Genomic DNA, 278,722 nt, shown 5'->3' with positions numbered 1-278,722 from the left:
GACCCTGCAGCCTCTCCGCCTCCGCCCACTCCCACGCCCACCGTGCACGCCCCACCCGAGGCGGGCTCGTAGGTCCCGCCCCGCCCCGCCCCCCGCCCCGCCCCCGGAGCCTTCTCCTCCTCCCCGTCCTAGCAAACCCCGCCCCCGCCGGCGGCGGCGCACAATGAGTTTCCAGCCTCCAGAAGCTGAGGCAACGGGGACGGCGACGCCTTAGCCCCGGGGCTCCGGCTTCCTGCCCCGTCCGTCCCGCCCGCGGGCCATGGAGCTCCGAGCAACAGAGGGGGAGCAGCTGGCGCATCCCCGCCTGCCCTCCAGGTTAGCGCCCGAGCGGGGAGGGGTCGGTGGGATCTGGCAGTGGGGTGGAGAGCCCTTGTCCCGTCCAGCCCCAGGCCTCTCTGTTAGTGAGTTAGGCGTTGATGGGAGTCTAGGCTCCAGGCTCCTGCTGCTTATCTGACCCAGAATAGATGGGGTGGCCTTGAGCCCTGGGCTTCTCTTGTCTACCTCTCCTTCCCCATCTGTGCAATGGGGACTGGGTTGGCGGGAGGTTTCAGCTCCTTTAGGAAGAGATTACAGCTCCTTTAGGATGGGGACGGTGCTTGCCCCGTGTTTGGGGACTTGAGGGCGTGTGATTCCCAGAAGCCGTCTGCCCTGACCCAGGCCTGTATCCTCCCCTGCCTCAGTATCCCTGGGCAGTTTCCTCGGAGGCCTGGGACCCAGCTCTGAGTGTCTGGGTCTTGGCAGGTCCCTGGCTCCCATCCCTTCCCAGCCTGATCCCGGGAGGCAGCAGCCACTGGCTACTGAGCGGCAGTGACAGCATGAAGGCTCCGGTAAGTGGCAGAAGGAGGAAGGCTCACAGGGGAGGTGGCTTCCGGCCCAGTAGCTTCTCCCCCCCACCCCCCAACTCCCCACCCCAGGGCTGACTGTCACTTCTGATTCCACTGCTCCTGAGCTGAAGGAGACCGGCAGACCAGCCTCAAAGTCCAGCCCTGATCTGGCAGGCTATGTGGCCCCAGGCAAGTGGCATTCCCTCTCTGGTTTCAGTATTTTGCTCCTCTTCTATGTATAATGGAGATAATAGTACTGCCTCCTGTGAGCATCGAGGGGTCACCCAGGTGAGGCATCTCCCTGGGAGCAGGGTATGTTGTGAAAGTTCAGTTTAGCAGAGTCTTGAGTTTATTCAGGAGCCCCTGGCGAGAGCCTTGAATGTTGTGGGAAGTCAGCCGTGGCTGCCTGAATCAAGGTCTCTGGGTCCCTGCAGGCAGGGAACCAGGTGCCAAGCACAGCTTGAGGCCTCAGGGGCTGAACCCCCTCCTCCGCACAGCTGGTCTCACAGAGATTTATTTTTAGGAGCTGAAGTGGCTTGTGGGCAGAAAAGGGAGGGCCTCTGACAGGATATGCCCAAGGAGGGGACTGGTGGGGCCTACTTTTTCACCTCTGATTTTCAGAGAGCCCTAGCCAGCTGCCAGCTGGTTCCTGAGACCGAGGGACCTGTGTCTTAGGCAGGCTTGGAGACCGGTTAGAGCCCAGAGAGACACAGGTGGTGACCAAGGTGGCCCAGCACACAATGGCAGGCCAGGGTTGCGTCCCCCCACCAGGCAGCCCCTCCTTGAAGGCTCGGTGGAGGTATTCACTACATCCGCCAGCCGGGCAGGGGGCCAGGAGGGCTTCCTGGTTCACGTGGCCTCTGGGGACGTGGTTTCTGCAGGAGGGAGCCTCAAGCCTGCAGCTCTCAGTTCTTGAAACCGTTTGCTGAGTGACGCTTCCCTATATCCCCTTCTACTGTCTCTTTACTCACAGGGTCTGCTGACCCAGGTCATGGTCATCAGCTTGGGGAGGGGACGGCTCTGGGTGTGCGAGACAGCCTGAAGCCGGGGTCTGAAGGGAACTGGTGGCCCTTCTGCTGGGCCATGCCTGTCCTCATGTGCACAGCACTTTATGGTAGCCCTTTGGCTGCTGTCCTCAGAGTGAGTTCCCACTGTGGGTAGTATCAGTTTCATAGAGGAAGCAGGCCCAGAGACATAGACAGGTATACCCAAGGCTGCACAGGGCACCTCAGCTTTCTGGTTAAGAGGATGGTTTTTGATTTGGAGACCCCACCCTGCTGCTTTCTTACTGTGTGGCCTTGAGTTACCTACCCATTTTCATCCCAAATTGGTTTCCTTATCTAGAATATTGGGATAATAGGGCTTATCTCAGTCATGCATGGGCTCTGAACCTGACAGCCCAGAGGCAGGCCTGGCTAACAGAGACTGTGGCCTCTGCTGATGTTCTGGGAACTACTGAGCTGGGATTTGGACCCATGAGGCTGGGGATCCCAGCGGCAGCTTCTAGGAGCTCCAGCAACACCGCCCCCTGCCAACTCACACCCCGTGACCGCTGTCTCCCCCAGCGTCGGCTCCTGCTCATCGTCCTCTGCTCTGTCGGCTTCTCGGCTGTCTACATCCTGCTGTGCTACTGGGCCTGCCTGCCCTTCTGCTCAGCCTTCTGCCTGGACCCCCACCTCTCTATCAAGTCCAGGCCCACCGTGCCGGGGCCTCTGCACTTCAGTGGCTACAGTAGCGTGCCAGATGGGAAGGTGAGTTTGCTGGGCAGCGTGTCGGGGGGTGGGGGGTAGGCCCAGCCAAGGTTGCCAGGGTTCTCCCTGGCTCTCCGGGGACTGTGAGAACTGGGCTCATGTCAGGCCAGCCTGGATCCTGGACTTGGCTCCTCTGCTGAAGCTGACCAGTCCCTTTACCTCTCTGAGCTTCAAATTCTAGGAGGAAATTTTTTTTTTTCCAATTGTGGCTGCACTGCATGGCTTGCTGGATCTTAATTCCCCGATTAGGGCTTGAATCCAGGCCACAGCAGTGAAAGCGCTGAGTCCTAACTACTGGACCACCAGGGTATTCCTAAATGTCTTTTTTTTTTTTAATTCAGTGAACATTGCCTGACTGCTCTCAGCTGGGTACTGGGGATAAAAAAGATGAGTTAGGCAGGGTGGCCACCTGGAACTCCTGGTCCAGCCTGGGAACCAGACAGCATCACATCATGGTGGTACATGCAGCTTTAGAGTTATTAATAACTGTCCACGCACAACCCATCTATTTAGCAAGTGTGTATTTGGTGCCTTAGATGTGCTCTGCCTTGTGCTGATACCTGCTGGGGATACAGAGCTGTCCCTCTATAGGAGACAGGGACAGTGGAGCCCAGGGGTGACAAGCCAGCTGAGGCCCCTGCCCATGGCATGCACCTCCCCATGCTTGCTTTGCCAGGCGAGGTTCAGAACGCTTTACACCGCTCACCCTGATTTCAGCAGCCCCGGCTGGTAGGCTTCTCAAAGGCATCTCCCAACGACACCTGGTGCGGGAAGGTCCGAGCTCGGAGTCTGCCAGCTCTCCGAGTGTTGGTCAGAGGGAGGAGGGCTCAGGGACCTTGCGTTGGAGATCTATTTCAGGTCTTCATCCCTCTGAGTCGCAGTTGCCTCATCTGTAAAAGGCAATCATTGTGGTTCCTACCTCGGTAGGATTGCTCTGCAGGTCCAACTGAGTGATTCATGGACAGTGTTTCGAATGGGTGCTGTATAAATCTTTGATCAAGATGCAAAAACAGCTGAGGTGAGAGGGACAAACTCAAGTGCCACCAGGTTTGGCCAAGAGGAACAAGCGGCGAGGTGGGCTGGGTAGACGCTGTCCCAGCTTCCGTGGTCTCAGCTAGTGTTCATTTCAGATGCTCAGAGCTCATGAGGACATGGCCCCAGGATGGCCAGATCCCCTGAGTTTGTTAACAGAGCAGAAAATCTTAGAGTGTCAAAAGGGCTGATTTCTGTTAAGGATTCATTGTCGTAAAGATCCTGCAGAACAGGACAAGCAGAACACCTTCTGGGGCTGATGGTGACCTTGGATCTGAATAGACCACAGTTGTCAGCTCAGGCTCAAACTGAGGGCAGAATAAGGAAGTTTTGTTCTTTATTGCCAGGGCATGGAAAATGGGGCTACGAGTCCTTAAATCAACACTGTGTTAGATGTAAACTGTCCCTGAGTGGGCTACAACTGTGTGTCTTTTATCGACTAGATTGAATGTTCCCATATCCTTTACAGGCCTCCATAAACCCGTGTTCCCAAAGAGGGCATGGAGGTCTGGGGTAGGCAGCAAGTCTTCTCTCTGGGAGCCCTGACCTCCAGTGACAGTTTGCAGACTTGTTGGATTGGCTCCTGCCTCTTACGAGATGATGAGGTGGGGTAGTGCCCTCAGTCTGTGCTGATCACTCTCTAGGCATTTTTAATTGAATCCTTAAAACTTGATCAAGTAGATGCTATTTTCATCCCTTATTTATAGGTGAGGAAATTGAGGCTCAGAGAGACAAAGTAACTTGCGTTAAGCACACATAACTAGGATGGGGCAGAGCCCGGGTTCAGGCTCAGAACCAGAGGTTCCCAATGTTGTCATGGGCTTTTATTTATAAACTGGGACAAGGAAAATGGGACTTGGGCAGAGGAGGAAGCGACTTAAAAGTAATTCGGAAGAGCTGAGGTTCATATTTACCTAACAAACATATAACTGACTCCTAGTCTGTGCCAGGAACTGCTCTAAATGCTTAATAAATATTGACTTATATAACCCTAACAAGAAAATGCAATGTAGGGCCTCATAGGGCCTTAGCAACAGAAACCAGGGCCAAAAATGTGGCTGATGGGGCAGCAGGGTCCTTGAGCATAGAATCTCAGCTCTGCCGCTTGTCACTGATATGACCTTTAGAAAGTCATTCCAACTGCCTAGCCTCTGTTTCCTCATCTGCAAAAGGTGTTGATGAAGTCCTTGTAGCTGATACAGGTGGTCAGGGCTTTTCCTGGATGGAGAAGGCAGGGTGGAAGCTACGTGCCCAGGACTTCCTTTCTTTCTCTCTACCTCCCCCTGCAGCCTCTGGTCCGAGAGCCGTGCCGCAGCTGCGCCGTGGTGTCCAGCTCAGGCCAGATGCTGGGCTCGGGCCTGGGTGCCAAGATTGACGGCGCTGAGTGCGTACTGCGCATGAACCAGGCGCCCACCATGGGCTTTGAGGCAGACGTGGGCCAGCGGAGCACCCTGCGGGTCATCTCTCACACAAGCGTGCCTCTGCTGCTGCGAAACTACTCCCACTATTTCCAGCAGGCCCGGGACACGCTCTATGTGGTGTGGGGCCAGGGGAAGCACATGGACCGGGCGCTGGGTGGCCGCACCTACCGTGCACTGCTGCAGCTCACCAGGATGTACCCCGGCCTGCAGGTGTACACATTCACTGAGCGCATGATGGCCTACTGTGACCAGGTCTTCCAGGATGAGACTGGCAAGAACCGGTGAGCGTGAGCCAGGGGGCTGGCCTGCTGGGGATCTCCCTGGAAGCTGGGGGCCTGCCTTCTCCAGGAGCCTCTGGTCCATTGAGGGTCTGCTCTGTCTGGCACTGGGGCTCAGCTGTGATAGAGGCAGGCGTCATCCTGCCCTCTGATGGGGACAGGAATCAGAGAAACTGTCATCATTGAATGACCGTATAGATGTTCCACATGGCGGTGAAGGGCGTTCGGCCTCACCAGTATACACTGTGGCGGGGCAGGGTGGGGGTTGGTGGTGGTGTTGGGGAGCAGTGTGGGGCCATGGCAGGGAGCTCTTCTCTTTGGAGGGGATGCTCTGAGACCTGAATTGGTTTCTGATGTCCCTTCCAGAGAATGAAAGTAACAGTGCCAGTTCTAACAGCCCTTTTTGTGCACCAGATACTGAGCTAAGTACTCTTGCCTTCAAGATCTCATTTTATCCAACGCCCCAAAGAGCACTTGAACTCCTATGGCTTCCTCCTCTGCACACTGGCTATTCCTCCACCTCCCCAGCTCAGAAAATACACCCACCAGCCTCCAGTTTTTTAGTCAAACACTTGACTTTGCCCTCGACTCCCCTTGTTTCATCACCTGCCACATAGGATGGGCTCTCGAATCTCCTTCCTTGCCCACGGGTACCTCCTTGACCTAAGCCACCATCCTTCTCTGTTTTTTTTTGGTAATATTTTTATTTTTTTTATTTATTTGACTGTGCCTGGTCTTAGTTGCAGCACACGGGATCTTTGTTGTGGCATGCCAGATCTTTAGTTGTGGCATACAAACTCTTAGCTGCAGAATGTGGGATCTAGTTTCCTGACCAGGGATCGAACCCGGGCCCTCTGCACTGAGAGCACAGAGTCTTAGCCACTGGACCACAGGGAAGTCCCCACACTCCCCTGCACTTGCAGCAGCCCCTGCAGTCTGATCTCTGAGTGCCCCAGTGAGTTCATCCCACTAGTCACCTGGCCTCACCCTACAGCAGCTTCGCATCACATGGAAAATAAAGTCCAGACTCCTACCTCCTCCCCTCCCCGGGCCTTTGTGCCCTTGCATGGTCTGTCCCTGCCTGCTTCTGTGGCCTCATCGTCCGTCGCTTACCCTGCTCCAGCCGCACTGGCCGTGGACATCCACACTGCTCTCACCTGCAGGCCTTTGCACATGCCGTTCCTCCCCGCAGATCCTCCCTTGCGTTCAATATGGATGGAGTTTCTCCTTGGCCCCGTCTGAAGGAACACCTCCTACCTGACAGCCTTCATCCCATTCTTTTGTTTCCTTGTCTTCCCAGCATGTCTCTTCCAGCTGCCCCCTTCCTTGAGAATGTTAGCGCTGGGTGGGGCCGCTTCATGGCCAGCTCAGGAATTGGGAGGTGTTAGGTTTGAATGGCTGAACCACCCCGCAGCCCTTCAGTAGAGCCCGAGATGAATGGCCATCGGCTGGGAAAGTAATCAGTACTGGGGCTTTTGAGAGAGGCAAGGCCAGGTCCAGCTCCAGGTCCCATGCTCTGAGTTGGGGGTTGGGCCTTGAGGGAGGAGCTGGGCTGACAGTATTCCCTTTCCATCACCGCCTATAGTTACCCCATGTTACCCATGGGTCCCTGAGGCTCAGAGAGGTTCATAAGCAAATTGGATGCCCCGGAGCAGATTCAGGGTTCAAGTTGAAAACTGCTTGACTCTAGACAACCCTCTTTCCTGCTTTCAATGGCTGTGTTTCTGCTGCTTTCTGCTGTCTCTGCAAGCTTGGTCCCTGAGATGCGGAGAGGGTCTGACCACGGCTGATGGATCATCATTGTTGCGGGCGTGGTTTGCTCAAGTCCTGTGTGGATGGGCAGAAGATGAACAGACCTGGGTTGGCACCCACGCCTACCTCTTGCCCACTGCTGGCCTTGGGCCAGACCTTCTGGCTCCCCAGTGTCCCCCAGAGCCTCTCTGTGGGGGTCGAAGTGAGAAGCCCTTGACTGGGAGGGGAACCAGTGCTGTGTGGTGAACAAGTGCTGAAGCTGGGGCCACCTTCCTTCCAAGTTGAGGTGGGGGACATGGCCAGCTGACTGTGCGTCCCTCCCCCGGCCAGGAGGCAGTCCGGGTCCTTCCTCAGCACCGGCTGGTTCACTATGATTCTCGCCCTGGAGCTGTGTGAGGAGATCGTGGTCTACGGGATGGTCAGCGACAGCTACTGCAGGTCAGGCCAGCCAGGAGCCAGGCGGTGGTGGGGGACACCATGTTCGGGCCCTACGCTGAGGGTGTGTGGGCTTCCGCGTGAGTAGCCAAGGCACAGACAGCCCTTGGACTTGGTACGTGGTGGGAAGGAGCCCAACCTGTAAAACAGGCTGGGTCCCAACCTCCGCTCTGCCCAGGTGGCCTTGGGCCCGGCCGCCACCTGCTGGGGCAACCATTTTGTCAGGTCAAAGAGAGCAAATGACCACACTGTCCTCAGAAGCTTGTGGAAAGGTTTAGCGAGAGAATGATCTACTGAAGTCCTCACCCCAGCCTCAGGTCTGCCGTGCGTGTCCGTGATCAGCTGTTATGCCTAAGCTTTAACCTGTGATCTAGTTCAACACTGTCATAGCTCCCATCACTGAACTAAAGGGGCCCCACGTTTTTACCCTCTTGTTTTTTGGGCGAACTTCTTTGCTGAGCACGTGGGCAAGATGAAAGTAGCTGCTCTCTACCAGGATGCCTGGCTAGACTGCCTGTGGGTAGGTGGGTGTGCAGGCCTGGCAGTTACATGCTGCGGGGAACCAGGGGTCCCTCAACCATGAGCCCGGCACCAGGCACTTTGCATTTTTTGACCTGTGGTTTTAGCTTTCCTGGTGGCTCAGACTGTAAAGCATCTGCCTGCAATGTGGGCTGACCCAGGTTTGATCACTGGGTCGGGAAGATACCCTGGAGAAGGAAATGGCAACCCACTCCAGTACTCTTGCCTGGAAAATTCCATGGATGGAGGAACCTGGTAGGCTACAGTCCGTGGGGTCACGAAGAGTCAGACACGACTGAGCCACTTCACTTTCACTTTCAGCCAAGAAGGTAAATGTCACCATCCCCGTTTTACAGATGGGTTATTGAGGCTCAGGGTGTTTGTCTTGGCCTTGAGTCACCCAGCTCACTCGCAAGAGGTACAGCCAGAGCTTGAACCCTCGGCCTTTAGAATCCTCGGGGGCTGCCCTGTTCCTCCTATATCTGTCTTGGCCTCCTTTGGGACCAGGCCTGTGGGACTCTTTGGTCCGTAGGGCTGGGTGAGGGTTGATCCTGGCAGGTGGCAGGGTCTGGCGGGAGGCGGGCCAGTTGGGGTGCCTCACACCTGTCCCTCTTCCCCACCCGCAGGGAGGAGCATCACCCCTCGGTGCCTTACCACTACTTCGAGAAGGGCCGGCTGGACGAGTGTCAAATGTACCTGGCGCATGAGCGGGCACCCCGCAGCGCCCACCGCTTCATCACCGAGAAGGCCGTGTTCTCTCGCTGGGCCAAGAAGAGGCCCATCGTCTTTGCCCACCCATCCTGGAGGACGCAGTGGCCCCATCGCCACAGCGCCATCACCAGGCCTCTGTTGCAGCCACACTCCGCCAAAAACGCTTAATTTATGGATCCTGCCTTCTGCCATGTGCCGAGCGGACCTGAGTTCCCTTCCAGCCATACCCTTGGGGACACTTGGAGCCATCTCGGGCTTCTAGACTTGGGGAGAGAGGAGGAGGCCTCTGGTGACCTTTGCAGCCTCCTCCCCACGCCTGCTCCCTGAGTAATCTGAGTCTTCGTTTTCAAGGTCTTCCCACCTCTGAGTCTGTCCAGTGGCCTTTGCCCTGGGGGCTGGTGGCCCCCAGTCACCAACACTATGAATTTCAACCGAGCACCAGCCCTGGTCCTTCCTCTCTGCACTCCTTCTCCACCTGCCTTTGGTGCCACACTTCCCAGGCTGGTTGCCCTCAGCGGGGCAGCCTAGAGCTTGGGGTTCGTTGGATGACGGGTGGAGCCTTTGAACTGTGACTGCCAGGGCCACCTCTGGAGTTTACGGGTAAATGTGTTTTCTGGAAGCTTGTCCTGGCTATTGTCATGTGTCTGAGGGTGGGAACTGGAGCTTCTCTGCTCACCACAATCCCATAACCTATTGCCTTGAGGGGAGACCTCCAGCCAGCTGGCCTTCTGGCCGTCTAATCGGCCTGCCTGTTTCTTCCTCGAGAGCCTATCTGCTTCCCCACCAGCTCAGAGTGTGTGGCCCCATGGCAGCACATAGCCCAGGAAATGCCCCAGATCAGAGGCTTCCATGGGATTCCCACCCTTCACTGGGAGAGGAGTCAGGGTGGGAGGAAATTCCCCCACATCACGTTCCCTTCCTGGTTCAGGGTCAGATTCCAAGGGCCTGGCCAGTTCAATTCCCAGTTAACTCTGGAGTTCGTTACACTGCCAGAAAGGGAAGTGGGGGGCAGGCCAGGGGCTTTGCTTCTCTGCGCGGTAAAGTGGAAAAGCAGACCCACCATGGAACAGGGGATGGACGGTGTGCAGCCACCCTGGGGTGGGGTTAGAGTTAACCCAGTGCACAGATGACACGAAGCCACCAGGTTGAGCCAGGATGCAATCCCAGGTCTGAGAGCTGCAGCTGAGTGTCTGGGCCCCCTGCACCCGGTGGTTGGAAAAAGGGCTTCACTCCCCCTCCCTTCTTCCTAACTTCCTCCCTTTTCCCCATTTCTGGAGACCAGGAGACTAATGGTGGGCCAGGACCCCAAGGTCTCAGCTGGGATCGAGCCCTTGGGTGCTAGCTTGCAGCTCCAGGGCTCAGCCAGTTGATTGACGGGCGACCTGTGCAGTTACCTCGGGCACCAGGCTTAGCTTAATGTTCTGCAGTTTCCACTTGACACTCTTTTTTTTTTTTTTTTTTTAAATTAACAAGGGGCTACACCTTTTCATTTGGCACTGGACCTACTGATCACGTGTAGCTGGAATGTTCCCCTCCCATACCCATCCTTGTCAGGAGAGTCTGGAGACCTGGCATTTGGCCCACAGCCCTCTTGTGCCCTGCCTCCCCTTACCCAGTTTCCGGCGGCCCCAGAAGTCTCTGCAGGCGTGGGAGGAGAGCCCTGAGATGGGGAGGCAGGGAGCCACGCTGTGGGAGGCAGCAGGCTGGCGGCCAAGCCACAACTGCTGGCCTGGCAGTGGCGAGTGTTTCTAAGCTGGTGTTGGGCAGAGGTAAGGGGCAATGTGACCTCGCAGCTGGTGGCAGGGCTGGGGGGAGGTTGGTGGGGGAACTTACAGGCTCAGAGAGAGGACTCGAGTCAGACTTGGCTTCATTCTGGCTCTACTTCCTGCTGCAGGACCCTGATAAGTTAGTGCCTCCCTCCTGGCCTCAGTTTCCTCACTTGTAAAAGGCACAGGGGTAGGCGCAGGGAGTAGTCATACAACTCCACAGGAGAGAGATGGCACCCATGAAGTGGGGTGCCATCACTTTCAGTGGGGTCTCTGTTCACCCAGCCCTGCCTGCCCTGGTGGTAAGGGATGGGCAGGAAGACCTCCCACCGCCATCAGCTGTGTCTGCTCATAACATCACCCTCGGTCTCCCAGGCCCAGGGTCTGCTGGGTTTGATTGGATTACAACTCCAGCCCATCCCAGGAGGTTGCCTCCCCATCCTGTTCCATTACTTGGGAAAGGCAGGCCCAACCCTTGGTGTCCAGTGTACAGAGGCACCTCTGTCTTGGCCCTGCCCTTGGGTGGGTTGGAGGTTTATTGCTTTGTTAACCCAGATGTCTTTCTGGAGTGGTAACCTGGCAGCCACGATCCACCAGCCACTTCCTCCAGGCACACGAAGATGACTGGAGGTTGGATCGGGGCCTGCTGACGTTCTCTGGACCCCCTTCTCTGCCACTGCAGTTCCTGCAGCTTCCCGGAGGTGAGTCGGGGGGAGTGGGAGCCTGGGGGATGTGGTGGGGTCACCTTGGTGGGCAGCCACTCTGGGCCCCTGTTTTTACGTCACACCCAGGCTCTTTGGTCTCCTCTGTGGGCCTGTTGGGGACCCACTGCTTCCTCCTAGAAACCAAGGGAAGCTGGGTGAGTCTCGTAGCCTGGAGGTATCTCATGTAGCCTCTTCTCAGGAGGAACTTGGGGCCAGGCAGAAACGCACACGCACACATTTAGCCCAGGTGAGGAAAGGAGCCTGGGTTCTTCTAGGTGCTGGTGGGCACCCGGGTCCAGTGTCACCTGGGCCAGTCTGATGGCTCCAGCCTCTGTCTGCAAATGACCAGGGACTTCTTAGTTCCAGACCCACTGCCCAGAGGCCTGTGAAGGCTTTTTCCAGTATCCCATGGTGGGGGAAAAAATCCTAACAGTGCAAAGATTGCTAAGGGGTGAGAAGGGCCTGACGGTGACGTGCAATCAGGACCCCCACCCTGGGGCAGGAAGGGCTGAAGCAGAGGCTACTGCCATCAGACTGTGGTAGGGGCGGGGGGACGATTCCAGAGGGCATGGGCTGCCCAGCTGTGGGCAGGGTCAGGGAGTAGCACCAGGACTGGCCACAGCTTCTCAGACATGAAGATCCTGGCACGTGTGTGGAGCAGGCTTGGGGCTTTGGCGGCAGAAATGCTCTGTCAGTCATGTTCAACTCTTTGCAACCCATGGACTGCAGCCCACCAGTCTCCTCTGTCCATGGGATTTCCCAGGCAAGAATACTGCAGTGGGTTGCTATTTCCTTCTCCAAGGGATCTTCCTGACCCAGGGATCAAACCTGCATCTCCTGCGTTGCCAGCAAATTCTTTATAGCTGAGCCACTGGGGAAACCCTTGTGGGCGGAAAGGCCTGTGACCATGTAGCATCCAGGCCTGGGGCAATCCCAGCTGGAACACCTGTGTACTCTCGGAGCCTCACTTTCTCACTTTGGGAAGCGGGAGTAACAGCAGTGTCCACCTTATAGATTGTGCTAAGGATTCAGCGAGGTATGTTCTCATAGTCCTTGTTATTAATAGCACAGGAGAAACCTCTGACCCACAGGGAACTGTGTAGGCTTCCGTGTCCTTCTTGTTATTATTGAAGTGGTTGTTACTCTTGGGGGCTCTGGAAAGGGAAGCTAGCCCTAGAGCAGAGCCTCTTGGAGTAAGCCTGGCCCCAGGGACACAGCAGGCCTGACGGGGGAGCTCCAGCCCCGGATTTGGTCCTGGAGCTGGGCTGCAGCACCCTTTTATTTCCAGAGTCCGGGTCATTGGCCAGGGCTGGGAGAAGGGCTGGGGACCGGACGTCTCCACCCCGGCCTCTAACCTGCCCGTGACCTCAAGCAAGAGATTCCCTTCTGTGAGCTCCCAGCAGTCCTGGTCATCAGGCGCCCTGCCCCCTGCTCCGTGGTTTTCTGGCCAGCAGGGCAGGTCAGGTGCCCGAGGAGGGCTGGGGTGAGGGTGGGGCCGAGGCTCGGGAAGCGGATGGAGCAGGACACGAGAGGGGCAGGAAGCCTTGCCTGTGCCCACAGCCATTTGTACTGCCCCCAGTGCCTGGAGGGCAGTGTCTCTACAACCTGGAGGCTGGACCTTGGGGCCCCACTAACTTGTTTTAATTAAAAACAAGTTAAAAGTGGTATTAATGTCCTAAATTAGTCCAGTGCATACCACTTGGAAGTTTATAAAGCAAAAGATGAAAATAGCACCCAGTCCACTCTCCCCACATCCACTCTCCCCACATGCACTCTCCAGGGGAAACTACTGCCTGTAGTCCCTTCATGGATTGTCCTGAAGCAGTCTATGTGCGCTTACAAACCCACGTGCATAGACAGTTGATAAAAAAAGGATTATACTATATATGCAGTTCATTTTTTATATTAAAAATAAAATTAAAAAAAACACCATGTGACCGTTATCTGAAAAAAATTTTGAAAATACAGCGAAGCCAAAAGAAGACAGCAGCCCATAATCTTATCATTCCAGAAATAACCACTACTGACCCTTCAATCACTGTGATAGACAAAAACATTTCTTTATTTTCATTTATATTCTTTTTTTTCACCTTTTAAAATACACCTGAATGACGGCATGAGTTATACTTGTGAATAATAAAACAATATAATGAACTTCTTGAATTCATATCCCACTTAAAGACCAGACCTTTGATACTATAACTTGCACACCCCTGCCTTTTTTCCCTTCTCCCACACCCATCTCCCAACACACAAGACTGCTGTGTTCTTGATTTTTGCTTTTAAAACTTTAATCACTCTGATAGGCAAAGCTATTGCCTGTCCTATGAGAGGCGGCCTACTGCCTGCTGTGTGCTTAAACAGTATATCGTGCAGTTCCATTTGTCTTCCAGAGCTTGGCTTTTTCACTCCTCCTGTCTGTAAGATCCATCCATGTCATTTCCTCCTGCTATACAGTATTTCACCATGTGAATGTATCATAATGTAAAAAGATTCCATTCTCCTTGATAGCTATATGAATTATTTCCAGTTTGGTTTCAAGCATTGCTGCTGTGAACTTCATTACCTGCATTTGCAAGACTTTCTCCAGGATATATATCTAGGTGGTGGTGGTTTAGTCGCTCAGTCATGTCCAACTCTTGCGACCCCATGGACTGTAGCCCGTCAGGTTCCTCTGCCCATGGGATTCTCCAGGCAAGAAGACTAGAGTGGGTTGCCATTTCCTTCTCCAATATATCTAGGAGCAGGATGCAAAATTTTCCAACTTCGTTTTCCAAAGTAATATAGAGATGCATTTTTAACACTTGCTTTCTTCACTTATGACATATTCCCGTGAACATCCTGGACATCTCTTCCTGTTGGTGTATATTGATCTGAGTCATTCATTTAGCAGGGCTGTGCCTTTGTTCAGTTAACCAGGTGTCCAGCCTTCTTATTTTTCACTATCACAGAAAATGATGTAATGAATACCATGATAATTATAAGAAGTAATGTAACGTTTTTTAATCCTTACAACACCGCCGGAGGTTGTTCGCCCCATTTTTCGAAAGCAGGGGAAGCGGCAAGTCGAGTGCCAAGGCCACACAGCTAGCAGCTGGCAGAGCTGAACTTGCACAGTGGACCCCTGCGTTCACCCAGGGTGGTTACTGGGTGCAGGGCTCTGGAGGCCCGAGGTAGGGACGCCCAGGGAGAAACTCAATTGATTCCAAGGGCAGGGTGGTCTGTGACTCAGTTGCCCCATCCCGGCCGTGGGGACAGTAAAGTGAAGTGGGTGTGGGTCTGACCCACAGAAGAGGTTCTTCTGAAGGCTGTTACTGTCCTTGTCACTACAGGCTGCCTAGAGGCGTGAGCAAGGCGCCTGGGTGCCCTGTGCGGGGGTCGCCTGCCCCTCACCCATCCCCATCTGCACCGCCCCGGGGCGGAGCCACCCGCGGCCCCTCGAGGCTCCGCCCGCCTTCCCAGGCCTGGGCCGGAGTTCGGGGAGCGGCGGCGCTAGGACCCGGCGGGCCGGGGCTGCGGCGGGGCCTGGGCGGCCAGAGCATCGCGGACCCCGGCTCTCGGCTCCCGGCGCCATGTGAGGGGGCTCGGGGGCCGCGGGGAGCCAGCGCTCCCCGGGGGAGGTGAGCAGGCCCCGCGCGGGGGCGGGCTGCGGGAGGGGGCGCCGCCTGCACCCCTGGTGGGGGTGGGGGTGGGGTTGGGAGCCGCTGGTGATGGAGATTGATGCGGGGGCCACCCGGGGCTCCCCTAGACCCACTCTCTCTTGGCAATCGCGCCTGAAGATCCCGGTCCTCGCGCCCCAAGGGCTGTCGCAGGGTTCGCGGGGCCTCCCGCCGCTGACACCCCATTCGAGCTCGGGGACCCTGCCGCCGTCCTACCTGCCTCCCTTCTTCCCAGCTGAGGCTAGAGCTCCTTACCCGCCGGAGTGCTGGAGTTCGTGGGGTGGGGGGATCAGCGCAAGCGGGATGCAGAGAACTCGTCGCCCCCTACCAGATGCACCCACCGTTTCCGAGTCCCCTATTTGGAATTAGGAGCCCCCTCCGCCTTCTCCCCGGAGCTCTCCTCCCACGCGACTCGTGGGGGCGTCCCGACCGTGTAGGAGGAATCCTCGAGCTGGGCAAGGCGAAACCCCCAAACAGAGGGCAGGGTGTGGCCCCCAGCCTTAGCCCACGGTTTCCGCCTTCTGACCGGGCCTCCTCAGGGCTGAGTCCACGCTCCTGGCTTAGGGCTGTGGACAGCCACCTCCCTGGCTGAGGAAGTGGCTCCCCAGCAGGCCTGCTATCCCTGCTGAATCAGGTGCTGGGAATGCGCCGGTGGCCTCTGGTCAGTACCAGCCCTGGGGGATCCTTGAGAGAGATTCCGTCAGGCTCAGCCCCAGGTTGCTGCCTGGAAACAAGCCTGGAAATAAGACTTCCCAGCAAATTCTGAACAGCTCTGCAAGGCACTTTGCCTCTGTGAACCTCAGTCTCCTCATCTGTGAAATGGGGATGAGAGCCCCTACTGTGTACAATTGCCAGGAAGATTCAGTGAGTGGGTGGTGCTTAGCAAGGACTCAGCATTTATTGATATTAGAGGGAAGTTGCTGGGCCAGGCGTCAGAGGAGGCCTGGGGGAGAATTGTTTGGCAAGCTCCTGCAGAGGCAGGCCTTGAACAATGAATAACCACAAAACTAACAGCTGCTGGCCCCGACCAAGCACTTTCAAATCCCTGTGCTTCCCTTGCCACATCTGCTTGAATCCTTCTAACAATCTTGTGAGTTACCTACTCTTATCATTCCATTTCACAGATGAGGAAACTGAGGCTCAGAGAGGTCACATGGCTTGCCCGAGGCCACTCAGCCAGTAAGTGGAGGAACCTGGATTTGCAGTTGAACCTGAGATGCTGTACTGACCATGGCCTTCTCAGAGCAGGACTGTGACGGGGGCTGACCAAGGGGACAGTGGTCCTGGCTGAGGGCACTGCTCAGGCAAAGGTGGGAAAGTCGGGGGGCGGGTCTGGGAACAGGAGTGTTCTAGGGTGTCTGGAGATTGGGGCATCCGAAGGAAAGTGTAGTGAGAGGGGAGGCTCAGCTCAGAGAAGCAGCTGGAATGCTAGAGGCCTCCTGGATAACTTTTGCATTAGTGGGCTGCGAGTCTAACAACAAGCCGCTCTTCCCTTCCGTTGAACCTCAGTCTCCTGATCTGTGCATCCGGCGGGACTGGACCCGGTGAGAGTCCCCATGAGAGTCCTAACTGGTGGCTTTGAAGGCCGGCTGCGGTGAAACCTGAAACAAGGCTTGGGAGGAGGGGGCGCCTGCAGAGAGAAGGCGGGGTTGGGTGGTGGGCGGAGTTAGGACCCAACCAGTCAAGAGCTGAGTGGGGACACCTCCTTTGGCCTGGCTATGCCTGGTGGTGGTGTAGGAGTAAACAGCTGCTAGGTCAGGGGGCGGAGATAGTGGCGGGAGCCCGGAGGCCCCTGGAGGGAAGCTTCGACCGAGCTGGGGAGCCCCTGGGCCCCAGTGTCTTTCTTTGCGCGCTCACTTTCCGTGTCTTCTGGCCTAATCTGCTGGAGGTGGCTGGACACAAGTACTGACTCTCTTTTGAAAGGTGGGGAAATTGAAAACTGCAGAGAAGCTGCGTCCTGCGAAGACGCGGGCGGGGTGGGGGGCGTCTGTTGGAGAGTGAGGAGCAGAGTGTGTACGGTTCCCTGAGGCCCTCTCCCCCTCACCAGCGTGGAGCTGTGATTAGGGCCATTGGATAGATGAGTCTGAACCCTTAACCCCCAAGATCTTATGTAATAATGAACAAAGTCAAACCCAAGGGAAAACAAGTTAAGAATGGAATCACCTAGTGGACCTCCTGCACATCTCCAGGGCCCTGGAGGCACAGCCGAGAATGCGAGTGAGGCCCCGGGCCAGCTGTGCCATCAGAGCTCTCAGCTGGAAGGTGGCCTGCAGGGGGACATTCCTGGCCCACCCCAGGTGGGAGGATGAGTGGGCATGAACAGGATTGTGCAGAGTGTTCCAGTTGGAGGCGCCAGTTAATGCAAGACCTGGAAGGGTGTGAGTGTTGAGGAGTTTGGGGACCTACGAGGAATGTTGCTTTATTCCCAGCTTCGGGACCATAAGGCAAGGTTTAGAGTAGAGGTATGAATGGGCTCCTGCTAGGTGAGGAGCAGCACCCCCCCACCCCAGCAGGGAAGCCAGCCTTTGACCTGCAAGCTGCCTTTGGCCCAGAGTGGGAGAGAGAACGGCAGGGAGACAGGCAGGGCTCTGCCACCACCTGGCTGTATGACTTCTGACCAGTTCCTGCCCTTTCTCGGCCTCGGTGTCTCCATCTGGAAAATGGGTACAGCCCTGAGCCTTGGCGTCATGGGTGGATAGGAGAGTTGGTGGGAGTGGGGAGAGTGTCGTTTAGGACCAGCTGGACCATAATCCTTTCTGTGGCTTGCAGGTGTGACCACACACCCCTACCTGGGCCACCTGCAGAACACTGGCCCCTGCCCCTCAGCAGACGCCGGAGAGAGATGAAGAGCAACAAAGTAAGTTACCTTTTGTTACTTATCCCCATCTCTTTATTTCTTGTCCCCAACTCAGCTTCTAATTTCCCTTCGTGAAATGGTCGCCTTCGGACCTGCCTCATACCCAGTCTCTCTTCCCTGCTGAAAAGCTCCTGATGCGTGGGAGACCCTGGTGCAAGCCTTGCTGTAGCCACTGACCTGTGTGGGCTGGGCAAGTTCCTGCCTCTCTCTGGGCCCAGGTCCACTTTTGTCCTCCTAGGCCTGACTGGTCCATCTGTGGTCAAGGATTAGCTGAGAAGGTGACTGGAGTTCTGTGTAGGGGGTAGGGGTGGGGAGAGAAGGTGAATGGGAGTCTGGGAGAAGGGACAGTGGTCAGAGTCAAAAATGACATAATGTTGTGAGTATCACTCCAAGGGTGCCAGGGTTCCCCATCATCCATTCATTTATGGTTTCCTGAGTGCCTATTGTGTGCCTGGCCCTGTACACCCCTTTCCTAGGATCCACTGAGCTGCAGCTTTAGCAGAGCCTGGGGGTTGGGATTGGGGTGATGTGGGTGTGTCTGGGTCCAATCTGGAAAGAAAAACCACACTGATTTGAACAGAGCAAATTTAATGTAAAGAATTGTTAACTATAATTGGGCATTGGAGTAACAAAGGATTCAAACTCTACAAAATACAAGAATAGCAGGTGTAAGGAGCAGTCACCGGGAATTTTCTAATGGTCCAGTAGTTAGGAATTGGTACTTTTACTGTTGGGGACAGGGTTTGATCCCTGATCAGGGAACTAAGAGCTTGCAAGCCTTGTGATGTGGCCAAAGAAAAAAAAAAAGGGAGCTGCCCCCACAGTCAGAGCTGAGACTCAGGCCTTACTGACCTGGAGACGGCAAGAGCTATGGCCCAGCAGATGGCAGAGAGCTCACGGTGACGCTGTGCCATGGAAGTTGTCATAAATCCACCTGCTAGGCTACAGAGAAGGCTGGTCACAGGAGGTAACTCCCAAGAGGCACTTCAAGCATCAGGCAGAGCTGTTCCAGGAAGGAGAAGCTTCATTTTTGTGGGTGTTGCCAGTGGTTGAGTGTGCCACATGAGCTCAGCTCCAGAGAAGCTGTGGTCACAGTAGGAGTCAGGGGCACGCTGCTCCAAAACTGCCAGAGGGTGGATGCTGGAGGAAGCTGCTGACCCCTGGGAGAAGCCATGTGCCCTGGAGGAGCAAGTGCCCAGAACCAGGCTTAAAGCCCCCAGAGCCTGGCAGCAAACTTCCTTCCTCCTGAAATCTATCTCTAGCACCCTCTACTAACAAAGTTTGCTAGCAAGGAAAAGCTTGTAAGGGGCCCAGATCCATTTTCACAGAGCAGGCAAAAAAGAGTAAAACCTGGTACTGAGAAGCGATACTTCAATAACTGCCTAGGGGGCTTAGCACAAAGAGTCAGGACTCCGGGGCCTCACCTAGCCTTGCAGACCCTGGGCCAATAAGTCCCAGTGGATGCTTCAGAGATCACTTTCCTGCCTTCTGCCACAAGTTGGTGTACTGACTACCCACGCATCCTGATTCCTGACCACAACCTTTCCCTTCAGGTTTAAATGAGTGATGAACATTTATGGAGACTGTTTGGGGACAACCTGGACCCTCTCATTTGAAAGTCCCACCTGTCTCCAAGCATCCTTCCCGCTGCAGCTGGAGGAATCCTTGCAACTCCCATATCCAATCTGATCCAGCCACTCTTCTGTGCTCTGGCCTCCACCCTGGGAACTGAGATATGGTGGGGATCAAGGCTGACTCAGTCCCAGCCTTCAGAACTTACGGTTTCATCGAGGGGGATCTGAATGCAGTGGGATTGGTCCTGTGATAGCCGGTGCTCAGGGAGCTGGAGGAGGCCTTCCTGGCGGAGGTGGCACCTGAACTGGTGGAATAAAGAACAGGAATTAGCAGGCGTGGTAGGTGGTGAGGACTGTGCCGGACGGCTGGGCCCTCACTGGCCTCTCCCCTCTCCAGGAGCAGCGGTCGGCAGTGTTCGTGATCCTCTTTGCCCTCATCACCATCCTCATCCTCTACAGCTCCAACAGTGCCAATGAGGTCTTTCATTATGGCTCCCTGCGGGGCCGGACACGCCGGCCTGTCAACCTCAGGAAGTGGAGCATCACTGACGGATACATCCCCATTCTTGGCAACAAGGTAGGGCAGCCGCTCTGGGGAACTCCCTGGGAGCTGCCTGGAGACTGCCCTTCCCCATTGCCCACCATCACTGCTCCTACCTCCTCCTCCTCCTCCTCCTCCTCTTCTCTCTACTTCCTCCATCCCTCCTAAAGAAAAGTCTGGACCCCAGGAGTCCAGTGCCTTCAGCCCCTTGTTTGTGATGTGACCTCTGACAAGCAGCCTGTCCTCTGGACCTCAGTTTTCTCCAAGGTTCCACCCTCAGTGCTAATAGCCTATAATCTCCTGAATCAGAATCCCTTTGGAAAGGTCTATCTGGTTTTCAGATCTCGGTCTCTGCAGGGGAGTCTACATAGGATTTGGGAGTAGGACTCTAGGGTACTTGACAACACAAAAGCAATAGTAAGAATGGCTGCCAGTGGTCAGTTGCCCGCTGCATGCTGGGCACTGTGATCAGCAGTAATCCTCATACCAGCGCTGTGAGTTTAGCATTATCTCCCTTGATGAGATGGGAAAATTGAGGCTCAGAGAGACAAAGCTACTTGCCCAAGGCAACACAGCAAGGGAGAGGAGGAGCCCAGGTATTGCCCCAACATCTGATGAGATACAGCTGTGTGGAGAGGCCCAGAGTCTTTCCTGGGGCTTCCGTTTGTCTTGGATAGCCATGAAACTCAGGTTGTATTTCCAGAGCTCACCTTGTAGTCCTCTGAGCCCCAGTATTTTCTTTGGGGTCAGGGAGAAAATTATTGGCCTCCAGCATGGATGCCACCTTCCAGAAGGAGGTCCCCCAGCCCCTGCCTACCTCTCTCTCTTCCCTCACTAACCCTCCTAAATCTCTAGAGGTCTTTGCATATAGAGCCTGGGACCATGAGCTCATCCTCACTGGAAAAAGGCCCATTAGCATGTGTTTAGAGATAGAGGCTTCCCTGGTAGCTCAGCTGAGAAGAATCCACCTGCAATGCAGGAGACCCCAGTTCCATTCTTGGATCAGGAAGATCCCCTGGAGAAGGGATAGGTTACCCACTCTAGTATTCTTGGGCTTCCCTGGTAGCTCAGACAGTAAAGAATCTGCCTGCAATGTAGGAGGCCTGGGTTCGATGCCTGGGTTGGGAAGATTCCCTGGAGGAGGGTGTGGCAACTCACGCCAGTTTTCTTGCCTGGAGAATCCCATGGACAGAGGAGCCTGGTGGGCTACAGTTCATGGGGTTGAAAAGAGTCAGACATGACTGAGTGACTAAACACAAGAGACAAATTAAGGGCTTCCCCAATTGCTCAGTGGTAAAAAAAATCTGCAATGCAGGAGACGTGAGTTCAATCCTTGGGTTGGGAAGATTCCCCTGGGGGAGGGCATGGCAACCTGCTCTAGTATTCTTGCCTGGAGAATTCTGTGAACAGAGGAGCCTAGCGGGCTGCAGTCCACAGGGTAGCAAAGAGTTAGACACAGCTGAGCTACTGAGCATGCACACACAACACAAGAGACAGATGAACACCTAACTGAGACTTTCTCTGCCCTAAGGATCCTTGAAAGAGAAACTAAAATGGTAGAATCCCTGGAGAACATGGACCTGCTTGAGGGTGGGTGATGTGGAAGAGAATGAGACAGAGCTTGGCCAGCAGCTGTTTCCAGCCTGATAGGGGAGGCGAGGATGGTAGAGCTCAGGAAAGCTGGCAAAGCCATCAGTTGAGGTATTAAACATGAGACATGTTGCTGGATCTTGGAGTAAGGCCTCAAGGAAGGCTACCTGGAGGAGGTGACACCTGAACTTAGCCTTGAAGGGTGCACAGGAAATCCATGGGCAGAAAATAGGCTTCAGATAGCTTGTGGTTCCAATCTGTTTATTTCACCAATGGGAAAACAGAGGCTCAAAGCAGCTTCCACACCATTTCCTACTGACAAGTTGATGGCCAGTTTATGGGTGATGTGGAAATGTCATGGATACACTGGGGAGGATGTCTTCTTTGAAGAGCTGGCCTGAGGGTGAAGCTGGGGCTCTGTGGCCATGTAGACCTAGGTTCGGATCCTGGCCCTGCACGCCTCTGCTCTGTGCCCTTGGGAACATCCCAGCATGGCTGTCCTGCATGGTTTCTTTTCATCCTTCAGGTGTTAGCTGAGAGAGGCCCCCTCAGATGACTTTTCAGGCATAGCCCTCACTCCTGCCAGTCTTGATCCTCTGCCCCTATTTTATTTCCTTCCCAGCATGTATACCTTACCACCTGGCATTATTTTATCATTTACTTGTTCACCATCTGTCTCCCCAACTGTGAATTTCTTAAAGGCAGGAGTGGGGTCTCTTGTTTATTGCTCTGTCTCTTGCACTTGGCCATTAGCAAGCTTGCTGTAAATATCTGTTGAATGTTGAATGAATACAGCTCAATTTCCCTGTCTTTAAAATGGGCATCATAATTCCTGCCTCCTGGAGGCCTGGGTGTATGGAGCACAGCATCTGGCACCGAGTGGTCATAACAGTGTTGGCTTTCCTTAACCCTCCAGACGCTGCCCTCCAGGTGCGGCCAGTGTGTGATTGTCACCAGCTCCAGCCACCTGCTGGGCACCAAGCTGGGTCCTGAGATCGAGCGGGCCGAGTGCACAATCCGCATGAACGACGCACCCACTACAGGCTACTCGGCCGATGTGGGCAACAAGACCACCTTCCGCGTGGTGGCCCATTCCAGTGTATTCCATGTGCTGCGGAGGCCTCAGGAGTTTGTCAACCGGACCCCTGAAACTGTGTTCATCTTCTGGGGCCCCCCAAACAAGATGCAGAAGCCGCAGGGCAGCCTGGTGCGCGTCATCCAGCGGGCAGGCCTGGTCTTCCCCAACATGGAGGCCTATGCCATCTCCCTCAGCCGCATGCGCCAGTTTGACGACCTCTTCCGGAGTGAGACAGGCAAGGACAGGTACCAACCTCCTGCCCGCTCCCTCTGGCCAGCCCTGTGCTCCCTCTCAGCGTGCTCCACCTGGAGGGCCTGTTGCTGCCAGCATGCACTGCTCTGAGGGTGTGGTCACTTCCTGCCACCTTTTCTTGGTCAGGTTTCCTAGGGGAGTTCACTTCATGTCCAGCTCTTAGCTTGTGTCATTTCCAACATGCTCTGCCTGGCCTCGTCTCCCTGGGAGGGCTTGCCGTGCTCCCAGAGGACAAGGGCTCCCAGCATGCTCTGCTGTAAGGCAGTGTCGTCACTCCTAGCATCTTTCTAGGACAGCCCTCCCGTAGCATGCCTCATGGAGCGTGTTGACCATTCCTAGCATGTCTCTTCTGAGGATACATCACCCTCGGTATGTGCTGCTCTGACTGATCTCTCTAGAAAAGCTAGGCCAGTGCCGTCCAATAAAAATATCATGCGAGCCACATAGGTCATTTAAAATGTTAGAGTAGCCACGTTTAAAAAGTAAAAAGAAACGGGCGAAATTAAATTCACTTTTATTCAACTTGATATGTCCAACATATAGGTCCTATACATATCTTGTTTGATTTATACCTAAATATTAAAAATTTTTAGAACTATTGTACATAGTATTGGAATTTTGATGGGTTTCCCATTATTCATTGCTAGCTTATAGAAATATGATTGATTTTTGTGTGTTGACCTTATATCCAGTAATCTTCCTAAACTTACTTATTGGTTCAAGGAGACTTTTGTAGACTCTTGAGGTTTTCTGTGCAAATGATCATGATAACAACATGCATATAAGGACAGTTTTGTTTTTTGTTTCCAATCTGTGTGCCTCTTATTTCTTTTTTGTGCATTACTGCACTGCCTAGTGCTTTCAATATAACACTGAGTTGTGTTAGGAGTGGTGAGAGTGGACGTCCTTGCCTTGGTCTCAGTCTTAGGGGAAAACTGCTCAGCCTTTCATCATTGAATATGGTGTTGGTTGTAGGTTTTTGAAGCTATGGGTTGAAGAAGTTAACAGGTTGAGGAAGTTTGCTTCTCTTACTGGTTTGCTGAGACATTTTTGTTTGTTTTGGTTCTTGGTGATTTTTTTTTTAAGCCATGCTATGCTCATTGGAAAAGACTCTGATGCTGGGAGGGATTGTGCGCAGGAGGAGAAGGGGACGACAGAGGATGAGATGGGTGGATGGCATCACTGACTAGATGGATCGTGAGTTTGAGTGAACTCCAGGAGTTGGTGATGGACAGGGAGGCTGGCGTGCTGCGATTCATGGGATCGCAAAGAATCGGACATGACTGAGCGACTGAACTGAATTGAACTGATGCGGCATGCGAGATCTTAGTTCCCCAACAAGGGATGAAATCTGTGCCCCCTGTTTTGGGAGAATGGAGTCTTAACAACTAGACCGCCAGGGAAGTCCTGCTAAAAGCATTTTTTTTTAGTCACTACTGGGTATTGGATTTATCAAATGTTTTTATGCATCAATTGATATCACATGGTTTTTCTTAAGACTATTAATATGATGGATTATATTGATTAATTTTTATATATTGAATCGGTCTTGCATTTCTGGCATAAACTCTGCTTGGTTGTGGATGTCATTCTTTTTATATATTGCTGGATATGATTTGTAATATTTTGTTGAGATTTTTGTATCTGTGTTCATGAGAGATATTGGTCTGTAGTTTATTTTGTACTGTCTTTGCCTCATTTTGGTATCAGAGCAATGCTGGTCTCAGAAAGTGAATTGGGAAACATTTTCCTTCTATTTTCTGGAAGAGATTATATAGAATTGGTTTTATTTCTTCTTTAAATGTTTGGTAGAATTAGCCAATGTTTGGTAGAAACTATTGGCCTGGAGTGTTCTTTTTCAGAAGATTTTTAATTTCTTTAAGAGTTATAGGATACTTGAGTTTTGGCAGTTTGTGGTTTTAAGGCATTGGCCCATTTCATCTAAATTATCAAATTCATGTACATTGCTTTTTACAGTTTTCATATTATTCTTTTAATGTCTACAAGGCCTATGATGAATCCTCCTTTTTTATTCTTGATATTGTGTCTTTTCTCTCTGTCAATCTTGTAGAAGTTTATTTTTTCTTCAACTTTTCAAAGAAACCCCCCAATCAAATATACCCTAAATATTTTCAGTTCAACAAGTAAACAGTGTCAGAAATTATCAGTGACATATTCTACACTCTTTTTTTCATGCTAAGGAATAAAGTGTGTATTTTACACCGACAGCACATCTTGACCACATGTCAAGTGCTCACATGTGCGTGCGTGTGGCTGGTGGCTGTTCTGGTGGGCAGCACAGCCTGAGGTTCTTGGTTGCTCGCCCCATGCCTTGCTCTGAACTTGTCGCTTGTCACTCCTGGCAGGACCTCCGCTGATTAGTCTCCCCTTTGGAGTTTGCTCTGAGCGTGTGTGCAACTGCTTCCGCCTACCATGCTTTGTGGTCAGGGTCACTCCCAGCCTGCCCGAAGGTGACCAGGCTCCCCAGGAGTTAATTCCCAGCATGTCGTGTTCCTGTTCTTCCCCTCAAAGGAGCCCTCCCTCCACCCCTCATCTCCGTTCAGACTTGTCCGCGCTCCCGCAGCAGGGCTGGACAGGGGGTGACTGACACGGAAGGAGAGCCCCAGGAGGGGGCAGAGTGGGAGGAGTTCTGGGAAACTCCGGGTGGGTGGACCCTTCCTCCCTGCCTGCCCCACCCCCACCTGCACGCCCCCCTCATCATGACACCTCTCTGCCCCCAGGGAAAAGTCCCACTCGTGGTTGAGCACAGGCTGGTTCACCATGGTGATTGCGGTGGAGTTGTGTGACCACGTGCACGTCTACGGCATGGTGCCCCCTGACTACTGCAGGTGAGCACTCCCAGGGCGATGTCCAGCTGTTAGCCTCAGGCTGGAGCGGTGGTCCTGGAGACCTTGGCTGGGGTGCCTTTGAGGGTCTCGATTTTGCAGTATTCAAATTGCTCTGCAGAGATCTAGGCTCTTCAGAGCTACCTCAGGGGCTTCCATCCCAGGCTCAGCCGGAGTCCAGAGTTTATATATTAATAACTATTTTTATTATTACTATATGAAAAGCCCGGTAGGTGACAGCTGTTTTTTTTACTAAGTGCTGACCATGTACCAAACATGGCTTTTTATTATCTCATTTACTCCTTATAGTGACTGTAAGGGATAAGAGGAGGATGTTTTGTGAACGGCCTCAGTTTCCAGGAACAGTAAAGGGTGGGGGCCAGACTTCAGAGCCCATGGTCCTTACCACTATCCCACATTGCCACCCTCTGGGGAAAAGGAAAAGTTTCCACTGCATTAAAAAAAAATAAAAATTTGAGGACTTCCCTGGTGGCTCAGTGGTAAAGAATCAGCCTTGCAATGCAAGGCACATGGGGTTCACTCTCTGGTCCGGGAAGAGTCCACATAAGCTCTTTTGCCACAGTAAGACCTGATGCGGCCAAATAGATTAAAAAAAAAAAAGTTTGAGAGTCACACGCCTAGTCTCTACTGTACCCATTTCACAGATGGGAAACTGAGGCCCAGGGAGGGGGCGGGGATTCTCGGTCAGAGGCTGGGAAGGGCAGGCTCTCACCAGTGCCCACCTTGCCCTTACGGCCCCCTCTGTTCTGCTGCAGCCTGCGGCCCCACCTGCAGCGTATGCCCTACCACTACTATGAGCCCAAGGGGCCAGACGAGTGTGTCACCTACATCCAGAACGAGAACAGCCACAAGGGCAACCACCACCGCTTCATCACGGAGAAGAGGGTCTTCTCGTCCTGGGCCCAGCTGTACGGAATCACCTTCTCCCACCCCTCCTGGACCTAGGCCACCGCGCCTGTGGGGCTCTCACGAGGGACACAGGAGAAGTGGCTCTCCACCCAGCTGCTCGACCCGGGGCCGTCCCTGGCCAATCAAGGCTGGTCAGGGTGTCTTCTGGCTGGTCAGGCCTTGAAGCGGGCGCAGCCTCCAGCCATCCAGGGCCTGGAGGAATCTCTTGGCCAATCAAGGATTTGGGCTTCTATGTGGTTAATCAGGTGTTGAGGGTATTTTTTGTCCAGTCAGGGTCTGAGCATAGTCAATCAGGGTATTTCTGAGTAATCTGAGGCTAAGGTCATGTCCTTTCCCGTGAGGCCTTGGTTCAGAACCCCAGGGTGGACCACAAATCACTTCCTATTGATGGGGATGGTGGGGTCCTGTCCCAGGAAGCCACCTCCTCCCTTTCCAGAGCTAGAGAGAGGTTGAGTGGGGGTAGGGGGCCAGGCTGGGGCTAATTGTAGAGTCTGAGAACCCTCCCACCTCCCCCCACCGACCACCTTGAGTCTGTCCTCCGTTAAGACTGGGCATCTCCAGCCACCGCCCCTTGCTGGGGGGCTCAGCTTCCTGAGGGTCTGGGGTTCTCTTCCTCACCTCCTCCTGGAAACTTGAGGGTATTTTTGTGCAACTTCCTCAGGCGTTAGGGAACTCTGAAAAGAATGGACAAACCTTCAGCTGTTTTCTTAGCCCCTCTGCCCAGCTGCCATTAGCCTGGCTCTTAAAGAGCCAGGCCCCTGTTTCTGCCATCCAGCCATGAGGTTTTCCACCTGTTGGAGGAGCCTTTGGGGCTGAGAGGAGGGGGGATCCCAGCCCACCTGAGGTTTCCCGAAGCCCCTTCGTTGGCAGCTGCTGGAGTAGTCCAAGGGCCTTCCCCCACCTGGGCCTGGGAAGGCTCTAGAGGCCTGGGAGCCGTTGCCTAAGTTCTGTCATCTCCCTCTACGTCAGGCACTTTATTGCTGGGCCTTGGTGGGCTGGATTTACCCCCCAGCTCTTCTGGAGTCTTGAAGGGAAGAGACTGGAGGCCTTCCTGGAGGAGGCTGTGGATTGAGCAGGGTCAGGTGGGGAAGGAGGCCAGCAATGAGTCATTGCACTTTGGGGCAAGGGGTGGGGGCCGGTGACTACCCTAGACTTGATTTTGTAATGATTTGTACAGAAATAAACACACCTAAGCTCCAGCCCCGTTTCCCGTGTCTGAGTTCTAGCTCTCCCTCTGGCCCAGTACTTGGGGCCCTCACCTCCCAGGCTGGGAGCCCACACTCCAGCAGAATGGCCAGCTTCTTTGTGAGTCATGCATTTTACAGCCTGGGTGGAGACCTGGCGGCCCTGGGGGCTGGGGGTACATGGCTCCAGAGCCAAGCTCAGCTGGCTCTTCCAGTCTGACCTCCCCTGCCTGTGTGACAGAGCAAGTCACTCCCCCTCTCAGAACCCCAGCGCCCTCTGGGCTGAAACCAGACACCTCTCTCAAGGAGGTCCGGATCAAGGGAGGCGAGGGGGCCGTGGCAGGTTCAGGGCAGTCAGAGGCCCGCAGTAGGTTCAGGGCAGTGAGGGCTGCACGGCGCTGCAGCTGTGGAGGTGACGCTCTTCCTGAGGATGGTTCCTGCAGAGGTTTGGAGGGGAAGAGCGTCCCACAGGAAGAGAAGGGGGTGGGAGAGGATGACATTTCTGTCCCAGAAGCAGGGGGGATGGGATGGAGGAGGTTGAAGGGGAGAGGCAGGCAGTGGGGTCAGAGGTTGGCTGTAAGCAGGGTGGGGAGGCTGTGGGGGGGTGCCCAGGGTAGGGAGCAGGAATATCCTGTGAGCCTGAACAGGAGGGAGTCAGGCAGGGCTGTAGCCCTGGCCAGGTGTGTGAGCTGTGGATCCCTCCAACCTCAGCAAAAGGGCTTGTTTACTCCAGGTTGGCAGGAGGTAGGGGGTCTGTGACTCTGGGAGATTACAACCTGTTTAGTCAGATAAGATGCCCTTGGGAGCGGAGGCCTAACAAAGGGTGACTGTGAGACAAGGGCAGGCGGCCTGCCGGGGGTGGAAGAGAGAGTTCTCCTGGGCACCACGCCAGCGGAATGGAGACCACAGAGCTGGCGGGCGGTGAGAATGGCCCCCGCCTCTGGCTCGGTTCACATATATATTCACTGTCGGTAGCCACGGGCCATGTGCTATGTCAGGTGTAATTGATGAGGGAGGGGGTGTCAGGAGGGAAGAAGGGCCCAAATAGAAGCCTAGCAGGGGAACCCACAGCCCGGCTCGGTAGGCAGTGAGGTGGCCAAAGAAGGGAGCAGTGGAAGATGAGACCACTAGGGACGGTGGCAGAAGGCCGAGTGCCAATCCGATGGGCAAAGCCTCCATCCTTCCTGCTTGGAGAGGCTGTCCTTGCTTAGACAGCAGCAGGATGAGGAGGCGGCTGGGAGGCCTGGAGTCCGGGCCCGGGGTGACCAGACAGTAATGATGGTGGTGGCGGGTATATCCGAGGGACGGGACTCCCGGCAAAGTCATTACATGGGGGGAGCCTAGGGATCTGCCTGGGAAGGGGGTATGGGGACGTGACACGCTTCCAGCCCCACGTAAAGGCTGCTGGGAATCAGGGTCCAGGCAGAGGTTTTGGGGGGTGCTGGGGACGGGACTTCTTCCAGAATGCTGTGGGTCTCCTGTCTCCCTACCAGTGGCACAAAGGGGATGCCAGCAGGAGGGAGTCAAGAGGGGTTGGTTGCTAGGCGGGGACCCTGGGATAGCCCAGTTCAGAATCAGCAAGTAGGACTTTGATGGAAGACATTGAGAGCAAGAGGCCTGGGGTCTAGTCCTCAACCGCCCAGTGCTCTTACCTCCTCAGAACAGACCCAACCGAGACAGGGCCACTCTTGGCCAAACTTAGCTTCCTGCCTGAAGCCACCTCATTATGGCCGGCTTTGCTCTGAAACCTTCACTGGCTTCCCGCCGTGGTCAGGACCAAGTCCACCCCCAAGTTGGGGATTCAGGGCCCTCCTGTGAACCCTTCTACCCAGGTACCCCTGTGAGGTGCCCATACCCCTCACCCCTCCTTGGGGGAGGGGGCATCTCCCACCCGCTGCCAACCTCACATGCGCTGCTTGAAGCAGCCACTCCAGCTGTTTCCTGCGGATGCTCTGCTGTCTGGCCAGGCCTGCTCGGGGCAGCTCCACACCCCAGCCCCATGTGCTGGATGTGTGGATCCAGCTGTGCCCCTCAAAGACTGGCCGCCTCAGATGTGTCCCCTGATGCTGGCTCATTGGAATTCTTTTTTAGCTAGAGTATTTTCAAATGTGTGTGTGTGTTTTTTTTAAATTGGTTTCATTCTGTATGGTTATATTTTAGGTATTTTTTTTTTAATGTTTTAAAATAACTTGAATTATACAAACATGATGAGCTTCCCTGTGTCTCAGATGGTAAAGAATCTGCCTGCAATGAGGGAGACCTGGGTTCGATCCCTGGGTCAGGAAGATCCCCTGGAGAAGGGAATGGCAACCCACTTCAATATTGTTGCCTGGAGAAACCCACAGACACAGGAGCCTGGCAGACTATGGTCCATGACGTTGCAGAGTTGGACACAACTGAGCGACTAACTTAACATACAGACACTTTCAGATAGAAAGCAAGGGGGTCACCCAGTTCTACTCCCTGGTGACAGTTTAATCTTCCAGATTTTTCTTCCATGTGCCTTTCTCATCTCCCTCCCTCCCTCCCTTCCTTTTTCTCCTTCCCTACTTCCCTCCTGCTTCCCTCCCTTCCTCCTGTCTTCTCTCTCTCTCTTTTTTTTTCTTTCTTTAGATTGTAGCTGGGAAAAAAAAAATCCTGAAACTTTAATATCTCAGCACTGGTGGAAAACCCGTAGATCATATGCAAAGGAAATAATGAAAACAGGTGCCTACTATATTTTTTGTTCAGTCTGTAAGATTTCAAAACTTTTTTTATTGTGGTAAAAAACAAAACAAAACACATAAGATTTACCACTTACCCTTTTTTAAGTGTACTGTTTAGTAGTATTAAGTATATTTACATTGCTTTTTTTTTTCCATTGTGAAACAGACCCCAAAACTTTTTCATCTTGCATATCTGAAACTCTAAACCTATTAAACAACTGCTCTGAATTTCCCCTTCCCCTCCCTAGTAACCATCACTCTTACTTTCTGTTTCTACAAATTTGACTGCTTGAGATCCTTTGTATAAATAGAATCATACAATATTTGTCTTTTTGTGACTGGCTTATTTCACTTAGCCTAATGTCCTCAAGGTACATCTATAGATACTTGTTGTATTTAAGAAACGGGTTTCGAAGCCTTTAAGGCAGAAGTGAGAGTCCTGCCTTGACTCAGAGGATCCTGTGCCCACGCTTGCTCTCTTTGTTTTGCTTTAGTTCATCAACTTTAAGATACCATTGATTTGATTATAAGACAGAGCTATTTCAGGGACTTCCCTGGTGGTTATGTGTCTGAGACTGCGCTCCCAATGCAGAGGGCCCAGGTTCAATTCCTGGTTGGGGAACTAGATCCCACCTGTTGCAACTAAGAGTTTGCATACCACAGCTAAAGAGCAAAGATCCCATGGGCTGAAAATAAGACCCAGAAAAGCCAAATAAATAAAGAAAAAAGTTGAAAAAACAGATACCATTGGTTCAATTATAAGACAAAACTATTTCAAAGACTTCCCTGGTGGCCCAGTAGCTAAGACTCCACACTTCCAGTGCAGGGCATCCAGGGTCGATCCCTGGTCAGGGAACTAGATCTCTCCTGCCACAATTCAGAGTTCACACGCAGCAGCTAAAGACCCTGTGTGCAGCAGCAAAGATCGAAGACCTCAGGTGCCACAACTAAGACCCGGCACAGCCTAATAAATAAATATTAAACAAGCAAAACCTGTTTCAGAGATGTTAAAATGGAGAAAAAAATTATAGGGCTAGATTTTACGCCACACACACACATTTAGAATTATTTTCACTCAGGTGGGATAAGATCAATGCAGTTGGGCCCTTAGCCTCTTCCTCTTGCCCACTAGCTACATAGACCTCCAGCTTCCCTTCTTTCGCTGACTCTAGGGCGGTTGCCAGCTACCCACCCTGACTGTCTGTACCACTGCCCCTCCTATCAGTCGGTCTGCACTAGTACATGTTCTGTGCCCACTTGCGGGATTCCCAAGAGCAGAGACTCACACGGATGGTTGACATCATCAATTTGCTTTCCCCAAAGGTTGCGCCCATGCACACAACCACCTACAGCTTTCGAGAGGGCCTTTCAAACAATTTCTAGGGTAGATTGTCTGACCCATGACACCCCTCCCACAGATGGGGAAACTAAAATCCCAACGAGTAAGAGCCTTGTCTGATGTCACAGGTGGCAGTGTTGGGATTAGATCCAAGCCTCCTGGTATCCAGGCTGCTGCTGTTGCTAAAAAGAAGCCACCATCTAAGGTGACCTCACTCTCCTGAGAGTCTTACCCTCTCGCTTAAACACCTTCCATGGCTCCCTAGTGCCTGCAAGACAAGTTCCACATTCAACCCACTCTACCATCTGGGGCTGCAGCCTTCAAGGTCGTGATATGGTCTAGCAGTCAAGTGCATGAGTTTTGCAGCTACGTGGTCCTAGGCTCTCTGCTCTGCTACTTCATTGAGCAACCATTGCTGTGTCCCTGTCTCGTGAGGAATGCTGGGTAAATACTTTGCTCTCTACCTGGGAACCCCAGGCAAGCTCTTTTACAGCTGTGACCCTCATTTTCCTCCTTTGTGTTTAAGGATTGCAGATGTGGTCTGAGTCCAGTGCTCTGCCCAGCACCTGGTGCCCAGTGAGCCTCATTAATGGGAGCTGTTCTTTGCATCAGGACTATCAGTCCCCATTTGTGCCCACAGCATTCTTAATGTCCCACATCCTCAAGCTGGCCTCACTGGGAACTGCCTGGCAGCTGCATGGGGGCAGGGCTGTTTTTGTGTTTTAAATAATCTCTACACTACCACTGGCTCAGATGGTAAAGAATCTGCCTGCCAAGCAGGAGACGCAGGTTCGATCCCTGGGTCAGGAAGATCCCCTGGAAAGGGGAATGGCAGCCCACTCCAGTGTTCTTACCTGGAAAATCCCATGGACAGAGGAGGCTGGTGGGCTACAGTCCCTGGGGTTAGAAAGAGTTGGACACGATTGAGCATGCACACATGCACACAACCACTGGCTGGGAGATGGATATGTGGGTGATCTTTGAAGTTCTGGGGAGTTACAGTCCCAGAGAAGCTCTTGAGGCCCCTTCCAACAGAGGAGGAGGAATTCTTGGTGGCTGTTGGCCCAGAGACTTAGGGGCAGGATCTGAGGAGAGGCTGGGGGCTTGTCTGGACAGCAAAGCCCCCAGAACACATGCCTTGGTCCCCTCCACCCGGTTCTGGCCTCTCTCTCTGCCATCGATTTGCTGTGGGATTTTATGCAAAGAGCCTCTCCTCTCTGGGCATCAGCTTCCCCAGCGGTCATAGAAGAAGCCCGGTCCGGTCCCCATGGAGTGATGCAAGTACAGTGGAAGTAACAGAGGAATGAAAAACCCTCGGGAAGCTGTACAGTGCAGTAAGCGTGTGCAGGCACGGCCACCTAGGGGTGCATGGCCTGGCTTCCCATCAGGACTCCGCTCCAGTCCAGTGCCCCCTCCCTTCCCGGTCCGCTCTCCCTCCTTGCCTCCCTCCCTCCCTCCCTCCCTGCCATCACGGAGTGCTGGGCTCCCGGCATGCCGCGCGCTGCTGACAGCCTTATAAATAGTCGTCTTTGCGGGCAGGCGGCTGGCGAGGACAGGCAGGGCACGCACTGGCCCCTGTGCCCACACTCACCCTTCCCCCAGGTCAGTGTGTGCCCGTGTGTGTGCTTGTGCACGTGTGTTGGTGGGGGGGGGGCGCCCCTGCCGGGAGTGGGGAAGCTTCACCTGGGGGGATTGTGTGTGTGTGCGCATGTCGGGGGCTTCTCAGGCTTCGTGTGGCTGTGTTCGTAAGTGTGGCTTGTGATCTGTAAGTATCTGCCTGGCGGTATTCCCCAGGCTCTGCACTAGGTGTCTGTGCCACACTGTGTGTGTCCTGTGGATGGGTGTGTGTGTGTGTTGCTATCCCTCCTGGCCTCCGTGACAGTCACCCCTTTGTCCCGCTGGCAGTCCTGGGGCTCCAGGTCCCTGCCCTTGGCCCATCTCAGCTGGGGACCTGGGAGGAGAGCTGTGGCTGGGCTCCCTGCCCCAGGACCTGGGAAGGGTCAGCCTAGGTGTTGGGAGGAGCTATCCTGGCATGTCATTTTGAGTGCTGGGGGGATGGGAAGCCCCCTGGATGTTTGGCCCCCTGCCCCAGCCTCCTGAAAGGGCAGGGGCTCAGAGGGAGCCCTGAGCCAGCCCGTGGGGCCTTTCCTGAGTGCCATTCCGCTACCTACCTGGGACCCTCCAGCAGCTGGACTGGGCTTGGGAGCTCGTGCCCAGAGAGGGCACCCCAGCTGCCCAAGGTCACACAGCTGAGTGATAAGAGTTGGGACTTGAACCTTAACCAGTTGCCAACCACTGAGAAGGCTGCTTCAGGTCAGGAGCTGGGAGGCCTGGCTCTTGCCCTGGCCTTGCCTTGTGATTGAGGTGAAGTCGCGGTCCCTTTGGGCCTCGGCCTTCCGGGCCCCTCAGCAGGCCACCCAGTCATGTGAGGAGGTGCCGTGGTCCTGACCTGGGGGCCTTATAAGGCCTGGGTGCTGAGGCCGTAACCCAACTCTGCCCTGGACCCTTGGCCTCTGTGAGGACTCCTCACAACACAAGTTATTTTGGACCAAGAAGCGGCAGGTGCCAGCAGGGCAGAGGGGCTTAGGTTACCAGGAGGGGGCGGGGCGGGGTGGGGTCGGGGTCCAGGCCACTCCTCAGGGCGTCACTGCAGGCTGTCCCTGTCCAGGGGGACCCTCTCCCTCCCCCACCAGCAGCGGAGGGCCACTGGCAGCTCTTAGCGTTCCTTCAGCACACTCAGCAGGAAAGAGGCTATAGCTTACACTCCACAGGAGGCAGGATGGTCAGCAAGCTGCTGAAGGACCTAGCAGATGCCAGGCCCAGGGCAGCAGCGAACACCGCCCCCAGTGTGACCTCAGCCAGGCCGTGGAGCAAGTCTCTCCTCCTCCCCAAGCCTCACTCCCCTCCCAAGACGGCTGTGAGGATGGAGTGAGGCCCCAGCCCCATGCTCAGCCAGGGCCAGGCCCGGAGGGGTGGGACACAGGCCTGCAGTACAGCAGAGAGGCTCAGTACAGTGTGGTGTGTGCGATGCTGGAGGCCGGTCACCTGCCAGCGTGGGAGTGGAGGGCAGAGTCCAGGAAGGCTTCTTGAAGGAGGTGGGACCTGAACTGAGTGCTCAACAATAGCTCCTTGGGGAAGGGCATTCAGGTGTTGGGTGCGACATTAGCTGGGACCTGCAGGTGGGACACGATTGTGGTGAGTGAGGGAGCTTCAGGCAGTTCAAGCAGCGGCCCCCAGGGGAGGGTTCCCAAGGGGCCAGATTGCTGGGCTCGGTCAGCTACATTATGGTTTATTTGGGGGACGGAGGGGGCCTCAGGTGGAAGTGTTTCAAGCAGGCAAGGATGTGGTTTGATGCTTGTCAGAGAAAATCCTGCAGGTTGCCTGGTGGGGTGTGGAGGTGGGGAGGCCCATGGGAGGCCAGTAAGTGGCCAGTTTCCCTGCTTGGAACAAGGAAGTGGCGGTGAGGATACAGACCGGAGGGAAGTTCTGGAGCGAGAGGGCTGGGACGTGCTTGTGTGGGGTGGAGGTGGGTGGGGAGAAGGGCGTTCATGCTGACCGGCGCCTCTGGCTGGGCGATAGAGCACGTGGCTTCGGATGATGTAAGGGCTGTTTAGAGGCTGGGCTCTCTGGGGTCTTTGGGCCTGTCCAGGGGCTGTGTTTGCGGGAGGCTGGGGAGAGAGGCCTGCGCTGGCTGGGCAGAGATGAGGGTCCAGGGCACCTGAGGCCAGCAGTGAGAGGGCAGAGTAGGGGCACTGGGCAGGGGTCCCAGCCAGAAGGAATGCTGGCCCAGGCTTTGGGGTCAAAGGTTAAGGCAAAAAGGTCTGTGGTGGTTGCTGGGAGCCTTGGGGAGGGCTGGGGGTGAGGAGTGAAGTGGGAGCCAAAGATGTGTCATGGCAACTCCAGAGAGACTGATGGGAAGGGGAGAGGGAGGGAGACCTCTGAGCTGTGGATGCAGAGGGGTGGGGTCCCAAGAGGCACTGGGCTTGATTGACAAGCTGAGGGGAAAGTGGGGTGCAAGGTCCTCAGGCAGGGAGGGAGCAGGGGCCATGTCGGGGTGGAAGTTGGGCCTTCCACCCAACTCTGCTGCAGTACAGCAGAGAGACCCAGTACAGCGTGGTGTGTGCGATGCTGGAGGCCGGTCACCTGCCAGTGTGGGAGTGGAGGGCAGAGTCCAGGAAGGCTTCCTGAAGGAGGTGGGACCTGAACTGAGTGCTCAACAATAGCTCCTTGGGGAAGGGCATTCAGGTGTTGGGTGCAACGTTACAGGGGTGGGAGCCGGGGGACCCACTCAGTTGAGAACCGTGCAGGCTGTGGACCAAGTACAGACTCACAGCTCTCTCCCCTTGGGCCTCTGTGTCCCTTTGAGCATCCTGGTCCAAACCACTCCTAGATGAGGACACCTTCCTGCCTCCCGGGCTTTCCTCCTGCTCTGGGGAGCGTTGTCAAGGTGTCGGGCAGACGCAAGACCCAGGGCCTGTTTTCCGGGACTTGGGAGGGAAAGAGTTCAGCACTTGCAGGAACCGCTGTTTATGCCTCTGGCTGTCGCCCTCGCTGTTGGGTGGGCGGGAGGGGCTGCTGCCTGCCCTGCGTGAGACAGGTGAGGCAGTGGAGGCACCCCAACGAAGGGTGACTTCGCTAAGATCTCCCAGCCTCCTGGGCCTCCCTTGCCCTCAGCGGCCCCTCCATCCTCAGAAGACCAGGCCAGGGCCTGACCCTCACCTTGGGGGGCTGGCTGGGGTCAGAGGCTGGATGTCCGAGAAATCCCCCTCACTTGTCTGCCTGTGCCCTTGTCTTACAGAGCGCTGACTCGGCTGCCCAGATCACGGCAGGATGGAAGGTATGGAAACGCCTCTCCTTGCCTGCTCATAGCCTGGGCCTCAGTGTGCCCATCTGTTAAAGGGCTGTGCTTTTGGGAGACATGCGGGGATGGTTTGGAGGTAGCTCTGGAGCTGCCAGAAGGACCTGTCTGGGGGCCTCCGGCATCTTTCTCGGGCCTCTCGGGCCTCTCGCATGATGTACGAGCTCCAAGATTAATTTTAGAAGGAATGAGGCTTCCTTGAGGCTTCTCAGGGCCCCATAGCTCACCTCCTACACTAGTATTTATAGAGCTGAATCTCTGGCTCTTTCTGGAGGGGAGCGCAGCGCTGGTAAGGGAAGGCCTGCCCTGCGGAGAGGCCCCAGGCCTGCAAATGCCAAGGCAAACAAGGACACGCTCCTGCCCCTCTCCCGGAGCAGTGGGGTTGAGTCTTTAGGGTGTCTTGGGCCCTCCTGGCTCCTGCGGGCTGGGTCCTGCAGGGAGACGTGGGCAGAGCGCCCGGCTGGCCCGCCTCCTGGCGACACCACCCATCCCATCCCTGGCGCTGGGTCCAGGCCCAGGCGGCTCTTAAAGGAGCCCAGTGGGCCTGGCTGCTGCTGCCACCTGAGGCTAATAGTCATCCTTCCACCCCCGGGTCTCTGAACATAGGTGTTCCTGGGCTGTGTGGGCACCCCCACCCCACTCCCAGGCTTGTACCCTTTCACATGGCCACAGACGATGGAAGCCCACGGAAGTCATTCTAGCAGCTCCTCAAGACCCCCGGGAGCTTGCCAAGCTCACCTCCCCATTGGCACACAGCGAGCTCCTACTTCCCTGAGAGGCGGGGAAGCCCGGGCAGCTTGGAAAGAGGCCCCCGCCCCAGTCCCAGCAGGCGCCTGCCTCCAGGCCTCAGTCCCTTCTGTATGGTGGGGCTGCGGTCCGGCAGAGTTCTGAGGTGGAGGTTGAAATGCAAGCTCCCTCCCGCCCTCTCTAAGCAAGGGTTCCATGTGCCCACCACAGTCCTCTTCCCCAGCAACTGTCTCCAGGGCAACGCGTGTTGTGGTTGCCAACTCCACACTGGTACCGCCTAGGGGAGGCAGGCGATGGGCAGGCCCAGGGCCTGAGGGGGGAAGGCTGGGGGACACAGCAGACCAGGACCATGGGGGCCTGCTGCTCGGTGACAGACCCCCGCATCATGGAAGACTCTAGAGCCAGAGGTGACCTAGCGCCTTGGTCCAGCCGCCACAGGGAGGGGCCGTGAGGGTGGGCGTCCGAGGCCCTGAGCGTCACCCTAATGGCCTGTGCGGAGCCTGTGACTTCCAGGCCTTGGTCCCTGCGGGTCTTTCCGCCTGGATCAGCCTCACCGCCCCGGCCTGTCCCAGTCTCTGCGTTTCCCTCGGCCCGTGTCCCTTGCTCCGGGCTGACTCATTTGCCTCTCTGACGCGAACACGAGCGGTGTCCGTCCCTCTGCCTGGGACTCAGCACAGGCCTGGGACCTCAGAGGTGCCTCTGACTCCTTGTCCAGTGACTCACCGAGCTCCGCTTCCCTCTTCTCTCCCACAGAGAAGCTGAAGAAAACCAAGATCATCTTTGTGGTGGGTGAGTCCAAGGCAGGCGGGTGAGGCAGTGAGAAGGGCACGGCTTCAAAGGCCTCCCGGTGGGAGCCTGGGCCTGGGGGGCACCCTGGGCTCTGCCCCTCTCCTCGCTGGGTGGCCCGGGCAGACACCCCCGTCCCTGCAGGGGTCCTGTTTCTCAGGGCTTCTGAATGGGTGGGCGCTTGCAGGCGGGCCCGGCTCTGGGAAGGGCACCCAGTGTGAGAAGATTGTGCAGAAGTACGGCTACACCCACCTCTCCACCGGAGACCTCCTGCGGGCCGAGGTCAGCTCGGGCTCGGCTAGGGGCAAGATGCTGTCAGAAATCATGGAGAAGGGGCAGCTGGTGCCACTGGTGAGTGGGCCCCAGCAGGGTGAGGGTTGGGGGGCGGTGGTGGCCCTGCGTGGACGCCAGCCAGCAAAGCCCATGGCACACCAGCAGGGACGGCCATGACCTTCCCTGGCTCTGAACCCCCCTGAGAGTCCTCATTGCTGTTGGCAGAAAATTCCTTCCAGAAGCTCCCAAGAGCCTCCAGGACCTGCCTGCCGACCCTCTCAGCGCCCCTCCCTACACCCCCGCGTCTTCACCCCCGGCGCCAACTCTCCACCCTCCCTGCACCCTGGCCTTTCTATCCCCTCACATTCATCACACTCCTTCCTGCCTGGAATGTTCCTTCTTCCTCAGCTTTCAGACCTTGCTGACTCCCTCAGATTTGGGCCAAGACCCGCCCCCCACTTTAGACTCCAGTCGCCCCTGCTGCTCTGCCAGTATATAGCCCATGTCATTCTTGGAAACTATAAATGAACTGTGTGATGGTCTGTCCCCTCAGCAGACTGTGAGTGTGCTGAGGACAGGGAAGGTCTGCTTTGTTCAGACCTGTGTCCTCAGGGCTCAGACAAGGAGGCTGGAAGGAGGGGCCCAGTCATATTATTGAGTGAATGAAGAAATGAATGGATGAATGAATGAATGGCCCGATCAATCAGTTAAGTCTTCGCAATTCAGAGGCTTCCTGGAGAGGGCGGCTTGTTTGGGGAATCTGTGTTAGGGCAGAGAGCGTTTCTGACTGTGGGGCATCCTGTGCAGAGGCTCGAGCAGGGCCTGGAGAAGAGGGGCTCATGACCCTCCCCTTCTTTTGCTGCACCCCCAGGAGACAGTGCTGGACATGCTCCGAGACGCCATGGTAGCCAAGGTAGATACTTCCAAAGGCTTCCTGATCGACGGCTACCCCCGGGAGGTGCAGCAGGGGGAGGAGTTTGAGCGGAGGGTAAGTGCAACCTGGGGGAGCTGTGACGCCAAGCGGACAGGCAGGAGCTGCCGTGATGGGCAGTTCTGAGACGACAGAGAGAGAGACTGACCGTCGGACGGTGGCAGGGTGGGCAAGGAGGAAGCCCAGGCTTACTCTCTGGAGGCCTTTCTGAAGTCTAGAGGAAATGAGTAGAAGAAGAGGAGGCAGCAGGCTGAGGAGTTCACAAACCTGGCCACGGGTTCCCGTTCAGCTGTTTGAGGCCTTGGGCCAATCATTCTGCCTCTCTGAACCTCTGTGTCTCCGACTGCAAAATGGGGACAGACGTTATCCTTGAAAGGTAGCATGGGGGTTAGAGAGAATGCACCCTTCGAAAGTGGGGCTTGGCACCCTGTGAACACACAGTCAGAAGGTCAGGAAGCAGTGTGGAAGGTCAGGGGATGTGGGGAGAACAGAATCTGTGGGGCAGGGCAACTCGGAGTACCGTGGGGAGGGAGGTTCAGGCCTGGCTGAGGTCTTGAATGCCATGGCGGGACTCTAGTCCCCTTCCAGGCACCACAGGAAGTCTGGCTGGACAGAGACAGCCTTGAGGAGGAGGGCTCTGGGCTGCCTGGCACGAGTGCCCTCCAGGAGGATCTTCTCCAGGGTGGGAACACCTCATGCAAACACGCACATGTACAGGCAGGTGACCACAGTTATAGACAAGCACAGGTACATGCACACACACGTACCAGCAGACACACGTGCACAAGGCTAGAGGCATATGTACACACGTACACATGCACAGAGATGTACTCAGGTATATACAGAGATTGTACACATGTACACACACATACAGATGTACACACACACACAAGTGTGCACACATAAACACACCTCTGATATATGCCAGTATCTCTGATGTCACAGGCCATATGGGGAAACAGAGGAAACTGCGAGTTCCTAGGAAGAGGGAGAGGTCAGCAAGGATGGATGGGGATTCAGGGGCAATTCTCAGCAGCAGGGCCATATATGGGGAGGACCTGACATCTTAGGGGGCTGGGGTAGGACAGACTTCCATCTCCACTGCCTGTTTTTGTGAGACTGGGCCATCTTTGGGCTTCCACAGCTTTGAGCCTCACTCAGTAGGAATATACCATATTTCTTTAAAAAATTTTTTTGGCTGCTCTAGGTCTTAGTTGGAGAAGGCAGTGGCACCCCACTCCAGTACTCTTGCCTGGAAAATCCCATGGACAGAGGAGCCTGGTAGGCTGCAGTCCATGGGGTCGCGAAGAGTCGGACACGACTGAGAGACTTCACTTTGACTTTTCACTTTCATGCATTGGAGAAGGAAATGGCAACCCACTCCAGTATTCTTGCCTAGAGAATCCCAGGGATGGGGGAGCCTGGTGGGCTGCTGTCTATGGGGTCGCACAGAATTGGACACGACTGAAGCGACTTAGCAGCAGCAGGTCTTAGTTGCAACACACAGGATCTTTCAGTTCAGTTCAGTCACTCAGTCATGTCCGACTCTTTGCGACCCCATGAATCACAGAACGCCAGGCCTCCCTGTCCATCACCAACTCCCGGAGTTCACTCAGACTCACGTCCATCGAGTCCGTGATGCCATCCAGCCATCTCATCCTCTGTTGTCCCCTTCTCCTCCTGCCCCCAATCCCTCCCAGCATCAGAGTCTTTTCCAATGAGTCAACTCTTCGCATGAGGTGGCCAAAGTACTGGAGCTTCAGCTTTAGCATCATTCCTTCCAAAGAAATCCCAGGGCTGATCTCCTTCAGAATGGATTGGTTGGATCTCCTTGCAGTCCAAGGGACTCTCAAGAGTCTTCTCCAACACCACACTTCAAAAGCATCAATTCTTCGGCGCTCAGCCTTCTTCACAGTCCAACTCTCACATCCATACATGACCACAGGAAAAACCATAGCCTTGACTAGACAGACCTTAGTCGGCAAAGTAATGTCTCTGCTTTTGAATATGCTATCTAGGTTGGTCATAACTTTTCTTCCAAGGAGTAAGCGTCTTTTAATTTCATGGCTGCAATCACCATCTGCAGTGATTTTGGAGCCCCAAAAAATAAAGTGTGACACTGTTTCCACTGTTTCCCCATCTATTTCCCATGAAGTGATGGGACCGGATGCCATGATCTTAGTTTTCTGAATGTTGAGCTTGAAGCCAACTTTTTCACTCTCCGCTTTCACTTTCATCAGGAGGCTTTTTCGTTCCTCTTCACTTTCTGCCATAAGGGTGGTGTCATCTGCATATCTGAGGTTACTGATATTTCTCCTGGCAATCTTGATTCCAGTTTATGCTTCCTCCAGCCCAGCGTTTCTCATGATGTACTCTGCATAGAAGTTAAATAAGCAAGGTACAGCCTTGACGTACTCCTTTTCCTATTTGAAACCAGTCTGTTGTTCCATGTCCAGTTCTAACTGTTGCTTCCTGACCTGTATACAAATTTCTCAAAAGGCAGGTCAGGTGGTCTGGTATTCCCATCTCTTGAAGAATTTCCACAGTTTATTGTGATCCATACAGTCAAAGGCTTTGGCATAGTCTATAAAGCAGAAGTAGATGTTTTTCTGGAACTCTCTTGTTTTTTCCATGATCCAGCAGATGTTGGCAATTTGATCTCTTGTTCCTCTGCCTTTTCTAAATCCAGCTTGAACATCAGGAAGTTCATGGTTCACATATTGCTGAAGCCTGGCTTGGAGAATTTTGAGCATTACTTTACTAGCATGTGAGATGAGTGCAATTGTGTGGTAATTTGAGCATTCTTTGGCATTGCCTTTCTTTGGGATTGGAATGAAAACTGACCTTTTCCAGTCCTGTGGCCACTGCTGAGTTTTCCAAATTTGCTGGCATATTGAGTGCAGCACTTTCACAGCATCATCTTTCAGGATTTGAAATAGCTCAACTGGAATTCCATTACCTCCACTAGCTTTGTTAGTAGTGATGCTTTCCAAGGCCCACTTGACTTCACATTCCAGGATGTCTGGCTCTAGATGAGTGATCACACCATCGTGATTATCCGGGTCGTGAAGATCTTTTTTGTACAGTTCTTCTGTGTATTCTTGCCACCTCTTCTTAATATCTTCTGCTTCTGTTAGGTCCATACCATTTCTGTCCTTTATCGAGCCCATCTTTGCATGAAATATTCCCTTGGTATCTCTAATTTTCTTGAAGAGATCTCTAGTCTTTCCCATTCCGTTGTTTTCCTCTATTTCTTTGCATTGATCGCTGAAGAAGGCTTTCTTATCTCTTCTTGCTATTCTTTGGAACTCTGCATTCAGATGCTTATATCTTTCCTTTTCTCCTTTGCTTTTCTCTTTTCTTCTTTTCACAGCTATTTGTAAGGCCTCCCCAGACAGCCATTTTGCTTTTTTGCATTTCTTTTCCATGGGGATGGTCTTGATCCCTGTCTCCTGTACAATGTCACGAACCTCATTCCATAGTTCATCAGGCACTCTATCAATCAGATCTAGGCCCTTAAATCTATTTCTCACTTCCACTGTATAATCACAAGGGATTTGATTTAGGTCATACCTGAATGGTCTAGTGGTTTTCCCTACTTTCTTCAATTTCAGTCTGAATTTGGTAATAAGGAGTTCATGATCTGAGCCACAGTCAGCTCCTGGTCTTGTTTTTGTTGACTCTATAGAGCTTCTCCATCTTTGGCTGCAAAGAATATAATCAATCTGATTTCGGTATTGACCATCTGCTGATGTCCATGTGTAGAGTCTTCTCTTGTGTTGTTGGAAGAGGGTGTTTGCTATGACCAATGCATTTTCTTGGCAAAACTCTATTAGTCTTTGCCCTGCTTCATTCCACATTCCAAGGCCAAATTTGCCTGTTACTCCAGGTGTTTCTTGACTTCCTACTTTTGCATTCCAGTCCCCTATAATGAAAAGGACATCTATTTTGGGTGTTAGTTCTAAAAGATCTTGCAGGTCTTCATAGAACCTTTCAACTTCAGCTTCTTCAGCATTACTGGTTGGGGCATAGACTTGGATAACTGTGATATTGAATGGTTTGCCTTGGAAACAAACAGAGATCATTCTGCCGTTTTTGAGATTGCATCCAAGTACTGCATTTCGGACTCTCTGTTGACCATGATGGCTACTCCATTTCTTCTGAGGGATTCCTGCCTGCAGTAGTAGATATAATGGTCATCTGAGTTAAATTCACCCATTCTAGTCCATTTTAGTTCGCTGATTCCTAGAATGTCGACGTTCACTTAGGTCTTAGTTGCAACACACAGGATCTTTAATTGCAGCATTTGGGCTTTTACTTGAAGCTTATGGATTCTAGTTCCCTGATCAGGGATCAAACCTGAGCCCCCTTCATCAGGAGTAAGGAGTCTTAGCCATTGGACCACCAGGAGAGTCCCAACACTGTATTTCTCGACCTCTAAGAGGCTGCAGGACCTCAAGAAAGTGTCTATCCTGGCCTGGGACTCAGTTTCCCTATCTGTGAGATGGAGATTGGCTGGGCTTCCTTCGAGCTAGGAGGCCATGTGTCCTGAAGTCCGATGCCAGGCAGCCCTAAGCATGTCCCGACGTACCAGCTTTGTGACATCACTTCAGGCCATGACAATCATGTCTAGAAAATGTGGTCAATGAAAGACCCCATCCTTCCTGGGGCTGTTGTGGGTGATGTTGTGGGTGCTGGACTTGGCACAGGGCCCGGCTCCACTGTGTCGGCCAGCCTCTGGACACCTGGTCTGCTTGGCTCTGGTCACCAGGGGGCGCCTGGGCTTCACTGAAGGAGGACCGGTCGACCTGGTCCTTCCAAACCTCTGCAGATGAAATGTTTGTTCCAAAGACAGTGACATTGTTGAAAACCCCCAGAGCTCAGCAGCCCCTCGCCCCTTCACTCAGCCCTTGTTCCTTTGTCAGGTTCCCATCAGCCCTGCAGGTATAAGATGCATCTACCGGCCCTCAGGGGCTCCAGGCCTGCCTGGGAGAGGGATGTTAAGTAAATAACCAGAGGCCCTCTTGAGGCAAGGCTTCCCAGGTGGCTCCATGGCTCTGCCTTCCAATGTAGGAGCTGCAAGAGAGAGGGTTCAATCCCTGGGTTGGGACGATCCCTTGAAGGAGGCAATGGCAACCCAACCCACTCCAGTATTCTTGCTGGGATTATCCCATGGACAGAGGAGCCTGGTAGGCTACAGTCCATGTGGTTGCACAGTCTGAAGCAACTGAGCACACACACACACACTCCTGAGACAAGCTCAAGGCAGAAGTAACGGGGACTGATTGCAAGAAAGTGAAAGAGCGTGTTAGTCACTCAGTCTTGTTTGACTCTTTGGGACCCCATGGACTATATAGCTCGCCAAGCTCCTCTGTCCATGGGATTCTCCAGGCAAGAATACTGGAGTGGGTTGCCATTTCCTTCTCCAGGGGATCTTCCCTACCCAGGGATCGAACCCAAGTCTCCTGCATTGCAGGCAGATTCTTTACTGTCTGAGCCACCAGGGAGAGGATCCCAGAGAGCTAGGGCTGTGGTTGGGGCAGGGGAGGGGGCATCTGAGAAGACTGCCCTAGAAGAATGAGATTTTAGCTCAAATCAGAAGGCAAGCCCTTGGTGTTGAGGGAAAGGGTTTCTGACTGAGGTTCCCAGAATGAGCAGAGGCCTGGCGAGGAGGGGATGAGAGCCCGACCACAGCCAGTCATGTGGCCGAAGCCAGGAGAGCAAAGTCATGAGGAGCATGAGATGAGGAGGGCAGGTCAGGTGAGGAGTTAGGCCTTTCTCCCGAGGGCACTGGGGAGCCGTGGAAGAGGCGTGAGCAGGGGAGGGGCAGGGCAGATCGGTTTGGGCAAGCTTCCTCAGGCTGCCTTGGGGAAGGGCTGGAAGGTATGGGTGGGTTTCAGGTAGGCCTGAGAAGTGGAAAGTGGAGGAGAAGGTGGCCCCAGGGGGCAGGAATGGACCCTCTGTAAACAGCACCCTGCCCGCAGATCGGACAGCCCACGCTACTGCTGTATGTGGACGCCGGCCCTGAGACCATGACCAAGCGGCTCCTGAAGCGCGGAGAGACCAGCGGACGGGTGGACGACAACGAAGAGACCATCAGGAAGCGTCTGGATACCTACTACAAGGCCACAGAGCCCGTCATCGCCTTCTACGAGAAACGCGGCATTGTTCGCAAGGTGCGGGCCTGAGAGAAAACCTGAGTCTTCGCCTGGGATGGCCTCCAATTGCTGTCACCTTGGGGCAGCCCTCCTGATTGGGCCTTGGTTTCCCTCACTGGTTGGACAAGAGGCTGCTGCCCACTGTGGCTGAGCTTGGGGAGCCTGGCTTGGCCTCTGGGGGGGGGGTTGTCAGCTCCCTGCCTTGGTGGGGTCCACCCAACCCCCTCACCAAGCCCCGTAGTCACCTTGCCCTCACGGCCCGTCTCCCTGCAGGTCAACGCCGAAGGCTCTGTGGACAATGTCTTCTCCCAGGTCTGCACCCACCTGGATGCCCTCAAGTAGCCAAGCTGGAGCCCCCTCCCCGGCGAGAGCCCCGCCCCACCCTCGTCCTGACTCGAGGCCTTCCTGGCCTGAGCTCAGTGCCTCCACCCTGCCCGGCTGAGCACAGGCAGAGGAAGCCACTTTATCCTGTTTTCATGGACAGCCGAGCACTAAAGGAGTTTCCAAGGACATTCAGTTTTATTCCTTTTTCTTTGCTTCCATCAGGGTTGATTCACAGGGCGTGGACGCCCCAGCCTTGAGCCCCCAGCCCCGCCCACTCTGGTTCCTCGTCAGGGGCCCCTCTAAACCCACTTCAGCTGGCGCCCCTCTCCTTGTTCCAGTGGAAAATCCCCCTCACACAGGGGTGTGCTGGGCCCCCTCACACAGGGGTGTGCTGTGCTAGGCCAGGGGACGCTGGGTGATGGAGGTGGTGTCCTGGTTCTCAGGGGCTCATGGTCAGGCAGAGCTGGGCCCTGGCCTGGCTTCCCCTCTATCCTTGCTGTGTGACCTTGGCCCTGAGCCCCTTAGCTCTCTGAGCATGTTTTCTGTCCCAAACCGTCGCTGGGGACAGGGCTGGAGCAGGCAGCATGGTCATGGGCTGGGGGTGGGGGTAGGGGCTCCCCGGGCAGGGAGGACAGCATACATCAGCTGGCTGGGTAGGCAGTGAACTGGCCTCCTTGGTGCAAGATGCTCTGAGGGTCTGGACAGGGCACTGGGAATGGAGGGGGGTCATGGTCAAGGGTGCCTCCCTGGAGGTGAGACCTGCAGGATGTCCCATCATGCAGCCCTGGCCAGGTCACAACCTGCCCTCCCCGAGCCCATTTCCAAATCTGAATTAGGCTCAGTGCTCCTCCACCAAGGTTAGGATGAGAACACACTGAGCCAGGGGTGTGAGTGGTCAGTACCAGGGCCTGTGGAACCACAGACCAGAGCAGCCTTGGCAGGATGCGTTGGGAATGCCTCGGAATACCCCAGAGTCCCCCGGGAGAACTATCTTCCCTCTTCTGTTCTCTTTCATGCCTTGATCTCATCACGGAGAGCATCTCCCTTGGTGCTCACATGCCCCTAACACCTGTCCCAAGCCCAGCTGGCTCCCTTTAAAGCCAAGAGAGCCTCCGGCAGGGCACCCTCAGCTGGGATGGAATCCTGGGTGGGGTGAGGGCGACCCGTGTGTGTGTCACCTTCTATTTATGGCACATGAGGCTGGTTTTCCGTTTACAGTCATTATTTAAACTTTCCTTTAAAATAAACATATTTAAGTTATAAAAAGTGAGTCTATTGAAAGAAGAACATGAAATCAGTAGATAATAGTATAGGGGAGATAGGCTCTAGAAGGCCCACACCATGAGGCTCTGGGTGGGGTACAGATTGGTCTTCTGCGGCTGGTTAGTCTGTGAGCCACACCAAGCCGGGCACGCAAGGGAGTCGCTACTCGTTCTGTGACCTCTCACCTCGGGGTCTCCTTGTTGCATCTGTCAAAAGGAAAGTGAAAGTGTAGTCATTCAGTCAGGTCCGACTCTCTGAGACACCATGGACTGTAGCCTGCCAGACTTCTCTGTCCATGGAATTCTCCAGGCAAGAATACTGGAGTGGGTTGCCATTCCCTTCTCCAGGGGATCTTCCTGACCCAGGGATCGAACCCAGGTCTCCCTCATTGCAGGCAGATTCTTTACTGTCTGAGCATCTATCAAACTGGGCTAAAACACACACAGGTGTGCGTGCACCTCCTCTGTCGAGGTTGTTAGGATCAGTGTGAGGGTAAGTGGAAAAACACGCCCCAAATGATACAAAGCTAAGAGAAATCTACCTGACAAAATCATCTTCATTACCTTTATTTTTCAAGTACAGCTTCATTAATTCAAGTATGTCTTTAGTTTATGAAAACCTAAGCTGACCCCAACTATTCACCATGGAATCACTTTATTAATTAAAAAAACAAAACAAAACAAAAAACCCTTGAGAATTTGAAATAAAAAAACAAACTTTTTAACAGCTCCACCCCATCCTTGCCACCACAAACCTCCCTGTGAGGGTTTCCTTCGTTCACGTCTGTTCATTCTACTTTCCAGAGCAACTGCTATGCTCGCAAGACGAGGTCACAAACCACCTGGTCCATGTGCAGTGGCTCTCGGAACAAGGGCGGCCATATTCACAAAATTTCACCCGAGCTACTCCACCCAGACCAGCTCTGAATACAGAACTCAGAGGGGGCCTGGGTGGTGGGAGTTTCCTTGAGCTGGAACTCTGAAGTGGGGCCTTGAAGGAAACTAGGAGTATGTTTGATTAGGAATGAGAAGGCCTGGAAGGGCAGAGGGGACAGCTCTGCAGAGCCTCAGAGGTGGAGACAACCCACTGAGTGTGGGGAAGGCTGAAGCCTTAGAGGGACAGAAGTAGATAATTTGATTCATATATATTCTACTTAATTAATATATTTTAATATTTATGTATTTGCTGCATTGGGTCTTAGATGTGGCATGCAGGATCTCCATTGCAGCATACGGAACCTTAGTTCTCTGACCAGGGATTGAACTTGGGTCCCCTGCATTACAAGGCAGCTTCTTAACCACTGGACCACCAGGGAAGTCCCAGAGCTTTATTTTTCAATGAACATTTTCAAGCAAACTGAAAACTGAAGGAAATAATATAATGAACCTCCGTACACCAATCACCAACATTTAGTTGGCACTATTTTTCCATACCTCATTGTTTTACTTTTGCCAAACCACTTCTAAGTAAATTACAGATATGAAAATATTTCACCCATAAAGTCTGACTTCAGTCTGACTTTACAATAAGTAAGGACCCTTTCCTATGTAACCACAACTCAGAGGTCCAAGAACACTAGGTTAATAGTAGCATTGTGATGCAATTTTCCCCAGTGGCCCCCAAAATACGTCTGTGTCAAACCAGAATGCAACCCAGGACCACACACTGCATTTGGTTATGATTCCATGAAACCTCTTTTAACCTCGAAGGCGATGCTGACTGTGAAGGGACCAGTTGTCCTACAGAAAATTCCTTTTTCCAGATTCTTCTGTTACTTCCTCATGGTGGCGTTTAACCAGTACCCCACCCCTTGAATTTCTTGTAAACTGGAAGTTAGCTATAGAGGCCTCATAGATTCAAGAGAAGTCTTTGGGGGCAGAAATACCTAATAGACTAAGCTCACGAAGGTTTGTTTGTTTTTTGGCCACACTGTGAAGCATGTGGGATGTTAGTTCCTCAACCAGGAATTGAACCCGTGCCCCCTGCTTTGAGAGCATGGAGTCTTAACCACTGGTTCGCTGGGGGAAGTCCCAGGAAGAGTTTTTAAACCAGGCAGGACAGTGAGGCCTGCAGCGCTTCCAGCTGTAACCTGCACACACATCTCCCTGGGGTCTTAGAAAAGCTGACCCTGATTCAGCAGGTCTGCTTTGGGCAGGAGGCCCCAGCTGCGGGTCCACAGCCCCCTACTTTGGGGAGCTCAGAGAGGAGCTGCCCTGTGGAGGCGGGAGCCCAGGGAAGGCGTGGGAGGAGGGGGCATCTCTAGGGTCCGTGTGTGCTCGGCGCCTAGTGGCGGGCTGAGACGGCAGAGTGATGGCCAATCCGAGACTGTAGAAATGGGCACTCTTCAGGTCTCTGGGGACCCTCCCAAGATGCAGGAACATTTTAACCATCTGGAGAACGAATGCAGCCCCTCTGTAACCTCAGGGTCTCAGAGAGGAGGTGCTCTCAGGTAGGGAGGTATCCTCAGATGCCCCCGCCCCCGTGGATTGCACCCCTAAGTCTTGGCCTCGGGGGCCCTGAGGCCTGGCCGGAGGCACTGAAGTGGGAGAGGAAGGAAGCGGGGAGTGGAGGAGGCCAAGGCTGTCGCCTCCCAGCCGCGAGAGGGGCCTCAAGTAAACAGGAAGGCCTGGCGGCTCCACGGTGGGGGGGCTTCGGAGGAGGGGTGCAGAGACCCACTGGACATGCGCAGCTGGCCAATACAGGGCTTCCTCTTTGGCAAGCCGACCCAGAGAGGTTGTGTGACTTGCCCCAGATCACACAGCAAGGCAGGGGCACCCTCACCTGCCTCTCCAGCTTCTGCCCCTTCTGGGGGTTGTGGTACAGGGTCTCCCGCCTCTGTTGCCCACTGTGGTTCATGGGGTGTTGGAGAGTCTCATCTCTTCTTGGACCTCAGTTTCCCTTTCTATGAACTCGGAGTCCCTACAACACAGAGGTGCTAGAATGCCAGCCCAGCAGAATCCTTCTGCCTCTTAGATGGTCGTCACGGGCGTGGTCACCTAGACCTTGGGCATGGTCAGGTTTTATCATGAAGGTCAGCATCACCCAGGAGGCAGCATGTACCAGGACCATTTCCCGGGGAAAGAGAGGGAAATAGCGATCCCACTCTTCTAGAATAGAGTCCGGCACGACCTCCGAACCTGGTCACCTCCCTCTACCCTTGGGAGTCATTTGCCCTCTTCAGAGATTCCCCCATCCCTGGGTTCAGAATGCCCCCAACACACACACCCTGGAAACCCAGAATGACAGCCCACGAGACCCCAAGTTGTGTAGCCCAGGGCTTAAGTTCGTCCATTTATTACACGAACACTTAATGAACACCTGTCATGGGCCAGGCGCTATTCTAAGCGATGGGGATTCAGCAGCAAAGCTTAGGCCCTTACGCTTATGAAACTCTTGTTCTAAAGAGGGAAACAGGCCAAATAAACAGTATATGATATGTCAGAGGGTTTCCCAGGTGGCAGTAGTGGTAAAGAACCCGCCGGCCAATGCGGGAGACATAAGAGATGTGGGTTTGATCCCTTGGAGGAGGGCATGGAAACCCACTCCAGCATTCTTGTCTGGAGAATCCTATGGACAGAGGAGCCTGTCAGGCTACAGTCCATAGGGCTGCAAAGAGTCGGACACGACTGAAGCAACTTAGCACACACACAATATTGTCAGAGATTGCTATGTGCCCAGGGGGCCAATTGCTGGTGTGGAGAGAGAGAGGGCTGCTTAAAATGTAATGGGACAAGCCCTAGAGCCCATGTTCCACAATAAGAGAAACCACTGCAATGAGAAGCCTGCACACCACAACTACAGTGTAGCCCTCTCTCTCCGCAGCTAGATGCAGCAACAAAGACCCAGCACAACCAAAAACAAACAAATAAATAAAACGATTTTTAAAAATGCGATGGAAAGTCTTGATTGACCATGTGACATTTGATCAGCAACTTAAAGCGCAAGGAGCAAGCCCAGTGGTTATCTCGGGGGACAGAGTTTCAGGGAGAGAGTGCGGCAGGTCCAAAGGCCCTGAGGTGGGCACGCGCTTGGTGCATTCCAGGAACAGCAAGGAGGCCAGCTGGGGTGGACTGAGTGAGTGGCGGAAGAGCGGAGGCCAGAGAGGGGACAGGGGAGCCTCAGGGGCCATTTGAGGGGCACTGCCTTTCACACTGAGTGAGATGGTTATCTGCAGAGGGCGCTGAGCAGAGGAGGGCTGGAACCTGACTTGGTTTTAACAGATTCTCTTTATAGTGCGCAGAGTGGGCTGGGAGCAAGGGTGGGAGTAAGGAGGGCCAGTGACTGTTATATTCCATGAGGTGCTTGTGGTGGCCAGGGCGGTAGCTGTGGGGTGGTGGGAGCCCCACACACAATGGGAATTTGTCTGGGGAGGAGGAGCCGAAGGATGTGTTTATAGATTGGATGAATGATATAGCAGAGTCAAGGTCATCCTTAAGTCTTGAGCAACGAGAGGAGGGAGCTGTCATGGTCTGAGACGGGGAGACGAAGGCAGGAACAGTTGGCAGAGGATGAATAGAGCCCAGTTTTGGACTCGTGAAGTCTGAGGTGCTTATCAGGGGCCTGGAGCCTGAGGGAAGAGTTCTGGCTGGAGACACAAAGCTGGGAGCTGCCAATGTATGAATGGTCTTTAAAGCTATCTGGATGAGGGCACCCAGAACAGTCCTTCCCAAACTGTAATGTACACGTGAATGTCCTGAGGATATTGATTAAACGCAGCTTCTGATTCAGCAGGTCTGGGGTAGGGCCTGAGAGAAGCTCCCAGGAGACGCTAAGACGACACTTTGAGTAGCGAGCATCTAGGGCATTATATTCTATGCCCCAGACCCACAGTGGGCAATGAAATCAATAGGGTGTCTAGTGATCAGTATTTGAAAGAAAATGGAACAGGATGAATGCCCATCCTAAGGGTATATATATATATAGGTTCACAAAATGTTTGTTTTAATTATTGGAGTCTGAGTCCCTCGGTTTGTGCTGGGACATGACATCATGGTCGCAAAGATTTGAGAAAATCGGACTTGAGAGTGAGAATAAACAGAGCAGGGAAGAAGGGTCCAAGTAAGGAAGGATGGGGAGGTACCAGAGAAGAGGCAGATAAGGCAACCAGGGAGGTGGGAGGAAAACCAGGATGGAATGTTCTGGAAGTCAAAGGAGGAAGGACAGGCCCAGATTAGAATTAGCCTCTGCCCCTCCTCCTCAGCCCTGTTGTCCTGTGCACTTGAGCCTCAGTTTCCTCCACTGTAAAATGGGGGTGCGACTGTCTCAGCCCGTTAGAGTGGCCAGGAGGTGGCACTTGGCACAGGGCAAGCGTGTGAATGGTGGTGGGGTGATTCCGATTGTTCTCCTGGGCTTTAGGTTCCTCCTGGCCAGCAGACTGCCCTCCCACTGCACAGAGGTAAAAACTGAGACACAGAACATTTTTAAAAATTAATTCTCATTGGAGAACAGTCGCTTTACAGTGTTGTGTTAGTTTCCACCGTACAGCAGAGTGAATCAGCTATGCACCTACATATAGCCCCTCTTTTCTGAATTTCCTCCCCATTTAGGTCAACAGGAGCACCAAGCAGAGTCCCCCTAGTTATACGTAGATTCTCCTCAGTTATCACAAGACGTGGAGGTCTTGCCTGAAGCCTGGACACCCTGACTCCCAGGCCAGAGCTGTCTTTCCCCGCACCCACACTCTCCCTTGCCTGTGTGGGTCTGGCCTTACTGTTTTCAACAGTTCCTGGCTCCAGGCCGGTGCTGGAGACAGCCCGCCGCCTGGTGGGGGAGTCCCTGGGGGCCGCCTGAAATTCCTCTGGTGGCCTGCGGCCAGGGTAGACGTGCTCCATCCGCTCCTGCAGCCCCGGTCTTCCCGGCCAGCGGGGGAGAGGAAGGGGCACCTGCCCGCGGCGGGGGCCTGGCCCAGACGCCTGGCCATTGGCCGCCTGTCTCTTTGGCGTGTGGCTAGGCGGCACCTGAAAACGTCTGTATCAGTCGGGGCCCCAGCAGGAAGCAGACGGCACGCTCCAGTGGGACAATTGGAGGAGAGTGGAGCGAAGGGTCTGTTGACACAGGTGTGGGCAGGGTGTAGGAGAGTCACGAGGGACAGTGCCGAAGCCTGGGGCTGGCAGTAGCCATGACCTGACTACCCACAGCCTGAAGGGCTGGGTGGAGAGGGCCAGGTCAGGGCTGTGGCCTCCGGAGCAGACAGGCCACCAATCTGCAGTGACCCTGCAGGTTCTGGCTCCTTCCTCTCTGAGCTGTGCAGGGCTGGCTTGGGGCTGGCGGCGGGGCTGGAGGAGGTACATGTGTCCCCTGGAATGGGGCGTGCATCTGGAGGGCAAACAGGAGACCACTAACCCAAGGCTGCTCCCCACCTGCAGGACGGTGTCACAGTGACTGTGAGACTCCTTGGGGACAGGCAGCCCGGCCCGGGGACTGGCCTCTGCCCCTGGGGACAGGAGCAAAGGCCTAACTCTCTGTGTCTCAGTTGCCCTATGCGTCCCCGGCTCCACTCCTGCCTTACCTTCTGCAGAACTTCATGCTTTTAATCAGTGAGTCTTAAGCACCAGAAGGTCCTCCTGGGCTCTGTGCTGGGGAAGCAGTGGAGCAGAGACATCTAAGTCCCTGCCCTTGAGGGGCTGCTAGTCGAGCGGACTCACACAGCATGAGGCTGGCTGAGGGGTGGGGGCGTCAGGGTGCCATGGGAGCTTTGGGGTGAGTCCCTTCTCCAGCCCTGGGTGCCCCATCTTCCTCCCTCCACCGGGCCCCTGGGCTCAGGACTCTAGGCCCTCCTTAGGTTTTTCTCTCCCTGGAAGTCACAAACAAGCATGGCCTGGGTCCATCTAGGCCTCTCCCACTTTCTAGAGAAACCCAGTGGGTCTTGCTTACCGTGTGAGAGGGGATGGATTAGCAGCACGAGGGTGGGTGGGAGGGCAGTGTTTTCTATTTTTATTATTTTTTTTAATATTTATTTATTTCACGGCATGGGGTCTTAGTTGCAGCACGTAGGATCCTGACCATGGATAGAACCCAGGCCCTCTGCATCGGGAACTTGGAGTCTTAGCCGCTGGGCCACCAGGAGAGTTCCCGGGAGGGAGGTTTGAGAGGAGCCTCCCGTGGGGTCCCCGTTATGGCCTCAGATGCCCCAACACCCATTCTGGATAACAATCCCCCTCACCTAGGGCCATCTGTCCTCTCCAAGTTCAGATGGGAGCAGATGGGAAGGAGCAGAGCTTGGAGCCAGGCAGCCCCGGGGTCTCCAGCTGGGGTCACTCAAACCTCAGGGAGCCTCAGGTTCCTCCTGTGTCTCTGGAGTGACTGAGGGGATCCAGAGCTGACAGAGGAAGGCCTAGGGTGGGGCCTGAGAGAGGGAGAGTTCAGCTCCGGGGGGACTGGAGTAACTAACTGTCCCTGGAGCATGGACTCTGGTTGGGAGGGTGCCTGGGGAACTTCACAGGCACCCAACCTTCCCCCACTGGAGCCACCCTGTGCCTGGTGATGCCCACCTCCCCATCCCCGAGGCTGCAGGAAAAGGCCGAGGAACAGTCACTCTTGGGGGTCTCCCTCCGCTCTGTCACAGCCTTCCTGGCCTTGCTGGACTGGGATGGGTCTCCAGTGACCCAAGACCCGAGCCTGGCCGGGCATGGAACGCGCAGCCACAGGGCTGGGCGAGCAAACCTTCCCCCACCTCCACCCAAGGAGCCACACCCACCCTTCCTGCCCCGGGGGTCAGCTCCTACAGACGCAAACACGCTCCACTCGGCCCCCGGTTTATCCGGAGGCAGCCAGGGCTCCCACCTTCTCCTTCTTCCCTGGGCCTCGGTTTCTCCATCTGTGACCAGGACAAGTGTAAAGGGGGAAGCCCCTGGCTCTGTCCCCACTGTGGGATGGAAATTCGTCCTCTCCAAGCCCACTCTGCCAGCACCCCCTCTGCAGAACCCTCTGTGACTCCCGAGGCCTTCAGGATACAGTCCTGAAGGCCCCCCACTCCCTGGGACTTCCCTAGTGGTCCAGTGGTTAAGACTGTGCTCTCGATGCAGGAGTCCCGGGTTCGATCCCCGGCCAGAGAACTAGATTCCCACATGCTGCAACTAAGAGTCTCTCAAGCTGTAACTTGAAGATCCTTGCTGTAACAAAGACTGGAGTTTGGCACACTGCAGCTGAGAGCCGGTGGAGCTCAATTAAAGCAAAAACTGCCCCCTCTCCCAGAGCAAGGCCAGAGTCCGCCTCTCTAGGTTTCTTGTCCCCGCCACACCCCTGCCTGACCTGCGGCTGTCAGGCCACTTCTTGCCTCTGCGTCTTTGCTCAGGCTGGTGCCCAGCCTGACTCGCCCTCCTCACCCCTTTTTCCACCCCCTCACTGCAGCTAGCCCAGACTCCACAGGCCAGACCTAAATGCTCCCTCCTCCAGGCAGCGGCTTCCTCCTCTGAGCCTCCTGGGGCTGATCCTAAAGTGCTACCCGTGACTAGCACCAAGGCGGACATGTAGTTGGTGCTAACTGTTTGCAAATGAGCAAGGGACAGTTCTGGGACTGTCTCCCAGGCTCAGGGAGCGTGATGGGCAAGCCCTTTCTGAGTGCTGGGCCCAGAGCTCTGTGCTATGGCACCTGGACCTACGGAAATCTCGCAACCGCCTGGCGAGGAAGGCATTGTTGTACCTGCTTTATTTCCAGGGCGCTGTGTGGCAGTGGGCTTGTCCTCTGTGCTCTCTGGGCCCTGAGATCTCAGCCCCAGCTGCCGCGCTGTGCCAATTTTTGAGCATTGCTCCCCTATCCTGGGCCTCAGGCTCCCTGCTTACAAAACAAGGGAACGCCAGCCCAGTGTCACACTTAGGGAAACCAGTGTTGGTGCCCGAGGAGACCTGTTCAAACTCCAGCTCCACCATCTTCTTGGGTCAGTGATCGCACCTCATCAAGCCTCTGTCCCCTCATCTACAAAACGGGGACAGCGAGTTCACAGAGCTGAATTCCCCATGAAGTTCCAGGCCTTGGCCAGGCCTGGCCCCTGATGGTGCCCCTTGGTGGGCTGTTAGGATGGTTCTTTTCATCTGCCCCCCTGGGGCTGCCAGATGCATCCCACCAGCCAGCCGTTGGAGAGGGTGGGATGGGAGGGTGGGGTATGTGGGGAGACGAACCTGGAGCCTGGGTCCTCCCACCCCACTGCCTCCCCACCAACAAACACCCCCGCCCCAGGGCCCCCCACCCAGCGACAAAGCCTGTGGCACTTCCTCTCCCTGCCTGGCAGGCCGCCTGGCCCGGCCCCTTCTCTAAGGAAGCGCATTTCCTGCCTCCCCGGGCCAGGCTGGATGAGCCGGAGCTCCCCATAGCTGACGGTCAGACCCCAGCCTCCATCTGTATCCACAGGCCGGGACCGCTGCCGCCGCCACCACCATCCACAAAAGCCCTGCAGCCTCTCCCCGCTTAAGGCTGGGCCAGCAACCCCCCAGCCTGGCCCCACGCTCCTGTGCCCGCTTCTCCTGACCCCTCAGCCGCCACCTCAGAAGGCTGGAGCAGGGACGCCGTCGCTCCAGCTGCCTGCTGCCCTTGGGTCCCCGCGAGAGCCCACGCCGGCCCCCGCACCCGTCCGCAGCCCTGCCCCTGGACACCGGATAAGGCCCCGCACGCAGACCCCCGGAAGGACAGCATGGACCGCGGCGCGCTCTGCCAGGCCGTTGCCCTGCTGCTGGTCGTGTGCAGCCTCGGCCCCACAAGTAGGTGTCCAGGGACCCGGGTAGGGGGTGACTGGGCCCCCAGGGCACAAACCAGGCCCCGAGTGTTCCCGGCCTCCTTCCTCTGTCCCGACTCCTGCCCAGTGGAGCTGTCCTGGGGTCGGGGGCGGGTGGGGTTCTGGACCGCCCGAGACAGATGTCACAGGGTGACCAAACATCCCGGTTTGGCAGGATGAACTTTCCATCCTAAACGACTCGGGCAAACAGGGATGAGTTATTTACCTTAACTGGCCTCCAGCTACGTCCAGTTCCTCCCCAGGAAGCCCAGGTCCTAGAGTGCTGTTCAGTCCTTGGCGAGTCCCCTGACCTCTCTGGGCCTTAAGTTCCTCATCTGAGGCATGGGTGGGACGGGAGGGTGCGCGGTCTCAGAGTCAGAACCTGGGCTCTGGGTTCAGATCTCACGTTGTGTTTCCTCGTGGTGTGATCTTGGGGGACTGCCTTCGGGCCGCTGAGCCGAGCAGAGGATGATAAGAGAAGCCCCCTCGGGGAAAGTCAGTGGCAAGCTGGTTTCTGTTTGTTGTGGTTTTATGATTACATTCCTCCTCCTTCACCTTCCCCGGGGCCTGTGAGCGGCTCCCGGAACCCTTCCGACTGGGTGCTCCCTCCGCTTACACCCAAGAAGTGTGCGGAATGGGGGCACAGCCCAGACTAGGGGTTCAGGCTGGGGGCTTCTCCAGGTAGTCATGGCCTCTGCGACCTTCTGAAATGACTATATGAGAGTTAGCGAGGAGTCGGGGACCCTGGCCCCTCATGCCACTCTCCTTGGGCCTCTCTGTGCCCTGCCCCTCATTTATTTGAAGCCCCCAGATAGCCCTGTGGACATCCCCTCACCTCGGGCACATCCAGGACCTCCTTAAGGGATCTGGGTGGGGCGGTGAGAATGGGAACAGAAGCAATGATGATCACCCCCTCCCTACCCTACCCTGTCATTATTGTTATTTAGTCGCTCAGTTGTATCCGACTCTTTGCGACCGCAAGGACTATAGCCCGCTAGGCTCCTCTGTCCATGGGATTTCTCCAGGCAAGAGTACTGAAGTGGATTGCCATTTCCTTCTCCAGGGGATCTTCCCCAGTCAGGGATCGAACCTGAGTCTCTTTCTGTCTCTTGCTTTGCAGGCAGGTTCTTTATCACTGAGCCATCAGGGAAGCCCCTAACTCCAGCCAAGGCATGTTAAGGTCCCTAGTCCTGGGTCTCTAAGCTCTTCCCACTGCCTCACTGACAATACAGGAAACCGAGTCTCAGACATTAAGTGAACCAGCAGGGTCTCACCCCAGGCCTGTGGCTCCTTTGAGCACTTGCTCCTGATCAGGCAGTGATATGGCAGCCACTCTCCATAAGCTCCCAGTTATCTTCCAAGATGGCTGCCTCTATCACCCCATTTTATAGGAGGGGAAGTGGAGGCTCTGACCTGCTGAGTTCCACACAGTTCTGACAGAAGCTGTACCTGAACTCCACAATAGGCCCCCAGCCATCTTGCCTTTCTCCAGCCTCCCCCACTTTCTAGTTTGATAACACTCTCTTCCTCTAGGTTATCAGAGAAAGACCCTCGCAGCTCTTTAGGGTCGGCTTTTATAGGATGGAAGGCAGTGGTGTGCTGGCAAATAGTCAAAAGTGGTTTGGGAGAGGTGGGTGGGGGCGGCGGGGGTTAATGTTTGTTAATATCCATGGTGTCAGTGTTCCCACCCAGCTGATTTCAAGCTATCAACTCAGCAGACTTGGAGTTGGGGCGGCTGCGCCATAAGAAAGCTTTATCTACTATTTCCACCACCCAGATATGACAGACGTAGATAACCTTAAGAACACAGATAATATAAGGGGAATAAAATAATTAGGGGTTTATGACTTTCGATACAACAGTATACATTTAATATATATTACACATAAAATATGTGATTTATTTAATGATAAGCTTATAAAATTTAATTTTTAATTATGGCTGTGTTTAAGAGCCAGTTGGAAAAACTCCTGATAACATATTAATCTGCTCCTGCTGGCAGGTGCTGGCACCCCAGAGGTCAAAATAGGACCAAAACAGGTCCCCGGATGAATCCAGCCTTCTGGGAACACAACCTGGCAGAATCTTTCAAAACCCGAACTTGTGTAACATCCTTGCCTTCAGAAGTCAGCCCCAAGGGCTTACTTGCCCGACTCAGTAAGGATGTATGGTCCATAGGTACCTGTAACAAAAGCCAGGCAGTGTCCACCAGCCTGGACTCCATGACATGGCTGACTACGCACTGGAATCTCACATAGCAGTTACCAAGAAAAAGCTATTCCCAGATCTACACTGTTGTGGACATCCGTCTGGGACACACTGTCAGATGCTCCTACAGTACTGACTCCAGTTCTATAAAATAGCAGTAACACATACTGTGAGCTTCCCATGTGGCTCAGCCAGTAAAAAAAACTGCCTGCCAATGCAGGAGACACAGGAGACTCGGGTTTGGTTCCTGGGTCGGAAGATCCCCTGGAGAAGGAAATGGCAACCCACTCCAGTATTCTTGCCTGGGAAATCCCAAGGACAGAGGAGCCTGGCAGGCTGCAGTCTGTGGGGTCCCAGAGTCAGACGTGACCAAGCGCATATGTGACGTACCGTATGCACGAAGAAAACCCCAACGTCACTGCTCTTTAGCACCAGGTTCTTCTAGACGATCTTCACTTTCTAAAACATACTTTCCTGTCATGTTGGAATTTCTTTTAAGAGCAAATATGTATAGATTTTTTAAAAGCAATTTAACCATATATTCACTCGAGTCCGCTCCTCAAAGAAAATAGATAAGAGTGGGGGAAATGACCTCCCAGCTCCTTCTATTAATTTGGGCCTTGTTAGCATGCTGGTGTCTTTCTTACTGGCTATTGTCTAGCTTTTTAAGGTAATTTCAATGCAAGTGGATCAAATCTGGAAATCTTATGTACCCTTTTTATGTCCCAGAAGTTTTCTATGTTGTCACGTGGACTCCATGATCATTCCACTGTGGTTCTAGAATATTCTCTCCCTTAAACGTGCCATCTCATCATTTCCCTAATGAATCCTTTGTTGTTGAATACTTAGGTGGTTTCCCCTTGGGGACCAGTTATAAATACCACTTCCAAGCACGTTTTTGGTACATGCATCTTTTCCTGTATTTTGGAGTATTTCACTTGGATAGAGTCCCAGAAGTGGAGGTGCTGGGGTTCGTGGCCCGTGCTGGGTGGCTGGAATCAAAGAGTGTTTCCTAAGTGTGGGTAAGTGCTTACTGAAAGACAGGGTAGAGGTGTGACTTGGAGTCCCCTGTGCTGCTGGCCACCTGTGTGAGAGTCTCCCCAGCCCTGACCCCTGAGAAGGGGCTAGGGATGCAGGACACAGCCTACAGATATCCATCCCTAGAGTGCATTCGGGGCAGCCTCTCGTTTGCCGGGAGGAAAGGTAGGTTGGAGCAAGAGCTGTGTGAACCAGGAGACAGGGGTTCCCTGAGACAGTGAGGGCAGGACCATTAATTGAGGTTCTCACTTCAGCCAGATAGTTGGTAACACTAAGCCCCAGAGGGAGAGAAAGAATCGATCTCAATTTCTCATGGACACCACTAGGTCAGTGCTGGGCCCTTGGAGGACAGCCTGGTCTATTTATTTGCTCAAGGGCCTAGTGAGGAATCAGGATGAGCAGGAGGGACCACCTCTTCTGCGTCTCCAGTGCGTCAGGCTGCCCTTTGTCTCTATACCCAGATTACGGATGAGGAAATCGAGGCTCAGGACTAGTGACAGATCCAAGCTGTCTACTGAACTCAGCTTCTTTTCCTTGTACCATGGGTGGCCTGGGTGGCTGTGGGAGGCTTGGAACACTGATCGCCCTGGTTCTGGAGCCCCTTCTTCTAGCTCCAGCCCCAGCTTTGGGGCATCAGCTCTGGAGGCTAACGAGGACTCTCATCCAGGGCTAAACTGACTTTAATACCTGTGACAAGGGTGGAAATGAAGGCCAGACCACTGTTCTAGGCCTGTTATGTGTACTATCAGACTTAACCTGCACAAAAGCCCTATGAAGCAGGCTCTCCTATTAGCCCCATTTCACAGCTGAGAAGACTGGGGCGCTGGCAGGTGAAGGAATTTGCCTGAGTAACATAGCTCAGAAATGAGTAACAGGGGCTCGAGCCCGGGACCTAACCATACACCATAGTGCCTTGGGGAAGACAGTGAGGCTCTCTCTGTTGCCAAATCGTCTTACCCCACACATTAGGTTTCTTTCCTGCACCTATAATGGGTCTCCTACCTACAGCACAACTGGATGGGTTCTGATGAGATTTTCCCAACAGGGTTTTGAAGGATGAATAGGAGTTGAAAAGAAGTGTTCAGGGAGAGGGCACAGAAAGGGCAAGGAATAAGGTATGTTTGATGGAAACGTTCACATCTCCCCCCAATGGACATAAATAACTGACAGCGGTTTCTAGTTCCTGGGCAGGAATCCTGTTTAGCACCATGCTTGTGTCAATTTACCAATGTTTCCACCAACTCACCAAGGAAGGTATTTTAACTATGACCACTCCATTTTACAAATAATAGCACTGAGGCATGGAAAGGAAGCTGTAAAGGAGCAGAATCAGGATCTGAAACTTCAACATCTCTCAATCCCTACACTTTATGTTTTAATTTTTTTTTAGTTGCAACATGTGGGATCTTTAATTGTGGCATGGGAACTCTTAATTGCGGCAGGTGAGAGCTAGTTCCCTGACCAGGGATCAAACCTGGGCCCCCTGCACTGGGGTTTCAGAGTCTTAGCCTCTGGACCACCAGGGAAGTCCTGGATCCTGGCACTTTTTAACTCCACTCCAGGTTGTGGAGGGTGGCCTTAACCCAGAGACATCAGCAGCCCAGGACAGATTGGGGAAAGGAGTGCTGAGGTCTTGCTGGTGGCCAGGCCCAGGGAGCAGTGGTTGGGCTGGACGCAGGGAAATCTTTGAGGCCATGGTTGGATCCTGAAAGGAGCAAAGGTTGACTGGGTGACTGAAGAAGAGAAAAAGCAGAAAAGACCTCTGTCAAAGAGGACCTGCCCTGATTTCATAGAATGACCACGGCCTCTGTGTCCAGAATACTTACTGCATACCAGGATCTGCACGCGGGTTACCTCATGCAGCTAACACAGCCTGTGCAGCGGGTGCTGGGTGCTACAGCTGGATGGTCTGGGCTCCAGTATGAACCCTGCCACTTAACAGCTGGGTGCCCTCAGGCAAATTCTTGCTGTGGTGGTTCAGCTGCTCAGTCATGTCCAACTCTTTGCAACCCCAAGGACTGCAGCACGCCAGGCTTCCCTGTCCTTCACTGTCTCCTGGAGTTTGCTCAAATTCATGTTCATTGAGTTGGTGATGCCATCCAACCATCTCGTCCTCTGTCACCCTCTTCTGTTTGCCCTCAATCTTTCCAGCATCAGGATCTTTTCCAAATTCTTGACTCTCCCTAATCTTTGGTCTCCCCATGTGTCAAATGGTCATAATAACAGTCCCCGTCTTGTAGGACTGCTGCACGCATCAAATGAATGAACTCAAGCAAAGCCTCTAAATAGTCCCTGATGCCCAGGAAACATGATGGCGGCTGTCTTGCAAAGGGGGAAGCTGAGGCTCAGAGAAGTTAGGCTGTTGTTCACGGTGACCAGCTGTCCAAGAGGCAGAGCTGGGATTTTGCTCATACCCTCTGGCTCCAAGGCAGGTTTTGCTTGACTGTTATCCTCTCGGCCTCCCTAGGTGCTGGGGGTGGCCATTTGGAAAGCCCCCGAGGTGGCTCTGCGCTTGTGGGTGGGGCAGGAGAGGGAGCAGACAGGGCTGGAGAGGTGGCTCCCCAGTGCTGGGTCTCTCACTCACCCGGTCACCCAGGCCCCCAGCGGCGCCTCCTCCAACCCAGGTCCCAGGAGTTTCCCTTGGTGCCAGGGGATTGTTTTCAGCTTTGTCTGGGCCCGCCTCCGGCTCCGGGAGACAGGCCCCGGGCGTCACACTCCCTCCTGTCTCCCCATTCTCGTCTGCAGGGTGGGGGCGGCCAGGACTCGAAAAGGCCCCAAAATAAATGGGCCTCTTATCTGATCTCCCAGCCTGGCCCGTTATCTGATCATTACATAATGGCCAGGCCTGTGGCCTCTCCCGCTGACGGCACGGAGGAGGTGGCCCCAGGCGGCCCCAGCGATCCGGGAGGAACTGGGGTTCCTGGAAGTCTGGGGAGGGGGCAGGGAAAGTCTGAAGGAAGGAGGAAGGCGCTGGGCTAATCTGCAGACCGGACCCCAGACTGCGAGCGGAGAGGTAGGTCCGAGCCTGGCCCGGTCAGCTGTGTGTGCTGTGTGACTCTGGACATGCTGCGTCTCTGGACTGTAGTCTCCCATCTGCACAGGAGGAAAAGCAACAGCCAGGAAGCCTGTGCTCACTGACAGGGTCAGGGGGAAGGTGGGGAGCACCGAGGGGCTCGGTGGGTCCCCAAGTAGGGGGGACAGCAGCAAAAGGTACCAGCCCTTGAGTCTAGTTGAGCCTGAAACACCAGTGACCTCCCTCTCTGAAGCCCCACGCCTGCAAGCTGTCCTGTCCCACCACTTCACCACCCACCTGGGACCAACTGTTCTTCAATGGCCAAAGTCAATCAAACAATTAAAATCAAAAGAACGACCTCTGCGGTCCAGCGGTTAAGACTCTGTGCTTCCACCGTAGGGAGTGCAGGTTCGATCCCTGGCTGGGGAGCTAAGATCCTACAGGCTGTGCAGTGGGGCCAAAAAGTAAAAACAGCAACAAACAGCCATACGCCTTGTCTCACGGAGTCCTCTCAGTCACCTCTATGGTTTTGTGGATTCTATTCTTGCGTCCTTTTACCAATGAGGACACCGAAGCCCAAAGTGAAGTAGTTCACCAAAGACACATAGGCTAGTAAGTGTTGGGCCTCCTCAGACACAAACCCAGGTCAGCCTGGTTCCAGGGACCTTGGCTTTCAAATGCCCTATTCCACAGGCACTCTGGGGTCCCTGGCACACAGGACAGGGCCAGGGAGAGGACTTCTAAGCCAAATGTTCTTGTCCTGAACTTATCCTTCCCAAGTGGTTGCTGGCGGGTGGTGTGTTGGGGGGCGGCCATCTTATGTCCTTCTCTGACCTCTGGGGGTCCTGAGCCAACCAGTGGAAAGTTGGGCAAGGAGACTGGGTTAAGCCAAAGCCAGACCAATAGCCTGGGATTCGGAAGAAGCCTCCCTCCCCCGATCCTCTGGGCTGGCGTCGGCTGGACGTGCGGCCAGGCCCTCCGCGCCCATCTTTGATCTCCAAGAAAACAGGAAGTCAGCGCGACAAGATGGAGACACAAACTTCCAAACAGTCTCCCCTTCTCTGTCCTCCTTCCCTCCTCCGGAGCGCCCCCCCTTCCCCGGCACATTCCTTCGGACGAGGTGTAGGGGCCTCATTTCCTCTTCCTCCTCTGCTGGGTCGGGGTGAAATTCCATTCCCTTCCCTCAGGACCTGCGTTTCCGGGCAGCAGGCTCTGCGGCCTACTCCGGCCCTGCCCTCTGAACCTGGGCTCGCTCTCTCCGCTGAGGCCAAGAGACTCTCAAGCCTCCTTGAGGCTCATGAGGGGAAGTTTTGCCTCCTGATCCTTTGGAGCGAACCAGCCCAGAGGCTTGGGTGCGTGTACATGTGGGCCCTGCCTCACATCTTAGCGTTGCTACATGTACCAAATAAAAATATAGGAGCCCAGTGAAATTTTAATTCCAGATAAACACTGAAACTTTTTAGTCTAAGTAAATCCCGTGCAATGTTTGGGATATGCTTATACTTTAAATATGTATTTATTTATTCAAATTTGGACGTCCTGCATTTTATCTGTTGACCCTATACCTACTAGCACTGTGACCTCAGGTAAGAGATTTTTCATTTCTGAGGCTCAGTTTCTTCATCTGTGGAATGAATATTATGATATCTACCTTGCATTGGGAAAATCCCCTGGCGGATGAAATGACACCCCTCTCCAGTATTCTTGCCCGGAAAATACCATGGGCAGAGGAGCCTGGCGGGCTACATGGGGTCGCAATGAGTCAGACACGACGGAGTGACCAAGCACGCACACACACACACACACACACACACACACACACACACCCCTTGTAAAGTAGCTGTGAGGATGTAATGAAGACCTTAAACAGGGCCAAGCATCCAGTAGGCATTCAGAAAGTGGGAGCAGCTGTCACCACCTTGTTCTTAACTGGTTCTTAACTTGTCCCTCTCTCGCCCTGTGATTTCCCACAGGTCTTGCAGAAACAGTCTACTGTGACCTACAGCCTGTGGACTCCAAGGTGACATACGTAATGAGCCAGGTTTCTGAGGGCTGTGTGGCTCAGATCCCCGATGCCACCCTAGAAGTCCACGTGCTCTTCTTGACATTCCTAGGGGTGAGTGCCCAATGGCAGGGTCGGGTGGGGACCCAGAGGATGGTCCAGGGTCAATGAGATGAGGACTCAGTCCCTGGGGTAGTGGGCTGAGTCCTCACCAGGCCTTCTGCCAGGATAGTGACATGGGCATCTCACAGGGCCTGTCAGCAGAGCCATTTCTGGGGGTAATCTTCTTGTGGCCTCTGAAACCGTTAGGTCGCCCTGCACTTGTGCAGTGATAAGACGGTGCCCAGACCACCAATATCGGGGGGGAGTGGCCTGCTCCCCACCACGCTGCCTGCCACAAGGACTGTGGGCCTTGATAACCCCCAAACTGCACAAGACCCAGGTGGGAAGGGCTGGGTTTGGCCAGCAGAGGAGTGGAAAAAAGCCAGGCGAGCGGTTGTTCGTGCACCGCTGGTGATGGGGAGCTCACTTCTTCTTAACGGATACGGCTTTGCTCCAGGCAGCCTTGACCTTGAAAAAGTGCTTCCCTCCCTGGAATGTCGTTCATCAAACCCCTGTGACCGGGTCAGGGTCTGGAAACCGATGACGTCACCTCCAAGACTCTCCTCCCCTTACCAAGAAGACCCGCCATGAGTTTGTCTAGGTCCCTCCTGATACTAATAACACATTTATTGAGCACTTACTGTGTGCTAGGTACTGTGCTAGGCCTACTAAGTGCCGGGAACAGAATTAAGCTCCTTACATATATTAAGCCTCTTGGGGGCATGTCTGTCAGGGCTCTGTCTCCCCATTTTTCAGAGGAGGGACCTGTGGCAGGCCGAGAAAGGTGAAGCAATATGTCTGAGGTCAGAGTTCACTAGATCCCCGGAGACTCCAAACCAGGCTGTTCCCTGGATTCCTCAGTGGATCTCAGTGTCAGGGGGCACCTGGCCCTCCTGGGCTGGTATCCACACCTGGCCCATGCAGCCTCAGGTTTTGATAGCGATTTAGTGGTATCAGCTCGGGGTGAACTTGTGGTCCCTGAAACTGTTAGGCTACCCTGCATTTGTGCAGTGATAAGATGGTGCCCAGACCACCAATATCGGGGGGCCCTGCTCCCCACCACCCTGCTTGCCATGAGGACTGTGGGCCTTGATAATACCCAAGCTCCAGATAGAGCCAAACACATGTTATGTGGTTTCGATAGCCATTGTAATTTTTTTTTTCAAATTTGGTAATGATAGGGAAAATGAGATTGCTCTCTGCGAGTTCATTTTGTTTGTTTGGATGTTCAGGTCTTGGTGCCTCACCTGGGTGGCTGGGACGCCCCCAGCCCCAATCACTCAGCAGCGGGCCAGAGTCAGAGAAGGCTCCTAGCCAAGCACCCAGGCCCATGGGAGACATGTGCAGACAGACAGCCAGGACCCAGATGACTGGAGCTTTCTCAGGGAGCACAGGGCTGCTATGGGGTTAGGCAGGGCTTCCTGGAGATTGCAAGAACGCTAAGGGTGGCCAGAGCTCACAGAGTGAAGGAGGCCATGGGGCTGAACAGAGGACACAGTGAGTGCGCAGAGTGAATGCACAGGCAGGGAGGCGGGCCTCGTTTGGGGTCAGCATCACATGGCTTGCTGTAGCGTGAGCATGCATTTCTCCTCGGGGCACAGCTGGGGAGGTTGACAAGGCCCCATTGCCACAGCAAGCGGCCTGGTCTTTATCCTGTGAACAGTGACAGTTGTTGGAGGATTTTTAGGTGCATGACAAGATGCTGCTGTAACCTGTCACCCTAAACTCATGACGACACAATCTCCTTGTCACCTTCTGCCTCTACCAGAGAACTCAGTCCATGGAATGTCCAGCTTTTAATTCAAGGAGCCAGGCTGTAGGCTCCAGGACTGCTGAGCCTGTTTGTTTGAGGGGGTGATGGAAAGAGCTGGGGTTTGGGAGATGGGGGCCCCAGTTCTGCATCCATCACTGGCCAGCATCTCATATCGCACTGGGCAGGCAGGGGGCTCCTTCTCTCCAGGCTCCGATAGACACACATTTCTTGGGCTCAGGGACTCACCAAAGAATCACGGAGTAGTTGAATCTGGCCCAGGGCCTGATGTGCACCAGTGACTGTGTATACAAATGAATGAATGAATGAATGTATTGCTATGTGACCTGGAAGGTCAAGAACATGGGCTCTGAAGCAAGACTGTCTTTGCACTGAACCTCATCCCTTATAGGGGCATGACCTTGGGCCACGTCTCCAAGCCTTGGTTTTCCATGGGAAATATGGGGCTGATGACCATAACTACCTCACAAAGAGGCTGTGAGAATCCAGGGGGGCAATGCAGGCATCATATTGAGCATGGTTCTGCCCAAAGCCGCTACTTAACTTACAGTAGCTGTGCCTGCCATTATAGCATCTCCTCTGCGGGGCCTACGTCTCTCATGTCAATACTCTCATTTGGCCTGACATGCTACAATGTACCGAGCATCTTCACATCACTCAACTAATTGGATCCGCACAGGCAACTGCTACCAGGTGGCTGAAGCAGGGACTATGAACGCACTTGCAGAGGGGCAGCTGAGGTCTAGCCTCCTGGAACTGGATACTCGTGGCTCTCTTGCCCCAAGAGAGCCCACAGTCCCATCGGACCTACTGCAGTAACACGGAAAGAACTGTGGTTTCCCTGGGGGGCACCTTCCTCGCCAGGCAGGCGCCAAGAAGGGGATCTCCAGTCCAACAGTTTCCCACAACCAGTCCTCACCAGGTGCCTGCTCTGTGTCCAGCCTGTGTTGGGCATTGATGGTGCAGAGGCAACGCAGCTCTGGCCACGGCCCTGGAGGCGCTCGCAGGAGAGGCAGAGGTGGGCCTCGGCAAGCCCTGGTGCTGAGTCATGGACTTGGCAGTGGAGGGAAGGGGGTGCCAGGGGCTGTGGGCCCCAGGAGGATGATCACTGAATATGGAAGGAAGGGGCAGTAGGGAAATGACTCCCAGCGTCGAGCCAGACAGAGGGGCGTCAAGGGCATTCCAGGCAAAGGGCATTGCCTGAGCAAAGGCCTAGAAGCAAGAAACACGAGCTGGCAGCGGTGGCGTGGGTGGCGGCTGTCTCAGCAACCAGCCCAATCCCTCCCGACCTATGGCTGCCTTCTGCAAACCCTGGCACAGAGAAACAGTTTCCTGTCCATCCCCGCGTGGCCTCTGAATCCTCAGATTTCCTGTGGGTGGGCGGCACATGAGCTGTGGCGGCCAAGAGCCTCGGGAAAGAGAGATTCAGGGTGTGTGTGTATGGTGCGTGTGTGTGTGTGTGTGTGTTTGGGACATTTGCAGACAGATGAGGGGGCCGCTGGGCAGGGGCTCTGTCTCGCTGGGTCCCCAAAGGGCAGGCCGGAGCCTGGATTCCGGGAGGGGGCCCGGGGTCACATCCTGACCCGTGGAGACAGGAAACCGGCCTGGTGTCTCAGCGGTTCCCGTCAGGCCGACTGCACTGATCTGCTATCCTCCTAACAAACCTCAGGCAGCCAGGGCACAGCCAAGACAGCTGCTGATTCACCCCACTTCTGGGCAAACTCAGAGAGCTGACACCGCCTCACCACCACCAAGCAGGCGGAACTCACAGGGCTCTGGTGCTGATTGCGTCCTGCCAGAGGGGCAGACGAGGTTGCTCAGGCAGAGGGAGGGCAGGGGGCCCTGGGTTCCTCTAGGCCACCCTGTGAAGGGCTGTGGAAAGCAGTGCAGCCCTCAGACTTAGGCAAGGGGGCCCCTGCCTGGGACCTACAATGTGTAGCCCCTCTCTGGCCCTTTTCCAGTTGCACCCCTCTGCCATCCCTCCCCAGCCCCTGCCCTGTGTACCCAGGACTCCAGAACTCCCTGCCCAAATGCACTGAGCCTCCTCCCAGGGTTGGATGGGGCTCCTTCTTGTCCTTCCCTCTAGAGGGGACACTGTATGGCTGAGGTTAGCTCCCCCAGATCTGAGGGCTGCATGCGGTTACTAGAGTGGCATCTATGGTGCAGACAGCAAGCAGACCTGGCCTTTGCTGGAGCCACTCCTGGAGGAGGCAGAGTGGGTGTCAGCAGTCCTGGCACTGAGTGATGCACTCAGCAATGGCAGGGACGTTATTGGGGGCTGCGGGGTGAGCATGGCAGAGCTTGACCATCCAGGATGGTTGTCCACATGTGTCCATGTGAAGAGAAGAGGGGTGGGTTGGGGCCAGGGGCTGTCACATGTGTTCTTGTCCCAGGCCTTGCAGATATTAGGGACAGGCTTGGTGGGAAGGGCATGGACTCGGGGCCAGACAGACTGGGCAGGGACTGCATCTGCATCTCAGTGCTATATCCCCAGTGTTCAACTCAGGGGCAGTCCCCGAATTGGAAGGATGAGTAAATAGATGGACAGATGGATGGATGGCTGGATGGGTGGATGGGTGGGTGGATGGGTGGATGGATGGTTGGATGGGTGGATGGATGGATGGATCGGTGGTTGGGTGGGTGGATGGATCGGTGGTTGGGTGGGTGGATGGATGGATGGATGGATGGATGGTTGGATCGGTGGATGGATGGATGGATCGATGGTTGGGTGGGTGGATGGATCGGTGGTTGGGTGGGTGGATGGATGGATGGATGGATGGTTGGATGGGTGGATGGATGGTTGGATCAGTGGATGGATGGATGGATCGGTGGTTGGGTGGGTGGATGGATGGGTGGATGGATGGCTGGATGGGTGGATGGATGGTTGGATGGGTGGATGGATGGATGGATCGGTGGTTGGGTGGGTGGATGGATGGGTGGATGGATGGGTGGATGGATAGATGGATGGATGGATGGATGGTTGGATTGGTGGATGTAGTGGATGGTTGGATTGGTGGGTCAATATTGGAAGGAAGGGGAAATGTAACTGTGTATAAGCATTTGCTGATTGGCCACCTCCGTGAGGTTAGCAGTGTTACTGGTTGTTTGGGGGTGTAAGTCTTGTTCTCCGCCAAGCTCCTGGAGGACAGAGTTGTGCCTTCTTTCCTGTCTCCCATTAAGAGCATAGCAGCCCCGGGCCAGGCCCAGTGCTACTCTCCCCGACAGACAAAGAAACTGGGGAAGTAGAAATGACATGGGCTGATCAGGAACCCTCAGCTGGGGAGAGTGGCATGCCTCTCGTGGGGGTTCTGGAAGCCCACTCTGTAGCCACCTGGCTGGAGACTGACTCCCAGATGCCAAACACTGGGAGCCCCAAGGAGGCAGACGGAATCAAAGAGCCATATAATACTGAGCCTAAACAGATGCGGAGACTGAGGCCCAGAGAGGGGCTGTTGCAGGGAGGTCTGACTGGTCCCAATTCAGCCAACAGCTGCCCAGCCCACATGCCCACCTCCTCAGCCCCTAAACTGTGGCCCTCCTCTGGATGAGTGAGCAGGGAGGGAATGGCAGGTCGAGAAAGCCAATCACTGCCATGTGTTTGGCTGGATGTTGGACCACCCGCTTTGCAGGCAGAATGTCACTGAATCCTCACAAATCTATGAAGTAGGCATATCATTCAGTCCATTTTCCAGATCAGGAAGCTGAGGCCCAGAGACAGGAAGTAACTGCCCAGGGTCACAGGCTAATGACTGAGCCCATGTTTGACTTCAGGTCCGTCTGGCTTTGACGCCCTTCGCCTGCTACGCTGCCTGTAAGTCTGACTCCACTGGGGTGAGCAAAGGGACGCCGGCTCCAATCTGGCCGGCTCCAGTCTGGCCCTAGGAGGGTGGGGGCTGCAGGCAGGCCCGAGGCTCCACTCCTAGAAGAATTGCTGGAAGCGACTTTCTATAAGTGGCTACTAGCGCTCAGGGCCTCCCCACTGAAATCCCCCTTCCCGCCACTGACTGCTGGGCCGACAATGGCAACTGTGGGCCAGAGGCACAAAAATAGAAACGTGGTCTCCCGCCCACTGGCTCAGGGAAGGGGCCGGGCAGGCCCCGGCCAGCCCAGGTTGCAGAGCTGGGGGCAAGGGCGTGACTGGCCTGCCCACCTCAGCTGGGCTCCCAGAATTCCCAGGATGCCATGGGGAAGGCTGGGAGCTTGGGATAGGGGACAAGGCAGGCCCCTTTCTTTACCTTTGGCCTCGGGGCTGGGAGGAAAGAGGGAAGTCTGCGTGTGAGTGACTGGGTTGATGAGTCAGGGCCACGGGATGGAAGTGTTTGCTATGGAAACCCTGGCTGGGTTTTTCTGGTAACCAGCTGGCCTTTGAGCTCGAGCCGGGAGCTCCGAGACCCCTGGAAGCCCAGCTCTCCAGCCTCCCTGACTTTCGACAGGGCTCATTTGCTGTGTGGCCCTGGCCCCTGCCTGCCTCTCTTTGGGCCTCAGCCCACACTCCTCCTCCCTCCCCACCCCTAACTCTACAGGGAGGAACTTGGTGACAAGGGAGTGGAGGGATTGGTATGTGAGCCCTGGGAGCAGAGCTGAGTGTCATGACAGATGTCACGAAGTTCCAGTCTCCTAACCCCCTCACCCTCAGCATGACCCGACGCTGACCTCTACTTCTCTTCTTTAACTTCCTTTATCCAGAGCCTCACTTGGTTTCGGTTTCCACTCTGTCCTATCCCTGTTTCGCAGATGGAGAAACTAAGGCACAATCAGGGACAGTTACTGTGGGGTGGCAACAGGCATGGATGGTCACAGGGCTCTTTCCTCCCACCTCGGGGGCTGTGCTCTCAGCCTGTGGGCGTCCACCGAAGGGCAGAGGTGGGATTATTCTCCTTGTCCGCAGCAGCCGTGGCACCTCATAACCGTAGGACCCATCTATTCGCCATGCATGGGCCGTGAGGTTCACTCCTCTGGGGGAGGACAGACAGGTGGGGCTGGACAGGGATGAACTGTGGGGCAGTCTAGGGAGTGGCAGGGTTGAGAAGGAGGACACAGTCCAGGCGAGCTGCCCAGGGGTCCAGGCACCCACTCTGGCACCATGCTGACAGGTACTGGGTGTCTGACTTCACCACTCACTTTGGCAGGGGCCCTCCCTGTGCCCAGCTGCTACATCTGTGGAATGGGAGAATACCTGACCCTGCTTCGATAAAACCATGTGCAACACACACACAGCATAGGGCTGGGCATGCGTTAGACTGAACCCTGTGAAAGTACTGATATTTTGTTGTCGTATTTTAATAACTTTATTGTGAAAACATCTGCCCACTTAAAGTGTACGGTTGAGGTGTTTTGATCATATACACAGAGCTGTGAAATCATATTTGATGGTTCAAGCTAATAATACATAGGCAATTAGGTAATGAAGCTGGCGTGGGTCCATTCTTGAAGATTCAGACAAGGCAGCAATGCCTGGACCTTTCCTGACAACACCAAGGTGGGTCTCCCTTCACTTCAGTTAATTTCAAGAACTGATCACAATCCTGGAACAAAATGTCAGCTCTGACATTTGGAGTGGTGTTTCTTATTTTGCCAAAATATGATATTAAATCCAATATTTAATCCACAAAGTGTCTAGAATGTACACTAGTTTTAAAAATTGATGACACAAGGTATTTCAAAACCCCAAAATTATAAACCCATTGGAAAACAGAAATTAATAAAAAATGTGAACTTACACAAACATAAATTCAAGATACATCACTCTACTATAAACTAGCGTAAAAGTGATCATTCAAAAATAAGCAACCTAATAGCTCACTAAAATGAAAAAAAATTTATGAAACATTGAAAATGAAATATTATTTGTTTTTATTTTGTTTCAAAGAGCAAACTTACAGAGCATGATCACGGTGTCATTATTAGGTAGTGGAAATATTTCTGTGCAGATTTTTCCAGCTGAAACACTCTGGCTGTCTGACATTAGTTGGGGAAATGGCCAGGAGATAATTAGAAGTTAAATCTAAAAACTTTCCACTGATGGCTTCATCTTGAAATATCCGTCTCCTTTTTGTTAAGTTTAAGGAGATATGGCGGGGTGGGGGTGGGGGTGTTCAGCTTTTTGTCTCTTTGGAGAGAGGTTGCCAGCTTTTGTGAACAGCTGGAGTTTGTGTGTCAGTCAAATGTTTCCATCTGTCTTTGTCCTTATAAGTCCAAGGCAGGGCTTCTGACACTTGCGCCTGTCTCAGTTTCAGGAGTCATCTATTCATGCTCCATTGGTTCAGAAAGTCTTTGAGCACAGCGGGGGTTCTTCTTTCTTTCTTTCTGGCTGTGCTGGGTCTTCACTGTGGCATGCAGGCTTCTTGTTGCGGTACGTGGACTTGTCTAGTTGTGGCTAGTGGGCTTAGTTGCCCCAAAGCATGTAGGATCTTAGTTTCTCCAACAAGAGATCGAACCCATGTCCTCTGCATTGGAAGGTGGATTCTTAACCACTGGACCACCAGGGAAGGCCCAAAGAAGTCTATTCTTGCAATAGAAACTTTGCCTTGTGGATTGCTGTGTTCTTTTTCTTTCTGGGAATAAAGAGGTATAGAAAAACATGATGGGGCAGGATAGTAGTTGAGAGTAGAGGCCTGCCTAGGTCTAGATCTTAGTTCCATACTTACATGCTGTGTGTGGTCATGGACAAATGGCTTCACCTCTCTGTGCCCTGTTTCTTCATCTGTAAGGGAGAATAACAATGGTACCTTCCTCTTAGGGTTGTCGTGAGATTAAATGAGTCAATGTGTAAAGCACTTAGAACAGTCCAAGCACTTAGGAAGCACTGTATAAATGTTAGGTATTAGTTGTTATTATTGTTGTTATGAAAGCATTCTAAATACATACACCATGATCAATTAAATTTTTTAATGCAGTCAGTATCTCTTGAGACAGAAATGATTTCAACTTCACTCAAAATAATGATATTACTCGACAAAACATGAGTATTTAGTACTTTAAAATAGTAGGGCAAATAGGAATACTGCAATTGGGGAGCAGAGTTTGATGCCTCAACACTGCTGCACTGGAACAGAGAAAGGGCACACGGTGCGCTCTAAAGTCACACAGGCTGGTTGACAGCAGGTGTTTAATGGAAATAATAAACATCAACTGACTACCAAATAAAGTTCAGGCTCATTGCATTTATTTATTTTAAAATATTTATTTATTTGGCTGCCCCAGGTCTTAGCTGTATCATGTGAACTCTTAGTTTCAGCATGTGGAATATAGTGCCCTGACCAGGGATTGAACCCAGGCTTCCTGCATTGGAGGCATGGAGTCTTAGCCACTGGACCACTAGGGAAGTCCCAGGCCCTTTATTTTAAATATAGCAGTGTGTACATGTCAATTTCAAACTCCCAATCTATCCCTTCCTCTGATCATTAAAAAAAAAAGTCTCCTTGGATTTGCTGAGACTCATCTTTCATTTGTTTAGCAAATATTTTCTGGGTACTTGCCTGAGGACCAGGCACTGTGCCGGGCTCTGGAAGACAGGAGTGGACAAGCTGCGCAGGGAGAATGAGATGGAAGCTGACAGTAAATGAGTCAACTCTGCTGACCTGAGTGGCACACAGCCTTTGCAGCCTGACTGATCTGTGTATGTGTCTCTCCCCTTGCCCCCATCCCAGGACATGTCAATGCTGGAGCTGACTCTCCAGACATCCAAGCAAGGTGGCATCCGGCCCCGAGAGGTGCTGCTGATTCTCAGTGTGAACAAATCCGTCTTCCTGAAATTGCAGGCACCAGGAATCCCACTCCAGCTGGCCTACGTGAGTGTGTTACCTCTAACCGCAGCCTCAGGCACGGGCTTTGGGAGGCCCCTGCTGTCCACCTCTGTGGGCCAGGGTCCCCTGCTTCTCTTTTTCATTATGACATTACTCATCAGGGCCCTTCCTGGTGAACCCTATGGGGCCCTGCCAGAGAGAACACAAAGGGCAACAGAACCTGGGGAAAAGAACACAAACCCGGAGGTGGGAATCAAACGCAGGAGGTGATATATGTGTGTGCGTACATGCTCAGTCGTAGCCATGTCCAACTCTTTGTGACCCCATGAACTATAGCCAGCCAGGCTCCTTTGTCCATGGAATTTTCCAGGCAAAAATGCTGTAGTGGGTTGCTATTTCCTCCTCCAGGGGACCCTCCTGACTCAGGGATCAAACCTGCGTCTCCTGCACTGGCAGGCAGATTCCTTACCACTGAGCCACCTGGGAAGCGCTCAGGTTGATGCACAAATTGGCCTAGTCCAACCGTCTCTCATAGCCTCAGTTTTCCCATCTGTCCAGTGAGAGAACTGGACTCACTGATATTACTCCATAAAATAACCTTGTCACTGTCTTTGAAAAAGTTTACAAGATGTAAATGTAAAAATATTCAAGCACAGACAAAAAAAGGCCAGAAAGAAACCTAACAATGTGTTAACAGTAGTTCTGGCTGGGGAGAGGGATGAGGAACAGAGATCTGCTTTGTTCTTTCCACTGTATTGAATTTGCAAGATTTGCTATAATTTACATGGCCTAAATTGGAGAAAAATTATTTTTTAAAAAATTCAAATTTTAAATGTCAGACACATCCACCAGGGAGAGAGAAGGTCCACTGGCTGGGACTACAGCCAGGGGGCCTCAGGGCTGGAGGAGGTCGGGTGGGCCGGGTGCACGGCCTCGGTCACGTTTAAGGCCCTGGGAGGTGGGACCCCCAGATGCAGCAGCTGTTGTTTACAGCCAGAAAAAGCAGAGGGGAGGCAGCCGGAGCTCGGGGGAGAGCCACGAAAACAAGTGGGAGCGAGACACAGAAAGAAATATGGAAACGGAAAGAGGGCCGGCCTGTTGTGGGAGCAACGGCTCTGAGAGACTAAGAGTTCGAGGAGGGGCAGAGGAGGAGGGGACCTGAAGGCAGGCCCCGGTCCCGGGCTGCCTGGGACGCGGGCCTAGACAGCGAGAGACGCTGAGGGGGCGCGCGACTGGCGGCAGGAAGGCCGAGTCAGGCGGAGCGGGCCGGCATGGAAGCCCCCCACCCCACGGGAGGGCAGGCCGAACGCAGCCAACCGGGAGGGCGGAGCGGGACCCACCCCGCGGCTCCCAGAGCGGGCAACGTTTATCCCCCTCCCCATTCCCGGGCCCTCTGGCGGCCCAGCCCCGGACTCGAGGCCCGGCGGGGCTCTGGCTGACGCAGGGCACAAGAAAAGCGCCCGCCCGCCGAGCCGGAAGGTCGCGGCGGCCGCCGGCTCCGGCCTCGGCCACGCCTTCATCCCCGGGGCTAAGAATACCCGGGCCCGGGAGAGGGGGCGGATGGACCGCCCGAGCCGCGCGCGACCTCGGCCCGCAGCTTCCGGAGCCGGCCCCGAAGAGCCGGAGCCTGGACGCCTCTGGAGAGGCCGAGAGTCTCACCGGGGGAGGGCGCAGAACTGTATCAGACCCGGCGCCAAGAGCTTGACAAATGCCCTTTAATCCCTATTACATTCCCATTTTACAGAGCTGACCCTGAGGGTCAGATGGTAAAAGTCCTCCCCCTCACCACCCAACCCAACTCTCTAGCTCCAAACGACTCCCCCAGCCCTTCCATGGGGTGGGGGTGGGCACTGGGCTCCTCATCCAGGTCCTCATCACTTTGCCCCCTTGTTAAAGTCCTGCTCCATTGCAAGTGGGCCTTTCTATGATGTCTTGCCTGTTTCCACTGTCAGGCAGTCCCCCCTTAGTATCTAGCCTGAAGCTCTCATGCTTCTGCTGCTTCAGCGTAATGCCCCTGCCTTTGGAGATGGGTGGAAGAGGAACTCTGAGTCCATGGCCCCAGCAGCTTCGTATGAATCCTTTGACTTCTACCCCAGGAAGTCTTTCCTATTTCCTTCTCTAGCCCACTAGAAATGGGCAGTGGAGGCAGTGAGGTGCTGGAGCCACCCAGATTCTCATCTCTGTTCATTCAAGGGACCTGTCTTGCTCCTTTTGTTTCTTATAGAATAATATCCTGTCTTCTGTTGTTTCAAATAACTTGAGGCATGACTGGTTTCTGGATAGTAAGATCTCCCAGAGCAGGGACCAGTTGTGTGTCTTTCATTCACTCATTTATTCATCATGTCTTCTATCTTCCCTTCTCCATTTCCATGTGCGGGGAGCACCTGCCGTGTGCCAGGTATCAGGATGAAGCTGCCATGTCAGGATCTTCATTGCTGGTCTCAAGACCCAGCACACAGTCAGACCAATATTTCTTAGTGACTACTGTGTGTCAAGCCCCATGCAGGGGTGGCCAGGCCAGCCACTGTCCCTCACAAGAGTGGGGGAAACCGACATGAGCCTCACGATAAGTGCAGACTGAATGAGGATGCTTATGGAGGGGTGGGAGGGTGATGGATGAACATGGATGTGTGTCCACCCAGCCCCCGAGGTATGGAAGAAAGATGGGGCAGATCTGGCTCTGAGGGGCCCTAGTTAGGGGCCTGTGGGCTGGCTTCGGCTCCGCCAGCCTCAGCCTCCTCAGCCCTGGCCTTCTCTGCTCAGCCAACTAGCTGCCTCCCCAAGTTATCTCCTGACCTCTGACGTGGAACAGAAGGCATTCAGGCCCAGGGACAGCGTCCTGAGCTGCCACATGTCTCCCCAGGACTCCAAACTGGTCTTTCACGAGGTCCTAGATGCCAACACCACACAGCTGCCATCCTTCACCACCAAGGACCAGCTCCTCAACTGGGCGAATACAAAGGGTCCAATCGCCTCTGTTGCTGAGCTGAACAACCCGCAAAGCATCCTGCTTCGTCTGGACCAAGGTCTGCCTCCCCAGTAGCCTCTCTGGGTTCAGGACTCTGCTCTTGAGGAATCTGAATTTCTCTGTCTCATTCCTCGGATGTGGACACTAAGGCACCAAGACAGGATGTGATTTGCCCCAGGTCACTTAGGACAGTGGTTACCCTTTCATCAAATGTTAGATTGAACCCTGTGAAACCGCTGCCGTTTGTCAGTCTCTTGACCTACAAAAACAGCACTTTCATATTATTTATTGTGTCCCTAGTATGTGCCAAGCTCTATGCCAGGCATCTGGGGACCCTGAGGGGACAAACCCAGATCCTGCCCTCCTGGAGCTGGCACTGTGGTAGGAAGATGATAAAAGACAGGTATACAAATTCTGTAATTTCAGGTCATGGTAAATACTCTAAGAAGGATAAAAGGGGGATGATGTACAGGCAGTTGCTGGGTTGCATCCCTAACGTATGCCATGGTTTTATACCTTAAATAAAATGTGTGTTGACAGATGAGGAAACAGAGGCCAGGGATTTGCCCTGGGCCATTCTGCTGTAAGTGGATTTGAACCCGGGTCCTCCCAAGCCCCCACTCTGCTGCTCCATCCTGCCTGCGTGCGCGCTAAGTCGCTTCTGTTGTGTCTCTTTGTGACCCCATGGACTGTACCCCACCAGGCTCCTCTGTCCATGGGGTTCTTCAGGCAAGAATACTGGAGTGGATTGCCATTTCCTTCTCCAGGGGGATCTTCCTGACCCAGGGATTGAACCTCTGTCTCTTAGGTCTCCTGCATTGGCTGGAGAGTTCTTTCTTTTAAACCCTAGCGCCACCAGGAAGCCATCCTGCCTGCCCCATCATTACTGTGGGAGAGGGTGGGCCTGTGTACTAGATGCTAGGCTGCTCCAAGAGGAGACAGAGGTGCGCTTATCTCCGCAGCCTCGAGCTCACCGTTCTCCTGCAATCTGGAACCCCAGAAGGACATGGGCCGCACGCTCGAATGGAGCCCGAAAGCCTCGATCCGGGGCTGCCGCTTGGAAGGTGTGGCTGGCCACAAGGAGGCGCACATCCTGAGGATCCTACCGGGCCCAGAGACCGGGTAAGGGTACCAGCCCCGCCAGCCCCGCCAAACCCACCCTCTATAAACCCTCGCTTCTGTCCAAGCCTTAGCTCCGCCCCGGCCTGGTTAGAGAACTGTCACCCCCGCCTATATCTGGGCCCTGCCCATTTCCACGCTCACCCGACAGACCCAGGACCAACCAGGTTAGGAGTGCAGCTGCTGCTCAACCGACCCCAGGTCTTGCTCTGGCCCGGCAATTCCTGGTCAAGCTCCCCAACACTGCCCCACACCCCGCACTACTGCCCTCGCTGATGCGGGGGGGTCCATCTCCCCCCACATCCAGGCCCCGGACAGTGACCGTGAAGTTGGAGCTGACCTGTGCTTGGAGAGATACTGACGCCGCCGTGCTCATCCTTCAGGGTCCACCCTACGTGTCCTGGTTAATCGACGCCAACCACAACATGCAGATCTGGGTGAGTCGCTTTGAGACCCACACAGCCCTGTTCAGATCTTCCCGAGGCTCCTCAAAGAAAAAAAACAAACTTCCTGCACCATCACCCCAGCCCTGGGCCTTTATATACGATGATCCTTCTGCCCTCTGTGCTCTACCTATTCTTCCTTCAGACCTTCACCTAGATGGCACCTCCTCCAGGAAGCCTTCCATGATCCCTTAGAGAGGCCCCCTAACCCAGCCCACCACATCAGGGAAGTTTCCTGGAGAGGTGAACTCCAAGCTGAGTTGAAAGACAGACAGGAACCAGTAGATGAGGGGAGGTGGTCCAGGCAGGGGAAACAGCAGGAGCAAAAGAGAGCCTGACTGAGGCCTGGCAGACCCTGGCCAGCCTGCAGGCACACCTTGCCAGGCTGTGTGGCCCCTGACTGTGTCCATAGCTGCCTGCTCTGCCTCTCTCCCTGTCATTAGGCCACTGGTGAATACTCCTTGAAGATCTTTCCAGACAGGATCAACCCTGGCTTCCAACTCCCAAACACAACCCAAGGCCTGCTGGGAGAGGCCCGGAGGCTCAACGCCAGTGTAGTAGCATCCTTCGTGGAGCTCCCTCTGGCCAGTGATGTCTCTCTGCAGACCCACAGCTGTGGTGAGCACCTGGCTCCCTTCCCTTGCCCACCGCCCTCCTCCCCGCCCCCCCCGCCCCCGCCAACCTCCCTTTCCTGGCCCTCTCCTGGGATCTATTGCTACGTCCAGATGCTGTGTGAACTGGGAAAGTTGCAGCAGCTAGTGGGAGCCCCATGTTCCTCATGTGCATCTCAGGAATGCTGAGAGTACCTAGCTAGAGAGGCTTAGCACCTCAGAGCACAGTGAGCCCCACAGTGACTGTCTGCGGGGGCCCCCTCTGCTACCCCGCAGGCAGTGGGCTGCAGCCCTCACCCACACCAGTGGAGATCACCACTCCCAATAAGGGCTGCAACCAGGAGCTACTTCTGACCCTGATCCAGCCGAAGTGCTCCAGCGATGGCATGACTCTGGTACTCAAGAAAGATCTCATCTCGGTAAGGGAGCTCCTGGCCTCCAGTCCAGCTGACACGGGTAACTGGTCCTTCTTCCGTCCTAATCCAGGAAGGAGGACCAATCACATTCCTCTACAAGCCTTAGTTTTTCCACCTGTAGAACGGGCTTGATAATGGTCCCTACCAGGTGGTGAGGATTACAGCAGGTCTCATGATCTCACCTGGCGTGGAGCAATGTGTTAGGTGCTCAGTCGTGTTTGACTCTTTGTGATCCCATAGACTGTTACCCGCCAGGCTCCTCTGTCCATGGAATTCTGCAGGCAAGAATACTGGAGTGGGTAGCCATTCCCTTCTCCAGGAGATCTGCCTGACCCAGAGACTGAGCCCACATCTCCCATGTCTCCTACATTGCAGGCGGATTCTTTACTGCTGAACCGCTGGGGAAGCCTTATGTACTTAATACTGAAAGTGACAGTGTTAGTTGCTCAGTCGTGTCCGACTCTTTACGACCCCATGGACTGTAGCCCTCCAGGCTCCTGTGTCCCTGAAATTCTCCAGGCAAGAATGCTGTTGTGGGTAGCGATTCCATTCTCTAGGGGATCTTCCTGACCTAGGGACTCCTGCATTGCAAGCATATTCTTCACCCTCTGAGCCACTAGGAAAGCCCAAGTTCATATGTACTTAATCATATCACTTTAAAAACACATTCACTCCCATCATATTGAGATGCCATAATTAGCTCCTCCTCCCTCATTAGACATTTGGGTGTTTTCAATTCTGTAGTATTATAAATATGCAGGAAGTGTCATTGTGCATGAAATTCTTCTATAAGTAGAATTGTTTTCTTAAGATAGGTTTCCACATCAGTGAGATTGCTGGGTCAAAAATGAGGGAACATTCTGGAAATTTTGAAACTTGTTGCCAACTCGCTTTCCAAAAGTTGATTCCAATTTTCACTGCTGATTAATAAGAACACTTTGACTCTATCTCCAAATTATTGTTTTTTTGTCTAAAAAACTTTGCTGATGTGGGAGGTAGAACTTGTCTTCCATTCTTGTTTGAGTTTCTACTTTGATTAGTAAGTGTGGACTTGATACCGTGTGACTGAATAATAATCAAAGTCTCTGTAACTTTGTGGCTTGGTATTTTTCTTAAAAAAAAATTTTTTTTCAATTGGAGGATAATTGCTTTACAGCCTTGTGTTGATTTCTGCCGTACAACAACATGAATCAACCATAAGTATACATATGTTCCCTCCCTCTTGAGCCTCCCTCCTTTGGTATTTTTCTTATTTCTTTTTTTCCCCTTGATTATTTCTATAAGCTTTTTACATGAAGAAAGACATTTGTGGCCCTTTGTCTATCATTCTTATTGAACTAATCTCTCCTGGCTTGTTATCATTCTTTAAATTTTCGCCAGAGTGTTTCTTAATTTTGGGGATGTTTGAAAACATTGGGCCATCCTAGCTGGCCATCTTCTCCTTTGTGATTTTTTTTCTAGTCTTTCTGAGGCAGGAAATCTCTCTGCCAGAGTCTTGATGAGTCATGCATGTTCTCAGGGATTTTTAGAATGACATTTAACTCTATGTCCATGTGGAAGTGTTTTGGGGTGTGTAATATCAGGGCCAAGGTGAAGCTCCGTCTGTCTGCAGCCCGTCTCCCCCTTCTTATCTGCCTCTACCTGGCCCAGCAGATGTCTGGGAGGTGGCAGAGATGGTGCAGGGATCAGCAATGGCTGGCATTACCGCCATGCAGTCCCAAGGGGCCTGGATGCCATATACTGTGATCCACTGATCTTTGGAACATTACACTCAAGTTAAAAAGAATATTCTAGGTCTATAAATATATGCACAGATAGATGTCTGTGATTTATTATTCAGTGAGAAAACTAAGCTAAAGCCTGAAAGACAGTATGATGCCATTTGTTTAAAATGAGGGGGAAAAAACCAAACCCACACAATTTCTCTGAATGTATATGTCTAGAACACACTCATGATGTCACAGATATTATTGCTAGATACAGAAGTGTGTCAAGTTCAGGAAAAGTAGTAACTCTTAAACGCTGTAGGATGATAAGACCTAATAAAAATGGGGATGGGAGCAGAGGCATGGCTGTGATTCGAGACCCCTGGGGTGTGGTCAGTCCTTGGTGCTGGGGTGAGATGGACAGGCCCTGGGGAGCCCTGTGCCTCCTGACGGTGCCTCCCCCACACCCCCCACAACCCTGGCCCAGACTCTGCTCTGCACCATCATAAGCCTGACCTTCTGGGACTCCAGCTGCCAAGCTGAGGAAACAGAAGATGAGTTTGTCTTGAGCAGTGGCTACTCCAGCTGTGGCATGGAAGTGATGGAAAATGTGGTCAGTAACGAGGTAAGACCTGGGGTGGGAAAAAGGGATGGTGCCCCCTCCAGGTGCCTCCTGGATCTTCCAGGCAGAGAGGCTTTGGGGAAAGCGGGTGTGGTGCTCAGTAGGAAGACAAGACAAGCTTCGCCATTGGTTGACTCAGTTTCCCCATCCAAAAAAATGGGTGCGTTGGGTGGGATACCCTCTGGCCTCCTCTTAGGTTCTGACCAGCTCCTTGGCTGTCTTCCTGCAGGTGGTAATCAGACTCCTGTCAAGCTCATCACCGCAGCGGGTGAGATGGACGGTCAACGTGCTAACCCATGTGGTCTGGGGGGAGCAGGCCTCAGGAGACTCAGGCCCTGATCCTGGCAAGCCAACGTGTCTCCAGTGTGCCCCCATCTCCCCTTCTGTGCAATGGGGGCAGTACTGTTCAGAGTCATGTTCTCAGTCTCTCAAGTCAGAGGGTTCAAGCATGAATTGGCTGCATGGCCTTGGGCAAATCACATAAGCTTTCAGGGCCCAAAGGTCCTGTTAATAGGAGGATAAGAAAGGAGCCCCCTATGGGATGAGCTGTCACCAACAGGAGACATGGAAAGCACACAGGTCTTGTGAGGAGCAAGTTCTTTTTCTGGCTGTGTGGCTTGTGGGATCTTAGTCCACCAACCAGGGACTCAGATCAGACACCAGGCCTTCAATAGCAAAAGCACAGAATCCTAACTGCTGGACTGCCAGGGAATTCCTGAGGGCAAGTTCTTGATAAATATCAGTTGTGGTGGGGAAGGGGGAGGTTTAAGGTGAGGAGGAGCATCACGCAACAACTCTGGACCATGACTCCTGCTCCCACCCCTTAGCTTTCTCACTGGGTGCGTCCCAGACCCACCAAGCCTCCCTCCCATCCCCACAGAGAAAGGTGCAGTGCATCAACATGGACAGCCTCTCCCTCCAGCTGGGCCTCTACCTCAGCCCGCACTTCCTTCAAGCCTCCAACACCATTGAGCTGGGCCAGCAGGGCTTTGTGCAGGTACTGGACTTGGACTTGACCGCTCAGGCCTGCTGCCCCCTGGGATTTCTCAGAGCCTTTCTTTCTCCCCAGTGGAACTTGACTTCCTAGGGGGAGGAGGGGGCCAGCCTGATGCAGGTTTGTAGGGGTGGGGAGAGCTGAGGCGGGGCTCAGACACTGGTTGGAATGTCACTTCTTTCTCCTCCTTTCCTCCAGGCAGGCCAGTAACTGTCCTTCCACCATCAAAGTTCCCGAGCAGGAACTCTAGAACTCTAGCTTATTTCGCGAGAACAGGTAAGGTGGAGAGCTACGAGTTACTGACCGGGCCTCGGTCCCCTTACCTACCCATGCAGGTGAGCGTGTCCCCATCCATCCCTGAGCTCATGATCCAGCTGGAGAGCTGCCAACTGAACCTGGGGCCCGACATGGAAATCGTGGAACTCATCCAGGGCCAGGAAGCCAAGAGCAGCTGCGTGAGCCTGCTGTCCCCGAGCCCTAGTGGTGACATACGCTTCAGCTTCCTCCTCCGTGGCTACATGGTGCCCATGCCCACGACCGGCATCCTCAGCTGCTCTGTGACCATGCATCCCACGATTCGGTCCCTGGTGAGTGGGGGCCAGGCCCAGCCCAGCTTCAAGGGTGGCTTCTGGGTCTGGAGTTTCCAGGAGGGGATGTGATAGACCAGGAGGATGTGGAACCAGTGGGCAGAAGACAGCCACAGGCAGACACGTGGCCTCTGGGTACCAAGGGGACTCTTTCTGCCACCTGACAGCCTTTGGATGGCTGTGCTATGTCTTGGGACATTGGTCGGATATGCAGCTGCAACCACTATCCATCTGTCCATCCATCTATCCATCTATTATTTCACCCATCTATCTGTCTTCCCACCATCCCATTCAGTCATCATTTATTAGTTGATGCTTCTCACCATCCCACCCAGTCATTCATCCAGAGTCTGTCCATCAGCTCAGTCATCCATCTATCCTTCTACAGTCACATCCAGTCATCATCCATCAATCCATCCACCCAGGAATCCATCCACCCAGCCATCTTATCCATATAGTACGATCACCATGGTAATCTCAACAAACAAGAGACATCAGGGAAGAGGGTTAGTACAAAAGACACAAAATTCTGATTTTCTGCAGTTACTGGTCACAACACTTCACCATCCAGTATATACCAGTTCTTAAACACTGGGCCCTGGACACACACACATACACACATACACACACATACAGTCATCCCCAAGCCCTTGCACGCAAAAGTGTCTTCAGGATAAGAAGCTTCTGTGGTTGTATGAAGCTGGAGAAGCCTCAGGGACCACTGAGTGGGCTCTCCCTAGGCCACAGTGAGCCTGGGCTTCTGGGCATTCACAAGGATAATGGATGGAGTGCCCCCATAATCCTCATGGGAGTCGGGAGCCTTTCAGGAACTCACAGGAAACACACCAGGAGCACCTCAGAATTGTCTGGCTGCCACCCTTCCACAGCACAGATCTGCCAGCATTTGCCCAGAGGCCCCCAGCCAGAAGGTGGTGCAGATGGGGCTCAGAGTCAAGGCCCCAGGGTGGGCTGTGGCAGGCCAGGGTCACAGAGACAGGGAGGAAGCCTGGAGCTGCCTCTCAAAGACTGTGCCATACCCCAGGCTCTCTTCCTCCTCCAGGAAGTCCACAAGACTGTCTCCACACGCCTGAACATCATCAGCACCGGCCTGCATGGTGAGTTCTAAGTCTCCCCGGGGTTCCAGGGGCTGAGGTCAGAGTCGGGTGTGATGGACGCTCAGAGGACCCCAGAGAGCAGGGTCCACAGCTACATCTTCCGCATGGACAGCATTTGCTTGTGACCACCCCACGGGACCATATGCCAGGCCTTTGGCTCTTCTTGATCCCCAGGGTGGCTGGCTGACCTTGCTGGGGGATGGAGCCTTCTGGAATCGGGACTGGAAAGGACTTGGGGGCAGTGCTGGCCTCTCTTTCCCTAAGACCCCTAGTGTGGAGGATGCCCCTATAGCCCAGCTCCCCCAGCCTGTCTTAGTTCCCCCTGGGCCCAGGTGCCCCCTGGGCAGAAGAGTCCCTGACACTGAATGCAGGTGAGAGAAGCATCAGCCCCTAGGCCATCCCACCTGGGCCCGGATGGAGCCCCTATGCCCAGCCTACAATCAAGAAGGCAGGCTAATGACCCCACTGAGGGGATGGGAACTCAGAGGCCTACAGGCAGGCTGCCTGGCCCATAGTCAGACAGACATCAGGAGTGCAGAAAGAGTGAAGCTTGGGAAAACCCAAGAGAGCTGAAGGGCCTTCAGGGGCGCTCTGGCTTCTACTTTGGCAGTGGGCTCAGAGAGGAATAGGGACTGACCTAAGGTCACACAGTGGGACTCTGGACTCTCAGGCCCCACTCACACTTTGCTCAGATTATACCATCCAGCCTCCCTAAAAATGTATCTCTACCAGCCTCGGGAGTCAGAGGCATGGCCCCAAAGGCCTGGCTGGGCCCTTTTAGGGGGATGCTCATAGCAACACAACTTCATGCCACGTGTGGGTGTGATGATCCCATTGACTAGATGAGGAAATGGGTTCAGAGAAGTCGGTCAGTGGCTGAGCTGAGACTGGCACCAAAACCTGCACTCCTGGCTGGCACAACAGGGCAGGGAGTGGGGGTGGAGGCTGCAGGGAGGAGACGGCGGTGCTGACCGCAGCCATCCTGTCCTTGGTGGTGCAGACAAAGGCCTCGTCCTGCCTGCTGTGCTGGGCATCACCTTTGGCGCCTTCCTCATCGGGGCCCTGCTCACCGCCGCGCTCTGGTATATCTACTCGCACACGCGTGAGTATCCCAGGCCCCCACAGTGAGTGCTCAGGTCCCCTCCATCACCACCTGGGGGAGCCCAGCGCAGTCTCTGGGGCAGTGGGGACCCCTGGCCGGGGCCCTGACCTCCACCCCTGCCCCCAGGTCACCCCGGCAAGCGGGAGCCCGTGGTGGCGGTGGCTGCCCCGGCCTCCTCGGAGAGCAGTAGCACCAACCACAGCATCGGGAGCACCCAGAGCACCCCCTGCTCCACCAGCAGCATGGCGTAGCGCCCAGCCAGCCCTCGCCCAGCGGGAGAGACTGAGCAGCCACCAGCTGGGAACCACTGGCCGTGGACTTAGCCCGGGACCCCAGCCCCTCCACTTGACCAAGGATGAACCCTGCCCTCTGCACCCGCCCCTGCTGCCTCCCTCCCAGAGGCCTGCCGCCAGTGGGAGCACCAGCTCGGAACGCCTTGGGGTCCCCCCACCCCACCCCAATGAACCTTCAAACCCAGAGGGCCTGGGGTGCAGCTGCCCGGGACTGCAGAGTGAGAGTCCACTGCCCTGTACGTCCACATTGCTGTAAACACCCAAGAAAGTCCCTGTCATTGTAACCTGGATCCAGCACTCGATGACCCGGGCCGGGCAGGAGTTGAGAACTCCAGGACTCAGTCCAGCCCACCCAGGCTGATGGCGCCTCCTCTGTGGAAACCAAGCCAGCACAGAGCCACCTGCACCTGCTTCCAGCAGTCTCCGCATCAGAACTGGCACGACTCTGGCAGAAACAGAAGCCTAGGGGCACCCAGCCTGGGAGTAGAGTGGGGGAGCCTAGCTCCTCCCTGCAACTGTCACACAGAGACACTCCCCCCATGTCCCCCCCACCCCCCAGGCACTCTGTCCTGGGTCCTCCACTATATACTCACCACCAATAAATCAGACCATGAAACCAGAGCTGGGCTGGGCTGGAAAGAGGGAGGCACCTATGCCAGGGAGAGGGGTGACTGTTCTGGGTTCAAATTCTGGGTTCAAATCCCACTTCTGGGCTGTGTGACTGTGGACAGGTCCCATGGCTTCTTTCAGCCAGCCACCACCATTCTCTTATCTGTGAAACGGGTGTGGGAATTTGTGATCACAAGGTCCCTGTGTTTACCATATGGTCAAGGGACACCAATCCATCCTTTTCATTTCACAGACAGGCCGCCTGAGGCTCAGAGGGAAGGACTTGTCCAGGCCACACAACCTGGGCTCCTATGCAGGCCAGCTCTTGGACCAGCCATAGTCCTCATCCCCCTATTATCTGCTGAGGGAGCTAGAGGTCAAGAGTCAGTCAGATGTTTGTGTGTTAGTTGCTTGGCTGTGTCTGACTCCAAGCAACCCCATGGACTGTAGTCTACCATGCTCCTCTGTCCATGGGATTCTCCAGGCAAGAATACTGGAGTGGGTAACCATTCCTTTCTCCAGGGGATCTTCCCAACCTAGGGATTGAACCCAGGTCTCCTGCATTACTGGCAAATTCTTTACCATCTGAGCCACCTGGGAAGCCCATCAAATGTTTAGCCAGTGCTTTAAAAAATTTTTTTTGGCCGCATCATGCAGCATGTGGGATCTTAGTTAGCCAGGGATCGAACCCACGTCCTCTACATTGGAAGTGCAGAGTCTTAAAACCACTGGACTATCATGGAAGTCCCAGACAATAACAAAAAGTTCAAAGCTTTAAATCATTTCAGCCACCCTCTGCACCCTGGGGGGCCCAGGCAGGGACCCTCTCCTTTCCCAGAAGGTCACTGGGAGGAGGAAATCAATCAACCAGCAGCCAACAGCTGGCAGGGCCCCAGGCGGGCCCGAGACAGGAAGCAGGCAGGGTAGGAGTAGAGACGGGTTGGACGGTCAGGGGTGCTCCAACAGCTGGAGAACCAGGAAGAAGAGGCTAGGGGCATCCGGGGCTCAGAGACAGAGCTCAGCATCCTGCCTCCAGCTCTCTATTTCACTGCCTAGAGCCCAAGACCCTGGGTCAGTCTAGACAGAATCAGGAAGGCACAGAAGTCAAACAGTTTAGGAGTTCATGGGAGATGCAGGGCAAACGCCCATCCCCTCCACCCCACTGCCTGGGCTACTGGGACAGGGAGGGCTCCAGCAGCTTCAGGACACCGCCCACCAGGTGCAGGCTGCCTGTGACCAGCACGTGGACGGCGGCAGCCTCTTGGAGTACCATGGCCCCACTGTATGCCACAGGGTGGGCGAGGAGGCCCCGTGGGGGACTGGGCAGCTGAAAGACAGGGTCCCGGCCTTGGGTGATCCACTGCAAGGCGTGGGAGATGCAGCTGAAGACGAGGGAGCTGGCACCGTGGGTGTGGGATGGGTGAGGCGCCAGCAGCAGAGATGCGGGCCCACCCTGCTCCCGGCCGGGCGTGCTCCAAGGGTCCGGGCTGGCCCGCTCCTCATGCAGGCAACTCCAGTGCTGTTGGTGGGCGAGGCAGCGGAGCAGCACCTGGTCCAGTGTCACTGTGAAGTTCTGTTGGTCTGCGGGGCACAGCGACAGACACATCAGTGAGGCAGCCCGGGGTGGGGGAGGGGAAGCATGCCGTGAGCCCCTGCTCAATGCCAGGCTCTATACAAGCACCGTCCGTCCTTAGCGCTGAGGAAACGGAGGCTGGGAAAGTTCGGTGACTGCCCTTTGTCACAGAGCTGGTGAGAAAAGGCCCAGGCAGTTTAGCTTCAATGCCAGGGCTTCTGCCCACGGAGCACCTCTTTCTGCCCTAACTCACTGCCTTCCCAGACTATCCCCCATGCCATCTGATGTGGGGCCTGGAGATCTGTATTTTTTAGATTATTAAAAAAAAACTTTTTACATAACCCACAGTAAAAAAGAATACATTTTATAATAGTAACCCAGGACTCACATGTACACGTATACGTCTGGAAGAGAATGTCATCAGACAGTACCTACCCTTAATTTTGTGCAAGACACACTGACACTCTCTGTTCTATTTAAAAGGCTGGTTGAGACCCACTAAGCTGAGTTCAAGAACCATCACTGGGCTGTAACCTGCATTTTGAAAACTAGTTTCCCCAATAATTCCTTTTCAGTATTGTAGTCACATGCAACATTCAAAATGTACCAAAGGGTACTGATTTATACGATAAAAGGTCTTCCTACCCAAGACCTCCAGTTTAAAAGCCCCCACTGTCACCAACACAGCAATCCACCTCAGGGCCCTCTGCCGCCTGCCCACCCCAGGGACCATGCCTGTCAACTCACCTGCATTGTCTGTTGATGCCATCTCTACCAGGTTAGGGCAGAAAATGGCATAGTCAAACTGGCAGGGCTAGAAGGCCAAAGGGAGAAGCTCAGTGTCAGGGCCTGAGAGGAGGCCCCCTACCTTGACTTCCACACAGCACCCCCAGAGTCCACATCCATGTCCCCATCTCTAGAGATGCCCCCCCTCCACGCCCAGCTGAACTGGAACACTGCATAAACCCACCCACAGCACTTCCATGACCCTTGCCTCCCCGTCTGCCTCAGTGTACCCCATATGGCCTGTGGCCTGGGCAGCACGGCCCAACACAGACAGGGAGACAGACTGGAGGGGGCGTGCACATTGGCTTAAGGTGACCCATCTACTGAGCACAAAGGAGTGAGGTTGTGGATATGAAGGAGAGATTTAGCATCCAGGTCTATGAAATGGGAAACGATCCCTAGGAACCCTTTCAGCCTTGACAGCCAGGGCAGACTCAGTTTCCCTGGGCACAGTGGGGCCCCTCCCTCTATGCTTAATAGTCCAGTGACCACTTAAACCAAACTTTATTATTTTTTTAATCTTTTCAAGTTAGTGCTTTTATTATCTTGGGATAAATCCCCAGAAGTGGAATTGCCAGATCATATAACATACCAGTTTTTAACTTTTTTGAGAAACTTTTCTATTATTATCCTATTATTATCCATAGCTGCTGTGAAATGATATCCCACTAACAGTTCATAGGTGTTCCCTTTTGTCTCCATCCTCTCCAATGCTTACTTTCTCTTGTCTTTTTGATGACTGCCATTCTAACAGGTGTGAGATAATAATATCTCCTTGTGGTTTTGATTTGCATTGTACTGATGATCTGGCATGTTGAGTACACTTTCATATACTTATGGGCCATCTATGCTCTATGTGTCTTCTTGGATAAACCAAAGTTTAGAAGCAGGTATCATAGTAACATCTCTGTTTTATGGCGAGGCAAACTGAGGCTCAGAGAAATGCCATCTCTTATCCAGGGTCACATGCCAGTGGCTGAAGGGAACCTGACAAGTGAATCCAGAGCCTGCACCTCACACCACTTACCTGGTCCTGCCTATAATCCTGGTCTTGAGTGTGACCACGGAGGAGAATGCGGGCAGTGACCTCTGACTTGACTTCCCTGTGCCCAGTGCTTTTATAACACAGTTCAGGAGGGGAATGAGCAATCAGTGCCATTCTCCAGCTGAGGAAACAGGCTCAGGGATGAAGGCACGGCTGCTGGCGGTCAAAGCCAGCACCCGAGCTGGCCTCCCTGCTGCCCATACCCCAGCCAGTTCCTCACCTGCAGCACTTTCAGCAGGGCCGCGGAATCCCGGTCCCCAGTGGAGTTGAAGAGCAAGACGCGCACCTCGGACCCACTGGGAGAGGGAAGGGTTAGAGGCGGGGGAGGGGAGGCCAGAGCGGTGACACCTCCCACCACTTCTCCGCGGGCCCCGCCCCATCCTTCCTCCAGAAACTGCCTCTCCTCCCCTACTGTCCCGGTCCGACCCCGTCCCCTCGTCCCGCCCCCGTCCCCTCGTCCCGCCCCATTCGTCCCCAAGGTCCCTCCCCTCCCCACTGACCCAGCCTCGGCCCTGCCCATGCTCCACCCCTCCTCAAGGTCCCGCCCCTCTCCACAGACCAAGCCCCGCCCCATCCCTCCCGAGGTCCCGCCCCCTCCCCCGGACCCCGTGTCCCAGCACTGCCTCTGCCCGCAGCTCGCCTGTCCGGCCGCTCGCAGCGGTGTAGCGCCTGGCGGAACCAGCGCACACAGGCCTGCATGCTGCTGGTGGTGTGCGCGCCGTCCAGGTACCAGGTAAGAGGCCCGCGCCGCAGCAACTGCGTCCGACCTGGCCACTCCGTGTGCCGAAGCCCTGGGGTTGGGGAGCAAGGCAGCCCTCCAGGAGCAGCCCCGAGGCAGCCCTCCCGTATTCTCCCACTCCGGTCCTCAACTAACTGCTTGCCCGCACGCAGAACCCTCATTACTCGCCACTCGGATCGGCCCAGAAGCCTCTGGTTGGGCCCAAGTCGCTGGGATTAACTGTTTGGCTGCCTTATCGGGTAGAATCTTCCAGGAGGCCCTGAGAGGGGGGCTGCTGTCATATATTAGTCCCAAAATGCAGGCAGAGAACCCTGACTCAGAGAGATTAGGTCACAGAGAGAGTGAGTCCTGGGCTTGTGTGCTCAGCTGCTTCAGTTGCATCGGATGCTTTGCGACCGCCTGGACTTGTAGCCTGCCAGGCTCCTCTGTCCATGGGATTTCCCAGGCAAGAGTACTGGAGTGGGTTGCCGTTTCCTTCTCCAAGGGGAGCTTCCCGACCCCGGGATTAAACCTGTGTTTGGCACGTCTCCTGCATTGCAGGCATATTCAGCACCGTTGAGCCCCCAGGGAAGCCCCAAGTCCTCGGGCTGGGATGTAACCCCCTGGCTCCAGGACTGTCTCACGGCCCTGACACAGGGCCTGGCACACAGTGGTCTCCCTGGTACCATCTGCTGAAGGGCTTTAACAGCCACGAGGCCCTACTACGTGCTGAAAGCTTTGAGGGGAAGCAAGAAACCTGAAGAGTATCGTCCTCAAGACCTTCATGGTCTCCTGATGATGACAAGCATAATAGTTCTGGCAGCTACCACGGGCCAGCCAGGCACTTTATCCCATATCCGCCAGGCTCTGGACTCAGTCCTTTAGTGACAGCACCTCTCAGTGGATCCTATCATGGTCTCACTTGGCAGATGGGCAAATGGGTTCAGAGAGACTTCACCGACTCAAAGTGCGGAAAGCTTGCTGCCTTCAGCAGAGTCCTTTCTCTTAAGGCACATTGGCCCCACCTCTCTAATAGGAGACCAAAAGAAAACACCTGAAGGGGGCCCAGCTGGGCAGGAAGGTCCAACTCACCCTGCTGCATGTGGGGCGTGGGCTGGAACACAGGTGCTGGGGGCAGCTGCCCCGGGAGGCTGGGCCTGGATGCCTTCAGCTCCCCAGCATCTGGCAGGGAAGGGAAGGGAGAGGGAGGGCTTCAGTGGGCTCGGTCCTCACCTCTAAGGGCCCTCAGAGGCAGGTCCACCTGTCCCCTGCCCATCCACTGACCTGCCCACTTACCCTGGTAACCTTTCTGCTGCAGCCAGCAGCGGGCCAGCTGCAAGGCCAGGGCAGCATTGGACCGCTGGTGCTCTCCCTCCAGGCCCAGGGTCAGCGGTGGCCCCCCTTCCTCCAGGGCTTGTAGTGGTGGGCACAGGTAGAGGGGACACTGCAGGGGAGGTGGGCAGCAGCTGCTCAGGGGATGGCCCTCCCTGATGCCATCAGCCCTTCCAACTACCAGAACCCACTGACCAGAACCCACCAAACCCTGTTCCTAGAATCGAGATGCACCCTAGCTGGATGAACACAGATAAGCAAACCGAGGGCCCAGAGGATAAAGTGCCTCCCCAGTCAGTCCTCCTCCGCCCCCCGGCAGTTCCATCAGACTCACTGAGATCTGCTGAGCCCTGTCCCTTAGCACTGCCAGCGGCTCGTCAGGCTGGAGCACGGTGAAGGCAGGGACGCCACTCTGTGCAGGACACGAAGAGTGAGCCAGGGGCTGCCCAGGGTGCTCCACCGCCCATCTCTGGCCCCCACATCCCTGGTTCTGGGCAGCCCATTTAGCCTTCCCCCAGTGGACCTTTGGGAACCCCTCGATGGGGAGACTGAGGCCAGAGATGGGGCTCAACTTGTTCCAGTCCCACACAGAGCTCCCATGAGAATCCAGACCCCACTGATTCCAGAACCTAATTCTGAGTCAAGACACAAATGAGCACCCCTCCTCTTCCCTGAATCTTGAGGGCCAGGGTCAGGCCATCCATTTACCTCCCCTCCCCAGGTCACCTTAAAAATGCCCCCTTTCTGCCATGCGATCTTCTCCATTGTGTCCCCCAAAAGGCCAGTGTGGTCAATGCCAAGAGAGGTGATCCCACACACCACAGGCTTCCTGCAGGAAACGAAAGGGCCAGGATGCCCCTGGGCTTCTGGCCACCATCCCTCTCCCCAAGCCATCGGCCTCACCTGATGATGTTGGTGCAGTCGTAAGCCCCACCGATGCCTACTTCCACCACTGCCAGGTCCACCTACAGAGGATCAGAAGGCATGGCAGGGGGCACAGGGACTCCTGGATGCCTCATGGGAGCCCTTAGCCTGCTGAGATTCCCCTTCCCAAGGTCTGGAACACAGGGTTTTGGGGAGGGGGCCACACACACCTTCTCTTGGAGGAAGACGTGGAAGGCCATGAGCGTGAGGAAGCGGAAGTAGCCAGGCATGGAGACACAGCTACTGTCGTCCTGTGGACAGGATCACATCAGAGCTCGGAGCAACTGCAGCCTCTGTGCTGGGGGAGATGGTGTCCTGGGATGCGCAGCGCCCTCTGGGTCTACCCACCCACTTGAGGTCCCCTACCCTGGCCATCCACCAGCCCTCTGGCACAGGCACCTTGGTCTCCTCCAGCCGGTGGTAGAGGCGCCAAAAGTGCTTGGTGAAGAGCTCGGAGCTTATGGGCTGCCCATTGATGCGGATCCGCTCACGCACCTGCACCAGGTGGGGAGAGCTGTCGAAAGACCCAGGGTCATCAGGTAACTCCCTTCCCAAGACCCCCAGGCTGCCCCCAACCCCCGCCCCATAGTCAGACCTGTCTTTTGGAAAAACAAATCAGGCTATGTCACTGTCCTGGTGAAAACCCTTCTCGCTCCTCATCTCGGCCTTCTAGGCCCCAGTGGGGCTGGTTCCACTGGCCTCCGTGCCTCACCTCTCCTGCATCCCTTGGAAGGTCCTTGTGCCCAGCCCCTCTGGACTATTTTTTAGCTCCTCCAGCCCTGCTTCCTCCCACCCCTGCCCACATACTTTCTATCTCCAGGCCTACCTGTGGGCCTGCCCACTACACAGATCTCAAGTAAGACCACTCCTCCAGCAGACAGAAAGGATCCTCCCCACCAGGCTGGTCAGGAATGCTCTCTGGGCTCCTACAGCACCGCCCCCAGCAGCCCACACCCATCAGCTACTCTGCCAACATCTGTCCCCATAATGTCTGTCTGTCTTCCTGCCCTTGAGGACAAGGCCTCATCAGCTGTGTTCAAGTTGCAGCCCCAGACTGGCCCATGAGGCCACATGGGCCCAAGTTGAAGGCTGGGTTTTTAACCCCTCAAATTATTTTAGATGAGCAATTTGGGGCTTCTATTTGAATCCTCAAAGACCCTCTCATATTATGAATCCTCTCCATTTCTCTATTTTGAACAAAGAACTGTGGAGGGAAAACACACTGATCTGAAAGGATCTCAGTCAGCTGGTTTCAGTTGTTTACAGAGGTCACTTGATAGAACTGGTAAAATAAAAGGAGGCATGCATCTTGAATGCCCCAAGCCGAGGGAGTGAAACCTGAGCGATTCACTGGCATGTTAATTCCACTGCTTTGCCAGCGATGGGTTTAAGAAAGGCACATATAGCTTCAGGAAGAGGGACCCCATCTATCCCCACCAGCTCACTCCAATCCTCTGGTGTGATTTTAGATGCTTGAATGTGGCCAAGACAGGGTGCTGCCCAGCGGGCAAAGCAGCGGCTGAGGCTGGCACAGCGATAGGGTTCCCTTCTGCTGCCCACTAGGGAGACCTCGACAGGGGCATCATACCCTATGCTTACTGTCTAAGCCCTTACTAGCCAGGCTTTTTGCTCCTTATGGCAAAGATACCCTAACTGATAAATATTTCTGTGTGATTTAAAAACTGTGTAAGGAATTTAAGTTAACAAAAAGATATCTGAGGGGGCTTTCCTGATGGTCCAGAGGTTAAGAATCTGCCTTGCAATGCATGGGACACTGGTTCGATCGCTGGTCTGGGAAGATCCCACATGCTGCAGAACAACCAAGCCCATGCACCAACTATTGAGCCTGAGCGCGGCCACTGCTGAAGCCCGCATGCCCTAAAGCCAGTGTTCCACAAGAGAAGCAACTGCAATGAGAAGCCCCCACACCACAACGAAGCGTAGCCCCTGCTTGCCACAACTAGAGCAAGCCCGCACAGCAGTGATGAAGACCCACCACAGCCAATAAATAATAAATAAATCTTAAAATATATATATAATAATCCCTTAGAAGAAATGGAGTAGCCATCAGTTCACAAAAGAGTCCCAAATGCAGCACTTGGATGCAGTCTCAAAAATGACAGAGTGATCTCTGTTCGTTTCCAAGGCAAACTCTTCAGTATCACAGTAATCCAAGTCTATGTCCCGACCAGGAATGCCGAAGAAGCTGAACGGTTCTATGAAGACCTACAAGACCTTTTAGAACTAACACCCCAAAAAGATGTCCTTTTCATTATAGGGGACTGGAATGCAAAAGTAGGAAGTCAAGAAACACCTGGAGTAACAGGCAAATTCGGCCTTGAAGTACAGAATGAAGCAGGGCAAAGGCTAATAGAGTTTTGCCAAGAGAACACACTGGTCATAGAAAACACCCTCTTTCAACAACACAAGAGAAGACTCTACACATGGACATCACCAGATGGCCAACACCGAAATCAGATTGATTATATTCTTTGCATCCAAAGATGGAAAATCTCTATACAGTCAGCAAAAACAAGACCGGAAGTGGACCATGGCTCAGATCATGAACTCCTTATTGCCAAATTCAGACTGAAATTGAAGAAAGTGGGGAAAACCACTAGACCATTCAGGTATGACCTAAATCAAATCCCTTATGATTATACAGTGGAATTGAGAAATAGATTTAAGGGACTATATCTGATAGACAGTGCCTGATGAAATATGGAGAGAGGTTCGTGACATTGTACAGGAGACAGGGATCAAGACCAACCCCATGGAAAAGAAATGCAAAAAAGCAAAATGGCTGTCTGAGGAGGCCTTACAAATAGCTGTGAAAAGAAGAGAAGCAAAAAGCAAAGGAGAAAAGGAAAGATATACACACTGGAATGCAGAGTTCCAAAGAATAGCAAGGAGAGCTAAGAAAGCTTTCCTCAGTGATCAGTGCAAAGAAATAGAGGAACACAATAGAATGGGAAAAACTAGAGATCTCTTCAAGAAAATTAGAGTATCAAGGGAACATCTCATGCAAAGATGGGCTCGATAAAGGACAGAAATGGTATGGACCTAACAGAAGCAGAAGATATTAAGAAGAGGTGGCAAGAATACACAGAAGAACTGTACAAAAAAGATCTTCACGACCCAGATAATCACGATGGTGTGATCACTCACCTAGAGCCAGACATCCTGGAATGTGAAGTCAAGTGGGCTTTAGGAAGTATCACTACTAACAAAGCTAGTGGAGGTGATGGTATTCCAATTGAGCTATTTCAAATCCTAAAAGATGATGCTGTGAAAGTGCTGCACTCAATATGCCAGCACATTTGGAAGACTCAGCAGTGGCCACAGGACTGGAAAAGGTCAGTTTTCATTCCTATCCCAAAGAAAGGCAATGCCAAAGAATGCTCAAACTACCGCACAATTGCACTCATCTCACACGCTAGTAAAGTAATGCTCAAAATTCTCCAAGCCAGGCTTCAGCAATATGTGAACCATGAACTTCCAGATGTTCAAGTTGGTTTTAGAAAAGGAAGGGGAACCAGAGATCAACTGGATCCAACATCTGCTGGATCATGGAAAAAGCAAGAAAGTTCCAGAAAAACAGCTATTTCTGCTTTATTGACTATGCCAAAGCCTTTGACTGTGTGGATCACAATAAACTGTGGAAAATTCTGAAAGAGATGGGAATACGAGACCATCTGACCTGCCTTTTGAGAAACCTGTATACAGGTCAGGAAGCAACAGTTAGAACTGGACATGGAACAAGAGACTGGTTCCAAATAGGAAAAGGAGTACGTCAAGCTGTATATTATCACCCTGCTTATTTAACTTCTATGCAGAGTACATCATGAGAAATGCTGGGCTGGAGGAAGCATAAACTGGAATCCAGATTGCTGGGAGAAATATCAATAACCTCAGATATGGAGATGACACCACCCTTATGGCAGAAAGTGAAGAGGAACTCAAAAGCCTCTTGATGAAAGTGAAAGAGGAGAGTGAAAAAGTTGGCTTAAAGCTCAACATTCAGAAAACGAAGATCATGGTATCTGGTCCCATCACTTCATGGCAAATAGATGGGGAAACAGTGTCAGACTTTATTTTTTTGGGCTCCAAAATCACTGCAGATGGTGATTGCAGGCATGAAATTAAAAGACGCTTACTCCTTGGAAGGAAAGTTATGACAACCTAGACAGCATATTAAAAAGCAGAGACATTACTTTGCCAACAAAGGTCCATCTAGTCAAGGCTATGGTCTTTCCAGTGGTCATGTATGGATGTAAGAGTTGAGCTATAAAGAAAGCTGAGCACCGAAGAATTGATGCTTTTGAACTGTGGTGTTGGAGAAAGACTCTTGAGAGTTCCTTGGACTGCAAGGAGATCCAATCAGTCCATCCTAAAGGAGATTATTCCTGAATATATATTGGAAGGACTGATGCTGAAGTTGAAACTCCAATACTTTGGCCACCTGATGCAAAAAGCTGACTTGTTTGAAAAGACCCTGATGCTGGGAAAGATTGAGGGCAGGAGGAGAAGGGGATGACAGATGGTTGGATGGCATCACCGACTCAATGGATATGAGTTTGGGTAGGCTCCGGGAGTTGGTGATGGACAGGGAGGCCTGACTTGCTGCAGTTCATGGGGTCACAAAGAGTGGGACACAACTGAGCGACTGAACTGAACTGAACTGAAAAAAAGACATCTGAGGGACTTCCCTGGCAGTCCAGTGGTTAAGTCTTTGCGCATCCACTGCAGGGGGCATGGGTTTGATCCCTGGTTAGGGAACTAAGATTCCCTCATACCGCATGATGTGGCCAAAAAAGAAATAAAAAGATATCTGACTTTTCCAGCTGTGTATTTCATTATCCATTCAAGTTGCTGCCCCCTCCCCAAGTTCTTTGCATTATGAAAATTAGAGATTGCCATAAACTTGGGCTAATACACTAAATGCTAACTGAATGTATGTTGAATGAATAAACACTGGGCAGAAAGACATATAGCTGAGTTCCTGTGGGTGACCCTGGCCCTGAGGTGCAGGTTGGATCCAGAGCCCCCCAGACAGCTAGGAGACACCACATCCCTCTGTACCTCAGTACCTAAAGAACCCCGTCTTCAGGCCATAGCTTCGGAGGATACGTTCAGTGAAGGCACACGTGGAGCCCTGTAAAGAAAAGGTCTTGTCTGGGCAGGTCCCAACCCCCGACCCCAGCCCGCGGACGCCCTACCCCTGGGTCCTGTGACTCACCTTCCCCTTGGTCCCAGTGATGTGGATAATGTTCAGTTGGTCCAAGTCCTCCACCTAAGACAGACAGACAAAGTCCCTGCCTCAGGCACAGGACGCACAGAAGTGGGGAGTGGAGGTGGTTACAGGCCCTTCCCACCTTACCTGCAGCCCACTCCGTGCCAAGTACAGCTTCATGGCTTCCAGCTGTGTCTGGGGGTCACCCCGCTCACGCTTCACCATCTCCAAGTAGTTAGCATTGGTCTGCAGGGTGTTGAGTGTGCGCACGGCATCCTGGCGGTGAACCCCAGGTAGCAAGTTAAGGCGCATTAGGGGCCCATAGGGACAGAGGCACACAGCATGCCAGTGGCTAGGCCAGGGTACCAGGACTGCCATGCCAGCCCTGGTGCCCCAGCCCAGAGGTTAGGCACCACTGAAAAAGAAGTGGCATCTTTCAAGCTCTGGCAGAAATGGGAGCCTGGGGCAGTTCAGCTTCACCTAGGGAGTGCCAGGCAAAAACAGGTAAAATGACTAGCAGGACTAGGCTTCACTCTCAGGCCTTTGCCCTAATTCCCTCCGTGCATGCATGCGTGTGTGCGTGTGTGCATGCTCAGTCATGCCCAGCTGTTTGCAACCCCATGGACTGTAGCCCACCAGGTTCCTCTGTCCATGGGATTTCCCAGGCAAGAAGACTGGAGTGGGTTGCCATTTCCTTCTCCAGGGGATCTTCCTGAGCCATGGATTGAACCCACGTCCCCTGCATCTCCTGCACTGGCAGGTAGATCCTTTACTACTGAGCCACTGGGGAAGCCCAATTCCCTCCATAGTTCACCACTGTATCAGGCTCCTCCTAAAGTAGGGCCAGAACCACAGAAGGCTAGGATCTCAGAACTGAAGGAATCAGAACTAGGAATTCCTGGAGGCTTCCATGCCTAACCCTGAGGATTGGGATCCCACATTCTGACCCAGAGAAGAGTTGCCTGAAGCAACCAGTTGGTAAAGAGGAGTCTCAGAGGGAGGAAAGGTGTGCCAGGGTTGCCCAGACAAGAAGGCAGGTAGGTATAGCCTCAGGACAGTTCACACTGGGTGGTGGAAGTGGGAGTGATATTTCTAATCCTTCAGGGCCTCAATGGCTGGTTGCAGGCCCTACTCGTCAAACTGGTGCCACCTACCTGGCCAGCATCCTGTGCTGGTCTCTGGCAACTGGCCTTTGGCACAGAACCAGGAGGAAGCTTTTTGTTTCCCGTGTTCTTTCACCACCACCTCTGCTCCTGAGTTCTGCCTTCCCCCCAGTTCTAAGCACTTGGATCTCCTTCTTCCTGAATCCTGGAGACTCCAACCCACATCTAGACTCCTGGATCTCCCAAGTCTGAACTCCCGAATCCCTCTACTCTCCCCCACCCGCAACTGCTGCTTCGGAGTCCGGAGACACTGTAATAACTCCAGCATCTCAGCTGAGCCGCTAGTCCTACCACCAGGCGTCCCTTTCCTCTCTTCCAACCGCGGTTCACTTCAGCCTCAGAATTTCCAAATCCGGTAGAGCCGGGCCCAACTTCCTGGTGCCTGTCCCCACCTCCAGACTCCAGAAGGTCCCCACCCGATCCGCCCCTCGACCCCTGCGAGTCTCTCGGTCCCAGGCTCCTGGCCACCCTCTCAGCTTGGCGCAGACCAGATGCTAAGTGACCTCAGGCTGGCTCACGAGTCATTGCGTGACCTCCCATCGGCGGGCAAAGATACCTGATACGCCATGTCTGGCTCCTGCAGCACAGGCCACGCGCTCAACCCTCGCCGCGCTGCGACCCTGGTTGTTGCACCACGCGGAGAAACTGCTGCCAGGAAGAGAGCGTGGCAGCGTGCCCGAGACATAGTAGAGGGGCAGGCAGCTGCACGCTAGGCCCGGACTGAAAAAAATTAAGCTCCTGCGCCCGCCCCCGACACTCCTCCTCTCGTCGCCAATCAGCGCTGCCCATTGAGCCCACTGAGACCAATAAGAATCTGTGGGACGCCATCTTTGTGAGGGGCAGGACCCAGCGCGAGCCGGGGAGTTCGTTCATGTTTATGAGGGGTAAGGTCCCGCGGGAGTCCTCTGCCTTAGAAAACTACACACTGTTTTCGTCGTCCTCTCCAGGATCTGGCCGCACTCCCCCTACCCCCACCCCCCCAAATAGCCAGTGCCAGTCAGCAGCCCTGCTCCAGGCCAGAACCAGCTGCGAGCCGGCACCGGTTCAGTTCAGTTCAGTCGCTCAGTCGTGTCCGACTCTTTGCGACCCCATGGACTGCAGCATGCCAGGCCCCCCTGGTCCATCACCAGCTCCCGGAGTTTACTCAAACTCATGTCCATTGAGTCAGTGATGCCATCCAACCATCTCATCCTCTGTCATCCCCTTATCCTGCTGCCTTCAATCTTTCCTAGCATCAGGGTCTTTTCCAATGAGTCAGTTCTTCACATCAGGTGACCAAAGTATTGGAGTTTCAGCTTCAGCATCAGTCCTTCCAATATATATTCAGGACTGATCTCCTTTAGGATGGACTGGTTGGATCTCCTTGCATTCCAAGGAACTCTTAAGAGTCTTCTCCAACACCACAGTTCAAAAGCATCAATTCTTTGGCGCTCAGCTTTCTTTATAGTCCAACTCTCACATCCATACATGACCACTGGAAAGACCATAGCCTTGACTAGATGGACCTTTGTTGGCAAAGTAATGTCTCTGCTTTTCAATATGCTGTCTAGGTTGGTCATAACTTTCCTTCCAAGGAGTAAGCGTCTTTTAGTTTCATGGCTGCAGTCACCATCTGCAGTGATTTTGGAGCCCCCCAAAATAAAGTCAGCCACACTTTCCACTGTTTCCCATCTATTTGCAATGAAGTGATGGAACTGGATGCCATGATCTTCGTTTTCTGAATGTTGAGCTTTAAGCCAACTTTTTCACTCTCCTCTTTCACTTTCATCAAGAGGCTCTTTAGTTCTTCTTCACTTTCTGCCATAAGGGTGGTGTCATCTGCATATCTGAGGTTATTGAGATTTCTCCCGGCAATCTTGATTCCAGCTTATGCTTCCTCCAGCCCAGCATTTCTCATGATGTAGTCTGCATATAAGTTAAATAAGCAGGGTGACAATATATGGCCTTGACCTACTCCTTTTCCTATTTGGAACCAGTCTATTGTTCCATGTCCAGTTCTGTTGCTTGGAATGTTAGGTCCATGAATCAAGGCAAATTGGAAGTGGTCAAAGAGGAGATGGCAAGAGTGAACATTGACATTTTAGGACTCAATGAGCCAGGATGCAATGACAGAACTTGTGGACCCCTCAGGGAGGTCACTGAATCACAGCTCCCAAAACATCCTGACCCAACACAGAGACAACAAACTGCGGGGATGAGGCCTCTGCCCTCACGAATCTGACAGCTCGACTGCGGGATAACAGACCAAAAACCAGGCACCTACAGCTACTGGGTCCCCTAACTATTCCTGGGCAGCCTGGGAAGGCTTCCTGGAAGAGGTGACATCCTGACCTCATGAGCTGTGGAGACTGAGCACAGTTAGTGAGCCCCAGGGTGACAGGATGCCAGATCCAGCAGGATCTTGTGGCCTTATAAGAAATTGAGTTGCATTTAAATTTGGATTACAATAAAATGGTTCTAAGAAAGGGTAACAAGATCAGATTTGCACCTTTGAAGATGTGCTGTTTAGAGAGAGCTGCCCTCAGAGAGGGCAGTAATCTGTCCTACCTGTGGGTGGAGGATCCAGGTTTGTCCTGGAGTTTTCAGAACTTTTTTTGTCTATGACTTAATTTTTTTAATTAATACTTTGGCTCTTTATTTAAAAATATTTTGTTTTACTTTTCTTAATCTTTTTTACTTTATTTTTTGGCCCCTCCATTAGATCCCTGACCAAGGGTTGAACCTGGGCCCTCTGCATTTGTAATGCAGAGTTTTAACCACAGACCACCAGGGAAGTCCCTGTATATGACCTTCTTGGTCCCAACTGCTAGCATGGGAAAAAAGTAGAATGGAGATTCCCTTTCCACAGTTGAGACCTGGAAAGGTGTGTGTGTTTGGGTGGGGGTGGGGAGTTGCTGCAAGAAGCTTCTAGAGAAGTTTGCTCAGATAAAAGGCAGTCCCTTAACAACTGATGGTAGTAGTCTCTTCCTCTTTCCTGCAGACACTGGGTCTAAATATTTACCAGAGACTGTTTTATTTTGAAATAAACGCATGTGTTAGAAGATTCTGTCACTGGCTAGACTTCTGCTCTTCATATCACTGCTGGGTGCCCCCACCCCTGCCGCATGGGAGATGGACAGGTCATTGTCTCGCTTAGTTTTCTTCTTTTTAAAAAATCATTGAAACTTTCTTTATACATTATAACTTAATAACTGCATAAAATTTATCATAAAATGGCATTAAATGTTTTTTTTTTCTTTTGCTTAACTCTCTGTCTCCCCCCACCTTTGGTAATTCTTATTGACAGCCAAGGAGATCAAACCAGGAAATCCTAAAATAAATCAATCCTGAATATCCATGGGAAGGACTGATGCTGAACCTAAAGCTCCAACACTTTGGCCATTTAATATGAAGAGCTGACTCCCTGGAAAAACTTGATGCTGGGAAAGACGGAAGGCAAAAGGAGGAGGGGGCGGCAGACAGCATCACTACTCAGTGGACGTGAATTTGAACAAACTCTGGGAGACAGTGGAGGACAAAGGTGCCTGGTATGCTACTGTCCATGGAGTCGCAAAGAGCTGGACGCGACTTAGCGACTGAACATCAAGAACACTGACGACCAAGTGTGTGTCCCACAGTGCGTGTCTGCTCATGAAGTCACAGACTCAACTAGGGCCTTGCGCTTTTTTATTTCTGGTTTTTCTGGGCCATGCAGCCCAGCTTGCGGGATCTCAATCCCCCATCAGGTATTGAACCCAGGCCACAGTGAAAGCCCCGAATCCTAACCACTAGACTACCACAGAACTCCCTATAGAACCTTGCTGATGCAAATTAAAAGATAGTGGTGAAAAGAAGAGAAGCAAAAAGCAAAGGAGAAAAGGAAAGATATAAGCATCTGAATGCAGAGATCCAAAGAATAGCAAGAAGAGATAAGAAAGCCTTCCACAGCAATCAATGCAAAGAAATAGAGGAAAACAACAGAATGGGAAAGGCTAGAGATCTCTTTAAGAAAATTAGAGATACCAAGGGAACATTTCATGCAAAGATGGGCTGGATAAAGGACAAAAATGGTATGGACCTAACAGAAGCAGAAGATATTAAGAAGAGGTGGCAAGAATACACAGAAGAACTGTACAAAAAAGATCTTCACGACCCAGATAATCACGATGATGTGATCACTCACCTAGAGCCAGACATCCTGGAATGTGAAGTCAAGTGGGCCTTGGAAAGCATCACTACAAACAAAGCTAGCAGAGGTGATGGAATTCCAGTTGAGCTATTTCAAATCCTAAAAGATGATGCTGTGAAAGTGCTGCACTCAATATGCCAGCACATTTGGAAGACTCAGCAGTGGCCACAGGACTGGAAAAGGTCAGTTTTCATTCCTATCCCAAACAAAGGCAATGCCAAAGAATGCTCAGACTACCGCACAATTGCACTCATCTCACACGCTAGTAAAGTAATGCTCAAAATTCTCCGAGCCAGGCTTCAGCAATACATGAACCGTGAACTTCCAGATGTTCAAGTTGGTTTTAGAAAAGGAAGGGGAACCAGAGATCAACTGGATCCAACATCCGCTGGATCATGGAAAAAGCAAGAGAGTTCCAGAAAAACAGCTATTTCTGCTTTATTGACTATGCCAAAGCCTTTGACTGTGTGGATCACAATAAACTGGAAAATTCTGAAAGAGACCACCTGACCTGCCTCTTGACCTGCCTCTTGAGAAATTTGTATACAGGTCAGGAAGCAATAGTTAGAACTGGACATGGAACAACAGACTGGTTCCAAATAGGAAAAGGAGTGCGTCAAGGCCATATATTGTCACCCTGCTTATTTGACTTATATGCAGAGTACATCATGAGAAACGCTGGGCTGGAAGAAGCACAAGCTGGAATCAAGATTGCCTGGAGAAATATCAATAACCTCAGATATGCAGATGACACCACTCTTATGGCAGAAAGTGAAGAGGAACTAAAAAGCCTCTTGATGAAAGTGAAAGTGGAGAGTGAAAAAGTTGGCTTAAAGCTCACATTCAGAAAACTAAGATCATGGCATCTGGTCCCATCATTTCATGGCAAATAGATGGGGAAACAGTGGAAACAGTGTCAGACTTTATTTTGGGGGGCTCCAAAATCACTGCAGATGGTGGCTGCAGCCATGAAATTAAAAGACGCTTACTCCTTGGAAGAAAAGTTATGACCAACCTGGATAGCATATTGAAAAGCAGAGACATTACTTTGCCAACAAAGGTCCGTCTAGTCAAGGCTATGGTTTTTCCTGCGGTCATGTATGGATGTGAGAGTTGGACTGTGAAGAAAGCTGAGCGCCAAAGAATTGATGTGTTTGAACTGTGGTGTTGGAGAAGACTCTTGAGGGTCCCTTGGACTGCAAGGAGATCCAACCAGTCCATTCTGAAGGAGATCAACCCTGGGATTTCTTCGGAAGAACTGATGCTAAAGCTGAAGCTCCAGTACTTTGGCCACCTCATGTGAAGAGTTGACTCATTGGAAAAGACTCTGATGCTGGGAGGGATTGGGGACAGGAGGAGAAGGGGAGGACAGAGGATGAGATGGCTGGATGGCATCACCGACTCGATGGACGTGAGTCTCAGTGAACTCTGGGAGTTGGTGATGGACAGGGAGGTCTGGCATGCTGCGATTCATGGGGTCGCAGAGTCGGACACGACTGAGCGACTGAAATGAAGTGAACTGAACTGATGCAAATGACAATACTTTCTGTATCTTAACATTCATACTCAACAATAAGCCCATAGGGATTCTATAGACTTCCCTGGTGGTCTAGTGGTTAAGACTCCGTGCTTTCATTGCAGGGGGCATGGATTCAATCCCTGGTCAGGGAACTAAGCTCCTGCATGCTCCAGGGTCAAATAATAAAATAAAACCAACCCCCTCAAAAAAAACCTAAAAAATAAGGAGGGATCCCTTTAAGACCATTACTTAGCAAACAGTTAAGTAGATCCTTTCTGGGCCAGGTACTGTTTTAAATCCATTCTACATAGTTACTCATTTAATCATCAAAACCCTGTGAAATAGGTACCAGTATTATGCCCTGTTTCACAAGTGAGGAAACTGAGGCCCAGAGAAATAAAGGCACATGCCCAAGTCACAACGTCAACATTTGAGCTCTACCCCAGAGTGCTTATTCCCAGCCTCTATACCTTCCTCCTGCCCCACCCCCACTGGAGGTGGGGGCACTGCTAGCTCAGAAGCAGTGGCTATACCATGATGCATTCCCTACTTGCCTGCAGTGCTCTGCTGCAATGGATAGCATCTACACCAGAGGCTGAAATTTCTGAGGGTGAGATTGCATGCGATGAGGAACAGTTGGGTCCAAGGGTATTTGCATTCCTTCCCCCCAACATGGGAAACGTTGCAGCCCGTCAGTTGTTTGTGCAGAGACAGCACCCCTATTCCAGAATGTCCCCCAGATGGCTGGGTGTAGAGTACCCTGTCATGCTTACTATGTATTTCCCTGGCTGCAGTGAAACTGAGCTTCTTTCCAGGCTTCTATTTCAGTAAACTGCTAAAAATTCAGCACTTTTGTCACTTTCCGAAGAGTTGACTCGCTGGAAAAGATCTTGCTTTTGGGAAAGATTGAGGGCAGGAGGCGATGGGGACGGCAGAGGATAAGATGATGAGAGAGCATCACCGACTCAATGGACCTGAATTTGAGCAAACTCCGGGAGATAATGGAGGACAGAGGAGCCTGGCACGCTGCAGTCCATGGGATCACAAGGAGTCGGACGTGACCTAGCGGCTGAACAACAAAAACAAGAAGCCTTGGCAAAGTCACCCAGTGGCCTTTCCTCCATAGTCTCTAAGGACCACTTCTTTTTTTGGCTGATCCCGTGACTGCTGCGGGATCCCAGCTATCAAAGCACCATATCCTAACCACTGGACCATCAGGGAATTCCCTCCAAGGACAATTTTTATACCCAATGACACCTGGAAATTTAAGAGGGGAAAGAATACAATAGATTTATCTTCTTTGTCGTATTCAAACTGTTTCTTACTTTTTATTTTGTTTTTAAATTCTCACTTTTTTTTTTTGGATGGATAATACATCATATCATTTAAATAGTGAGAGGTATGAAAAGGTACACTGGGAAAAGCTTCCCTCCCATCCCAGGTCCTAGCAACCTAACTCCTCCACCCAAAAGCAAAGTTATGCTTCTTGTGATTTTTCTAGAGACATTTTATGCAATTACAAGGAAATACGAATATATGTTGATTTCTTGTTTATACTCAAGTATTCTTGCCTGGAGAATTCCATGGACAGAGAAGCCTAGTGGGCTACAGTCCATGGGGTCACCAAGAATCGGACATGACTGAGCGACTAACACACACACTTCTTTATACTCAAAGATAGCAGCAGACTATATACATGAAGACTCATTGAGCTTTTTCCATATAACTTTATATCCTAGACCTTATTCTGGACTGTGTTGCCACATAAGAGAGGCTGTATTGGCAAATTTGCTTTTTTTAGGCTACACAGTACTCCTTGGTGTGGAAGTACTGTGATGTATTTGGCCAGTCTCTTACTGATGGATGTTTAGGTTTTCAATATTTGGCCATCACAAGCAATGCTACGGTGGGTAACATTATTCCTTCCATGTGTGAGCACATCTGATGGATAAATCCCAGGAAGTGCAATGGCTGGATCAAAGGTGATGTGCATTTGACACTTTCATACAGATTGCCACGTTGTCCTCCATAGGGACAAGGCCAGTTTCCACCCCCATGGCCCTGAGGGGCATGAGCCAGCTATTTCCTCACCAGCACCCACCGTTAGCCAACTCTGATCTTGCCAATCTCATAGGGGGAAACATGTATTCTCAGGGTAGCTATCTTTTGCATTTATTTATGATGAAGGAGGGTGAGCATTTTTTATCTTTAAAAGTCAGGGGCTTCCCTAGTGGCTCAGTGGTAAAGAATCCGCCTGCCGATGCAGGAGACATGGGTTCGATCCCTGGTCCAGGAAGATCTCACATGCTGCAGAGCAACTAAGCCCGTGGACCACAACTATTGAGCCTGTGCTCAGCAACAAAATAAGCCACCGCAATGAGAAGCATGTGCCCTGCAACTAGAGGGCAGGCCCTGCTCTGCACAACTAGAGAAAAGCCTGCTTAGCAACAAAGACCCAGCATAGCCAAAATAAAAAGAATTAATTTTTAAAAAAGGTCATTTGTATTTCTTTAGCATTCCCCTCATCTCCTTTGCATTATGGCTTAAAAAAATTTTTTTTATTTGACTACACTAGGTCTTAGGCGAAGCTGCACCAGGTCGTAGCTGAAGCTTCAATATTTTGGCCATCTGATGCGAAGAGCTGTCTCATTGGAAAAGACCCGAATGCTGGGAAAGATTGAGGGCAGAAGGAGAAGGGCATGAGAGAGGATGAGATGGTTGGCTGGCATCACCGACTCAATGGACACGAATCTGAGCAAACTCCGGGAGACAGTGAAGGACAGGGAGGCCTGGCATGCTGCAGTCCATGGGGCCACAAAGAGTCTGACGCAACTGAGTGACTGAAAACCAACAAGGTCTTAGTTGTGGCATGCGGGATCTAGTTCCCTGACCAGGGATCAAACCAGGGCCCCCTGCACTGGGAGCCTGGAGTCTTAACTGCTGGACCACCAGGGAAGTCTCATCATTGCTTTTTATTTGAAAAGCCACAGATATTTGTGCAAGAAAGTAGCGAAAATATAAAGGAGAAAATCAAAAGCACTTTCATAGTGTGCCCGAAGAACCACTCTTGGCCTTTTGGCCATACTGTGAAGGGGTTCTCATTCTCCATAAAGAACAATAGAAACGAATCCATTGTGTGGAGAGCAGAGAAAACAAGGACTCAGGGAAACTGGCAAGCAGGCCAGTGTCCACCCATGGGAGGCAGGTCTGCAGGCATGCACGGAGGGTAATGAGGGGCCAGGGGGTCCTGCTTCAACTCCCCACCCTCCCAAAGAGAATAGGTGTGATCCATCCATCCATCCATGCATTCATTTGGTGAGAAATTGTCTCTCCCAGACCTGGGCTCGGCACTGGAGACATTGGCTTGTGGGGACAGATGACAAGGCTCTGTTCTTGGAGCACCCTGCCCAGGGAGCAAGAGAAGAGTGAAGAATGAAACTTGCAAAGAACAAAGATTTGCGATCTCTGTTTAAAGCCTGTAGGGACAGGAGGCTGGGGACCAGAGAGGGAGAGAGACAGCTTGGGGCCACACAGCAGGTCAGCAAAGGCATCATGCTGGGCTATCTAGACTCAGATCTGCCTGAGTTGCTGCTCTCTCTCCTGCCTCATCGCGACAGCTGGCAAAGACTTCAGGACCTGGTCTTGGCCAAGCTCATGCTCACAACTTTTACCTCTGCCTGAAACACCTTTCCCCTAAACTTTTCCTCTTTGGTCTTTTGGGTGGGTTCCTTTAGCATTTATCCCTGGGCCTTGCATTGCAATCTCTTTTTAATCCTCCCAAGAATTATAGGAATGAAAGATTATCTCCATTTGACAGGTGGCAAAATGGAGGCTCACAGAGGGTAAGCAACTCATTCAGAGTGAGCTAGTGTGTGGCAGAGCTAAGACACGAAGCCAGATTTGCTGGCTTTAAAACCTGCCCCAACTCGCCACCACTAGTCTGGTGGTTAATCTCGGCTGTCGATGCGCTGTGTGACCTTTGGCAATTTGCTTCCTATTTCTGATTTTGTCTTGACTTGCAGTCTTCTTAATAGGACAAGGCTGAAATGAGTTCTGTCCCATCTCATAATTTCTAGGGGAGGGTGGGTCTTAATGATGCCAAGAGTCTCCAAAGGCACTCCAGAGAACCAGGACTAGAGGGGTTCCGCTGCCCATTCCCCACCCCCACCCAGGGTTCTGTGAAGACCAGAGGAGGTTCAAGCTCTTTGGCAGGTTTACATAGAAGACTAGCATTCAGAAGGGAGGGTACATTTTCAGTGGCCACATCCAGATTCAGACCCTCTGATACATGAGGACTCCGCTCACCTCTGAATGTCAGCTTATATCCAGGGACCTACATGGAAATTCTTTTCTGTCTCTGGGTGAGAAGAAACTTGCCTTAAACAGAATTCCATATCCTCAGTGGGACAGCCTCTCCTTATCCTCACCCTGACTCTGGCTCCAGACGTGTGAATGGATTTAGTGTATTAGGAGGGCAGCGGACCTTTAAAATGGGCCTCCCTCTGACCCTGCAGTTCTACTGCTTCTAATGTTGGCCCCGAGGAAACAAACAACTGGAACTGTGCTCCGGGCCCCACGTGCTGTTTATCACCCTCCATCTCGGGCGGCAGGTGACACGGTTGATGACCTGATGACGCCCTTCTTCCTGAAACCCTTTGTTCTCAGCTTCCTGGACACCTCCCCTCCTGGTCCTCCTCCTTCCTGGCTGGGTGAGCCCTGCTGGCTCTGCGTTCTCCCCTCCAACCTCCTCCCATTGGCGGCCAGGGACTCACGCCCCTCTCCCTGAGGTGGTCCCTGCTGTCCCTGGTCACATGTCAAACATGTGACCATGTGTGACTTTCAAATGTCCCTCTTCTCTGGCTCCCGACATGAGCGCCTGGTGACCTCTCAGCGTCTGCAGGCATCTCAGCTGCTCCCCAGGGCTTTTCAGTTTGGAGAACAGCTCCACCCAGGGGGCTCAAGTCTAAAGCTAGGCCTCGGGCCTCCCTGGTGACTCAGGGGTAAAGAATCCACCTGCCAATGCTAGAGACACAGCTTGATCCCTAACCCAGGAAGATCCCACATGCCGTGGAGCAACTACTGAACCCGTGCCCTAGAGCCTGGGAGCCACAGCTACTGAGCCCACGCGTCACAGCTACTGAAGCCCCCATGCCCTAGAGCCCATGCTCTGCAACAAGAGCGTCTGCCGCAATGAGAAGCCCACGCACCGCAGCTAGTGAGTAGCCTCTGCTTTCACCGCAACTGGAGAAAAGCAGCAAAGACCCAGCACAACCATAAATAAATATGATTATAAAAGTAAATAAACAAACAAAGCTAGGCCTCACTGCCATCCCTCCAGGCCCAGGCCATCACTGCTGGTCTAACCTATTGCCTCCTTGCTGTTGTCCCTCTTGACCCCTACAACCGCAATTGTTTCCCCCCTTTTTTAAATTTTTTGTCTTTTTTTGGCCATGCCACATGACATGGAGGATCTTAGTTCCACAACAAAGGATCAAACCCACACCCCCTGCATTGCAAGTGTGGAATCTTAACCACTGGACCACCAAGGAAATCCCTGTTTAAATCATTTGAAAAAAAAAAAAACAGATCTCTTTCCTGCTTCAAATCTCCCCATGGAGTCTCACTGCACTTAGGATGAAGTCCAAACTTTTGATCTTACCATTGCCCCCAGCCCTGCTGGTCTCCTCTGATTCTCAAACATACCAAGCTCATGCCCACCTTTGTGAAAGTCCACACCTACTGAGCACTTAGCATGAAAGGTATTCATTTAATCCTCACAGCAGCTTGAGGAGTACTGTGATTATCCTCCTTACGAAGATGGGAAATTGAGGCAGAGGGGTTGCTCAGCCAGCCCGAGGTCATACAGAGTGAGCACGACAGAGCCTCAGGGCCTTTGCACTGGGATTCCCTCCGTCCGGAATGATCTTCCCCCTAAAGTTCACGTGACTAACTCATGATCATTTCGGATCTCTGATCAAATGTCCCCTTGCCACATTCTTGCCATCTACCCTTTTGTACCTTTTAGATTTTAAACCATGTGACTGTATCAGCATTTCAAAATAAATGTTTTCTAACAGAGCATTGTAAATTTTGATATAAGAAGCTTGTTAAGGGAACAAACCTTTTGATGACTCAGTATGGACACTGGGATCCCATTTTTGTTCAAATAATTACAATTTAGAAACTAGCCTGGGCATTTTTCTCCTAAAAGGTAACTATGATTAGCTCTGAGAGGTAAGGCTAGAAGTGACCTTTTTATAAGTATATATATATATTTTTTTTTCCTCTTAAAATTTTTTTATTTAGAGGTGACTGTTACCTTCCTTTTGCTTGTATGTATTTTATAATTTTTCCCCGGTAACATGCCTAAGTGGGAAAAAGAATGAATGATTCCTTCCATGTTAGGTGACTGGCACTTTAGAGCTCTACTGTTTTTTTGTTTTTAAGATTTTTTGATGTGGCCATTTTTAAAGTCTTTATTGAATTTGTTACAATATTGCTTCTGTTTTATATTTTGGGTTTGGTTTTTTTTTGCCGAGGGGCATGTGGGATCTTAGTTCCCTACCAGGGATCGAACCCTCACCCCTGCATTGGAAGGCGAAGTCTTAACCACTGGACTGCCAAGGAAATCCCTCAGAGCTCTTCTTGATCAACATTCCTGGTCAGCAGCTGGGGACGCTGAGGCCCAGCAAGGGGCCAGAACTGACCTGGAAGCAGGTGTGGCTCCCAGATGCTCCTGGGAAGTTTCTGGGGTCCCCACTCATAGCCAAGAAGGCCTTTCAAAGGGCACCTGGTGTGTGGCGTGGAGCCTTGAGGTGGGACATGCCACTGAAAGGCTGGCTTCAGTTCCGCCACCTCCCGAAGGGCCTGAGTGGTCTCTGAGCTGGCCAATCCTTTCTTTGCTCAAACCTGAGAGCAGATTGCCAATTTTCATAGGGAAAAAAAAAGTGTGGAACATGTTTTCTCAGTTTATGACACTCTGCAACCATGATTGTCCTTGGCACCTTCTCCCTGGAGATAAGATTTACAGAGCCTCCTCCTTGCCTGGTGCTGTACTGAGCCCATTTTACAGGTGAGGAAACAGAGGACAGGAGGCAAGGAATCACCTGGGAAGGTCACCAACTAGCAAGTTGGTTCAAGGATTCAGCTCAGTTCCAGCTCTTTTTGATTCCAAATTTAGCCCCTCTGATCAAGCTAGGGAAACCCTGGCTAGTGTTTGTTTTTTTGGTAACATGGGTTTTCTTAAATAACAATACAAGTTCTTCCCAGATACCAGCACTGTTCAAGGACTTTTACACACCCTGTGAGGGAAGGTGTGTTCTGGGACCCATTTCTCAGGGAAGACAACAAAGGCCTAACAGGGGAAGTGGTGTAGTCATTCACAGGGGTCTGTGATACCAGGCCTCCCAATGGACATGAGTTTGCGCAAACTCTGGGAGATAGTGAAGGACAGGGAAACCTGGCGTTCTGTGGTTCGTGGGGGTGACAAAAAGTTGGGCACAACTTAGTTCCTGAACAGCAACCATCGTGCACCCCAGGCATCCCTGGACCCTGCCCACAGCTGCCCTGTGCCCTTGGGGTGCCTGGTCGTCTGGCCAACTAACTGGGCTCTGGCCTTGAGCTGGCTCTCAGTTCAGAGGGAGATGAGAAGCTCTGCGAAATGCCAATACTCCCCAGCTCAGGAGGCTGCCCCTGGTGAGGGGACCACCCTGTGTGTCAGGTCACCTCCCCTCTCTAGGGTCCTGGCCTCAAGAGCCAGGGGGCCTGGCTGACCTTGAAGAAGCCATAACCCCCACCCCCTGGCTTCTGGGGCTGCTCCTCTGTTGCTGGGCGGAAGGTCCTCTCTGTCAGGGGTCGGGGGGAAGCGGCCAGCCTGGTGTGCAGCCCCAGTGGCTGAGCTGGCTGAGCCACAACAGCCGTGTGATCCTCACAGGGCCTCGCACAGCCATCCTGAGAGGGAGGGAGGCAATCTTGTGGTGCCCATTCTACAGAGGAGGAAACTGAGGCTCAAAGAAGCTAAGCAACTTGTCTAGCGTCTATAGAATCACATAGTACAGCCTGGTGTTCCCACCCCTAGCTCTAGCTGGTCCCCTCCAAGGATGATTCTGCCGCTTCTGAGCTGGCGGTCTCCTTGCCCCCTGAAGCCCTCCTCATCTGTAAAGTGGGGGTCACAGTCCTGCTGGCCTCAGAGGTCTGGAGGTGAGTAGGAAGGGGGGTGCTGGGCCCAGAGCATAGAGCAAGGGCTCCACACATGGATGAGGTTAGCACACGACTGGGCAACTTCACTTTCACTTTTCACTTTCATGCATTGGAGAAGGCAGTGGCAACCCACTCCAGTGTTCTTGCCTGGAGAATCCCAGGGATGGGGGAGCCTGGTGGGCTGCAGTCTATGGGGTCGCACAGAGTTGGACACAACTGAAGTGACTTAGCAGCAGCAGCAGAAACCTTCAACAGGCCGAGTCCTTACAAGCTCCTACCCGCACCTTCCAGATCTTTAAAATGAAGACAATAATGGTCTCAGATCATCAAACACAGACAACAGTGGGCATAGGGCCCAGCAGGTAGAAAGCACTTTGATCAATAGTGCCACTGTTATTATCATTATTAAAATAGAGCTGACTGCTCTTTCTCATAGATCAGTCCAGAGAGTTAAGTCAGACGAAACCCGGTCTGTAAATGGGGCCTGGCTCACAGGAGGACCCTGAAGGCCGCCTCGGCCGCCTCCCACGCCTGCTGCCCAGTCCTCCTTCAGAGCTTCCCATCCCCACACTGGGTGGGGGGTTCTGTGGAGCCTCCCGTTGGTGAAAAGGGAGCTGTGAGGCCCATGGGGTTGGGGGCCCTGGACCACCCCAGGCCTTCAGAACAAGGTGTAGGATGACAAGGCTTTTTCCTTGGGTCTCCGCAAAGTATGAGGTTATGATCATTAGGGAAGAAGGCTGCCTGTCCAAGGTCACTGTGTTCTCCTACCTGGAAGGAGGCAGTTTTAGCCGAGAGAGGACACCCGGATAGGCCTGGCTCCTCCATGGCTGCTTCCCACCAGAGCTTCTCAGCCACTGGCCAGCAAGTAGCCAGAGGCCTGGCACCTCTCATCCCTGGGCTTCCCACTCCCCCACCGGATGGGGCACGGAGTGACCCACGGGTGTGGGTATCTCTGCCAAGCCTGCTCTGGGCTGGGCCACAGAGGGGCAGGGGAGCTGGAGGGATTCCCAAGACCTGGCCTTCTCCCAAGCTGGCCTTGAGGGAGCATGCCTGGGTGGGTGGGCAGGGGAGGCTGGGAGAACTCACCTGATAGGCCTCTGCTTTCATCCTGGGATCAGCCCAGGGATCTCTCAGCCTCCCTGCCGGATTTCTGATCGCAGGATTAAGTCAGAATCTTCCTGTGAGTTAAATAACAACCCGGTGAAGGTTAAAGGTGAGCAGGCAGAAGGGAGTACTAGGGAGGGGGCATTTGGAGACTTCCGGGCCTTGAGGCTGGGCTTCGTGCCCAGTGGGGCTGGTTTTATCTGCCTTCTCTTATCGCAGCCTACCTCCCCTTACCGTTAAGGCTGTTTGCCCTGGCCCTGCCCAGCTGGGATCCCTGGGAAGGATGGAGAGGCCCCAGCGCTGCCCTTGACCTAAGGCGTCCAGGCCTGCTGGGGGGAGGGCTGAGTCTCCAAATCATTTGATCAGAAAGACGCCAGGACACAGACCCAGTTCTAGGCCTATGGGGTGACATCGAGGGCCCAGCCAAATGAGCTGGTGCAGGCCGTTCCCATTTCCCTGGCCTCTTCAGTCATCCGCCAGACCACTGGCTGACTTGCTCTAGTGTTTAGGAGACTCCCAGGTGCCAGGCTGCCTCAAGTGATGCCCCCATGAGGCCCTGCCCTCTGAGAGCATTTATTCCTGGCTACACACCTCCCTTCACAGGTGGGGATGACACTTACATCACCCCAGGGTTCAAGGATACAGGGGATTAGACTCACACCAGCCGACTTCATCTCAGCCTCCTTTCTGGGGTGTTCTATGGGGAGATGAAGGGTGGGGAGAGACAGGAGCCAGAAGCTCCAGGGTTTAGAACCTGTTTTGGTTGTTTTTGGTTGTTTAGAATCCACCCGCAATGCGGGAGACCTGGGTTTGATCCCTAGGTTAGGAAGATTCCCTGGAGAAGGGAAAGGCTACCCACTCCAGTATTCTGGCCTGGAGAATGCCATGGACTGTATAGTCCATGAGGTCACAAAGAGTCGGACACGACTGAGTGACTTTCACTTGGTTGTTTTTATTTCAAGTTTAGATTTTTTTTTTTTTTTTTAGCTGTGGTGGGTCTTCATTGTTGCACTCTGGTTGTGGCAAGTGGGGGCTACTCTTCATTGCAGTATGCGGGCTTCTCATCATGCTGGCTCCTCTTGTTGAGAGCAGCCTGGGCTCTAGGCGCGTGCAGGCTCAGTGGCTATGGTGCTTGGGCTTGGTTGCTCCAAGGCATGTGGAATCTTCCTGGACCAGGGATGGAACCTGTGTCCCTTGCATTGCAAGCCTGATTCTTAACCGCTGGACCACAGGGAAGCCCTGGTTGTTTTTAAAATATGGTTTAATTGTATGAGTAAAAATATTATTTCAGGAAATATGAAAAAACACAGAAAAGCATAAAGGACAGTGCTGGGAGCTCAGTCCCTCAGTCGTGTCTGACTCTTGGCGACCCCATGGACTGTAGCCTGCCAGGCTCCTCTGTCCGTGGGATTCTCCAGGCAATAATATTGAAGTGGGTTGCCATGCCCTCCCAGGAGATCTTCCCGACCCGGGGATTGAACCTGCATCTCTTACGTCTCCTGCATTGGCAGGCTGGTTCTTTACCATTAGCGCCACCTAAAGGCCAGAATCACGATGGTGTGATCACTCACTTAGAGCCAGACATCCTGGAATGTGAAGTCAAGTGGGCCTTGGAAAGCATCACTACGAACAAAGCTAGTGGAGGTGGTGGAAATCCAGTTGAGCTATTTCAAACCTGAAAGATGATGCTTTGAAAGTGCTGCACTCATTATGCCAGCAAATTTGGAAAACTCAGCAGTGGCCACAGGACTGGAAAAGGTCAGTTTTCATTCCAATTCCGAAGAAAGGCAATGCCAAAGAATGCTCAAACTACCGCACAATTGCACTCATCTCACATGCTAGTAAAGTAATGCTCAAAATTCTCTAAGCCAGGCTTCAGCAATATGTGAACCGTGAACTTCCAGATGTTCAAGATAGTTTTAGAAAAGGCAGAGGAACCAGAGATCGAATTGCCAACATCCGCTGGATCATGGAAAAGCAAGAGAGTTCCAGAAAAACAGCTATTTCTGCTTTATTGACTATGTCAAAGCCTTTGACTGTGTGGATCACAATAAGTTGTGGAAAATTCTGAAAGAGATGGGAATACCAGACCACCTGACCTGCCTCTTGAGAAATCTATATGCAGGTCAGGAAGCAATAGTTAGAACTGGATATGGAACAACAGACTGGCTCCAAATAGGGAAAGGAGTACATCAAGGCTGTATATTGTCACCCTGCTTATTTAGCTTATATGCAGAGTACATCATGAGAAACACTGGGCTGGAAGAATCACAAGCTGGAATCAAGATTGCCGGGAGAAATATCAATGACCTCACATACGTGGATGACACCACCCTTATAGCAGAAAGTGAAGCCTCTTGATGAAAGTGAAAGAGGAGAGTAAAAAAGTTGGCTTAAAGCTCAACATTCAGAAAACTAAGATCATGATATCTGGTCCCATCACTTCATGGCAAATAGATGGGGAAACAATGGAAACAGTGTCAGACTTTATTTTGGGGGGCTCCAAAATCACTGCAGATGGTGATTGCAGCCATGAAATTAAAGGATGCTTACTCCTTGGAAGGAAACTTATGACCAACCTAGACAGAATATTGAAAAGCAGAGACATTACTTTGCCAACAAAGGTCCGTCTAGTCAAGGCTATTATTTTTCCAGTAGTCATGTATGGATGTGAGAGTTGGACTGTGAAGCAACTGAGCGCCGAAGAATTGATGCTTTTAAAGTGTGGTGTTGGAGAAGACTCTTGAGAGTCCCTTGGACTGCAAGGAGATCCAACCAGTCCATTTTAAAGATCAGTCCTGGGTGTTCTTTGGAAGGAATGATGCTAAAGCTGAAACTCCAGTACTTTGGCCACCTCATGGGAAGAGTTGACTCATTGGAAAAGACTCTGATGCTGGGAGGGATTGAGGGCAGGAGGAGAAGGGGAGGACAGAGGATGAGATGGCTGGATGGCATCACCAACTCAATGGACGTGAGTCGGAGTGAACTCTGGGAGTTGGTGATGGACAGGGAGGCCTGGCGTCCTGCGATTCATGGGGTCGCAAAGAGTCGGACACGACTGAGCAACTGAACTGAACTGAACTGAAAGGACAGAAACACCTCGAATAACCATAATAATGTTTTAGTGTGATTGCTTCCATTTTTCTTACAAAAGAGCGGAAGCAGGAGATATTGGGTTGGCCAGGAAGTTCATTTGAGTTTTTCCATACGGTCTCATGGTAAAACCTGAACGAACCTTCTGGCCAACCCAGTATTTTGTAACCTGCTCTTTCTACCTGTTGTCTTTGAAATGTCTTCCTGTCACAGCGCATATACTTCTCGTCCTTTTGCATGGCCGCCCAGCATCCTGTCACAGGGCCCTGCTCTATCTGTGCCGCCCAGATCCTGGGCAACAGCATAGCATTGGCCATCAGCTTGTTAGAGGTGCCCCACACAGACCTGTGAGTCAGGGATTGGCTATGTGCTGACCTTGCAGGAGTGCTGCTCTAACTTACTGAAGCTGATGGGGGCTCATGCTTTTCCACAAGCAAAGTTGCCCTGAACCTCATGGACGAATCGGGCAGAGGTGGCATAGAAGAGGGTGGGGCACGATCTTTGAGGTTACAGCCCTGGTGTGGCCACAGTGCCCTGGGCCACGTGGCTCTTCTGTGTTCAGGACAAGAATTAACAGGCATCCTCTCCTGCTGGGCATTCTATGATGCGCTGGCTCCCATCTTAGAATATGCAAGACCAGCTCCTTTCCTGACCCTCCTACAGTAGATTGTTCTACTTCTTGTCTTTGGTTCCTCTCCTCCTGTTCTCCAGGGATCCTACTGCTCCCAGAGGGGTTTCATCTGAAACAATCCACCCAGCGGCTCTTGCCAAGGTCACCACTGAGGTCAGCATGGCTAAACCTGATGGTCAGTCCTCACCCTCATTTCCTGGGCCTATCAGCAGCACTTGTCCAAGTGATCGATCCTATGTCTCAAAAACACCCTCTATCTCTTTAGCTCCTGGATCCCACTCTTCTTACAGGCTCCCTCTCTCTCTTTTTTTGGCCTTGCTGCCTGGTTTGCAGGATCTTAGTTCTCCAAACAGGGATCGAACCCTCGGCCTGGCAGTGAAAGCGCCAAGTCCTAACCACTGGACTACCGTGGAATTCCCTCTATGATCTCTTCTTCTTTTTTAAAGAGTATGACTTTTTTTTTAAGTCTTTATTGAATTTATAACAGTATTGCTTCTTTTTTTTTTTGGTTGCACTGGTCCTTCATTGCTTTGTCTGGGCTTTTTCTAGTTGCAGCAAGTGGGGCTCCTCTTCACTGTGGCGTACGGGCTTCTCATTGCAAAGTCTTCTCTTGTTGACAAGCACAGGCTCTAGGTGCTCAGGCTTGGGTAGTGGCAGCACGTAGGCTCAGTGATTGCGGCACTGGCTCAGTAGCTGTGGCACACGGGCTTCGTTGCTGTGCTCCATGCAGAATCTTCGAGAACCAGGGGTCAAACCCTTGTCCCCTCCATTGGCAGGTGGATTCTTATCCACTGTACCACCAAGGAAGTCCTGCTCCTGTCTTTTGTTTGTCTTTATGTTTTGGGGTTTTTTTTGGCCACAAGGCATGTGGGATCTTAGATCCCCAACCTGCATCCTCTGCATTGGAAAGTGGTCTCAGTCACTTGACTGTCAGGCAAGTCCCCTATGGTCTCTGATTTTTTTTAAAAAGTAACTCTTTTATACAGTTATTTATTTTTGGCTGTACTGGGTCTTCCTTGCTGGGTGGGCTTCCCTCTAGTTGCAGTGATCAGGAGCTACTTTCTAGCTGCAGTGCTAGGGAGTCTTATTGAGGGGTGACTTCTCTTGTTGGGGAAGACTGGCTGTAGGGTGTGAGGACTTCACTAGTCACAGCACGTGGGTTCAGTACTTGCGGCCCTCGGGCTCTAGAGCACAGGTTAACAGTTGTGTCACGCAGGCTAAGTTGCTCCAAGGCATGTGGGATCTTCCTGGATCAGGGATTGCGCCAGTGTCTCCTGCAGGTGGGTTCTTTACTGTTGAGCCATCAGGGAAGCCCTCTCTGGTCTCTTATTTCATCTGTGGTTGTCCTCAACTCCCTGATAACACTGAACCTTGGAGTGTCTCAGTGGGCCTCGTCTCTTCTCCCCTCTTCCTGTGATGGGAGTTTAAAAGTCAACTGCGAGTTCTGACAACTCCCAAATTTTGTGTGTGTCTAGACTTTGGGGGTCCCTGAACTAGACACCAGATGTATACCTGCCATCTCAGCCTGGATGCTGCAGCCCTCTCCGTCTTGGGAGTGGCAGAAAGTTTATAGGTCCGGTTCTGTACTAACTCTTGAGAGGTTTCATTCAGGCTTGTCTGTTCGTGGGATTCTCCAGGCAAGAATACTAGAATGGGCTGCCAAGCCCTCCTCCAGGGGATCTTCCTGACCCACGGATTTAACCCAAGTCTCTTACGTCCTGATCCAGGGATTGAATCCGAGTCTCCTGCATTGGCAGGCTGGTTTTTTACCACTAGTGCCACCTGGGAAACCCATAGTTAAGTTACAGTGTTGTATTAATTACTGCTATACAGGAAAGTGACTCAGTTATACATGTATATACATTCTTTTTCATATTCTTTTCTGTTATGGTTTATCGGAGGAAATTGAAGATAGTTCCCTGTGCTATACAGTAGGCTCTTTTTGTTTATCCATTCCTCATATACTAGTTTGCATCTGTTAATCCCAAACTCCCAATCCAACACTCTCCAACCACTCTCTGTCTTGGCAACCACTAGTCAATTCTCTACGGCCCAGATTCCATTTCTATTCCATAGGTGAGTTCATTAGCGTCATCTTTTAGGTTCCACATGTAAGTGGTATCATCTGGTATTTGTCCGACTTTTCTTAGTATGATATTCTCTAGTTGCATCCCTGTTGCAGCAACTGGCATTATTTTCTGCTTTATCCGTTCAGTTGCTCAGTTGTAGCTCTTTGCGACCCCACGGACTGTAGCACGCCCGGCTTCCCTATCACCAACTCCCAGAGCTTGCTCAAACTCATGTCCATCGAGTTGGTGATGCCATCCAACCATCTCATCCTCTGCTGTCCCCTTCTCTTTCTGCCTTCAATCTTCCCCAGCATCAGGGTCTTTTCCAATGAGTCAGTTCTTAACATCAGGTGGCCAAAGCACTGGAGCTTCAGCTTCAGTCCTTCCAGTGAATATTCAGGACTGATTCCCTTTAGGATGGCCTGGCTGGGTCTCCTTATGGCTGACCAGTTTCACTGTGCATGTGCACCACATCTTTTTTATTCATCATCTGTTGATGGACATTAGGTTGTTCCATGTCCTAGCTATTGAACATAGGAGTGTATGTCTTTTTGAATTATAATTTCATCTGGATATATGCCCAGGAATGATTGCTGGTTCATACGGTCTTTCTATTTTCAGCTTTCTGAGGAAACTCCCTACTGTTGGTTTTTTTTTAAATAATTTTATTTTTGGCTGTGCTGGGTCTCTGTCGCTACTGGGCTTTTCTCCACTTGTGCTGAGTGGGGCTCCTCTCTAGCTGCACCGTAACTTCTAGCTGCAGAGCAAGGGCTCCTCACTGCAATGGCTTCTCTTGTTGCGGAGCGCAGGCTCTAGGGCACATGGGCTTAGCGGCCGTGTCTCCCGCGCTCGAGCACAGGCACCATAGTTGTGGCGCAGAGGCTGAGTTGCTCCGCGGCATGTGGCATCTTCCCGGATCAGGGATTGAACCTGTCTCCTGCACTGGCAGGCAGATTCATTACCATTGAGCCACCAGGGAAGCCCCATAATGTTTTCCACTGTTTTCTTTTTAAATCAGATTGTGGGAATTCCCTGGTGGTCCAGTGGTTAAGGCTCTGTGTTCCCACTGCAGTGGGGCATGAGTTCTATCCCTGGTCAGGGACCTAAGATCCTGACTACCATGCGGTGCCATCAAAAAGTAAAAAAAAACTTGGATATTTTTTAAAATCACGATTGTGTTTCTCTCTGTACAGCGCTCTCTGAAGGCTTCCTAGGCTTGGGGCTAGAATAGATTCTCCCTAAGCCTCCGGAAAGAACCAACCTTGCCGATGACAACTCCAGATTTCAGACTTCTCTCCTCAGAAGAGAGAGAGTAAGTTGGTTATTCTAAGTTGCTGTGTTTGGCAGCCCCAAGAATCAAATAGGCTAGTCATGATTTTTTTCTTCCTTTCACTTGCCTTTTGTGAAGCTGTGACCCAGGTTAATACCTACTAGGAAAGGACAGTTCAGGTAAAAGGTTTTGCCAAGCTTTTTTTCCCAGGTCCCCTTTAAGAGGCCTCCACTGGACAGAATGTAGAAAGTGCTTCACATGTGCCCATCTCAGATTTCAGACTCACAGGAGATGTATTCCCCCAAATGTGCTGTTCCTGAGTGTCTCAGCTCAGAGCCCACATGGTCCAAGCTTTCTGCTAACTGTTCCCTGTCCTTCTGCCCGCCTGCCACCCTAACTCAAACTACCGCCACCTCTACAAGGCCCTGGAGATGCTTTAGCTCGCCTGCTCATTTCCCCTTGCCACTCTCTGGCCAGCAGCCTGAGGACTCCTGCAGGTTACAGACCTGTTGTCATTCCACTGGCTAGAAGCCTCTCCAGCCTCCTGTGGTTGGAAGTCAAGTCTGAACACATCTGTCAGCCAAGGCAGACTCTGCCTCACTGGGTCACTGCTGCAGGTGCGGCTCACAGAAGGTTCCCCCCAGTTTCCTCCTCAGCAGACTGAGTCCCGTTTCTCATCTGTCTCCCTGCTTTCTCTGACACTGAGTGGAGAGGAGAATAAGGGAGCATCATGGTACCTGCCGCTTGGGTACTCAAGAGAAATAAACAAGAGGGACAGAAGTCCCCTGAAGGTATGTCAGGGGACATGAACTGGGACAAAGGGAAGTACCATGTCCTGACAAATCACGTCTCAGTGGTCAGCTACAGGGTTAAGAGCTGGCGGTCTGAACACAGAACAAAGCACACAGCTGTTTACTGAAAAAGAGTTAACTTTAATTGTAACTGACCAGCCTGTACCCAGGAATGTCTCTGAACAATCAAACAAAATCAACACGATAAAACTGTCCTATCGAAGAAACCAATAGCTTCCGTCAGCCCCAGAGATTCTGAGGGCTAGGCTGAGAGCAGCCTGTTCCCATTCCTGAGGCTGGTTCTGTGCCCCACAGAAGTTTCTCATCCCACAGGGAGGGCCGGGGTGGGTGAGGGACCAGTGCCCTCCTCCCAGCATGCTGGGGTCTCTCAGAGTCACCGGGGGGGCATGCCTCTCCCCCCACCCCAGTCCTGCCCTAAGGTAAAGGGAGGCCCTCTGGGCATCACCGCCAAAGCCAGGGAACAAGGTGGGCAGCTCAGGGGCCTTCCTGGACTCTCCGCCAAAGTTTTACTCCAGTCTGCTCGGTTGGTGCCCGACGCCCCGGGTGCGGATTAAATAAGATACGCGCTAGAGGAAAAACTCACATGCCCCATAATCTCCACGCTGCAAGTCACAGAGCAGAAGAAAAAAAACCAAAACCACGGCCCTAACGAGAAGCAATAGCAGCCAGCCCTCAGAAGACGCGCTCAAACTCCGTCTGGTTGGTGGTGGCAGGATTCCGGCTCTGGTTGGTTGACTGCTGGGTGATCTGGCTGCCCTTCCGGCGTGGAGGTGCCAGGTACTCGAACATGGATGTCAGGTGGGTGGACAGCATGCCCTTGAGGTCCGAGGGCATGGGGTCGGACCAGAAGAAGTCGTGGTTGAGGGCGTCGTCACTGTCGATGCGCTGGGCGGGGTCCAGCACCAGCAGCTTGTCGATGAGGTCCAGCGCGTAGGGGTCTCGCACGTAGGCCTTCAGCCTGTCCTTCACCTTCCGCTTCTGGCCCTTGACCAGCTCCACTTTCTCAAACAGCTCGTACTTGTCCACATTTGGCCACACCTGGGGCAGGGGGGAGGCATGGAAAGAGGGGAAGACTAGTTCAGCAGGGTATGTGACTGATCCACTGGTCAAGTACACAGTGACTGGATACGTCTCTGTTCAGGACTTCCCTGGTGATCCGATGGTTAAGAACTGCCTACCAATGCAGGGGACACGGGTTCGATCCTTGGTCTGGCAAGATTCCACATGCCATGAAGCAACTAAGCCCGTGTGCCACAACGACTGAAGCCCGGGTCTAACGCCAGTGCTCTGGAGCAAGGTAAGCCCCCCGCACTGCAACTAGGGAAAGCCCAGGTGCAGCAGAGAAGATCCAGAGCAGCCAAAAATAACTAAGTCAATACGTACAACTTGCTCAGATGCTTCCAGACCACCCCAGAGCCCTCTGCGGCCAAAGCAGCAGTAACCACAGATGGGACACAGGCACGGAATACCAGACCCTTCGGCGTGAATCGCCTGGGAGATGTGTGCCAAGTGTGACAGAACCACAGATGTCTCACGCCAGAGATCAGCTCTGAAGCGAGGTGCTCAAGACACCTTGCCGGAAAACCCCAGGAACCAGGGACACAGCCCAGACCTGACGTCGCCATGGCTAACAGCAGACTGTAACCCTCCACCAGCCGCCTGTCCAGGTCAGGGTTTTGCCTCTGTTCCGTGCGCCCCTCCTCCCCTGGAGCCAGGGAGCCTCCCCCACCCCTCTCGAAGGTGTGTGGCCTTGGGGCGGCCCCCAGGAGGCAGGCTGCGACGCACCTCGGGGGTGATGGAGCCGCAGAGCTGGCTGATGAGGGCGAGCTGGTGCTGCTCCGTGTTGCCCTGCATGATGGGGCTGCGGGTCCACATCTCTGCCATGATGCACCCAGCACCCCACAGATCAATGGGGGGGCCGTAGTCCCGCTCCCCTGGGAACAAGAGCACACCAGGGAGGGCCCCCTGAGCCCCACGGCCTCCTGAGAGGCCATGCCCCTGGGGCCGATGGCTCAAGAAGCCCTGGCAGTTGGGGTGCTGAGACTGAGCTGAGTGCCCAGCCCCTGCTCCCCTCTGCCAGCTCGGGAGAGTCCTCACCGAGCAACAGCTCTGGGGGCCGGTACCAGAGGGTCACCACACGGTTGGTGTAGCGGTTGGGCTGGCTGTTCTTGGCCAGGCTGAAGGCCCGGGCCAACCCAAAGTCCGCCAGCTTCAGAACCCCATCGCGGGTGATGAGCACGTTAGCCGCCTTCATGTCCCGGTGCAGGATCTGCAGGAAGCACAAGGCGGAGGGTTCCCAGGGATCCCTTAGCCATGCCCACCCCGCTGTGAGCGCAAAGGCCAGCCCAAGCCCTGCTCGCTCCTCCCCAACTAGGGCCCCCACCTTGTTCCTGTGGATGTAGTAGAGGCCGTTAAGCAACATCTGCATGACCCTCTTGATCTCAGACAGTGTGAACTTGACTAGGACGTTGCTCAGCAGCCCAGCAAGATCATGCTCGCAGAAGTCAAACACCAGGTATATACTGCCTTTGCAGCGGTTATAGGGGGAAGCTGAGGCAGGAAGAATGAGGAGGAGAGAGGGGGAGGCAAGAAAAAAAAATCAGAAACCTTACATGTAACTCATTTCCTTCAAACTAGCTCCCAACCCCTCCAACCCATGGCCACCCCGAATATCCGGGTACAAATTCCTTCGCAGGTAAAACATTTTCTGAGTGCCTTCTCTGGGCTGGGTGCTGTGGCAGGCGCTGGGGAAGCACCTGCTCCGATGAAAAGACCAGAGAAAGCAGTCACAGTTGGAATGTCTGGGTTAAGAAGAGGCAGTGTAAATGTGTCCAGTGTCAACTCCGCAAACAAAGCCTCAGTTTTTCCATCTGAAAATGGGGACATGATCCAAACAACTTACCTTTGGTTCGACAGATCTCAATCAAGTTGACCACATTCTCGTGTTTTAGAAGCTGGAGGATCTTGATCTCCCGCAATGCTGTAATGGGGAACTGGGTGGGAGAAAAGACAGGAGGAAGTCAAAAGTGGGTGAGCACACTACAGACCCAGGAGCTGACCATGGGGTCCACGCGAAGGGTCATAGGTTGGGAGACAGTAAATGCACAGGCTCTGGAATTAGCTGTCTCAGATGTCACATATGTAAAACGGGAGTAACTATGTACGCCTCATAAAGAACTGAATGAATGAATCAAAATAATTCAATGAATGATCCGAAACAGTGACACTTCACACAAAGGTTCTGTTACCAGTCATCAGACGCTCTGCAGTTTCTTCACCCTTATAAATTTTAGCCCTATGCCTGCATTTAACCTGCTTGGCAGTTAACAAATATATAATTAAAGAAGCTGGTCTCTGGAAAGCTGAACCAGAACTAACACACATGTGTGGCAGGAGAGACTGTTGCTTTTCAGCTGAATACCAATCACCTTTTCAAAGCCATTGCATGTAATTATCATTATCATATATATATATATATGTTTTTTGCGTTCAACAAAATTAAACCCTAAAGAAAAAGTCTTTAAGACTTCCTAACTTCAAAACCCCAGGGGCACTGGGTACAAGCATGGGCTCCCCCTCCTGGCACCAACCATATTCACCCAAGAATGAAGTATCAAAAGCTCTAAGACATCTGAATTCAAAGACTGAACTGGGAAGTCAAACTTCCTGGAATATGGAAATTTCCAAACACCTAATCTGAATCTATTACGTTGAAGAGTCCCCAAACCAGAAAGGTGGAAACGCAACCTCACGCCCAAAGGAGCTGGGAGACCTGCCCACCCCACCCCATACTCACCCCCTCTTTCTCGTTCTCCATCAGTACCTTCTTCAGGGCCACCTTTTGGCCGGTCTTGCGGTGCTTTGCCTTAAACACCTCCCTGCAGGCGGAGAGGGGAGACCCAAGAGGGCTCTTAGAGGACGTTTCCGCAGAGCCCGCCCCTCCCCCACCAGAGGAGGCCCGGAAAGGGAATCCCGGGCGGGGCTGGGCCGGGTCCCTCACGGCACTCGGCTACCCCACCACGCGGTGACTCTGGTCCCTTCTCGAGTCTCAGCCTTCTTCCCTCTGCTCCTTGCGCCTCACTCGGGCGTCTCGCGGAGAGATCCCGCACCACTCACAGGCTCCTCTCTGCAACCCCTCCCTGCCCCCCCATTAAGGGCCTCAGGCTCCTCCCAGCCGGCCGACTCCTTCAGGCCCCGGCGGGGTTGCGGTGCGGCCTAGCGGGACCAGGGGATAAGTTTGCGTCTAAGTGGCTTCCCGACCAACCGGGCCCGGGTCTGGGCGTCCCGACGTCGGCCCGGAGGGGTGCAGGTTCAGGAGGCTCCCGGTCCCTGGGGGTTGAGGGGGGGCCCAGCCTTACCCGAAGGTGCCTTGGCCGATTTTAGCGAGCTTCTCATATTTGGTCACCTCATCACAAAAAGGGCACTCCACCGAGTCGTACTGCTTTGCCATGGCTGACTCCAGTGCGCCGCCGCCGCCGCCTCCAGCCACCACCGCCGCCGCCGCTGCTGCCGCCGCCGCTCCCGCTCCGGGTCCCGCCGCCGTGCTCCAGGCCCCTCCGCGGCCGCGCCACTTCCGCCTCCACGGCCACTTCCGGCCTCGAGGCGCCGACCCCGCCTCTTCCGCCCGCCGCCCGCCGCCAGGCCCCCTGGGACTTGTAGTTCCCGGGAGGCCAGGAGGAGCCGAAGCTGCAGAGGCGCCTCCGCCACCGCCGCTGCCCCCGCCTCCGCCGCCGCCGGCGCCGGCGGTGGCCCCGATCGGGGGCGCGGGGAGCCGGGGCGCCGGGGCTGGGGCTCGAGGTGGTGCGTCCCGCTGCATCGGCTCGGGCCGCCGCCGCCGCCGCTGCCGAAGCCGCTGCCGCTCTGGCGCCCGATCCGGGGCCAGCCGCAGTGCCCTGCTCCTCCTCCTCCTCCGACGGCGCCGCCTCCGCCGGGCTGCGCTGGGCGCCGGGCGCAGGGGGGGTGGGGGGGCGGCCCCCCGAGCCGCGGCCTGGGGGCTCCCTGGCCGGGCCCGGGCCCGGGGCGGCCGGGCGAGGGGGCCAGACGGAAACAGCCGATGAGGAGGCGGCCCGAGAGCCCGGGAGGGGGCGCGTTATAAAGGGGGAGGTGCCCAGGCCTCGCCCTCCCCTCCCCCTCCGCCCGCCCCCTCCCTCCTCCCTTCCACCCTCAGCGGCCGCACCTGCCGCCGCCGCCGCCTGCCTCCCGCCCGCCCGCCGCCCGCGGCGCGTCACCGCCCGCGGCCCCTCCTCCGCCTTCGGAGGTAGGGCCCCGCGCTCAACACCTGGCTTCGGGGCGCGACTTACCGCGTGCCTCAGTTTACCCGTACATGCTAGCCGCAGCGGGGAGTCCCCTCCTCCCCGGCTCGGGATTTCCCCACCCGCCCTCACACCCCACTCTACGCAGGCGAAGACTAGAGGTGCCGAGAGAGCGGCCTCGGGTCCGGGGAGGGGAGAACGGGCCCCGACCGCCGCCTCCCCGGGCCCCCGCCGACCCACCGTTGATATGGCAACCGACAGCCGCCAGGGGGCGCGGCGACATTGAAGGTGGTGAGCCAGCAACGCCTGGGCCTTCCACTCCTGCATCCCCACCCAGTTCTTTGGGAGACAAGAGATGAGACCCACGGGACTTTGGTTCCTGCCGAGCTGCTCCCTAACTGGTCGCGCCCCGGGTTAGTAGTCACAAAGGTAGCCGGCATTTCGTCGGCCCCTCTTGTGTGCTCAGGAAGTGCTGGGCATTCCTACTGAATCCTGAATCCACCGCCCCATAGTCAGGATCACTAACCAATTTTACAGAAGAGCACATTGAGGCTCGGAGAGGTGAGGTCATTTGCTCAAGGTCTCACAGTAATAAAGCTGGGACTTGAACCTTGTCTGTCTGAATCCGAAGAGGATTCTCTTGACTCAGGCTATTTACAGTCTGTCCAGCAGTATAGCAAGTGGTGCTGTTTGAGGCCTGCTGTCCTTATGCCAGGGTACCAAGCCCACCACCGTCCACCATCTCCTTTGATCCTATGCCTGCTTCTCCTACCCTGGCCCTTCTTCCCCAGCAGCTTTCTGATACATTCTGGCTCTAGGAGCCTCCTGTATCTCCTTCCAGCCTTTAACACCCAGCCCCCAACAAGGCTGCCTTCAGACCTCCTCTCCACCCCTCTTCAATCTGCACCCCCCACCCCAGTCCTCCACCAGTGGATCTTAAGACCTGTCCTCCCCAGTCTGTCCCCTCCATCTGTCCCCCTGCCAGCACCCATCAGATCATTCTGAAGTGATGTCTGTATGTCTTTCTCTCCACTGTCATCAGGAAAAACCAAACTGTGACATTTGAGGCTCGAAGATCAGCCCTGGGATTTCTTTGGAAGGAATGATGCTAAAGCTGAAACTCCAGTACTTTGGCCACCTCATGGGAAGAGTTGACTCATTGGAAAAGACTGATGCTGGGAGGGATTGGGGGCAGGAGGAGAAGGGGACAACAGAGGATGAGATGGCTGGATGGCATCACCGACTCGATGGACGTGAGTCTGAGTGAACTCTGGGAGATGGTGATGGACAGGGAGGCCTGGCGTGCTGCGATTCATGGGGTCGCAGAGTCAGACACGACTGACGACTGAGCTGAACTGAACTGAACTGAACCTAGGCTGTGGCCACACTGCTTCCTACACACCAGGGCCCCTTGCCTTCAGGGCTATGCTCTCTGGTTGCACCACTACCTTCTCTTCTGCCAGGAAGGTTCCTGGGTTGCTCTCCAGCTCTTAGCTCGCATGGCTTGGCCTTGATGCTTCTCTGTAGGAGGAGTCAGGAATGGGTCTGGTAGTCCTGGTGCCCCAAGAGACCCTGTTCTGCTGGGAAGCAGGGGGACTGCCAGGGGAGGTCTTCAGGATCAGGTGAGGAGCAGAGAGCCCTCTCCTGAAGGCAGTGTGGGCCAGCGAGGGCTTGGGGCAGGTCAGGGAGTGATCTGGGGCCAGTTTCTTGGGTACAGTATTAGAAGCAGGGTGACCATGGGCTAAATTGGGGGTGGGGAGAGCAGAGAGTGAGAAAATGATAATAACTGTAGTAATTATAGTTTATGGAGGGAAAATAAATGGTCCAAGCTGTACACTTAGCACTTTATGGGAATTATCTCAATTCTCACTCAGCAATATTATACTATTATTACCGCTGTTGTACTTAGAAGAACAGTGGAACTCAGGGGTGACGTCACTTATTATTGTTGTTCAGTTGCTAAGTCGTGTCTGACTCTTTGCGACCCCATGGACTGAAGCCCACCAGGCTCCTCTGTCCTCCAGTATCTCCTGGAGTTTGCTCAAATTCATGTCCACTGAGTCCGTGATACTATCTAACCAGCTTATCTCCTGGAGAAGGAAACGGCAAACCCAGTATTCTCCAGTATTCTTGCCTGGAGAACCCCATGGACGGTGACATCATTGGCCAGGGTCAAACACCTGGCCAGTTGCCACACTGATATGTAAAGCCAACAGCAGCCAAAGTCTGGTGCCAACCCCAAGCAGTTACCCATGTCAGGACTCCGCCCACCTGGGCTGAGGGTGGAGCAAGGGCACAGTCATGGCACAGCATCGCCAGCTAGGTGGCGGATGCCAGTGGGAGGTGTGGGAGGAGATAATCGCATTGGGTGGGAGGGGGGAGGTCTGCGTGGGTTTGGGTGGCTTCCACCATCAGATTCTCAGGCTGGGGCCCCTGCTTGTTTCTCACAAGCCCTCCCTAAGTTACATCCTGTGGGCAGAGGCCTCAGCAGAAGTTCCGGTGGTGTCATCACCTCCACCCTCCCCGATCCCTGGCCTGAACCCTGACATTGCCAGTCACTTCCCCTCAGGGCCTCGGGCCCTCAGCCCTCCCTGCGGGATGATGGCAGGCAGGAACAGTCAGAGCCCTTCAGAAGGCTGCCCAGTGAAAGTGAGAAGAAATTAGATCCTAGCCAGAAACAACTTCTCACCGACTCTGACTTCTTCACTGGCTGGAGGGAAATGTTTCCTGTTTCCATGGATCGGTTAGGCTGGCAAGACCAGGCCTGTGGCCAGCACTCCAGAAATGTTTGCTGACTGACTGACCAGGCTCTGAGAGAGCCTCTGGTCCTGCTGCCATTTAGCAGTTAGGGAAACTGAGGCACAGAGTAGGAAAGGGAGCCCCTGGCCAGCTGTTTGACCTGGACCTTTGTTCTCTTCCCCTGACCAGGAGCAGGGTGCAGGGCATTTGGAGGGAAGAAGAAGGGCTCCCGAGGGGGTGCGCTCTTGTTGCTGATCTACCTGGGGAGACAAGGGGTCACCGGATAGGGGGACATAGAATAGAGAATGGCTGGGTGATGTCCGCAGCAATTCCATGGACCTTCTGCCCACACCAGCTAGGTACTGACTGCATGCCTGGCCCCATGATGTATGTCAGACCTCTGGAACTTTACAGCACCCGTCTTAGAAAGCTGCTGTTAGGGGACTCAAGTTACAGAAGAGGAAACAGTTTCAGAGTGGTAAAAGTGGCCTGCCCAAGGCCACGCAGCCAGGAGCTATGGAGCTGGGATTCAAAGCCAGGTCTCTTTGGCCCCCGCCATAGAAGACAACTGAGGCAAGCCGTGAAAAGATAGCTACTGAGTCCTACAGTTGGAGCAGGCCTGCGGCCAGTGTGGAAGCTTGAGGCCAGTGCCTCTGACGATGCATGAGGTCTGTTCAGAACATGCATATAAAGACACAAGTGAGGGACTTCCCTGGTGGTCCAGTGGCTAAGACGCAGCTCCTAATGCAGGGGGCCTGGGTTCGATCCCTGATCAGGGAACTAGATCCCATATGCCAAACTAAGAGTTTGTATGCCTCAACTAGAAGATTCTGAATGCCACAACTTAAAAGATTCCTTCTACAGGAACTAAAGATCCCATGTGCTGCAACCAAGACCCAGGGTAGCCAAGTAAATAAAAATATTTTTAAAAATGATGACACAAGTGAATGTAATACAGATAGTATTCTCAGTGTAGACGTCTGTTTTCATGGCCACAGGATAGTGTGAGAGATGTTGAGTTTGTCCCATTTGATTGATGGGAACAATGAAGCTCAGAGAGGTGACATGACTTGCTTAAGTTCAGGCAGGTGGCCATCTGGACTCAGGTGTGCCTCGGTACAGTGATTGTGACGTTGAAAGGCTCCAGGCTCTAATCGTCCTTGGCCAGATTGCTGACACCTCTGTCATAGATTGGGGAGGGGAGGATGGAGGGGCTAGAAATCAGAGCAGGGTTCCTGGGGCACTGTGGCCCAGTCTAGATCACAGGGACTCAGTGGAGAGAAAGACGAGCTGGTGGAGGGGTGCATGCGTTCCGAGTGTGGGTCTAGCCCAAGCAAAGGCCTGAGGCTGGAAAGCGCTCGTGTGTTCAGGGCTGCGGAGTGGGGTTGGGCTGGCCTCCAGCACCGGCTGAGGAGGGCCCGGGGACAGCCACCGGCCAGCAGGTCCCCAGCCGCACTCCCAACGGCCACTCGAGGCGGCACAAAGAGGGCTCTGAGCTCAGTGGAGCCGCCACACTGAGCAGTCACACTGAGCCCCATTCATTCTCCCAGGGATGCGGCAACTACCCTGGCGCCTGGGCCAACGGCAGGGCTAGCCTGGCGCAGGCAAGGCCGCTCCACCACAGCAGCACAGCCTCGCCCTGGCCGTGGCTGGGACTCCTGAGTTTCACCCAGTGTGCGTGCCCCAGGGTTTTCCTGACCTGAGCCAGTCTGCCCCTGGCCTGAACCACCTCCATCCTTCAGCAAGAAGTGCCAGGGTGTACTGGCCCAGGCCATCATTTGCTCTTTTTGTCTTCCCAACAACTCCAGGAAGAGGGCGAGAAGGGGGATTACTGTGACCCCATTTCACAGATGAGGAAACTGAGACTCAGAGAGGTAACGTCTCTCATGGAGGGTCACACAGCAAGTTGGGAGTGGGCCTGGCCAGGAAGCCAGTACTGGCTGATGCCACCACTTCAGCAGTGAGCCCAAATCCCTCCAACTGCCTCCTGAGAGAGAAGCTGGGGGATCCACCCTCCAGCTCTCGCCAGGAAGACCCCTCTAGCTACCACCAGGCCACCTGCCCCTCTCCTTCTTCCGACAACAACCAGAGATGGGAAGGAGTTAAAACACCTGGGTATCTGTCCAGCCTCTGCTCCTCCTTAGCCTCAGTTCCCTCATCTGTGAAATGGGACGGTGCCAGGATCACCTCACAGATCTGTGATGATCTGGGGGGGCTTCCAGATCCATGCCTGGATCATGGTCGACACTCCAGAGAGGGAGCTGGAGTCGTAACCCCTTTTCCTCCCAAGTCCATGGTCCAGAAGCCCCATCCTTTCATTTGAACTTTGTCCCATCCAGGCCTGTTTGCTGCCTCCATCTCATGGGCTGTGTCTCTTTCCCTTCCAGGGCCTCAGGTTCCCCCCTGTTCCATCAAGAAAGTTTGGCAGGCCTTTCTCCCACCAAGGTCTATCATCCAGCTGCCAGAAGGTGGCAGGCGCTCTGAGTGTGCATGCTAGGACCTCAGACTCCATGGCTGGACAGGCAGGTCCCAATTCCAGGTCACTTGATTTCGGGGCAGGGCCTCAGTTTCCACACCTGTAGAATGAGGACAAGAAAAACAGTATTTTCCTCCTTAGGGCAGAAGAACTGAGCCCTTTGGCTGGCCCGTACTAGGTGATCAGAAAACGTTAGCCATTAGTAGTCATTATTTTTATGGAGGATGTACAAGGGGCCCCACCTGACCTTGAACTTCCCCTTTCACACCCCAGTGGGCCAGCCCTGGGGCCAGGATGATAACGTCCAATCATGAGAGAGCCCCCGTGGGTTGACTGTGTACCTTACGCTCGTGCCTATTCTAGAAATTAGGTGCCCGAGTCTTCAAAGGCAGAAGTAACTCCGCACTCAGAGCCAGGATCTGAAGCCCCGGTCTTTCAGGTGCCCCCCAGCAGTTGCTGGAATCTTCTGCAGGTGTCAGGGACAACCTGTGTAGGGGAGGTTTCATTTCCTCATCTCTTTCCTGTCCACACACACACACACACACACACACACACACACACACACACACACGGGGATGCAGGGTATCTTCCGCAGGTGTCAGGGACAACCTGTGTAGGGGAGGTTTCATTTCCTCATCTCTGTCCTGTCCACATACACACACACACACACACACACACACACACACACACACACACACGGGGATGCAGGGTAGAAAAACACCAGGCTGAGGGTTAGGGGCCTGAAAGGGCAGGTTGTTGCTCAGTCTGTGCTATCGACTTGCTGTGTGACCTGGGGGCCTTCTGCCTGCCTGTGTCTCGGTTTTCCTATCCTGTCCTTGTACAGCGGGGTGGTGGACTAAATTATCGCCATGTCCCTGCCAGCTTGAAAAGGAGTGACCGTGCCTTGAGGGCACTGATTCTGTGCCAGGCTTTGCACCAAGCGCTGGACCCTGTGAGGCGGGCATTGCAAATACCGCTCGCTCACAGAGACAAAACTAAGGCTCAGGGAGGGACTTGTCCAGGATCACACGGTGACAGAAGGGGGCAGCTAAGACTTGAATTTGGGTGGCCTCAGGGCTCGAGGGCCAAACCATGGCACTCCCCTCGTCACCACCGCCAGTACACCCTGCAGCACTGAGGCTTAGAATAAACCCCTCTGCCCGCAGGCCTGACTCCCTGCACCCTCCCAGCCCGCTGGCCAGACCCCCCGACAGCGGTTGTCAGGTCCCTGGAGGCCCCCAGCCCAGTAGGCTGTCCCCAGAGCCTGCGGTTTCTTTCCCAGACCTTCTAGATCTCACGCGCTGGTAGTCTGCCCCCTGCCTCCCCCCGCTGCGAGGCCAAGGAGGAGGCCCACAGGGGCTGGGACTTGAGGGGGGGCGCCCTGCCTCCGCCCCCTGTGGAGAGGATGGGGAGGGTGGGGCTGTGAGAGTTTCACTGGTTTAAAAATACACAGAGGAAGCTAGTGAGAGGGCGCGAGAAAGGGGAAGGGGAGGTGAGAGAGGCATCCCGGCATTGATGTCCAGAGCTTCAAGTGGCCACCTGCCTTTCGGCCAGGGGCTCTGCACGACTTGCCAAGATGACGGAGGGGACCAAGAAGCCCAGCAAGAAGTTCAGTGAGTGTGGGGTGCCGTTTGTCCGTCTCAGCCTCTCTGCATCCGCTTCTTCCCATTCTATCTCGTTTCTGTTTCTCTTTCTGTCCATCTCTGGGTCTCTCTGGAGGACTCTGATTCTGAGTTTCCATGGTGCTGTCTCTCCATCCCTCTGGCCTAATCTCTCTCTCCAGCTGATTTGGCTCTCCATCTCTGTTTCTCTCTGTCTGTCTCTGTCTGTCGCTATTCCTCCGTCTCTCCCCACCCAACTGTCAGTCTCTCCATTCGTCTGTGTGTCCTCTGGCTCCCTTTGACCTCCAGGCTGGGCCAGGGAAGACCTCCACGCATTCCATTGCCTGCCTCTGTGCTGGTTCACATGGGGGTCTCAGGTTGGGAGTTGCTGGGGCTGGGGCGGGGGGAGGGGTGTGTGCCATGGGTAATGCCGCATGACCCCACCAGCAGTGATGCTGGGACCCAGAGCAACTAAATGAGGGGCCACACTCACCCTGCACTTTCTTCCCCAGGTTGCTGATTCCTTCCTGGTCCCAGCAAACTTTGGCGCCCTCTGATTCTTTTTTTTTTTTAAGATTTAGATATGGATTTAGCTGTGTTGGGTCTTAATTATGGCACTCGGGATCTTCAATCTCCATTGTGGCATGCAAGATCTTTTTAGTTACAGAATGTGGGATTTAGTTCGTTGACCAGGGATCGAATCTCAGGCCCCCTGTATTGAGAGCACAGAGTCTTAGCCACCGGACCACAGGGAGGGCCCCCTATGATGCTTTGGATCTGACAGCACATGAGGGGAGTGTACAGGGCAAAGATTATGACTGTATTCCACAGACGAAAGACCCAGAGACTTGCCTGAAGTCATATAGGGCTACAGAGCAGGGCTCAGTCTCACGTCCCTGGACCCTGGACTTCAGTTTTCCTCCCTGCCCACTACTGCTTCCTCCAGACCCCGTGCCCAGGAGACAAAACAAGTGGTCTGGAGAAAGGAGGCGATTTGCTCGTTGGCATAGCTTTCTAAGAGCAGAGCCTCACCATCTGCTGACAGCGCTTGTCAGGAGGCAGAGGCTATAACTGAGGGTGGGGTGGGGGGTGGGCAGGCCCGGGAGCAAAGCCCCAGAGCACTGACCCCAGCACTCCAGAGCCCCGGGCCCTCGGCCAGGCTCTGCTTGGCTTTCTGACCCTGGGCAAATTCCTTCCCCTCTCTGGGCCTCAGTTTCCTCTCCGTCAAATGGGGCCATCCCACCTATGTTCCACCATGGTCGTGAGGATCTGACGAGGTGGAGGATGCCAAGGAAGTGGGAAATGCCAGGGTGTTTTCGTTTTTGCTTGTGGAGGGGCCGTGGTGAAGTCCGGCAGACGGTGGTGGCTAGGAGGACGGGCAGTCCCACAGCTGTGAGCAGGCAGGAGGGCGGGCGCTCAGGCGCACCCCTGCGGAAACGCGGAGATGGTATCACCCGAGCACTGCCGCCTGAGTCCCCACTAGGGCTCAGCTGACAGGAAGGAGAGAACCGCAGGGAGTGGGACCCTCAGGGACCCGACAGCCCCCTTTTCATTTCATCCGCACCTCAGGGGCACCTCAGAGCCTCGTTCAAACACCCACTCCACACACCACCCCCCCGACCCTGACACGCACATCACACACACACACACACACACACACACATGTGCTCTCATGTCACCGATCTGAACCTCAGTTTCTTCATCTGGAAAATGGGGGATTAAACTTGTGCCATGGAGTTGTGCTGAGAATTCAGGGAAGTAATTAATGAAGGTGGCATGTTTGACAAATGCAAAGGCCTTTATGTGATCGTCATCACCATCTTTCTTCATTACTTCTGATGGCTATGAAGCATGTTATTTACATGCTGAGTTCATGCCTTTCTTCAGTTCTTCCACTGCCAGAGGACAGTGGTCCCCAACCTTTGTGGCACCAGGGACCAATTTCGTGGAAGACAGTGTTTCCACCGTCTGGGGATGGTGAGGGGGATGGTTTGGGGATGATTCAGGTGCTTTAGACTTAATTGTGCACTTTATTTCTAGTCTAATGCGTTGCTGATCTGCCAGGACGTACTGGTCCACAGCCCAGAGGTTGCCCCTGCCCCTGCCATGGGGGATGAATACTATAATCTCTATCTTACTGATGTGGATGAATGGGACTCAGAGAGGTCAAGTGACTTGTCTAAGGTCACAAAGCTAGGATGTGGAATTCAAAGGCTATGGGATCCCAGTGGTGCCATATTATACCGTAACTCCTAGAGGGGGTGTCAGTGAAGCTCCCAACCCTCCTTGAACCCTCAGTAAGTGGAACTGCACAAATGTTTCATTGTTTTTATTATTACTGCTGGCAATGTCATTAACTCCTTTCCCTCCCCTCCCCTCTTCTAGAGTTCTTCAAGTTCAAGGGGTTTGGGAGTCTCTCCAACCTTCCTCGGTCCTTTACTCTGAGACGATCTTTGGCCCCCAACAGTATCCGGCCCCAGGTGGAGGCTGACACCTTTGATGCCACACAGGATGACATGGTGACAGTCCCCAAGAGCCCCCCAGCCTATGCCCGCTCCAGCGACATGTACAGCCACATGGGCACCATGCCTCGCCCCAGCATCAAGAAGGCTCAGGGCAAACGGGCCACCCAGAAGGCCCAGGAAGTTGGCCCTGAGCCCCAAGTGGTACCCCGAAGCCTGCCTGACCCTCCAGGCTTGGAGGCAGCTGAGAAGGTGGTGCTAGAAACCATTGCCTCCAGGGAGGACACCCCAACAGTGGGACCCAGCCCTTCAGCAGTGGAAGTGGACCCCACGAGAAAACCTGAGGATGCCAGGCCAGATGCAGAAGAGGAGCGAGACCCCAAGAATGTGCCCTCAGAAAGGTAGGTGCCCATCAGGGGAGGGTGAGGGCAGAACCTGCGGGGATGGCATCTCCAGCCTCCTGCCAACAGAGCCTGGAGAGGACCGCCCAACACACACATCTGTAGAAAGAAAACAAAACACACATGCACGCACGCGCACACACACACCTACACATTAACTAAGTGCTTACTATAAACCAGGCTTCCCTAGTGGCTCAGATGGTAAAGAATCTGCCTGCAATGCAGGAGACTCAGGTTCGATCTCTGGGTCTGGAAGATCCTCTGGAGAAGGGAATGGCAACCCACTCCAGTATTCTTGACTGGAGAATCTCATGGACAGAGGAGCCTGGTGGGCTATAGTCCATGGAGTCACAAAGAGTCAGACACAACTCGCAACTAACACTTTCACTTCACTTTTCACTACTATAGACCAGGCACTGTACTTAGCCCTTCACGTGTAATTAATTCTCAGAAAAAAAAAAAAATCCAGGGAGAGGATACTGTTATTTCCATACCACAGATGAGGAAACAGACTCAGAGAAGAAATGCCATCTGCCCCAGTCAGATTACACATTAGCAAGTGACGAAGTTAGGACTTGACCTAAGACCCACCTGACTCCAACGCCCGAGGCAGCCTTCAGCATGAGCCCTCAGCACTGGGCCCAGCCCAACCACTGGATCCCTGCCCTGGGCCCCCACCTCTGAATCTCTGCCTTTAATTCTGCTGGACAACATTGCTCCCCTTGGTCTGGTAAAGCATTTGTTACCTAACTTGGGTCCAGGGTGAGCTGAATTGATGCAAAAATACAAATAGTGATATATGACCGTAGCTCTCAATTAGTAAGTACCTGTTTTACTAGGTGTCAAAACAAATGTTACTCACTGAAAATTCTGTAAAAGATTATATCAGTACTGTAACCTGCCCCCCCCATCTTACAGCTGGGGAAACTGAGACTCAGCCAAGGTTGCAGGGGTGGGATTTGAGCAGGAATCTGCCTGTCTCCAATGGCTGCACACTCATCCATCACATGGTACCCACCATGTTCTAAGCCCTACAGCCCTTGGGAGACCCCTCAGCCCCAACCAAAGCCTTTTCAACTCTCAGAGAGTTTGTCTAAACCACACTGGTTATAATAGATATACTTACTGAAATAAAGAGGGAAAAAGAAAATCTGAGCAAAAGTAAACTCTAGGGTTTGTTTTGGAACCTCTCTTGAGTGATTTTGCCCTGAGACACCAAGCATAGGTTCTGTGTGCTGGGATCATTGGTCCTTCGGTGGGGAGGAGGAGGACCTTGTGGAGCTGCAGAGCGAATCCAGACCAGACTGCCTCTTACTGGCCTTGGACAAGTCTGTTCCCTTCTCGGAGCCTCGCTTTTCTCATCTGACAAATGGGCACAACGATACCACCTACCTTGTAGGGCTGTGGTGAGAATTCAAGAATAAAGTACTTGTAAAAATCTTAGCACAGTGCCTGGCACACAACAAACAATGCAATAAATGGGAAGTGCCTACATTTATGATTTAAAGAACGAATGCTTTCCACCATCTTTACCTATTCCAGGCTGCCTTCTCTTGCCATCCTCTTAAATTCGGCCTCATTCGGGCGTGCAACAAGGATTGTATGTAGGGGTCTGGCGAGGGTTGGGGAGCGTTGTGGAGTAACCCAAAGCCTGAGATGTTTGCGGAAGCGGGGCGGGCGGGGCGAAGGGGCGTGTCTGGGAGGCGTGGCCTTTCCGTGCTGCTTGCAGACTGTTGGGGAAGCTGGCGTAGGAGAGGGGTGGGGCGAGGCGGAGGCGTGTGCCGGGGGCGTGGCCTTCCTACCCTCCCCGACCCTGACGGACGTGGAGGGGGCGGAGCAAGACAGGAGGCGAAGGGCGTGTCCGGGGCGGGGCACGTCCTTCCCAGAGGGCGGAGTAGACGGTGGAGAACGCCCAGAGGGTGGAGGGGCGTGTCCGAGGCGTGGCCTACAGGCCAGGCTCCGCCCCTGGAGTCCTGCTGTGAGCTCCCCAGCTCCGTAGCCTGAGAAAGGCGGGAGCCTTGGAAACAGGAGGTCCCCGGGTTGCAGGCGGCGACGGCAGGGAACCATGACTGCAGTGGGCCGGAGGTGCCCCGCACTGGGATCCAGAGGGTAAGTGACCGAGCTGGGACCAAGGAGGGCCGCTGCCGGGGACCGGGAGTTGTCTGGGGGGGAAATCTGTGCCCTTGGGACAGCTGACAAACCTGGGTGCGAGTTTAGCATCTGGCACTTTTAAACTTTCTTTTGGTGCAACTCCGACCCCGCTTCAGGCTGAGCATCTGCTGGTCACAACAGTCCCAGGAGAGAAACACTATCACTATCTCTAGTTTACAGATAAGGAAAGAGGTTTACTTGCCCAGTTTGACACAGCTAGTGAAAGTCAGAACTAGGGTTTAACTCCACCTTCCTGGATCAGACCCCTCAGCAGGTCTTGAGACACCTTTAGAATGCCAGGTCTAGGAGCCAGCCATCCTCCGCTGTGGGCAGAGATAGTCCTGGCAGTGCCTTGGGGTATCAGGCCTGGCTTAGGGCTGACAGAGGAAATAGGTAGACTCTCCCTTCCTGCACCTGATCACCTGGGATGTCCCGGGGTCCTGAGGAGGGTGGATTAGCAGATCGGATTGAGCCCCTTCCTGGTGCCCTGGGACCCAGTGTCCCACCTGCCTTAGGCCAAGTAGAAGGTGAGGAATTGTTGAACATTTCTTCTAAGAGCCTGTGAAGCTCAGCTCTATGCCAGAGACAGGAGAGCTGCTTTGCAGGTGTGATCTCAGGCTTGTCCTGCCCTGCTCTGGGCGTCCATCTCTCCAGCAGCCAAGATGGGTCTGGGATGGTCTCTGAGGATCCGTCCAGCTTGGGGACGAGGGCGTTTGAGAACTGCCACTGAGTAAGACCAGGGGCCTCGTTCCTGAGTGTCCCAACGGGGTCATCCCAGTGGCTGTTCAGCCTAAGCTTGGGGAGACGTGTCCCTCCCCTACCCCCTAGGAAGCAGGGTGCACCTGGAGCGGAAGGAAGGAAGGAAGGGGAAGAGGTGAGGCTGCAGGAGTTTCCTGGTGCCCTGTACTCTGCTGACATCATGAGGGATGAGAGGAAGGAGGGAGGAGGGGCCGACGACACAGGCAATGAAGGGCCTTTAGCTCCCAAAAAGGAGAGCGCCGCCCAGCCTCCCCCCAGCCCCCAGCCCCTCAGCTGCCTGCAGGGAAACAGTGGCTCTAGAGAGTCCTGACACTCAACCCTTCAGTTCATGCTGTAGAGGAGGAAGCGCCTGCTTAAAGAGGGAAGGGAGGTCCCCCAAAGCCCCATACCATAGCCACACCCACACACAGTAATGGTCAGGCCAGGGTCCCACCAGAGGACAACTGGCCGGCCCTGCCTGGAATACTCAGTCCCCTTACCACATGGGCCCTGTGAGGTGGGAGCCTCTATTTGCGGCATTCTACCAGTGAGGAGACTGAGATTCAGAGAGAAAATGGGACTTTCCTGGGGTCACAGAGAGATTAATTGTCAGAACCAAGGTTTAATTCCGACCTGACCAGCTCCCAAGCCCACACTCTTAAAGGCCATGTATCACCTGCTGTAAATAAAAATCTCAGAGCTGTCTCTCTCATGACTTCAAATGGCTTCCCATAACCCTGTAAAGGCAGTAACAGGAGCCCATTTTACAGATGAAGACATCAAGGTTTTGTGAGGCTAAGAACTTGCTTGAGACGAGACAGTGGAGCTGGAACTTCATTCATTTTAATAGTTACCGGGATGCAGCTATGCCCTAGACACCCCTCTAGATTCTGGGGAGAGAGCAGTGAGCATAGCAGACAAAACCCTACCCTCATGGAGCCATTCCAGTGTAGGGGAGACAGACGAGAAACCAGATGAATTACCTGGTCAGCTAGAAGAGAAAAGCACTAGAGAGAAAGATTTAAATCAAGTAGGGGAACTGGTCTTGGGGTAGTGGCTGAAAGTTATCCAGGGAAAAATTCTCAGTGAGAAACCGATATTTGAGCAAAGGAGATGAGGGAACAGATCCCCCTCCCCCCCCCCCCCACTTTTTTTTACTTGAAATATAGTCGATGTACAATATTATGTTAGTCTCAGGCATCCTGGGAACAGACCCTCTTGATGGCTGGGGAAGGGTATACTAGGTCAAAGGAACAGTAACTACAAAGGCCCTGAGGTAGAAGCATACTTGGCGTGTTGGCGGAGCAGCCAGAAAGCAAGATGGGGGCTGGGGAGAGGAGGGGTGGAAATAGGGCCAGAGAGGAAATGGGTTCAGATAAGCAGGGCCTGGAAGGCCCGGCAAGGACCTGGCTTTGACTGTGAACGAGATGGCAGCCGTCGCTGGCCTTGAGCAGAGGACGGCCCCGCTCTGACTTATGTTTGACAAGCACCTCTCCTTTGAGGAAGATTCCCGAGTCTTACTCTTTTCTGAGGTGTCTCACCAGAGCATCCTTCCCTTCCTCCCAGAGATCCGGGCCCCTCCGCTCTCACTCAGGGCCGTTCAGCAGGAAACTTGAGACTTGGAGAAGGTAGCGCCCCATAGGAGAGCCGGGGCACCCTGAGCTGCCTGCTCCCAGCCCTGGTGCCGGGCACTGAGGATAGGCCAAGACGCCCCCCCCCCCACCCCCATTTCCTTTTGGAATGTTGATTCTGGTCCAAGAATTCCCAACACTCCCCCGAGTCCCACGACCCTCTCGGCCCTGCAAAGTGATGTCAGTTGCTGGGCATCTGGTAGTGATTACCCACCAGGGGAGGGGGCTGTGGTGGGCCCAGCCTGTTCCGTCTCCTCAGGCTCTGGGCGGCTGGTCCTTGTCTTCCAAAGGGGCCCAGCTGCTCCTGGCTCTCATTTCCTGTGGAGACTTTCTCACAGCCCTCGAGACCCCCAGACGCCTCAGGCTGTGGGAATTGCGCTGCTCGGGATAGAAGACGGTTCCCCCATCCCCAGCTGGAGCTACATCCCCTCAAACCCTCAGGGGACCCTGTTTACAGAATGCTGGACGCTCAGGGCGTGAGAGCTGGGGATGACGGGGAGCGGTGTGGGGGTGGGATACACCAGCTGCTCAGAGGCCTGCTGACTGTCTTTATAACGTTGAGAGACCCCCTCCCCTCTCTGACCCTCAGTTTCCCCATCTGCTTCTCCAAAAACAGCACCTGTTTCACAGGGTCATTGTGAAGAGTAGACAGAATAGAGCATTTTTCCTAGACATGCCCGAGAAGTGCCAGCACACAGGATGCACGGGCTCGCAGCACAGCCGTGTAGAGGAGAGGAGTCTGGGGCCCAGCGAGGGCGACTCACCCAGCGCCACGCAGCCTCTTCCACCCCAGCTCGGTGCCCTCTCCACGGCCCCCCGTGTCCTCTTTCTGTTCATGCCCACTCCATGTCCTCTTCCTGATGTCAATTCGGGGCTCCTGGTCTGGTTGAAATATTGGTTTTCGTCGCTTTCCCCTCCCTAGTGTCTCCCTGTCTCTATCCGGGGGCATCCCCATCTCTGGGAGAGCCTGCCTAGCGCAAGGAGAAAAGCAGGATCAACGTGAGTCTCCTCTGAGTAGCCGCGTGCCCTGTTGTGAAGCGGGGCTTCCACACAGGCCCTCAGTCAGTGCTCAGCACTTGCTTTCCCCCTTTGCCCTTGGCCAGCAGCTATGGAGTCTCAGCAACTCCCGGGACCCAGACCCCTCAGCTCTGCCCTGGGAAGAGTGGCCGCTGCTCTGGCCTCTCCCCACAGATCTGGCGCCCTCCCTGAGCTCTGCTGGGGAGCTCACCCCTGTCCAGAAGACAGAGGGCATAGTATGGGGGAGGGGGGCAAGGCTGTCTCCAGGACAGTGGTGGCTCCTGGTTCGGGAGAGGGGGTGGGGCAGGGGCTAACATCAAGGGCCTTCCTGGCAGGGAATCCCAAAGGCCCACGGGCTGGGTGTCCCCACAGAGATAGGGCTTACCACCCCCGGCTCTGTCTGCTCAGAGCCTTGAAGGACTAAGGAGCACAGAGCAGGGCTGTTGCTCTGCTCGGGTGAGTGAAGAAGGGAGAGAATCTCTCTAGCCCCGAGGAAGGGCAGGATGGGAGCTCTCTGGGGTCAGTGTGGGGTGGCAGAGGGAGGAACCCCAGGGGTTAAGGAACCTTGTACCTTTTCTTCTCATAGTATCCTTGCAGCCCCTCTATGAAGACAGTTAAAATATCCCCATTTCACAGATGGGGAAGTTGAAGCTCACAGAGGGAAGGGCGGGGGCAAGTTGAGAAGCAGGAGGTAGAGGCTGGGAAGTGTCCACCTTAAGGCCATATGACCACACCTCAGGAGCAGACTGGGGGACAGATAGAGGGCAGGAAGACCCCACAGCTCTGCAGGGCAAGGCTGCCCGTGGCGAGGAAGGGCCAAAGTGGAAGAGGACAGCAGCCTCTTCTCCAGGGTCCCTGCGGGAGCCTCACCCTTTCTCTCAGGCCAGGATGGAGACCCTGAAGGTAAAGCTCGGACTGAAACCTGCATTGAGGAAATAAAGGGTAATGGACTGTAATCGCTGGTCATTAATTCAATTAATTAAGCTAATGTATGCAATAAGTGGTATCAGTTATTAGAACAAATCAGCTAATACAGGCAATTAAAGAGGTTGGTTATTTAAATAATTGATGCAGCTGATTAATGGAACTGATTTAGCTCAATTGTCACTATTATTTATTAATTGATTTTACCACTAATATCAGAGGGGAAATGCCTTTGAAATCCATAAAATAAGGACTTAATAAATGAATTAATTAACAGAACTGACTTTTTAAACATGGAAGCTTTGATTCCTGGATTTAGTCATTACAAAAGGAGGGAGAAAATTCTAGAAATCTCCAAGCAAACTGAGATCTGCAGGCTGAGTAGAAATTCCTCTGACCCTAAGGGAGAGAATTCCTCTGGGCAGAAAGTGTATCATGTGCAAAGGTCCTGAGGCTGGAGGCAGTAGTGCTCTTTGGAGGAAGGCTGAGGCCGGAGTGCCGGGAGGACCCTGAGGAAGAGTGGAGGGGTGGCTGACAGGGGCCTGGTCGCAGAGGGCCCACCAACCAGAACTAGAGCTTGTCCTCAGGATTGCAGGGACTGCTATGACATTCGTTCGTTAAAAAACATCTTCATGGGGTGCCTGGCACCATTCCAGGCAGAACCCAACCCCTACCCTGTGGAGCTGATGTTCTGATGAGAGGAGACAGCACAGGGCAAGTCATATGAAGCCCTACAGAGAACAATGAAGCAGGGCGGGGAGGTGGGGAGCCTTGAGTGGGCTCCCTTCACTTCCAGGTGGGCGGCCAGGGAAGTCCTCACTGAGAAGGGGACGCTTTAGTAAAGACCTGAAGGAGGGAAGGGCAGGAGCTCAGTGGATATCTGGAGGGAAAGTATTCTAGCAGAGGGAACAGGAAGTGCAAAGGCCCTGAGGTCTGGACCAAAGGCAGTGAGAAGCTCAGCTTGGCTGGGGTAGCATGAATGAGGGGAGTGTTGTTGGAGAGTGGCGGGAGAGGTGGTGAGGAGCCAGTGTGCAGAGGCTATTATGAGGACTTCAGCTCTTACTCTGAGTGAAACTAGGGGCCACTCCAGTGGGTTGGAGCCGAGGAAAGGTGTGATCTGATTCATTTTAACAGGGCCACTCTGGCTGCTGGGGTGAGAACAAGTCACAGGGGCACAGATGCAGGCAAGGAGGCAGTGGCGAGGTGGTGGCTGTAGTCTGGGCAGGTGATGGCCACAGTGGTAAGCAGACATGGCCACCTTAGGTCTTAGAAATCCTGGAGTGTTGCAGAGGGGCAGGAAGGCGCCATGGTGAGTTCCTGGGCCTGGGCCTCAACCCGAGCACCCCAACGGTTCTGGCCACCTGATATCCCTGGAGCGGGCACCCCCTCCCCAGACTCTCCTCCTGCCCAGCGCCTGAGGGGAAGTGGACAGGAAGCAGGAAGAAATGCTGGGGCAATCCCAGTGTCCTGGCCAGTCTGTTCCCAACAGTGGGAGGATTTCCGGGCCTGAATGGCCGGAAATGCTTGGACAGGACACCTCACCCAGGAAGAGCAGGGAGGTGAGCAAGGGGAGGGGTCCCTACTTTACCCCACCCCACCTTGGCTGGACAGAGAGAACTCACTTGGCTTTCGGAGCCTGCAGGGGCCGGGTTGCAGTTTGAGGGATGATGGTTAGAGATCAAGAAGGACTTTGCAGGAGGGAGGAACAGCCCCAGGGACTCCAGAATGTCAAAACAGTGGGGACGGTTAGCCAGCATCCCAAAGAGGAGCCCCTGGCCTCAGGAGCTAGGGGGACCCCTACGTGAAATCGCACCCTGGAAACACACCTCACCCACAGTTTTTATTTTGTCTCGTTTGTAGCTCAGCTTTTTTGGTTTGCAACTTATTTTGTTAGATTTATCACATTTCAGTTTAAATTTGGGGCTTCTCTATTTGGGGAAGTTTGACCTCCCTCCCTAGTTTGCAGATGGGAATACTGAGGCTTGTGTCAGCCAGAGAACCAGGGTCCAGCCTGACAGAATTAATATTAATAATAGTGATGAATACTGGTTGAGGGTACACTCTTCATACATTTCTTAGGCAATAAATGTGAGCTTCTCCGATGGCTCAGCAGTAAAGAATCTGGCTGCAATGCAAGAGACACAGGAGATACAGGTTCAGTTCCAGGGTTGGGAAGATCCTCTGGAGGAGGGCATGGCAACACACTGCAGTATTCTTGTTTGGAAAATCCCATGGGCAGAAGGAGCCTAGTGGGCTATAGTTCATGGGGTCACGACTGAAGCGACTGAGCGCACGTGCACACATAGTTGCTTTACACTGTTTTTGTATTAGTTTCTGCTGTGATGAAGTCAATCAGCTATGTGTGTATATATATCCCCTCCCTCCCACCCCCACCCTCACCCTCACCTCCATCCCCCTCCTCATCCCATCTAGATCATCACAGAGCACTGAGCTGAGCTCCCGGTGCTGTGCAGCAGGTCCTCACTAGTGCATGCGAGCTCAGTCGTATGCGACTCTTTGCCGCCATATGGACTGTAACCCACCAGGCTCTTCTGTCCTTGGGATTCTTGAAGCAAGAATACTGGCGTGGGTTGCTGCACCCTCCTTCAGGAGATCTTCCCGACCCAGGAATTGAACCCAGGTCTTCTGCATTGTAGGCAGATTTTTTACCCACTGAGCCACTGTGGGCCCTCATTAGCAGCAGTAAACAGCTCTCAAGCTCCTGCTGTGTGCTGGCGGCTCAGCAGTGAATGAGACAAAGTCAGTGCCCTGGTGGAGATGGCAGGTACCTGGACTCAACAAATAAATGGAAAGTGATTGTTTCAGGCAGAGACTGAGGAAAATAAAACGGGGTTGAGGACAGAGAGCGAAGGACAAGGGACAGTTCTAGGCACTGTGGTCAGGGAAGGCTTGGGGACATTAAGCAAAGCCCTAAATAAAGTAGGGGGAGGAGCAAGATCATGTGATAATCTGGAAGAAGAGCTTTCCAGGCAAAAAAACAGCAAGTGCAAAGGCCCAGTGGCCTGGAGCAGAATGAGGGAAGCAGGCATATTTTGGGGGTGGGAATTCATGAGGTGGGCAGTTGGGTCACCATGGGGCCTTGTAGGCTGGGGCAAATATAAGCCTGTTTATGCTTTTTTTTCTGGCATAAAAATGGCTCCTCTTTACTCTCACAAGGGAAGTCTTGGTTTAGATGATAAATTACGTGGCTGGCTGTTTGCAAGCCATGGAGTAGGGTTTAGATTTTGTTCTTGAGAGATGGAAGGGTTGGGGGGTTGTTTTTGTTTTGCTTCATTTTAAATTAGATGAGATTGGATTAAAAAAATAAATTTACGCTTATTTAATTGGCTGTACCAGGTCTCAGTTGCTGGTTGCAGCACCATCTTGGTAGGTCTCTTTTCATTGCAGCATGCAGGATCATGTGGGATCTTTAGTTATGGCACGTGAGATCTAGTTCCCTGGCCAGGAATCGAATGGAGTCCGGAGTCTTACCCACTGGATCATGAGGGAAGTCCCAGGGTGGGAGGTGTTTGTGCACAGTGGCCTGCCTAGCTTTTTACATGAGCACCACCAGGGCAGCGGAGGGGAGGCTGACCGAGGGCTGTGAGGGCAGACACGACGGGTGGCACGAAGTCTGCTATGTGCTTCAGGAGGATAGAGAAGGTGCCCCAGATGGGGCAGGTTGACACACAGAAGTGGTCAGGACCTATTTTGGAAAGAGACCCACAGGATTTCCTGATGGATTGGGCGTGGACTATGAGTGAGAGAGGAAGTACAGAGGACCACAGGGTTTTTGGCCAAACAAAGCAACACGAAGGATGAAGCTGACATCTCCTGAGATGGGAAGCGGATGTGGAGAGCAAGGGCATGGGGGATTGGGGGGGGGGGGGGGGTGGGAGATCTGTAGTCCTGCTTTGGATGCAAACGTCAAGTTCAGACATCTGAGAAGAGATGCTAGGAGGCAGTTGGGTTTCTGAGTCTCGTTTTGAAGGGGAAGTCCAGGCTGCATCAGAGAAGGGAGGGCATTTAAGGCTGAGGATTGGGGATGTGGCTCATGGAGGTCCTCACCAGGAAGGATGATATTTATTTGGGAGGAACAAATAAATATGTGTTTATTTGGGAACAACAGCCACCCCTGGCCTCTGACCTCTCCAGGCTCCATCCAGGCCAGCCTTGAGGGGAGGGGAATCACGTTCATAGCCAGTTGTCACCAGCAATGACGTGGTGATGTGCCGCTGGGTGGGTCCCTCTGATGAGGTAATGAGGGTAGTAGAGCTGGAGGGGAGGAGGTTGAGGCTCAGCCTGGGGCCACCAATGCGCGGAGTCAGGGAAGAGGTGGAGAGTGAACACTGGGAGACCACAGTGTCCTAAAGGTGAGTCAAGACAGCAAGCAGGCGCTATGTTAAGCATGTGACATTCATCAGCTCCCAGAGGCCCCGAGACAACCCAATGAAACACAGGCTCAGAGAGGCGAAGGGACCTGCCCAGGGTCACACAGCTGGAGAGTGGAGAAGTACCCAGCCTGCCAATTCCAGCAAGTCCTGTCACCCGCAGTGCTGTCTTGCAGGTGCTCAGTGCTGGCACCAGGCAGGTGGGCAGAGGCTGGCGGCTGAGGAGCCAGCAGGGCTGGGAACCACTCACCTCTCTCTCTCCTTCCAGGGCCACTGCAGAGCCAGAGGCTGGCGGGGACTATGTGAAGGTAAGAGGGGCTGGGCAGGGGACACTGAGGGGGCCCAGAGCCAGTTCCAGGAAGGGCAGAGTCCTTTTCTGGCCTCGTTAGAAGTCAGACCTCACCCAGTGTTCTCAGAAGGAGAAGGTTAGGGGTCAGGGCAGCCTAAGGGGTCTGCTTTCACTCCAAGCATCTTCTTCCCAGGACTGCCATCATTCTTTCCTGGCCCCAACCTCAGGACTTCCCAGTGTTTTTTCCCACCAGACTCCATCCAGCTGCCAGCTGGACAGGACCCCAGGGGTGCCCCCAGGGGAAGACGGGCTCTAATCCCGCTTGGTCTCTGAGCTGGAACTGGGAAGTGGGAGCAGGAAAGGATGACTCAGTTCTTCATCACAGATAACACAGTCGCCTTGATCAGAAACTTGTCCTGAGCACAAGAAATGTTGAAAATGCAGTTTTGAAATAATAATGATAACCACCACAATACGACGGAACATTCTGAGTGCCTACTGTGTGCAGAGTCCTGTGCTGGCTGTTGGCCCTGGAAGGGACTCAGTTCTGAGCTATTTATACGAATGAGGTCTTTGATTTCTCCCCTCATCATTGGGCCTTCTTGTGCACATGTATGGATGGGAAACTTGAGGCCCAGAGAAGTGCAGTGACTTGCCCACAGCTGCACAGCTACTGCAGGGCTGAACTGGGATTGCTGTTGAAGTTTATTTGCTGCCAAGACCATGGACAGAGCTCTTGGCCTTCCTCATCCGGGAGCACCACCCCGAGCCAGGCCCTCTCTCTGAGTATGGAGCACGGGGCAAGGAGCACCAGACCCTGTGTTTCAAGGGCACCTGGCCCATGTGGGATCAAAGAACCGCTCAATGGTTTGGGCTTGTGTTTTGTCATCCAGCGGACCCAAATTTTAGAGTCAGACCTGCTACTTCTTTGCCACATGACTTTAGGTGTGTGTGTCACCTCTCTGAGCCTCGGTGTTCACCTATGTGAAATGGGATAACAGTGGTACCTCCAACCCAGGGTTGCTATGGGCTCAATGAATCCATGCCCATTCAGGGGGGCATCTTGTCTGGTTCCTGACCCCAGGGACTTTCCATCACCCACAATACTGCCTGGAAAGCCCTGTGTAAGTGATCAGTAATAAGCACTGTGGGAAGTGCTCAGATTGCTGCCCCTTACCATCAGCAGAAGTTTTGATAAGAAGCCATTGGGGCTGTGGAGGTAGGAGATGACTTTCAGCTCAGGAGCTGGGAATGAGGAGATCAAGGAAGGCTTTCTGGAGGAGGAGGCATTGAAGCCAAGCCATTGCAATTGACCAGGAATATGCACCAACAGCCTCTCTCCAAACAGAAAGCTGGGAAGGAGATAAAGATAAGCAGAGATGGGTGGTGGGATGATCCAGGCAGAGGTAAGAGTGTGGGTGAGGTCAGAAAGTGAGCTGAGTGAGCCCAGGAAATGCATCCCAGGGCTGTAGCAAGTTGAGCTGGAGCTGCTGCCAGGATTTGGGCCCTGGCTTCTCATCCAGAGCTCTGGCTCACAGTGGGACAGAGGCCTCAGGGAGAACCAGCCCCAAAGCCAGTGGTAGACCACAGAGGCATGTATTTCAGCACTTCACAAATCCCAGTGGCAAGGTAATGAGATCCCCATCACTGATGGTAGTGAGATCCCTGTGAGGATTATTAGCTTTGTATTTTTCCTTTAGTTTATGGGGCTGAAAAATGTAATTAAAAATGCTATTACAGAAAGAATACCCACACACCAGAACTGATTGAACAGTCCCCTAAAGGATGAACTTAAAGGAATGTTAGTTTTAGCTTTAAGCCTCAGAAGAGAATGGAATCAATAGTCAGTTACCCAAAGTCCATTCATCATCTTACATGCTCAGCTGCCAGAACTCCAGGGTTCTCAGACCATGATCCAAGTACTTTGATTCTAAGGCAGGGATTCTGAAGTTCCAAGACCATAAAATTTCATGTCCATGCTCAGAGCTTCAGATGTATTTACAGAAAATAATCAAACATCTGAGAGGTGAACAGAGAGGTGAACTCATCTACCTAAGGTCACACAGCCTGCCACAAGATTTGAACTCCAGGCCTGACTGATGCAGTCAGCAATGACTCTTTGCACTGAAGAGCCTACGGCCAAAGGTCCGGATTCTAAGACACTAAGCTTGAAAACAATAGCAGGCATTTCTTGAGTACTTGCTTAATGTCTGGCAGCTTATATGCATCAGCTCAGCCAGTGCTTACCAGAGTTCTGTGAGATCGGCACAGGTATGTTTTCCAGATGAGCAAGTCTGGGCTGCAAGAGAAGGGACTGGTTGGGTGGAGGTGGGGCACCGCTAGTTGAAGCCAGGCTGATTCCCAAACCCCAGAGCCTTACTGAGTTTTCTTCCCCACCCCCAGTCTGTCAATGACATCCCGCATTTCCCAGAAGAGTGTCTGATTCCAAGTCAGAGATGAGAAATCCTGGACTCTGGGAGATTTCCTTAGGCCACAAAGGATTTGGTCAAATGTCTACAGGGATTTTTCCAGCTTTAGACATGGTTTAATTCAAAATCCCTGCCCTCTCCGGGTCACTAAGGGGAGAGGTGAGTGGGGGAGGCAGGACCCCCCCCCCGCCCCCCGCCTTTTGCCGGCCCACCCCATCCTTCTGCCGTCTTGACGTCCCCCTTGGTAGGTCCTCAGCTCCGCATCCCCGGACTCCGGGCTGCCGGGGCGAGAGGGGCTGGAGGGCGGGGGACTGGGGGGCGAGGGGGCGGGGAGTCGGGGGCGGGAGGAGGGAGGAACAATGGCCCCCTCCCCTCCCGGGGCTGGCTGGAGGGTGGGGTCTCCCCGCCCCGCCTCCCTGCTCCTCCCCCGACAAGGCGATGAGGTAATCGCGCCGCCGAGAGGCACGCGCAGCCGGTGCCCAGCCCGGTCGGTCCCGCGCCCCTGCCCCGCCGGCCGCCACCCCCTGCACCGTCCCGGCACCGGTCGCCCGGCCCCACCATGACCGAGCGGTGCAGCCTGTGGAGCGCCCTGTCGGCCGCCGCCTGCTGCTTCTACCGCGGCTCCTTCGTGCAGGTGCAGGTGAGGGGGCGGCTCGGCCCCCGCCAGGCGCTCCGAGCTGGGACCCCGGGCGCTCGCCGGGGCAGCCGGGGGAACCTCAGCCTACGGCGCCACGCAGGGTCCGGCGGGGCAGGGGCTGCGGGCAGCGGGCTGCGGGAGGGGGCGGGGTCGCCCCAGCCTCACCTCTGGGAGCCCAGACGCTCCGCAGGGTGAAGGTCCAGCCGCCCCTCCCGAGACTCGGGGCTGCGGAGGCTGCCGTTCCGGTCGTTTCTGCCTCCTCCGCAGGGAGGAGCTGAGCTGGGGCACTGGGTACCAGGAGATGGGGTCTCCGGCGTTCTGCCGGTTCTCCCGCGAGCACTCCGGCCCCTGCATCTGACCCGGGCAGACTGACTCCCGCATTGTACCGGGGGTCGCTGGGCCGGGGTCCAAAGGCTGAGAGAGGGGCGGGAAGCTGAGGGGATGCTGCCGCGGCTGCGGCCGGAGCGCCCGCGACTCTCCTGCCCTCTAGGTGGGCTCGGGCATGTTTGGGGCGCGGGGCTCCTAGCCCAGCTGGCCGGGCAGTGCGGGACGGCGCCGTGGCGGTGAAAGGGTTAAACGGAAGGGGGTGGAGGGGAGGACTCGGACCCCGCCTCTCTGCGGAGCATCATCTGGGTATGGCTTTGCTTAGGGTTGCCAGACTGAAGGGAGCTAGAGGGGTCTGGCTGGTGCGAAGGGGTTAAGACCTTGACCCGGGGTCTCCGGGCTTTCGCCTCCCAAGCCTCCTGGGGGACGCTGGGTGCATCACTTCTGCGCTCCCCCAGGCTCACACACACACACACACACACACACACACACACACACACACACACGCACACACACACACACACGCACACACACACACACACGCACACACACACACACACGCACACTTCGAGCCCGCCTGAATGACTGCCCTGCCGGCGGCTGAGCGCAGCATCCCTGCACCCGCCAATCAGGCGCTCGCGGGCAGGGAGGCGGTGAGATCATCTCTGGCCAATAGCAATGCTCCCGGGCGCGGGGATGCTGCATTCGCGCCCCAGCACCCACTCCTCTTGGGAGCTAGGGACCCCCGGGTTGAAGGTGAGGAAGAGGGCACAGGGACCCTAGGGTTCTCTAACTTCAGGTGTGTGGGACGACCCAGTTCTTCGGCCAGATTCTCCCTAACGGTTGACTATGGTTGGAAAAGCGGAGCCCAGTCTCCCACCCCCTATTTATGGCCCAGAGAGGGAAACTGACTGGCTCAAGGCCACAGTGTCAGGCAGAGTCTTGGGACCCGTTTCTCTCCCACGCAGCCCCCTCCCCTTCTTTGCCCGCCCGCCCCCCCCCCCCCCCCCCCCCCCCCCCCCCCCCCGTCCCTCTTGCTGCAGCTGTGGTACTGGGGCAACTTCTCAACTGCATGCTCTTTGTCAAGGAGGAATCTCCCCCATGACTTGCACTTTTCCCTCCCCAGGGTGTGGTGTGGTTTAGGAGAGGGGCCAGGACCCTGAAGACTAGGGAACGCCATGGAGAAGTGTAGGAACCTGAGAAGGCCCAAATGTCAGCTCACTCTGGAACTCCCTGCCTTTCTGGGGATCAATTTCTACCCTGGGCAGGGGATGTTCAGAATCCCCATCTCCAGGCCCTGCCTTTCCCTGAGCACTCATCTATGTCACCCACTCCCACCATCTGTCCCCAGAGCCTTACAGGCTCCTCAAAGCTCAGAATTTTATGAGCCCATGGCCAAGCTGCTCCTGCCACCAATCTTGCCCACCTTGGAGAGTGTTTCTTTGTCTTCCCAAGCTATCTGCCTGGAATCCTCTCTGACCCCCTCCACCCTCTTCCCTGCACCCCATCAATGGTTGTCTAAACACTCTTCCCCCAGTCCCCACCCCAACACCCCACCCTGCCCTGCCGTTGCCTGGGACACACTCCAGGCCCTTTCCACACAGCTGATCGAACCTACCCCAATGCTTTCAAAACCCTTTGCAGCTCTGCTGTGGCCTCTGGGTTAATCTCAGCTTTCCAAGACAGATTCACAGCCCTGCCACGCCTGCCCCTGACACCCCCCAGCCCTTTTGAAGCTTCTTCCTCCACCCCCAGGGCCTTAGCTCTTTCTACAGGGCCCCGACTTCGCCACTCTCTCCCCAGAGCTCTTTCTTGCCCACCTGGTTGCCTGTCTGTCCCCACTGTGATCCTCTTGCTTGGCTCATTCAGGCCTCGGTGGAGACATCACCTCTTCAGGGACTCCCTGACCAGATGAGAAGGGACATGCTCATCTCCTCCTGGAGCTCCCTGTGTGTCCCTGAGCATCCAGAAACCCTAGGATTGCTTGGCAGTATCTGCATAGCTCCCCCAGGGCTGAGGCTGCCTCTACTGATGACCTTGGATTCAGCTCCTGGCATAAGACCTGTCCTAGAGTTGGGGTTCCACCAGTGTGGAAATAATGGAGTCAGAAATTCTAGATCTCTCTGAAGCTGGGAAATGGGGTGTCTTGGCAGCAGTGTAGATAAAGGTAAACTGAGGCAGTAGAAGCAGAGGGGTAACAAATGAAGTGGCAGGGTTAGGCTCTGAGAACTGTGAAAGGTCAGAGGAGGCAGGGAGTGGACTGGAGGCTGCTGGACCCTGGTGAGGAGTGGCTCCTGGGGAGAGATTGCCCTTTGGTGACCCCCTTCATCTGTCTTGCTGCCTGGTCAGTTCTGGGCCAGATCTATCCATCCTGGACCAGCCATCTTTGGGGCCTGGAGTTGGAGAAAGGGAGCAATGTTACATGTTTTCACAGTGACAAGCACGTCTATGGGCTGGTTGCAGTGCTTTGGAGTATTGTATTGTCTCCTTTCATCCTTGCAACCTGGTGAGGCAGGTTCTGCAATTGTACCCCTTTTATAGAGGAAGAAACTGAGGCCCCAGGAATTCACACAACATAGCGAGAATTGGGCTGGGCTCTGTGGTGGGAATATACTTGGCAGCAGGGACTCCCATCTCCCTGTTCTTAGTCGTCCAACCCCAGGCCACAGCAACCAGGAAACCAGGAATCTCCCTCTTGGGCAGGTGGAAAGGGGGATCCTGGGCATTATCCCCAATGAGTGACCTCGGGCTTCCCTGCTGGGCTGGTTGCCCCATCTAGCAGGGATTGGTTGGGATAGCAAGGAAGAAAGGGCTTTGTGAACGGTAAAGGACATCATCACAGATGCCTTTGGCATGGGCCTCTGCATCCCTCTTTGTAGCTGCCTCCTCCACCCCTGTATAATTCACTGTCCCAGAATGTATCCTCATCCACACAGCCCTGTTTTTGTCCACGATTTTACCTGAGTACTTGCTGTCTTATCCACTTGTAGAAATCCTCCCTCCCCCTACTTCCAGATCAGTTTGGTGTCCTTGGTACAAAATGAATTTCGTGAGTGCCATCTCCTCCAAGAAGCCTTCCTAGACCACTCTACCTGGCCTAGACTGCATCTCCCTTTTGAAAGCTACCCAGCTGTTTGCCGCTGTCCAGTACTGTGGTGCTGACTGCAGTCTGCTGTAATACTTGTGTTGCTTTTGCCTCCTGTCTTAGACAAGGAGCTTCTTTGAGGACAGGCTTGTTTATTTCCCTGTCTACGCTGGCAATAATGCAGTGCCCAGCACACAGTAGGCACTTTTTGGCGGATTTAATTGAGATTCCTCTACACCTACTGGGATAGGGACTCATGGGTGAGAACCTTTCTGGCATCTGTGCCTAAGTGTTCTCAGGGTCCCTGGATGGAGTGAGTTCACCTGGAGTGGGGGAGGTTGGGAAGGAAGGAGGAAGGGGCTTCAGACTGGATGCCAACTTTTGCTGTCTCCCGCCTAGTTCTCCAAGGAGAAGTACATCTTGGACTCATCGCCTGAGAAACTTCACAAGGAGTTGGAGGAAGAACTCAAACTCAGCAGCACAGATCTCCGCAGCCATGCCTGGTATCACGGCCGCATCCCACGTGAGGTGAGTGGGCCCTGAGCTGGGACCCCGGCCCTAGACCCTTCCCCCCACTGCCTTGGCCAATCCCAGACCAGAAAAGCTCTGACTATTGTTCGATGGGTTCAATCAGAGTAGACTGGGATGAGGTCTAGCTCTGCCATTTAACTGACTGTGTGACCTTGAACAAGTCACTTCACCTCTCTGAGCCCCAGTTTCCTCACCTATAACATGGAGGATATGGGGCTTCCCTGGTGATCCAGTGGTTTAGACTCTGTGTTTCCACTGCAGGGGCCACAGGTTTGATCCTTGGTGCTGCAAGGTGAGGCTAAATAAATTAATTAATTAAATGGAGGCTAATAATAGTACCTACTGTAAAGGTTGGTTGTGAGGATTCCCAGGTGGCTCTGTTGGTAAAGAACTCTCCTGCCAGTGCAGGAGGCATAAGAGATGCAGGTCTAATTCCCAAGTCAGGAAGATCCCCTGGAGGAGGGCATGGTAACCCACTCTAGTTTTCTTGCCTGGAGAATCGCAAACACAGAGGAGCCTAGTGGGCTATGGTCCATAGGGTCACAAAGAGTCAGATACAACTAAAGTAACTTAGCACGTGAGAATTAAATGAGTTAATTCATGTGAGGTGCTTAACATGATGTCTGGTATGCAGTGAGCTCAGTGAACATTGTCCTTTATGGTGGTGGTGGTTGTTATTATTATTAACACTATTATTTTTAGTTACTGTTATAGGTCTATACATCAGCCTCTTATTTGTTTGGTTAGTGAATATCAGCACTTCAATGATTCAGTTTTGATAAGGTCGACTTTCTGGGCTAAGGCATAGGCTTGGGCTAACAGTCACCTGTTCTTCCATTTTTCATGCTTGCTATAAATCTTTGTCAAGTAAAAGCTCTGCCAGCTCCTGTGCTGGGCACCAAGGATGCAGAGATAAAATAGGTGGTGACTTCCCTCCACAGCTGGTAGTCCAGGGTGGGGGTCGACAGGCAGGCAGTCAGAACCCAGTGGGAGAAGCTCAAGAATGGATTGCCTGGCAGGGGGTGTGGGCTGCCCCAACGAAGGAGTGCTGAGGAGACAGGCCGTTGTGGAATGGATAGGAGTTCACCAGGTGAGCAGGAATGGGAGGATATTCAGCCCAGAGACATGCCAGAGCCCTGGCTGTTTGGAGGAAGAAGGATGGGGAATTCACTCTGCCCAGTGAGATCCCTGAGAAGGAGTAGGTCTGAGACCTGAGTTTCAGATCTTGGGGACTCCCTTTCCCGAGTGCTATGTCCCTCCATGTCTGAGCCTCTGTGCCCAGACCCATGGCTTCTGGCTGAGATGCACCCTCTGGATCTGAGTCGTTGGGTCCCCCTCCAAAGCTTCAGCTGTCTCTGTTGACTGTGTGCCCCAGACCCCAGGTCTGGCCCTCTTCTACCCTGCTCCAGCCTGACCCTTGCCTCTTGCAGGTCTCGGAGACCCTGGTGCAGCGCAACGGTGACTTTCTCATCCGGGACTCACTCACCAGCCTGGGTGACTATGTGCTCACGTGCCGCTGGCGCAACCAGGCCTTGCACTTCAAGATCAACAAGGTGGTGGTGAAGGCGGGTGAGAGCTACACCCACATCCAGTACCTGTTCGAGCAGGAGAGCTTCGACCATGTGCCGGCCCTGGTGCGGTACCACGTGGGCAGCCGCAAGGCTGTGTCGGAGCAGAGCGGTGCCATCATCTACTGCCCGGTCAACCGCACCTTCCCGCTGCGCTACCTGGAGGCCTGCTATGGCCTGGGCCAGGGCGGGGGCAAGGCCGCCAGCCCTGCCAGCCCCTCAGGCCCCAAGGGCAGCCACATGAAGCGGCGCAGCGTCACTATGACCGATGGGCTCACTGCCGACAAGGTCACCCGCAGCGATGGCTGCCCCACCAGGTGAGTGAGAACCCACATTCAGCCTCAGTCTTCCCATCTGTCAAGTGGGGGTGTCAGTAATGTGAGTGCTGGTGGGAAAAGGAGAGGCCCAGTCACACTGGTCTGGGGTAAAATGACTGCCCTGGAGCCTCAGTGTGTGCAGAACAAGAAGAGGAAGCTCCTGCCGTGCTGAGTGGGGTGTGGAGCCCAGTTGCTGTCTCAGCTCTGCTACAACTAGCTGTGCGCCCTTGGCCCTGACCTTCCTCCTCTCTTGCCTCCACGTGCTGACCTATAAAGAGCCCTAACTCAGAAAGCTCCCTCGGGTCTGAAGGAGCCCTGGGTGCTGTCCTGTCCCAGGCAAGGGCCTGATCCCTATTGCTAATGCTACGCCACCTCACCTCGCCTAACTTGGCCCAGGTGGGCATCAGAACAGAGCACTTTGCAAACCACCGCACAGGAAGTGGAATGTTTTCAGCGACATTTTTGATGACACCCAGATGTCTGGGGCTTGGTGACACTGGGCCCTGATCCGAGGACAAGCCACAGCTGCAAATCATTCCTGAAGCCCTACTGTGTACCCGGCCCTCTCCTGATGCTGTTCTCATCCTGATTCCCACGTCCCCCTGGGAGGTGGCTCCTGTGCGCTTTGTAGATGAGAACTAGGCTTGAAGAGGGGTAACTGCTTGCTAGAGAGTCATAGGACCAAGATTCAGACCCAGGTCCACAACTCTAAAGTCTGTGCCCCTAGTTTCTATGGCTTCCCTTGCTGTTTGCAGCAAGACATTCCATCTTTTGGGGCTTCCCAGGTGGTGCTAGTGGTAAAGAACCTGCCTGCCAATGCAGGCAGACATAAGAGATGCAGGTTCGATCCCTGGGTCAGGAAGATCCCCTGGAGTGGGAAATGGCAACCCACTCCAGTATTCTTGCCTGGAGAATCCCATGGACAGAGAAACCTGGCGGGCTACATTCCATAGAATCACAAAGAGTCAGTTACGAATGAAGCGACTTAGCACTCACGTGCTTGCTTCAGCACTTCGATAGGTCCCATTTCCCTGGGCCTGGACTGCGTGCTGTCAGCCAAGGAACTGCTGGTTGGATACCCTGTGGGGAGTAACCACTTGGCCTGTGGTTTGGAACCAGTGATAAAACAGTGCCAGGATCTATAAGCCATGTGTACCCAAGGCATCCTGAGTAATAGTGTGGGATCAGTGAGGAGAGACCAGGATGGTGGGTTTGGCTCCCTTGGCCTGGCCATCTTTCTTGCTAACCTCTCTCCCCAGACCATTCTCCAAGTTGGGGGCAAGGTTCCCAGGGAAGAGAACAGTTGTACAGGTTGTAGACTGAACAAGTCCTTCCTCCTCTGGGCTTCAGTTTTTGTACCTGCCAGGTGGGAGGTTGGATGTGATCATTTCTAAGCCTTTTCTGCCTCTGAAGTTCAGCAGATCTAGGATGGAGGCAGAGGTGGGGGTCCTAATGCTAGCTGAGGACCCTGACCTCTGGGCTCCTTGCTCATGAAGGTGTCTGCTCCACAGCACATCACTACCCCACCCTCGGGAATCCATCCGCAACTGTGCACTCAGCATGGACCAGATCCAAGACCTGCACTCGCCCATGTCCCCTATCTCCGAGAGCCCCAGCTCCCCTGCCTATAGTACCGGTATGGCCAGTGGAGGGGGGCACATGGGGGGTCTGGTGGGAGTGGCCTCGTGTGCCCACATGTGCACTGTCTGACGATTTCCATTACAGTGTTTGATCCTGTGTGCTTCTTCCTCTTATCTGAGAGACATGCCCTGCAACAGTGGATACTAAAACGATCCATGTTGACATGCAAAACATAGCCATGGCTGGTTCATTCTGCAACAATTCATTGAGTCCCTGTTGGATACCAGGCACTGTGGATGTGGTTTCCATGCATTCTCTTGAATGTTACTGAGTCTGGTAACAAGTGAGGAGCCGCTTGACCAGGCCCTGTATTGCCTGGGATTTAATGTATCCCTGATTCCAAATGGTGGGATTCAACTGGACTGGTCAAGCTTGCTTTATTTATTTATTTTTTCTTTTAAATAGATCTTTTCAGAGAAGTTCTACATTCACAGCAAAATTGAGCAGAAAGCAGAGAGCACTGTACACTGTTTTTTAAATACAAAGATTATTTCTACTGTAGAAACATGCCACTACTGAATGAAACATGTTCATTTCTGGAAGAAAAAAAAATAATGTTTTCAACAGGCCATACCACATATTGTCCACATGGCAGGCAAAGCGTGCAGAGGGGCAGCCCAGGGGAACCTTTGCTGGGAAATGCCCTGTTGCCATGTAGCTGTCCATGTGGGTTGTCACAAATTCTTCTCTAACCATGGGCCCGCCAGCTTGTCGTAACTGCCAACTTGCCTTCCAAACAACACCCCTGAGTGTAAATGTTAAGATGCTGTGCCACAAATTATTTATTGGACAACTTCTAAGCAATGTGGCACAGGGAAGTACCCAGGAGTGAGGATTCGACGCCTGGTTTTGAATCCCAGTTCTACCCTTTGCCGGTTGGGTGACCTTAGGCAGGTCAGCTGGCTTCTCTGAGTCTCACTTTTCTCATCTGTAGAATGAGGATCATAAAAGTACTCATGCACAGGATGTTGAGAGGGTTAAACAGATTAAGGGGCGGAGAAGGATCTCGCAGGCAGTTAGAACTCAATAAACATCACCTCTAATTTTGGATGATGGTTTTACTGTTTTGACTGGTGTAGCTCCAGCATGTCACCAGCTCCCAGAACACATGTCCTCAATAAATCCTTATTATTAATTCATTGAGAAATGATTCCACACAGTGAACTCCAGCAAGTGCTTAGCTTCTCTGAATCACAGAAAGCTCCTTCAAGTAGCTCAGTGGTTCCCCAAGGCTGCAGCAGCCTTAGGGTAAGAAAGTCTGACCCCCCGGGGTCCAGGGAATTTGAGAATATCACTGAGGGCTGGTCAATGTGCCAGCGTCAGCTGGGCCTGGCCTGGGTGCAGGGAGGTGGGATATCAGCCCTGTAGGGTGGGTGGAGCTTGTCCTCTGGGAAAGCAGTGGGGGAACCACACTGGCTAGGGAGTCATGGTAACTAGTTGTCTGTCTTTATTTCCCTGCAGTGACCCGTGTCCACGCCGCCCCTGCCGCCCCCTCTGCCACAGCGCTGCCCGCCTCCCCTGTCACGCGCCGCTCCAGCGAACCCCAGCTGTGTCCCGGAAGTGCCCCAAAGCCCCACGGGGAGTTGGACAAGGGCCCTTACTCCAGCCCCTCCCACACCCTCTGCAAGGCCTCCCCATCACCGTCGCTCAGCAGCTACAGTGACCCGGACTCTGGCCATTACTGCCAGCTCCAGCCTCCTGTCCGTAGCAGCCGAGAGTGGGCAGCAGCTGAAGCCTCCGGCCACCAGGCCAGAAGCTATGGGGAAAAGCTTAAGGAACTGTCAGAAAATGGGGCCCCCGAAGGGGACTGGGGCAGAACCTTCACAGTCCCTGTTGTGGAAGCCACCTCTTCCTTTAACCCGGCTACCTTCCAGTCGCTGTTGATCCCCAAGGATAACCGGCCACTGGAGGTGGGCCTCCTGCATAAGGTCAAGGAGCTGCTGGCAGAGGTCGATGCCCGGACACTGGCCCGGCACGTCACCAAGGTTGACTGCCTGGTAGGTGCTGGGTGCGCACTGGGGCAGGGATATACCTCTGTCCTTTGGCTTTGGGACAGGGGTCAGGGTGGTGAGGAGCTGGCCCCCACATCCCCAAGTAGAGCGACTGGTCCTGGATCCTGACTTCACGGCTGCCCTTTACTTGCTGTGTGCCTCTGACTAATCACTTTACCTCTCTGGGCTCCCATTTTCCCCTTGAAAAAAAAAAAAAGCAAAAGTGGAGATATTCTTGCTTCCTCCAGATGTCAGTTTGGCACTGGAACTGAGGAGTCCTGAAAACTAGTGGTGTCTGGCTCCCAAGGACACTTTCTGAGCTCGGTGAGAGTTGGTCTGGCCGGTCCAGGGACTATAAGAGGCCGGACTCCCCACCCCCACCCACCTAGTGGACAAAACTCATTGTCTAGGTCCATAAATTGTTAATGCCTGGGCCTTTGCTTTGAATGAATCCTGCCCATCTAAGGACCCTAACTTGATCTACGCCTCAGTTTCTCCCTCTGAAGTTTGGTGTGTGTGTGTGTGTGTGTTAGGGAGGGGAACACTGATTATTTGGTCACACTTGTCTCTGAGCTCAAGAAGAAAGAAAAGAAACAGTGCTGAGATGCGGCGCTGTGAAGAGTGCTAGGCATGAAGGAAGAAGCCCTGGGTTCTAGGTCCAGTATGTGACCTAGGACAAGCCCTTTCCCTCCCTGGACCTTATTTCTTCTGGAATAAGAGTGTCCTGGGCACCTCTGGCACATGTCAGACCCCATTGGGCATTTTCCCATTTATCCTGCGTTTCATAGATGGGGAGAGTGAAACTCATTTGCTCCATGTCAGAGGGTTAGTCATAAACCTGGAATTCAGAGCCGGCTTCCCAGCCAGGCTGCCCTGCTAGATAAAGCTCTCTGACTCCCAGATGTCTTGGGCCAGCCCTGACAGGAAATTAATCAGCCCTCTGGGCGTCCTTGTAGGTTGCTAGGATACTGGGCGTTACCAAGGAGATGCAGACCCTAATGGGAGTCCGCTGGGGCATGGAGCTGCTCACTCTCCCCCATGGCCGGCAGCTACGACTAGACCTGCTGGAAAGGTAAGCGCGTGCACACGGGACTCACCGGGAACCAACCCCCTGGACTACCTCGCTGCTCTTTACTGTGGCCGGTTGGCCAATCACAGTCTCTCACCCCAGATCATAGCCACGCCCCCTATCCCAGTGACCAATTGTTCCTGATATCCAGTTCATTCAGTCAGTTCAGTCGTTCAGTCGTATCCGACGCTTTGCAACCCCCCGTGGACTGTAGCACGCCAGGCCTCCCTGTCCATCACCAACTCCTGGAGTGTACTCAAACTCATACCCATTGAGTCGGTGATGCCATCCAACCATCTCATCCTCTGTCGTCCCCCTCTCCTCCCGCCTTCAGTCTTTCCCAGCATCAGGGTCTTTTCAAATGAGTCAGTTCTTCGCATCAGGTGGCCAAAGTATTGGAGTTTCAGCTTCAGCGTCAGTTCTTCCAATGAAAATTCAGGACTGATCTCCTTGAGGATGGACTGGTTGGATCTCCTTGTAGTCCAAGGGACTCTCAAGAGTCTTCTCCAACACCACAGTTCAAAAGCATCAATTCTTGAGTGCTCAGCTTTCTTTATCCAGTTCCAAGTAATCCTGGTTTCCCAAAGACTGAGTCCTTTATCTCTGAATTCACTTTCTGTAGCCTCTTGACCGACCACAGTCTGTGAGCCTTGGCCCACTCATCAGCTCCGGCTTCTCTTCTTTCTTTTCTTAGAACAGCTCTGTCGGGTGATTTCCGATGATTTCTGCTGATCGGTCACACGGTCCTCAGCCTGGCGCTCAAGGGTCTCTGTCCCCGCCCCTGACTTATACTGACCAATCAGAACCCCTTAACTTTGCTTTATCCCCGCCCACACTCTGGCCGCGCCCCCTAATCTCATTGACTGGTTACAACCTCTCACTTTTGGCTCTATCCTCCGCCCCTCGGTGCCCAACCACAGGGACCCCAACCCTAGATCCCTGGCCCCGCCCCTCTGACCCGGCCGCTCCAACAGGTTCCACACCATGTCCATCATGCTGGCCGTGGACATCCTGGGCTGCACAGGCTCTGCTGAGGAGCGGGCAGCGCTCCTGCACAAGACCATCCAGCTGGCAGCCGAGCTTCGAGGGACCATGGGCAACATGTTCAGCTTTGCTGCGGTCATGGGTGCCCTGGATATGGCCCAGGTACTGAGGGGCCCACGTAGCACTGGACATAAGCTAGTCTCTGTTGCGAGGAGCCCTGATATTTGTCCCTTTGGGACGGCTGTCTATTGAATCAGGAAGAACTTGAGGACCTTCTAGGCAGCATTGGTGACAGAGTAACTGGGAGAACTGAGTCCTTTAGGTGCTGACCTGCTTCTAAATAAAGTCTTTCCCTTTCCCTGCTCTCCGTTTCTCCACCTGTGAAATGATTGAGGAACATTATATGAGTTGAAAGAATAAAGTGGCTAGCGTTTAGCAAGCACTGACTATGCACAAAGTACATTGAGTACTTAGAAACACTGATTCCTTAAAGCAACCTCATGAGGGGAGTGCCTTTATTGTCCTCTCTGAGCCTTAGTTCCCTCATATGTAAAATGGGTTGTTGCAAGGACTTCATGGGAGACCTGTGAAAAGCCATCAGCCCTGTCCCTGAGACCTGAATGGTGATTATACTAATAATTATTATCCCACATCTGGGTGTCGGCTCAGCATACTGGCCTGTGGCCGCAGCAGGCCCCTTCCCTGGCTATTCGCTCATAGTCTGATCTCCCTAGATTGCCCGGCTGGAACAGACATGGGTGACCCTGCGGCAGCGACACACAGAGGGTGCCATCCTCTATGAGAAGACGCTCAAGCCATTCCTCAAGAGCCTCAATGAGGGCAAAGGTACCTCCCCCATCTTGCTGTGTGACCTCGGACGGGTTCCAGCCCTCTCTGGGCTGCCCAGACTCTCCCAGTAGGGAGGATGTTGAGGGCTTGACTGAGCTCTGTGCAGGCCATTCTTACGCTCACTTTCTGCACCTGGCAAATGTGTGTGCTATGTCCAGGTCCAGCCTCAGCCTCGGGGCTGGGCCAAGATGCAGTGGGTTCAGCTGGAGGAATCCAAAGGGGGGCGTTTGTCTCATGAGTCAGAATCCTGGGGGCTCTCTCTGGGACCTCAGGCAGGGCCCTTCCCCTAACACATCCTTGGTTTCTGGACCTTGGTGGACGGTGGGTTCCTCTGAGAACTCTAAACGCCATGCCTCCCTCCCTGCAGAAGGCCCCCCGCTGAGCAACACCACGTTTCCTCACATCCTGCCGCTCATCACTCTGCTGGAATGTGACACGGCCCCCGCCGAGGGCCCTGAGCCCTGGGGCAGCACAGAGCATGGCGTGGAGGTGGTGCTGGCCCACCTGGAGGCCGCCCGCATGGTGGCACACCATGGCGGCCTGTATCACACCAATGCCGAAGTCAAGCTGCAGGGTGAGTCACTGGTTGCATCTAAGGGGCAAGCCACTGCTGATCATGCAGCCTGGGCCTCCCTCTGCATAACTGGCTCTCCCTTCTCCTCCAAACATCCCTTCAGATTTGCCCATCCCTCTTTGCTGCCCCGTCTCCTTGACTTCTTCTTTTTTTAATTTGTAGGATAATTGCTTTACAGTGTTGTATTGGTTTCTGCCTTACAACAACATGAATCAGCCATAAGTATACATAGGTCCCCTGCCTCTTGAACCTCCCTCCCCATCCCATCCCGCCTCTCCAGGTTGTCGCGGAGCACTGGTTGAGCTCCCTGCGCTATACAACTTCCCACTAGCTCTCTATTTCACATATGATCATGTACATGTGTCAGTTACTTTCTCAATTCATCCCACCCCTCCCTGACTTCTTTTTCTCACCCCTTTTCTTCACTCATTCAGCAGTTTGACAAGTAATTGTTAGTGGCAGGCACCAGGTCAGCTTGGGGGACACAGAGATGATTCAAAGAGCACAGTAGCTGTGTATCTTTGCTTCTCTGAGCCTCAGCTTTCTCATCTGTGAAGTGGGCATCCTGACAAGCCCACTTTACAAGGTTGTTTACAAAGCACTTGGCCTGGGACCCTGGGTCTGAGGCAGACTCACCCTGTCTTCAAGGAGCTCTCAGTTTAATCAGAAAACAAAATGCCTTCTCATGGAAGAAACAGAGATAATGGCTTCAGACAAGCTACCTTTTACTTCTTTAGGCAATATTTAAGTCACAAAAGTTCACTGTAGACAAACTGGAAATAACAGCTGAACAAAACCCAGATAAAACAAATCCCCAACAATTAGCTGATGATTGGTAAATGTCGTTTTGGTATACGTCTTTCCTGTCTTTCTTCAGAAAGAACAAAACAAAACAAAAATTTGTTTACATTTACTTACAGAATGTGTATATATTTCTTATGACAAATTTTGGAGCTTACAGAAAAATACAGAAAAGAAAAGAATCACCCAGTATCTTACCCCAAGTTAGCAGTGATATTTTATCTTCTGGTTATTTTATTGTTTTTTAATATTTATTTATATATATTTATTTATTTGGCCACACCAGGTCTTAGTCAAGGCACACAGGATCTTCCATCTGCACTGTAGGTTGTGGCATGTTTAGTCGCAGCATTTGGAATCTTCTAGTTGTGCCATGTGGGATCTAGTTCCCTGACCAAGGATTGAACCCAGGCCCCCTGCATCAGGAGTGTGGAGTCTTAGCCACTGGATCACCAGGGAAGTCCCTCTAATCATTAAAAATTTTATATTGCAGGGACTTCCCTGGTGGTCCAATGGTTAATAATCCGCCTTCCAATGCGGGGGATGCGGGTTCAATCCCTGGTCGGGGAACTAAGATCCCACATCCCTCAGGGCAACTAAACCCGCGAACCACAACTACTGAGCCCGTGTGATGCAGGGAAAGAACCCACTTGCCGCAATTAAGAAATATATTTTTTTAAATTATTGAAAGTGGAAAGTGAAAGTCGCTCAGTTGTGTCCGACTCTTTGCGACCTCATGGACTATATAGTCCATGGAATTCTCTAGGCCAGAATACTGGAATAGGTAGCCTATCCCTTCTCCAGCGGATCTTCCCAACTCAGGGATCAAACCCAGGTCTCCTGCATTGTAGGTGGATTCTTTACCAACTGAACTATCAAGGAACAGTAGGACAAAGACCAGGTGTTAAACTGCTTAGTTGTGTTCATCCACAAACCTTGTGGGATCCCTGGCAGAGGTCAGGGGAGGTCCCTTGGAATGGGGCCCTGAGGGATGTGGTGGCTCCGAGTAGGAGCCCCAGCTTCCCTAGCTGGATGGTGGTCACCTGACCCCGTGCCTCTCCCTACAGGTTTCCAGGCCCGGCCAGAGCTCCTCGAGGTATTCAGCACCGAGTTCCAGATGCGCCTCCTATGGGGCAGCCAGGGCGCCAGCAGCAGCCAGGCCCGACGCTATGAGAAGTTCGACAAGGTCCTCACCGCCCTCTCCCACAAACTGGAGCCTGCCATCCGCTCCAGCGAGCTGTGACCCCCACGGACCCTTCCCCTCTGCAGCTACGGGCAGCAATGGGAACAGAAGGGCACACACCTTGCCCCAGAGCACCCCAGGGACACTGTGACCAGCCTGAGAATATTCCTGGTTCAACTCCAGGATCTCCTGTGCACCTCCAGGGTCTACACAGACTCTGGGCTCCGTCCTACCTGCTCCACACTCACCAGGCTTCCCTTCAGGAAGAACTGGAACCCTTGTTTCTCCCTCCAGTTTCTGCTTCTCCCCTTCCTGCTGAGGGTGCCCTGTGCTTGAGCCACAGGAGGCTTCTTATACCTCCTCACTCTTCTCTGGGCATCTGTTCCCCCCACCTCCCCGCCCACAATCCAAGCCTGACACCAAGGCCTCCCTCTGGCTGTAAATACATCTGTCTGTTCTGTAAATATATGTATAGAAACCATGTTCTTTCTTTCATATAATAAACTTTTATGACTCTTTTTTTTTTCTGTCTCTCAGGGGGCTTTGGGGTAGAAGTGTCTTTTCTCAGGTGAAAGGTGGAAACAATTCATTCAACAAATACTCATTTTGCACTTGACACGTTTCTAGATTGTACCAGGAGCCAGAGTTACAGCCAATACCAAAATCCAGTCCCTGTCCTAGAGTCTTAACCACTTGGACCACCAGGGAAGTTCCATAATGGGTTTTCAGTGATCATTTATCAATTACTTTGTGAGCCGAAACACTCCATGTGCCTGTACGTCACCGCAGTATCACCATTCCTCACAGGCCAGAAGGGGGATAAATAGCTAATTCCCACCCGTAGGAGAACTGCTGACCTGCACCCATTCCTTCCCCATTCCCTGCCTCCAGAACCCGAATGTACAGTCCAGCATCCCAGATGTTTGGGGGTGGAAGGGCTTTATGAAATCTAAGATCCCAGCTTCCTTCAGGAAAACAGAACTGGAGGGAGAAGGGACTTTCCCTGAGTCGTGGCAGCAGAATGAGGAAGGCTGGAATGGGGGCATCCTGACTGGGAGTTCTTGCTTTTTCTCAACAGTGGGAACTACTCACTTCAAGTTTTGGAATATGGCCCCTAAAGTGTGTGTGTGTGTGTGTGTGTGTGTGTGTGTGTGTGTGTGTGTGTGTGTCTATGTGAGGTGGGTGGGGCAGGAATCTTTGAGGAGGGCCTAGAAGGCAGTTGTCTTGATTCCATGGGCAGAGGAGGAGGGCAGTGTGCATCACCACCCCACAGTAGGTTGGAGGCCTGGGGAGCCTGGTCACTGAATTTGAAATGTCTGGGGCCCTTTGCTTCATGAAACTTTGACCAAGTTCAGTTCAGTTCAGTCACTCAGTCATGTCCGACTCTTTGCGATGCCATGAACCGCAGCACGCCAGGCCTCCCCATCCATCACTAACTCCCGGAGTCTACCCAAACCCATGTCCATTGTGTTGGTGATGCCATCCAACCGTCTCATCCTCTGTCGTCCCCTTCTCCTCCTGCCCTCAATCTTTCCCAGCATTAAGGTCTTCTCAAATGAGTCAGCTCTTCGCATCAGGTGGCCAAAGAATTGGAGTTTCAGCTTCAGCATCAGTCCTTCCAATGAACACCCAGGACTGATCTCCTTTAGGATGGACTGATTGGATCTCCTTGCAGTCCATGGGACTCTCAAGAGTCTTCTCCAACACCACAGTTCAAAAGCATCAATTCTTCGGCACTCAGCTTTCTTCACAGTCCAACTCTCACATCCATACATGACCACTGGAAAAACCATAGCCTTGACTAGATGGACCTTAGTCGGCAAAGTAATGTCTCTGCTTTTGAATATGCTGTCTAGGTTGGTCACAAGTTTCCTTCCAAGGAGTAAGTGTCTTTTAATTTCATGGCTGCATTCACCATAGGCAATGATTTTGGAGTCTAGAAAAATAAAGTCAGCTACTGTTTCCCCATGTATTTGCCATGAAATGATGGGACCAGATGCCATGATCTTCGTTTTCTGAATGTTGAGCTTTAAGCCAACTTTTTCACTCTCCTCTTTCACTTTCATCAAGAGGCTTTTTAGTTCCTCTTCACTTTCTGCTATAAGGGTCTTGTCATCTGCATATCTGAGGTTATTGATATTTCTCCCAGCAATCTTGATTCCAGCTTGTGCTTCTTCCAGCCCAGCGTTTCTCATGATATACTCTGCATATAAGTTAAATAACCAGGGTGACAATATACAACCTTGACATACTCCTTTTCCTATTTAGAACCAGTGTGTTGTTCCATGTCCAGTTCTAACTATTGCTTCCTAACCTGCATACAGGTGTCTCAAAAGGCAGGTCAGGTGGTCTGGTATTCCCATCTCTTTCAGAATTTTCCACAGTTTATTGTGATCCACACAGTCAAAGGCTTTGGCATAGTCAAGAAAGCAGAAATAGCTGTTTTTCTGGAACTTTCTTGCTCTTTTGATGATCCAGTGGGTGTTGGCAATTGATCTCTGGTTCCTCTGCCTTTTCTAAAACCAGCTTGAACATCTGGAAGTTCACGGTTCACGTATTGCTGAAGCCTGGCTTGGAGAATTTTGAGCATTACTTTACTAGTGTGTGAGATGAGTGCAATTGTGCAGTAGTTTGAGCATTCTTTGGCATTGCCTTTCTCTGGGAGTGGAATGAAACCAAGAGAGGCTGGATAACATACTGCATTAGAACTTATGCAGCAGCCAGACTTGGGTTCAGTTCACTAGTTGACTGGCCTTGAATAAGGGGCTTAACCTCCTGGGCCCAGATTTCCTCTTCAGTAAAATTGGGTCAATAACAGAACTGATCCCTTTGGGCTATTGTTAAAGCACTTAGCGCATAGTAGCTGCTAGGTAAGGGGCCGCCATGTTTCATATGTAATGGATAAATATATATATTTTTGGCCGTGCCCGAGGGTTATGTGAGATCCTATTTCCCCTACTAGGGATCAAAACTGTGCCCCGTGCAGTGGAAGCACGGAGTCTTAACCACTGGACTATCAGGGAAGTTTCATAATGGATTTTCAATAATCATTTATTGATTATTCTGTGAGCCAAAACACTTCACGTGCCTGTACTTCATGCAAGTATCACCATCCGTCTGATGAGAGGTACTGTTATCATAAGATATACAAGGGGCATGCATTTGTGCTAAGTCTCTCAGTCGTGTCCAACTCTTTGCGACACCATGGACTGTAGCCCACCAGGCACCTCCTTCTATGGGATTCTCCAGGCAAGAATACTGGAGTGGGTTGCCATGCCCTCCTCCAGGGGATCTTCCCGACCCAGAGATCGAACTCGCTTTTCTTACCTCTCCTGCATTGGCAGGCGGATTCTTTACCACTGGCCCCACCTGGGAAGCCCAAGATATACAAGGCACCGTATGTTAAAGGCACATAATAGGTACTCACCAAAAGCTATTAGCGCTCTTTTCTCATATAAAAAGGCGGGGGGTGGGGAGAGCACAGAAAAGGCGCTTTACAAGGTACTGCACAAGTTTTTGCTACAGTTGTTACGTCACCCTCGGTGGTCATAATCCGACATTTATTATTCTTTCGGGGCTGTGATGGTCCCTCAGTAACCGTGGCCATGGAAACGCAGTGCACAGTCCCGGATTGGACGGTTCGCGGGCTCCCCCTGGAGGCCGCCTTGCAAAGCCTACCGGGGGGACCACGGGGAGGGCTTTGGAGACGGGAGCGAGGGGAGCTGGGAGTTGTAGGCCGCAGGAGGTGGCCGCCGCGGAACGATGCACGTCGGGAGTCGTAGTTCTCGGCAGAAGCGGTTGGCGGCTCCAGACCCCGCTTCGGCCTCACCCGGATGGCGGCTGCGACGCGCAGCTGCCGGCCCTGGGGCTCGCTCCTCGGGCTGATCTGGCTAGTCTCGGCCGCGTTCGCCTCCTGGGATCTGACTTCGCTGCGCTGCAACTTCGGCTCATTCTGCGAATGTGACTTCCGGCCCGACTTGCAGGGTAAGGAGCCTAGACCGGAGAGCCGGGCGGACTAGGGGAGACCTTAGATCCCGGGGTTGTGCCGGGGCCAGACGTGGAGAGTAGACCCAAGGGCAGACCCCACGAGACTTCCAGACGGCCCGGGCTGGAAGTGGGCCCGGCGTTGAGGGACCCTGAGAGCCTGGGGCACAGGACTTGGGGCGAGGGTTTAGGGATGCCTGTTTGGAAGTCAGGATGGAGAGATGCCTTTGACAGCAGAACCCTGGGTGGTGGTCGAGGGTGGGTAGTTTAGACCTCCGCACTGGACTGGCCCATCAGGGGAGAAGCCTGCCTTGAAGGTGGGCAGGAGTCTGGGGCCGACCCTCTTGACAGCTGGCAACCATTTAGGGCTGAGCTGCGATCCAGAGGGCCACCTGGTGGGGGGGCTGCAGAGCTGAGTCAGCCTGAGGCAGAGGACACCCGCCACCCCCTCTCCCCACCCCTACCCCCGCCCCGCCAAGGGCCTCACTCCCTTGGTCCCAGAACCCAGATTCCCAGACATGACTTTTCTCCTGAAACTGTTCCGCTGCGGACGTGTGTCCTCATCTCCGACACTGTTATTCTTGTGGCCCTAGGTCTGGAGTGTGACCTGGCCCAGCACCTGGCGGGCCAGCACTTGGCCAGGTCGCTGGTGGTGAAGGCACTGAAGGCTTTCCTGCAGGATCCAGCCCCCACCAAGCCGCTGGTCCTCTCTCTGCATGGCTGGACCGGCACTGGCAAGTCCTATGTCAGCTCCCTGCTGGCACACTACCTCTTCCGGGATGGCCTCCGTAGCCCCCATGTGCACCACTTTTCCCCAGTCATCCACTTCCCCCACCCCAGCCACATGGAGCGCTACAAGGTAGGCGGGTGGTGTCCTGGCCCACCCTCTGCCGGCACTGTAGGGTGACTCCACTAGGGTGGGAGTGAGTCCTGAGCCCAGAGAGGGGAATCCCTTGGCTCCAGGCAACACAGCCAGTTAACAGCCTCAGCCTTCAGGACCCATCCTAAACAAAGCTGAGGGTGCTATCACCTGGCAGGGAGTTCTTGATTTAATACCTGGGGGCCAATAAAGTACCTTCGTGCCAGGGTTGTTGTGAGGGACGTGGGATTATAGAATCGCAGGTGTTGTTTATCGAGCACTTACCTTTGCCAGACAACCTGCATTGTCTCCTCTCTGTAAAGCCCTTAGAGTAGGGGCTTTTGAGGCTGAGTAAGCACTCAGGAAATATTAGCTCTTTCGACTATTGTTGTTGATTGCAAGGCACATTCCAGGATGATCTGTCTCAGCTGTCACACTCTGTTTTGAAGGTCAGGGAGCAGGAAGGTGCCTTCCCCTTTTCTAGAAAGCAAGAGGTGTCAGGGAAGGAGCCCCCTGACAAGGCAGGTGTGAGGCCTGGGTCTGTGTCCCTGTTCTCTTGTTGACTTGCTGTGTGAGCTTGGATTTACTCTCTGCCCCTCTCTGGGTCACAGTTTCACCATCAGCCTCATGAAGGGATCGGTGCTCTTTGGGAGACCATATCTTCCCGAAAAGATGAATGCTTTTTAATATTTATTTTTAGTTATTTGGCTGCATCTGTCTTAGCTGCAGCATGCATGAGCTTTGATCTTTGTTGCAGCACATGAGATCTTTAGTTGTGGAATGTGGGATCTAGTTCCTTGACCAGGGATCGAACCTGGCCCCCTGCATTGGGAACACTGAGTCTTAAGCCACTGGACCACCAGGGAAGCCCCGTTAATTCTTGTTTTGGGAAGGAATCTGGGGTTGGGGAAGCAGCTCCAGGCCCCCTCATACTCTCGCCTCTCTCCCACAGAAGGATCTTAAGAGCTGGGTGCAGGGGAACCTCACTGTCTGCAGCCGCTCCCTCTTTCTCTTCGATGAGATGGACAAGCTGGCCCCAGGCCTGATAGAAGTCCTGCGACCTTTCCTGGGCTCCTCCTGGGTTGTCTATGGGACCAACTATCGCAAAGCCATCTTCATCTTCATCAGGTGGGGCCAACTTTGCAGTGGGCATTGGTGCAGGAACACTTGTCAGAGGTCTCAGCTATCCAGTCTGATCCCATGGTCCCATAGCAGAATACTGTTCCCCCCCCAGGGCCCATTTGGGTTCCCCCCCAAAGTCCCCCGTACCCTCACTGGTGACACCATCATTCAAGGTGTTTAACTCCCCTTTGACATTCTTAAAGCCTGGGTTCAGTCTCTTAATCCTAATTTTTTTTGTGGCACTCCTGCTGGGTTGAGTTTTCCCTCTTTTGTGGCCAAGAGGACACAGGCCTGGGAAAAACAGGACTAGAAACCAGTCCCATCTCTGAGAGTCCTAGCTGTGTTTCTTCAGGCAAATCACTTCACTTCTCTGAGTTCCCATCTCCTTTTCTGAACAGCAGGGCCAATCTTAATGCCCTACTGTCCTCCTCGAGGCTGAGTGAGGGAAAGTAGGTAAGGGACTTAAAAGTGTCCTGTTAATAGAAACTGTAAAGTGCATGGCACAGATAGGCAAAATTCCGGGGTCGTGGTTATGGATGAGCTCAGGAGAGGGAAAGCAGGTCCTGGGGCGTTTTGAGTGAGTTTGGCTCCTGCTGACACTGAGCTGGGCCCCTGGTTCATGTCCCCTTAGGAGGCATGTGGGAAGCCAGAGCTACATCCTGCCCTCACTGTCTGCGTCCCCCATGGTTTTAGTAACACCGGTGGCGAGCAGATCAACCAGGTGGTGCTGGAGGCATGGCGCAGCCGCCGGGAACGTGAAGAGATCGGCCTGCAGGAGCTGGGGCCGGTCATCTCCCAGGCTGTGCTGGACAACCCACACCGTGAGTTCAGCTGAGGGCCCCACGCCAGAGGGGCTTCCAGACTGGGGTCTCACTCCCAGATCACACCCAGGGCTGGGCTGGACTCCCTGGGGGTGGGCCAGGCTCTCCCAGGTCGGATGCTCAACCCACCGACCCAGTATTTTCCAGCCCAGGCTTTGGTGCTTGGGGCTGAGGGACAGCCTCCCCCGAGCCCAGCACCCAAGCAGGGCTGGGAGGATTCAGGTCAGCAGCCTTCCTGCATTTCCTTCCCTTGAGGGGTGGGCGGGGGCCTGGCTGACCCCTGTGAAGCACAGCCTCTTCCCATGGCTCCGCCCTGCAGATGGCTTCTGGCACTCGGGCATCATGGAAGAGCATCTCCTGGACGTCCTGGTGCCCTTCCTGCCACTCCAGCGGCACCATGTGCGGCACTGTGTGCTCAACGAGCTGGCCCAGCTGGGCCTGGAGCCCAGGGATGAGGTGGTCCAGGCCGTGCTGGACAGCACCACCTTCTTCCCTGAGGACGAGCAGCTCTTTTCCTCCAATGGCTGCAAGACGGTGGCTTCCCGAATTGCCTTCTTCCTCTGACTCTCCCAGGGGGCATCCCTGTCCTCCTCTACCTGGCCAGGCCGTGAAGGAAAGCCCTGGACCCTCTGCCGGAGGGTCTCTAGTCCTGCAGAGTGGGACCCAGAGCATACTGTGAAGATGAGGAGGGCTGTTGGCTGGGCCATGAGACAGAAGGCCGGGGCAGGCCCTGGCTCTTCACTGGTCTGAGGGCAACTTGGCCTTTGCCTCCTTCCTCAGGGAAATCACCGGTCACCCCAGAATTTCAAGGAGCCTTGACTGCAGCCTGAGCCTTCTTAAAGTGTGAATTGTAACTCAGGGACAGTGGCTCGTGGCTGCTCCCTCCTTTCTCGCTCTGTTCCTCTGGCCCTTGCCCCAGTACCATAACCCCACGCCCCACACTGCCCCCCCAACCCCTCCGTGTCCCCATATGGTAAAACCAGGCTGAGACTTCTGTCTCCGTGAACAGAGGGACTCAAGTTCACACTGGAGCTGAGCTTTTCAAGTTTTAAATTTTGTACATGAAGAGAACAAATACAATAAATTTGGTCACGGGACCAGAGGATGTTGACCCAGGTTTGATTGCTTCTGAGGGAGGCTGCAGCGTGGAGCAGAGTGGGGAGAATTGCCCTGCACTGCAGCAAGAAATGAAGGGCTGAGCATCCCTTTCAGAGAGCAGCCTCACTGCCGGGGCTGGGCTTCCGTCTTGGGCCCTGGGCGGTCTGCATGTTGCTGAGACTCGGGTTCAGTCCCCAGGGGACCTCGGTCTTGCTGGAACCTGGGCTTGTGCTCTGGCTCTGGGCTGCCTTGGACTGGTTGGGCCTCTGACTCTGAGCCTGGCCCTTGGTGGCCTCAGTGTTGGAGGGGCTCCAACTTGAGTCATAGGAGGTGTTGATCTTGCTGGGGCTTTGGATCATTCTCCAGCTTTGGTCCTGGGTGGCAGCTGCCTTTCTGAGTCTCCAGCTCTGACCATCGGCACCCTTGGACTTTCTGAGCCTCCGCCTTGAGCCCTGGGTGGCCTGGGTCTTGTTGAGCTTTTGCCTTGGGCTCCAGGCAGCCTCTGTCCTGCTGGGCCTCTGGTTTTGAATCTGGACGGCCTCCGTCTTGCTGGGCCTCTTGCTGTGGATGAAGGTGGCCTCTGTCTTGCTGGGCCTCTGGTTTTGAATCTGGGTGGTGTCCGTCTTGCTAGGCCTCTGGCTGTGGATGAGGGCAGCCTCCATCTTCCTGGGCTTCTGGCTTTGAATCTGGGTGGCGTCCGTCTTGCTAGGCCTCTGGCTGTGGATGAGGGCAGCCTCTGTCCTGCTGGGCCTCTGGCTGTGGATGAGGGCAGCCTCCATCTTGCTGGGCCTCTGGCTTTGAATCTGGGTGGCGTCCGTCTTGCTGGGCCTCTGGCTTTGAATCTGGGTGGCGTCCGTCTTGCTGGGCCTCTGGCTTTGAATCTGGGTGGCGTCTGTCTTGCTGGGCCTCTGGCTTTGAATCTGGGTGGCGTCCGTCTTGCTGGGCCTCTGGCTTTGGATGAGGATGGCCTCCATCTTGCTGGACCTCCAGCTTTGAATCTCAGCGGCGTCCGTCTTGCTGGGCCTCTGGCTTTGGATGAGGGCGACCTCCGTCTTGCTGGGCCTCTGGTGGTAGCCTGGGGTGGACTTGGTTTCTCTGGGGCTGTGGTTCAGGCTTAGGTCTTTCCTGCTGTCCCCCGAGTCTGAGGACTGTGTCCTTAGCAGTGAGGAGTCAGAGACTGTCACAACAGTGGTGGAAGTGCTCCTGTATTCCTGACCCATACTGGACGTCTCCGTCTCCGAGGTGGACCTGGTTCTGACTGGGAAGGATGTGTCCAGAGAAGCTGTCAGGCCGCCTTCCCCAGACAGTCCCAGGAAAGGGAGGCTTCTAGGCCTCACATTTGCCTATGACCCAAAGGCCTCATATGGCCAAGAGGGAAGGCCTCCCAAATCTCTCCAAGCCCAGCCCTCCTGGCAACCTGAGGCCTACAGGGGAGTCATGGCCAGAAGATAAAGGGCAGAGATGGAGGTCCCCACTGTCCAGCGCTGGCCTCCACTCTGCCGGCCGCCTCTCGCCCTCTGTGTCCAGCCACCACCAGCACCTGCAGGGGCCTGGCCCTCTGCCTGCAGCAATTCTCTGTGCTCTACTCCACCCACACTTCCCCTGGGTCCTAAAAACCCTTCCTGACTCCACTCCAAGGGGGGCTAAATGCACCCCCAGTTCTCAGGACTCCCCTCCACGGTATGGCTCCACTGTCCTAGTTCTCTGTGTCCCTGTGACCCTTCTTCCCTTCAGGACCAAGCGCTCCCTGGGGCAAGGACTGTGCCATTCATGCCTGCACTGGTGCCCTGAACAGGCTCAGCCCTGGGCACTCAACACATTTGCTGAATGGCAGGAAGGGGACTAGACGCCCCTACGTCCATCCCTCCCAGACCGCCCACAGCTGCTCCCGGGACTCAGAGCCGCATTCCCGGGTTTTTCATTTTGTCCCTTCCATGCTGGCACCTGGCGGAACTGAGGATAGAAGCCCCCTAGACATGCATAGGCTCTGTGGGGTAGTTTCAGGGAGAGGCCAAGGGGGCAGAGAGGAGAGGGACAGGGTTGAGCAGGGAATGAAGGTGGAGCAGGCAGCAACGATGAAGTGCCTCGAGTGAGAGCTGGCTGCCCAGGCTGTGTGCTGGGCATCCCCGAGGGTTCCCTCGCTCCCCCTCCCTGCACCCGCCACCCCAGACCCGCACCCCCAGCAAAGCTGGGATGAGCCCTCCCGCTCCATATATATACAGGAGTAAGCAGCAGAGGCCAGATTCACATCCAGGCCTGGGAGCCTCTGACCCCTGACCTTTGCCCTCCCTGCTGCATTGGCCCACGCAGGGGGACTTACAGCCCAAGGTGGAGCCTAAAGAGGTCTGGCTGATGTAGCTGACGGTCAAGGATGACTCCTTGCTGGGAGCTGGCTTCAGCTTCTCCTAGGGTCAGAGACAGGCTGGGCAGTTGGCAGGCCGTGGGAGGCCACCGCTCTAGAAGGCCAGCCACTTAGAGCTCCTCGGGGGCTGCAGTTTAGGGCTGGAAGGGGACCTGGAGCAGTCGACTGGACAGGAGTGAGGGTGGGCAGGTCAGACAGGTGTGGCGACGTGAGAAAAGCAGTGTCAAGAGGCTGCTTGGTCCTCATCTCTTTCTCTGCAAAATGCAAATTCCAGTGTGGGAAAGGCTTCTGTACGCTGTGAAGTGCTGCGCCCTGCCAAATGGCTAGAGAGGGGCCGAGGAGTTTCTCCACACCTTCCCTGCCTCATCCCACTTCATCTGCCGGCACGTCTGGGAGGGAATGCCCATTGTTATAATTGCCTGGACCAGGAAACGCCTAAGCAGCCCGGCACTCGGCTAAGAGGCACACAAGCAGAGCTGGAATCCAGGTTGGGGAGGGCAGGAGGACAGTCCATGGCCAGGCCCTTGGCAGCTGGTCACAGCTGCAGGCTACGGCAGGTAACATGTGGTAGTGAGATGGAATGGGCAGGGCTCTGGAGCACTAAGCAGGGAGCCCACGATAACTTCAGGGCATACACAGACCCAAGGTCTGTAGCTCTGTCTCCTAACATGAGCTGGAAAAATGTAGAGCTCGCCTTTTCCATGTCTGACAAGGGATGCTGGCACTCCGAGGACTTCAATGGTTAAAGTCTCCCTTGGACATAATTTACTTGCTGTCCATGAGCAGTGGATCAATAAAATGGTAGGATAGCCACAGGATGGAACTGTCCACAGGAATGAGAAGGACCAATCAACTTGGATGCCTCTTACCAACTTGGAAGCTTAATGAACAGAGCCAGAGGCAAACAGGCAGGTACCATCCTCCGTTGAGAAGGACCAGTGCACTTGTCAGCAGTTTAGGAATCAGAACAGCCCTGACGGAGGAGGGGCCCAGAGCCAGGTGAGAGGGGCTTCTGGAAAACTGGGAATGTGTTCTTTCTTGAGCTGGAGAATGGAGTCATGGCGGGTATTCAGTTTGTGAAAATTCATCAGTTAGCTGAGGATTCATGTACTTTATGTTCCACTCAATGAAAAGTTTTTAGAAATGAATCCAAGTGTTAAAACTCTGGGGGCTTCCCTGGTGGTCCAGTGGTTAGGAATCCCCCTGCTCATGCAGGGGACACAGGTTCAATCCCTGGCCCGGGGAAGGCCCACATGCCACAGGGCAACTAAGCCGCGGTGCACCACAACCCCTGAGCGTGAGCTCTAGAGCCATGACCTGCAACTACTGAGCCCGTGGGCCTCGAGCCCATGCCCTGGGACAAGGGAAGCCCCTGCAACGAGAAGCCTGCATACCGCAGCAAAGAGGAGCCCCCCTCACTGCAACTAGAGGTGAAAGAAAGGGAAGTTGCTCAGTTGTGTCCGACTCTTTGCGACCCCACGGACTGTAGGCTCCTCCATCCATGGAATTTTCTAGGCAAGAGTACTGGAGTGGGTTGCCATTCCCTTCTCCAGGGGATCTTCCTGACCCAAAGATCAAACCCAGATCTCCCGCACTGTGGGCAGATCTTTACAGTCTGAGCCACCAGGGAAGGTGAGTGTGGACAAAGTGTAGGAAGCCTCCCTCTGTGAGGGGCCCCCATTCTCACCTGCACTCCTTCAGGTGTACCCCTTTACTGGTACATTCTCCACCTCACAGCAACATGTCCCCAGCCCAAGTCACATAGCTGAGTGGTGGCAGAGCCAGCCTCTAGCCAGCCTGCAGCCCTCAGCCCTGGCTTGGGGTACAGTCCTCCCTGCACCTCCAGGAAACCCGGCCCTGGCGTGGGGTGCACGTACCTTCTTCCCAGGAACCTGCACCTCTTCCTCTGGGCCTTCTGGCTTTGCCTGCGGGAACTGGAGAGGGGCCTCCAGCTCCTTGGGGGTCTCCAGTAAAGGTGGCTCCTGCTTCCAAGAGAGGATCAGGGCCCGGGCCCTCTGTTCCCGATCCTTGAGCCGCCTGCCAAAGCGAGTTGTCAGAGCGCTGGGTAAGCCTCTCTGACTCACCCCCCCCTTCCTAGGACTGGATGGTGGCCTGAAAAGGCAAGGAGGTGCCTTGAGCCCCAGCTGTCCCCCAACTCTGGGCCTGGGGGCCCTCCTGTAGAAACTCACCCCAGGATGTCCTGAGGGGTGCTGGTGTACACCGCGTGCTCCACCATTCGCTCCAGCTGCAACCTAGCCAGGTTCGCCACCTGGCTGCTTAGCACCTCTTCCACTGACATGCCGGGGAAAAGGTTGGTCATCAGAGGAAGTAGCTGCCAGGAAGGAAGGTGACCAGAGTCGGGTGTGGGCCAGGACAGGGGGAGATGGTGTGGCACTGCCCTGACTGGCAGAATCCCTTCTCAGGGCCGAAGAAGAGAAGAGTTTACAAATTCAGCATCAGTCACTCAGTCGTGTCCGACTCTTTGTGACCCCATGAACTGCAGCAATCTGCCAGGCTCCTCCATCCATGGGATTTTTCCAGGTAAGAATACAGGAGTGGGCTGTCATTTCCTTCTCCATGGGATCTTCCCAACCCAGGGATCGAACCTGGGTCTCCTGCATTGCAGGCAGACTCTACCATCTGAGCCATCAGGGAAGCCCTTTTATAAACTGTTGTTTCTAAAGGGCCAGACCCTTTGGGCCCGAACTATTGGGAGATCTTGAGAAAGGAACTATTACGTGAGGGAGTTCTGAGTCTGATCATGGGTTCTAGAGTCAGCCAGAGGAGGGTGTGACCTCCAAGCTCTATGACCTGGGGCAAGGGAACTGACTTCTCTGAGCCCTACCCTCTTCCCTCTGTAGATTATGGGGTGATGATAATGTTACCTGTCTCGTAGGTGTTAAAGAGGGTTAAACGGGGGGATATAAGCTGAAATGGTTAGAACAGTGCCTGGCTCTGGGTTACCTGCTCAGTCGTGTCCAACTCTTTGTGACCCCATGGACTGTAGCCTTCCAGGCTCCTCTATCCATGGAACTCTCCAGGCAAGAATACTGGCGTGGGTTGCCATTTCCTTCTCCAAGAACAGTGCCTGGCACATAGTAAATGCTCTGGCATCATTATTGTCTTAGCCACTCAGTCGTGCCTGACTCTTGCGACCCCATGTACTGTAGCCCATCAGGCTCCTCTGTCCATGGGATTTCCCAGGCAGGAATACTGGAGTGGGTTGCCATTGCCTTCTCCAGGGGATCTTCTGAACGCAGCAATTGAACTTGTGTCTCCTGCAGTGGCAGGCAGATTCTTTACCGCTGAACCACCAGAGAAGGTACATATACTATGTATGCTCTGGCATTAGCAGTGCTTATCACTGCTAAGAATCCAGGTTTCTTTTAGGGACAGGGTGTATCTTTAGGTGGTCAGAGGTATTGACTCTGGAGCCTACCCTCCTGGCCCAGCAAGAACACACCTTGGGTTGCTTGGGGTCAAGGAGCAGAACAGTGGCAACATCCTGGCGGGCTCCAAAAATGTTCTGCAGGAGCTGCCGGCTCCTGGCGCGGTACAGGTAGTACTGGGGCTTCTGGGGATTGTGCTGGATGGCCATTGAGAAGTGGTTCTCTGCCTTCTGGAACTGCCTGCAGGACACAGTGGGCCACAGGGTGCTCTGAGCTGGGCCACCTGGGAGGAATAGGGGCTCCTCCCTGGGGAGTCTTGGGGAAAACCAGGCTAATTTCTGCTCCCTGCCACCAACACCCCTCTTGATGGACCCAACACTTAAATGCTAGTGTAAAGTCCCAAAATAAGTGAACATTTTTATGATCTTGGAATAGGAAGGACTTTCTGAATGTCATAAACCCAGCAGCTAAATATGAAAAAAAAAAAAACTAATTTGACCACAATTAAATCCCATTATTTAGTAGCAAAAGCACCACAAAAGAAAGCAGCAAATAGGGAAGAATATTTTGCCACATAAGGCAGATAATAAGCAAACTTTCTAGCCTACAAAGAACTCTTATAACCAAGAAAGTTTTTATTGGGCAATTGAAAACCAAATGGGAGAACAATTTAGGCAGACCATAATGGCCAATAAACACATGAAAAAATGCTGTCCTGTACCCACAACTTAAATATGCAAAGTCAATCCAATGCAAGAGAACCATTTTTTTTTTTTTTTGCCTACAGATTACCAAAGTTAAAAAATAGTGTTAATACTCTGTGCTAGGGAGGTTTGGGGAAATGAAGACTTTCTTTTACTGGGGGAAGTTTATATTGGTTCGTTGTTTTTTTTTTTGAGAACAATTGGGTATCATCTTTAAAATGTTAAAATTTCACACTCAACAATTTAACTTCCAGCAATCTAACTACAGAATTACTAGTATGAACGGATGGAAACATATGTCTTGGGTCTCATTACTGCATTATTTATAATTAAAAGAAAAGGAAAACAGCCCACATTCATCAGCAGACTATTGTCTAGAGAAGTTAATTGTGGTACTTCCGCTGAATGGAATACTTTGCAAACAATAAAAGAGAACGAAGTCATCCTATATGTAACAGCCATAGGAAGTAAAAAAGCCTATCAAATATTAGCTTAGCACGATCTCACTTTTGTAAAATGATAGCAATTGTTAATATATGCGTAGAAATCAATCTTGAGGACTCTTTACCAAACTCACCCAGATAGGGGAGGCGTTGGGAGACAGGTATTAGAAGGAACTGCCATTTTCTGAGTCTTATGCTACTGAATACTTACTTTAAAAAATAATAATAATAAAAGCCCAATTACCATAACAATATTCAGAGAAAAGTGAAGGATTTTTAGCGAAAACTTGGAAAATAAAATTGATATTTAGGAGACTTAACTGGGAGAGCAGAGTCGTTTTGAGCCAGGGAGCCCAAGCAGGCGGCTTCATCCCAGACTTCCCCGGCCCCGCCCATAGCCCAGTATGCCCCGCCCACGGGGCCGCCCCACCCACCATCGGCTCACACCTGCTCTGGTGCTCGCAGAAGCCCAACTTCTCCTGCAACAGGCCCATGCGCAGGTGGGCGCCCTCGTCTCTCGGACTCAGTGCCAGCGCCTGCTGGTAGTCCGCCTCAGCAAAGGTCAGGTTGCCCAGCTGGAAGAAGCAATCTGGAGCGCGGGGACTGAATGGGGATCGCAAAAACCCAGGGCGCAGGAGCAGCGGCCCAGTTGGCTCCACCCCCTGGGAGGCGGGGCCTGCAACTGATAATACCCGTGGGCGGTCGCCAGCACCCGCAGCGGCTTTTCGGCGCAGCTGGGTACCTCTTTCTAGACACCTGATCTGAGCATTTTGAAGGACTATGTAGCGAGATGGTCTCTGAGACGTTTCCCCGCCCCCCCCAACCCCGTAGTGTGTCCGTGGGACACTGAGAATCCTCTTCCGCCCCTTCTCCCTCCCTCCTTCGCTCGGGGCCCTCGAGCGCCCAGTCCAGGCCTTAGAGAGGCAAGGGGCTCACGCAGGGCTCCCCGGGACCCCACTCACCGCCGCGGTTGATGTAGAGTCCTTTCTCCTGCTGCTCGTCCTTGAGCGCCTTGTTGAGCAGCAGCACGCTCTCCTGGTAGGCGCCCTGCATGTAGCAGTGCACCGCGAAGTCGTTGTAGGCCAGCAGCAGTTGGCGCTGGGCCTGCTGAACCAGCTCCTCTTGGTGCTCGTTCATCATGTCCAGCGCCTTCAGGAAGTCCTCCACTGCCAAGTCAAAATCCTGGAGCCGTCGGTACATGGTGCCCCTGCGGGAGAGGCATATGAGAGCCAGAGCACCCCCACCGGCTTGAGGTGTCCCAGAGAGTGGATGCAGCTCTGGGTCCTCTGACCTCTGGAGGTGGCAGGGCGGCCTCCCTGCTCATGCATTAGATTTGGCCTGTGCAGCTCCCCGATTGCTACTGAGCTAGCTTGGTGATTCTACTTTCCTTTACAAATAACTTCTCTCTTTCTTTTTGGGAGCAACGTGCCTGCCAGCCTCTCTGCTAAGGCTTTTTGTACACAGGATGAATGTTTTACCTCCACTGTTTGTTTATTGAGAAAACCCAGGGTCAGGGAAGTTAAATGGCCCAGAATGAGGTGTTGAGCCCTTGCTGGGGAGGTATGGGGTGAAAATTCAAACCTAAGCCTCCTCTCCTGGGCTGAGTTGGGCTGAGCCTCCCAGTATAAACTGCTCAGCAGGCTTGGGGGTCCAGGATTCCCAGGTTAACAGGCTGCTGCCTGGCCCTTCTCCAAAAGCAGTAACAGAAACCACCTCCCAAGATCCCTCAGTTCTGATGGCGAGCAGGGAAAGACCCTTAGAGACTAGACGGGGAGACTGAGACCTGGGGAGTGTCATGGGCTCTCCTGAGATCACACAGCACATCTGAGGCAAGGCAGGGCCTGGGACCCAAGACAGCATTTCCCCACCCAATACCGGAAGAGGAAGAAGCTGGGGTCCAGAGGGTTGTTCTCAATGGCACAGTTGATGCACTGCAGCGCATGTTGCAACTTGCCCTGCACGGCCAGGACCCCGGCATCTTGGCGTGCCTGCTCGGCCTGGCCCACCATCACCTGGAGCAGCACCTTGGCCTGTGGGTGCTTGGGATCCAATAGCAAGGCACTGTGTAGGTCTCGATAGCAGAGGTTGGGCTGTGGGGGTGCAAGGCAGGGATGGCGTCAGGGCTGCACCCAAGCTGAACTCTCCCCTGTTCACTGTGGGGAGGCAGACCTCTGGGCAGGCCAGCATCATGCCACCCATCTTCAGTGCCCCGCCCCACCCCTCCGTTGCTGTTTTGCCTTTTCTGTCTCTTGAAGGAGGAAGGGAGCATTGTGGGAAAATCCTATCCAAGGGCCCATCCCTACTGGCCCCTTTCCAGATGTGACCTCAGGTGAGCCAGGTCTGCCTCAGTGGTTTTTGCTGTAAAATGGGGCTACAGATGCCTCCTCCTTGCAGGACTTCTGCGAGGCTCACTTGAGGTAGGGGGAGGCCATGGTCTCCAGACCATGACTGTCATGTCCTCCCTGTCCTCCCCAGTACACCCTCCCCAACACCTCTGACCTTTAAGCCCAAGACAACTCTAACCAAGAACAGATTCAGGCCTGGGCATGAGCAGAAAACATCCCTAGGCCAACACCTTCCACTGGGTGAGCAGGTCAGTTAGTCAGTCAACAGTTTTAGCAAGCACCCCATGTCCTGTGGGGTAATAGGCTGAGGGCAAGAGAGGCAGTGTAGACACTGGGTGGGAGGTGAAAGATGGCAGAAGTTGAGACAGGGCTTTGGAATAGGTGGACTTGGGCTCAAGGGGAGCAAGTTAGCCAGACCATCTGAACCTGCTTCCTCATCTGTGAGAAGAGGACAGTGGGTTGTATCTAACCTCAGAGGGTTACTGTCAGCCTTAGAGACAAATGTGAGTAAAGTGCTTAGAATGTGTCTATGCATTGTAGGGAGCAGCTGCAATCCCAACACGCAACAATAATTGTCAATAATTACTAGTCTACTACCTTTGAAGGAGACTCTCCCATTGAGTCACCTGTGGGACACAAGAGCCCAGCCCCCAGCAGAGGGAGGCTCTTGGTTCCAGCACCCTGAGGACACCCTGCTCACTTTAGCCCATCATGTTCCTCCGCTTCCCGAGTCTCCCTCCCCCGCCCCCCAAGCACCCTGGCCAAACTGGAACAACAGGCCTTGTTCTGGATGCCTCTGTTTTCCACACTCTCACCTCTCCAGCCCCCTAGTCAGTCTCCAGTCCTGCTTCCAAAGGTCTGAAGAACTTGCCCCCCTCCTTGTCACCATCCTGCCCATCCTCCGTAAGCCCCACTCCTATCCAGATGGATGGTACCCAGGCTTCCAGTCTCCGGATTTGCCCCTCTGCGACCACCTCCCCCCCCAGCCTACATGCCCCCTGGCAGCCAAAAGGACTTTTCTAAGGCCCACTGCCCCAGGGAGCACCCTTCTGAGGTTCCTCCTGCTCCCCAGGAAGAAGTCAGGGTGCCCTGGGGTTCACGAGATCCTGCCCATCACTCACTCATCCCTGAAGCCCCTCCTTCCTTGTGACCCCAAGTCTCACATCTAAAGGATGCCTGGTGGCCTCTGATGGTGCTTCACATAATTAGGAAGTCAGTCCTTGTGTAATTATTTGCTGGGGGCCATTTCCCCTGGCCTGTGAGTTCCGTGAGGGCAGAGCAGGCTGAGGCTTCTCACCTTGTGGTCTTCAGGGATTGGCGCAGGCCTGGCAGAGAGCCAGGGCTGAATGATGCTGGAACAACTACCTGACTGGGCAGGAGTGGTCAGCGCTGGTCAGGGTTCAGGAAGGACAGGGCTCCCACCACACTGGGGGCTGTGGCCTCTGGGCTGGTGGATAGCCTAGCCTCCTCCTGTAATCTCAGCACCCAAACAGGGAGGAAGTCCACCCATCGGCCCTGCCCGCCCTGCTCTACCTTCTGGAAGAAGTTGTAGAGCCTGGCCCGGAGTATGTAGACATCCGCATTGGTGGTGCCTTGCTTCACCTCCTTTGTGACGAATGAGAGGCATTCACGATGCTTTTTGAGGGCCAGGAGACAGGCCATGCTGTGGGTGGAGGACAAAGGTGCTTGGTCTGCCCAGTGAGAGGAGCAGGAAGGGGATGCTGAGGGGAACAAAGGCTAGCAAGCTCTTGATCAGGGTGCTCACCATCGATATCGGAAGCAGAATTTCTCAGGCTGGAGCTCAGAGGCTTGGGAGAAGACGGTCAAGGCATCCAGAAAGGCACATTGCTCAAAAAGGCACTGGCCCTGGTGACACAGGGGACTGTCAATCCTGCTTGTGACCCCAGCCCAGCAGCCTCCATGAATTGAGGGATGGCCATCACTGGGGTGGAATGACAAGGGATGAGGACAGTCCTTCAGATCAGAGAGAGATTTTAAGAGAGAGAGATACAGACACAGAGAGATACAGAGCTGGGTAGACAGCAAGACACAGAAATATACAGTTAGTGACAGAGAGATAGCAATACAGACGTAGGAACAGGGAGAAAAGAGAAAACCCGAGAGGTGGATCAAAACAGCAGGTCTAACGGTAACAGGCTCCTTCCTGGACCAGGGCTCCAGATGCCAAGCCCTGTATTAAGAATACAGGGAATTTCTGTATTCTTAGGGGTACATATAACTTAGGGAGTTCCCTGGCTGTCCAGTAGGTAGGACTCAGTGCTTTGACTGCAAGGATGTGTGTTGGGGAACTAAGATCCTGCAAGCTGCCCAGGTGCAGCAAAAAAACAAAAAACCCTAAATTTATCTCATTGGGACTAGGTAACATTCCCCTTTTAGATGAAGGAACTGAGGCTCAGAGAAGCGGAGTGACCTTTCCAAGGGCACACAGAAAGAACGAGATCGGCCTCAGGACCCCCACAGACAGTTTAAGCATGTGGTCTGGTTTTAAGAATGTTTCTTTTTCAGAGTTGAATAATAATAATTATTATTCCTATTATTTTGGCTGCACAGCATGGCAGTGGGATCTTAGTTCCTGACTAGGGATCTAATCCAGGCCCCACCCCACCCTGCAGTGGAAATGCAGTATCCTAACCACTGGACTACCAGGGAATTTCCAGAATTGAATTATTGACATTAAAAACCAAGACATCAAAGTTGTGAACATGGGGGAAAAATCAGGACTTTTTTGGGATTTTATGGCTTAATATCATCTTTATTATGCATTACAAATGGGGGATACTCTTGTCTTTTTAGTGCTGGGAGCCCGTGGACTCTAGGGCTGTGCTGTCCAGTACAATAGCCATAGCCATACAAATTCAAATTGATTCAAACTAAATATCAGTACAATTCAAAAATTAGTTCCTCAGTCACACTCTTGTCTTTTTAGTGCTGGGAGCCTGTGGGCTCCAGGCCTGTGCTGTCCAGTACAATAGCCACCTGCTGCCCACGGCCATACAAATTCAAATCGATTCTAATTAAATATCAGTACAATTAAAAAATGAGTTCCTCAGTCACACTCGCCACATTTCAAGGGCTCAACAGTTCCACGTGGCTGGTGGCCATCGGAATGGACAGTAATCATCGTGCTAAGTGATCATTGTCAGTACTGCAGAGAGTTCTATTGAATGTACCCAGCCCTGGTGGTGGATGAACCTGGAAGGTAGGAGAGGTCATGAGAAGGAGTGGCAGAAGGGGACACAGACGCAGGGACAAGAAGGTCACCAGGAAGTCAGGGCTGGCTCCGGGAGCAAGGAAAACCCCCAGAGTTGGAGGGAGAACCAGCAAGCTGGGGTGGGAGGTGGGTGCCTTGTATGGGCCTAGGGCAGCGCCGGGCACCTTCAGGTAAAGCACCAGGGCGAGCCGCTCCAGGTAGCTGTTGTTCTCTGGCTGGGAGTGGTAGGCCTTTCGAAGGTTCTGGGCGGCCGAGGAGAAGTCGCAGAGCTGGATATAAGCCTCGGCTCTTAAGGCATAGAATTCTACCTGAGGGAGAGGGGACCCAGACTGCTGTTCCCCTCCCCACGATCCGCCCTGAGGTTTGCCACTCGGCTACCACAGGGACTCTGTGGCCCTGAGAGGTGAGAGTGTAAGCGTGGGACAGCAACTGCCCGTGCCCACCCAAACCCTCCCTCTCACCAGCTGGGGGTCCAGGTGGAGGGCGCGGGAGAAGAAGAGCACGGCCATCTCCCAGTCCTCTTGCTCCAAGCACTGATGAGCTCGATGGTAGCTGTGGGGGGCAGGGGGCCACAGGCAGTGGGGTGGCTGGCCCTGACTTGGGACCAGCCCAAGACATAGAGCTGGGGCTTTGCAAATGGGTTGCAAGGATGGGGGACTTGGGTAGGAAGACAATAGGGGTAGACAGAGACCCAGGGAGAGGAGGATGGCCATTCTTGGAGTTCATCCAGCCTTTTTTTTTGCTGCTGAGGTGGAAGAGCCCTATTATACAGTTGAGCTCACTGAAGCTCAGAGAGGGAGAGTAACTGGCCCAAGGCTGGACAGCATGTCAGTCGCTCTGCAGGGAAGGAACCTGGGACCCCTGGGCAAGGGAGTCACTCACTATTCCCTGACTTTGAGGGGCACGGTTAACCCTGTAGCCTTTGGTTTTATATCATCAAAGTTCTGGAAGATTTGGCTGGTCCCAAAGATGCGCTGGAGGGTCCCCTTTGGCACAGGAATCACCCATGGCTTTGGGATGTGTTGTGAGGGAGCTTTGTCATGCTCCAGACCATCCTGGAACCAAGGAACAGCAAGCTGGAGCAAGCCTCAAAGACAATCCCCACTCCACTGACACACTCTCCTCGGGTGTTTTACAGGATGGGGGAGGGGGTGGAAAGGCGGCCAGGGGGGAGATACAGTCCGGGGTCTGGTGGCTCTCCCAGCCCCATTCCCCTTAACTTCTCTCCGGTCCTGCCTCTCTCTCCTGTTGTCAAGATCTCACGCTCACACTGCTCTCTGCTCTCCTCCTGGTTCCCCTCAGCTTCTACCAGCTACCGACACCCAAAACTCTTGTCTGCAGCTCAGGCCCTGCCCCAAGCCAAAGGCCCTGGGGGTCCAGCAACCTCTTGTGAGAAGATCTGTATTCCATTAGGCCTTAAGTCCTGTCTATCCCACTTCGTACAGATCTCTCAGACACCTCCTCTTCTCTCGTCTGAGTCACTGCCATCTCTGTGTCTATGCCAGCTCCGGCCACCCCTCCGACTTCCCTTCCAGCCGCAGGTCCTAAGACCTCTGTTCTCTGCACAGCAGCTAGGGACTTGACAGAATCGCACAACTGATCTGGCCTCTCCAGAACGAAAACCTTCCCTGCGAACGCATACGTGGTCACTTCTCCCGCACCCTTTGCCTTTGCCTTAGTCTTCTCCCGCACCTCTCCGGAGTCTGTCATGAGGCCCCTTCGGGGAGGACCCCTGGGCCTGGACCAGCTTACTCGCGATCTTCACTTTCCTCTTGGCCCCCTCCTCCCGACGTTGCTAGGCATCATCTCCAGGACGCCCACAGGCTCCGCCCCTCTTAGCCACGCCCCCAGAATCCCGAGGAGTCCAATCCCTGAAATCCAGTTTCAAACCGAGACGGAAAGAGGCTGCGCGCTTAGTTGCTCAGTGGTGTCCGACTCTTTGCGACCCCATGGACTGTAGCCCGTCAGGCTCCTCTGTCCATGGGATTCTCCAGGCAAGAATACTGGAGTGGGTTGCCATGTCCTCCTCGCGGAGATCTTCCCGACCCAGGGATGGAATCCAGGTCTCCCACACTGCAGGCGAATTCCTTACCGTCTGAGCCACCAGAGAAGCCCAAGAATACTGGAGTGAGTAGCCTATCTCTTCTCCAGCGGATCTTCCCGACCCACAACGCTCTAAGAGTTGACACCTTGCAATGGCTTTAGCAAGTTTTTATTAGCTGGGGAAGGCAAGGAAAAGGCTTGCCGGCTTTCCGCAGCGAGGCAGGGTCCCAGGGGTGGGTCAAAACAAGGCACATTGCTTCCCAATCCAGTGGTCAAACAAGGGCTCCGCGAGCCCCACGACAAACCCCGCAGGAGACAGTGACGCGGCGCAGCGGAACGCGCGGGGATGCCGGGACTAGGCCACCGCCCCGCCACTTCCGCCCCTCAGAAGGGTGGCGGCCACGTGGCCCGCCCCGGATTGGGCGTTAGCGGCTAGGGGCTGGCTGACGTCAGGGGGCGGGGTCCGCGTCCTGAAAGGGGGCAGCATGGGGCTGCCTGGCCTCTCGCACGCCCGGCTGTGGCTGAGTCGAGCCATGAGCCGCTGCGTTTTGGAACCCCGGCCGGCGGGGAAGCGATGGCTGGTGAGTGGAGTGGGGGAAAGCCCCATAGGGACTCCCGGGCCTTAGCTCCAGTTCTGCCACAGTCTCCTGGGCAAAGTTCTCCCCCTTCCTTGTCTTGAGTTTTCTTATCTAAAAATGGGTCAGATGCTCCGATGGGCTCCAGACTTCCAGGAACTCCGCTCCTGCACTGGGGGGCCCTGCCCACCCACACCGGGGGGCGCTTCCACTTGGCCTTCTGGAGTCTTGGAGTTTCTTGGACTCCTCCTCGTGGCCCTAACCCACTCCGGCCGTTTTCCATTTACCTTCCTCTGCTTTGGGGCCCCTGGCGGGGGCGCTCTGTGAGATAGATTATGGGGAGAGTTGTCGGGCCTCAGTTTCCCTGATGTCCCCCGCAGGTGGCAGGCCTGGGAAACCCTGGACTGCCTGGCACGCGGCACAGCGTGGGCATGGCAGTGCTGGGGCAGCTGGCGCGGCGGCTGGGGGTGGCGGAGAGCTGGGCACGCGACCGGCGCTGTGCCGCGGACCTCGCCCTGGCCTCACTCGGAGATGCCCAGCTGGTCCTGCTCCAGCCACGGAGGCTCATGAACCTCAACGGGCACAGTGTGGCCCGGGCGGGTAAGTTGAGGGCCCCCCGTGTGTGCCGCCCAGGAGGGCGCAGGGGCCCGGAGGGGGCATTTCTGGACTGCAGCAAATAGGTTCACCTAGAGCTCCAGGTACCTGGTGAGCTCCAATTGCTGCCTGGCCTTGGGTGACTGAGAAATTGAGAACCTCAGTTTCTTTATATGTAGTGGTGGTTTAGTCGCTTGGTCATATCCATCTCTGCCACCCTATGGACTGTAGCCCCCCAGGCTCCTCTGTCCATGGGATTCTCCAGGCAGGAATACTGGAGTGGGTTGCCATGCCCTTCTCCAGGGCATTTTTCCCAACCCAGGGACTGAACCCGCGTCTCATGTTTCCTGCATTGGCAGGCGGGTTCTTTACCACCAAGTGGGGTTAATTGTGGCCCCTCCTCATGGGAGCCCAGAGTCAGGACAGCCTTCCTGGGCGGATCAGTAGTAACCGGGGCCACTGTTTCCCTGGGCCAAGCGGAGCTGTTTGGACTGACTGCTGAGGAAGTTTACCTGGTACACGATGAGCTGGACAAGCCGCTGGGGAAAGTGGCTCTGAAGTTGGGAGGAAGCGCCAGGTGAGGCCCTGAGCTGGTCAGGGTGGGATATGGAAGCTGACCTCCAAGTTGGGGTAGAGGTGCCGACCCCAGGCTCGGCAGTGGATGGGGTGAAGGGTGCTGACCCAAGGAAGCACTAACTGCCCCCCCATCCCTTGAAGGGGCCACAATGGAGTCCGTTCCTGTATGAGCTGCCTCAACTCCAGTGTGAGTCTGCCCCTCCATCCTGCACTGAGTTGGGTGGGCTGGCACAGGGCCCCCCCCACTCCTTCTTACCAGAGCTCCCTGGGCCCCTCTGGCTCCCCCACAGGCAATGCCACGACTGCGGGTGGGCATCGGGAGGCCGACCCACCGGGACGCAGTGCAGGCCTACGTGCTGGGCCGCTTCTCCCCTGCTGAGCAGGAGCTGCTGCCTCCAGTGCTGGAGCGTGCTGTGGACCTGCTCCTGGACCACATCCGCCAGCGGAGCCAGGGGTCTTCGTCGGGCCCCTGAGGCCATGGACTTGGCTGTTTGCTCAACTGTCATGCCTGCACCCATCCACCCATCCACAGAGGTGCCACGCCGGCCTGTGGAGTCTTTTATTATTTTTTTTAATATCACTCTTCTCTGGGCTGCCCCAGGCTGCCTGTGGACTAACGCGGGGACTGTGACCAGAACAGTCCTTCTCTAGGATAGGAGGTTGATCTTCTTTCCGTCTCCTACTTCGAAAGTAGGGAAACTTCAGGAAGACTAAGCTTTTTGAACCTTTTCTGAGGAGCAGAGGTGTGGATCTGTAAGAATAAAGGTGCCAGCTTAGAAGCTGAAGCCTCCGTGGGGGTGTTCCCACCCCTCCCCTGCCTGTGGAGGAGGGGCCCACAGGGTCCAGCAGGCTCCCCTCCCAGGGGATGTGTGGGTGCGTCTGGGTCCACTGAGGCCTTGACACACCTTTTCAGCCCATTTTACAGATGGGGAAGTGGAGGCTTTAGAGAGGTCCAGCCACATCCACAGAGCCACACAGCTGTGGTATGGAAGAGCTGTGATATGCACCCAAGCGTGGCCCTCATTCGGCTGTCCCTGGGGCCCCCTGGCACCCTCACCTCAGGGCTGCTGTATGCCTGTAAGTTGCCCATACGGGTGGTATGAGAGAGCAGCCTGAGGTCCTCAGGGTTGGGTGGGATGTGGATCCGTCGAGGTACCAGACCCAGGTCCCCAGGCCGGTAGGGTACGATGCCGGACAGCTGCTGCAGCAGAGACCCTGTCCTGAGTAGCTGGGTGCTGCTGCCCTGGCTGTGGGGAGGGGACTGGTGTCACCCCCTCCAAGTCTTAGACGAGGAAGCTGAGATTCAGAGCAGCTCCGGGGAGCCAGGCTTCTGGCCCCGGCTCAGCCGAGGACAGCCCTTGGACGAGTCCCGTAGCTGCTTCCTCTGGGGTCACGCGGGGTCATGCACTCACCCCTCCCTGGGCAGGCCACAGGGCTGGCTCTCCCGATGCAGGGCCTCGGCCATCTGGGGGCTCGAGACCACGGCTGAGCCGAGCATAAGCAGCAACTGCTGCAGCATCTCCTTGCGCTGCAGCTGGAACACGCCGTCGAAGTCTCTGTCCTCCTTGTTAGGCTGCATCTGCTGAGAAGGGGATGGGTGGGCCTACCAGGTCAGGCCCTTTGTGGCCCCAGCATCCATCACTGGGAAACTCCAACCCCAGTGCCTGTTAATCTCAGTATTCCCTGGCTGTGGTGGAATACCCATTCTCCAGATGGGAAGACTGATGACTTCCAGGGCCTCAGAGGCCTTTGTCCAGCTCTTTTGAGACCTCAAATGGCTCTTCAGCGTGGAGAATCAGAAAAAGACAGATCTTCCAGGAAACTCTCAGGGGAGAGAGGGGCCCTGGGCCTGGCTTGGCCATCTCTGGTAGTCTGCTTATCTCTCTAGTCCTTGATTCGCCCCCCCCCGCCCCCCATCACCACCACTTTCACCCACTTCCAGTTCACCTGCACGATGTCCTGTAGGAAGGAGGTGGCCTGGGCCAGGGCCGTCTCCAGGCTTGCCCGGACCTTCTGCTCTTTGTTCAGTTGCTGCTGGAGCCGCTGCCCCTCGGCCTGCTGCCGCTCCAGCTGCAGGTTCAGCTGGTCTCTTTCGTTCCTGTGCCCAGGGCAGGACAGGTCAGCCTCCTCCCTGTCCTAGGACAAGGGGCCCTGCCTTTTCTCTCCAGCCAGCCCCGGGCCTCAGCTTGTGTGACAGACAAAGCCTCCAGGCCCCTGTACAAAGAGGGAGTCGCTGGCCCATGACCACTGAGGGGAGGTTCCCGTGGCTCTGCACCTCAGTGCCTGATTGTCCTGCTGCTGCTTCAGGAGGTCCTGCTCCAGCTGGCCCAGCAGGACGCGCAGCCTCTCGGCCTCGGCCTTGCCCTGCTGCAGCTCGTGGCACTTCTCCGTCAGCATGAGGATGACCTGCAGTGTGGGCATGTGGCCATGCTCTGGGCCTCACCGGAGGCCCTCAGCCAGCCCTGCATCCCCCAGAGAGGCCAGCTGGGGCCCTGGGAGCCCGGCACCCGCTGGACTCACCTCAGGGCTGCTGCGCACCTGTTAAGTCACCCATGTGGGTGGGGGCCCCGGGGATGGGTTCCCTTTCAACCAGTGATGGGGGCTCCAAGTCAAATACAAACCAGCGATGGGGGCCAGAGCCCTCCCAAGGAGGGCCCCATCGCCTCACAGCTGCCTCCCCCATGCCCTGACCCCAGGTCCACCCTTGCAGGGGCCGTATTTGCCCCGAGTACAGGGCCCTAGGTTTCCTTCCTGCTCTCCGTGCCAAACCTCCTGGGGTGAGGGCCGGGAGTGCACACCTTCTGGTGTCCCCGGTTTTTCCTGGCCATGAGCTTCTGGGAGTTCTCCAGCAGCTCCAGCTGTTTGCACAGGTTGTCCTGGTGGCCCCGGAGCTGCTCGTTCTCCGCCAGCAGCTGCGTGCCCTGTCGTGTAGTCTTGGCCAGCTGCAGGGTCACTGCGTTGTTCTCTGTGATGGCCCTCTTGGTTGTGTCCCACATCTGGCTCGTGGCCACCTTGCGGAACTCCGTGGCCACCATGTTCACACGCTGGATGATCTCCTTTCTCAGTCTAGGCAGGATGGGTGGGGGTGAGGCGGGGTTTGGGCAGAAGGGGGGTCCCCAGAGCACCTAGACCTCTCTGCCCTGTCCCCCACAGGAGGGGCCAGGGCCACCAGCAGGAGCTCTTTATTATAGACTCTTTGTACTATTTTGAACCGTGTCCATGTGTAATGAACCATTAAATATAATTTAAGTCACAAAAAGTGGCACAAGGAAGTCCAGGGATTCTCCAATGCCTGTGTGAGAACTGGGAACCTATTTCTTTTCTCTCCACAAATCAGCCACAGTTTTGAGGAACAGCAAGCCAGGGCATCAGGGAGCTAGCATGGTTACCCCCTGCCCAGATAGAAGGCAAAGCTGTCGGAGGCCTGAAGACCTGGCTGTACTTGGCCTCAGTGAGAGGGTCCCGTGCCCGGCAGCAGCCGGCCCACCTGTCCTTGTCCAGCACCGACTTCTTCTCCAGGTTGTGCACGTAGTCCTTGTGTTCGTTCTCCTGCTTCCGCAGCTGCTCCTCCAGCGACATGAACTTTTGGGTGAGCTCCTCTTTCTGCAGCCGGAACTCCTCCAGGGCTGCCAGCTTTCCCCCTGCCCCGCCACAGGGCACGGGCCTGGTGACGGGCCGCCTTGGGAGGGCAGGGTCCCGGGGGTGGGGGCAGCAGGGCTTTGTGTGATGAGGCCCCCCACCCTTCCCCATCCACTAGGGCCAGTCCCCCGTCCCCACACATAATCCTGCCCGCCTTTATGGTTCAGTCTGGAATGCCCTTCCTCTCCTCCCCAAGTCTTACTAAGCCTGGTTCAGGCTCCACCTCCTCCAGGAAGTTGTCCTTGACACTCTCTACTCTCATGAAGGTGACAGTGACGACAGCCTCTGACTCCAGACACCTTCTCTGGATCAGGTACTCCTGCTGTCAACTGAAAGGCACAGCCCCCCTTGCCAGCTGCGTGACCTTGGGCAAGACACTCCACCTTCTTCAAGTGCTTCCTCACCTCCCCAGTGGCAGGTGGTGATGGTGTTTCCTGCCTCAGGATTGCTGGGACCGTTACCATGGAAGATAGTGTGGGAAGCTGCATGTAGCTGTTGTTGCTCAAGGAATATGTATCATCCCCATTTCCCGGGTGGGAAAACAGGGTCAGAGAGAACGGCTGGCCCAAGGTCACAAAGACAGTGGGAGAGCCCAGAGAGACAGAGCCTTGGGTTCCCCACCCGCTGTGGTGTGTGCCCGTAGGCTCACCGGCCAGTGCCCCTCACCAAGAATGATGTTCTCGGTGGTGAGCTGGTCCTTGGTCTCCTGGAATTCGTGGCGCACCTGGGCTAGCTGTGCCTCAAAGGCATCCTTCTCTATCTCCTTGGCCAGCTGCAGGCTCTGGAGCTGCTCATTGAGGTCGGTGATCTCATCTACCCGCTGGTTGAGCGTGCGCTTGAGGAAGGCCACGATCTCCTTCTTGTTGTTGGCCAGCTGCTCAAACTCCTGGCGAAACAGCTTCTCCTGCATAGCCAACTCATCCCACTTCCGCTGGTACCTGAGGTAAATGTGGGGCAGAGGTCCAGGGGACCTCCAGGCAGTCAGGCTGCTCCCGGGACCTTCCCATAGTGGGGCATTGGAGGTTCCAGCCTCATCTCCCCTGGTCAGTGCTTGTGACCGCAGCTGTTGCCTGTGCTCAGCGCCTTACTTGCATAACATCACTAGGGTGTAAGCTCTGTGAGGGTGGAGCCTTTGTTAATGTTCACAGTTGTGTCCCCAACACCTAGCGCCTGCTATGTAGTAGGTACTCAGTGTGTTTGTTGAATCCACAACAACCAAGGAAGTAGGGACTATGATGATTATACCCATTTTACAGGTGAAGAAACTGAGGCGCAGAGGGATGAAGCATCTCTGAGTTAGTAAATGGCAAAACCAGAACTTGAACCCAAGTCCGTCTGATACCCTAAAGTTAAGGGTCTTAAGCATAATGCTTGCTGCCAGCTCTGTGCCCTGCTCAATACTTTCACACTTCATAACCCCAAACTTCTGCACCTGTGATCTTCCCTTCACTGAGTGAACCCCTGTGTTGCCACCTCTGTGGAGCCTTCCTGGCCCTGAGGCAGCATTTGTGGTCCTCTCTTTGGGGCCCTCCTGTAGACTGACCCTTGTCCCACTGGGAAGTCAAGACCTAACTCCTCGCATCTCTGTATTTTGAGGGGCCTGGCAGAGGAAGTTGGCAAATAATAAGTGCCCAGTAACCATCTCTCGAATGCATTTTTCCCAAATACATTCCATCTGGTGTTTCCAGCTTGAGGGAAGCATGTGAATTTTTAAGAGTTGTTGTGTAAGCAATTTTCTAGTTTCCAATGGAATAATGGGTAGAAGCTATTTGGAAAGATGTTTAACTTCACGACTAACTCAACCAACATCTTCTGAATGGAAGCACGGTGCAGGGTGCAAAGCTGGATGACCCGATCTGTGGAGCAAGGAGGCGGACTGGCTTAGGGAAGTCAGGGCCTAGGGCTGGCCCAGAGCCTCTTCCTTGGGGTGCCTTCCTCTCTCCCTGAGCCTCAGTCTCTCCACCACTTGTTGTGGGGATGATTGGAGGGCCTCTCTCGTGGGACCGCTTTAGGGGCACAATGAGCACCAGTCCAGGAAGGTCTCAACATCAGCTGTGAGTATTTGTAGCAACATGTGAGGAGACTTGTCTGATAGTGTTAGTTGCTCATTCGTGCCTGACTCTTTGCAACCCCATGGACTATAGCCTGCCAGGCTTCTCTGTCTATGGGATTCTCCAGGCAAGAATACTGGAGTGGGTTTCCATTCCCTTCTCCAGGGGATCTTCCTGACCCAAGGATCGAACCTGGGTCTCCTCCTGCACTGCAGGCGGATTCTTTACCATCTGAGCCACCACCAAAGGGGTGTGTCTTTTGAGGGTCACCCTGAGACTGGGCTAGTGCATCATAACTGAGAGGAAACTAGTGCAAGAATAAGAAAAGTGGGCAAGTGCATGTCTCAGGAGAGTTAGAGAACCCCCCCCCTCCACACACCACCACCCACCTCGCACAGCTCTCCTCGTTTACATTTGGGAAAACAGCGCTGGCGTGGACAAGTGGGCTTGGCAACTAGAAGAGCCAGTGGGGCCCATAGCTCAGGTGATCACGGCACAGGCATTGTGGGGGTAGTGGGGGGCAGGTGGGAGGAGGGGCATGTGGTCACCCGCCTGCCAGGGGACTGCCATCTCCAATTCGTCCCTCCAATTGAACTCTGCCCTCTTAAGTAAAACGCCTGGTTCCAGGGGTCAACTGTGAGGCAGGAGGGACGTAGTCCTTCCCTGGGGAGGGATTAGGCTCTTAACTAGGCACTGGGCCCCTGGAAACTCTGGGAGCTAAGATGGGGCCAAGAAATCCATTTTTCTTCAAAATCATGAAGCCTCCCAATGTTATCTTTGAGGAAACTGAGGCAGGGATGGGGGGGTGGGTCTGAACATCCCCTGGGAGGCCAGAACACAGGGGTCCCCACCGACTGAACCTGCACAGTGGCCAGCTGTGAGTCACTCCCTGACCTGGCAGGACCACCCTCCCCGCCCACCCACCTGGCCAGCCTGTCCTCCAGGTTGCGGATCTGGGCATGGTAGAACTCTCGGATCTCCTCGCTTATAGGCATTTCCATGGGCTTGTTGGCCAGGTTGGGATCCTTCTTGCTACCTTTCTTCTTCTTGAGCTCGGGCTCTTTGGCCCCCTTCTTTTTAGGAGCCATGGCTGGCGGCAACCACTACTCCAGGGCCTCTTTAAGAGGCCAGGTGGTTGCTAAGGAAGTTCCTCACATACATAGCAACAAGCTTAAGCTGTGAAGCCAGGCTTAAAGGGACCTTCCCTCTTCCTGGCGAGGATGGGCTTCAGGGACCAGCCTCCTGCTCCAAGGCCAACAGCGCCACAGAGGCCATAGGCCTGGGTGTCTTAGACCATGGCGTCTCAGAGACCAGGACGCCAGGCTCACTGGGCACTCTTTCGGGCTCTGAGAGACCCTTCCTTCCCTCAAGAGGAAATTGGTGACATGGGAATATTACAGTGGGTCAGAGCCCTAGAGGGGCTTCCCTTGTGGCTCAGATGGTAAAGAATCCGCCTGCAATGCAGGAGACCTGGGTTCAACCCCTGGGCTGGGAAGATCCCCTGGAGAAGGAAACGGCAACCCACTCCAGTATTCTTGCCTGAGAATTCCATGGACAGAGAAGCCTGGAGGGCTACAGTCCGTGGGGTTGCCAAGAGTCAGACACGACTTAGCGAGTGAACCAGACCACAAAGTCCAGCAGCCCCTCTGGCAGCCCTCCGGAGGGGAGTGGGTGCAGTACATACAGCCTAGCAGACTGCAGTGTTAGCCCAGGTCAGTGGCCTGTGGACTCACAGCACTGCCATCTCTAGGAGGCTCTGGAGGGAGGAAGCCCAGCCCCAAGGGAGACAAGGAAGCCAGCTTTCTTTATAGTCCAACTCTCACATCCATACACGACTACTGAAAAAAGCATAGCCTGGACTATGGTTTCTGTTTCATAAATAAGTTAATTTGTACCTCCAGACACTTTAAATGATTGTTTCTTTCTTAAGAAAACATCTTTACCAATTGTTGTTTTGCCGGAGGGAGGTTCCATTGTGTTCCTTTCCTGTGCCATTCCAGACTCCCACCCAGGCTATCTTATTCAGCTAATAGATATTTACTGAGCACCTACTAAAGAGATCAAACCAGTCCATCCTAAAGGAAATCAGTCCTGAATATTCATTGGAAGGACTGATGCTGAAGCTGAAGCTTCAGCACTTTGGCCACCTGATGCGAAGAACTAACTCACTAGAAAAGACCCTGATGCTGGGAAAGATTGAAGGCGGGAGGAGAAGGGGACGATAGAGGATGAGATGGTTGGATGGCATCACCGACTAGATGGACATGAGTTTGAGTAAACTCCGGGAGTTGCTGATGGACAGGGAAGCCTGGCAGGCTGCAGTCCATGGGGTCGCAAAGAGTTGGACATGACTGAGCGACTGAACTGAACCGAAGTTCACTGAAGAAAAACTAAACTGAACTGAACTGAACAAAACAGAAATAGAGTCACAGATGTAGGCGAAGGGCAGGGGGATGAATTCCCTGGGATGCATTCGGAGATTGGGATTAATATACACTCACTCTCCAGGCAAGAATACTGGAGTGGGTTGCCACGCCCTCCTCCAACCCAGAGATCTTTCCAACCCAGGGATCGAACTCACATCTCTTATGCCTCCTGCATTGGCAGGCATGTTCTTTACAACTATCGCCACTTGGGAAGCCCCATATATGATAGATAACTAACAAGGACCTACTGCATGGCACAAGGAACTCTACTCAATACTCTGAAATAATTTATATTAGAAAAGAATCTAAAAAAGAATGACAGAAGTGTATGCAAAACTGATTCCCTCTGCTGTACACTTCAAACTGCTAACAGCAACACTAAATCAACTATACTCCACTAAAAATAATAAAGTAGAAATTGTTCTAAGGCATGCAGTAAATGCAGAAACATTTAAGAAAAATCTATAGACTCTCTGCAAGTATGAGTCTAGTATTTGAGCAACGATGCATTTCCTTCTCAGCTGTGATATATATCATTACATATTATATGTATACACATACACACACACATGCATATTTGCATTTTGCCTGAGGCCAAGGTGCAAACACAGACGCCACAAGATGACGCCGTGTTTGACATCATCACAGAGGAGGGGTTGTGCCAGAGACAGGAGTCCGGCTCCTCCTTGCCTGAAGCACTTACTGAGACTGATTCTCTTGACCCAAATGTGGCTGAACAGTGAGTAGACATCACCTCCATTTCCTGAGTTATCATTAAGTGCCTGGTATTGCACCTTCTTTCTTTAAAAAAAAAAAAAACTTACTTATTTGGGTTCATGGGGTCTTTGTTGCAGCACACAGATCTTTTCACTGTGGCATGTGAACTCTTAGTTGCGTGTGAAATCTAGTTCCCTGACCAGGGATTGAAGCCAGGCCCCCTGTATGGGAGCTTGAGTCTTAGCCACTGGACCACCAGGGAAGCCCCTGGCCTTGTGCTTTCTCATCAAAGGATTAGGAAAGCTTGGAAGCAGGATCGAAGCCTGTCTTTGATTAAGGGAAGGTGCCTGAGAACAGTGCTCAGGGCAGGCAGTTCTTGAATGACACCAAGTGCTCGGGGAGTGGTCAGTGTTGAGCCTTGTCAAGTTTCTGGGCGTATCTGTCAGCAGTCCTCCTGATTTCAGCAACTCTATGAAGCTTTCCTTGCCTTGGGCAACTATATTAACCCACTTAGGCTGCCATAACAGAATGCCATACACCAGATGACTTCAACAACAGAAATCTAATTTGTCAAGTTCTGTCTGGAAGTCGAAGGCCAAGGTGTCGGCAGGCTTAGTTTTCTGAGGCCGCCCCTTGGCTTGCAGACAGCTGCTCTCTTCCTGTCTCTGCATGTGGTTGGCCGACCTTGGGCATGCGCACCCTTGTCTCTCTGTGTCCTAATCTTCTTCTCTTATAAGGGTACCAGTCAGGTTGGATTATGGCCCACCTTATTGGCCTCATTTTAACTAACTTGTTTAATGGTTTTGGGCTTCTCTGGTGGCTCAGATGGTGAAGAATCCGCCTGCAGTGTGGGAGACCTGGGTTCTACCCCTGGGTTGGGAAGATCCCTTGGAGGAGGAAATGGCAACCCACTCCAGTATTCTTGCCTGGAGGAGCCCATGGGGTCACAGAGAGTCAGACACGACTGAGCAACTTTTCACTTTCACTTCACTGGATTTCTGGCACAGGTCTCCTAAAACCCTTGGAATTTCCTGAGAGGCATATCTTCTGCTCTTCATAACAAGCCCCTTCCCACATACCCGAGTTTTTGCTGCAGAGGTTAAGAGGGGAGGGGCAAGAGCTTCAGGGTGAGGGCTGCTCATCAGAAACACCGAGTAGAGGATTAGAAGGTTAGAACTTCCTGCACCTCCCACCCCCAACCCTTAACCTGTGGAGAGGGCAGAGGGGCTGCAGACTAAGTTTCAGTTACTAGAGGCCGATGATTTAATCAACTCTATGTAACGACACCTGCATAAAACCTTCTAAATAACAGAGTTTGGGGGGAACTTCTGGGTTAGTGGGCAAAGGGAAGTGCTGGGAGGGTGGTGTGCCTGGAAAGGGCATGGAAGTTCTGGGCTAACCACCCCACCCCACCCCCGCCAAGTCCATACCTTGCCCTGTACGTCCCTTCCATTTGGCTGTTCTCTGGGGGTATCCTTTGTAATAAACCAGTCACAGCCAAGAAAGAGCTTTCCTTCATTCTGTAAGTTGTTCTAATGAACTACTGAACCCAAGGAGGAGGTTGTGAGACCCCTCGAATTGTAATCAGCTGGGCAGGGTAGCGTGGGCACCCCTTTGATGTCTGAAGTGGGGGCAGTTCTGCGGGACTGAGCCCCTGATCCGTGGGACCTGCACTCCCTGAATAATTAGTGTCAGAACTGACGAAACTGTCAGACACCTAGTTGGAGCCAGAGACTTGGAGAAATGGTGTGAAAAGTGATACGTATTTGTAGATACGTCTGTCTACAATGTGGGAGACCTGGGAGACCAGGAAAAAAAAAAGCTCACTCCCCTCACCAGTTCTGTGTAATGCAAGTACCTGCGTGTGCTCCTCTGGGCAGGCATGGCCAGGAAGATGGGGGCTCCCTCTTCTCTCAGCTCCTAGTCTGGGGCTCATTTCTCCCTGGAAGGGGCAGACAGCCAACCTATCTCACCTTCCCCCTCCCCCATGTTGCAGGATGTCTGTTGCCTATAGGTAGGGCAGAGGGCATCCCCATACCAGCCCAGAGGGTAGAAGTCCCACTCCAGGTGTGGCAGGTTAGGAATACCTGTACCCTGATGGCTCTCACCTCAGCCAGCTCCTAGGATGGAGGTGCCACACCGGGAGGGGCAAGCTGAGAAGAGCAGGGACTGCTACGCCGGAGCCCACTTGTACAGGTGTCACTCCAGGAAAAGTAGGTCTGTCCCTAGTCTGGGTGCAGTAGCACATGGCTTCTGCTCTGGGGAAAGGCAGTCTGTAAGGACAGGGTGCTCCAAAGCTCTGCCCGAGGGAGCTGATTTTATTTGGATCAGAGCTTTGAAAACTCCTTGTCTAAAGGCGTTATCAAAACCAACGGAGATCTTGGTGGAGAGGGGTTAAGAGAAGGCTGGTAGCCCTGTGATGCAGTCTGGTTTGCTTTTAAAAAAATGTTTATTTATCTGGCCATGGGAGGTCCTAGTGCAGCACACAGGATCCTTGGTCTTAATTTCAGGATGTGAGTTCTTCAGTTGCGGCATGCGAACTCTTTAGATGGGGCATGTGGGGTCTAGTTCCGTGACCAAAGATTGACCCTCGGGCCCCTGCATTGGGAGCTTCGAGTTTTAGCCACTGGACCACCAGGGAAGTCCCCAGCACCTGGTTTTTACAGGGTTCTGGTGGCTCAGACAGTGAAGCGTCTGTCTACAATGTGGGAGACCTGGGTTCAATCCCTGGGTGAGGAAGATCCCCTGGAGAAGGAAATGGCAATCCACTCCAGTACTATTGCCTGGAAAATCCCATGGACAGAGGAGCCTGGTAGGCTACAGTCCATGGGGTCGCAGAGTTGGACACAACTGAACGACTTCACTTTCCTTTCCTTTCACTTTAGCAGCATTATCTTTGGTGCCACTTTTTCCTCCAAGGAGTGTAATTCTGCTGTCTGTTGTTTGGGTTTCTCCGCCACCTTTAGGGATGGACTTAATTGGTTTAATTCTAAAATGTATTCTTTTGTGATTGGTATTGGGGGAATTCGCTTGGCTTATGGATGAGGTCACCATGCTTCATTTGAAATTGAAATATTTCCAGTGTCACCATGAGCCTAACGTAAGGGTCCCCCTCTTCACGCTGGGCCAAACTCATCACAGTCTCCCCAAGTCACCAACAGGCTTCATGCCTTCCAGATCTGAAAGTTCACTGGAAGGCTTGGTGGTGTGGCAGCAGGAAGAGGAGAACGCTAAGACTGATACAGTGACCTCATCACATGCCCTGAACGCACCGGCACCACAGGCTCACGGAGGGCGCCACCTGCCAAGACGCAGCCTGCCGTCTCTGAGGCTGAGAGACAACTTACATACAGAGACCCAGGACGAGGGAAGAACTGCCCGCTCTCAGGCAGTGTGGTGCACACTCCGTGGATTGTCTGCAGACTCCAGACGGCTCTAGATCCTAGTGTAAGTCGCAGTGACCTGGATCCAGAAGGCTCCAAGCCACGTCAGGGGGCAGCTGGGCTCCTCCCCACTGGACCATCGATGAAGCCTTTCTCCTCCTGCTCCCCAGAGAGAAACCGGGCGGCAAGTCACCCTGGACACCATGAATGGGCGCTGATTTATTTCTTTATTCGACTTGAGTGCTTTAGTACAGAACGGTACAGAGATGATACACGTTTGTGCTTCAATACTTTCAAACACTGAGATTCTGATAATTTCAAGGTAAACAAGTTTCAAGACAGACTAGCTTTTTTTTAAAATATCCTTTTGATAAATTATTTTTTATATAAATAACAGAGAAAGGAAAACCAACGTGTTGAACAAACAAGGTCCTGAAGCATGAGCGTCGTTTGGTCAAGGGCAGGGGACAAAACAAGCAGTTTTAACAGGAAGAAACCAAGGCAGGTCCTTACAGTCTGTCCTAAGGAAATAAGATCTCGTAAGGAAGGGGGGGCAGGGAGACAGACCTGAAAACTAATCTGAGTGCAAAGGGGGAAGATCTCAAAGCCTTGAGAAGAGAACGCCACGATGCATCTAACGGGGCGGGCGGAGGATATATTCTGAAAGGGAAGAGGGGGTGGCGGAGGACGAGCACACACACGTTTGCAACGACGATGCCGCAAGACAGTAATATACACACACGGGCTGGGGCGGTTCAAGGGCGTGGGGGTGGGTGCGGGACATTTTTTGTGACTTCCACTGTCGTTATAGTTCACAGCAGCAGCAGAACAGAGTGCGCTCCCTTCCGGAGAACGAGCCGCTGAGTCCTGAGGATGAGGAGACATCCTTCCTGCGTTGGCCTCTTTGATTTCTGCATCAACAGCTAAGTTTTATACAGCTACGTCTTTATACAGAGAGTAAAATGACTGTTTTCTTCTTACAAGCATGACGACATGTGACCCCACACTACACAAAATAAAGTATTAGGGAGTATCTTAAACAGAGGATGATTTGGGGTGGGACTGGGGTCTGTGTAAACCCAGCAGGCTACTCTTCGTGTAGTTTGAAGCCTCAGGGGCGCGGACAGGAAAGGGACCTCTGAACCAGGAGCCTGCGGGACCCTCCCAGTCCTAGTCCGTTGCTGAGCCATAAGCTCTATCCAGGCTGACCTCACTGAGAAAGAGGAGCTCTGGTGGTGTTGGCGGGTGGTGCCTGGGGGAAGATGGGGTCTGAAGGACCAGGTCTAACTGGAGACCCAGGTCCCCAGTGGAAGCCTGCTCCTCTCTCATGCAGGCATGGTGATAGACTGCAGACAGGACCACAGCGCTGTGGCCGTGGCCAGGGAGGGCGCTGACAGGGCACCCAGCCCGACTTCCCGTGGCCCAACCCCCAGCCCCTACCCTCAACACCGGGGGATGGGGGGAGCGAGCCCCTTGGGGAGAGAGAGCAGAGGTCGGCACCAGGGCAATCCTCTCGAGATGTCACCTGAGCTTCACTTCCAAGCTCATGTGAATGAGAGCCGGCACCAAGGGGGAGGAACTGGAGTGAAGGGAAGAGACACCCTCAGTTTGACATACTCCAAGAATGGAAAGCTCAGTGATTCCCAACACGAATAGGAGCGACCCCAAACGGGGTCTTAAAAACACCCAAACGTCTACCTTTCCATACGCAAGCAAATGTGCACACGTCACGCTGGGCTATGTACAAGGTCTTAAATCATGACTAATGGGGAGGAAGTGTCCATTCACCCTAAACGGTTCCAGGAACCCGGTGGCAGCATGGCCCACACCCCAAACGTCTCCTCCAGGATACACATAGAAGGGACTCTTTAAAAAAAATAAAATAAAAAAACAATGCATTCTTTTGTTTCAGACAAGAAGAGGGCATCACCAAACACGAGAACGCAGTGGCGACAGTGCCGGCCGGGCGTGCAGAGCTGGGGGAGGCGATGGAGGGAGGAGGGGGTCAGCGAAGGGACCGAGGCGGTCGGGGCTGCGAGCACTTCGGGGAAAGGGTTCGTTTTTGTTTGGAGGGGCGGCTTATTTTTTAACTGCTTATTTCTTCATCTGTTTTATTCAGTTTCTTCAGCGTGTCCAGCAGTTTCTGTGGGGTGAGAATGTGCGTGGATCCTGGGGAGGCAGAAAAGACCTGTGAGCTTGCCGCCTCTGGTTTCAAACACTTTTCCCCTCCCCTGCCCTCGTCCATTCCCACAGCGGCAGCCGCCCCTTCCCCTCCCCTGGCCTTGGTCGAGTGGACAGAGAGGGGGGTGGGGGCTGGGGTTTGGGGCCATGTCACAACTGGCCCAGGAGACATTTGGGGGCCATGGGTGAACAAAACACCTCTTCTGGCTCGGGCAGGGTCCCCCGGGCTGTACAGATGAAGGCGCTGTCTCTCCATCCGGGCTCAGTGCTGTCTGCCAGGGGACAGGGCAGCCATCCTTCTAATTCTCTCCTGAACAAGGTGAAGCCAGGGAGAGAAGTGCCGAACCACATGGTGGGGGAGAGGAGGCTGAATGGGGCAGGGGTTCGCAGGGGGGCTGTGTGTGGAAAGAGAGGTCCAGGTCGGGAGGAAGGGGGTGGACAGAGCACCCAGGGGAAACCACTGCGCTCTGGGAGCCAGCTGGCTGGGGCTTCGCGGTGGGAGGGACCTCAGGTGTGAAAGGGGGAGGGCCGGGGAACCTGAGGCCTTACCTTGCAGAGACCCGCACATTGTAAGAGGTTAGAAATGCTTGCAAAAACTTAAGCTAATGGAATTAGATATAATTCTACTGCAAAAATAAAAATAAAAATAAATGAAGTCCTTTTTCGTACAGAGAGAGATCTAATAAGTGCAGTAAAAAAAGATGCATGGATCGTGTGGTTTGGACATGGACTTACTCAAAAAAGCAACAGAAGTGACTGGTGTGTGAGCATGAGGCCTGCACGCATGCAGCAGAAGGCTTCAAAGAAAGAGATCCTGGTGGGAGAGAACTGAACAAAAGAGACCCATCCTTGAAAATGTGCCTCCCTGGAGACGCGGGCAAGGGCGCAGGCCTTCCTGGGAAGAGGGGCCCAGAAACCACAAGAGGCCAGATTTCCACCCTGAGGGTGGGCAGAAAAAGGCTTGGGCAGGCTCCTTGGGAGTGATTCCAAATAGCAAGGTCCGTACACCTTTGACCGCTACTTGCGCAGCTGACCCCTGATGGCTGGCACTGCAGACCAGGAGAACACTGGAGAAGCCATCTCTGGTGTGAGAGGCTTCTCTGCAGCTCAAGCCCCAGCCACTGCTCTGAGTGAGGAACCAGTCCCTCCCTGGCTGCTTCCCCGAGGGGCCAAGCGTGATGTCCCGAGAGAGTGTGCAGCCTGTGCCAGCCCTGTGCCCAAAGCTGACTCTTTCTGCAGACTCAAGGCTCCTTTGGCAGAGGCGACACCAGTTTCAGCAGGGTATCCCCGTCTCCCTCAAAGACACTCATTTTTGTGACCTTATGAATCTTCCTGCTAGTCCTAAAGGTCAAAGGCTGCTCCCCCAATGAGGAAACAGGAATAAATGTTACTAAATTCTGACCAGGTCCACTGGCAGAATGAAAGTGTCCAAGTCTCAGCTCGATGCAGTGTAGGTGTCTACAGCTGAGAGATGGCTGCTGGGAACTCTGGGCTGGGATTACCTTGGGGGCTTCCTAGGCTATGCACATGCCAGAAAAACCATCCTTAATGTCCTCCCCCACAGCCATCTGCTGGATTCCAGGAAACAAGAGGAAAGACTTGATTTCGAGGGGAATCAAAAGGCCTCTGATCAGATGTCTAGACCATTTTGCTTCCTAACCTTGCTTCTGTGCAGATTCAGGGCTGGGGGGAGGCCAAAAAGAGGTGAAGGAATTCATTCTTTAGAACTGGATATTATCTGATCGTCTGGTGCTCCCAATCTTTCATTGAAAGCAGAAAACATCCAGGACCAAGCGAAAGTGTCAGTCGTTCTGTCATGTCCTACTCTCTGCAACCCCATGGACTGCAGCCCTCCAGGCTCCTCTGTCCACGGGATTCTCCAGGCAAGAAGGGGCTGCCATTCCTGTCTCCAAGGCGATTTTCTTGACCCAGGGATCAAACCTGGGTCTCCTGCATTAGCAGGCAGATTCTTAACCATCTGAGCCAGGACCAAGAGTATCAGGTAACCAGTGAGGCCTCTAGGGCTCCTCACACAGGCATGCTCCTGGTCCCTGTAAGGTCCCTAACTACCTGGTCCCTTTAAAGGATGCAGACCAGCTGGTGTTCATCTGAAATCACCTGAGACCCAATTCCTGCCACGCAATCAGCGATATCGCTTTAATACCCTGGTCAAACTTCTCAGCACCACAAACACTGCAAATGTTCTCACTTGAACCCAAAGGTGGCCGACCATGCAGGCTCTCTAGAACCACTCTGAGGGTCCCCCTTATTCTACATAACTGCAAATCTGAAATGTGAATGGTGATCTTCAAAACAAAGTCATCCAAAGACTGCCAAAGCTTGCGGCCAGACACAGTGAGCTCTGCCAGGACAATATCCTTCCTCCTCACTAACAGCATCTGAAAACCAGAAGAATTCTGACAGATCAGCTGATCCAGCTGGTTCTGGAATTGCCCGAATCAATCCTGCAGACTCAGACTATCGAGGGCGGTGTCAGGGAATAGTAGGTTTAAACTGCACATTTAAGAGCAACCCAGGTGAGTGAGATGATCCGCCAGGTGTGGGAAGACACTGGCCTTGCCCACCGGCATCCTACAGATGGGAAAAAGATGCTCCCGGCAGTGGGGCATGTTGGTGGCACAGCCAGGCCTAGAAGCCATGCCTCTGCTTTCGATTCTGGGGGCCCTGTGGCCTCCTGCCCCGGGGAGGGGATGTGGAAGGGAATGCTGAAACAGCAGCTGGGCACTGGGTCAGCTCTGAATTCAGATTCAAATCTGAGTCCCACTGAAAAAATGGAACTTATCTGACCCTGATCTAAAATAAAGCAAGGTATTCAACATAAAAGCAAAACAAAAACACTTCTTCCCCCTGTAAGTGCTGTGTAATAGGTCTAAGTAGGCCTTGCAGCCCCTTTCATTAGCTTCTGACCATCTTCTGGACATTCACTAATAGTCAATCCTTTTAACATAAACCATCCACAGCACCAAGGTGCAGAGCTGATCAAAATATTTCATTTCTTAGTTGGGAGGAATGATGGATTGATTAGTGGGGACTGAGCTGAGACTTGGTGGCATATGTACGCTTAGTTATCCACGCCTGCCCCCTTCGGCCAGGGCCAGGGGGAGCAGGCCTCAGCTGCAAGGATAGAAAGGGATCAGGAGGAGAGGGAGGGGCCAGGAGGAGGAGGGTCCAGGAGGAGATGCAAGGGCCAGAAGGAGAAGGGGCCAGGAGAAGAGGGCGGGGCCAGAAGGAGAGGGAGGAGCCAGGAGGAGGAGGGGCCAGAAGTAGAGGGAAGGGTCAGGAGGAGGAGGGGCCAGGAGGAGAGGGAGGAGCCAGGAGGGTGGAGTACAACACGCATCCACACACAGTGCCCATGAGAACACTCGTGGGCCCACGTTCACTGCCGAGCAGAGAAAACCCATCTCTAAAAGCTAAGTTTCTGCTCACACGGATGTGTGGGACACCACCCTGCCTCACCAACACCAACACCCTGTACTGCTCTAGGCTTTAGTCACCTGGGCAATCACAACAGAAGCGGGCATGCTGGGCATTCATCTGCTTTTTCACTTCGCTGGGATGAGGACTCCGTGCCTCGCTTTTTCTTAACTGAGCTCAAAAATACAACGCTGCCCAGCAAAGCATCTCAGAAGCCAAGAACACACAGTCTGGAGTGCTCTCTCTGCTCTAATGGCAGCCAAGACACTCTCTGCTGATTGAATGTAAAACAGAAAGCAAAGGAGAGGTGTCTCCGATTGCAAGGAATCCCAGGATGAATCCGAGCAGGAGCCCTTGGGGTCTGGGTTTGTGATTCTTTCTGACTCTGCAAGGGGTCTGCCAGGGCTGCGGCCATGTCCTTTGCTGCTGCTGCTGCTAAGTCACTTCAGTCGTGTCCGACTCTGTGCGACCCCATAGACGGAAGCCCACCAGGCTCTCCTATCCCTGGTATTCTCCAGGTAAGAACACTGGAGTGGGTTGCCATTTCCTTCTCCAGTGCATGAAAATGAAAAGTGAAAGTGAAGTTACTCAGTCGTGTCTGACTCTTAGTGACCCCATGGATGGCAGGCTACCAGGCTCCTCCATCAATGGGATTTTCCAGGCAAGAGTACTGGAGTGGGGTGCCATTGCCTTCTCCGCATGTCCTTTGAGAAGTCTCGAAATACAGCAAATGGTGTCCACCTACCTGCCATCTGCATGAGAACCAGATCTCTCTGATTACCATCCTATCAAGGTGCTTCTTAAGGATGACTTTTTTTTAACACTTGCTTTTATTCATCACCCACTGGTCTCATTTTCTAGGCAAAGGCAGCCTGGGCAGGATGGCAGATAGCCCAGCACCACGGCCAGCTTCACTGTCCTGGCTCACAGGCCCTTGCTGCTCCTCACCTCCGTACTGCCCCGGGGCAGCTATCTCTCGACCAAGGGAAAGAAAGAGGAGATGAACAATCCCGCCTCGAGGGCCAACCTTTAGAGCAGGTCCTTCATAGATGGAGCTCATTCTTTTTAAAATAAACAAGCACACTTCTGACATTACCCAGCCAGGGTTCTGATGTCCACTCCCCACAGAATGGAGGGAGGGCTTGCCAGAGAGTGGGGCAGGGCTGCCTGGTTTGAGTCTCCAACTGAATGACCGCATCACAGATGGTCAGCGTCCGAGGGGCTCCGCGATCGAGCCTCCCTGCGTTCTGCAGCCCAGTGGGCATCACCTCCCCCACTCACACAGGTGCTTGTGGGCCAAGCTGGGGCTAGTCCTGGTCTGTCTGCTATTCACTCACAGGTGGCTCACAGGGCCACGTCTCAGCCTGGGGGTGGGATTGGGGGAGGGGACATTTCCAGGGTCCATGGTCAATGGAGTAGAAAAGGGCATGCACACAAGATGTGGCCTCATCACAGAGTGTGTACTGAAGCTGAGAAACGACTCATGCTGCAGTGAGGTCTTTGGGGCTAGTCTGCTGTCTGAAGAGGTCAGGGAGGTTGCCAGCATGATGGAAGAGTGGAAAAGAGACAGCAAGGAACGCTTACTCTCTCAAGGGCAAAAATAAAACCTTGATAACCTACCAAACTCACAACAGGTTCCCAGGTAACTGAGATAAAGGCATGAGCTTGTGGGAGAGGAGACTCTCTTCAAAACAGCACATAGTGTTGAGAACAGATTTCTACCCAAAGGCTCTCAATCTGACTAGGAGACTCCAACTGGAGAGAGGGTAATGCTTCTCAACTCTTGGAAGGATCCACAGGAGAATTAAAAGCAATTACTGAAAGAGCAAATGACTAGTAAGTACCGCTTTCCCTAGACGAACAGGAGACACCAGCTCTTTCCACTGGTGGCTGGAATTCACCATGAACCAGGTGGCTTACGACCCCATCACCCCTTTAGAAATTGTTCCTTGGGATAAGTGCCTGTCCTGAGCAAAATGTATTGACACATTTAGCTACCACAGACTGGGGGTCTCTTCTGGCGCCCTGTGCCAAGCCTTCCTCATCATCAGGAATTCACCCCACGGCCAGCAGGCTTAGATGCCGTGCCTGCAGCATCCCTCCAAGTCCAGCCCCCTCCGGAGGGCTGTGCATAGCGGTTGTGATCATTTAAAGCTCAGGGGGCTGCAGCTGTCTGAGCAGCAGGTGACCTGTGGCATGAGCGAGCTGGCAAGCCAGAGCCCAGCGGCGCTCGGGCAGGGTTGGTGACGGGCAGCGTCAGGACACATTTTCAATTGGTGTGAAGAACTGCAAGCATTTTCTCGTTAAAAGAAAATCAAATAATAAACTGAAAAGGGGAAAAAAAAAATAAAAGAAAAGAAAAAGAGTGACGGAATAAATCAAAGAAAACCCTTCAGAGTGGAAGAGTTTCTTTTCTGTAATAAGCTGCTTTTACTTTGTTTCTTTGGCTCTCACTCCATTGTTGGAGCCTGATCCTCAAAAGATACCCTAGAGGACTCCCGGAAGTCGGGGTGTCTCAGGTCCATGAGAAATTTGGTGGGAGTGAGAATATGAGTAGAACCTGCGGGAGAACAGAGGCCAGCTGACTGCTTGAACACAGGTACGTTACAGGAGCATGCCAACTTAGGCCTACGTTTATACAGCCAATGAGGTGCGAGAGAGCGAGCCGCATGCGCACACGCGAGGTGCACACGCGGCGCACGCGCACACGGGCCGCGAGTACGGCGGGCGGGCATGCATGCACATAGCGGGCGGGGCCGCATAGCGGGCGTCAGCGGTCTGCACCAGGCCTCTCCACCCATCTGCACCGGCGACCGTGTCTCCCTGGGTCTCCACCTCCCGACAGGGACCCTCAGGTCAGGCCAGCGTGGAAAAGGGGGTTACAACGAAGCCTGGCTGGGACGCGTCGGCCCAGGAGAGCTGTTTGAGCAGAGATAATTAGCCAACACATTCATGCAACACGTATGCAAGCCAAGAACACAGAGAGCTCCGCCACGGGGGGCCTATGTAACCAAAAAAGGAGAGAACCCAGCGAGAAATGGTGGCCAGAGAGGCTTCTGGGAGTAGGGAGGGGCAGGGGTGGGGCGGGGATGTGCGATCTGCCCCCTGAATGGTGGGATCTGGAAGCTGAGAGTTGGGAAGACAGTGCCAGGTCCATCTTGATACACACAGGAAGCGCCACGTGGACTGGTTCCCCCCAAAGTGAAGGTATAAAAGTGACACCTCTTACTGAGCTAAGGGGCAAGGACAGGGCCCAGCCAGGAGAGGAGGTGTGGGTCATCTCTGGTCAGTCAATGTCAAGAAGCACCCTGGGCAGAGGCAACTGCAGTTTGTTAAGGGCACAACAAAGAAGAAGGCATCTGGAAAAAGCAAAGATTTTTCTCAACGTTTCCTCTTCTGAGTGGAGAAACTGGGGAGGCTCCTGTAGACATGAAAAAGGGGAAAATCTTCTCCTGCTGCCTTAAGTCAGCTGTTAGGATCTGCCGCTTCTGGAAAACCAGCAGGGATATGATAGACCCTGAAGCGGTAGGAACTGGCTGGGGCAGCCCTCAGCAGAGCCTGGAAGCCAGGCGGATACGTTTTGAGCAGTATCTGCTTGCATGCCTGGTCTGTGTATCTCTAACTGACAGGTACATGGGCCAGTGCTCATTGACCTGTTCACCGAGCATCTTCTAGACGTGAGGCTCAAGGCCAGGAAACTGATGTGCCCTTCCACCCCAGGGTATAAGTGGGTGCCCTTAACCCAATTTTGGTGGGTGAGGAGTTCACAGCATGGAGAGGGCGGCACTTTTGAGGGGACCCGAGTGGCAGTGGCAGAGCAGGAACATTGAGTCTGTCGGGGCCTGGGACCAGACACTTCCCACCACGTGGGGCTGCCGCTCGTCAGGAAGCAGAGCAGACCTGAGGAAGGGCCCCTTCACCCCTCCGTGGCTGCCGTCCACAGACGTGTCTAGAGGCAGTGTTGCGGGGGCAGCGGAGAACTAGAGATAAGATGAAACACCAAAGCGTGGAATGGAGTCACAGTGCAGTGAAGCAGCCCTTCCCTCTAGAAAACATGCCCCACTCACCTATGAGCACTTCCCACTTGCCGTTGGCTTGGGTCACCTCGTAAGCACAGCGCATCTCGTTCAGGCTCACGCCCCCCAGAATGAAGATAATAAGGCGTGGACCACTGCGGTACTCCCCGGGGGCCTTGTTCTTATGCCAGTGCCCATAGCGGGCGCTGGAGAGGGAGGGAGGGGAAGGGAGAGAGAAGGATGTTAATCGTGTATCTGCATATACAGCATTTATACTTCATTATTCCATGACATAATTTCCCTGGTGGCTTAAATTCCAGTAAAGAATCGGCCTGCAATGCAGGAGACCTGGGTTTGATCCCTGGGTCGGGAAGATCCTCTGGAGAAGGGCATGGCAACCCATTCCAGCATTCTTGCCTGGAGAATTCCACAGACAGAGGAGCCTGGCAGGCTACAGTCCCACGGGGTCGCAAAGAGTTGGACACGACTGAGCCACTAACGCTTTCATTCCATGACGTAGGACTCATTCTATACACCAGTGACTAAAACAGAGCAGATGCTTAGCAGTGCTGTCTGAACTGGACTGCAGTGCAAAATTATCAAGCGCTTTGGCTGCTGGGAGAAGAATCCTCAAGAGCGCCCGTGCTGTGACCCTGTCATTCTCTTAGGAACACGCAGGCAACAGACAGGTTCAGGTCGGCTTTAAAGCCAGGCTCAGCGGCTCCACCCACTGGATGATGGTCCTGGCGTCTCTCCCAAGTTGTAGAGTTCTGGGACACTCTGCTGGAAGGAGCAGCGACCGTAGAGTCCCAGGCCTGTCTGCAGCTGGCACATTGATTCACCAGGCAGATATACACCGCAGGCCTCACAGGGCCACCCCAGCGCCGAGGAGCTAACCCGAGTGAGATCCCAAGAGCTCGTGGCTTAACTGAAGTGGTGGGTCGAGGACAGTGCAGGGAGGAGGAGGGTCTGCCTCGAACTACATGGAGAGCAACTCAGTGCCGTGGGGACAGGCACAGGGAAGGGCCTTCTAGCACCACCCGGGTGTCACCGGGGAAGGCTTCCTGGAGGAGGTGGTGCCGAGCTGCCTCCCGAAAGACCAGCATCTCAGTGGCCAGACAGTTCCCCAGTGCCTCCTCCTCTGCCCTGGCTTTCAATGGGCCTTCACCTTGTCCTCGGAAACAGTGAGAAATGGGCTGCTTCCAGGTTAAGAAAAATGAGGAAAACAAAAAATACAACGAGGAGAGCAAGGCTCCTCTGGACAGTGGAACCTTCACCTTTCTTCCTGACTTACAACAGCACTGAAGTTACTTCCCAAATCTTAAAGGCCCTGGGAGCCCATCTGGACCAGCCCCGAGGGTCACGGTCATTTATTTTTGCCTGTGAGATCATTTGTCTGCCTTAGTCGACAGTCTGGCTGTGACACCACGTGGGATTTTGTATTCTACTCCAGTGTTGGCAATAAACATTTGGCCTCCACTGGCATCGGGGTGGGGGAATGTGCCATGCAGGCCTAAGAGTCCCGACGGAAGAGGGGTGAAGAGAGAAGACAGGCAGGGAAAGTATGCGTAGAGGGATGGAGATGCATGTTCTAGAAAGTCTGACCTGGGAACCTGGGCCACACAGAAGAGGGCAACAGAGAGTCAAGGGGACCTGTGTTCATAGTGTGAGAGTCCCAGGGACTGGCCGTGGACACATGGCCCACAGAGCACAGCAGGAAAGACTTCTGGATGAAGACAGCAAGGTGGTGAATGAGAGGAGGAGCTTTCAAAAACACACACGAGGCATCCTGGGCAGCCAAGGAAACACAGAGGGCTGGAGGACTGGGAGATGGAAGCGTGGGCTGCTTTCTGCTCACATCTGCAACCTGAGACATGTCTGAGCATCAGCAGGTACACGGACAGGAAGGGGCAGGGGCTGTGATTTTCCATTATTTTCTGTAACACCTTTATGGACAGGTAATTCATGTATCATACAATTCGCTTGTTTAAGTTGTAGAATTCTCTGGTGTTCAGTATAGTCACAGAATTGTGAGCCATCACCACAATCAATTTTAGACCATTTTTAGACCATTTCATCACTCTCCCCCCACAAGAAACCCTGTACCTAGCAGCAGTAACCCCTATCTCCCAACCCTCAGCCCTGTTCCCAGCAACCACTTATCTACTTCTCTCTTCAGACTTGCCCATTCTAGACATCTCATATAAACAGAATGATGGAACAAGTGGGCTTTAGTGACTGGCTTCTTTCACTTAGTATTTTCAAGGTTCATCCATGTTGTAGCGTGGATCAGTATTTCATTCCTATCTTTGGCTGAATGATACCCCATTGTATGAATGTACCACATGGTGTTTATCCATTCATCAGCTGATGGACAGCAGGGTCATTCCCACTTTTGAGCTATTATGAATAATACTGCTTGGAAGGTCGGTGTACTGTCATTTTGAATGGGGTGGTTAGGGAAGATGGGAGAAAGTAATAACTGATTAAGGACCTGGAGGAGATAGCAGCCATGTGGAAGTATCTGGGGACAGATCATTTCAGGCAGCGGGGGAAAGCAAATGCAGAGGCTCCTGAGGCAGAATTGAGCCTGGCATGTTCCGGGGAGGGCAAGGAGGCTGATGTGGCTGAAGTGGAGGAGGAATGAGAGAGGAGTAAGGAGTGAGTCGAGATGGAACAGGAAGCCACAAGGCGGAGGGCCTCCCGGGCCACTGCAAGGACGTGGCCTACACCCTAGCTGTGACGAGAAGCTGTGGGAGGGTTCTTGCAGGTCACACGGGATCACGGCAGGATTGCCGTGTAGCGGCCATCCAGCCAGACACGGTCCTGCTCGGCCCTCTGCCCTTACTCAGATCCTCACTCACCTCACGGCGGTGGTGCTGAAGGAGGCAGAGGAGCGGGTGGAGATGTACGGGTAGTGCTTGGTGTCAAGTTTGTCTTCAATAGTGTCCTGGAAAGAAGAGACGGCTTTGAAAAGAGCTGATGGAACCAAGGTAAGACGATTCCAAGGACCAGTCACTTAGCCAAAATCATGCCCAGCTTCGCAGGAACCGGAGCTCCTCTGCCTGCTGGGGGGTGACTCCTGCCCTGCTGGGTGTGGAGCAGATGCCCTGGGATCAGCAGATACAAGGAGATGAGTTTATAGGTCTGCTTTTGAGAAGTTATTTTTTTAAAACCCTGACTTAATTTTTCTTGCTTCTATTTCAGTTTATTCTTTTTTCCCCCTTTTATATTCCATGTGAGGTTATAAATGTCCCATTCCTCCAGTAGGCTCCTGACCCTGGCATCCATCTAGTAGCCAGTACACACAGGTTTCCAAGGGCCTATTATCTGGTGGGTGGATTCGGCTCCCCACCCTCTGCTGCCGAGAAGTCTCCACTCCCGACAGCTACCGTGTGGCGCCCACACACCCCTCTCTGGAGGACTGGGCGGGGAGAGGAAGGAGCAGAGAGCAAAGGAGGGAATGAGACAGGGGGTTGGCCTACTCTGCCAGGCAAAAAGATGTCACTGGTTTCTAGATGTCTCATGTTCACCCATCCTTTCCGTTTGTGGGATTTAAAAATAGGAAGCTGACGCACTCTATGTATTTAAAATATAGCTATTTTCGCATACAATTCAGTGGGAACACCTGGACTGCTATGAATTCACAAAGGGATCCTGGGCAAATCTCTTCATTTTCGGGACCTCAGTCCTGTCCAAGGGCAGCAGCTGGACAGACCATCCCCAGGCCCCACTCCAGAGCTCCCGTGGGGCAGGGTTCCACAGAGTTTTCTTGACCTTGAACTACAAGGGGGGGGGGAGGGGAGGAAGGGACACCTGGGCTACCTTCCCTTCACAGACACAAAACACCTGCTATGCACAAGGCACGGTGCCAGAGGACACAGCAGGAGAGGACGCAGGGCCAAGGTCTAAAACGAGGACCCAACCCAGCGAGCGGCACGCCAACACGCACAGAGTAGCTCTGACACCCGCTGCAGGAGGCCAGGGAGGCCTCTGGTGCTGGGCACTCAGCTACATGGCGTTCAGTGTGCAGGGACAGTGAGACCGGATGGGGACTTCGCAAAAAGGCAGGATTCAGGAGGCGCAGAGCGAGAACGTGCAGGCAGGGGGTGAGTCTGAACAGAAAGGTGCTTGCCAGGGTCTCTGGCTGACGTGACAGGAGCAGGGGGGGGCCTGGGGTCACTTTCTGAATGCCCTCCCTGCTGCTGTGCCCTCGGCGTGGAGCTCGCTACTCATATGACCTTCAGGCACTGCGATACCATTGAGGGGGCCCTACTCTGGGGCTGAATCACACGGATCTGGGGAATCCGCATCTGGCTGACTGTCTCCTGGGGCCGCTCTGCACAAACCCTCCGAGGCCCAGACGCAAAGTCCCGGGTGTCACTGCCACCTGAGGGCAGGGGAGGCTGAAGCCCCCGGGCTCTGCGGGCCTCGCATGCTCGTCCCAGCCTGTGCTGACCTCCATGATGTCTTTGATGATTGGGGTCCATCGTGAGAGCTGGTAGGTCTGCTCACTGATACGCTCCTTCCGCTCCGGCTTGCTCCTGCGACGCAGGGTGGACTGAAGGCAAACACATGAGAGGCGGCTCTGAGTCAGCACCTGGGCCCACATGGCCCCGCTGGTCACAGGGCTCCCTGTGGGGAATCAGCCCTGGAAAAAGGCTAACACGTGGAGAGGTTTTCCTGGAAAAGCCCAGACTACGCCCATGGGCTGCAGCCCAAGAATCTGCAGCAAACTTGGTTCTTTAAAGCCTTAAAAAATAGCCAATGTGGGTCAAACATATAAGAACCGTTTTTTACAAAGGCAAGAAGTTAAAAAAAATAGTTTGTTGTCAATTGCTGGCGAAGACTCTTTCTTGAGAGTCCCTTGGACAGCAAGGAGATCAAATCAGTCAATCTTAAAGAAAATCAACCCTGAATACTCATTGGAAAGACTGATGCTAAAGCTGGCACTCTAATACTTCAGCCATCTGATATGAAGAGCTGACTCACTGGAAAAGACCCTGCTGCTGGGACAGACTGAAGGCAGGAGGAAAAGGGGGCAACAGAGGATGAGATGGTTGGATTGCATCACTGACTCAATGGACTCAATGGACAGAGAGACCTGGTGCGCTGCAGTCCATGGGGTCGCAAAGAGTCAGACATGACTTGGCCACTGAACAGCAGCAGAAGAGAATCCTGCTCTGGTAAGACCTGTCCTTTGATTTTGCTTCAGCAGCACAGGGTGCACTGAATCACCTCCATTCTCGTTTGGCCCCTTTGTGAACAAGGGTCTGAAAATACCAAATGACTGCCAGTCACAGGTCTCTGGTCTGGTGGCTCCGGAACAAAGCTTCTGACTCTAATAAGATTCCAGAAGGAGCCAGCCTACAGCCTGGTTTTATCAGCACTGACTCCCTGCAGGAAGCAGGGTTCCTACAAGCGAGGTTCCTGGTGGGGGGGGCCCTCCCACCTCAGCCTCTTCTAGAGCTCACTGCCTGGGCCCCTAAAACCTGTCCCAACTGGGTCCCGAGTCATTGCCAGAGTAGCAGACTCAAAGGTCTCAAGACGGCCTGACAGCAACCTCATAGAAGATGCCGAGTCTAAATGTCCCAACAGCTGAGCCAGGCTGACTCAAGACATGTGGGATGGAGCTAGTATGTCTTGGGCTGGTTCACGGGCACAGCTCAGCTTCGAGACCATGCGGTGCCTCTTTGATGTGCCCGCCTGGCTTCCTGGCACTACACCTTGATTCTGTTTATACCTCTACACCTGCCTTCCTCTGATTTTATGTTTTCTCTTTCTCAGTGTTGAGTGTGTGTATCATACGCTGCGTTAAGGAAGTTAGGGGAGAAGAGATGAGAGCCGCTGCCTCCCCCGGGCTTCCCCCACAACACGAGGCTGGCGCTCACGTCTGTGACGATGGGCACCCCGAGGTGTGCCATGTTCGTGATGATCTCGCTGTCCTCCGGCGGGATCTGAGCGTGCTGGATCAGTTTGTTCAGGTTTTCCTCGGTGATGCCTGTGAGAACAAAACCCTGATCACCATACCAGCCACTGTGCATCGCACACTCAAAAGCAGAGCCAAGTGCCTGGGGTGGGGGATGGCGCCCCCTCTCCTCCTTGGCATCAATGGGAACTAATCCGCTCACTGTATCTACTTTACTGTAAGACAAGGCAGGGCCAGGACTCCTGTTCAACTCTAGCCACTCTGTCCTGGGCTATTACCACCAGCAACTGCCCCTCCTCATCTGTCTTTCTATCCGTCTCCTGCTTCTCAGCCGTCCCCACCATCCTGGGCCCACGTCACAGTCAGCTTGGACAAGAGAGTATCCGTGTCCATCTTTTTGCATAGTGGACACTTAGGGGCAACTATATGTGGGTAAAGATCACTTATTTATGGGCACAGATTGGGGGCTTCCCTGGTGGTCCAGTGGTGAAGACTCCAGGCTCCCAGTGCAGTGGGCCTGGGTTTGATCCCTGGTTGGTGAACTAAAAATCCCGCATCCCACAGCAAGACGTGGTGCAGCCAAATAAAAAAAAATAAAGGCACAGATTACAAATGTGGGGTAAGTTAAAAGTCTCTGGCGGAAATGCTCCAATAAAGTGGCTACACAGCTGATAGACTCTCCCTGCTGTCCTCACCCAGCCCTCTTCTCATTATCCGGTCCCTCTGACTAACTCTAGAATCACTGGGGGATACACAGCCTCTAGCTGCAGCTGATCTGCCTACATTTCTCCAGCTGTAAAGAGCCCCTTGGACCTTCCTATTAGACACCCTTTTCCTTGTCTTTTAAGCTGTTTTTCACTTTGTTCTTTGCCTCCCAGCTGCCTCATTTCCCCCAAAAAAGGGCCTGTCTCCTCTGTCATATCCCACCGTTCCTACCATTCTTCAAAAAGATGTAGAGAAGGATGATGCGGATTTTGTCGTAAGTGCTGACATTCGCGTCCAGCAGAATGGGGACGATGGCTCTCATGGGGTCCTTGATCTTCTCCCCTTCAGCATCTGTGCCCATGGCCAGGTCCTGCAGAAAACACACCATGTTGACCCCATGGCAGTAGTCTGGATAGATGGTAATTATTAGAAAACGGGCTGTCCGTGAATGTCTGGGATGTGTGGCTTGGTTGGGGAAGGTCAGCGACAGGTGCTTGAGCTCCCCCACATGCTGCAGTTAATCAGCACGGGTCTCCACGGCATCGGTAAGAGCTGAGGAAAGCCCAAGGTTTCACCTTCCAAAACCAGAGACCACACAGATTTGCCATGTTGTTGAAAGGCAGGCTCTTCCCTCCAGGTGAGTGACAGTGAGCCTGAGCTGATTCCTCAGGGAAAGCTTCAATCCCGGTAGGTCTCCAGGAGGGACATAGCCCTGCAGAGGCCTCGGGGCTTCAGGGGATGAAAAGCATCAGTATTGTGAGGTGCCTCTGCCTGGCTAGACTCCTCCTGCTCTGCTTCCCCTGGCACAGAAGGGGGAGCTTTTTTAAAAATTATTCTGGGTTTTTTAAAAACTCTGTTTTTAATCTTCCAACACTTTTAGGGGGAGGAGAAAAAACATGGGCTCCCAAACCTGCACATCTCACTGAGGGAGATGAAGGAAGGGGGAGCTGACAACAGATGAAGATAAAGAGTGGAGCAAGCACAGTCTCTGCCACCCCCCCATCGCCCATGACTCAGGCAAGAGGCAGATCTGTTCTCAACAGGCCTGAGAAAGCAGCACACAGGTCTCGGCACATCAACAGCCATCTGGTCTTGTTCTGCAGCTTTCTCTGTAGCTCTTACAGAAGTTGCCGGAAGGTTGCCTTTTTTCTCTCAAAATCCCAGGAGTCCACAACAAGTATGATCTCGAGTTGGGGGATCTCTGCCCAGTCTGGATCAGAGGAAGGTGGGGTCCCCCCCTCTCTGAGGCCCCTTCAGCCCTCAGTGAAGCCTCAACAGACATCTGCTCAGCACGACTGACCCTAATACTCCCTCAAAGTCAAATTGAATGCGACTAGTTCAACAAATACCTCTGGGCACTTCTGAAAAAATGTAGACTTCCCAGGGTGAATCTCAACTGCATTTGTACTGGTCTAGGGATAACCTGTCTTCTGGAGAGTCATGTTCTGATGGTGAGGACGCCTTGTGTTTGCAGAGATCCCTGTGAAACTAATGGATTTCAGCAGGACTACTGAGAGAGTCCATGAATCACGGCTCATCTCAGAAACCTAAGCCCAGCCTGTCACATCAAACCAGGGGACTTAGATCTTAGCCTCACACTGAGAACATGAGTTGTTTTTTCTGTGAAAAGAGACCCTTTGGCTGAGCTTTCACATCATGGGATTCCCCCCTTCCCTTGGACGCAGACCCTGGATAAGAATTATCACACACGAGGAATGCAGTGCCAGGATTAGCGATTCCACACGACACTCCTGGAAAATGTGGCAGTTTTGTTATATCCTTTCACAGAGGAAAAGAAAAACAAGCACATCAAATGAATCAGTGACAGGGACAGAACTCTGATCGTAACTGTGATCAGGGAGGCCGTGGGCGGATTTCTGTCCTTCGGCTGCACTGCCCCCTTTCGGCCTCTAGGTCTCCAAGCTGGTGCGGCCACAGCAGGAGGAAAGGACACTCAAGAGTTAACATCCAGCCAGCTCTGTCAGTGCAGGAGTCTCTTCTGCTATTCCAGGGAGCATCTGGAAAGTCAGACATGCAAACCCCAAACGGCACGGCATTCCGGACCACTCTAGTCCCTACCATTGAGAGGAACTGCACTGGCTCCAGAGAGCTGAGACAACAGGATCTAGCAGGCTTTCCCATTTCTGATTCCTATGATTCTGCGGGATGTTCAAGGTAGGACGTTAACATTCAGCTGGACAAGTAAACCAGCCTGGCAGAAGGAGAAGGAAAGGGCCCTACCTGTTCCACACGGCAGAGTTTATCCACAGTGCCTTGGTAATGCTTCATGCAGTCCTCGGCGAGGTGCAGGTGGGTCGAATACTAGGACAAAATAGAGAGTGTGTGGTCAGGGACTCTCTCGCTGACTCATGCAGCATTTGCTGAGTAGCTGCTGAGTATGAACACGGTGCTAGGTGCCTAGGAGTCCCCAGCCTCATAAAGGAGATGAAACATGCATTCAAGTAGAGAACTGTGTGTCGGGCAGAGGGACAGAAACACCTTCGACAAGAGTCAAGAGGAAGAAGTCCTTTAAGGGGGCAGGGTGGTGTGACAGTTTCACATGTATCCACAAATCCTTTGATACTCCTCCCTCCAGCAGGTGGCGCTCAATACCCCTCTCCTTAGGGCTGGATTTAGTGACCACTCAGGCAGTGAATGACTAACACAAAGGCAGAAGAGCACTGCGAGATTCCCAGATCACGATGACCTCCTCTGAGCTCAATCTTGCAGGCCCATGGGGTAAGGAATTGGAAGGATACAGAGAGAAAAAGATGAGGAGAAAGTCTTAGGAAATAAACTCTCTATCCCCAACTTTCTTTTTTTTTTTTCTAATAAAATTGAAGATAGGGGCTTCCCTAGGGGCTCAGTGGTCAAGAATCCACCTGCCAATGTAGGAGACTCAGGTTCACTCCGTGGTCCGGGAAGATTCCACATGCCGGGGAGCAACTAAGCCTGTGAGTCACAACTACCGAGCCTGCATGCGGCAACTACTGAAGCCCACACACTCTGGAGCCCGTCCTCTGCAACAAGAGAAGCCACCACAACAAGAAGTCGACACACCGCAACTAGAGAGTCGCTCCCGCTCGCTGCAACTAGAGAATAGCCCGCACAGCAACAAAGACCCAGCACAGCCAAAAATGAGTGAGTGAAGTCACTCAGTCATGTCCGACTCTTTGCGACCCCATAGACTGTAGCCTACCAGGCTCCTCCATCCATGGGATTTTCCAGGCAAGAGTACTGGAGTGGGTTGCCATTTCCTTCTCCAGAGGATCTTCCCGACCCAGGGATCGAACCCGGGTCTCCCGCACTGTAGGCAGATGCTTTACCAACTGAGCCACAAGGGAAGCCCAAAATAAGTCAAAAATAAGTCAATTAAATTTAAAAGATTGCAGATGACTAAAAACTTGTGGATTTCCATCAATCCATGAGTGTCATGGGGCTTCGAGGAGTCTTGGCAGCTGTTTATATTCATAATCGAATGGACCATTTTGGATCATCACACCTTGCTCTCTGGCCACAAAGAGTCTGGCGCGACTGAGCGACTGAACAGCAGTAACGACATACCTTGCTGAGCTCCTTCTGGTACTGGGGCATCTTCTTCAGCATCTGGGACAGGTCCCGCATGGTGGTCTGTGGGGAGAGGGAAGCACGTGGTCTCACTCCGATGGGACTGAGCTAAGAGGGTGGGCGGGGGGTGGGCCCAGGACAGGACAGCAGCAGCACCGACTCCTGAGCACATGTTCTGTAACCGCCCCCCCATGCATCTGTTAAACACAAGATCATGTGTGTTTAGATTTCCATGTCTCTGGCTCAAAAAATTACTGATCCAAATACTGTGACTGTCTTATGGGTGGGGAACTGACCTCCAAGTCTAGCAATTATGTTTTATCTATTGGACCATAAGGTAACTAAGCTTCAGAGTAACAGTTCTTGCCAGGAGAGAGCAATTTTTCATCTCTACACTGCTTTTCTGCATACTCGGCTCAAGCAGTCATGGCATCAATTCACATTTCATCTCTGTAGAAAGGCCGGAGTTGTGCAGACAGGTAGGAAGCAGTGAGGTGAGAGAAGGCTGGAATCTCACCCTGGCAGGTGGAAGGGGTCTGCTGACTTTCTAACTGGGTGACTGACCTAATCCCATTCATGTACTCAGTAAAAAATCATTGAATGACTGCTACAGACCAGGCACTTTTAGGTCCTGGAGATACAAGGACAAAAACAAACAGAAAAGAATTTTTGCTTTCATGGAGCTAACGCATAGCAGAGGAGTCATTCTAACTGAGTGGATTAGCACTTTGGAGGGACTCACAAGTGTGGGTGCACAGAGCAGGGGCGCCTCCCATTGTCAGAGAAGACAACGCCTGAGCCAAAGCAGGGACCGCATAAGGCGAGGCTGGGGAAGGAGCTCAGGCATGGCTTCAGCCGCGGTGGGTGGCAAGGAGGAGGGCGGCAGAGAAGAGAGTCCATGGGGCCTGATGACCTGGGTGCTGTTCAGGCGTGTCCACGGTGGGGCTTGATTCTACTGGGATCGGGAAATCACTAAGTGATCCCAGGCCATGGAGCAGCACAACCAGAGTGGCGTTTCTAAGCGGAATAAACACCTCTGATAACCAGCTGGGAGGAGAGGCCCAGGTGAACTGGGATATGAACTCTGTTGCTACCACAAGCTAAAAAAGGTTTTAGCGAGTTCTTCTGGCAATGTGTATTGTGATCCAGAGCAGTAACTGTTAATCCTCAGGGTAACAAAAAGAAGCTCTTTATAAATATTAAAAGATGCGGGTTCCAGGTCTCAATCTTGAATACAAAAATAAGACAAAATGGTAAGAGATGAAGAAAGGACCAGGAACCCCTCCGAGCCCCCAACTCACCAGTCCTATACTGAGGTGTCCTCCTTGCCCCTAGAGAGAAATCAGGGATGAACCCAAAGGGCACTGGAGTATGGATATGGGTTTACCTTCTCACCAGTATTCATTCTCTTGCTGGAAGAAAAATCCTTCAGAGAACGGGTGACTTCCCTGGAAGAGAGAGGGAGGCAGCTAAGCTTCAATGCGGCACCAAGTGCCTCTATGTCGGGGTCCCCAACCTCCGGGATCTAATGCCTGATGATCTGAGCAGGAGCTGAGGTAGTAATAATAGAAATAAAGTGCACAGTAAATGTAAGGCACTTGAATCATCCCAAAACCATCTCCTGACCCTGCAGTCCGTGGAAAAACTGTTTTCCACAAAACTGGTTTCTGATGCCAAAACGGTCACGCAACATCCTTCCTTTAGGAGTATGTGGTGACTTTTCCTACCCTAAGGTATAGATTTAAAGTGATTTTCTAAGAGGAGAGAGAGAGATGCCATTTTCCTAATACTCTAAACCAGGGGTCTCCAGAGTTGGGTGTACAAGACAATTTGTGAGCAGAAAAGAAAATGTTAGGACATCTACATATATAATTTTACTTCATCCTTTTCAAATTTATGTTTTTGTATATGCTATCAAATATACACATTAGTATGATAAAGCATATATTGAATGCATAAAAAAGATAACTGGAAATGTGAAGTAACATTTTTCTAAAGTTGAATGATCCCCCAAGGTTTGGAGAATACTTTTCTAAACAACTATCCCAGGCTATAGTATTTTCTCACTGTTCCTTGTGAATTTCCTGTGGATATTATCAACTCAATGTAGCAGAATGTGTCCTTCTGCAAAAGCAAACTTGTTATCTACAGTTTAACAGCTTATTAAAAACTTTCCAGAGTTAGAAACATTTTGAAACATTTTCAGAGCAAGGTTCTCCCTCCAGTATAGAGATCAGTATATGCATTGACTCTTGCTGAGAAAAGTTTAGTTATGACAACAGGGAGGAAGGGGACATACCAGCTATACATTTAAAAACAAAAACCCTGAACTGCATGTAGTAGATCTTTCAATGGAACAAACTGGCTTCAAGTGTTGTGTTTATAAAGCATCTTGAAATGAGAAAAGCTACAAACGCTTTCTAAAAACCCTAAAAGTAACCTTAACACAGAAACGGTTTTCTAACTTCATGAGATCGGTATAGCCTGAGCTCACATATCAGAAGGGATTCATCATCACTGGTTAGAAGGTAGGTGACTTAGCAGAAGCAAGGGACTCCTGCCTGCACTGGTGAGCTCTGCCCAAGGTGCCCAGAGAGCGCACACTGGCACCCAGCACCCGCGATCCCCCGTGTCGGGGGGGAGCCCTGGGGCCCGGGACAGGCGCAGGGCAGGCTCTTACTGGGACACCTCCGCGATGTGCTTGTGGCGCAGTGCTATCCAGAGGTCGTCGTCCTCGTCCAGGAGCACCTCCTTCACCCGCGCCTCCCCGATGCCACTCGTCTCGTACCTGGAAGGAGACGTCCCACACAGTTCACCCAGTGCCCTGGTCTGTAACGAATGACTGAACAGCAAGCACTCCAATCATCTGAGGCGTCACTGTCTGCTGCATCTAATGAAGCTAATGGTTTCCTGTCTTTTTTTTTTTTGGCCACACCACACATCTTGTGGGATCTTAGTTCCCTGACCAGGGTTGAACCTAGGCCCTCATCAGTGAGAGGCATTAAGTCCTAACCACTGGACCACCAGGGAATTCCCAAGGTTACCAATTTCTAGGGCAGGAAGAGACCTAAAGGTCTGATCAGAGTAAACTGACTTGAAGTTCTGTTTTAAAACCCTCGGGGTCAGTTGATATGTGCTCCACTGGAGCCACCTGGCTCAGGTGTGAAGTCAGGTTATAGGTGGTTTTGGAGGTACCTGTAAAGGAAAGGTGAGGATCACACTTGTTCCTCCCTGGGAAAGGCCTGGGACACCATCCTTAATGTGTGGGATTGATATAGCCTTTGGCAGCTGCCTGCAACAGGCCCTCAGCAAACTGTCACAAGGATAACCGTGAACATATAAGGGAAATAGAGAATTATAGATACCAAAGGGGGAAAGCTGAGATTCAGTCATATTTTTAGAATCTTCATTTTGAAACCACTATCTTTATGGCTGAGGTTATAAAATCAATGACACGAGAACAATATAGTCTGTTCCCATAAAAAGAAAAATATGTTTTTAGAGACTGAGTTTCTGATGATTGCTACCAAGAAAACTGTTTACAATGAAGTAAAGTACAAATAAAACTCAGTAATACGGGACTTCCCTGGCAGTCCAATGGTTAAGATGCTGTGCTTCTGATGCCAGGGATATGGGTTCAATTCCTGGTTGGGGAACTAAGATCCCACATGCCGTATGGTATGGCCAAAAATAAATTAATAAATTAATTTTAAAAAATTTGGTAAGTAACTCCTACTGGTATATTTTATCATCATATTTCATGGTCTGCAGTTAAGAAGTTTTAACTCTGAGTAAGATACAGTCTTACACAAGTCAACATATTAACACATCCAAACCGGGTGTGGTGGCTTCCCTGGTGGCTCAGATGGCAAAGCGTCTGTCTACAATGTGGGAGACCTGGGTTTGAGCCCTGGGTTGGGAAGATCCCCTGGAGAAGGAAATGGCAATCCACTCCAGTACTGCTGCCTAGAAAATCCCATGGACAGAGGAGCCTGGTACGCTACAGTCTATGGGGTCGTAAAGAGTTGGACACGACTGAGCGAATTCACTTTAAACCGGCTGTGAACTGAAGTGACATTAGCTGTGAACTGAACATCTCAAGTTCTTGTTCCCCCCAAACAGGCAGAAGTTTCTAGCTGATGGTGCAGTTGCACTTCGGGAACTTACAGAAAAGCATGCAGGCTTATTAGTGAGACTGTATGGGGACGTCCCTGGTGGTCTAGTGGTTAAGGGTCTGCCTTCCAGCGCAGGAGATGTGGGTTAGATCCCTGGTCAGGGTACTAACATTTCACATGCCCCAAGGCAACTAGGCCTGAAAGCCCATTCGCCACAACTCGGAAAGCCTGCCAGCCACAACTAAGACCCAATGCAGCCAAAATCAAGTTAAAAAAAAAAAAAAACGGCTGTATGAATGTGCCTGCTTTTCCTAGGATTAACGACATCTGTTTCCTTAAGTTAGAGGTGTGTCTGGTTCATTTGCAAAGCTGCAGTCACGTGTACTTACTTGTATACATCATTTTCAATAGGCAGCAAGTCGTAACTCATAGCCTGAAAAGTCAGCTCATGCAGGACAGGGGAGCTGGGGTCAAAACCACGGTCCAGGATCAGAAGCTGGGAGCGTGCCTTGTCTGGGCCCTGGAAGGAAGGACAGCCGGGTGGGTTTCATGAGCCGCCCCATACAACTCCCACTTCTCTGACTAGCCCTCCCGTGAAACGTGGCAGCAGGATGTGAACTCTGACCCAGATAGCACTCAGTCCACTTACTGCTGGACAAGGAGGCCAGCACATACCATGTGAGAATCCAGTGTCTGTTTCCCAGGAATAGGGTCCTCTGACGCAGATCCAAAATGCAGGGTGCAAAGTGAGTTTACGAAGGAGAGCACCGACCGGGTTCGGCTATCAGAAGGGGGACCCATCACCCAACCCAGCCAGCCTGGGACAGAGTGGGTTCCCAGAACCTGGGGCTATCAGTGTGTAAGTCACGATAGTGATGGGCTAGTTCTGTGATGCATGTGATAAAATTTCACAGAACTGCACACACACACACACACAAGCACACGTAAAAACTAGTGAAATCTGAGTAAGGTCCAGAGATGTAGCAACATCATTTTTCTGGTTTCAACTCCATTCCACTGAGGGGATTCCCACGACACAGGGCTTTCAGTGCTAACACCGGAGCTCGGCTCCACTGAATAGAACCTGTACCACCTGCCCAAGGGCTTGGGCATTTGCTTCACTGGAGCTCAGAATGCACAAACAGGGGCACTCATGCACACCCAGTGAGCAAAGGAAGCCAGCTGTGCCCAGGCTGCCCCACAGACACTGTGGTCCCTCGGCAAGAGAACCACGCGGGCCAGGTCAGACTTACCTCCCCCATAGTCGGGTCATCAGCTTTGTAGGCGTCGAGCTTGTCCTGGATTAGCTGAGCCAGCAAAGCATTGTCCTTGTATTCCCTGACAAGGGAGGAGGGACGGAGGGTGAGCCACCCTGTCCCAACGGATGGCACTGTCTGCCCTCAGGGAGGAAGGCAGGACAGTACGGGAGGGTCAAGGGAGAGATGAGCTTCATCAGTATTATTCTTTTACGTGAGAATATAACTCAGATTACATGTACGGTTAAAAAGGAAAAAACAAAATACTTAGCTCAGTGCCTGGAATGTAAATGATTTTCTAGTTTCTTTAAAAAAAAAAAAAACAACAAAAAAAAAACACATCCAAGTGGAAACAGAGGGGGTCTTTCCAAGCAGCTCCAGATAAAACAGCCACACTTCAGCAGAGGGTCCTAACCATGTATCCTTTCCCCACCATCAGGCTATCTCAGTCTGACCTACTTGATCTTCACTTCCCTCAGTGACCCTGGACCCTTGGACCCTGTTTTGTTTTGTTGGAAGTGACATTTCCGCTGGCAGAGCTAGAAAGACACAAGTTGAGAACCTCTGGACCCTCCCTCTTGGCTGAGCCTCCAGCGCCTCCTAAGTTCCTCTGGGTGGCATTTATCATGTAGCTGCTGCCCACCACCTGGCCACCCTCAGTGCAGAAGCAGCTCCTCCCCAGTCCCATCCTCTCAACAAGTGAGCTCCCAGCCCTCATTTCTTAACTTCTGCCGGGTGTCTGTCAGTGAGGACCCTGGTGGGAGGAGGGCTGTCCTACGGGTGCCCATCCCCAGGGACAAAGAGGTGATGAGGCACCTTGGCACTTCCCGATCAGGCCCTCCGCTCCTCTGGCAGTGCCCCCCCTTCTGGTCGCTTCTCCTTGCTTGACTGTGACCCCTGCACTCCAACACCACTGTGTTCGCTCCCTCATAGGCTGCCCAGTGATAACCACTGAAGGGCATGACCCCAAACATGGCACCCAAGGCCTCCAGAAATGGTTTCACCTTGCCCCGCTGCTTGCACTTATGCAGGGTGAGACTACCAGCCCTTCTCAAACTTCCCCTTTATTTTCCAGGGTCATGCTTCCGCTCATCCCAACCGTCCAAACAAAATGCCCCCAGCTCCTCATCGGTCTACTGAAATCCCGACCTGTCCTTGGCTCAGATGCCGCCTCTGCTCCGAAGCTGGGCTTGCTCCTGTCTGGATGTCCAGGCCCGTGGCCTGCACTGCCCCAAGGCACTGGTCCCGCAGGCCTATGTTGCAGGTGTGTACAGCTCGGCTGTACATTATGCCAGTACACATCTTACCTGCCCGCCTGGGTCAGGGGCTTCTAAGGGCAGAGGCTGTGTCTTCAGGTTAAGCCCCTCAACCTAGCAGGTAAATGATGAGTGAATGACTCGATCAAATCTGAGGACTGTGTCCTTTGGAGAATTATTCTCCTTGTATTTTATCTTACCCTGAAATGTTTTTTTCAAAGAGTGTATTTGTTTTCAGACAGATTCTTTACCATCTGAGCCACCAGGGAAGCCCCTTTTTAAGGTTAGAAAGAGATAAAAAACTGAAAGAAATCTGGGTTACAGTTACGTGGGGGGTTGTGCTTGGTTATATGATATAACTGAATATATGTATTCCATGCCCTTTTCTGCATGTATTAGTATAGTTCACATTAAAAATTTAGAAAATAACAAAAACATTGGAAAATAATCATCAATGTGAGATGCTCAGATCTTGACCCTCTGGAGACAACTGCCAGAAAATGGGAAGGCCAGAGGAAGTTCCTCGCTTGGGGACAAGTTCCTTGCTTGGGGGGGTGGGGTCACCGAAGGCAGCCTGGGGTGCAGCCTTACCCCCGGTACCGCACAGCTGGGTACTCCTTCAGGGTGGCACACAGAGTTGCGATCTGCTCTGCCAGGCGCTCCAGGATCGGATTCTTCATCTGAGCCTTGTGGGGACTGTAGAAGCTTTGGAAAGAGTCAGCAGAGTCCAAGGAATACACCTGAGAAAAGGGAAATATATATATGTATATACACGACAGAGGAGCCTGGCGTGCTGCAGTCCATGGGGTCGCAGAGTTGGATATGACGCAGCGACTGACCAACAACAATAACAAATATATATATATATTTCCAGAATGGTGTTCCCGCCAAGCCTCGTAGTGAGGCTACAGAACAAGTTTTCATTTATTCTACAAATACAGCTGGGCATCTGCTGGGTGCCAGGCCTTGTGCACTGGGAACTGCCAGTGGCCAAACCATTACTGTCCTCCAGGAGCATGCAGTCTTGCAGGAAAAAGCGGATGAATAAACAATGAAAAAAATGAAAAGTAAATTTTATGGTATGTGGGAAATGGGTAAGTGTATGAGAATAGCAGAAGCAGAGAAAGAATGCCCGAGGGCTGGACAGGGAGGACAGGAGGCCTCCTTGAGGAGGGGACATTTGAGTGAGGGCTTGAAGGAGGTGCAGTTTCTTCCCAGGGGGCTCCCTGAGGAGGGGCTGGTCAAGCCAAGGCCCTGAGGCAGGCATGCCTGTGTCTGATGACTGATGAGGAGCCCCAGAGAGAGCAGGGGAGGGGTCTTGTCAGACCACACAGGCCATTCATTTAAGTTTAAATAAAAGAGGGACAAGCTAGAAATTGTGCTGTGACTGTGGCAAACAAAGGAGCTTTGTATGGATTTAATAATTTCCTATCCTCAAAGTATGTTCTTAGTATTTTTCTCTTTTATCCTTTTTGGAAGGTTTTGGAGGTTTAAAATTTCCTCTTAAACCAGCAGGCTACCAGCCATCAGTATTCTCTCAGAAGAATCTCTTGATGTGAACTACCCTCATCTTGAAAACCTGAGGTTTAAAAAAAAAAATTTATCACTTTTCAAAAACATATGGTGGAGAAGGGTATGGCTACCCACTCCAGTATTTTTGTCTGGGAAATTCCATGGACAGAGGAGCCTGGTGGGCTACAGTCCACGGGGTCATTAAGAGTAGGGCACAACTTAGCAAGTAAACAAAAAAATACATGCACATGTGACATACAATAAACCAAACATAAAAAAACAAAAATAGATGAAATACAATATGGTTGAATATGCTCAAGTTGGATTTTGTTCAATCCAGGTGGTGACAGGGCTCACGGAGAGGAAAAAATAATTCCTGCCCTTGGCTGAGAACAGGCTTCAGGCCAAGTGAGAAGGGAAAGAGGCTGTCTTTTGAAAACATTCACACTCTATTTTTTCCATGTCTTCTTACCTAAGAATTCGTCACTCTCTGGCATCTATTATTAGAAGCTGATCCATAAAGCCCGGATATGCCACAACCATCTCTTACCTCCACAAAATGCACAGAAGTTGTGCTATCTTTTTGCTTCTTGACGAGGAGGAGGCATTTTAACAAATCTTGAAATACTATGGCATAAATTTTGTACATTCTCTCACAATCAGCTTCACTTTTACTGGTTTAACGACTTTTTTTTTTCCCCCAAGGGGAGCAGTTTCGGCACGTGAAGCGTTAATGGCTCATGACGAAGGCTACCATCTGTTCCTCGACACGTGACAACTGAGGTTATCTCTACATAAAAACAGCCTCCTTTGCAGCAGATGGGTGTTGTCTGATCCGTTCCCCTCCTCTCCTCCCAGCTCTTTCTGGATTGGCTACTTTTTACTTATTCAAAGAGTCAGCCAATAGGCGTGAACACTGAGCGAGGATGAAATGAACACCAAGAAGGACATGATGGCTGCAAAAAGTCAGAAATAACTGGAGAGTAAGAGTGAGGCACTTTGGGCAGACCCTCTAAGGACGACTGTTTCCATTACATAAACATCCACTCACAAGACATCATTGAGTAATTCCTTCCCCCACTCTCTTTACTGCACCCCTGCCCCACCCTCTCCGACCTGGCTGGAGTTCCTGAGAGAATAACCAGGACGCAGGCTTTCTCTGCCCGCCTCCGCGCAGGCTCACCTGGGATTCATATGGGAGAAACGCAATGTTGATTTCCGTCAGAGTCTTGATGACTTTGGCTGCTCGAGATTTTACCAGCTCGTTAAACAGGGCATCTGGACAAGCTGCCAGGATGACAAAGACGGTAGGGTTTCCTGTCCACTTGCTGGTTCATTTCAACGTTTGCTCACGTCTGGTGAACTCTTTATTATTAGGATTTTTAAAAGGCAAATAGGAAGTTCATCCCATCCTACAACCTACTGCCTCTAGGGTATAAAAGGAATGCAAAACCACCTAGGAGGCCCTCCACGTAGAACAAAGAAACAATTGGCAATAAAGGCTGAGATATTGAGAGCTGATTTAAAAAACCACTTTCTGATATTAAGGAGAGGAGAAAATGAACCAGGAGAGGTCAAGAAGGGATCAGGAAAAGGTCTGTAACATAAACGAACACCCCACACCTGAGATATTTATGAAAAATAAAACAAGAAAAATAAAATCATGGGGCAATGTGATGCAGACACTTCCGCAGGCCTTCTAAGGAACTCAGCTGCACAGGAGACCCATTTGGTGGGGGAACCACAATTTCTCATGACCCTCCCGGGCCAAACAAACAGCTTCAGGTCCCTAGAAATGTGTTACTGTTTTATTATTACTAATGCCATCTACCTGCCTCCTTTGCCACCCATCTTCAGAACATATAAAACTGTTCTTTGCCAAGACCCTTTTCCCATTTTCTCAATGGTGAGTTTTGTGGGGTTTTCACCAGAGAACATGGGGTGAACTGTTATTTTCACACACTCAAGCTATCCAGCCCTATTCATCTCTCTTTGCCGTTAACAAAGACTCACCAAGATGCTCCTGCGCTAGGTTCCATGCACAAAACCTTCAAAAAGCAAGAAAATGGATCCTAGGACAATGATAAATTCTAATACAACACCACCAGGTCAGACTGTCTTTGTTTCAACAGTTGAAAAGTAGGTGGAAATGCAGCGCAGTTTATAGTGATGTCTGGAAGGCTATCCTGGGAGCACCAAGGCTGGCACTGGGAAATTCTCCTTGGCGTTAAACACGCTAGCCATTACAAGAGGGGCTTTTTTTTTTTTAATCAGGAAGGACTGCATGACCTAGGTTTTGTATTTGTAGGCGTTCGTTTTTCTCTCTTACACAATTTATCTTTTGAAGAGAAAATGAAAGATCAGGACAAATGTGGGAACAATTCATTTCTTCACTATTGGCCTGACTTGGTTTGGGGTCAGTCTGGCTGTGCAGGAATGCTAGCCGAAAAAGCCGGGGCGGCAGGTGACAGCCATACTCACAGTCAGTGAAGAAGACGTGTGCAGCCCGGTACTTGGCAGTCGGCGGGTCCTTAAAGTCACTGATGAGAGAGTGGACGGACTGTGAAGAGGGAAAAAAGGGAACTGAATCCGATTCTAGGAGCAAATGGGACCCACATCTGAACAGGGCAAATCCACGCTGGTTTTGAGCTACATGCATAAGACAGCAAGAAATTTCTGATTATAATTCTAACTAATATTAGGCCATAACTGAGTTCTGAGGACGTGAGGATTATTTCAGAGTGTGCACTAACAAAAGCCTCTCTAGTTCATTCCAGAATGACAGCAGCCGTTCTCTGCAGCCACCATAACTTGGGTTTCTAAGAACTGACCCACAAAAGAGCAAAGTGCTCAGAAATCTGCTAGGAGACTCATTGTGATGGAGTCCTGGCAATTTAGTTGCATCTCCAGAAACTCACACATAAGGCAGTTTTTTTTTTTTTTAATGAAATGAAAACTGTGGGGAATTTACATAGATCAAGACACCTAAGACAGCTAGCAATCAAGAGCAAGGAGGTGGGCATTGTTTAGATGCTGATTTGAACCAACCACCCAAAATGGTAAGACAAGTAAATCTAAACTCTACTGGATATTGATCAAATAAATCTGGGAACTTCCTGGCAGTCCAGTGGTTAGGACTCAGTGCTTCAACCACAGGGGGCCCAGATTAGAGAACTAAAATCCTGCAAGCCGTGAGGGTGCAGCCCCACAAAAAAAAGAAAGAAAGAAAGGAGAAAAGAAATCTGACAGTGTGAAATACCCAAGTTCTGGAGGTGGATCACTAGATAACGTGATCTCCTACCTAGAAAGGAGTAAATGACATTGGCCTGGCCTGGCTTTCTGCAGCAAGCCTAATGCACTCTTCATTATTCACCAGCCCCCTCCTTCCCTGCTTGTGGATTGCACGCTTAAACAGAGCAATGTGTTAAATGCCTGCTTAACCCAGAAATGTCAGATACGGTGCCACACAGACACCAAGCCAGCACGTGTTTGACCTCAGCTCTTCCAGGAGGGTTTACCTTCTCAGAGGGAGTGATGAGATACACAGCCTCCAGGCTGGGGAGCGGCTCTCTGCGCTTGTTGATGTCTTCCACAACTAGACAACAAAACAGCAGCCCACGGTGAATAAGAGAACAGAACTGGTGATCATGAAACTAGAAGCCATAGAGAGGCCACCTTCCGGCTGGCGCAACAAAAATTGGCAGAGTGAGGAGGAGACTCGACGCCCCTTCCCCAGTGACCACATTTCTGTGTCTCGCCATGCTCAAGGTGGTAGAAAACCCAAAACCTCATCACATGAAATCCCGCCCACTTCCCATTTCAGTTCAAGGAATTCCCCGATCTGCTCTGATTGAAAACGGAAACTGCTATCTCATTCTGTCAAGAACAGACTTTTGCCTCTTCCTTCAGGTTTCTTTCTTTTTTCCTCATCTGTCCTAGATAATCCAAGTTCCTTTAGAATTTCCATATTGGGTTTGTTTTTCAACAATTGGATCATTTTATCATTTTCCTCTGTCTATCAGATGAAGACATTCCAAACATACTCTCTGGATTAAGACGGTTCCTCTCAATAGTTCAAAAACTAAACAGCAAATTCTGCTTGAAGCAAACCATGGGTGTCTGATTTGCTGGTTTCTTTTACAGAATGCCAGTGAGGGGAAAGACAACCTTCTGGGAAAGGCATCATCTCACTAGTCACCTGATAAAGCCTAGGACGCATCCTCTATGCTACACTGTCCTCTGGTACAGAGCCAGCAGGAAATCTAATGGTGCTCTTCTTCCTATGAAGGTGATGTCAGCAAATAAAAGCATCCCTTTAGAAGCATCCCTGTAACACTTGCAAAGACTTTTTACCCTGAATAATATTCAAATTAAATACCAAAATTTCTCAACCATCTGTGTTATCAGGGGTTATAGATTTAAAAAAAAATTTTTAATTGGAAGAAAATTACTTTAAAATGTGTTTGTTTCTGCTGTACAACAAGGCTCATAGATTTTTGAATTTCATATGCCAGTAATACCTCCCCCCAAATATTTTAGGGGGGTGGTCAACAGCAAAATTTAAAATTTTGCCAAGTAAGGACATTTAAAAAAAAACAAAACTTCTGTGATAGGGAAGAGTCTGTGTGTAGGAGGGGAGAGGTGAACCCTCATCTACCATAGGATAATGTCTAGCATGATGAATCCAGAGATGATCGTATAAGCATTTATTTAGAAACATCAAAAAGATAACTGGAAGAAAGAGCAGAGGGGCTGCCTCTGGGGTGATGCACCCTGGGGGATAGTGGAGGAGGAGGGAGGGCAGGGCGGTGCTTTCTTCCTTGCTAGAAGCTCATAAGCTACATTTGGCTTTTTTCCTATATTTGCATTTTTTCCTTTGATAAAGAAAAAAAAAAGTTTTAGAAGTTCAATGAAGAAAATAACTTTGCAAGCTCAAAACAGGGGCAAGCCAGGTCTTGGATCACTGAATGACAAAAGTCACACCAAAAATTCCATACTCCCATTTATAGGACTATGGCTTTTGGTGACAGATAAACTAGATTTGGAAATGTGTGTTTATTTTTTTGTTTTCTTTTTTTTTTGGTAGAAATGTGTTTTTAAAAATAAAGGAGTCACATCCCAAATGTGGTTTGTAGCTCACATATTGTTTTATATATATCGATGGGAGCTGCATTGTAACAGATATGTTTCACTCAACGTTTTTTAGGAGTAAAACAAAAAAGGTTAACTTCCTGGTTTGAAATAATACCTCAAAATAGATTGCTTTTCTATCAGTGCTGTTTCACAGATTAAAATACATGATCTCTCCTGAAAGGAGCCCCCAGGTAAGACTTGAGCTGTTCACAAATGTGAAAAAGAGCTTGGGACAGAAGCCAGGAGGGCTGTGTCCTAGTCTCAGGTATGGTGCTGCCCCGGGACCTTGAGCAGGGGATTTATCTTATTTCAAAAACCTATTATTGTGAAATTCTAACACACACTCCAAAGAGTGAATTAAACATAAATATACACTTAATTGCACAAGCACCACCCCATCAGGAAGCAGAACACATCAGCACTGCAGAAGTGCCCCCCCTTCCCCCTTCCCTCATCATCCACACCTCCCCTTTCCCTAAAAATAGAACCACCACGGCGACACGAATGGTGAGCACTTCCCTTATGGTTGTTTGACTCACTTATCCCTATATTTCAAAGCAGTATGGCTTAGCTCTGCCTGTTTTAGGATATTATGTAAATTAAAGCACATTGTTAAGGACTCTTTCGTATCTTGTTTCTTTTGCTCAACATTGTTTATCAGATTTATTCACATTTTGGAATGAGCAAGTAGTTAATATTCATTCCTTTTCTTCGCTATGTAATATTCTGTTGTGTGACTGTCCCACAATTTATTGTACCATTCTACTCCTGATGGACCTTTTGGTTGTTCCCACTGTGGGGCTACTATGAGCAATAATCTGTGAGCCTCCTGGGCACACATGCCTGAGTTGTCTAGAACACACATCTAACCGCAGACATGCTGGCTTACAGGGCCTGCATGCCTGAACTCTCCTAGACACCTCCAAGGTTTCTGAAAGTAGCTGTACCAACTCATCATATCAGAGTTCCCTTTCTCCTATATCCTATCACTTGGCATTCTCGTAGTGTAAATGCTCCAATCTGAGCACAGAGCAGTATCCCACTCTGGTTTTAATTGCATTCCCCTGACCACTAATGAGGGTGAGCAAGTTTTCATGTATTTACTGGCCAGTTGGATTTCTTCCTTTGTTAGGTGTCACTTTTTTCCCATTGGCTGGCCTGCCTTTTTTCTTAACTGAGCCTTCCTTTCGGTATCCTTTCACAGATACCTAACGGGCACCTAACATTGGATTGGAACCTAGGGATTTGGTGATGAACAAGAAAGCCTGGGGTCTAAAGTCAAGCAAGACAATAACGAACAGGGAGGAGAAAGAACACCCCACCACACTCACTTGTTATCCCCTCGGTCATGATGTCCGTCATCTTACAGCAGGAGGAGAGCATCCTCATGCTCAGCTGGTCTACCACCAGCACCTGGAAGCAAAGGAACAGTTCACAACCTGGGGGGCACCTGCTGTGACGCTCGCCTCTGCTGACCATGTCAGACTTCAGGAAGAGCCCAGAAACACAGAATTCTGAGTAATCGAGGTTTCCTAGGGGCCAGAAGTTTGCCAAGATACATGCTAGCCTTTATTTCCCTACCAAACCTAGGCTTCTAGGAGAGTCTGCTCTCACTAACATGACTTGATTTTTTAAACTTAAAAAAAATTGAAGTTTTTTTGATGACAAAGAAAATAATTACTCATAAAAACGCAAAAGAAAAAGAAATTTCATACACAGCACCCACACTCAGGGCAATCCATATTTTTTCAGTGCATAAACTTTCTCTTTAAGGGAGAATGAACCCTAGTGCCACACTGACGGGATGGAAGGCGAGGACTTTGTTGCAGACATCATCAGGATGAACCAGCACACGTGTTGCCCAGGAGTAAACTCTACCTCAATCTAGAAGAGAAGGACAAGAACATGCCATCCTGGTTGAAAAGCATCATACCTGCAGTTCTTCAGCAAACCTTTCCCATCTCCATCGGACCCACAGTGGGGAGAGGAAGCTAAAATAAGGTTATTTTTCTTCTCCTTCTTCAAAGATATAAACCCAGGCAACAGGAGCTAGAAAAATGTGGGCCTCAAAGCATTTTGCTGTAGCACAAGGACCAATCAGGTTTCATTTCATGAGGCAGCTTCCCCAGGCTAGTTTAAAACTCTCATGTCCACAAGTCCATTACTGACGGGAAGGGTGAGAGAGAAAGGCAGGCAGAAAGAGCTCCCACCTGCTGGCCTCCCACCCTGGGTGTGAAGATGGATGCTCTAGTTAAAATGTGATCTCAGGTTTATGAGGTAAGGGTGAGACTTTAAAAGCTTCCTGGTGCCAAGCTGTTCCAAGGCCCAATGAACTTGAAGCTCCAGACTGCAGAAAAACTTGGGGCCAAGAATAGTTAGCAGAAGCCCTTCGACAACACACGCAGAAGTTCGAGTGTGCCCTCCTGGTCACTCCAATGCCTAGTCCCAGACGATCAGAGGGTCCTTCATACTCTGACTTCCTGATGGACGACAGCATGATTCTGACTTGTATCATCCACTTCCAGGACTGAGGCCATAATCAGTTAGACTGACTTAAATATTTGTTTCAGGTACACAACAGTTTCCAGCATTGCTCTCAATGTTAAATGAACAAACAAGCTGACTTGGTTTGTCTTGTGTAGCTACAGACTGACAGGAAGGCTTTTGAGGGCTTTTCAGACTATTGCATGGGCTCCATGAGAGGTTTTAGGACTACTGGAGGGGCAAGAAGGGTCCCCTCTTGTCTCCCATAGCAAGCAGAATAATTCCACCTTCTGCTTTAATCAATGGGTTCCAGGTAAGATCATGTTTGAATTAAAGGGTTCCACTGCTAGAATGCCCCACCAGGTGATCCTAAAGATAAGCTTCCTGACCCAGAGATTTCCTAACCAGGATCATATACATGGGAGGCACAGCAGATTACCTTTCGCCAGTTCAGAAGCTTTTTGTATTCTCTGGATGCAGCAAAGGTCCTCATTTCTCCCCTGCGTGCCTCTCCCCAATGCCACCCCATTCGTATTCTTCCCCATGAACTCACCTTCAAGGTCATTCATTGTGCTCTTCCACTTACCTTCCATTCTCCCTTCTTTTTCACCTTCTTTATCACATCATGCATGATCTCTAAAGAGGAGAAAAAAAGGAAGGAAGGAAGGAGGGAGGGAAGACAGCAGGGAGGGAGGGAAGGAAGGAGGAGAAAAGATTTAATGTAATTTCAAGACTTTCAACCCCTGCCTATGAGACGAGGTCATCTTCCCTCCATAGACCTTGTTATCCTGGGTCATGCAAGTCAACCAATCTGTCTACTGGGCCCTAATCAATCCACCATAAGGACAGTTCTCTTCCTGTGTCCTCGATTCACTGGTTCTCAGACTTTCTGGTCTCAGGACCCCTTTACATTCTTAAAAATCGAGGACCCCAAAGAGTGTTTGTGTATATGCATAAATAGCTATTGTCATTTGCTATATCAGAAGTTAAACTGAGAAATTTTTAAAATATGTATTAATTCAATTACAATAACAAACCCATTCTATGGTAACACAGTTGCATGCCACTAAAATGCTATATGTATTTTCCACAATAAAACAATTTTACTGAGGATACTGGCATTGTAGTACATTTTTGCAACACTCCTCAATGTCTGTTTTCATAGAAGACAGCTGGGTTCTCCTAGCTGCTTCTGCAATTTATGAATTATATAGCATTTGGAAAACACTGTGTGTTTGCAAGAGAATAAGAGCAAAGAGGCAGATAACATTTTAGCATTATTATGAAGGTAGTTTTGACCTCAAATTCCCAAAGGGCCTAGTGTTTTAGAATCACTGCTTTAAGATGAGTGAGTAAAATTCTGTGACAATGCCCAGGCCACATAAACTACCCCCCTAAACTTCAAAAACAGATGTGAAGAGCAGTTGTGATATCCTTCCAGTTCTAAGCACATCTGTGGGATGCTCTCAAACCCCCAAACAACATTTTTGTAAGCCACGGTTTCTGTAATGCCATATCACACCCAAGTCTACCTGGCCACGGAAAGTCACAGGAAACAGCGCTTTGCTACTCTTCAAACCCAGATCACTCACAGGCCTAGAAGGAGTCAGAGGCTAAGAACTGTCTTTAGCAAGTGTGCGTCAAACATTTAGCTTATTCTCCAAAGCACAATAGTCCCCTAACTCTGCTTCTATCTGCAGTAATCTGATATGTCATAAAAGTATTCCAAAAATTTTAAGAGCTTTTTACCTGATTATAAAAACCCACACAATTATTGCAGTAAACTTGGAAAACACAGAAAAGTATAAAGAGGAACACCATGTGTTCCTTGCATGCTATAAAAAAATCAAAGAGATAAATCATTTGTAATCTTGCCAACCTGAGACGCATAAGTGACAGTTTCCTACTCTCTTTTCCCATGAACTTTTACACAGAGGATAACATGCTGTATATATAATCTCATATCATGCTTTTTTTCTCATTACAAAAACTCATTTCTCCATGTTAATAAAAATGCTTCCTAGGATCTTAAATGCCTACATCAGTTCAGTTCAGTCGCTCAGTCGCGTCAAACTCTTTGCGACCTCATGAATAGCAGCATGCCAGGCCTCCCTGTCCATCACCATCCCCCGGAGTTCACTCAGACTCACGTCCATCGAGTCAGTGATGCCATCCAGCCATCTCATCCTCGGTCTTCCCCTTCTCCTCCTGCCCCCAATCCCTCCCAGCATCAGAGTCTTTTCCAATGAGTCAACTCTTCACATGAGGTGGCCAAAGTACTGGAGTTTCAGCCTTAGCATCATTCCTTCCAAAGAAATCCCAGGGCTGATCTTCCTCAGAATGGACTGGTTGGATCTCCTTGCAGTCCAAGGGACTCTCAAGAGTCTTCTCCAACACCACACTTCAAAAGCGTCAATTCTTCGGCACTCAGCCTTCTTCACAGTCCAACTCTCACATCCATACATGACCACAGGAAAAACCATAGCCTTGACTAGACGGATCTTAGTCAGCAAAGTAATGTCTCTGTTTTTGAATATGCTATCTAGGTTGGTCATAACTTTTCTTCCAAGGAGTAAGCATCTTTTAATTTCATGGCTGCAGTCACCATCTGCAGTGATTTTGGAGCCCCCAAAAATAAAGTCTGATGCTGTTTCCACTGTTTCCCCACCTATTTCCCATGAAGTGATGCCTGCATAGTACTCCCTAATCTAGTTAGCAGTTTCTCAACAGTCATTCAGATTATTTCCCATGGCTCAGTCTGGTGAAAAACTGGGAACAAATATATCCAATAAGCTAGTGGTTAAGTTAATTAGGTTACATTTGTGCAATGGATACTATGTGCCTACTAGAAATAATGATCTGGAATATACACACTCCTTTACTCAGCATCACTGTTTACTGGTCACTGGACCCAGCACCAGGGATGAACAGCAGCAGACATGTCTCTTCGGAGCTCACATGCCAGTGACAGAAGCAGACAGGACAGAAGGGCGATCGCGGCTTCTCCTCACCAGTGCTGAGGCAGACAGGTAAGGGCAGCAGTAGAAAAGAAAAACCCTAGTGTGGGGAGCTACCTCTAAGAGAGGGTCTGGAGAAGGCGATGGCACCCCACTCCAGTACTCTTGCCTGGAAAATCCCATGGACGGAGGAGCCTGGTGGGCTGTAGTCCATGGGGTCGCAAAGAGTCGGACACGACTGAGTGACTTCACTTCCACTTTTCACTTTCATGCATTGGAGAAGGAAATGGCAACCCACTCCAGTGTTCTTGCCTGGAGAATCCCAGGGACGGGGGAGTCTGGTGGGCTGCTGTCTATGGGGTCACACAGAGTCGGACACGACTGAAGCGACTTAGCAGCAGCAGCAACAGCAAATGTATGGATACCCAGGGGGAAAGTTGGGGATGGGATGAATTGGGAGATTGGAATCCACATATATATACTATTGACACTATGTATAAAAAAGATAACCATTGAGAACCTTAAAAAAAGAGAGAGAGAGATACGGGAGGGATTAGGATTTAAAAAAAAAAAAAAAACAGGGAAAAAAAAAGGCGGGGGGCGGGGGTGTGTGTGCGGCACTTCCCTGGCTGTCTACTGGGAGGGTTCCGTGCTCCCACTGCAGGGCTGCAGGTTTGATCCCTGGTTGGGGAATGAAGATCCTGCATGACAAGGCAGAAAAAAAAGGGGAGGGTGGGATCCTGCTCGGCCTCTCTGAGGAAGACCCCAGCCCCTCAGAAGCTGGGAAGGGAGCAGGGGGAGGCACAAAGGCTGGAGGTAGATAAAGGAAAAAGAAGTTGACAGCTTCTTGGAACTAAAGCTGGAGGCCAGATCAGGCGGGACCTTGACGGGAGTCTGATTTTATCTGAAGGGCTCTGGAAAGCCACAGAGGGCAAGGATGTCATCTGCTGTATTGCAGAGATGAGACTGAAGTGGGGGTGCGGCGAGAACTGAAGCAAGAGTACAGTCAGGACGCCTTCCCGAGGGCCCATCCATGGCTGGTGGCAGTGGAGATGAGGATTGATGCAGACCATTTTTAAAGCCTTTACTGAATCTGTTACAACATTGCTTCCGTTTTATGTCTTTGGTTTTTTGGCTGAGAGGCATGTGGGATCTTAGCTCCCAGACCAGGGATCGAACCCGCAACCCCTGCATTGGGAGGTGAAGTCTTAATCACTGGGCCACCAGGCAACTCCCAAGAAGTGGGTGAATTTCCTTTTATTTGGAGGTAAAGCCAATAGGGCTAGCTGCTGAATTGTGTGTATGGGAAAATAAAGAAAAGAAACACAAAACTCCTAGCTTTTTCATTTAAATGAAGAAATTGATGTAGACACAAAATATTTAGAGGGAGAAGAGAACTGATCTGTTGGAGAATACCCAGAGTCTTTTTTTGACTAAAGATTGAGATGACTAAGATGTCTGAGGCGGAGATACAGGGTAGGGGAAGCTTGAAAGATTGACCTTTAGCCACAGTTTAAAATCTGGGTGTTATTATCAAATAAAGGTTGGAGGTAAGTTTGGAGAAAGTCCCAAACTCTTGGCCTTCCCTGGGAGCTCAGTGGTAAAGAATCTACCTGCCAATGCAGGAGATTTGGGTTCGATCCCTGGGTCAGGAGAAGGAAATGGCAACCCATTCCCATACTCTTGTCAGGGGTTGCAAAGTCGGACATAACTTTGCAACTAAACACCACCAACAATAAATATGCTGAGCTTTTGATAAATTCTACTGAATTTTTTCCCAAAAGCACAATTTATGCCCTCATCAGTACTCTGACTGGCTCTCCAAAATAATGTACTATTAATAGCTGATAAAACATATCTTGAGTTTTGCTTGCAAATGTGACAGTGGAAGAGGGTATTATTACACTATCTTTTTTGTATTGCTGAGGGTTTTTTTTTTTTTTCCTGCTACACAAAATTAATTTAAGTTCAAGTCACCTTTTGATAGGTGAAGGCAGAGATATAATCAGAAAATCAGAACAAGGATCACAAGTCCTAGAGGCTGAGAATACACTCTGGGTTCAAGCCTTCTTGCCTGGTGATTCCTGTTCTGAAATTCTCAGGGCCTGTATTTGTTGTATTGTTGTCAGCCAGTTCTAATCCTGCCCTACATTTTTTTAATCCAATACCGAAAAGGAAACAAGGATTAGAGCCCATTTTAGCATTAAGAATCAAGTAGGTTGGGCTACTTCCTCACAAATAATCCCTGGCAATCACATTTCAACTCCCTTAGAAGTCCTCTTTGTGTGGAGAGAAACAATAAAGCCTTCCGAGGCTGGTCCAGCCAGAGGGTCTTATTTCTGCATTCCAAACCATGTGATTTCCAGGTAAACCATCTGCTCCACCACCACCTGGCCTGAGTATTTGGCAGAGAAGACACCAGGGCAGTATTCTTGCCTGGGAAATCCCATGGACAGAGGAGCTGGACAGGCTATAGTTCATGTGGCAGCAAAGAGTCAGACATGACTTAGTGATTAAATAACAACGCTAGGGCAGCTTTAACTTCTGCAAAATTATGAGAACCATGGCCTTGGTTACTCCTTGGAAGAAAAGTTATGACCAACCTAGACAGCATATTAAAAAGCAGAGACATTACTTGCCAACAAAAGTCCGTCTAGTCAAAGCTATGGTTTTTCCAGCAGTCATGTATAGACGTGAGAGTTGGACTATAAAGAAAGCTGAGTGCCAAAGAATTGATACTTTTGAAGTGTGGTGTTGGAGAAGACTCTTGAGAGTCCCTTGGACTGCAAGGAGATCCAACCAGTCCATCCTAAAGGAGATCAGTCCTGAATACTCATTGGAAGGACTGATGCTAAACCTGAAGCTCCAATACTTTGGCCACCTGATTTGAAGAGTTGACTCATTTGAAAAGACCCTGATGCTGGGAAAGATTGAAGGCAGGAGGAGAAGGGGATGACAGAGGATGAGATGGTTGGATGGCATCACCAACTCAATGGACATGAGTCTGGAGTGAACTCCAGGTGTTGGTGATGGACAGGGAGGCCTGGCATGCTGTGTCCCTCACAGCCAAAGGGAAAGAATGTAGATTCCTTTTCAACCATATCCTGCAGGTGCGGGGTGACTCCCAAACTCAACAAATTCCTCCCCAGTCCTGAGAAAAAGAGCAGGTGGTCTAGATTACCTGGGACCTGTTCAGACGCACCCAGTATACCAACTGGAGCCCCAAAGTGCAGGCTCTAGGGATAGCTGCACACCCCTCCCAAGCCCCCACCCCCTGGAGAGCCCTGTCCTTACCACCCCAGGCACCCACAACTGCCCTTGGCAGTGACACGTCAGGGCACCTAAGCCCATGGCACACCAAGACGTCGGAAGTAGCATGACTTATACTAGACGGGCTGGAAGCTTGGGAGAAGTGGGGGTGTCACCAAAACCCTCAGAACTATGGGGGATTCAAACAGTCTATGCTCTGTGCCCACAGAGGTCCACGCTGCCCTGCACTCAGCCACTGGAAGTTTGGAGCCTGACCGGAAGGAGGAGCGCCTCCCCTCTGTGGAGGGATTTAAAGAAATGTAAACTCAGGCCACAAGTGCCCTCCACTTTGACCAACACAGAGACAGGGAATTTCTTTAGTTATTCCAGCTCAGTAGTGGTGGTTCTTCTGAAACTCGCCCTCTTAAATAAACCTTAGTTGTGTGACGGTATAAGGCTAGTTCTACTTGGACTTCATTGACTATGCTAAAGGCTTTGTGTGGATCACAACAAACTGTGGAAAAGTTTTAAAGAGATGGGAATATCAGACCACCTTATCTGCCTCCTGCAAAACCTGTATGCAGGTTAAGAAGCAACGGTTAGAATCGGACATGGAACAAGGACTGGTTCCAAATTGGGAAAGGAGTACCTCAAGGCTGTATATTGTCACCTTGCTCATTTAACTTATATGCAAAGTACATCATACCAAATGCCAGGCTGGATGAAGCACAAGCTGGAATCAAGATTGCAGGGAAAAATATCAATAATCTCAGATATGCAGATGCTGCTGCTGCTGCTAAGTTGCTTCAGTCGTGTCCGGCTCTGTGCAACCCCACAGACGGCAGCCCACCAGGCTCCCCCGTCCCTGGGATTCTCCAGGCAAGAACACTGGAGTGGCTTGCCATTTCCTTCTCCAGTGCATGAAAGTGAAAGTGAAAGGGAAGTCGGTCAGTTGTGTCCGACTCTTTGCAACCCCATGGACTGCAGCCCACCAGGCTCCTCTGCCATTGGGATTTTCCAGGCAAGAGTACTGGAGTGGGGTGCCATTGCCTTCTCCATCAGATATGCAGATGACACCACCCTTATGGCAGAAAGTGAAAAGGAACTAAAGAGCCTCTTGATGAAAGTGAAAGAGGAGAGTGAAAAAGTTGGCCTAAAACTCAACATTCAAAAAACTAAGATCATGGCTTCAAGTCCCATCATGTCATGGCAAATAGATGGGGAAACAATGGAAACAGTGACAGACTTTATTTTCTTGGGCTCCAAAATCACTGCAGATGGTGACTGCAGCCATAAAATTAAAACACGCTTACTCCTTGGAAGAAAAGCTATGGCAAACCGAGACATCATATTAAAAAGCGGTGACATCACTTTGCCAACAAAGGTCCATATAGTCAAAGCTATAGTTTTTCAGTAGTCATGTATGGATGTGAGAGTTGGACCATAAAGAAGTCTGAGCACCGAAGAACTGATGCCTTTGAACTGTAGTATTGGGGAAGACTTGAGAATCCTTTGGACTGCAAGGAGATCCAACCAGTCCATCCTAAAGGAAATCAATACTGAATACTCACTGGAAGGACTGATGCTGAAGCTGAAGCTCCAATACTTTGGCCACCTGATTTGAAGAGCCAGTCCATTAGAAAAGACCCTGATGCTGGGAAAGATGGAAGGCAGGAGGAGAAGGGGACGACAGAGGATGAGATGGTTGGATGGCATCACTGATGCAATGGACATGAGTTTGAGCAAGCTCCAGGAGATGGTGAAGGACAGGGAAGCCTGTTGTTCTGCAGTCCACGGGGTCACAAAGAGTCAGACACGACTGACTGACTGAACAAGGCTAGTTACTCAGGCAGACGTCAGTCCCACCCTCATGACCAAGAGAAAAAATGCCTAAAGCAGCCATGAGCTGCGCTGTGCTCAGTCACCCAGTCATGGCCGACTCTCTGTGACCCCATGGGCTGCAGCCTGCCAGGCTCCTCTATAAGGATTCTCCAGGCAAGAGTACTGGAGTGGGTTGCCATGCTCTCCTCCAGGGGCTCTCTCCAACCCAGGTCTCCCTCATTGTGGGCGGATTCTTTACCAGCTGAGCCACCAGGGAAGCCCAAGAATACTGGAGTGGGTAGCTTTATCCTTCTCCAGTGGATCTTCCTGACCCAGGAATCAAACTGGGGTCCCCTGCATTCCAGGTGGATTCTTTACCAGCTGAGCTATCAGGCAAGCCCAAAGAAGCCATACTCCAGTGAAAATTAATTTTAAAAAAAGAAAGAGAAAATGCCAAGGGAAGCACTAAAATTAGACAGACCAGGGAAACTCCAGGTTCAGCCATTTGTTAGCTGTGGACATTGAGCAAGTGTAAAATTTTTTAGGTTTCAGCCTTCTCATCTACAAAATTATAATACTCTAATGACCTATTGTGAGGGTTAACGAGACAATATGCCTGGGAAGGTATCTGGCAGGTCCGAGGCACAGAACAAAAGGCATCACTGTGATGTCACCATAAAAAATATGTGATTCATACAGACAATGAAATAAGAAAATTGTAAAACTTCACTTCCACCAATTGAGATTTTTAATATAAAAATCCTATAAAAATATATATTTAAAATACAGTTTAAAATAATCACCAAAATATTTAGATATCAAACTCTACATGTATTTCAGCAGAAACTTCTAAACTTCCCTGACCCACAATAAACATGTGAATATGCTGTGGAATAATGGCACCAATGTATAAGATCAAATTGCCAACATCCGCTGGATCATGGAAAAAGCAAGAGAGTTCCAGAAAAACATCTATTTCTGCTTTCTTGACTATGCCAAAGCCTTTGACTGTGTGGATCACAATAAACTGTGGAAAATTCTGAAAGAGATGGGAATACCAGACCACCTAACCTGCCTCTTGAGAAATCTGTATGCAGGTCAGGAAGCAACAGTTAGAACTGGACATGGAACAACAGACTGGTTCCAAATAGGAAAAGGAGTACGTCAAGGCTGTATATTGTCACCCTGCTTATTTAACTTCTAGGCAGAGTACATCATGAGAAACGCTGGGCTGGAAGAAACACAAGCTGGAATCAAGATTGCCTGGAGAAATATCAACAACCTCAGATATGCAGATGACACCACCCTTATGGCAGAAAGTGAAGAGGAACTAAAAAGCCTCTTGATGAAAGTGAAAGAGGAGAGTGAAGAAGTTGGCTTAAAGCTCAACATTCAGAAAACGAAGATCATGGCATCTGGTCCCATCACTTCATGGGAAATAGATGGGGAAACAGTGGAAACAGTGTCAGACTTTATTTTTTGGGGCTTCAAAATCACTGCAGATGGTGACTGCAGCCATGAAATTAAAAGACGCTTACTCCTTGGAAGAAAAGTTATGACCAACCTAGATAGTATATTAAAAAGCAGAGACATTACTTTGCCGACTAAGGTCCGTCTAGTCAAGGCTATGGTTTTTCCTGTGGTCATGTATGGATGTGAGAGTTGGACTGTGAAGAAGGCTGAGTGCCAAAGAATTGATGCTTTTGAAGTGTGGTGTTGGAGAAGACTCTTGAGAGTCCCTTGGACTGCAAGGAGATCCAACCAGTCCATTCTGAAGGAGATCAGCCCTGGGTGTTCTTTGGAAGGACTGATGCTAAAGCTGAAACTCCAGTACTTTGGCCACCTCATGTGAAGAGTTGACTCATTGGAAAAGACTCTGCTGCTGGGAGGGATTGGGGGCAGGAGGAGAAGGGGACGACAGAGGATGAGATGGCTGGATGGCATCACCGACTCGATGGACGTGAGTCTGAGTGAACTCCGGGAGATGGTGATGGACAGGGAGGCCTGGCGTGCTGCGATTCATGAGGTCGCAAAGAGTCGGACACGACTGAGAGACTGAACTGAACTGAACTGAAATATTAATATAGAATTGAACAGAAGAAGCCTTATACCACTTCTAAAGAAAGAGACAGGGACCTCTGCTTATCCAGGAAGAGATGCATTAATGCTGAAGCACAAGGCAGAGGCCCCAGACAGTAAGATATTTCATGTCACAACAGGGACACTGGGCTGTAATTTCGAAGTTGCCATTACTTAACACTGTTCTAAGAATTGCCTTAGACAAGAAAACAAAACAAAGTAAGAAGGACACAGAGTTATCTGCCTACAGAAATCATGGGAATCAACTAAAAAACTAGTAGAAACATTAAAACCTTTAGCAAGGTTGTTGTTGTTTAGTTGCTAAGTCGTGTCCGACTTTTTGCAACCCTATGAACTGTAGCCCACCATGCTCCTCTGTCCATGGGATTTCCCAGGCAAGAATACTGGTTGCCATTTCCTTCTCCAGGGGATGTTCCTGACCCAGGGACTGAAACCAGGTGTCCTGCACTAGCCGGCAGATTCTTTACCACAGAGCCACCAGAGAGGTCACAGATACAAAATAAACACATAAAAACCAAGAGGACTTTCACACAGCACAACAGGGAGACGCTAGGAAGGCAGCCCCACTGCTGCCTAGCGCACACGGGCTGGGACTCCGCACACTGTCAGTTCTGCTCCACCTGCTGCCGGCAATTCTGCTCTGAAGCAACAGCAAGTCTGTCCCTCTTTCCCCGACGGCACTTCAGACATCTGAGGACGGCAACCAAGACTCTCCAACGGTCTTGCTCTGGGCTGAAGAACCTCCCAGCTAAACAAGTGTATCTTCCCAGGGAGACTAAGTTAAGCCTCCACAAAACAGAAAGAAATGGTTCAAATACTTGAAAACAAGCCTTCCTGGTACTCTCAAGCTCCTTCTCTTAGGAAGACACATGCACACAGAAACTGTTGGCAACTAACCACAAACCTCTTTCATTAAAAAAATATATATATATTTGCTTGGCTGCGCCAGGTCTTATTTGCAGCATGCAGGTTCTTTAGTTACAGCATGTGGGATCTAGTTTCTGGACCAAAGATTGAACCCAGGCCCCCTGGGTTCATGAAGTCTTAACCACTGGACCATCAGGGAACTCCCCAAATCTCTCTAATTTTTTTGTCTTTATGATGTTTTAAATAACATAGAAGCAGCACATTCTTGATGAAAAATTAACAACAGAGAGATGAATAGCTACAAAGTGACATTCTCCTCCCCACCCCTACTCCTGAGGGGAAACAAACATTCATGGTTTAGGGAATGCTCTTTCAGATCCTTTGCCAGGCACATCCAGGCAAGCGCGGGGCTCTAACACATAAACCCATGGCTCCTTGGCACAGGCCTAGAAGGTAAAACAACTTTCAACGATTCTACTTCTTTGGTGGGTAAGAACACTTCTACTGGAAAGAATTTTAGAGACCATCTAAGGACAGTCTAGGTCCTCATTTTGGGATTGAGATGCTCCTATGAAACACAGCCATAGGGAGTGGCCAAGGCCACCAACTGGTCCTAGCGCACACGGGAAGCAGGTCTCTGGATCCCCATCCAAATGCTCTTCCCACTCCACATACTGTCTCTCAGGGGCCAGCATGGACTGGACTCCGCACTGGAACCCGGCGTGCTTTTCTTTGTTATACTGCAGTGATCACCCTGACAAAGTAAAGCAAACCGATGCAGATGGGTTTTGGAGCCAGATGGTTAAGGTTCACATCCCTGCTGCTCCTCCACTTCCTAGACTTGGGACAAGTGACTGAATCTGTGTCAGTTTCCACATCTATAAAATGGGGATGACCACACCTGCCTCACAGAGCTACTGTGAGGAGTCAATGATTTGATGTGTGTGAGGCACTTAGTTCAGTCTTAAAATGGTCCTCAGCACTGACAGCTACCGCCAGCACCATCAGCATCTTTTAGAGGTATCTGATTCTCCTAATCAGGGAGAATCCAGTGATTTCTAATTGGTTTCTTATTGCTTCCCCGTGCAGTTTGTGACACGTCTTCCGTTCTCCAGTTTGCTTCTCTCCATTCAATGACGATGGCTTATTGAACCTTTCCGATGTGCCAGACATCATTCCAGGCATTGGAAAAAACCATGATGAACAAGCTAAACAAGATTCCTTCCCATAAGGTGCTTCCATCTGGTGTGGAGAGGAGAAAGAGCCAATACACACAGGAGACAGGATCGTTCTAGAGAGTGGTGAGTGCTCAGGGGCAATTTTATCTTTTTATAGTTTTATTTACTTATTTGGCTGTGCAGGGTCTTCATCGCTTTGCTTGGCCTTGCTCTAGTTGTGGTGAGTGGGGGCGACTCTTCATTGCGGTGTGCGGGCTTCTCCTTGCGGGGGCTTCTCTTGCTGCGGAGAGGCCCTAGGCTCGCAGGCTTCAGGAGCTGCAGCTCGTGGGCTCCGCTCGTGGGCCTTGGTTGCTCTGCAGCGTGCGGAATCTTCCCAAACCAAGGATCGAACCCACCTTCCCCTGCATTGGCAGGCAGGTTCTTATCCACCTCACCAGGAGGGAAATCCAGGGAGGACATGTTAAAGGTTAAAGAACTAGAACGTGATGAGGGTTGGGGAGAGAAGGTCCTCTGAGGGGGTGACGAGGAGAGGAGGGATCAACCTAGTGAAGATGTCAGGGGGAGAGTTCTCCAGGCACAGGAAGAGCAGGTGAGATGTCCTCAAGTCCGGGTCAAGGACGGGATGGACTAGGAACAGAGGGACTAGCAAGCTCGGTAGGGGAGACAGTAGCCCAAGGTGGTTGAGAAGGCAGCAAGTGCTCGCCAGCGATGCCACAAGTCACTCACTGTATCTGGCTTCTTACTCGAGGCTTCACTTACTCCCTTTCAAACATGACGCCGCCCTCCCTCTCCCTGCACCCTTCCTCTGCCTGTCTCTGGTATCTGGCATAAAATAATGATTTAGCATATGCCTGCAGGATGAATGAACCCCTCCAAATGGCACAGCGGAGCAGTGCTTGCTGGGAGTGAAAGAGCAGCTCTGTTCAAGGCTGAGGAAGGTGAGCGCCAGGGCCGCCACTCTCCTGACAGCTCCCCAACAGACGTTCTTTCCGGGGTAAAGAAAGTGTTTGAAAATGGCTTGTGATGATGGATGCACAATGGTGCAAATTTGCTAAAAGCCATTGAATTGTTCCTTTTAAGTGGGTGAATGGTATAGTATGTGAATTGTATCTCAAGAAAGCTATTTTTAAAAAATCATCAGAGGGACTTCCCTGGTGGTCCAGTGGTTAAGAATCCACCTTCCGATGCAGGGAACAATGCAGGTTTGATTCCAGGCTGGAGAACTAAGATCCCACATGCTGAGAGGCAACTAAGCCTGCTTGCCACAGCTACTGAGCCTGAGAGCTGCAAAGAAAGATCCCGAAAGTGCAACTAAGACCTAACACAGCCAAATAAATAAATATTTCTTAAAAAGTCATCAGCGAATTATAGAGGAAAACTTTAAACTCAAATAACAAACGCAGGTTTGCTTAATATGGAACTGTTCCATAGCGTCTTCACCTGAAGACAGGTACCCTGGCATACTTCTGTAAGGCATGTTATCTAAAATTATAGCCTATTATAATTTGTATCTAAATTGTACTTTGCAGAAGCGAGAGAGACCAAAATAGAGACCTCAAATTGTCAGGCATGGGGCAAGAACTGGGCCCTGCTCCCTATTAACTCAGGGCATGCGTGCTAAGTCGCTTCAGTCGTGTCCAACTCTTTATGACCCTATGGACTGCAGCCTGCCAGGCTCCTCTGCCCACGGGATTCTCCAGGCAAGAATACTTGAGTGGATAGCCATGCCCTTCTCCAGGAGATCTTCCCAACCCAGGGATCGAACCCATGGCTCTTTTGTCTCATGCACTGTCAGGCGGGTTCTTTACCACGGAACCCCCTGGGAAGCCCCCCTATTAACTGCTGAATGACACCTGCTTGATCTGAGAATATTCCTGCTGAAGTCTGCTTTCTGGGTGGCAGGAAGGGGAGAGAAGGGAGGAGGCCCTAAGCATTAGAGGGGGTGGAGATGGGTGGACGAGGGTGTGGCTGCGTTGCTCTGGTGAGCACTAGGCCAGATGTTACAAAAGACGCACATGTTCAAAACTTGGGCCGCTGCCAGTATCTGAGGGGAGCGTGTGATGATAAATGCCTGCTTTCCGAGAAACCAAATCCTAACCTCACACCCGTAAAGATGCTGGACAGTGTTACAGGAATGACTGCTTTCTCTTTCATAGGAAATCCTCATTTTCTATCTCCCTCCCGACCCTCCTTTCATAAGGTTTAGAGTCAAACGGTCAAGGGGCTAGAAGGTTTCTAACACACAGCTTCATGGACCTTAGAATTTTGATTGGTAGAAAGAAAATCTCAAACTGGGGACAAAAGAGGCAGAGAATAGGAGTTTCCAGCCACACTGTAGATACCATGGTCACTTCCCCTTAGCTCCAACCAGAGCTAGTTTCTTCTTCCTAAGGTTGCCGGCACCATGGATAAAAGGAGCTGTGAAGTTACCAGATATACTCAGAAAAATCAAAGTGGGATTCCAAACAATTCATCTCATCTTCAAATCAATAGCTTAAGATAGTAAATACTATTTGTTTATATTAATATGTTGAAACAAAAAGAACAAAAACAAAAAGAAAATTGGTGAAAGGGCAATTAATCTTCCAGGACAGAAGGCACTACTGTTTTCTCATAAAGTATTGTTTTCTGTTTTATTTTTAAAGTATTTTTATTCTGACTGTACCGGCTCTTAGTTGTGGCGCTGGGGATCTAGTTTCCTGACCAGGGATGGAACCTGGGCCCCCTGCATTGGGAGCTCGGAGTCTTAGCCGCTGGACCACCAGGGACGTCTCATAAGTAGTACAGAATAAGGCTGTTTTAAAACAAAAGACTCAAGAATGAGGGCCAATTTTTGTACAAGATAGTGATAAGCATGAAATTATTTGGGAAGGAGTCTATATTTAAGAAAGAGAGAGAACGCACATTGCCCTCATGTGTTACCAACAGCAGCAGACCTCAAAGATTAATATTCCATTTCATCTGCCAGCCTGTATCTGTTCCTCTGTAAAACACCTTGTCCTCTATCTTTACAGACTGCAAGAATTCTTCCTTGAACTGCAGGGATAGAGAATAATAGATATTTACCTTGATCCTGGCAGGAACCCAAGATGCGGCTAGTATCTTAAATTGGTAGATATAGCATTTAATGGCTCCGAATCACATTTCTTGACTTAAATGGGAGTTACCCTAAGGACTCAAGGGTTAGGAAAAATATACTTTGGAAAAAAGGGGAGAAGAGTGCTTCATGTCATCCCAGAAACTCAGAGCAGACAACAGTCTAGTGGTTCTCAATGTGGAGTGATTTGCCCCCCAGGGGACACCCAGCAACATCTGGAGGTGCTTTTGATCGTCATGATTGGAGGGTGCTGGGGTACTAGCAGGGCTTCCCAGGTGGTGCTGTGGCAAAGAATTTGCTTGCCAATGCAGGAGGCATGGGTTCGATCCCTGGTTTGGGAAGATTCCCTAGAGAAGGAAATGGAAACCGCTCCAGTATTCTTGCCTGCAGAGTCCCATGGACAGAGGAGCCTGGCGGGCTACAGTCCATGAGATCACATAGTCAGACACGACCAACTGACTGAGCACGCACACCTATGGGCATTGAGTGGGGAGGGACCAGGAATGCTGCTAAACATCCCACACGCACACGCTCATACAGCCCAAGATGTCAATAGTACCAAGGCTGAGAAGCCCTGATCTAGTCCATTTTATAAAGACACAGAACCGGAGAGCAATCAAGTGACTTCTCCATGGCAGCGGTGGTAGAAATCATCTTACTTCCAAAGTCTGAGATTCTGACCGGCTCTAGGATTTAGCGTGTCACAGATCTTCAGGTCTCAGATATTTAAAAATGTGTAATCTCACAGAGCATGACAAGGCCACAAGTGCAGTGCTGCCAGTGGATAGGTGTCCAACGGACAGAAGACAAAAGCCTTGGGGGGAAGTTTCCGGAAGGCAGGAAGTGCTCCCCCCACCCACGCCACCCAACACACACAAAGGTCTAGTTTCAGGAGGGCTGCTACCTTCTCCCAAATTCAGGGAGCTGCTTACAATACGATGCCAGGAGAAGAAAACATCCTGCTGGACCCGGGCTCGGGGTCACGCACAGGAAGAGGGTGGAGCCCGGAAGAGAAGAAACACTGAAAATCCAGAGGAGATGGCTGAGTTTGTGCAAAATCTTCACCAAACAAGCAGACTGGGTGATCTTCTCCAGTCAGTCTTCCACACTCTATAGAAAACAGAATCTGCTTCTTACGTTTTCAACTGTTTATTAGTTCTGCAATCCCATTTTTTTAAAAGTAGTTTTAAAAATTCATTTGCTTTTGGCTGTGTTGGGTCTTTGCTACTGCGTGTGGGCTTTTCTCTAGTTGCGGTCATCTGGGGTGACTCTACAGTTGCGGTGCGCCGGCTTCTCTTGTTGCAGAGCACGGGCTCTAGACGACAGACAATAGTTGCGGCGCTCAGGCCCAGCTGCTCCAAGGTGTGCGGGATGTTCCCAGATCAGGGATCGAACCTGCATCTCCTTCACCGGCAGGTGGATTCTTTACCACCAAGCCACCAAAGCACCTCCAATCCCACTATTTTTTGTTTTATGTTTCCTTGGCCCGCTTTCCATTTCACTCTGCTGTTTCACATTACCTCCCATTTGAACTCTTGGTTCATTATTTTTATGTTTGAGGGTAATTTAAATTATTTTCCTTATACCTGTCTTCTTCCAGAATAAATTCTTTATCTGAGTGTTTATGCCACAGTTATGTCATTTTTCCATATCAAATGTTTACAAAGTTCCTGTGTAGAGTTTTTTTTTTTCTTTTTTTGCTCAAATTGCCTAGATCAGAGGTAATTCTCTCTCACTGTCTACTTGTACCAAAATGCACAGGTGGGCTATTTTTGCCCCCTCCTCATTTACCGAGGCATGATTTGAAGACTGCCTTCAGAATATAAGTTGTTTCCACACTGGGCCAATGCCCTTTGCCCAGTCTTCCACTAGGGGATCAGTAGGGGAGAGATGACTTGTGAAATTTGTCTCTCCAAACTGTAATTCAGCAAAATATTCTGAGCCAAAGACCACTCCATTGAGGGTGTATATTGGGGTCCAGGAGGGGATACCCAGTATCAGAAACAAAGACTTTATACTTCACTTGATTTCCTGCTTCACAGTGAACTAATGAGTTAATTCAGCATGAAATTCCTGGATTTGGAATGTCCCAAATTTTTAAAAATTCATTTTTAACTGGAGGATAACTGCTTTACAATGTTTTGCTGGTTCCTGCTGTATAAAAACATGAATCAGCCATAAGTATACATATATCCCTCCCCCCGGAACATCCTTCCCATCCCCTCCCCCGGCCCACCCCTCAAGGTCATCACAGAGCACTGAGATGAGTTCTCCGTGTTATAAAGCTACCTCCCACTAGCTGGTTAACACCGGTTAACACAGGGTAGCAGTTTAGACGTTTCAGTGCTACTCTCTCAACTCATCCCACCCTCTCCTTCCCCCACTGGGGCACGTGGGCCAAATTCAGCCTGCTGCTTCTTAGCTTAGGCCTTAAGCTAATAACGGCCTTTACAATTTTAAAGGGGCAGAGGGAAAAGAAGCAGCAGCAGAGATCAAAGATGGGTCACAAAAACTGAAATATTTAAACACACAGCCCTTTGTAGAAAAAGCTTCCTGATCCTGGTCTTGCACAATGGATAAGAACAGACAAGTATCAAGGCAAATTTCTATGAAAGCCCAGAATACCAGGACACAGTGAAAGATTCAGAGGCGACAATACGGGACATGTACGAAAGATCAGGAAGTCAATGATTCAAAGGCACCTTCAAGGCAACAGTGAAAACTAAGATGACAGTGGAGCCAAGTTTTCAAAAGTCTACAGGCAAACAATTTCCAACGCAGAATTCTATGCTCCTCTGAACCATCAGATAAAATAAGTATTTTCAGACATCAGATTAAAATAGGTATTTTCAGACATGCAAGGTGATGAATTCTTTCAACTTTTTTGAAAATGTTTACCTTGATTTGTTGCTGAGAGATATATTCTCTGGGTATAAAATTCTAGATTAATATTTTGTATTTTTCAGTCCTTCAAAAATACTCCTCTGCTGTCTTCTAGCTTACGTTGATTCTGACGAGAAATGCGCTGCCATCTTTGTCGCGCTTCTGTACACAATGTGTCTTTGCTCTCTGGCTAATCATTGTATTATTATTACTACTGCTTTTAAGCAATTTGGTGTGTGGTGTGCTGTGGTGTAGATTTCTTCATATTGCTTATGCCTGACATTCACTGAACCTCTTACATCTGAAAGTTCATAGCTCTCACCAAATTTGGAAAATGTTCAGCTAACACTTCTTCAAAGATTATCTCTGATCCTCCCATTCTTTTCATCTTTATATGTATTAGACTCCTTCACACCATCTCCCATCTTGCTGATACTCTCTTGCTTTAATTCCTTTGATCTTTTCTGTTTCCCTTTGAATATTTCCATTGAATGTTTCCATTGCTTTGACTTCAAGTACACTCACATTTCTTCTGCAATGTCTAACCTGTACCCTTAACTTTTAACAAAAAGCATTTGTGTAGAGAGATAAGAACAAAGATGGAAAGAAGTTAACAGTTGTGAAATCTAGGTAGAAGGTAGATGGGTAATCATCATACTATTCTTTCAAATTTCCACTATGTTGTAAATTTTTCTTAATAAGGGATTGGGGTAGAGGAAAAATGAGGATTCCTCTCTATGAGAAACTGACCAGATCTTTAAGTCTCAGTGAAAGCTTGACGAAGCTTATTATTCTAACTAGATTCACGGAGTCGCAAAGAATCGGACACGACTGAGCGGCTGAACTGAACTGACTGAGAGTTTCAAAGTTCCTTAAAAGGTAAGTAGGAAAAAGAGACAGAGACAACCCCATGATGCAATCAAAACATTTAAGTTCAATGTGATCCCCCCGGCAAGATTATGTGAGGTAAACCCAATTTGAAAACTCAGTGACCACCTGATTGCCTCATCTTAAAATCCTGAAGCACTTTTATCCAAAACATGGTGAGGTCTGTCGAGTGAGTAATTTTAAGCGGTTTGTCTCACAGCAGTCTATTGTTGAAAGCCTATAGTGTGAAGCTCACAGAGGGAGTCTCTTGTTCAGCACTGTTTTATTTTCTCCAAATCCCTAGTAACTAGTACCAACAATACCCATGTGTCCAGGGACCAGGGAAAGGCCTCTCTCCTTTGCCTCCTGGCTACACCAATGCTCAGGAAGATGGGTAAAAAAAATCCATGACAGAAGAGGGTCAATAAGCTTTCTTCACCCTGTCACTCCCAGAGTAGGCGCTCTGAAGACCATCTAAGCTTAAAGGGTCTCCCTTCCGCCATCAGCTGACAAGCAGAAGTGGCTTTGTTCCTACTGCCATTAAGGAAGTTCATGAGGCTCATCTGAGACTAGACTGGAATCAGCTGGAAAGTCCTGAGCTCCCTCTAAGCACGGTATAAGCAACCTTCCTGCCCTCACTATTGTAACACTCCTAGTAGCTGATCCCTGTCATTGTGAATCTATGCTGGCACAGAACATGAAAATAATACTGTCTTTTCTCAACAGCCACGGATAAGGAAGACCCGCCAACGACATTCATCGAGCAGACTAGGACAACTCAACTTCCTGCTCTAGATGAGTCTGGACCAGATGCTCCTACGATTTCTTCCCAGAGCCAGCACTCCATGATTTGATGGCATCTTGACACAGCATAGCACACAAATCCTCAGAGCCTTGCATTACAACTGGCTACAATCATTTCCTCTTTCCTCCACAAAACAATCCTGAATAATGAGGTTCAGACAGCCAGGGACTGACTTTAAGACACAGGGGAAACACCACAGTGAAAAGAAGTTTTGAAAAGTTTCCAGCTGCCAAGCCCCTCAGCCTGGAGAGTGGACATTCATCACTGAATGAAGCCTCAGGCTTGCTCTGGGACGATCTGAGTGTGGGCCCGGGAAGCCACCAAATCGGAGACACTGTTTGGCTAGCCTCCCTTCCCACCTAACTCTCAAGCCCCGCTGGCTACTCTTCTTGTGCCTGGGTGTAAATGTCGGAATCCCCTGGGATGGGAAGTGGGGGAACCCAGGCCCCCTTGTCACCCTGCACCCTTTCCTCTGTGATCTGACCCACGCCGATAGCTTCCAACAGCTGAGGACACCCCAGCCCCAGTGTCTGGCCCAGACCTCCTACACCCCTGCCCTTAATGACAGTCCATAGGGTCCAGAAACACAACACCTACGAAAGGGAACCTTTCCCAGCAAACCCGTTTCTCCTCCTTCATTCATCTCAGTGAACAGCATGGCCTACCATGGGCTGCAGAAGCCAGAAAACTGGGAATCTTCCCCAATGCCATCTCCTCACCCTCTGCATCCGATCGATCACCATAACCTGACGTTTCTACCTCTGAAGACACCTTCAGGTCCCTTTACAGAATTCTCCACCTGCCACTACTGCTCCAGCCCTGGCAGCGATCCCCGTTCCCACCATCACCACCATAGCTCCTAACCCAACCCTCCGTCCAGTCTCCACACAGCGACTCGAGGTCTTTCTCAGCCAGAACCAAACCATGTCTCTCCCCAGCCGAAAGCCTTCAGCAGCTTCCCAGTGCTCCTGGAATAGGGATATAGGTCCTTTGAAAGGACAGAAAGCCCTGAGCACCTCTCCAACTCCTGTCTGCATACTCCCTCAGCTCCAGCCAGGCTGAACCTTTCTCATATTCTTGCCAAACCTAGACACTTCTCTATGCGACTTTACTCTCTCCCAGACCCCATCAATATCACCCTCCTCCTGGCCAGCTCCCCTCACCTCCTCCAGGTCTCCCTCGGCCTCCCTCCCTCCCCTGGCCTCTCTGGGGGCTCCGTCATGTGCTGTACATCATCACACCACAGTACCCCCTCTTAAGGCATTTACCCGATGTATTGCCACAGCCTGTGTGAATCTCACTAGGACCAGGTCTCCTCATACACCACCACCTCTGCTGCCCTCAACACAGCTTCTGGCACATAGGAGAGAGTGCAGAAATATTGGTTAAATGAACAAAAACATTTGGTCCCAGAGGCTTCAGAAACATGATGAAATGGAAACAAGCCATGCCATATGGTCCTGGGTTTCTCTGACATCTCAGCAGTCCTCCGAACAGCAGTCCTCCGAACAAGGACGGACTGCTGGAGACTCTGATTTAAACCAATTTTTTTCTAAAGACTTTTTTTTTTTTTTGATATTTGGTTGCACTGGGTCTTCATTGCTACACGGACATCTCATTGCGGCGGCTTCTCTTGTTGTGGAGCACAGGCTCTAGGGCCAGCAGACTGCAGCAGCTGCAGCAGAACGCCTCGGTGTTTGTGGCTCATGTGCTCCAGAGCACAGGCTCAGCAGCTGTGGTGTTACAGGCTTAGCTGCTCTGCAGCCTGCAGGATATTCTCAGATCAAGGATCGAACCTGTGTCCCCTGCATTGGCAGGTGGATTCTTACCCACTGTACCACCGGAGAAGTCCTCCAATGATTTTTTTAAAATTTTGTTTGTTTTCCTATCTCTATAAACTTTTTTGTTCCTAAGAAGAAAATAAGCTTTCCTAGTATGGTAATTACTTAGTATCTCATTCACTTCCTACAGTTCAGCTCTTAGGCCAAATCATTAGCAGACATTTAAAGTGAAATGTCAATGGCCTGTGAGAAACAGAAGGAAAGGAATTCTGGAGATCTGCTCTGTGACAGCATGTAATTTGAGCCATTAGTAGTTCTTACTCTGCCCCAGAGACATATATTAAGATCAGATCAGTGTATCTCAGAAGCAACTGTTTTAACCAACACAAACTTTCCCAAAGAGCACTGAGTGGGCAACGACTGGCTGTTACCTGGCAATTATCAGACCCTGTGCCTATCAAAACTATAAGAGATGTGCCTCCTTGACTCTGCTAAGGTTTTATTCATAACCTTGAGCAGACAAGCTTATCTCAGTAATTATAACTGTAAAATAATAACAACCCCCTACAGAGACTCATTGTTTTCTGAGCAATTGTTTGTATTATTATTTAATGCAGGCTTAAAAGAATTCTGTGATGCTGGGATTAGAATTTCCAATTGAAAAAGAGGTTAAATAACATGTCCAGGTTACCCAGTCACTAGGGGTTGGAACTGGGGCTGTCAGCTAGATGTTCTGTCTGACCAGAACTCTTTCCACTCCACGACACCACTTCTCATTAATTAAAAAAAAGCCTGGTGACAATAAGCAAGTAAAACTCATACTTGCTGAAATTCAAATGAAGTCTTGATGACTTCCTTGGTGGTCCAGTGGTTAAGAATCTGCCTTCCAATGCAGGGAATGTGGGTTTGATCCCTGGCTGGGGAACTAAGATCCCATATGCCAAGGGGCAACTAAGCTACAAGCTACAACTACAGACACCCACATGCGGCAAGGACAGCCTGTGGGCTGCAAGGACAGCCTGTGCGCTGCAAGGACAGCCTGTGTGCTGCAAGGAAGACCCAGCACAGCCAAAAATAAAAATAAAAAAAAAGAAGGCTTGGCTATCTCACCCTAACTTTAGTTCCAGCAACAGCCCTGCTCAGAAGCAATTGACTGGAGCAATCAAATCAGAGGATGGCCCTGGGGGTTGTATGAGCACTTCTCATAGAGGCGAGCCACAGGACTAAGGTTCATGATTTATGGCTGTTGAGTTGCCAGTGATAACTATAAGATTTGGCCTGACTACTCCACTAAAGAAAAGATTCTTCATTAGCAGCCAAATACCTGTTTGTCTAAGAGGTGCTGTGTGCCAAGAACGCCAGAGGGAAAATCTTTTAGTGCACATTCAAAAAACCCTTTTTGGCTTTTGTGGCAGATATGCTCTCTTACATCTGATGGGTAACACATGGATGATCCCTGAGTCCCAAACCACTTCTTATGGAAATTTTACTCCAGATTAAACTACTTATCACCCTATCACAAGAGTAACAGCTAGTCCACAACTAAGAATACTGCATGTTAAGAGACTTGGGAGGGGTTATAGGGAGGGAGCCTATGGGATTCAGTCAAAGCTGTACTCAAATGAAGACTAATATCCTTAGATGCTTTTATTAGAAAAAATAACCAAGTGTTTGATTCAAGAAATTAGAATAAGAACACATACACACAGACACACACCACAGAAGGAAGAAACAGATTTTTCAAAAAGACAAAACAGACAAATCTCTTTCCATGAAAATACTACTACTAACAGGGCAGAATGAGAAAAGATCACAACTACTGATGCAGAAGATATTATTTAAATTATACAAATCTAGTTCAATGTTAATAAGTTTGAGAATTTTAGGTTGAAAGGCCTATTTTTATAAGAAAATAGAAATTGCCAAAATTGATTCAATTGATACTGAATAAATAAATACTAATCAAATACATTTAAAAGACTGGCAAATATTTATCCTCTTTCCTCTAAAAAGCAGCAAATTCAAAAATTTTTATGGATAAATCATTCTTAACATTCAGGGAAAGGAATGTCCATATTATTTGATCTATTCTGGAACACACAAAAAAGATAAGAAACTTCCCAATTCAATACATTGAAGGAGTGAGAAATTCTGATGCAGAAGATCTGAAAAAGATGAAAGACAGAGAAAGAGACACAGACAGAGAGGGAGAGAGAGAGGAATCACATATATATAATATACATTATATATACATTATATATACATTATATATACATTATATATATATAATACACATTATATATACATTATATATATATATAATATACATATAAAATACATAGTATTTAGTTGTTCATTCCAAGTATTTATTGAGCGTCCACTATGGGCCAGCACTGTTTTAGATGCTGGGGCTATAGTAATGAACAAAACAAGTCTATGCTCTCATAGAACTTACATTGGGCTGGTGGAGGCCAGGATAAGCAGACAAATAAAACGTAAGTGTGAAATGTCAGATTTGACAATTCAGCATGGTGAGGGGGATGAAAATTATATAAATTTCAGTTTTATATAATCAGAGAAGAGCTCACTGGTGAGGTAGCCTTTGACCAGGGACCTAATTAAGGGAACAAGCACGCAGATACGTGAAAGAACATTTTAGACACAGATAACAACAAATGCAAAGCCCTGAGATGGGAACATACTTGGAATGATCAAAGAGCAGCAAGAAGGCTCCAATACTAATGAATATAAATGCAAAAATATTAAGCAGAATTTAATAAGCAAAATAATAAGCAGAATAAATTCTGCATCAGAATTTCTCACTCCTGAAAAATAGTGCGTGTCTATCAAGAAAGTTTATTTCAGAATATAAGGATTGCTCAACATTATAATTAATTATATTACATTACTAGATTAAATGAGAAAAACTATATGGTCATTTCAAAAGAAACTAAACCAGTAGTTAATCCTAATTTTAAAAACAAAACAAATCTGGGGATGGGTAGGAGAGAAGGAGGGGAATATGTATACTTATGGCTAATTTAATGTTGTGTAGCAGAAACCAGCACAACATTGTAAAGTAATTATACTTCAATTAAAAATAAATTTTAGGTGGGAGGGGGGTTCATGTTTGGGAATGCATGTAAGAATTAAAGATTCTAAAATTAAAAAAATAAAAATAAAAAATAAAGGTACGGGGGAAAAGAAATAAATAAATAAATTTTAAAAAACAAACAAAATGAAACAAAAACTCAAAATAAGCTGGAACTGAAAGGAAGTAAGTTGGACATCACTTCCTTATGGAAGCTTTCTCTAACCTCCCTACGCTTACATCAGACTACTGTCTTGTATCATTGTAATTCTTATGACAATTGTAACTAACAAATTACTTGTATTAACTGTAAGACTACCATATTAGAATCCTTTTTAAAAGTGAGGCATTTCAAAAATATGACACTTTTAATTAATAAACTCGGAATGAAGATTCAATTGGAGCATTCAACAATTTTTAAAATTTAAATGAACTGTCTGAAAGGACACAGGATGACAGTTGTAACAAGAATAAGTCATTTCTACTAAAACTAAACAGAAAAATAAAGAAGGAGGAAGATTAAAGAAATAGGCAAACTGGTCAGATTGAAGTGTATACTTATTCATTGAGGCTTTCCACCCTTACATTTAAAAGGTAAAGTAAAAACAGTAATTTCAAATGAAAATAACATGTGGATTAAAATGCAAATTGAACAATCTAATTTAAAATGGGCCAAGTGTTTGTGTAGACACCTCTCCAAAGCAGACATACAAGGTCAATGAAAGTGAAAATGTTAGTCACTGAGTTGTGTCTGACTCTTTTGGATACCAAGGACTGTAGCCTACCAGGCTCCTCTGTCCACGGAATTCTCCAGGCAAGAATACTGGAGTGGGTAGCCATTCCCTTCTGCAGGGGATCTTCCCAATCCAGGGATGGAACTTAGGTCTCCCTCATTGCAGGCGGATTCTTTACCATCTGAGCCACCAGGGAAGCCCTAAATGGTCAACAAGTATGTGAAAAAATGTTCAGAATCACCAGCCATTCAGTTCAGTTCAGTCGCCCAGTCGTGTGCTACTCTTTGTGACCCCATGAATCGCAGCACACCAGGCCTCCCTGTCCATCAGCAGCTCCCGGAATTCACCCAAACTCATGTCCATAGAGTTGGTGATGCCATCCAGCCATCTCATCCTCTGTCGTCCCCTTCTCCTCCTGCCCCCAATCCCTCCCAGCATCAGAGTCTTTTCCAATGAGTCAACTCTTCATGTGAGGTGGCCAAAGTACCGCAGTTTCAGCCTCAGCATCAGTCCTTCCAATGAACATCCAGGACTGGTCTCCTTCAGAATGGCCTGGTTGGATCTCCTTGCAGTCCAAGGGACTCTCAAGAGTCTTCTCCAACACCACAGTTCAAAAGCATCAATTCTTCGGAGCTCAGCCTTCTTCACAGTCCAACTCCCACATCCATACGTGACCACTGGAAAAACCATAGCTTTGACTAGCCGGACCTTGGTTGGCAAAGTAATATCTCTGCTTTTTAATATGCTATCTAGGTTGGTCATAACTTTTCTTCCAAGGAGTAAGCGTCTTTTAATTTCATGGCTGCAATTACCATCTGCAGTGATTTGGGAGCCCCAAAAGAGAAAGTCTGACACTGTTTTCATAGTTTCCCCATCTATTTCCCATGAAGTGATGGGACCAGATGCCATGATCTTCGTTTTCTGAATGTTGAGCTTTAAGCCAACTTTTTCACTCTCTTCTTTCACTTTCATCAAGAGGCTTTTTAGTTCCTCTTCACTTTCTGCCATAAGGGTGGTGTCATCTGCATATCTGAGGTTATTGATATTTCTCCAGGCAATCTTGATTCCAGCTTGTGCTTCTTCCAGCCCAGCGTTTCTCATGATGTACTCTGCATATAAGTTAAATAAGCAGGGTGACAATATACAGCCTTGACATACTCCTTTTCCTATTTGGAACCAGTCTGTTGTTCCATGTCCAGTTCTAACTGTTGCTTCCTGACCTGTACATAGGTTTCTCAAGTGGCAGGTCAGGTGGTCTGGTATTCCCATCTCTTTCAGAATTTTCCACAGTTGATTGTGATCCACACAGTCAAAGGCTTTGGCATAGTCAAGAAAGCAGAAATAGATGTTTTTCTGGAACTCTCTTGCTTTTTCCATGATCCAGCAGATGTCGGCAACTTGATCTCTGGTTCCTCTGCCTTTTCTAAAACCAGCTTGAACATCTGGAAGTTCACGGTTTATGTATTGCTGAAGCCTGGCTTGGAGAATTTTGAGCATTACTTGACTAGCATGTGAGATGAGTGCAACTGTGGGGTAGTTTGAGCATTCTGTGGCATTGCCTTTCGAAATGCAAATCAAAACCACAATGGGACACCACTTCAAGACAACTAGGATGACTATAATAAAAAAGACAGATAATAACATGTGCTAAGATATTATGAAATAGGAACCCTCATACACTGGTAGTGGTGCAGTCACTTTGGAAAACAGTTTAGCAGGGCCTCAGAAAGTTAGTTACATTTCCCAGCAATTCTGTTCCTAGGTATCTACCCAAGAGAACTGAAAACATATTTCAAAAATAATAAATAGAGCATAAATTTTTAAAATCCATGAATATAGTATATCTTTTCATCTATTTAAGCTTTGATATCTTTCATCAGTATTTGTAGCTTTCAGCATGCAGATGTGGAACACATTCTTTTCGATTTACACCCAAGTATTTCATGTTTTTTGTTCTACTCTAAATGATACTAATTTAGATTTCAATTCCTAATTGTTCATTGCTAGTATATAGACATACAATATATTTTTGTAAATTGACTTTGTATTCTGCAACTGTGCTAAACTATCTGCAATTCTGCTTATCATACTGTTGCTCCCTTATTTGTGAAGCTAATAATTTTTATTTTCACTCTGAAATATAGAAAAGAAACTAAGATACTAAAAGTAAATTTAAAATGTCAATTCTCAAAGTGATCTACAGATTCAAGACAATTCCAAACAGAATGGCAGAAGAATTTTTTAAATAGAATTCAACAGACAACAAGCTCATTCTAAAATTTATATGGAAAAGCAAATGAACTAAAAGAACAAAACCAATTTTAAAAAAGAAAAACAAAGCTGGAGGACTCACAATCTCTGGTTTCCAGTCTTACTTTAAAGCTACAGTAATTGAGTCATAGTGGGTTAGTGAAAACATACATAAAGATCAAGGAAATAGAACAAGAAGTCCAAAAATAGACCCACCCAAAGATGGTCAATTGATTCTCAACAAAGAACAAAGACAATTCAATAAAGAAAAAGGATAGTCTTTTCAACAAATGGTGCTGGAACAACTGGGCACTCACAGACAAAAATATTTACATGTACACAAAAATGAAAACCAAAAACATTTACATATACACAAAAATGAACTTTGATCATAATTCACAACATATAAGATTAACTCAAAATAGATCAAAGACTAAATATAAAGCCTACAACTATAAAACATCCACAGGAAAACAAACAAAAAAAAACCACAGGAAATCTTTGTGAATTTGGATTATGTAAAGATTTCTTAGATAGGATACCAAAAGTACAATTCATAAAAGAAAAAATGGATAAACTGGACTTCATAAAAATTTAGAATTTCTTCTATTTGAAAAATACTGTTAATAGAATGAAAAGACATGTCACACTGTGAGGAAATATTTGTAATTCATGTATCTAACAAAGACATATACCCAGAATACATAGAAAACCTCTCAAAAAATCAATAATAAGAAAACAGATAACCCAGTAAAAAAATATGCAAAAGATTTAGATGTTTCACCAAAGAAGATACAGATGGCAAATAAATACAAGGAAAAATGCTTAACACCATTAGTCATTAGAAAAATGACAACTAAAATCATGCGATACAACTAACTAGGAAAAGGGTTAGAATTTTTTAAACTGACAATACCAAGGACTAACAAGGATGCTGGTAAAAACTGTAAAATGGTTATGCCACTCTGGAAAATAATTTGACAGTTTCTTGTAAGGTTAAATACACACCACACAACCTATTAATCCCACTCCTAAGTGTGTGTGTGTGTGTATATATATATATCTCCAAGTGATATGTTCACACAACACCTGTGAATGCTTCTAGAAACATTATAGAAGTATTTGCAATTGCCCAGAGCTGGAATAATTCAAGTGTCCTTAAGCTGAAGAATGGAGAAACAAATTGTTGCATATTCACACAACAGACAAGCAGCCAGCAATGAGAAGGGGCAAACTACGGATACATGCAATATGGATGATTCTCAAATGCGCTATGGTAAGTTAAAGAAGGCACATTCAAAAAGCTTTGCAGGGTATGACTCCACTGTTAACGACATTCAGTGCTCACCAGGGGCTGGGGGTGGTAGCACAAGGGAATTCAGGGAGTGATGACCTGTTCTGTATTTTGATTACTGTGGTGGTCATGATGGCAGGTAAATCTGAAATTTGAAGAACTGTTCACTAAGAAGGGTAAATTTTACCTGGGCAAATTATTTTTTGTTGTTGTTTAGCTGTTAAGTCATGCCCAGCTCTTTTACAACCCCATGAACTGTAGCCTGCCAGGTTCCTCTGTCCATGGGATTTCCCAGGCAAAAATATTGGGGTAGGTTGCCATTTCCTTCTCCAGGGTATCAGGGCTGGAACCCATATCTCTGCTTGGCAGGTGGGTTCTTTTACTACTGAGCCACCAGGGAAGACCTATGCAAATTATACCTTAAAATGGAAAAAATATGACATATATTTAATATATTTCAAGTATGTGATCTAAGGTTTCTTTTTTTAAAAAAAAAGTATAAGAATGAATGAAAATTGCTTCAATCTAGGTGTTTTCTCAACTTCTGACACATCCTATGACTCATGGCCCCATGTGAAAAAGGTAGCATTTTACGTACCCACAGTCTCCTCCAAAACTGAAACTACATTCTCTTCCCAAAGAATGTGATTCTTATAAACTAATGTGGGGACAAACTGCTAATAGTTAGGAAACAAGAAAAGCAATACATTTTGTAATTCTTGAATCTTTGAAACACTCTGACAAAACTTCAGGGAACAAGAGTAAAATTTGGATTTGTAAATTACAGCATGGATTGCCATAACTGAAACATCATCCATTAACATGCAGTAGACAGAGAATGCCTGGCGGGGCAGTGGGTGGCGGGCGGGGAGGTAGAGAATGAAATTCTCCTTTCTCTTGCAATCTCTTTACAAAGTAGAGAGCAGAAAAAACAAAACCCTACATTTATAGACAGAAATTAAAGGGGAAAAAGTAAAGAAATGAGCAGGATGGGAAACAGAAGTTGCATGTGGTTACTAATCATCCATATGTTCTTCAGGTCTATTCTTCCATTTTCCAGCTCATCTGCACTTCACTCAGGAAGTTTACCCAAGACTTCACTTTCTCCCCCAAAACTGTGGCCCCACAGGATACAGGCAGCCTATCTCTTCTTGAAATCCTCTAACATTTGTACTGACACTCTTGTGGATCTTGTCATAATGATAAGATTGACTAAAAGAACTGTTTCATTGTTCAGTCGCTAAGCTGTGTCCAACTCTTTGCGACCCCCATGGACTGCATACAGCACACCAGGCTCCTCTGTCCTCCACTATCTCCCCAAGTTTGCTCAAACTCATGTACAGTGAGTCGATGATGCCATCCAACCATCTCATCCTCTGTCATCCCCTTCTCCTCCTGCCCTCAATTTTTCCCAGCATCAGGGTCTTTTCCAACGAGTCAGCTGTTCACATCAGGTGGCCAAAGTATTGGAGCTTCAGCATCAGCCCTTCCAATGAAGTTTCATGGATGATTTCCTTTAGGATTGGCTGGTTTGGTCTCCTTGCTGTCCAAGGGACTCTCAAGAGTATTCTCCAGCACCGTAGTTCAAAAGCATCAAAAACTGCATTAGATGCTATACCAGCACTATTTCTTTTAAAACTCATAGAACCACAGAAGGTAGGTGCTATTATTACCCATTTTATAGATGGAGAAACTGAGGCACAAAAGGATTCCATTATTTGCCAAAACCACACAGCTAACAGTAGTAGACCAGAATTTTATTCCAGGTGGTCCAAATCCAGAGTTCTTTCTCTGAATCATTATACATAAAGATTCATCCAACATTTATAAGGATGAAGTACTAATTGTCATACTAAAGACAGATTTAAGAATAAGAGGAGATCCTATTCTCCCCTCAAAGAGCTTCTGGTCTAGTTGGGTGAGACCACAAAGAAGCACGATAACTGGTTATACCCTAAGTGTGTCAGCAGAGTGACATGAAAGGGGGCACAGGATTGTCTGTGTCTGTCACAACAGTGTGAAATGGTCCCATATTTGAGTGTCCCTGTATTCCCTCATAATTGCTACCAGGCTCTGAACAGATCTCTGTTGAATGAACAGCTAACACTGACCCATATCCTCTACTTTTGTTGTACCTGTACCTATTGTCACCCACTGAGCATGGGTCTTTATCTAATATATTCATCCCTGTTCAGTTCAGTTCAGTTCAGTCGCTCAGTCCTGTCCAGCTCTGTGCGACCCCGTGGACTGCAGTACGCCAGGCCTCCCTGTCCATCACCAACTCCTGGAGCTTACTAAGACTCATGTACATTGAAAGATATGACAAGAAAGATAGGACAGGAAGCCACAAAGTACATTTATCTTGCTCTCGAACATATCCTTAAAAACACTGATTCATTCCATGAATATCTATTGACAGCCAACTATGACCAGCCACCGACAGTTTTTGGTATGGGATACAGAGATGAATCATGTAGTCATGTATGGATGTGAGAGCTGGACTATAAAGAAAGCTGACTGCCCAAGAATTGACGCTTTTGAACTGTGGAGAAGACTCTTAAGAGTCCTTTGGAGTGCAAGGAGATCCAACCAGTCCATCCTAAAGGAAATCAGTCCTGAATATTCATTGGAAGGACTGATGATGAAGCTGAAGCTCCAATACTTTGGTCACCTGATGTGAAGAACTGACTCATTTGAAAAAACCCTGATGCTGGGCAAGATTGAAGGCAGGAGAAGGGGACAAGAGAGCATGAGATGATTGGATGGCATCACCAACTCAATGGGCATGAGTTTGAGTAAACTCCGGGAGCTGGTGATGGACAGGGAGGCCTGGCGTGCTGCGATTCATGGGGTCGCAGAGTCAGACACGACTGAGTGACTGAACTGAACTGAACAGGGATGAACATATTAGATAAAGACCCATGCTCTCCCAGAAGCAACATTCAAGGGGATGAAACAACCAAACAAGTACCAAAAGCAAAAAACAACCCAAAAAACTAATTTTAAGTGTAATGAAAAAACTAAATTAGGGAGTATGATAAACAGTGACTATGAGGTGTTAATTTTTAGACTGGGAAGACCAGGTTGTGAAGGTGACGTTTAAACTGGGACGTTGGTTAAAAAAAATCTTTGGTTTATTTTTTAGAGGAAAAAAGCAAAGCTAGAAACCCCTTCCAAAATTAGGAGTCAAAGTTAACAGAATTCTTTATGTCACTGACAAAGAATTGCAAAAATATTTCTTCCAAAATTTTTACCTAACTCAATTGTTATAGAAATGCTGTTTACACATTCACCAATTTCGTGTAAAATTAGCCTTTTTTTTTGTAAACAGTGGCTTTATTTCAGAAAATAAATTCTGACCATATGACATATTGGTGTTTTGTTTTTTTTTCTGATACTTGTTTCTAAAAAAGGCCATTGCGGGGCGGGGGGCGGGTAGGTCTACCTGCATGAAGAAGCGTCACAGTAAAAGGATACAAAAATGTGATGTCCAGAACACTTGCTTCCAGGACTTTGTTTTAAAAGCACCTTATTCGAATATAACATTTGAAGGAATGTAACATTCAACATAACATTCCATATTTCACAACCCTTTAGAAAGCATATTGGAAGGAAATGGTATACCTAGAAAAATGAAGAAAGTTATTATTATTTTTAACTAATGTTGCAAGGAAATGGACACCAGGTTTTAGGAAATTAATTAACGCTGATTTTGGCAAGCCATTTAACTGCTCTGAGCCTCCATTTCTTTCCCACGGGTAAAATGAGGGTATTGACATTAGAAGATCCCTAGGGGTCCTTCCAGTCCTAAGCGCTTTGATTGGCCTTTAAAATAGAAAGTACGTGATTTGGAACATTTACCGCATGGGGTAGGCAGGTGTTGTCGTGAGCACTTTTTTAAAAAACTTGCTCATTTGGGTTTCAGTGTTTATAACAATTTTCTCCTGGAGTAATAGGTCAGAGAAGGTTGTATAACTGGGAATATTTTGTATATATCAACGAAGAGAGTGAATAAGAAGAAACAGTGACGCCCCAAAGGACCATCACAGTCAAAAATCCCATCTGACAGCCAGAAAGAGACAGAGGAATTGCTCTAATTGGAGAGAATCGTTGGAAAGGAAACTGTCATTTCCACCATTTTCCTTCTATTTCCTTTCTTATGCTCTCCCACAGAGAAAAGTCCACTTTTAATTCTCTCTCGATTCCAAAAAAGACGGCAAAACCCACAGCAATCCTCTCCCGTTTTCTGTTAAAGATAACGGCCAAAATATTGAAGAGGCACTATTTGCCTGCACAAGATCGCCAAGCTTACTTAGCACCAGAGACGCCGTTTTCCAAATATGACCACCGTCAGCCCTCACTCCGCTGCAGCCCCACAATCTCCATCATCCATTTTTTAAAAATCCATTTACGTCAAGCCTTTCATCCAAACCACGAACAACTATTTCCTCCCTGTAACAGGGGTTTGCACGGCCCGAAATCAAGCCCCGGCTGAGTCCTGCCAACAGGGAGTCCGTAGACTGCGGTGCTGGGCAGGGCAACTCCTCCCGCGCACCCTAGAGCTCTCCCAGTCTCCCGGGTGATTGAAGACGGTACAGGACCCTGAGAAGACCCCGCCCTCGAAGCCAAGACCCCGGCTCGGGAGGAGGAGCCGGGTGGCCTCGGCCCCGGCAGAGCCAAGCCTTTGGAAACAAACAGGCTTCTCTCCCGCTGCAAGGAGTTGGCCCCTGGGCGGGCGAGCGGCGCGGCTGAGCGGCGCGGCGCGCGGAGCCGCCGCTCCCAGGTGGGTCTCTGCGGCCGGGGACCGCGGCTCCGGCTCCAGGGGAGGGATCTAGGGGGAAGCGGGCAGGAGGACGCAGGCCGAGATCTGGCACGTCACGACTCCACGGAGGAGGGTGGGAAAGAGGGAGGGACTGGGGATGGAAAGAGGAGTGGAATAGAGGAGCTTGGGGGAATAAAGAAGGCGAGAGGAAGAGAGGGGGAAATGGGGAGAAGGCACTCGGGGTGAAGGAGGGGGATAGAGGAGAGGGTAACAGGCCGCAGGGGGGTAAAGGCGAGGTGAAGGGGGAGACGTGGAGCGATGGGTGTGGAGGGAGATGCAGGTGAAGACCCAAGAGAGGGATGGGGAGAAGAGGGGAGGGGTGCGACGAGGGGTCAGGGATGCGGCGAAGGCGCGGGGGAAGGAGGAGGAATGCGGGAAGAGCAGAGCGGGGGAAGAAGGGACGAGGGCCGCAGGAGGCCGGGAGGGACTTCCCTCCGAAGAAGGCGGCGCCGGGATAACGGGACCCTCCCAACCCGGGAGCCTCAGGCCGAGCGGGGAGCGAGAGGCCAGCGCGGAGGCGGCGAGGGGGGCGCGCTGCGGGCAGGTACCGAGCCGTAGCCGCCGCCTGCGGGGAGGAAACCCGACTCCACTTACTCTCTCCGACCACCGCCTTGAGGCCGATGGGGGCCATCGCGCCGCGCGAGTCTCTGGGCTCTTGGCCTCCTCACGCGACGCCCGCAGACACCGCCGCCTCCCCGGGTCGTCGGCGCGCTCGGCTGGATGCTGCCCGCCGCCCCTGCAGCCGCGGCTCGAGAACGACGGACGCGCGGGCGCGGCGCGGGGGTGCGGCGCGATCCAAGCCAGAGCGAGGCTGGCGACCCGCCGGCGCGCGCTCGGGGGCCGGCCCGGCGGGAGGGGCGGGGTCTCGCGCCAGCCGTCGGCGTCACCCGCGCACCTCCGCCAATCGCACTGCGGCCCGGAGGCTCGGCCCCGCCCCCCGAGATGCGGCTGGACGCGAGGCGGTCCCTGGCTGGAGAGAAAGCCGCGCCCTCCCCCTCACCTCACGCGCCGCGCGCGCGGCCTGGCCGTCGCGCGCTCCCGGCGGGCTGAGTCCTAAGGTCCTCTCCGCAGCCTCCGCACCAGAATCCCCGGGCTCCTGGGAGCTTTCCATCACCCCCCCTTCACTCCCCCTCGCCCACAAAAGGAACTCGGAAGCTAGATCTCTCATTAGCAGTACCCACTCCCCAAGACAACGTAACGTGAGCTTTATTGACACCATCTCTATTTCTTTGGGTTCCCATATCCATAAATCCACCATCCACTGAGTCTTAGATGCATCAGCTCATTAAATCACAATAATTGGGCATTGTTTTTAATCTCCATTTTCAGGTGAAAAAAAAATAGGCTCAGAAACTGAGCACTAGACTGTCTTAGGTTGTGCATCATTCATTCGCAAATATCTATTTTTCTCTCACTACTGTATGTAAACCACTCTTCTAGGCATTGGATCTCCAACCATGTACAAGGCAGACAGACATAATCCTAGTCTTTGGGCAACCAAAATCTAGAAATACCTAGGTCCCAAATCAAATAGGGCTATGCTGTGGAACAACTCTGGTCAGTATATCTTTCCTAGAGTCCAAGTTTACCAAAGTGGTCCCATGTCAGTTTTTGCTAGATTTAACTTATGGGGGAGATCGCTTCTGAAATATGAGACAGGGCTCCCCTCTGACTTCAAAGAAAAATGAGTTAAGCCAATCAAAAGTCAAAAAGGACAAGAGAACTAGTCTTAAAAATCAATGAATACTTATTACATTCTTGGAATAGCTCTGTGAGCTAGGTCCTTTTGTTAATATTGTTAAGAAATAAAACATTTTAGAGATGAAGAAATTGAGACTCAGGGAAGATAAGTGCCTTGCTAAAATCCGTCTAGTCAAGGCTATGGTTTTTCCTGTGATCATGTATGGATGTGAGAGTTGGACTGTGAAGAAGGCTGAGCGCCGAAGAATTGATGCTTTTGAAGTGTGGTGTTGGAGAAGACTCTTGAGAGTCCCTTGGACTGCAAGGAGATCCAACCAGTCCATTCTGAAGGAGATCAGCCCTGGGATTTCTTTGGAAGGAATGATGCTAAAGCTGAAACTCCAGTACTTTGGCCACCTCATGCGAAGAGTTGACTCATTGGAAAAGACTCTGATGCTGGGAGGGATTGGGGGCAGGAGGAGAAGGGGACGACAGAGGATGAGATGGCTGGATGACATCACTGACTTGATGGACGTGAGTCTGAGTGAACTCTGGGAGTGGTGATGGACAGGGAGACCTGGCGTGCTGCGATTCATGGGGTCACAGAGTCGGACACGACTGAGCGACTGAGCTGAACTGAATAGGTGACAAATGAAAGATCTAATTTTATAATCTGAATTCTGAACCATTATTTTCTACTGACTACTAAAGAAGTTGAGGCCTAGAGGAGGACATTCCTAAGGTCACATGGTGAACACTGCAGAAGCCAGGACAAGGGGCCACACATCCTAGTTCAGCCACCAGCCCCAGGGCAGGAAGATCTGACCATCTTCTCATTCTCATCCCAGTCTACCCTAACAGAACCTTCCTGTGGGTTCCTACAGAGGGACAGTGTTTATGTGTCGTCTCTTAATATCTGGTCTCTGCTTTTTACCCAGGGAAGGTACTGATAGCCTTGGGCTGCCTTTGGAAAAGTAGGAGATAGTTTGTAAATTGCAGGGACCTAGGACACACCAGTGATGCCACGTAGTCCCTCCTTGACGTGTCAACAGATATTGCCCTCAAAGAGCCAGTAATCTAGCTTAGGAGACAGACAGGAATCAAGGAGTTACTGTTCTATTAAGTGCTGAAGCTGAAGGACAGAGGTTCTGAGGGCGAATGACAGAGCACCTGACTCAGTGGACAAGGTAGGGCGCAGTCAGGGCAGGCTTCCTGAGATGAGCAAAGGGTGGCAAGAGGGAACTGGGAGAGTGTCCTAGGAAGATATACAGAAGGTGTCAGAAATGAGTTTGACTTTTCCAGGAACAGAGAGGGGCTAATGTGACTGTTAAGGACAGTGTGGAAGGAAAGCTCCTGGGGTAGACCTTGCTGCAGAGCTCCAGGACTTTCTGGTAGCCTGGAATCTGCCTGGAGACCTCTGCAAAGGCCGCAGAAAATAAAACATAGCAGCTCCTATTTCCTGTAAAAGAAAGGGCAGAGAAAGAAATTGTTTCCTGCCTATGTGTGCCTGAGATGTTTACTAGGGATGGCAAAAATCAGAACGGATGTTGCTTTAAATAGGATGGTTGGAAAAGCGAGTAGGGTGATAGACTGTGGACTCACTCAGGAACCCCTGACTCAGGAGTGTCAGATTGGAATCTCTCTGTGAAACCTGGCTCAAGACCTCTTGACATCTCTGAGCTATTATTAAATTATTCCGTTTTTCTGGGGCACAGTGAGGTCAAGTCACTTGCCCAAGGTCACACGGCTCTAAACACAAAAGCGGGACTTGCGATCTGACTTTCTGATGCCCAGGGGAGAACGTCCAGCTCCCAGGCGCAGCCCCAGTGTCCTGACTTAAGGACAGGTTTGGATGCGTGGGCCGCAACCTCTTGGAAATCTGGACCCACGTGGGTCCACTACCCCGCGCCCCCGGCCAACCTGAGGGCGGGGCGAGGCTGCGGACCCTTGATGCCCTGGGCTGGTCCGAGGTCCCGCCCGCACAGCGGGCAGGTGCGCTGGCAGCCGCGCATGCGCGGCCTGCAGCCTCTGCAGAGCCGAGTGCCGGCCAGCTGCTGGGGGTGGGAAGAGTCCTGTGATTTACTCTCGAGTCACGTGACGGCGTAGAGCCTGCTTGCGGCTTGGCCACTGCGCCAGAAGCCGGGCAGGTGGGGAGACAGATGTAGAACGGAGATGGGAGAAGCTGACAGTCAGGGAATGGCGACAGGGAGCTGCATGGAGGGACTGAGAATGAGGGAGGGAGGCGAGGGGGCCGGGGGGCGGTGAGAGAGGGACCCAAGAGTAGGCAATGGGGCGGACCAGGGAGAGACAAAAGCAACTGAGTGCAGCTGCTTCCGCCAAACCTGCTGATTTGGGCCCCCCCATGTACAAGGGGCCCACTGGAGTACCCTGGGTCCTGAGTCCGAGCCTCCGCGACAGTCTCGGGCTTGCACCTGCCTCCCTTCTGCTTTTATGTTGCACCCGCCCCTCCATCCCGCGTTCACCCCCACTCCCTCCTCCTGGTGTCTGGGCCTTTATAGATTCTGCTGCATTCTTTTAAAAGCATTTTCTAAAGAATTCAACAAGATAATGTTTATAAGGTTCTTTATCTAGTAGCGGGAAACTATCAAAGACCCAATACCCTTAAGCAACGTATATCGTTAAAAATGACAAAAGGAGTCTGCGTAAATCAGTGCTGAATATAGTTTTGGAGCGTTCCGGTGTCCTGCCTTTTTAGTTGCTGTAGTTCCACTGGCAGAGAATGAAAAAGTAATTGTTTCTAGCGCAGCCACCCGCCACCCCGCGCCGCCCCCAGCACACACCTACAAAGAGCCGTAGAGCCTGGAGTGCTTCTGTTTGGTACACCCTTGCTGGAAAGAATGTTAACAGTTATTTAGTGTTTGTTTGAGGTCGGAACACAGTACCAAAAAGGCTTTGTTTTTCAAAGCTTAGGCCAAAGTGTCAAACTCAAAGGCCTATAGGGGGGCCAGGCAGATGTAACCATAGATGTGGCTAAAAGGGAAACACATGCTTAGTGTGGGTGGGAAGGAAGAGGTCCTAACTCAAGCTCCAACCACGGCTGTACATCCAGTGACCAAGGATCATGACTGTAAAAATTTCAGCATCTCCCAGTAAGTTGAACTGTTGTAATGGATTAATTTTTTTTTTTTAATAAATCACACTGGCTAAACAAAACACATCTGAGGGCCACATTAAGCCCCCAGGTTACCTGCATGCAAACTCTGGGGAGCTAATACCTCTTCCCAAGGGGGAGGTTGGATTCCCCCAAACAGCAGGTTCTGAGGGGCACTGACTTAGCCCACATGCACATAGAGTCTCTGAGTGGTTAGGGCTTTTAGGGAGCAGGGTGTGAGAGCCTGGGCACCGAGCATCAGGACCTTCCCCCATGACCTTGAGAGCCAGGAATGAGTCCCTCTGCTCAGCCTGCTCTGGGGCAGCAGATTAGGGCCAACCACTTTTGAATGGACTGGTGAGCACTGTGGTGGCAGCCTCTGAACACAGCTGGTGTGAACAGGTCAGTTTTGCCTGGACTGTGAAAGTCCCATAGCCCTGATACAGCCCAGGAACAAGGGGAGAGCCACACAGAAGTACCCTTCAAATGAAGTCTCAGCAACCGCAAACAGCGGGGGGCTTCAACCAAATTGTATTCAATTCTGAGAAATAAAGAAATATGACATTGTTTACATCTTGTGTATCAGAGAACAATTCTTGCTTTTTACCCATTAAATTGCCAGGGATCCCAGAGGAAGAAATGTTCATTCCAGCTGGAGAAATAATTTGGTGTAGATATGGTTTGCTTTTGGCTGGTGGGGACAGAAAACTTCACAGAAAAGGTGGCATTTGAGTTGAGCCTGGAGGCTGAGAGAGAACATTAAATCCAATCGAAGAAAAGAGCCTGGGCCCATGGTTCCCAAACTGCGAGGCAACCTGGGGTGCCACGGCAGGTAGGAGCACAGTGGTATGTTTTAAATATTGGAGAGAAACACAATGATACTTAGCATGTGCTGGACACTGGAAACTACTGGCTGGAAGCAGTTCACAGTTTAACCATTAGACTCTGCTACATTCGTTTCTATGACAGTATGTTTGGAAAGCCAAGTTTTCGACAGTTGATATGGTTAAGAAACAAATAACTCATGACGATCTTTATGGAAGAGGAGTCCAAAGTCCACATCTGAGGAGTCGAATCAGATGTGATGGAGTCCAAAGTCTGAGAAGCTACAAATCTTTTTAGTAAGGAGTGGCGGTTAGTTTAGAATTATAATGAAATGAAAGAATACACTATGAGTCCATGCATAAGTTTCAGAAGCAGTCTAATCTATGGCAATAGAAATCAGGATC

At 51.9% G+C, this 278,722-nt stretch overlaps 12 protein-coding genes across 21 annotated transcripts; 7 read left to right on the top strand and 5 right to left on the bottom strand.

The window, feature by feature from the left end:
• The first annotated feature begins 167 nt into the window (after positions 1-167).
• On the top strand, positions 168-9,342 carry ST6GALNAC4 (ST6 N-acetylgalactosaminide alpha-2,6-sialyltransferase 4). Its single transcript, XM_052648361.1, has 6 exons — positions 168-315; positions 742-827; positions 2,390-2,575; positions 4,897-5,309; positions 7,389-7,496; positions 8,639-9,342. Exons 2-6 carry the CDS (start codon positions 816-818, stop codon positions 8,889-8,891), a joined length of 972 nt encoding a protein of 323 aa, XP_052504321.1. The 5' UTR covers positions 168-315; positions 742-815; the 3' UTR covers positions 8,892-9,342.
• A 5,331-nt stretch (positions 9,343-14,673) lies between these two features.
• ST6GALNAC6 (ST6 N-acetylgalactosaminide alpha-2,6-sialyltransferase 6) lies at positions 14,674-26,665 on the top strand. Of its 2 annotated transcripts, XM_052648360.1 has the most exons (7): positions 14,674-14,813; positions 15,977-16,031; positions 17,622-17,709; positions 19,681-19,860; positions 22,331-22,737; positions 25,486-25,593; positions 26,367-26,665. In XM_052648360.1, the coding sequence occupies exons 2-7, from the start codon at positions 16,006-16,008 to the stop codon at positions 26,554-26,556; spliced, it is 999 nt and encodes a 332-aa protein (XP_052504320.1). In that variant the 5' UTR covers positions 14,674-14,813; positions 15,977-16,005; the 3' UTR covers positions 26,557-26,665. The 2 variants fall into 2 exon arrangements, with proteins under 2 accessions (XP_052504320.1, XP_052504319.1); XM_052648359.1 differs by lacking the exons at positions 14,674-14,813; positions 15,977-16,031 and adding an exon at positions 16,278-16,396.
• A 6,602-nt stretch (positions 26,666-33,267) lies between these two features.
• On the top strand, positions 33,268-46,013 carry AK1 (adenylate kinase 1). The gene is made up of 7 exons (XM_052648362.1): positions 33,268-33,350; positions 36,547-36,585; positions 38,107-38,142; positions 38,327-38,490; positions 39,284-39,400; positions 45,328-45,519; positions 45,775-46,013. Exons 2-7 carry the CDS (start codon positions 36,579-36,581, stop codon positions 45,841-45,843), a joined length of 585 nt encoding a protein of 194 aa, XP_052504322.1. The 5' UTR covers positions 33,268-33,350; positions 36,547-36,578; the 3' UTR covers positions 45,844-46,013.
• A 10,363-nt stretch (positions 46,014-56,376) lies between these two features.
• On the top strand, positions 56,377-87,290 carry ENG (endoglin). Of its 3 annotated transcripts, none has more exons than XM_052648353.1 (15): positions 56,377-56,781; positions 65,028-65,170; positions 74,579-74,719; positions 77,538-77,700; positions 78,605-78,764; positions 79,069-79,198; positions 79,648-79,822; positions 80,092-80,234; positions 82,425-82,562; positions 82,789-82,827; positions 83,440-83,556; positions 83,889-84,140; positions 85,183-85,255; positions 86,256-86,357; positions 86,484-87,290. In XM_052648353.1, the coding sequence occupies exons 1-15, from the start codon at positions 56,715-56,717 to the stop codon at positions 86,606-86,608; spliced, it is 1,968 nt and encodes a 655-aa protein (XP_052504313.1). In that variant the 5' UTR covers positions 56,377-56,714; the 3' UTR covers positions 86,609-87,290. The 3 variants fall into 3 exon arrangements, with proteins under 3 accessions (XP_052504313.1, XP_052504314.1, XP_052504315.1); XM_052648354.1 differs by having other exon boundaries at positions 85,201-85,255; positions 86,484-87,289; XM_052648355.1 differs by lacking the exon at positions 86,484-87,290 and having other exon boundaries at positions 86,256-86,383.
• A 735-nt stretch (positions 87,291-88,025) lies between these two features.
• Positions 88,026-100,718, bottom strand: FPGS (folylpolyglutamate synthase). Of its 2 annotated transcripts, none has more exons than XM_052648356.1 (15): positions 100,590-100,718; positions 99,018-99,146; positions 98,877-98,930; positions 98,728-98,792; positions 94,037-94,151; positions 93,808-93,888; positions 93,617-93,678; positions 93,440-93,542; positions 93,048-93,125; positions 92,678-92,825; positions 92,474-92,563; positions 91,304-91,454; positions 90,884-90,959; positions 89,580-89,646; positions 88,026-88,840 (listed from the first exon to the last, which is right to left on the bottom strand). In XM_052648356.1, exons 1-15 carry the CDS (start codon positions 100,716-100,718, stop codon positions 88,431-88,433), a joined length of 1,758 nt encoding a protein of 585 aa, XP_052504316.1. In that variant the 3' UTR covers positions 88,026-88,430. The 2 variants fall into 2 exon arrangements, with proteins under 2 accessions (XP_052504316.1, XP_052504317.1); XM_052648357.1 differs by lacking the exon at positions 100,590-100,718 and adding an exon at positions 100,025-100,135.
• Positions 100,719-123,006: 22,288 nt separating this feature from the next.
• Positions 123,007-127,464, bottom strand: CDK9 (cyclin dependent kinase 9). Its single transcript, XM_052648358.1, has 7 exons — positions 127,257-127,464; positions 126,695-126,776; positions 125,801-125,891; positions 125,282-125,448; positions 124,996-125,167; positions 124,684-124,832; positions 123,007-123,936 (listed from the first exon to the last, which is right to left on the bottom strand). The coding sequence occupies exons 1-7, from the start codon at positions 127,346-127,348 to the stop codon at positions 123,571-123,573; spliced, it is 1,119 nt and encodes a 372-aa protein (XP_052504318.1). The 5' UTR covers positions 127,349-127,464; the 3' UTR covers positions 123,007-123,570.
• Positions 127,465-134,941: 7,477 nt separating this feature from the next.
• Positions 134,942-167,446, top strand: SH2D3C (SH2 domain containing 3C). 2 transcript variants are annotated; one of them, XM_052647932.1, is made up of 12 exons: positions 134,942-134,978; positions 137,352-137,829; positions 148,950-148,989; positions 155,845-155,973; positions 157,407-157,861; positions 159,373-159,497; positions 160,964-161,499; positions 162,450-162,565; positions 163,537-163,708; positions 164,281-164,392; positions 164,763-164,969; positions 166,838-167,446. In XM_052647932.1, exons 1-12 carry the CDS (start codon positions 134,942-134,944, stop codon positions 167,011-167,013), a joined length of 2,583 nt encoding a protein of 860 aa, XP_052503892.1. In that variant the 3' UTR covers positions 167,014-167,446. The 2 variants fall into 2 exon arrangements, with proteins under 2 accessions (XP_052503892.1, XP_052503893.1); XM_052647933.1 differs by lacking the exons at positions 134,942-134,978; positions 137,352-137,829 and adding an exon at positions 139,812-139,938 and having other exon boundaries at positions 166,838-167,440.
• A 3,340-nt stretch (positions 167,447-170,786) lies between these two features.
• TOR2A (torsin family 2 member A) lies at positions 170,787-174,768 on the top strand. The gene is made up of 5 exons (XM_052649171.1): positions 170,787-170,937; positions 171,531-171,796; positions 172,749-172,924; positions 173,612-173,739; positions 174,059-174,768. Exons 1-5 carry the CDS (start codon positions 170,787-170,789, stop codon positions 174,301-174,303), a joined length of 966 nt encoding a protein of 321 aa, XP_052505131.1. The 3' UTR covers positions 174,304-174,768.
• A 179-nt stretch (positions 174,769-174,947) lies between these two features.
• TTC16 (tetratricopeptide repeat domain 16) lies at positions 174,948-189,022 on the bottom strand. The gene is made up of 14 exons (XM_052649511.1): positions 189,005-189,022; positions 188,195-188,367; positions 187,774-187,864; positions 187,477-187,620; positions 185,846-185,946; positions 185,614-185,743; positions 183,611-183,825; positions 182,698-182,942; positions 182,183-182,324; positions 180,663-180,828; positions 179,389-179,531; positions 179,077-179,236; positions 177,158-177,242; positions 174,948-176,095 (listed from the first exon to the last, which is right to left on the bottom strand). The coding sequence occupies exons 1-14, from the start codon at positions 189,020-189,022 to the stop codon at positions 174,948-174,950; spliced, it is 2,961 nt and encodes a 986-aa protein (XP_052505471.1).
• A 193-nt stretch (positions 189,023-189,215) lies between these two features.
• Positions 189,216-192,051, top strand: PTRH1 (peptidyl-tRNA hydrolase 1 homolog). 4 transcript variants are annotated; one of them, XM_052649713.1, is made up of 5 exons: positions 189,216-189,439; positions 190,311-190,530; positions 191,002-191,101; positions 191,242-191,287; positions 191,391-191,638. In XM_052649713.1, the coding sequence occupies exons 1-5, from the start codon at positions 189,293-189,295 to the stop codon at positions 191,571-191,573; spliced, it is 696 nt and encodes a 231-aa protein (XP_052505673.1). In that variant the 5' UTR covers positions 189,216-189,292; the 3' UTR covers positions 191,574-191,638. The 4 variants fall into 4 exon arrangements, with proteins under 4 accessions (XP_052505673.1, XP_052505671.1, XP_052505670.1 ...); XM_052649710.1 differs by lacking the exon at positions 189,216-189,439 and adding an exon at positions 189,841-189,936; XM_052649711.1 differs by lacking the exon at positions 191,242-191,287 and having other exon boundaries at positions 191,391-192,051.
• Positions 192,020-197,878, bottom strand: CFAP157 (cilia and flagella associated protein 157). The gene is made up of 8 exons (XM_052649709.1): positions 197,715-197,878; positions 195,406-195,677; positions 194,588-194,741; positions 193,899-194,166; positions 193,376-193,506; positions 193,048-193,198; positions 192,513-192,682; positions 192,020-192,347 (listed from the first exon to the last, which is right to left on the bottom strand). The coding sequence occupies exons 1-8, from the start codon at positions 197,876-197,878 to the stop codon at positions 192,020-192,022; spliced, it is 1,638 nt and encodes a 545-aa protein (XP_052505669.1).
• A 5,852-nt stretch (positions 197,879-203,730) lies between these two features.
• Positions 203,731-273,355, bottom strand: STXBP1 (syntaxin binding protein 1). Of its 2 annotated transcripts, XM_052649707.1 has the most exons (20): positions 273,296-273,355; positions 239,492-239,541; positions 237,753-237,834; positions 234,807-234,883; positions 233,770-233,848; positions 232,472-232,575; positions 230,368-230,516; positions 228,518-228,602; positions 227,654-227,784; positions 225,830-225,937; positions 224,537-224,597; positions 223,147-223,212; positions 221,824-221,904; positions 219,814-219,952; positions 218,840-218,949; positions 217,408-217,509; positions 215,813-215,898; positions 213,000-213,154; positions 211,367-211,492; positions 205,467-205,485 (listed from the first exon to the last, which is right to left on the bottom strand). In XM_052649707.1, exons 1-19 carry the CDS (start codon positions 273,330-273,332, stop codon positions 211,383-211,385), a joined length of 1,812 nt encoding a protein of 603 aa, XP_052505667.1. In that variant the 5' UTR covers positions 273,333-273,355; the 3' UTR covers positions 205,467-205,485; positions 211,367-211,382. The 2 variants fall into 2 exon arrangements, with proteins under 2 accessions (XP_052505668.1, XP_052505667.1); XM_052649708.1 differs by lacking the exon at positions 211,367-211,492 and having other exon boundaries at positions 203,731-205,485.
• Between the last annotated feature and the right edge of the window lie 5,367 nt (positions 273,356-278,722).

The sequence above is a fragment of the Budorcas taxicolor genome, chromosome 11, assembly GCF_023091745.1.
Source record: "Budorcas taxicolor isolate Tak-1 chromosome 11, Takin1.1, whole genome shotgun sequence".
NCBI lineage: Eukaryota > Metazoa > Chordata > Mammalia > Artiodactyla > Bovidae > Budorcas > Budorcas taxicolor.
The sequence above is the reverse complement of the archived record's forward strand: the minus strand, read 5'-3'. Positions and strand labels throughout refer to the sequence as shown.

Excerpts from the sequence above, each read along its gene's own strand:
- ST6GALNAC6 (XM_052648359.1), top strand. The coding sequence starts at position 16,278 with ATGCTAGAGGCCTCCTGGATAACTTTTGCATTAGTGGGCTGCGAGTCT. Across the intron at positions 16,397-17,621 it reads ATCCGGCGGGACTGGACCCG|GTGTGACCACACACCCCTAC; the intron begins GTGAGAGTCCCC and ends TGTGGCTTGCAG. Across the intron at positions 22,738-25,485 it reads AGTGAGACAGGCAAGGACAG|GGAAAAGTCCCACTCGTGGT; the intron begins GTACCAACCTCC and ends CTCTGCCCCCAG.
- ENG (XM_052648353.1), top strand. The coding sequence starts at position 56,715 with ATGGACCGCGGCGCGCTCTGCCAGGCCGTTGCCCTGCTGCTGGTCGTG. Across the intron at positions 65,171-74,578 it reads TCTTCTTGACATTCCTAGGG|GACATGTCAATGCTGGAGCT; the intron begins GTGAGTGCCCAA and ends CCCCCATCCCAG. Across the intron at positions 82,563-82,788 it reads AAAATGTGGTCAGTAACGAG|GTGGTAATCAGACTCCTGTC; the intron begins GTAAGACCTGGG and ends GTCTTCCTGCAG.
- TOR2A (XM_052649171.1), top strand. The coding sequence starts at position 170,787 with ATGGCGGCTGCGACGCGCAGCTGCCGGCCCTGGGGCTCGCTCCTCGGG. Across the intron at positions 170,938-171,530 it reads CTTCCGGCCCGACTTGCAGG|GTCTGGAGTGTGACCTGGCC; the intron begins GTAAGGAGCCTA and ends TTGTGGCCCTAG. Across the intron at positions 172,925-173,611 it reads GCCATCTTCATCTTCATCAG|TAACACCGGTGGCGAGCAGA; the intron begins GTGGGGCCAACT and ends CCATGGTTTTAG.
- STXBP1 (XM_052649707.1), bottom strand. The coding sequence starts at position 273,332 with ATGGCCCCCATCGGCCTCAAGGCGGTGGTCGGAGAGA. Across the intron at positions 239,542-273,295 it reads CAAGGCGGTGGTCGGAGAGA|AGATCATGCATGATGTGATA; the intron begins GTAAGTGGAGTC and ends TCTCCTCTTTAG. Across the intron at positions 215,899-217,407 it reads TCATCAAAGACATCATGGAG|GACACTATTGAAGACAAACT; the intron begins GTCAGCACAGGC and ends TCTTCTTTCCAG.
- CFAP157 (XM_052649709.1), bottom strand. The coding sequence starts at position 197,878 with ATGGCTCCTAAAAAGAAGGGGGCCAAAGAGCCCGAGCTCAAGAAGAAG. Across the intron at positions 194,742-195,405 it reads CACCGAGAACATCATTCTTG|GGGGAAAGCTGGCAGCCCTG; the intron begins GTGAGGGGCACT and ends GTGGCGGGGCAG. Across the intron at positions 193,199-193,375 it reads CAGGACAATCAGGCACTGAG|GAACGAAAGAGACCAGCTGA; the intron begins GTGCAGAGCCAC and ends CCCTGGGCACAG.
- ST6GALNAC4 (XM_052648361.1), top strand. Across the intron at positions 5,310-7,388 it reads GATGAGACTGGCAAGAACCG|GAGGCAGTCCGGGTCCTTCC; the intron begins GTGAGCGTGAGC and ends TCCCCCGGCCAG. Across the intron at positions 7,497-8,638 it reads GTCAGCGACAGCTACTGCAG|GGAGGAGCATCACCCCTCGG; the intron begins GTCAGGCCAGCC and ends CCCCACCCGCAG.
- FPGS (XM_052648356.1), bottom strand. The coding sequence starts at position 100,718 with ATGTCTCGGGCACGCTGCCACGCTCTCTTCCTGGCAGCAGTTTCTCCG. Across the intron at positions 99,147-100,589 it reads AGCCAGACATGGCGTATCAG|GATGCCGTGCGCACACTCAA; the intron begins GTATCTTTGCCC and ends GTTCACCGCCAG. Across the intron at positions 90,960-91,303 it reads CGCTGCGAGCGGCCGGACAG|TGGGTCCGAGGTGCGCGTCT; the intron begins GCGAGCTGCGGG and ends TCCCTCTCCCAG.
- CDK9 (XM_052648358.1), bottom strand. The coding sequence starts at position 127,348 with ATGGCAAAGCAGTACGACTCGGTGGAGTGCCCTTTTTGTGATGAGGTG. Across the intron at positions 125,892-126,694 it reads TGGAGAACGAGAAAGAGGGG|TTCCCCATTACAGCATTGCG; the intron begins GTGAGTATGGGG and ends TCTCCCACCCAG. Across the intron at positions 125,449-125,800 it reads TGAGATCTGTCGAACCAAAG|CTTCCCCCTATAACCGCTGC; the intron begins GTAAGTTGTTTG and ends TTCCTGCCTCAG.
- AK1 (XM_052648362.1), top strand. Across the intron at positions 39,401-45,327 it reads GGGAGGAGTTTGAGCGGAGG|ATCGGACAGCCCACGCTACT; the intron begins GTAAGTGCAACC and ends CCCTGCCCGCAG. Across the intron at positions 45,520-45,774 it reads AACGCGGCATTGTTCGCAAG|GTCAACGCCGAAGGCTCTGT; the intron begins GTGCGGGCCTGA and ends GTCTCCCTGCAG.
- TTC16 (XM_052649511.1), bottom strand. Across the intron at positions 185,744-185,845 it reads TTCTGCTTCCGATATCGATG|CATGGCCTGTCTCCTGGCCC; the intron begins GTGAGCACCCTG and ends CTCCACCCACAG. Across the intron at positions 176,096-177,157 it reads TTTAGGCTCCACCTTGGGCT|TCAGAACCAGGTCCACCTCG; the intron begins GTAAGTCCCCCT and ends CATCCTTCCCAG.
- SH2D3C (XM_052647932.1), top strand. The coding sequence starts at position 134,942 with ATGACGGAGGGGACCAAGAAGCCCAGCAAGAAGTTCA. Across the intron at positions 148,990-155,844 it reads CTGGCGGGGACTATGTGAAG|TTCTCCAAGGAGAAGTACAT; the intron begins GTAAGAGGGGCT and ends TCTCCCGCCTAG. Across the intron at positions 163,709-164,280 it reads GTGCCCTGGATATGGCCCAG|ATTGCCCGGCTGGAACAGAC; the intron begins GTACTGAGGGGC and ends TGATCTCCCTAG.
- PTRH1 (XM_052649711.1), top strand. The coding sequence starts at position 189,293 with ATGGGATTCTCCAGGCAAGAATACTGGAGTGGGTTGCCATGTCCTCCT. Across the intron at positions 189,440-190,310 it reads AGAAGCCCAAGAATACTGGA|GTGGCAGGCCTGGGAAACCC; the intron begins GTGAGTAGCCTA and ends TGTCCCCCGCAG. Across the intron at positions 190,531-191,001 it reads GCACAGTGTGGCCCGGGCGG|CGGAGCTGTTTGGACTGACT; the intron begins GTAAGTTGAGGG and ends CCCTGGGCCAAG.